Source organism: Schistocerca cancellata, chromosome 2 (assembly GCF_023864275.1).
Source record: "Schistocerca cancellata isolate TAMUIC-IGC-003103 chromosome 2, iqSchCanc2.1, whole genome shotgun sequence".
In the NCBI taxonomy this organism is placed as follows: Eukaryota; Metazoa; Arthropoda; class Insecta; order Orthoptera; family Acrididae; genus Schistocerca; species Schistocerca cancellata.
Window position 1 is genome coordinate 931129337 of NC_064627.1, and position 236020 is coordinate 931365356.

General features: G+C 41.2%; 2 protein-coding genes across 7 annotated transcripts; one reads left to right on the plus strand and one right to left on the minus strand.

Annotated features, from left to right (window-relative positions):
- Nucleotides 1–25477: 25477 nt before the first annotated feature.
- Nucleotides 25478–142859, minus strand: LOC126162890 (regulator of chromosome condensation). 5 transcript variants are annotated; one of them, XM_049919690.1, is made up of 9 exons: nt 142730–142859; nt 133466–133600; nt 98758–98957; nt 92450–92629; nt 62061–62280; nt 60140–60283; nt 39192–39305; nt 31026–31184; nt 25478–26166 (listed from the first exon to the last, which is right to left on the minus strand). In XM_049919690.1, exons 2-9 carry the CDS (start codon nt 133554–133556, stop codon nt 25970–25972), a joined length of 1305 nt encoding a protein of 434 aa, XP_049775647.1. In that variant the 5' UTR covers nt 133557–133600; nt 142730–142859; the 3' UTR covers nt 25478–25969. The 5 variants fall into 5 exon arrangements, with proteins under 5 accessions (XP_049775647.1, XP_049775648.1, XP_049775649.1 ...); XM_049919691.1 differs by having other exon boundaries at nt 142724–142743; XM_049919692.1 differs by having other exon boundaries at nt 142720–142736.
- A 78-nt stretch (nt 142860–142937) lies between these two features.
- Nucleotides 142938–204724, plus strand: LOC126162893 (eukaryotic translation initiation factor 6). 2 transcript variants are annotated; one of them, XM_049919698.1, is made up of 6 exons: nt 142938–143207; nt 189297–189382; nt 189483–189658; nt 197931–198107; nt 202990–203171; nt 204472–204724. In XM_049919698.1, exons 1-6 carry the CDS (start codon nt 143101–143103, stop codon nt 204479–204481), a joined length of 738 nt encoding a protein of 245 aa, XP_049775655.1. In that variant the 5' UTR covers nt 142938–143100; the 3' UTR covers nt 204482–204724. The 2 variants fall into 2 exon arrangements, with proteins under 2 accessions (XP_049775655.1, XP_049775656.1); XM_049919699.1 differs by lacking the exon at nt 142938–143207 and adding an exon at nt 143450–143674.
- The last annotated feature ends 31296 nt before the right edge of the window (nt 204725–236020 follow it).

Sequence of the window (236020 nt, forward strand, 5' to 3'; positions counted from 1 at the left end):
TCCCACCTTAATCACAGAAACGTCTTTGCTGTCAGTTCTAAAACCCAGTTCTGATTTTATGATGGATCACAGTGCCTTTGATTTGTGTCCATTAACCAAGATGTATTTATTGTTAACCATTTCTTTTACTGCTGTCACTACACCTTTTACATGTGCTTTTGTACTGTTTAACATAGTTAATAAAAACAGGGTCTTTGTTATATTTCAGTTCCTTGTGTAGTTAACTTTTTATCCCACTGGCTATATTTATTCCAGCAGTGATCCAACTTAACTTATTTTACACTTTTGTGTGACTTACTCTAAGTGAAAATATTCCCTTGTTTGGAACTATAAATGGTTCAAATGGCTCTGAGCACTATGGGACTTAACATCTGTGGTCATCAGTCCCCTAGAACTTAGAACTTCTTAAACCTAACTAACCTAAGGACATCACACACATCCATGCCCGAGGCAGGGTTTGAACCTGCGACCGTAGCAGTCGCGCGGTTCTGGACTGAGCGCCTAGAACCGCTAGACCACCGTGGCCGGCTTGGAACTATAAACTCACACTTTGGTCCACAGCTGGCATACTTCCATAAATGTTTCAGCCATCTCTTTGTACACCTTACTTTTTACAACAAAAGTTCATGTGTAATTTTTCACAGACAAGTATTTCATGGAACAACTGTGCAAGTTCTTTGATGTGGTTATTGGTCCATTCCCTTCACTATATTTGTAGCTGCTAAAACTTGCTGCAACCTGAAAATCACTCATTCATTAGTAGTGAATTTATACTACCAACTACATTTCTCTTGCTGTCATTTTAAAATTTGCTTTTCTTTGGTGAAACGAAGTGGAGCTTACACAGTGTCATGTTGCTAACTGCAGTAGCCACCGGAAAGATCGTGGGAGGCGCACATCGGCATGGCGCGTCACGGACGGTAGTTGCCGCAAGTAGAGTCCCGTCCACCAGAGGGCACGCGAGAATTCGGACGCGACCTCTGCCGGCATAACAACAACAACTCAGGCAGCACGGGCCATGCCCAGTCAGTTAACATTGGGCATGCCTAGGACACAGACTTGGTCTATGCTATGTGAAGTGCGACCTAAACGTGAACAGTGTTACTACACAATTGGTGATGAGTAGGGTCGTTCTTTCGCGTGTTGCGTCGTTGTTCCGGTTTCGCAGCTTCTCCATGGCATGGAGGATTTAGTGCGGGTTTTGGTTGAGCAGCAGACGGAGCTCATGGCCACCATGAAACAAGTGCTTCCGGCATTGCTCTCCACGCCGTCTGCTCCAGCGCCGTTCCCTCCTCCCTTTCCCCCGTATGACGAGACGGCGGAGGATTGGGACACATATGAACATCGCCTTCGGCAGCATTTCCAGGAGTTTCATGTTGCCGATGCGGAGGTATGTCGTGCTCTCTTCTTGTCTTGGCTTGGATATCTCCCTCGCTGTATCAAGTTTTGCGGCAGCTAGCGCCGTAGCAGGAACCCTTGTCCTTGTCTTTTGATGCATTGTGTTCATTGCTGTCTTCATATTATCGCCGCCGCAAGCATGTTGTGGCGGCTAGGGTCGAGTTCTACCAATGCAAGAAACAGCCCCATCAGTCTTACCGGGCGTGGGCCGCTACCCTGCACGGTCTTAGTCGCAAGTGTCATTTTGTCACGGAGCAGTCGCGAGAGTCGTATGCCCACGTTGTGGTACGCGACGTCATTGTTCGTTCGGCCCCTGACAGGGAGGTCCGGCAACGGGCCCTGCAGTTAGAAGGCCCTTCCCTTGAGGAAGTCCTGTCCATTGCTCAATTGTATGAAGTCTCTCACACCGCAGGTCAACAGCTGGAAGCGTGGTGCAACGTCGCGGCGGTTCAGGGCGGCGCATCCGCGTCCGCGTCCACTGTGTCCGGGGTGGACGACGTGCGAGCGGTACTATCCGGCCGTTACAGCCGCTCCCGCATGGCGCGTAAACAGAATTCCGCCCACCAGCCCCTGTTGCCATCCTGTGCGTCGTGCTATATACATCATGATCGGTCAGAGTGCCCCCAGCGTTGGGCCGTTTGTCACAAATTTAATAAAAAAGGTCACATTGCTGAAGTTTGCCACTCAGCCTCAAAAGAATCGAAGGAAGCAGGTACAGAGGATATGGACGTTGACATTCAGGAAGTTTCATCGGGCCAGGCTCCCGACGCATCGGCACGCAAACTCTTTATTGAGGTGTCGGTTCTGTTGCGCCGGTTACAACTGCAAGTCGATACGGGCGCGGCAGTTTCGTTGTTGAATGCACAAACTTATTCCGACCTTGGATCGCCCCCGTTGGCGCCAGTTTACCGGCGTCTACGCGGTTATGATAAACAGTTCATTCCCCTACTGCGTCAATTCACTACCGACGTGACTTACAAATCAGTCACTTGGCCTATTACTTTTATTGTTGTCAGTGATGCGAGCTCCGCTAACCTTTTTGGCCTGGATGCCTTTCAAGCTTTCGGTTTTTCTATCGCTGACACCATACAGTTGGCCTCCGAAGACGTTCCCTATCAATCATTGGAATCTTTGATCTCAGACTTTCCCGATATCTTTGAGGAGGGCCTGGGGCGTGTTTCAGATTTTGAAGCTCACTTAACGTTGAAGGCGTCGGCTCGCCTGCATTTTCTACGCGTGAGGCAGATCCCCTTGGCTCTCCGCCCTCAGGTAAAGGAAGAGATAGACCGGCTCACAGCCCTAGGGGTTGTTCTTCCCATTTCTTCTAGTGAGTGGGCTTCGCCCCTCGTTATTGTAAGGAAGCCCTCGGGAAAATTACGTCTTTGTGGCGATTTCAAGGCCAACATTAATTCCCAGTTGGTGGTGGACACCTATCCTTTGCCTCGTGCTGATGAATTGTTCTCCGCCGTGGCGGGAGGCCAATATTTTTCGAAAATCGATCTTTCGGAGGCTTATCATCAGATACCACTTGATGAGGACTCCAAACGGCTGGCGGTCGTCAACACCCCGTTTGGCCTTTACCAATACCAGCAGTTGGCCTTCGGAATATCCAGTGCCCCGGCGATATTCCAGCGTTATCTTGAGCACGTCACATGACAATCCCTCATTGTATTAATTACCTGGATGACATAATTGTCACAGGCCGCAGCACGAAGGAACACTTGCACAACCTTCGCACCCTCTTTCTCAAATTCAGGTCTGTGGGCTTGCATTGCAATCTGAATAAGTCAAACTTCTTCCAACCGTCCATTGAGTATGTGGGCTACACCATCTCTCGGCACGGCGTCCAGCTACTAGGAAGTTTGGTCCAAGGTATCGTCGACCTTCCTCGGCCCGCTTCGCTGAAAGAGTTACAAGCTTTTTTAGGCAAGATAGCCTATTACCACCGATTCATTCCCAGGGCTTCCACCGTAGCCCGCCCCCTGTACTGTCTTCTGCGCAAGGGTGTTCCTTTTGATTGGTCGCCTGCATGCGAGCGAACGTTCATCTCGTTGAAGGGCCTCCTCATGTCAGTGCCTTGTTTGGCTACTTTTGACCCCCATAAGCCATTGGTCCTGGCTACCGATGCTTCGTAGTATGGGGTGTGGGCGGTCCTGGCCCATCGCAACGCAGATGGTTCTGAGCAACCACTGGCGTTTGTGTCTAAAACTCTTAGTTCCGCGCAGGCCCATTACTCCCAGGTGGAAAAAGAGGCTTTGGCCATTGTCTACACTGTTACCAAGTTTCACCCTTTCTTGTATGGCACGAAGTTTCAGTTAATCACTGACCATAAGCCGTTAATATCGTTATTTGGCTCTGCCTCTCAGATTCCGGATAGGGCGGCCCACAGACTACAGCGCTGGGCCTTGTTCCTCTCTAAGTACCATTATGACATTCATTTTCGCCCTACCGGACAGCATGCCAACGCCGACGCTCTTTCCCGTCTTCCGGTGGGCCTGGATCCTACGTTCGATCGAGAGGAAATTATGTGTTTTCATTTGGATGTGTCGTCCCGCCAAGCGGTTGATGGCTTCCCAATCACTAGTTCTCGAGTCGCCAGGGAAACAGCAGCTGACCCAGTTCTCCGGCAAGTAGTTCGCCTCATTCAGCAGGGGTGGTCATCCCGCCCTCCAGACCGGGCCTCGGACCCTCTTCGTAATTATTTTATTCTATGAGACCGCCTCTCAGTCTTGGACGGAGTTCTCCTTCTGGCTACCAATGATACAGCTCCTCGCGTGGTTGTTCCTGCAAGTTGACGAAGGGAGGTCCTCACGTTATTACATGCGGGGCACTGGGGTGTTTTCCATACTAAAACCTTGGCTCGCAGACATGTGTACTGGCCCGGTATTGACAGAGAAATTGAGCACTTGGTAGCCGCCTGTTCCCAGTGTGCGAGCCAACAGGCATCTCCCAGGGCAGCATTCTCTTCATGGCCGCCGGCAACCCATGCATGGGAACGTGTTCACATTGATTTTACGGGCCCGTTTCTCAATAGCTTTTGGCTCATTGTCATTGATGCTTATTCCCGATTCCCATATGTGATTCACTGCTCCTCAACCACTTCAGAAGTTGCAATCCAGGCACTAGCAGAAATCTTTTCTGTGGAAGGTCTGCCAATCACCCTGGTCTCGGACAATGGACCGCAGTTTATTTAGCAGACCTCCCAGGATTTTTGTAAGCACTTCGGTATTCGGCATGTTTGCTCTCCCCCCTTCCATCCACAATCGAATGGGGAAGCCGAGCGCATGGTGCGCACATTTAAGACGCAGATGAAAAAGTATGTGCACGAATTTCCTGCAGAAGAGGCATTGACGTTTTTCCTGACGGCATACCGGACCACACCAATGGGAGACAGCAGCCCTGCAGAGCTCCTCCATGGGCGCCAACCTAGGAGTCTGTTGCACCTCCTCCGGCCAGGTCCTCGCCAGTCTTCGCAAAATGGAGTACATGGCTTTCCACCGGGTATGTCGGTCTGGGCACGTGGGTTTGGTCGCAATCCATGTTGGATTCCAGCGGTGGTCCTGCGCCGAAATGGCCGCCGCTCTATACCTTGCAGGCGGGGGACCAGGTGGTACGTCATCACCAAAATCAGCTACGTCCACGTTTGGGCACCCACCCTCCGACCTCTCGGACACCGGCTTCCCCATTGCCGGCACCCGTGTTGGTTTCCCAGGGGACGTTACCGCCTCTCCCCACTGTGACTCTGCCGCACTGCAATGGTTCTCAGCCTTGGCAGCCTCCAGTAGCTCCATCACCGGCATCGCCATCGTTCGAGATGCCCCAGCGAGAGCCGGCCCCCCTCGCAGGCCCGGTTTCTCAGGAGGCTGGTTCAGCTGTGGTCGTCCCTTCCCCATCGTCCCCACCACTGGGTCTTGCCCCTCCCGAGGTGGAACAGGATCCGGAGTTCAACAGCTTGTCGCCCGTTCTGACCCGGGCTCCGGTGGTGGGACGACGGGGGCCTCTTCATGTGGGTCACTTCCAGCCGTATTCAAAGGTTCCGGCTCGAGGGTTGGCAGATCCCCTCGACTCTGGCCTTCCAATGGATGTGGAGGTCATCGCTCCTGCCCGACGCTCCACCTTCCGAAGTAGAGTCCCGTCCACCAGAGGGCACGTGAGAATTCGGACGTGACCTCTGCCGGCGTAACAACAACAACTCAGGCAGCACGGGCCGTGCCCAGTCAGTTAACATCGGGCATGCCTAGGACACAGTCCTGGTCTACACTAAGTGAAGTGCGACCTAAATGTGAACAGTGTTACTACACTAACATTCTAATGCATTTTCTATTGTCACAGAATCTTGGGACAGTGGTTTATTAAATGAGGAACTGAGGACAAATCAGGTCAAAAGCTTGTGAAATAGCACATTTTCACTGTAAAAATAAATGTGTAATTTCTTCACTCATTTTGTTGCAAAGCCACACTAATTCTCATTTCACCAGCTCTCAAAGACTCTTAAAAAATTACATCATTCCATTGTAAAAGTGTACAGTTACTCATATATTGCGGTAGATAAGAAAGTTTGACATGTTTATCATACTGCAAAATACTCTCCTCTTTGCATACTAACACATAAAAGAAGATAAGAGCATGCGCAATTACAAATTAGTGCACATAAAATCAATTTGCTGAAGACTGGTGATAGACAGATACCTCCTCCCAAGTCTAAGGAAAAATTCAATAAATTAGCTAAATTTCATATGCAGTAATGTTGTCTAATATGCACACAGATTCACAGGAATGCCTATTTTTCATTTTTTTTTACCAAATAGTTAATTTAAAATTGTGTGAGGAAGATAGCTAGGTAGCTTCGGGAGGCACTGTTCTGCCAAAGTAGTGCATCAGCCACCAACTCACCGGAAGCTCATCGACTTCCTGAATGAGGCCCATTGCAGAAATCTACACGTGCTGTCCGGCTGGATCGACAGTTCCCAGAACTGCAGGCAATGGTCTCAAGGTTGTGCCACCACTAACACACAGGTGGAGACTGCAGGTGTTCACCAATCTGCCAGAAACATCTGTGGGCCATTGCTAAGGTCCTGTAGTGCATGGCCAGCTTTTGAGATGCCACCATGCTGTAAAGAATGCTGTCATGACCTGATGACATTGCAGACTCCAACTTCGACACTGAGGAAGGGTGGTTAGAACCTTCATTATTTGTAGAACCAAGGCCAATGCCACCCTTTCAGCAGTCACTCAACATTGATGGAAAGCTAGGTCCTGTCCAGTGGTAGCATATATCTCTGCAAAATGTTCAGTCACAGTTTGGACAATATCTCCTTTATTGGTCTGGAGAATACCATTCTTCATTACAGCATTAACTGGTAATCTACCCAAAACTATCCTGGTTTGGAATACAATTGATACTTAATATAATGGTTTCTGGAATTCAAGAGTGCCCATCACAATCTTTCCTTGTGATATTTTGTTATATGATTGTATTTAGCTCTTGCAACCTGAAAGGCTAGATGGTTCTCAACTTGAATTTATGCTGGGCTATGCACCTGTCCCTGACTACAAAGTGACGTTCATTGTTCCAACAAGGGACATGCTGTCATCTTAGATGTCCCAAAGACTTGGAATTTTCTAAGTCTGAACCATGGGTGCCTATCGCACACGAGTATATAGTCGTATTTGTATGCTCATGCTCTGCTGGTGTGTTTGTATAGCGGCCAGACAGTGGTAAGTGGTTGCATGGTTTGTCTCTATGTTCAAATATAGCCTGCTGACTACACAACATTTAGCTTGAATCCATCTGGGCTGGGACTACTCATTCAGGTAGATGTGTCTAGGTAGGACAGAAGTCAGTGGAATATAGTACATTGATCATTTTGACAGGGCAGTGTCCATGAGAGCTGGGGAAGATAGTGAAAGATTAATGGCAGAGAACAACCCTGTTACAGTGTGTGTTCTTGTCCATATTCTGGAGACACAAATGTTCTGCTAACAACAGACTTGCAACAACTCAGTCCTGGAACAAAATGAAAAAAAGCCACATAGTGCATTGTGTGCAGACTTTAATGACTATTACTGCCTAAGTGGAAAAACATTGACATCATTCAACAAATTTATGGGTGCGGTGCTCACTATGGAGGAAAGGTCATTAGGGACAGAGCCCAAGTTTGGACTAGGGCAGGATACAGAAGGAAATCAACCATATCATTTTCAGAGGAAGCATCCCAGCATCTGCCTTAAGTGTCTGAGAGAAACCACAGGAAAGGTAAATCTAGATGGATGGACATCGATTTGAGCTGCCATCCGCCTGAGTAAGAGTCCAGTGTCATACTACTGTACCACCTTGTGCTGTTTTATCAGTATGAGATGAGCCACAAAATGGGGACACTCCTAATACAGAACAGCCAAAAAATAAGTCTGGCATGAAGTAAGTTACTGTTGATAACGAAAATGAGAACTGTTCTTCAGTAAAAAACAAAGCCGCTCTGCCTGAAGGACAGCAAAAGGACACACACCACCAACAGCTGCTGCTGAGAGTAGTAGTAGTAGTAGCTTTATTCATTCGTAGATCTCTTTTTACAAGGATATAAGACATGTCAAAGTATTTACAAATTTGGATTAATTTAAAATAAGCTAATTCGTACACACATATATTTACAGACTTCTAGTTAGAGACAACCATTAGACACACACACACACACACACACTGGTGATCTCTGGGCCATTTTCTGTACCGCAACTTCCCATTTGCTATCCTGAAAAACTGAGTCAGCATCCCTCCATAATGAGTGAGATGTTGAGCTCAGAAAGAGGAAGACGTGTTAGTATTGTGCTTTGCATAGCTTAGGAGTATATATTTCTAGAAAGGAAAAAACATAAAGTGAAGGTGTTATGTGGAACATTGGATATTTTATGATCATTATTATTATTATTATTATTTATTTGTATACCATTTTTTATCAAAACCCTACTCTGTTTTAACTAAGTAATCCTTCAATGTATAAAATGTATTGCATAACAGGTACTTTTTATCTGCTTTTTTAAATAAGTATATTTTGGCAATTTCTTTAATCTCTTTTGGTAATTTATTGTACAGTTTTATTCCTTGGTAGAAAATGCTGTTTTGAGTTTTATGTTTATTTTTTCTTGGTAAATGTAAGTTGAGTTTATCTCTTGTTGCATGGTCATGGACAGAGCTGTTTGTGCAGTAATCACCAATGTTATTTTTGATGTGTACAACTGACTGGTAAATATATTCACATGGAGCAGTTAAAATCCCCAGTGTTCTGAACAGATCTTTACAATGAGCTTGACTAGTATTTTTGGTTATTATTCTTATGGCTCTTTTCTGGAGTTTGAAAATTGTCTTCATATTTTGTGCATTTGTTTCTCAAAAAAGAATTCCATAGCTAAGAATTGAGTGTACATATGAATAACATGTAACTAAAAGACACTGCTTGTTATACACTGATGATAGGATTCTAAGGGCATAACACGCTGATGACATTCTGTTTGCAAGTACCTTTGTGTGTTAACACCACTTCAACTGAGAATCAATATTCATTCCTAGAAATTTTGCATTTGTTACACAGTCTATAGAGGTGCCATCTACATTTATTTTATTTTTATTTATTTACATGTCAAGTTCCGTAGGCCCAAATTGAGGAGCAAATCTCCAAGGTCATGCAACGTGTCAGTACATGAACTTACAACATAAAAGTAATAACAGATAAAAATAAATGTTCATGAACCTGAAAGAAAATCAGTCCATAAGTTTAAGCAAACGCTATCAGCAATACAATGAGAATCAGCTTAATTTTTCAAGGAACTCCTCGACAGAATAGAAGGAGTGACCCATGAGGAAACTATTCAGTTTTGATTTGCAAGGGTGTGGATTACTGCTGAAATTTTTGAATTCGAGTGGCAGCTTATTGAAAATGGATGCAGCAGTATACTGCACACCTTTTTGCACAAGAGTTAAGGAAGTCCGATCCAAATGGAGGTTTGGTTTCTGCTGAGTATTAACCGAGTGAAAGCTGCTTATTGTTGGAAATGAACTAATATTGGTAACAAGAAACAACAATAAGGAATATAGATGTTGAGAGGCCAATGTCAAAATACCCAGACTCGTGAACAGAGGTTGACAAGAGGTTCGTGAACTCACATCACTTATTGCCCGAACCGCCTGTTTCTGAGCCAAAAATATCCTTCGAGAATGGGAAGAGTTATCCCAAAACATAATACCATACGACATAAGTGAATGAAAATAAGCAAAGTAGACTAATTTATGTGTCGAAGTATCACTCACTTTCAATACCTTTCAAATAGTGAAAATGGCAGTATTAAGTCTTTGAACAAGATCCTGAACGTGGGCTTTCCACAACAGCTTACTATCTATCTGAACACCTAGGAATTTGAACTGTTCAGTTTCACTAATCATATGCCCGTTCTGTGAGATTAAAACGTCAGGTTTTGTTGAATTGTGTGTTAGAAACTGTAAAAACTGAGTCTTACTGTGATTTAAAGTTAGTTTATTTTCTACAAGCCATGAACTGAGGTCATGTACTGCACTACTTGAAACCGAGTCAATGTTGCACACAACATCCTTTACTACCAAGCTAGTGTCATCAGCAAACAGAAATATTTTAGAGTTACCCATAATACTAGAGGGCATATAATTTATATAAATAAGGAACAGGAGTGCCCTCAACACTGATCCCTGGGGCACCCCCCACTTGACAGTACCCCACTCAGATCCCACATCACAGCCGTTATAAACATTGTGAATAATGACCTTTTGCTGCATGTTGCTAAAGTAAGAGGTGAACCAATTGTGAGCTACTCCCCTTATTCCGTAATGGTCCAACTTCTGGAGCAATATTGTGACATCAACACAGTCAAATGCCTTTGTTAAATCAAAAAATATGCCAAGCATTTGAAACTTTTTGTTTAGCCGATCCAGTACCTCACAGAGAAAAGAGAATATAGCATTTTCAGTTGTCAAACGATTTCTAAAGCCAAACTGTACATTTGATAGCAAATCGTGTGATATAAAATGATCAATTAACCTTACATACACAGCCTTTTTGATAACTTTTGCAAACACTGATGGCATTGAAATAGGTCTAAAATTATCTGCATTATCCCTTTCTCCCTTTTTATAAAGCGGCTTTACTACTGAGTACTTTAATCGCTCAGGAAACTGACCATTCCTAAAGGAAAAATTACAAATATGGCTAAATACAGGGCTAACATGTGCAGCACAGTACTTTAATATTCTACTAGACACTCCATCATAACCATGAGAGTCCTTAGTCTTCAGTGATTTAACGATTGACTCAATCTCCCTCTTGTCTATATCACAGAGGAGTATTTCAGACATCAATCTCGGAAAGGCATTTGCTAAGAAATTTATATGATATCCTGTAGAAACTAAATTTTTATTTAATTCACCAGCAATGCTCAGAAAATAGTTGTTAAATACTGTACATATATCTGATTTATCAGTAACAGAAATACTATTACTGCGAACTGACTTTATATCGTCAACCTTGTGCTGCTGACCAGACACTTCCTTCATAACTTACCATATGGCTTTAATTTTATCCTGTGAATTAGCTATTCTATTTGCATACCACATACTTTTTGCCTTGCTAATAACATTTTTAAGCACCTTACAATACTGTTTGTAATGGGCTACTGTAGCTTGATTGTGACTTCTTCTAACATTTTGATATAATTCCCGCTTTGTTCTACATGATATCCTTATCCCACTAGTCAGCCAACCGGGCTGTCCATTACTGCTAGTACCCCATTTTAATTTAACATAGTCATTTTTCCTCTTCAAACTGAAATTCATGGCATTAGTTTTCTTTATGTTCAATGTCACTTTATTACTTATTGACCAATCATAAACCTCCTTGAGAGTTTCATTTGCTTTCTCGGCAAGGAGTTCTCTTGTTTTCTTAGTGACTATAATATTGCTGTCATCAGTGAAGAGGATTTTTTCACCATGAGTAACACTACTGGGAAAGTCATTGATGCATATCAGGAACAGTATTGGTCCTAATATGCTACCTCGGAGAACCCCTATATTAATGTATTTTGGTTCTGATAAGTGTTGTATTAAATGTTTGGATCTATTTGAAGTATGTGTTATCTCTACTCTTTGTACCCTATCTGTTAGGTATGATCGAAACCAGTCGTTGGCTACCCCTCTTATTCCTAATTTATTTAATAGAATCTTGTGGTCGACTGTATCAAATGCCTTAGAAAGATCCAAAAATATGCCTGTGACACACTCATCTTTATCAAGAGCATCAATTACAACTTTTGTGAATTTTACTATGACTGACTCTGTATTTTTGCCACTTTGGAAACCAAACTGTGATTCGCTTAAATGATTGTATTTATTCAGCTAATTATTAATCTGTCTTTCATAATTGCTTCTATTATTTTTGAGAATGCTGACAGCAGGGAAATGGGCCGGTAATTTTCTGTCTTCTGCATTACCTTTCTTAAGCAAAGGTACAACTCTTGCCTGTTTTAACTGCTCCGGAAAAGTCCCTGACATGAAGGATTCATTTGTTATATTTGTTAAGGGGCCTTGTATAATCCCTATGCATTGTTTCAGTACACACATTGGTACTTCATCTAAGCCTACTGGACTTTTTATTTTTTAGGTTTTGAATTGTTTTACTGATTTCATCGTCTGTGGTTGGAAGTAACATCATTGTATTTAGTGCAACATTATTTACAGGTGTTCTATTTGTTTGGGGAATTTTTGCTGTAGCTTCCCTGCAATACTTGAAAAATGCTCGTTTACATAGTTTGCTAAGTGCTGTGGATCATTTATTACTTTATCCCCCTCCCTTAGCACTATGTTATTCTGTGTTTGTTTGCCTCTCCCCGTTTCCTTTTTTATAACACCCCAGACTGCTTTCCTTTTATTCTCTGCATTATATATTATTTTGTCATTAAATGACTTTTTTGCAGCAACAGCACCTTCCTATAGATCTTCTTGTATCTACGATAGAAATTTAAGAATTCTGGATCATTGCGAATCTTTTTCATGGAACTGAGGTGTTTAAGTGTTTGGGAGGACTTCTTAATAACTGCTGTTATCCATCTGTTTTTGTGAGATGTTGGTACAGACATGCATACTTTTGGAAATTCCTTTTCAAAGTTCAATTTAAACAATGTGGAGAATTTAGAGAATTTCGTATTCACATTTGGTTTCCTTATACACTTCATCCCAGCTTTGTTTTTCTAGTTATTTTGAAAAATCTTTTATTTTGATTTCTGATAGATGTTGTTTGTAGGCTCGTAGTTTAGGGAATGATTTGATGCCTGACTTCACTGTTGTTATTTGACAGAGATGGTCTGATAGCCCAAGATCTTTTACAGCTACATCACATTTTTCCCTGTCCATTTTTGTGGCCACATGGTCAATTACTGATGAAGTCAATGTGGTAACCCTTGTTGTACTATTGGCCAATAGGGACATGCCAAAACTTTGAACGATGTTTATGAAGGTGCTGCTGGATTCATTTACGACGTTAGTGTTGATGTTAATGTCCCCACACAGAATTATGTTGATCTTTGTACTTGAGACTTTATCTAGAACTTCTGTTAATTTATTGAAAAAAGTGTCCATACTACCACTGGGAGATCTATACACATACAAAATGATCAATTTCTTGGTAATATCAAGCCCTATTAATTCAATAGCTGATACTTCAAAGTGTTTGTCTTCACTTACTGTGCTGTCATGTCTTGATTCGAACTGTGTTCCTATTCTGATATAAATGCATGATCCTCCACCCCTTGAAGTAGTTCTGCAGTAAGAGTTTGCCTTTTCATACGATGATGATACTACATGTTGGATTTCTGTGTCTCTACACCATTGCTCAGCAATACAGACTACTGTGCAGTTCAAAGATTGGAGCTCAACTTTTAATAGTTGTATTTTATTTTTTATTGGTTGCATGTTTTGATGGAGGATTGTTAAGTCTCTGAAATGCCCCATGTTATTCTTTCCAATGGTTTGTTTTTCTTTGTGACATCTGGTATATGTGATGTTTGAGGTGTTAAAATCTGTCTTGTGAGTGATTGTTTCGGTATTTTTTAAAGTGCTGGAGATACCCTTTAAGGAGGGGAACCTGTTGTCTGGATTTATCCTAAAAATACCTACTTTTCCTGCCTATGACAACAGGTATTTGACCATGTGTGGCCCAAGATCCACCCCCTATACTTTCATAAATCAGCTGTACCAATCTTCCCTTCCCAGTCCTGTTTAGGTGTAGGCCATGGCTAGCGAAACCCCAACTGTTGATAGTCCCAACAGGCACCAGAGAAACATGAGCAAAGTTGGCTGTCCACAGAGCCATCCCTAACCCCACACTGATTCACCTCACAGCTCCATCAAGTGGTGGTCGATCATGACGCCAGAACAGCTCAACAAAGTGTATGTTGGTGCCATGAGTCAGGGAAGCTATCTTGTCCAGGTCACCACCTATGTCATATGCCCCATCCCTGTCCAAACTATTTCCCACCCCACCCACCATCACTACATGGTCCTCTTTTGTAAAGTCCTTACACAAAGACCCTAGGTCCTCTATCACGTGACTTAGCCCTGCATTTGGCTTGAAGATACTGGTGGCCTGGTATGCTGCCCCTAAACTTTCCAGTAACTGAGGGCCTACACCTCGCCCATGGCTACTACTTAGCAGCAGCACTTCCTTCTTCCAAACACTTTGTACATTCTTAGGCTTCGTGGCCTCAGTTGAAGTGTGCTGCACATTTCCTGCTCTTCGTTCTACCTCTCTTTATTATGCTACTCATTTTGATCTACAAGATCATGCCATGAATCACACAGAAATAAAACAGATTTAATTCTAACATGAAAACAAGATAATTGACATAATACAATATGGTAACTCACTTGGTTGTACTAGCATGAAACATTGCCTTAGTACATGTGGGTTTAATACATCATCATAGTTTTCATAACGATTATTCTGTCTCAAGTCTAGAACATGTTATCTTTGTAACGTCAGACACAAATAAAATTACATATTGAATATATCTGATGGATTTTATTAAGCACTCGATCTGAATAACAACAGTTCATTCTACGAAAACACCTAGTGTATTTATAAGGTGATAAAGATGCTTCATCCTATTTTTCTCAGCATATCTACTCAACATTTCTACGACACTGATAATTATCTATAAAACATACGATTTTACAAATAATGACATGTGGCATGTACATCTTAGTCTTTGATTTTTCTGGCATTTGATAGGAATAGAGAAATGTTTAGTAAGTATAGCAAGATCAAAAGGTGTCTTATCAGCTTCTGGACGTGTTAACTTAATACTTTACTTTAATAAACAGGTTGGATTTTCAAAATATGCTGTTTACTGATATCCAACACAGATTTTGAACCTGTGATTTCATTCAGATCTAACATAACAAATGTAGGTATTTAGAAGCAAATTTAATCTTACACAAGACAGAATGGTGTTTATCAGAATCATAATGTACTATACACACATATTCTAAGGTAGCTTATTGGGTAATTAGAACAAGTGAGTTAACGCACACTGCGCCAATTGTGCTTGTTTTTAGGGTAGAACTGAATCTGTTCTGTTTGATTCGGGGGCTGATGATGAAACTGTCTGCACAATAAGAGTTCTTCAGAGCTGTGTGCTTTTCAACATGACTTTCATAAAATAAGTGACACTGTGTACAAAAAAAAATTCAATAGCTTTTTAAATGCTATAACTTTTCCGGAATATCAGGGTTACTTAATCCTCAGTTGAGAACTACATCCCTCATTGTCAAAAGCTTCATATAGTAACTTGCACTGTAGTGCATTTTATGAGAGCTATAATTTCTAGAATGCTGCATGTAAGAAGGGCATTAGCTCTATGTCAGTATGTTTTCCACAGTCATTATTGATCAGAAATAAAGGAATAGGGTGGAAATTTCTTAAATATAATAGACCATCTCTGTACAGGGTGCTACAAAAAGGTACGGCCAAACTTTCACGAAACATTCCTCACACACAAATAAAGAAAAGATGTTATGTGGACATGTGTCTGGAAACGGTTAATTTCCACGTTAGAGCTCATTTTAGTTTCGTCAGTATGTACTGTAATTCCTCGATTCACCGCCATGATTTCATACGGGATACTCTACCTGTGCTGCTAGAACATGTGCCTTTACAAGTACGACACAACATGTGGTTCATGCACGATGGAGCTCCTGCACATTTCACTCGAAGTGTTCGTACGCTTCTCAACAACAGATTCGGTGACCGATGGATTGGTAGAGGCGGACCAATTCCATGGCCTCCGCGCTCTCCTGACCTCAACCCTCTTGACTTTCATTTATGGGGGCATTTGAAAGCTCTTGTCTACGCAACCCCGGTACCAAATGTAGAGACTCTTCGTGCTCGTATTGTGGACGGCTGTGATACAATACGCCATTCTCCAGGGCTGCTCAGCGCATCAGGGATTCCATGCGACGGAGGGTGGATGCATGTATCCTCGCTAACGGAGGCCATTTTGAACATTTCCTGTAACAAAGTGTTTGAAGTCACGCTGGTACGTTCTGTTGCTGTGTGTTTCCATTCCATTGTAACATTACGCGTCAAGATAGCTGTAACGGAAATTGAATAGCAGAAAGTTATCATTAAAAACGCACGCCGCGCGATTTAATTGAATGGCGTAAAGTTATCATTAAAAACGCATGCTGCGCGATTTGTGAAGATTTGTTTGGTCATAATAGTAGTAACATGCTTTTGAATACAATTAAAATATAACAGCGATACCTGTTTAGTGTTATTGGAAACAATATGTAGTAAATTTATGAGTAAGGTAGCCGATCCTATAAGAAGAGGTGAAATTGGGCATATTAAGGTGTTTTGCTTTATGTCGACTAAGCCCATGATACGGTGTTTTTTTTCCGTTTACTCTGAGAAAACAAAAAACAAATAAGTAACGAAGTGCTAATTGTGCGTTGTGAAAAATATAGGGGCGAATTTTAAATAGCTACTGTGTATAGTCAGACTAACAAATGGACATTCAGTTACGCGAAATAGCGGACAGCGAAGTGTGGTCATTAAATTGAGTACACCTACAGGGCGGTAAATTCCGGGATAAGTCTATTCGCATCTCACGAGGGACGCGGTATTGAGACCGTTTTTTTTTTTTTATTATATCACGGAGAGCGGGCTTCAATTTATAAAAAGGAGAAAAGCTGTATCATTATCATTGACTGTTGGTGTTAAGCAACCAAAACTGTTCATCAAAGGGTTTCGGTGAATGAGTGGTGAATGCGAAATGAAACTGTGAACGAAGTTATATTAAATAAAGCAGAAGAGACAAGACAGTTTGGTCGTATCTGTTATTATTCCATCAACCATAACATTTCTTCTCGTTGTACAAAGCCTTTATAGACAATCGTTATGACAATTTGCTTTGAAGGGATCTCGTTACGAGTTAAGTTTTGGGGACCTGGTCAACAAGGGATAGTTCGTAGATCTTAACTACTGCAGCTATTCTGGAATCAGGTGCTACCGTGACCGTTGTGTGTTGTCAATGGCTTAAGGTCATCATATCTCATGCTCTAAGATCGACGCACCTTTCCTCTTAGTATAACGGTGTCTCACGGTAACAACGACAACGCTGACGGCGAAGGAAGATACGGTAGACCATGATTAATGTGATTTGAAGAGAAGTAATAAAATGAGCTCCAACATGGAAAGTAAGCGTTTCCAGACACATGTCCACATAACATATTTTCTTTCTTTGTGTGTGAGGAATGTTTCCTGAAAGTTTGGCCGTACCTTTTTGTAACACCCTGTAGATATGATCTTCCTCTGAGGACATATATTCCAAATGAAAAAATAATACAAAGCATTTGAACCCACAAATTCAAAATGAGGTGATACAACTGTTAAAACATTCTATTTTAGAGTGGATCATCAGTGAAATTAAATAGCAGCCATTCTTTTCACTTATTGCAGACACAACCCCTGACGTATCAAGGACCAACTTGGTGTTGCAATGTACTTGACTTAGTTTTAAGCAAAGCAGACAGAAAACGAGTTTGAAATAAAGAAATTGTTTTTAGGATTCCTTGAGGTAAAGGGGCCATGTTGCTGAGTTTTGGAAAAGAAGTAATAATTGATTTTGAGGAGATACAGCTGGATATCTGCAGAGATCAAGGACACAGTGGTGTTACATCAATGAGTGGCAAATACTCGTATTTGCTGTAAATAATTAAAGCAAAAGTGCCAAATGCTGCACCAATCTACAAAATGTAACGATTATTTTTTGTCTTATGTTACGTTCAACTTTTTAATTTGGAAAAGCACAGAAAATGCAGTTAGAAACTATGAAAGACTTCAGCATAAATATTTCACATGAACTTGTCAGCATAAAAAGGTTTGCATCTAAAAATTAAGAAATCGTCGTCAAAGATTTCAAAAATTTTATTTGTTGAAAATACTTTTTTTATAAATGGTCTCCCTGATGTATGGAAAGCCCTCATCAGCTGTACTTGATTCTGCCAGTTATTTTTGCTATGGCAAAAAGATCATTTTCTAAATTGAAATTAATAAAAACGTTCCTTAGAAACTCAACAGAAGAAGACCAGGTGAAGGCTAACATGCCACCTCCAACACCAGGATGGCTGCATCAGTACTTCCATCCACATCAAACCTATGAACCACCAACAATATCTCCACTTTGACAGCTGCCACCCAGTCCACACTAAGAAGTCCCTTCCATACAGCAGAACACCCGCGGTGCTTGCATCTGCAGTGACAAGTGGTCCATCCCAAAAATTTCGATGGTCTTTCAGAGACATTCACAGTTCAAAGTTACGCTCTAAACCTTGTTTAGAAACAGAGCTCCCAAGCCATTCTCATCAGCTACCACCCCCATTCCTTTCCAACATATGCTCAATCCAGCCCAAATGGTGACTTCTCTCAGGACTCATAGGAATGGAGCAATTTAATCACATTATCCATCAATATTTCAACTACCTCTCTACATTCAGTGTTTCAATTTATCTCTCAGCAGGTCCTGGAATAAAAAATATCCTCCCCGCCACACCCACACTGGTATTCCGCTGTCCACCCGGCCTACACAATACCCTCCTCCGTCCCTGCTCCCAGCCCCTTGGCTTAGTGTTTATGTCCCTGCAATAAATCTAGATGCAAGACCTGCCCCATACATTTTTCCACTACCACCTGTTCTACTTGTTATGGGCATTTCCTATCTGTGAAAGCAGCCAAGTGATTCACAAATTAAGCTGAAGGTATGACAAGTAACATGCTGTCTGTCTGCATGAATGGCTACATCTGAACTGTGGCCAAGAGACAGCTGGACCATCCCATTGCTGAACATGCCACTCAACAGGATGTGCTTCACTTTAACAACTGCTTCACAGCCTGTGCCATCTGGATTCCTCCTACCAATGCCCACTTTTATTAATTGTACAATTGGGAACTCTTCTGACAACATATCCTTTTATTCCCATAACCCTTCTGGACTTAACTTTCGTTTGTCCCTGTCCACCTACGTATCCCCTTTTCTGCTCCTATTCCCGTACTACACACGCCTTCTGTCCCATCAAGTGTATATGCATAGTCCTTTCCCATTCTGTACTCCCCCTCACCAAAGCATCACAACTTTATAGTTTGTTCAAAATTACTGTAGGATTGACAACTATGGTGGAAGCACAAGGGGAAAACTTGCATTCTGCCAATTCCACAATAACTCGAGCCACAGCAAGTGCCCAAAGTTGCCAAACATATATTTATTTCACCATAATTAAATATTTAATCTATTTGCAACATGAAATTGCATATTATTGCTTTTTAATCCTCCTATCTATTTTGTCATGTTCTCAATAGACCATATCATTAGAAAAATATCCGAGTCCAACCTATCATAATAGCTGAAGACAGGAAAAATCACATTCTAGGGCAGAAAAAAATGATTAGTTGCACTTTTGAGTTTGCTTATGGACAGGCTTCTGCTTGATTTTCAAAGTGTAGAAATTTCAGTTCTCAAAAATAAAGCAGGTACAATAACAAAACTCCATGTAGCATTGTAGTAGTCTTTATTGTGTGTAGTAAAGGACTTTTGTGTTGTTGAGGTTGAGGGAGGGACAAACAAGGCAAGTGGCCTGATGTTTTCACACAACCAGCACCTTCTACTGATTCAGAACTGGGGGACCATGCAACAAGCAAAGTTTGCCAAATAGTTCCTCTGCAGAGCACATGACTGTTCATGTTGTTTCATGTTGCATCAATATTGCATGACACTTTTACTGTTGATGTAAAGACTGTTCTATGTTGAGAATGCAGAAGAGCGCCCCACTGCAATAGTAACTACCACACATGGATACCCGTCGATGAAACAATGGACGTATGTGGACATTTTGTTGGCAAATATGAAGGAGAACCATCCTCAAAGCCATTCTTGATTTCCAGTCAAGTTAAATTATTAAGTAGTAACACAACCTGTAAAATACAGTCTTAAAATACTTCAGCTTGAGGGAATTCGAGAAAAAACAAATTCTTGATAAACAAAGGAAAGTCTGGGGTGGAAATTTGTAGCAAGTTCCTATGGGAGCAAACTGCTGAGGTCATCAATCCCCAGGCTTACACTCCACTTAATCCCACTTACACTAAGGACAAAACACACACACACACACACACACACACACACACACACACACAAAAGCTCGAGGGATGACTTGAACCTTCTATGGAGGGGAGCTGCGCAAACTGTGGCAAGGCATCTCAGACCGCGTGGCTGTCCGGGATGGTATAACAGTAATATGGAAAGGATATATTGCTACTCACCACATAAAGGAGGCATTGAGTCTCTGGCAGGCAGAGAAAAAAGAAGGTTCTGGGGCCCTACTGCGATTGACATGAGCATCAGTCTTTTGGGGAATAGGGAGAAGGCATAGAGCAGGGAGGAGGAAGAAGAGCAGGGTAGGCTAGGGGGGGGGGAGGGGGAGGACACTAGGGATGTAGTGGGGACAGAGTATGGTTGCTATAGTATGTTGAAAATTACTTTAGGATTGACAGTTCGGAAGGAACACGTAAAGGTGCAAAGCAGAGTTACAATGTCCTGCCACAGAACATGTGCATAATCTTACGTTTCATTCAGCTCACTCAAACTTGCAAACTACTCACATTAACTAGCATCAGTTGTTCTGTAAGACCTGCACTGTGTTTTCATTTGTTTTATTTGCACCAACAAAATTATTAAGACAATATCCAGACAGTTCATGGAAATGCATTTTCTGGAAATATTACCAAATTTTCAGCATGCAAGAAACCTTTTTTTGTTACTAAAGTTAGGTGAACATGTAAGTGAATGAAATCTTAAAAATACAACAATTTTCATCTACTTCAAACCGGAACTCTGCCAGACTTTTCTAACATGAGATAGTTATTGTTAAATATGGCTCGCAATGGACTGCTTGCGCACCTGGCACTAAGTGGTCACCCATGTAGTTTTGTTAAGAAAAATTAACCTAATATTTATTTTAGTGATCCATCTACTAATATCTAATATAAAATATAATATTTATGCATGTTTCTTGTGGTGTGAAAATTTATATTAAATAGGCCAACCAATATTGGGAGAAAGAAGAAAAGTGACAAAAAAAACATTACTTCAGTATTGCAGCAGTTATATTGTAAACAGTAATATTCATTTTATGTTGTATGGACTGAATTCCTGAGATTAACTCCAAACAATGGAAAATACATGATGGAATGTAACAATACGAGAGAAGGAAAGTTGCTACTCCCCGCATAGCGGATATGCTGAGCTGCGATAGGCACAATAAAAAGATTCACACAATCATAGCTTTCGGCCATTAATGCCTTTGTCAGTCTCACACACACACACACACACACACACACACACACGAGAGAGAGAGAGAGAGAGAGAGAGAGAGAGAGAGTAGTTTCAGCTCTCTGAGACTGCAATGTGTGTGCAAGCTGCACTAGCGTGAGTGTGTGTGTGTGTGTGTGCGCGCGCATGCACACGTCTGTTTCTATTGCTGACAAAGGCCTTAATGGCCGAAAGCTATGATTGTGTGAATCTCTTTATTGTGCCTATCGCGGCTCAGCATCTCCGCTGTATGGTAAGTAGAAACTTTCCTTCTCTCGTATTGAGATTAACTTCTTTTGGAGATTTTTACTTATAAGTCTGCCTTATTAAAATGTAAACACTCACACAACTATAATTTTGTTACATAGTTACTTCCCATTGCAAGGTGCGCACTTCAAACAGCAGCTGAAACTGCCCACACTTCATTTCTATTGTGATAATTCAAAAACTCTTCTGACACCACTCTTGTTGTCATGGCATATGCTTGAAGTATCACTGTAATTGTCACTGTTATTTAATGAAATAATATTTACAACCAATGCTCTATGTATGTTTGTCAACCTTCTTGCAATCTTCAGACACTTATGTTCCTAACAGCTTATTTTGTGTGTTTTGCAGATAGGGTTTATTATTATTATTATTTTAATTGGGAGTCATATTAACTCTGGATTGAAATGGCAGTGGTAAGGTGGTAGCTTATAGTTTGTCAGCTTTTAGATTTCCTATATGGAGAACTGTGTTTTATGGAGAGAGATTCATACCACAAGATCCACCTTTCTGAGGCTGTCACTTAGATCGATGTTTTGACACTGAAGCCAATCATGTCCTCCTTCCTCTTTGCTGCGATAGGTGCCTCGTCAACAACTGAATGGTAAGTACCATTAACTAGATTCTAGGACAACTGTTGACGGTTTTCCCAGGTTTTGAATTAGTAATTCTATGAACCATGTTGCAAATGTAATACGGTTTATTTCTTCACAATAATCTCTCGTCTTCATTTATTTAAAAAAATCAGAAAATCCTGTGAGGCGCATGCATGACAAATAATAAGTCTGCCCCCTTAGTGGAAAGTTGTTTCTATTGTTTATTTACATCATCTGGCCTACACTGCTTGACAACATGAGCAGAATTGACTCATGTCTCATCAAGCCACATTACTTCATCATTATTTGTGCCAAAGATATACCTTAAAAAAAAAAAATAAAAACTCGGCATTGTCATGCAGCTTCATTCTCACTCTCCATCAACACATGGCCCCAGAAATGCCCATAGTACAATCCTAGCACATGCAGTAGGTGTGTGTAATTGCCTCCCAAAAAATTTGATTCCTTTAGAGTCATGAATACCATGCTGAGTTTCAGATTTCCTTTTTTGTGTGATAATTATTAACATCATGAATCGCATCCTCGGCAAGTCAATCTGTATTGTTGATCCAGTTATCCATAATACCCCCCCCCCCCCTCAAAGAGTTTCCAGCTTGTGTTTTTCCAGCTTGCTTTTACTTCTCAAACAGTTCCTTGCCAACCTTCACAACAGCCTTTTTGTTTATGTTCAGAGGTGAAACAGTTGTCTGCTATTAACAAAGAGTAGCAGGTCAGCAATAAGATTTACAGTATCAAAGCAGGCACGTAAAGTGCTTAACATGTATCTCGTCTGATCTTGTACGGCCAAGAGGAAGACATGGAAAATTTTCACTCTTAACTATTGACAAACTTCCGACATTTTTTAGTACCACACAACAAATAACAAAAAAACAAATAAAATAACAACTACTGCAACAGTAAAAGTGACTACAAACAAACTCACAGAGTTCAATGATCAAGCAGGGCAGCAAGCTGCCTGAAACTCAAGTGCAGTGCAAGAAATACAACACTGGCAACACAATTCGAGAACATTTATACTTTCCATGTGCACAGAAACAAAGGAAAAAATATGAAACTAAATAAGAATCTGAGCTCTAGTTATTACTGATTAGTCATTCCTGCACTAGTAACCTACAAAGCAGATTTAATGCTGACTACCCTGATATATTTAATGGTTCATCATGCCAATCCTATTTTAGTCTTTGGAAGTATTATACCATGGGAACACTTGATAGTGGACTTTATTTTCTGGAACATTTATTAAATATTCTTAAGCCATCCCCCTCTCCAATTAGGAAAGTCTGTCCTGCTCATGCCAGAATAATAGTACCTATTTTTGGTGTTGCAAGCCTACCAAATTGCAAATATGCTATTTGCCGCGAATAGAAGGGCACACTTTTATTTATGACAGCCTATTCAGACATTTCACAAGGATCACAGCTTCTTGTTATATACAGATTGTTGGAGAATCATGTTGTTAGAGGCACACTTACATTTCTGAAAGTCTCAAGGTACATTTAATGAGAAATGCACCAAGAAGTTCTCAAGTGTCTTTCGGCGCACTTATTACCCAATCCCATATGAAAGTAATCAACTCTTCTGGAGCTATTCAGCAGTCAAGTTTCCATTTCCATGGACCATCAAGGGTATAGACACAATACTGATTAGAGTTCAGCTTCATTCTCATCAGCTGCCTTGAAGGAATTCCAGAAGGCTACAGAGTAAAATGCCAGGCTGCCAGAATGAAAGATTCATTCTGCAGTGGTGTGTGTGTGTGTGCTGCTTTGAAGCTTCCTGGCAGATCAGAATCATATGCTGGACTGGGAAACCCAGAACCTTGCCTCCCATAAGCGGTGCTCTTATCAACTCAGCTATCTACAGACAGTTCGTGACCTATCCTCTCAGCTTGTGTTCGGCCGGTACTACCAGTTTCCTACTTTCAAACAAACTCAAGTTTCTGAGTGAGTCATGTTCTGGCACACAATTTCAAGTTTTAATCTTGGAGAGAAATTTCAAAATGCCAAGCTATTTGTTTATTTCCTAAAGTGCTGTGATCATCCCCCCACCCCCACCCTGAGATGATAATTTAATCTCTGGTATAAAATGTAAACTCTTTGGGCCCTGCATGGTATTACCACAATGTAATTCAATCAACTGTTAGATGTGAAATACCATCACAGCACCAGGTATGATAATAATGCAAGTCATTACAAAGTTATGTTCTTATTTAAATCTATTATGGAATATTGGTTGCTGATAATTTGTTGTGTACTAGAGAACACATGTTTTTTATTCTAGTCTTTGATCACAATATAAAGTCCTTCGACAATGACCGGTTTCAGTCAGTAATGACCATTTTCAGATCAGTTCTACACCATGTTCTAATGTGATAAAGCCATAATGGCATCGTCAAAACATATAAGTACACTCGGCAAAGCATTATCACGTAGCATTTAGCAAAATGACTGTGTGGACGATGTGGCCTATATTTATGTGTTTTGACAATGCCATTATGGCTTTATCACATTAGGACTTTGTGTAGAACAGATCTGAAGATGGTCATTATTGATTGAAACCGATCATCAACGAAGGACTTTATACTGTGATCAAAGACTGGAATAAAAAAACATTGGACAGTACCTGGATCACTGTTTCGGATTCGCGACTATGTTGCAGCTTGTGAAACTAGAGAACACAGCCTAGAAAAGCCAGTGGCCAAATACAAACTGACAAAATAATACAGTTGTTTATGAAATGATGTTATAAAACATAAGCAGAAACATGAAGAACCTAAGAAAATGAGGAAAACAGAATCAAGAAAGAATAAATGCAAGTGGTACAGATAAACTAAAGATAATGGGGTACAAACCAGGAAACTTATGGTCAGTAGATGGCAAAACTGAACTATACACAAAGAAAGAAGGAAAGGAAGAGAAAGAAGTGGTGATAATACATAAAACACTGTGCATTAGCTGAAGTAAAACAGTATGTTACCTGGAGACAGGAAATGATATTAAATCAAACGAGAAAAAGAATAATAAAACAAGAATGTCAGGAAAAATAATAAAAGTACTAAATTAAAATGAAAGGCAATAATCATATTTACTTAGCTGTTTCATTTTAGAAAGTGTTTCTTTCTAACAGTTACACTTTTGATTCAAAGGAACATTACCACTTAAAAGTACAAGTATTTAAAATGAATTTTCCACTATTTGCCAAAATGTTTTCCAAAAGAATACAAATCATTTAGGTTATGTATCGAGGAGAAAAAGGCAAATAAAAGTATCTTACTGTACAGCGATTATATTTTATCAAACATAACCATTACTGTGGTGACCATTGTATGTGGCAAAGTAGAGTACATAAAACAGTTTCAATCAGTATAATTTTACAGATCAAAATGTGTGATCATAAATAAAAGACTGAAGTCATTAACACATATATTCAAGTAATGGACTTTAATATTTACAACATAAAAAATCTGAGTTCTTAAAATGAAAAATCATCTTCACTTTTGAACACAAGCATGTTTTACAAAACTTCCGTATCATCTGCTTTCCTCCTTTTCCTTTAGTATTGTGCCAATGTCAAACCATGTAAACTTTGCATGTAGTCAAAGGAGTTAGAAAACATGTGGGGATGGGGGTGGGGGGGGGGGGTGGGGGGGGGGGAGAAGAACACTGAACTGGACTTTTAGTTATTAATTACAGCCAAAAAACACTTTTCCCTATACACAAATTTGGTACAAAGTTGATACAATTTCAAAACTGCTAACTGCACTATTTTTCCTCTGTCACTTTAGCACTTTTAGCAAGCAACACAGTATGCTGTCCACCAGCTGACACTTTCAACACCACATGTGACAGTAACTGCTTTCCTTTGATTTGTCGTGGCTCATACACATCACTCTCATCATCTCCATCACCACTTTTTCCAAGCTGTCCATTTGTTGCCATTCCCCACCCGTAAACTTCTCCTATAAAGAAAAATTAAGAGACATTGACAACAGATGCACTGTACACGTTAAATTAGTGTGGTTCAGTTTGAGATATTAATTTTAAGCAAGACAATACATTATCTACATAGTGTAAAAAACATTAAAGAAGTAGCACACAACACACATTTTGGTTGAAGTTTACGGAATTCATTCCTTATAGAAGTAAGACCAAGATGAAATTTTGCAAACCAACTGTAAAAAGTCATTTCTGGAGGGGACTGCTTATCAAAAATGGAATGAAGTGATTTGAAACATGTACACATAAGACAAGTATGCACACAAATAGATTTATCAATAAACAATTCCTGAGATTTCAGCTCTTGCTTAAACTTCCAATTGGGTTACCATAAAAGTTCGATATGCAATCAAATCATGTAGTGGAAAATTTTCCAAACTAATAGCCAATCTACACGATGCAGAATCAGTACGGATGATAGCAACAGTATGCCAAGCATAACCAGCTTTTACATTTAACATGAGTAAATGCAAAATCAATGCACCTATTGAGAAACACAGGAGGACCATCTAAGACATGAATAATCTTGGCAGCATTCATGTTACAATCAATTTCCACATCTAAAACAGTCTTGTAAATAGTTGAACACCAACAAGATACATGACAGTGAGGCATCTCAGTGAATGAGTAACAGTGCCAGAGCAATTACTTATATACCAAATCTGGCAGTCACGTCGTTCACACACACGTGAGTAAAAGGGACTCTAGTTAGCTCACGTACATCAGTAGCCAGAGTCAGCCATCCACAACAGCGCTTTGGAATACATTGCGTATACTGAGAAGCGAACCCAGAGGACAGGATACTGAGATGAGGGCCAGAGAGACTAGAAAGGAAAGAAGAAATTGCATCTTGGCTTTTGACAAGATCAATGTGGTTTATTAAACAAAACTGTTACATCTTGAACATCTACAGATTCTCGATGTATCCTTGTCAGATTACTGGCTGACGATGTGGATCCAGCTCTTATTGTAATCTAATTTGAAGTTTCAAGAAGCTTTTTTTTTATTGATAAACCTCTGTCTGTGTGTGTGTGTGTGTGTGTGTGTGTGTGTGTGTGTGTGTGTGTGTGTGTGAGGGGGGGCACGCGCACATTCACGATATGTGCAAATTATCTAAAGACAACAGTGTATCTGTTTTTACTAGATCTCTTGGAATGTCTATGAAATTTGAACTTCTTGGTAATATGACGGTGTATAACAGTATTTAGATGGCTACGGATCTGTAGCGTCAGCCAGTAACAGGACTAGGGTACATCAAGAACCTGTAGAGGTCACATCTTTATCAATTTTGTTTAATAAATTACATTAATTTTAACAATTACTCAATGAAAACAGTCACATGAAATTTCAAATTATTCACAACACTGTTTCTTTAAACATTCACCATCAGCAAGCTACAGTTACTTTCTGAGCTTCCATTGTTTTAACACGAATGGTCATACCTCAAAAGCTTACATAGTGGTTGCTTGTAAGTACTTACAAGGTGACTCCCTTCAGTTGTGGATATGAGACAGCAGCATTCTTTTCTTCCACTTTTACTTATAATTTTGTACTGCAGAATCACACTGGAAGCCGCTCCAATCATTTACAAAAATGTGCATACTTAGTGTATTTGGAGAGCAGTAAGAACTGACTTATCATATATTGAAGTCACTTTACATAAATTTTAAGAGGGTTATAGTTTAGTTCACCACAAGGCCAAGTATTTTCATGTGCAAAAATGTGACAAAAGAGGTGTGAAGTTTTAGGCACAAAGGTGCCAATTCCAAATGTGAAATTGTGGATTTCATACACAAGTTATTAAATCAGAAACCTCCCCAAAAACTTCACCAAGCCATGAAAAGTCTACTGATTATGTCACTAATCACACTGATTAATTCAGAAAACTGTTGAAACAAATCTTCATTCAATATTTCAATGCTGTTTTAAAGGAAACAGTACCTGTCATTACTCAGCAAATATTTGCAAACAGAAAAGGAATGTTGTACACCAAAAGACAAGATGTGCATATCCTGTTTTTAAAATAATGGTAATCAATATTTTTGTTCACTGCCATGTCCTCCACATCAGAGACATTGAATAAACGTTCCTTGAACTTTTAATTTCCAGTGTGGTACACTGTGCTTCCTTCTCAAAACAGATCACATTCAGTTTTATTGTGGCTATCGTCAGCAAGAAGTGTCCATATATAGCAAAGTTCAAATCACAGTTCTTGTTCACCTGATAGTTCCTTAGCCTTTCTTACAGTTGTGGGATCATCTGACAAAACATCCAAGCTTCTGCATAAAGCCAGAAAACTACTACACAAACTACAAAACTTTCTACAATGTTCTCATCTATAATGGTGGGAGAAGGTGATAAAGTAGTTCTGCAATTTGAAAGTGCCTTTTTTTTCCTTGCTGGGCCTTTTTTCAAGAATTTGTTAATGCAAGATACAAACTCATTCATGTTTGAGTATACATCTTTTAATGACTGACTAAATGAATAACCTGCACAGTGCAGATCTTAATTTTTTAAGATACATGTGTTGTGTGTCGAGGCTGGGAAGGCAAAAAGAATATAAGAAGCTAGAACTGTAAGAACTAGCCATACTCAATAATATTTTACTTCAGTCCACAGCACAAAGTATGATTTAATAACATTTTACATCATGATAGTGTTGACTATTCTCAAGCAGGAAATATAACATAAGCACAAGTTTCACTTCTCCATTCAAGTGTCACTGTAACATTGAATATATCTGCTCTGGCATCAATTACTACTCATCTGCTTTGTGATACTTTTCCTTCCTAGTGAGACTAAAGTTACAACTTTCTTGAAGTACTGTCACTCGGACAAAATCTCTGACAGGCAAACATCCACAGGTGAGAAAAATATTAATAGAACAAAAATTCACTTCAATTGCATCTTATTTTATAACGTTATCTGTTTTGAAGCCTAAAGCTCCATATTCAGGTGCCACCAAGAAAACAAATGTGTGTGGCAGTCAGGCCAGTCAGTCGCGAGGGATTACACCCATGCCAAACAAATGCATGGGAGTGTAGGACCAACAACCAGGGCACCCTCCTCAACAGCCAATAAGGAAGTTTTTCTTCCTTGCTGGTTGTTGAGATAGGCACCCTGGTAGTTGATCCTTTGCTGTCAGGTGTTTGGCATGAGTGAGATCCCTCATGACAGGCTGGACTGCCACTCATTTACGTTTTCTTAATAATATGGTGGTACCAGATGATGGAGCTTTAGACTTTCAAACTGAGCACGTAATAAAATAAGAAACTTACTGGCACCTGAACTGGATTTTTACTCTATTAATTCTCTCAGTGGGGACAGACTTTAAAATATACTTCTCTTGATACAACCTCATAACGGGATTGTAGGACTTGGGAAAGAGAACAGCACGTGTGAAATGCAACTTCTGTCACAAAAGCGTATCAACCAATAAACTGCTTCTTATGTACCAGTTCATTATTCTTGGCATGCTTTTCACTTTCCATATGCTGCTGAATACTATTTCATTGGTACTTTTTATCAACTGTGACAATATGTAAAAATTCCACACCTTAACACAAAATTTCGAAATCTATGTACATAAGTAACAGAGAGGTATACCATAACAATGAAAATTCATGGAAGATATGTAAAATAAAGGAAAGGCAATCACTCATTTATAGCTCACCAATGTGTAGCACATAGAAACACGCACCAAAAACAGTATTTTCCTCACTTTTGAGCTCTTTCTCTAGTAGAAGTGTACAGACACACACACACACACACACACACACACACACACACACACACACACACAAATGGACACACCCATGGCCACTGCAACACTGACAGTCAATTATCAATGCAGTTGTCTTGGCAGATAGAGGCAGGCAGGAGAGATGGGACACAAGCTTGGAATTGGCAAAGATGTGGAAGCAAACTGGCTGTAAGCTATTTTGCGGAAACTGTGGAGAACCTTATAAGGACGGCGATTTGAACCTCAGTCCTGAATGTGAGCCTTGGAATTGTGTTTTCCCCAGTGTTAGTTGTATGTTAATACAAAGCAGTATGGATAGGTTTACTGATGAAGACAAAAACAGGGCAAATACAGAAAAAGTATCAGGAAGAGTAGGAAATCAAAGATAGTCTTTTACTAAGCACTGCACCAGCTTCAATTCACAAGGAAGAAAAACTGGTGAAGAGTTGATTGACACACACTCAATGTATTGGCTGCTCAAATGCAGTGAAAGAGCGTCCCAACAACACTAAGCTGAGCTATTCCCACAGTGATGGTAACCACATCACACGATCTTTGCACCTGTAGATAGATGCTTACAAGAAACATTGTGTTTTGTGTTGTTGATTCTGACAATTTTATATTACAGGCTTTTTCACTGTCAATCTGTTGCAACTACAACATATTTTCCTCGCTTCTTAGAATTAGAAACATGAACTCTTGCACTTTATCATTTCCCTAAAATACAAAGTGACAAGTTGCTGTATTGGGTCAAATCATTCACGAGAATGATAAGGCTGACAACTGTTTCACAACACATGGGACCCAACACACCAAAGGAAACAAAATGAGATGTGACTGGCTTCCTTTGGGATTCCCAATGTCAAAAATCAACATTACAAAAATAAAAATTTGAAACTTACTCTCCAGTAATTGCAGTTGAGGGTTAGTAATGGAATGCTAAGCAAACATAGTAAATAAACTTGGCAAACTATTTCGTTATAGTTCTCCTATGTGTCAAAGGTAAATGTTGGAAGTGATACTGTTAAACTAATTTATAAAAATAATAGGCATTTATCTTCCTAAAAAACATGAACCAACCTTTATCATTTACAGCAAATGACACTGCTGCACCACATGCAATATCAGTACATTTCATCCCAATAAGTTTTGGTATAGCAGTAGGTGTAGTGATGTCTTCACAGTCTTTGCCTAATCCAAGGCGCCCATAATCTTTACGACCAATGACATAAACACCACCTAAAACATACAACATTTATGCCTTAATTAATCATGTCAGTATTCGAAACAAATTTCATCATGCCATGAAGTAAACTAAAAAAGTTGTCACCTGTGTACAGGTTGCTCACTGAAGAAAAACTGCAGGCACCTATACACAAGTAAATTCATGGCAAATGTGTGTTACCCGTCTAAGAAAAGAATTGGTCGGTTCTGAGCAGTACAGATGACACCAACACTTAATTACAACTTCACAAATGAAATGGTCGTCTCAAGCAAGTAACAAACATATTAAAAATAGTTGGCTGAAAACAGTTTCCTGTAAGAACTGCCCATGAAAATCGCCAAAGCCCCTAAGGTTTGTATTGGGATAGCCCTTCAGTGAGTCTCACTTATCTTCACAACTGAGCAGTCACTGGTGAATGCTGGAAGTATGAATAAATAATTGAATTAACGGATTCTACTTGAGCACAACACTTTCAAAATGTTAACTGAGTTATGATAACTTCACTGACAAATTTTTGTGTTTGTACTTGTTCAAGACATAAGGGACATTACAGACTTTCCATCTTCAATTATGTTCACCCATACGTGATCCTAAGAATATCAATCTCCTAATGCAATATTACGAAAAGGATTGTTGCAACTCACTATATAGCGGAGATGCTGAGTCACAGATAGGCACAACAGAAAGACTGTCAGAAAGTGAGCTTTAGGCCAACAATGCCTTTCTTAAAAATACACATACACACACACACGCACACAAGCACATGCACACAGACATGCGCGCACGACCAGTCTCTGGCTGCTGGGGCCAGATTGCCTGGTCTTATCAGCCGGGTCGTGCGTGCATATATATGTGTGTGTGTGTGTGTGTGTGTGTGTGTGTGTGTGTGTGTGTGATTTGTCTATTTTCAACAAAAACCTTGTTGGCCTAAATCTAACTTTCTGACGGTCTTTTTGTTGTGCCTATCTGTGACAGCATATCCACAACATAGAGAGTAGCAACTACCCTTTCCATAATACTGTTACATTTCATTTCATTCTGGATTTTCCACTGTTTGATTCACTCTCGTAATTCAGTATGACAACTATCAAAAAGAAAAAAACATATTTGAAGATTAAAAAATTTCCTGTGCAATTTTAGGTAGAATACATTTTGGCTTATTAACATATTTGCCGGTAGGTTTGTAATCGTAAAGTTGATAGTTCGAATCTCATTAGCAGCATATTTATTAACTTCTATATTTGATAACATACGAAAATGTTTCTTGACAAATATTAACCAAGCTTTTCAATAGATTTTTTTTTTTTAATTTTTAACTGCTATATACGCGAATGTTCACAATAAATTCTAAAGTTTAGTGTAAAAAATGAAAAATGACATAGAAAATAAAATACCTTTTCACTTCTAGGTAACACTGAAGTACATAATTTTTATATTTTTAAAGGCATTTTGCATGTCTGCATCAAATTCTAATCTATTTCACAAGACAAGTAATTAAAAATATTAATCATGTGTTGTAATACTGGAGCTGCAAATACGTTGCACAGGAAAACATACTGAGGAAACACACACACACACACACACACACACACACACACACACACACACACACACACAAAATCATATTAGTTATGGATAGCCTGTCAAGAGTGTATGAAGCATTTGATTCAACAGAATAATTAAAGCTGGTGGTGTATTACACCAAGCAACAAAATCTGATGATTTGTAATACATGCAACTACTTACTATTATTACATACATAAATACTGAAAATAAAGCAACACATGCTGTGCCGCTACACATTCAACACAAACTGTGTGTAAAGTTGCTTTATACTGGAATACTGAAAGGAGAAAGAAAGAGCACAAACAGATTATAATACATGCCTCCATAATACACAGTCATGTCAGTTAGCAAATCTTACATAAATGTTCAGTGAACATCAGTGAGATATGCTTCAAGAACAATGAGGAGATTAAAGTTTTGTAGTTTAGTAATTAAATGAAATATTCTGTGGATGTTAACTTCTTCAATCCATTCAGGGCTTGTGACATTTCAAGAAGATCACATTCCTCCCATATTGTGTTGTGCTGAAATGCCATTGCCCATTTCCTAATATAGATACTGGTGCCAGTGGGAATTTAAATTTTGTAATAGATACTCTAAAATAATTTACTTACCACTTGGGCCAGAGAGTTTACACCCTCATCAAAACAAAGACTTATGAGCTGAAGTATGAAATTACTCTTGCCCTATGGCTTCCAAAGTAAGTTGCAGTTTCCACAACAATTATTGACTGACACCACTGGTCCACCCCCAACACCTTCACCACACAGATATGCAAAAAAAGCTCACAAACTCCGCCAGTCTGCAACAATGCCTTCTTTCATACAACAGCTGATTAGCATCACTTTTGCACCTCTGACAGGTCACCCATGATGTGATGGCAGTGAACTGAAGTATACAAACAGCCTGTCAGGTTCCTAGCATTCCTACTTTGCTGATACACATAATGTGACATACACATGCAATTCCAGACATTAAATGTCAAATCTAGGGTGTGGTCATAATATACTGTAATTTAACTCAACTGCATACTAAATTAATTGGAAAAATACAAGAGAGGATTCAGTTAACTAAAAGTATTTGTGTCTGCTTACAAAATAAAATCATTTATGTTTTTATAATCACCAGATAACTAAACCTGTCCTATTCTGAAGAAATAAAAGACACAAAAGTTAGTGGGGATGCTGCTGGTTTGAAAACTGACAAGGCAAAACAGAAAATCTGAGAAGGAGCGGCCCCATGGGTGGGACCAACTTTTTGTAGCCATGAATATGGCAGTGTATGTTAGAAGGATGATGTTGGGTTTGTGGGGCACTCAACTGTGTAGTTATCAGTGCCCATACAAATTCCCAATCTTTGCTCAAGTCCAATCTTGCCACTTTCATGAATGATGATGAAATGATGAGGACAACACAAACACCCAGTTATCTCGAGGCAGGTGAAAATCCCTGACCCTGCCAAGAATTGAACCCGGGATACCGTGCTCTGGAAGCGAGAGCGCTACCACAATACCATGAGCTGTGGACAGTGTATGTTACGGTCTCCAGTATTACAATCTGCAACCATTCACCAAAGTGGGTGCTCAATTGCGAGCAATCGATGAAAATTAATTTAACTTGTTTCTCTAGAGTCTAGACCTTGTAGTGTTCAGCAGAATGGTGACATAGCACAGTAGTTAAGATACATTCCTAATGTGCAGCAGGCTTTGGGTTTGAATCCCACAGGTGCACTGAAACTATTTTTAAATCTTCATAAAGATGACTGACTGTTGTTTTTATTCAACTACTTGGTTTAGATGTAGTTTTTAAAAATATCTAATCCTTTGCTGTGTCATTATTTCATCACACTGACTTTATTTACTCTCATTTTTCCTTCCAAATTATTTTTTTTCCTTTGAAATCTATGTGTATGTTATTTCAATTGTTTTTATGTATGAAGTCCAATTTCATTTCATCTATTTTATCATTTTACACAGGTGTTCATTATATTGAATCCATTATTTCCATTCCTCATTTTGCTTGAATTTTGTGTTATTTATAATCCTTTCTTCTGATTAAATCTTCATCTGCATTACTGTGTCCATAGTGCAATGTTTGCACGGTGGTTACGATCCAAATAATGTACAGTCAATGTTAAATACACTCCTGGAAATGGAAAAAAGAACACATTGACACCGGTGTGTCAGACCCACCATACTTGCTCTGGACACTGCGAGAGGGCTGTACAAGCAATGATCACACGCACGGCACAGCGGACACACCAGGAACCGCGGTGTTGGCCGTCGAATGGCGCTAGCTGCGCAGCATTTATGCACCGCCACCGTCAGTGTCAGCCAGTTTGCCGTGGCATACGGAGCTCCATCGCAGTCTTTAACACTGGTAGCATGCCGCGACAGCGTGGACGTGAACCGTATGTGCAGTTGACGGACTTTGAGCGAGGGCGTATAGTGGGCATGCGGGAGGCCGGGTGGACGTACCGCCAAATTGCTCAACACGTGGGGCGTGAGGTCTCCACAGTACATCGATGTTGTCGCCAGTGGTCGGCGGAAGGTGCACGTGCCCGTCGACCTGGAACCGGACCGCAGCGATGCACGGATGCACGCCAAGACCGTAGGATCCTACGCAGTGCCGTAGGGGACCGCACCGCCACTTCCCAGCAAATTAGGGACACTGTTGCTCCTGGGGTATCGGCGAGGACCATTCGCAACAGTCTCCATGAAGCTGGGCTACGGTCCCGCACACCGTTAGGCCATCTTCCGCTCACGCCCCAACATCGTGCAGCCCGCCTCCAGTGGTGTCGCGACAGGCGTGAATGGAGGGACGAATGGAGACGTGTCGTCTTCAGCGATGAGAGTTGCTTCTGCCTTGGTGCCAATGATGGTCGTATGCGTGTTTGGCGCCGTGCAGGTGAGCGCCACAATCAGGACTGCATACGACCGAGGCACACAGGGCCAACACCCGGCATCATGGTGTGGGGAGCCATCTCCTACACTGGCCGTACACCACTGGTGATCGTCGAGGGGACACTGAATAGTGCACGGTACATCCAAACCGTCATCGAACCCATTGTTCTACTATTCCTAGACCGGCAAGGGAACTTGCTGTTCCAACAGGACAATGCACGCCCGCATGTATCCCGTGCCACCCAACGTGCTCTAGAAGGTGTAAGTCAACTACCCTGGCCAGCAAGATCTCCGGATCTGTCCCCCATTGAGCATGTTTGGGACTGGATGAAGCGTCGTCTCACGCGGTCTGCACGTCCAGCACAAACGCTGGTCCAACTGAGGCGCCAGGTGGAAATGGCATGGCAAGCCGTTCCACAGGACTACATCCAGCATCTCTACGATCGTCTCCATGGGAGAATAGCAGCCTGCATTGCTGCGAAAGGTGGATATACACTGTACTAGTGCCGACATTGTGCATGCTCTGTTGCCTGTGTCTATGTGCCTGTGGTTCTACAGTGTGATCATGTGATGTATCTGACCCCAGGAATGTGTCAATAAAGTTTCCCCTTCCTGGGACAATGAATTCACGGTGTTCTTATTTCAATTTCCAGGAGTGTAGATTATTTTATCTTTAGTTTTTTTAAATCAATAGATCAGCATTTTCAAACATTTAAATATCATGATGATAAATAAAAATAATTAAAATCACATGCACAAAGATTCCAAATAAAAAAGAAGGGCGGGGTGGGGAAAGAAGAAAAGAGCAAAACAGAAGCCAGAACGATGATGAAAGTAACACATCAAAAGATTAGAAATTAAAAGAGTTACATTAAAACCAATTAACTGAATAAAAATAATGATAAAAATAATTTCGATAAACATTCAAAAATAAAATATTTCAAAGCACTTGATGGAAATCAAAGATACAACCTTCTGCACATCAGAAGTGTACCTGCACTGTGCCACACCAGCATTCTGCTTAACACTATTATTTTAAGGCTCTATAAGATCAAATAAAATTATTTTTCATGAATTACTTGCAAATGAGGACCCACTTTGATAACTCGCTGCAGGATGTGATACCTGGGACCCTAACTTACATCATCAGACAGATGGCTTCAAAAAGTCAATACAACTCCTGAGGGTCTCCCCTTGAGCGTAAAAATAATTCTTGCCACCTGCTAACAACAGTAGTAGTAGTAGTAGTAGTAGTAGTTGTTGTTGTTGTAATAGATGTTTTATTTATCTGTGGATCACTTAGACAAGGATGTTTGACATGTCATGTTATTACAGATTAAGAATGTATAGGAATAAGCATAGTATTTACTCGGATCTAAGCCGCACTTTTTTTCCGGTCTTTGTAATCCAAAAAATCGTCTGCGGCTTAGAATTGAGTGCAAAGTAAGTGGAACTTCTAAAAAATGTTGGTAGCTGCTGCCACAACTAACTTCTGCCATCGAATATATGTAGCGCTATACAGGCACAAAGATAAATACTGGCACCAAAACCTCTGCGTCAGTAAATAAATTAAAAGAAAAGGTAGAAGAATGGAAACATTATGCCATGTATTCTTTCGTGTTGGCTGCTATCTCATTTAAATCCTGTGTGCCTAATAAACTATGAAACTAGAGTGAGACAACAGCAAACGCGGAAGAATATACATATAATGTCATGTTTATATTCGTATTATTCTTACGCTGAAGAGTGATACAATCAGAAATGAAGCACGGCAACTGACTAGATTTTTAAATCTAAGATCACTAATTTCTGTGCAGAATGTAATGTACTAAAGAGGCATCTGCAAAGATTTTCAAACGGAGAAAGATTTTCGCTAAACTCCCTTTAAGAACATCATCTATCATACGCAGTCTATTATTTGGTTCTTGTTGATCATTGTCAAAGAAAGCAGCAGTGTAAGTAACAACAAATAGCAGTCTCTTGCCATTGTTTCACTAACTAGACAATTCCTCTCTTTTTTTATTGTAAGCTGCGGTAGCGCGCACAAAAGCAAGCCATGCCGCGAGCGGCGACAGATTATAAACACTCATTATCAGAGTGCGACAAACAATGCATGACACAGTACAATAATGCATTTTCAGCTTAGAGTGGTATAAACACCTATAAAAAAGAAAATGGCACTTATCAGATCAAAGCAAAATAAGCAATCGATTCAAACCAGACGAAGCACGTGCAAAAGGAAGGGTACCCGTATAAATATGGACGGAGCGCCTGACACATAGCAATGGCTACTTGGTAAAGCTTAACTGTTAAGCTTACGACTCGAACGCAACTACTGTAGCTGTATCTTCACCCATTCGACCTAAATTGTGTCTCATGTTACAATGGACCAACTTTGTTTCAATTTGGAGGTGTGATCTAAAACTTTTCTCTCCCCTTGAATTTCGAGTCTCAAATTTCAGGTGCGGCTTAGATTTGGGAATTTTTTTTTCTCCTTGATTTAGAGTCTCATTTTTCAGGTGCAGCTTAGATTTGAGTAAATACGGCAATCCATACATAAAAGCATTTACATACTTCCTAGTTCAACAAGAATGGGACATGCACAAATCATTTTGGCATTTACTATCAAATCAAATAATGTAAATGAACATGAACTTATCTATGTTATATGGAATGTTTTCAGGATTCTGACTGTATTTTGAATTTAACGGAATAATTTATGCTGCTTCAGAACATTTTTTACTAATATTTAAGTAGCACAATGTGTTTTGGGAGCATGGTGCCATCATCAGGTGCATTCCAGTTACATGTACATTATATAATCTGAAGTGTGATTAGATTCACTTGCCATAGATGCCACTGTGGTTGTTTGTCTAAATACCATCATATACAGAAAGATACATACATTTTAGTGAGCATCTTTCTCTATAGGATTCTTCTTTGAAACAACCTCAGTAGCACACACAACAAATGAACCTAATCACACTTCAGATTGATATAATATACATTTAACTGGAATGCAAATGATGATGGCACATGCTGCTAAAACACACGATGCTAATTCAATGTCATAAAAAAGTTACTTAAGCAGTAGAAATTATATGATAAATTTCAGAATATAAATAAGCTGCTCCTACATGTTTCATGAATTAAAATAAACTCTGACTTACGAATAAGGACAACAGTGGCAACAATTATAAAAATTGTATCCACAAAAAAAGTAAAGAAGAAACTGTGATGCCAAAAGAATGAATAATAAAGATAAATACAGTTGAAGCTTGCAAATGCAAGTATACACTGAATCTGCAGAAGACTAACAATGCTCTACATATGACATTTAAATATATGTTGATGGAAAACCACCTGAATATTGGGATTATAAGAACAAAATTATGGTTAAAATGCGGCAAAACATTTGTCACAGAATAACGTGAAAGCATCAGATAATTGAAAAAGAAGGTGTAGCAAACTTCTGTTGTCTGTTATGTCCCACTGAAACTAACACTGCAGTTGTTCTGTAATGAACACTGAAATTGATAAGAAGTTTTCTTACCTTCATTATCACGAGCCAATGTATGGTGTTGCCCTCCACATATCTGTGACCATAATTTTTCCGAAAATGAGGGTGATATCACTGGATGAAAGTGGCACACTTGATTCTCTACACCTGTTGAAGGAAAATTTGAATCAAAAATAAATGTCAACGAACACAGCACATTACATGCCTTGCAAGACAGCTACAAAGGAGCAGCGGCTGTCAGCTGTGGTTTGAGCTTGGATTATATGATTATGAAGGACCATTTCGGTGAGACTGAGGAACTTGATAGAGTTGGGCAAGATGAAGATTCTTGCAATAGGGTGGGTGACAGCCCATGATGCCAATTTTAATGGCAAGTTCAGTACATGGAATATCATGCCAGGCAAGATTTCACAAAATGATGTGGATTCCAGTTTTGCAAGATTTCATACAGTACCAGCTCAAACCAAACTTGACAGCCTCTACTGCTTTTGCAAAATTCTTTTACTCTGTGAGCACAACTCCCTTAATGTTATCACTGCAGCAGCAACACTTGCCCTTTAACAGTTGGAACAGCATTGTCAGCACTATGTGAGACTGCTGCCCCAGCTACTCCTATCTTATGCCCACATGTGATTACCACAAGCCAAGAAAGAACCTACCATTTCAAACAAACACAACCACACCCATCCCCCAATCAACCCATCAACTCCCTGACCACATCTCACAGAATTACTGCACCTTCCATATCCCTGAAATCTTCCCCCCATACTCCATGAAACATCCTGCTCCTGAATACTCATCGCATAATACTGTTGTCACTCTTTCTGCCAAGACTCCAGTCTCTGCAGTAGACTCAGTACTTTCTGAAGCAACCATGCTGAACTCAAATTACCTTTCCTTTACTCATTCTCCATAGTCAAAATATTTCTTCTCCTCACACCCCACTGACAGCCACCAACAGAAACCCCATACAGAATCAGTTCGAACCTCCCTACAATTAAGATCCTCCTCTCCTTCCACAGAGTTATCCCCTGGTTACCTTTCAGGAATTGCTCACATACAACCTGTCCTCTTCTTCCTTTCCTAAATCACTTCATCATTAGTCCAACATCACACATAATGGAATACACAGCTATAAGTAAGCTGACAACCAATCAAAACCCTATCATCCTTCGAACAGACAAAGGGCACCACCAAAATTGTCATTAATCTTAGTACATGGCTGAAGGTATCTGCCAACTTTCTGACACTTCTGCATGCAAACTTCATGGCCATGATCCAATTCTAGAAATCTAACAGGACCTCCTCTGGCCAGTTTGTCCTGAAAGGCAGAGACAGTGGTCATGTGTGTGTAAGCTGCATTTGTGTAGATGGACGTATGTGATGTCTATTTCAGAAGAAAGCCTTCTGGAGGAAAGCTTAGCTGTTTAGTAGTCTTTTTCTTGTGCCTATCTGTGACTCAACATATCTGCTTCGTGGTGAGTAGCAATCTTTCCTTTTCATAATATTGTCTTTATTACATATGAGGGTTTGTTATGGAGCACATTCTGTCATGGTAGTTCTATTTATTTGCTTGAGGTATTCCTTAAGGGCATCACACAGCGATGAGAACAATAATGTCAACATGTATTAAATCTTTCGGTAATAGCATTTTGTTTAACAAATGTAATAACCTGAATATAATGTCAGGCAAAGACATATGCTTATCTCTTAACTGATATTTAGTCAACATGTAATAAAGTTGAATTTTGGCTTTAAGTTGCCTGGAGACGGATTGGCATCTAATCAAGATTTAAGAAGGTTTCATCTAGTTGGGATTCTGACAAACAGTACAGGGCAGATGGTAATACGCACATCAACTGAATTCCCACACGTGGTGACCCTGGAGTGAAATGAACCTGGAAGAAAAGATTAAACTGAGGCTCAAAATCAAGAATACTTCACAAACTCTGGAAATATTTGCCACAAGAAGAGGACTGGTATGAAAATAGACCACTTCAATTACGAAAGGCAATACAAACCACATTCAAAGATGAGTTACATATATTATTGGGCTTTTATAATTAATTTCAAAGTTTGAATATATTAGAGGGAAACATTCCACGTGGGAAAAATATATCTAAAATAAGATGATGTGACTTACCAAACGAAAGCGCTGGCACATCGATAGACACACAAACAAACACAAACATACACACAAAATTCTAGCTTTCACAACCAACAGTTGCTTCGTCAGGAAAGAGGGAAGGAGAGGGAAAGACGAAAGGATTTGGGTTTTAAGGGAGAGGGTAAGGAATTGTTCCAATCCCGGGAGCAGAAAGACTTACCTTAGGGGGGAAAAAAGGACGGGTATACACTCGCACACACACACACACATATCCATCCACACATATACAGACACAAGCAGACATATACAGAGGCAAAGAGTTTGGGCAGCACATCTCTGCCCAAACTCTTTGCACTGTCTAGACTACCTGCAGACCTTACGCAAATCAAGATGTAAAAGAAAGAGGACACTTTGCAATTTATTTTTTAAAGGTTAATGCGTATGAAAAAGAGAGAACTTGCTGTTACAGTTTAGAAAAATAACAAAGACAATATGTACACTTAAAAATTCAAATTGCTAACTTACAACAGGACAATGTAAATACCAGTAACTAGTGGAAACTGCACAAGAGGATCTTATTCCATAGGAAGAATAATGCTGCAAAATGGTTACTATGCATACCACAAGATAGCATAAAATTACTAACTTAGTACATACTGATATGTTATGTACACTTTGATCCTAAGAAACCTATCATGCATATGAATAAGTATTATTATTCTAGAAATATGAGTCAGCAAGTAAAGATAATATTAAAATCTTGCAAGACTTGTCAAAACTTAAAGTGCATACTGCTGGAGCACACTTGATACTGTAGCGAATTTTTTTTTGGGCAGGCTATGGAAGTTTGTACAGAAACCAGATGGCAGTTATAAGAGTCGAGGGGTATGAAAGGGAAGCAGGGGTTGGGAAGGGAGTGAGACAGGGTTGTAGCCTATCCCCAATATTATTCAATCTGTATATTGAGCAAGCAATAAAGGAAACAAAAAAGAAAAGTTCGGAGTAGGTATTAAAATCCATGGAGAAGAAATAAAAACTTTGAGGTTCGCCGGTGACATTGTAATTCTGTCAGAGACAGCAAAGGACTTGGAAGAGCAGTTGAACGAAATGGACAGTGTCTTGAAAGGAGGGTATAAGATGAACATCAACAAAAGCAAAACAAGGATAATGGAATGTAGTCGAATTAAATCGGGTGATGCTGAGGGAATTAGATTAGGAAATGAGACACTTAAAGTAGTAAAGGAGTTTTGCTATTTGGGGAGCAAAATAACTGATGATGGTCGAAGTAGAGAGGATATAAAATGTAAGAAAACGTTTCTGAAGAAGAAAAATTTGTTAACATCGAGTATAGATTTAAATATCAGGAAGTCGTTTCTGAAAGTATTTGTATGGATGGAGTGTAGCCATGTATGGAAGTGAAACATGGACGATAAATAGCTTAGACAAGAAGAGAATAGAAGCTTTCGAAATGTGGTGCTACAGAAGAATGCTGAAGATTAGATGGGTAGACCACATAACTAATGAGGAGGTATTGAATAGAATTGGGGAGAAGAGGAGTTTGTGGCACAACTTGACTAGAAGAAGGGGTCAGTTGCAGGACATGTTCTGAGACATCGAGGGATCACCAATTTAGTATTGGAGGGCAGCGTGGAGGGTAAAAATCATAGAGGGAGACCAAGAGATGAATACACTAAGCAGATTCAGAAGGATGTAGGCTGCAGTAGGTACTGGGAGATGATGAAGCTTGCACTGGATAGAGTAGTATGGAGAGCTGCATCAAACCAGTCTCAGGACTGAAGACCAAAACAACAACATGGAAGTTATTGGCAATGAATGTTTACAGTATATTACCTCGAGGCCGGGTGGAATATGACATTTCTTTGATGTGTTAGAATGCCGGTCCAAGTTGGTTAAACTATATCCACTTAAAAGAGCAACAACCAATAGTATGTTAACTAAAATAACAGATCATTGCTTTAAAAATGTTGGTAAAGCTAACAAGGGAAACCTTTGATCTTGGATACTCTGAGCTGCATGAAACCATGCTTAGATTAAAGTTCGATCATAAAAACAACAGTGGTCTGTGTCATTTCCATGCAAAACTTTGCCCTTGTCTGCTAGCACCACAAGACAGTGGTATGTTGTATCTGCACTAACAAGAGCTCAAGTTGTGTGAAGGGCATAGCTGCAGTACAAATGCATGTGAGTGTTTGCATGCGGGTTACTGTGTAAATTGTATACAGCGATATCATGAAGAGAATTAATAGTATGAATGTGGTAAAAATATTAGGGACAAAGTTGAGAGATGCTGGATATGGCAATGAAATTAGGGTCGCCTACAGAGTTTTCACAGATATATAATATAACACAGTAAATCAAAAATATAATAGGGATGACACAGAAATAAATGACTTTATGCTGGATAGATATACTGATTTTGAAGGACAGGAAGAACCTGAACCGAAGGTGGCTGTTCAGGCAGTACATGACTCATTTCCATAGCAACAGGAATAGTTCAGTCAAGGTGAGTATGGGCTATCTCCAACCAATCAGTCGAGGCCAGTGTATTGGAAGATGTTTATGAGAGCGTACTAGGGAACATTTATGAAGACTATTACAATCATGGCTTCAATTCCTATAGTAAACTAATGAGGCACTATAAGAGCGTCAAAAGTAAATCAGATTACAGATTAATTCTAAATTATGTATCTAACAAAAGGCAAGCAGGATCTCATTTCAAAAGAGGCAGACTGACGCAATTACACATTATACTGATCTACAGTTCACTATTGGCATCTGCAAATGAGAGCACTACAAGTGTCTACAGTAGTTGGCTTGGGCAATTTCAAAGCTTCGATTCCTTTTATCAATAAACTTAAGGTTGAATAAGTCATTTCATACAGACATATTATCACACTTGTCGCACATAAGGACATAGAAGATGGTATTAGTATACGTCAGAAGGAGTAACAGATTGTGGATGAAGTGAACATGTTTATGACAAAGCAGGGTGTGGAGAAAGGAAATGTTTGAAACAGTGACCAGAGCTGCCAGTGTGAAATATCTTCATTATTAGCACTGTCTCACAGAGGAGAGGAAAAGGAAACTACAGCTATACCCAGGTCAGAATAACAAAGTTACTGAGAGTGAAGTACAGTTGAGTGTGGAAGGAGGCAATGTTATCGGTTTGCTAGTGCATGCGCGCTTATTTTGGCTGTAGTAGCAACAGCTGTGTAGATCCTTACTGGACTATCTCCTCACACCGCCTTTTAATGTGCGGTGTTGAGTTCACGTTACAGGTTCATTATATCATTGTGGCTTAACAAATACACTGCCATGTGTAAAATGATTGTTCCTACTATTCTTATACCTCAACAAAAGCAACAGGAACTGCACTGTTTTTACAATAATCAAAATGAATCACATTCATTTGTCGTATTCGATTCGTAACGAGTATTAAAATGGATCTGAACTGTTAATATAAATACAATAACTAACGGCATTAAAATAATATAAACTTCTTGACAACTTAACTATCACTGTAGTATGCATGTAGTTTTACACTCGTGCACATGAGTATTCCTTCATAATGATGTGAGATTTGTTGTGCAGCTGCAGTACATGCCTGTCAGTCAAAAACACGAAATACAAGCACAAAAATAAAGACAAATTAAGGCAAAGGGCAAATGTCACTTATTTTAGAATCACTTTCTCCCTTGACACTTGAATAGCACAAGGATATAATCATATTTTCAATATGACTCTACACTCACTTCACTTTTCCAAGTTTCTTTAACAACCATTTCTGTGTGGCGCACAGCATTTCTCTACTTATATGGAATTATTTGTGCCCCTGCTTCCTGTAACAGCCTTTGAATTTCTACCAAAATGAAGCTTTTGTTATTTGTTGCCACATAATTTTTAATCTGTCAGGGTGTATGCGTGGACAAGGCAAAAAAAATTCCCGGATTTCCCGGTTAAAAATACACTTACTCCCGGGTGAAAAAACACTTTTTCCGTGTTAAGTGACAGTATATATTCCCTCAGAACTGCAAAACTTATCAATTCTTTGAATGGTTATGGTTTCATACACAAGTGTAGAATTTCCCGTCACTTTAGAAAATGAAACTCAGGGAAAAAGACACGTTTTGGAAATATCTTTGTTCTGCAACATGTACGCTCCGAATTTTTGTATTACGAAAGTATACACCGGAATTCCACCGGACACTGCATGTTACTTTCCGAATCATTGAAATCGAGACTGTGATGTGTTTTTGTAAGCCCGTCATAGCTCGTGTCACGTGATCTGGCCAGCAGATATTCAGAGCATAGGACACGTGATGTAGTCAGCCAACAGCAACATCTCTGTTAAGTAGCATGAGCACACAAACAGGGAAAGTTAATAGTTTAAATTAATATACAAAGTGTTGCCACAAGGAAAGAAATGCTTTCACATATAATGTTGGTCTCTAATGTTAATAAGCTGCAAGAGAAGCTAAGCTTTCGCACATAATGTTGATCTTTTTTGCGCGTGTTACATTTTAAGATATAGCACACAAATATGCCAGTAAGATTTTTAATAATGACATAAATGTCTGATCTTCAGGGTTCGAAATTCTTCTAAATGGCTCGTTATCACAGAGTTGATTTTTAAATGAGAGTCAAACACTCTGTGATTTAAGAAATTCATGGTACATTCCCGCACATAGTTCAACTTACATAAAAGGATATTTACTTTGAAAGTAATGCTTCTCAAACCCCCATTCGCAATATTTTCCCACGACCTGTTAGAAATAGGTTCGTTTCAGAAGTTGCCAGAGAGCGCAGATAACAGGCGACACCGCACTGGCGCAGCTACCACGACGTAGGAAGCCTGTATGTATGTACATGTAAGACATTGAGAGATCATACATTATATCATAAAAGTAACAAGACATCAGTGGATACTCCAAGGACATCGGAATTTCGTGAACAATACTAAAATGTACTGTATGATTAAATGATTATGGTGTCCTCTTGGGTAAAATATTCCGGAGGTAAAATAATCCCCCATTCGGATCTCCGGGCGGGGACTACTCAGGAGGACGTCGTTATCAGGAGAAAGAAAACTGGCGTTCTACGGATCGGAGCTTGGAACGTCAGATCCCTTAATCGGGCAGGTAGGTTAGAAAATTTAAAAAGGGAAATGGATAGGTTAAAGTTAGATATAGTGGGAATTAGTGAAGTTCGGTGGCAGGAGGAACAAGACTTTTGGTCAGGTGATTACAGGGTTATAAATACAAAATCAAATAGGGGTAATGCAGGAGTAGGTTTAATAATGAATAAAAAAATAGGAGTGTGGGTTAGCTACTACAAACAGCATAGTGAACGCATTATTGTGGCCAAGATAGACACAAAGCCCATGCCTACTACAGTAGTACAAGTTTATATGCCAACTACCTCTACAGATGATGAAGAAATAGATGAAATCTATGACGAGATAAAAGAAATTATTCAGGTAGTGAAGGGAGACGAAAATTTAATAGTCATGGGTGACTGGAATTCGTCAGTAGGAAAAGGGAGAGAAGGAAACATAGTAGGTGAATATGGATTGGGGGGAAGGAATGAAAGAGGAAGCCGCCTTGTAGAATTTTGCACAGAGCATAACTTAATCATAGCCAACACTTGGTTCAAGAATCATAAAAGAAGGTTGTATACCTGGAAGAATCCTGGAGATACTAAAAGGTATCAGATAGATTATATAATGGTAAGACAGAGATTTAGGAACCAGGTTTTAAATTGTAAGACATTTCCAGGGGCAGATGTGGATTCTGACCACAATCTATTGGTTATGAACTGCAGATTGAAACGGAAGAAACTGCAAAAAGGTGGGAATTTAAGGAGATGGGACCTGGATAAACTGAAAGAACCAGAGGTTGTACAGAGTTTCAGGGAGAGCATAAGGGAACAATTGACAGGAATGGGGGAAAGAAATACAGTAGAAGAAGAATGGGTAGCTCTGAGGGATGAAGTAGTGAAGGCAGCAGAGGATCAAGTAGGCAAAAAGACGAGGGCTAATAGAAATCCTTGGGTAACAGAAGAAATACTGAATTTAATTGATGAAAGGAGAAAATATAAAAATGCAGTAAATGAAGCAGGCAAAAAGGAATACAAACGTCTCAAAAACGAGATCGACAGGAAGTGCAAAATGGCTAAGCAGGGATGGCTAGAGGACAGATGTAAGGATGTAGAGGCTTGTCTCACTAGGGGTAAGATAGATACTGCCTACAGGAAAATTAAAGAGACCTTTGGAGAGAAGAGAACCACTTGTATGAATATCAAGAGCTCAGATGGGAACCCAGTTCTAAGCAAAGAAGGGAAAGCAGGAAGGTGGAAGGAGTATATAGAGGGTTTATACAAGGGCGATGTACTTGAGGACAATATTCTGGAAATGGAAAAGGATGTAGATGAAGACGAAATGGGAGATAAGATACTGCGTGAAGAGTTTGACAGAGCTCTGAAAGACCTGAGTCGAAACAAGGCCCCGGGAGTAGACAACATTCCATTTGAAATACTGATGGCATCGGGAGAGCCAGTCCTGACAAAACTCTACCATCTGGTGAGCACGATGTATGAGACAGGCGAAATACCCTCTGACTTCAAGAAGAATATAATAATTCCAGTCCCAAAGAAAGCAGGTGTTGACAGATGTGAAAATTACCGAACTATCAGTTTAATAAGTCACAGCTGCAAAATACTAACGCGAATTCTTTACAGACGAATGGAAAAACTGGTGGAAGCCGACCTCGGGGAAGATCAGTTTGGATTCCGTAGAAATACTGGAACACGTGAGGCAATACTGACCTTACGACTTATCTTAGAAGAAAGATTAAGAAAAGGCAAACCTACATTTCTAGCATTTGTAGACTTAGAGAAAGCTTTTGACAGTGTTGACTGGAATATTCTCTTTCAAATTCTGAAGGTGGCAGGGGTAAAATACAGGGAGCGAAAGGCTATTTACAGTTTGTACAGAAACCAGATGGCAGTTATAAGAGTTGAGGGGCATGAAAGGGAAGCAGTGGTTGGGAAAGGAGTAAGACAGGGTTGTAGCCTATCCCCAATGTTATTCAATCTGTATATTGAGCAAGCAGTAAAGGAAACAAAAGAAAAATTCGGAGTAGGTATTAAAATTCATGGAGAAGAAGTAAAAATTTTGAGGTTCGCCGATGACATTGTAATTCTGTCAGAGACAGCAAAGGACTTGGAAGAGCAGTTGAACGGAATGGACAGTGTCTTGAAAGGAGGATATAAGATGAACATCAACAAAAGCAAAACAAGGATAATGGAATGTAGTCAAATTAAGTCGGGTGATGCTGAGGGAATTAGATTAGGAAATGAGACACTTAAAGTAGTAAAGGAGTTTTGCTATTTAGGGAGTAAAATAACCGATGATGGTCGAAGTAGAGAGGATATAAAATGTAGACTGGCAATGGCAAGGAAAGCGTATATCAAGAAGAGGAATTTGTTAACATCGAGTATAGATTTAAGTGTCAGGAAGTCATTTCTGAAAGTATTTGTATGGAGTGTAGCCATGTATGGAAGTGAAACATGGACGATAACTAGTTTGGACAAGAAGAGAATAGAAGCTTTCGAAATGTGGTGCTACAGAAGAATGCTGAAGATAAGGTGGGTAGATCACGTAACTAATGAGGAAGTATTGAATAGGATTGGGGAGAAGAGAAGTTTGTGGCACAACTTGACTAGAAGAAGGGATCGGTTGGTAGGACATGTTTTGAGGCATCAAGGGATCACAAATTTAGCATTGGAGGGCAGTGTGGAGGGTAAAAATCGTAGAGGGAGACCAAGAGATGAATACACTAAGCAGATTCAGAAGGATGTAGGTTGCAGTAGATGCTGGGAGATGAAGAAGCTTGCACAGGATAGAGTAGCATGGAGAGCTGCATCAAACCAGTCTCAGGACTGAAGACCACAACAACAACTAAAATGTGCACATTTAAAATGCATACTTTAAGTGCACATTCGAATGTCCAGATTCCCAATGAAGTAGACCTCGATCAGATATTAAGCTTTTCAATGTGGTTTTCGGGATGTAAATTTAATTGGTGCAGAAGTACTGTATCATATCAGGTTTGGTTCTTTGTTATGGTATAATGCCATACGTGCTAGAAGCTGAAAGCGTGCACTTCAAATGCAGCGAGCATTTGAAACTAGGTACTGTGGAATTAAACATTTCATTTCAAATACATTGACTGCCTCTGCGGAAAAGGTTAATAAAAGTCAAATTTCTTTAGCAAACAGACAAAAATAACTTAATTGCTCTGCAAGGCGATTAATGCTTGGCTGTCAGAAAGGTGGAAATAAAATAAAATCTGAAACTAATAACATATTTTAGCCTTCTGTAATTATGTGACAGTATTTTAATTCACTTTATAGCTCCCAGCCACAGATATCCGTCTTGTTTTCATTTGACGTCAGAGTAAACGAAGGGGAAACAGCAAAATCACTAAATGTAAACACAGGTCATGTGGAGACTACCCACTATAACAGACTGCTCTGCGCATCAGCCCCAGATCTACAATATTCGCTAAACAGGTCAATACTAAAAATAAAAAAAATTAAAAAATAAATAAAAAAATCGAATTTTCAAAAATATGATTGTCTTGTAGTGCACATCTTTCTGAAAAGTCTGAAACAAAAAACATGTGTGTTCGAGGAAATGTAAGACATGTTATTTGGTCTGAAGTGTGCCAAAGTGCAGTGCCAAGCCTCTTCATACAGCCTTCTTCTATCGCACATCACTGTATTTCGCTCTGTGGAACTGAAAGGTGTATATTTTGTAATGGACACCATCAAACTATATTCAAGACAGTGGAAATTGAAATGCCCTGTGGTGCCCCGTCTGCTCCAAGTCGGCCAGTTTGACAGCCTGCCCGTCTTTAAAAAAAAAAAAAAGTCTCACAATTAATAGCGGATGGGATTATTTCTAATCGGGAGAACAAGAACTCTTCAGAAAATTTGCACTCTTTATTGCCTGTTACTTAATAACTTGCTGTTTTGTGTGACAAAATTAAATATATGATACATAAAACCAATAAAGAAAGAGACAAGCAAGAAAGTACACATTTCTTCAATCCTAGCATTTAATTTTTCTTTCTCTAATCTTGCTACAGCTTTACATGGCGTGCTTTCCTTTCTGCAAAAGAATCTATTACCTCATCAAAGTTCGTCAAACGTTTTGCTACATGAAAAATCTAAATGTCGTTATCTAATAGAGAAAAAGCTGTTAATACAAATAATACCCAAGACTGGTGTGGTTTCCCGAACTGATTACGACTATTTTGTCACTATCTGCTAGATAAAACAAAATAGGCCTTTCTAATATTGCAGCAATTTTGTAACACACACCAAATAAACGAGACTATTTTGGCACAAATGGTCATTTTTATAACACGACAAAATATAATTCACGGAGTACCAATATCAAATGCCTGTTAGGCCTATTACAAGCAAAAACACTGTATGTTAGGAAATAGTTTCACATTTCATTCATACGCACCAGTTCCTCAAGCATGTGATCGAAAAGTAGTAGTACAAAATTTTTGTATAAATTTTGAATCGTCTTATTCTCCCATAATTTGTGTGATGTCCCCATTTCTTCTCCGCCCTCGTTCTAACAAACAATCACCACCAATTCTATAGCTGTTCCTGCCATTGTCAAAATTTGTTCGCCGATTAACTTCACTAACCCTACCGGAATCACGGATTTAGCTATCCCCCTATTATTTTCCGGTTAGGCGTTATTATGCGTTCGTACAAAACATTTTCCATGTTACTTCCAGAAAAGAACTTAAGTGGCTGCTAGCCGGAGACTGTACAACTGGTCCTTACTGGTGTAGCGATCTGGCCAAAAATTTTGTCAAAATTTCATTTTCTTGGGTACACCGAGAAGATAATACATAATCTTTCTTGCCTGTTATTCCTGTTAGTCATTTATTTCCATTCTGGAAGTCTGAATCTATGGATTTTGCTAGGAATTATAACAACGCTCATCATTCGCAAACCCAATCAACCCCATAATCAGACAGCAATTGGCATTCATCTGTTCGGCTTTACTCCGCTCAGCTCGTGTAGCCCCGTCCCCTTCTGTCTGCGGAAAGTTTATTTCTAGATGCGATGAGTATTCTCCTGACAGAGACATCACGTACACTATGCACGCATTCAAAAATCAACTTATGATTCATTCAGAAATCAACTTAAAATGTGTTTAAAAATGTTCAAAAACCAACAGGGATACGTTTCAAAATCATACGAATAATCGATAGACCATTGTGCGCTGGATGCTAGGCGCTTTACGAAACAAGTTTTTCCCCCCCTGAAGAATATGAATTTGACGCCCCCTTTTCCCGGTAGCATCTAGTTGCTTGCTGCGACTGCTTGCACAGCTAACAACCACACTCCTGTAACCAGAAGCGGGAAAATCTACTACTCAAATGCGACTCAACTGCGCACGCGCATGAGCCTGCTCGTAAATGCTAAAATGAATCTAATGTAAACAGTTGTGACTTCACACTCATCGGAGGCAATTTGTTGTTATGAAGCACTGCTTAGCATTCCTAAAACATTTGACACATTTTGCTGTTGGCAGACGCTTGCATGAGCACTGCGTCGTAGCTGTATAGGGCGCATTTCCTTTGTAATTTACGTTTTATGGTTTAATATTATTCTGCAGTAGTGAGATACAGTAATATAGAGTATCGGTTCTTATGTCAAAATTACAAAAAATTATCAGAAAATTAAAACTATGAAAAATTCCCAGAATTCTAAAAAATTCCTGGGATTTTCCCGGTTTTCTCCTGGATGAAAAAATTCCCGGGTTTTTACCGGATCTCCCGGGTCGTATACACCCTGTCTGTGCCCAAATCACTTCGATGGTGTTAAAGTGGCAGTGGTATGGTGGGATTCTAAGAACTTAGTGGCCATGTTCTTTAGATGCCTCGTTCACAACATACTGTTGGAACTGCGGCTTATTTTTCTTCACGATTTTCATGAACTCCACCTTACATAAATTGTCCTGAATTTTCATGCTGTGGCGTTTCAACCACTCAACAATACTGGTGGTTTTTTTTCCCATTGCAGCTCTATTTTTAATAACTGAATGCTATGGAAAACTATCCTTTACAATGACAGATAGCCTATCGTGTTTATCTCCTCATGGTAGTCATTTGTGATCTTTATTTGTAAATGAGAAGACTTATGTACAAAACCAGATGCAGTTCCAGCACACAAGACAATAATTTGTGCGCCCTTTCCCACTGGAACAGAAGAGCTTCTCTGTATTCTATCATCTGTCCAGTCTTTTCTTATGGAATGACAGGCATTTGTGTGCATTTTGTTGACAGTATCTTCAAGGTGTCTGCAGTTCTTTTGACTACCTTTGTTGGAGGCAGTAGAGTTGTACCACTGTCTCTCCTCCTCAAAATATTCCTGCCCTGAACACACAAACTCATGTGTCTGACTAAGCAAAATGTAAGTAGAATGCTGAACTTTCTGTTTAGCAGTCACACTTTTTTGCGCACTTCCACTACAAGCTTCAGGCATTGATGATGATGTCGGTTTGTTGGGCGTTCACATCGTGGTCATCAGTGCCTGTGCTTCAGACATTCTGTAGGGCAAAACAAATTCACCACAAAGAGAAACAAAGCAAACGACAAAACAGACCACAACTGTTTATTTTACCAACTGTGAGCATCATCAGCAACTGGCTACAGCAGCTGTTACCTGTTCCTAGATGTCAATCACTTTTTTATTCTGATCCGGGTATAATGTGTTTCAGTCTGTCCATAGCTCTACTCACACAGCTACCCAATTTGTGTGGCTTTATCAATGGCAGGCAAGATAGCAAACAAGTTGTACATCTATTTTCAAGAGTCACAAGGCACTTTCGGCCCAAATATTTCGAAGGAATTTTAAACAACCTGCCCATCCACATGGAGGCAACCAAAAGAAGAAAAACGAATAAAGAAAACAGGAAATGTCTTCCAACTTTAGCCCTTTGCTAACAAGTAACACGGGAAAGGACCCTGTTACACTGAAGATATTGTCACCGAACACAACAAAATATTGCCAACCCCTTAATGTTTACTTCTTTTGGCAATAAAAGCTCTGTATCAGAAGGATTACTGATTTTGTAAGACTTCAATCTGCCAAACCACAAATGAAGATATATGACATTTCATCATCAAACTTCACTCTATGATTTACAGTAAATTTACTACACCAACGTATAGATGTATGTTGAAATATCCTTGGCAAAAGGCAGGTCATGACGCTGGCATATCGTTATCATTTGAAAATGTAATTAGTGTGGATTTTTATATTGTACTGCTTGAATGTCAAAAGTGATTTCGAATTTAAAGATGTGGCTTTAGTGAGGTGTGCACATTGTTCTCTTCCACTTTGTTTTAACCACACCATCGAAATCTTGTACCTGCACTATGATTAATATAATTACTTTAAGCAGATGGTTTATGGTATTGTTGATTGAAAATGTAATGATTCACTGACATCACTGAATTACGTATAATGTTCCTCCCATGGTATCGATATCTTGTTGTTTTATTTCTCTCTATTAAAATATCACTTTTGGAAGAACGTAATGTTTTGCATGGAAACTGTGTGTCCCTTCTAAGAACCTATTGCCTGACAACAGAACACAGATCATAGCAAAAAATTCGAAGAATTTCTAGCATGGGAAGAAGTACATTATATTTTTATTTCTAGGTACACTCAGCAAAGTAATTCCTCTGAAAGTATCAAGCAAGTGCTAGGCAGTTTATGCCAAACATTCTGTGTGAAAAGACATTCACAAGGTGGATGAGACTAATAGTAGAACGTGAAAAGACATTGAATGACCTACCACAAACTATCACTAAAGTCTTCCCAGTAGAAGTACTAGGAGGTCGAAAAGAATGCAAACAAATTCTAAGGTGGGTTGAAGGCTAGAAGAGAACGCCCATATTAATCCAGTGTCATATAATAATATTAATGAGTAGCTAATAAGGAAGGCAGAGGAAAGGAAGAAAAGGTGGAAGATACATACTCCAATACAATGCTACAAAGGAGACAGTTTTTGTCAAAAATCATACAAAAAGTATTAAAAGTGAGAAAACCATAAGCAAATTCTATGCATTGTACAAGGGACCATTTCTAGTTGTGACGTGTCTGCTCGTTCTAAGTTTTACATCTTTGGCTACTGGCACAATCTGCCTCTCTAGTCACCGGGTGGCATTATGGTCGCATGTTAGTGGAGTCTTTGGTTGTAGTTCCTTGGAGTAGCTTGCTGACCACTGGGGCAGGCAGTTGATTGCAGTTGGAGTGGGGGAGGTGGGGTGAGAGAGAGAGAGAGAGAGAGAGAGAGAGAGAGAGAGAGAGATAAGAGGCACATGGGACGTACGGTGAATTACGTATAATTTTCCTCCCATGGTGTTGATATCTTGTTGCTTTGTTTCTCTCTATTAAAATATTACTTTTGGAAGAATGAAATGTTTTGCATGGAAATTGTGTGTACCTTCTAAGAACCTATTGTCTGACAACAGAACACAGTTCATGGCCAAAAAGTTCGAAGAATTTCTAAATATGGGAAGAAGTACATTATATTTTTATTTCTAGGTACACTCAGCAAAGCAATTCCTCTGAAAATATCAAGCAAGTGCTAGGCAGCTTATGCCAAACCTTCTGTGTGAACAGGCATTCAAAGTGGATGGAACTAATAGTAGAATTTGGAAAGACATTGAATGACCTACCACACACTACCACAAAAGTCTTCCCAATAGAAGTACTAAGAGGTCGAAAAGAACGCAATACTTGGGCCTAATACCGACACAGCCGCTTATTTTTTAGGGAGGGTAGTTGTCCTTAGTTAAGTAGAAATCATTCCCATTCTACAGATTCTCTGCATCCTTTGGTAAATTGGGTGTACAATCTTAAAACCATAGTTTTTTTTTCTCCTGTTCCTCTCCAGAAATCAAGCTAGGTAAATGTACTAGGAGGGCAGTTTGGGGTGGGGGACTGAAAGGTACCAGTCTTTGGGGTCTGTCTTTCTTAGGTCCCTAAGCTCCTATAGTCTGATTAAAATTACTTTATAGTACATGTCTGTCACTTGCCACTACACTGTTGTCACATCGACTGCTGGCTACTGCTGGGTTATTGGCAACACACTAACACAGCAGATTACTTCACAAATGCTGTTAATGTGTAATGAAGAGCAATGTTGGAAGCGGCCACTGCAAGGTATTATGGAAATGCTTAATGGTCTGTCAACAGTTGATTTTAAGTGACGAATGACTGAACTGTAGTAGACAACTTGTTTTGTAGCCCTGTATTTGAACTCGTGCCCTAACCTAACCACAACCTCATGATGTGCAATGCATGTATCTGAGAAAACGGTCAACAATCCACAGCACAACTGCAATAACGATCGCTTTGTTCATGGCCATTATAGCTAACCTCTACGAGCAAGCTCAAGACAGAAATATTTTAATTCCAGTACTCAAAGCAAAGTGTATTTTCTCATCATCATTGGTTACCTGAAACTATGTTCATGCTGCTACACAAGCTGCCACATTACCAACCATTCAGCAGTATTTCATCACACATGATGATGATGGTGCGTTCAACGAGATTCAAACTTACAACTTTCTATACATCAGGTTTATGTGATAACCACTATGCAACTGTAGCAATCTGGGTTAAGTTCTTACATTTACAATGTCGTGTGGAGCTTATCTAATGTAAGCCATTCTCTGTGACTACAATAACTGTATATCCATGTGTTAATTTCATTAGTATTGTGTGTGTGTGGAGGGGGGGATACTTAATTTTGGTTGAAATATGAAATAAAAGGGCCATACCTAACATTCAGGATCCAAACATATTAAGAAACAAAGCCAGACAAGGAATTGGAAGTGAACTGATTAGTAGTTGTGGCACTATGGCAATGGCGAACAGTTCAGGAGTGACAAACGCACTGACTGGAAGAAACCAGCTCCAACGCATGACGTGTCAACTATCAAGTAATTTTAATTGGATTATGGTTCTTTCTTTTCCTTTATTTCTTCTGACAGGTGCTATCCTTCCTCTATCCACACGCAATAATTCCAGGACATGAACCCTTCCTGTTATCTAGGGACCAGAAAGTGTAGCAACTATTTTTTGCATCATCTATTTTCTACAAAATTCGTAGGCTATCTATTTTTGTCAAAATTCACATCTATTTTTTTGTTCGTAAATGATTAGACAAACAAAGCCTTAGTTCTTCAGAACTGACGATTAAATAGCTGAGTGGAAACTTTTCGACTTGAAGGTTAGATTTTGCAAGAACTTCGACACCATTTTCTTCTGAAATGGCCATTGTTTGTCTGTATTTAAGCTTTCAAAACTGACTGTTCTATTGAAAAGCAGCAGCACTTTCCAGCCGGTGAAGTGAATGTGTTGCCAATTTAAGGGGTGTCTAGACGTTATTTGTCTTTTGCCACCCAATTCGCTGGTCACAAATTCGGCAGACTTTTGATTATACCTTTCATAGGAATTCATAATCATACAACCCATGCTTGATAACGCTACAGACAAAACTGACAAAGCACCTAGCGTAGAAGTATAACCGAATGTACGGTAACTGTATCATAATGTTAGGGAAGGAATTTTGGAGCAGACGAAAAATGTTACAGATTTTGTTTTCCAATCACTATAGTGCAGAGTGCGGGCACTTTAGGCTATAGTAGCTGATGGTTACAAGTGTAAACAAACTATAACTTTGACTGCAAGTGGGGGAGAGGAGCAGTGTGGCAAAACAAGCCCGCCACCCCCCTCCTCCCTCTTTCGAAGGGCAGCAGCCTACAGCAGAACGGACACTGTCACAGGAATCAGTGTCCACATTATACCATATTTTGCTAACAAACAAGTGTAGGCATTTCTTCGTTATAAAATGCTAGGTCCAACAGCATTACATTATGTGGCATTTGTTTTAGATAGACAATTCAACTGCCCGCAACTGCACAGCCTCAGATTATTGAGTGCATTGATACAATTTTGCATTCATACACTTTTTATTTTGCAAACAGGCTCTTATGCACTATCTTTCCAAACTGGGTTTCATCAGATAATGTACAATACCAATATCTGAGAAGTGGTTACATTTTCCAGATTTATATGCAGAAAATAAAGCGATTTCGAACTCTATCATAAAATAGTTCATCCGGATACAATTTGCTATGAAATAGCGTCTATTAATTAATTTCACATTTTGAGGCAAAATTCGCATTTATTTTGCATTATCTGCAAAATGCGAATTTTTTTGGTCCCTACTTATATCGACATCTTGCAAGTGCAGCAAAGAGCGAAGTGCCATGTGCGGCTCCAAGGAATACCAACGACTAATATAACATATAGCAGTAATGTCAACATATACTGAATCTTTTTGTAATAGCATTTTGTTTAACTGGTTGAATGTCATAAGCTCAAATGGATATCAAACAAAGAAGCATGATAATCTCTAGTCTGATGTACAGTCAATGTGTAATAAAATAATGAAAATGATCAATTTTTGACAATAAAATAATTACATTACAATGTGTAATAATGTCTGATTGTAAGTCCAAGTTGTCGAATACTGGTTTAGAAGATGTTGGCGTCTAATCAACATTTAAGAAGATTTCATCTAGTCAGTATTTCCACAAATACTACAGGGAAGATGTGTAGTTTTTTATTGTTAACATATACATTAACCAAACTCTCTCAGACAGAGTAAAAAACTTCCGTTTGGACTGCAAGATTTCAACTGCACCACGTAAGTACCTGTATATAAATTTGAAATAATCACGCTGGCTGTACCATTAAATTCAAAAAGTAATTTGAATCATGTATTGGATTGAAGGTGGATAGTATTAGCAAGCTACACAGTGACAGTGGGGAAGGCATTCACAAGCACCCACAATGACCTGCTGTTGCCATCAAATTTACTGACAATGAGGAAGGGATATGAGTAACACTTCTTATAGAACATGCAGCAATATGTAAGATGGTGTGCAAATTTACAGCAGGAGAGATACAATACAAAACAGGCTGGGACTGAAGTAGTTACTGCAAAGTAGAACGAGTGAAGTGTATACAACAACAGTCCGAATCATAATATGGATAATGCGTTATTAGATGGAAATTTCTCTGATCCCATAAATAATACAAAGAAATACTGCCTACTTGACCAGTGTCAACATGGAAACTGTTAAAGGAAAATGTTACATAGATTAATCAAACAATGTAGTAGATTATTTGCGTGCAACACAAAAACACAGAAAATACTGTCTTGGAGTGCACTGTAAAGACACTGCAGTACACTAAAGGTTACAGTCTCAAACCGCCACAGCAAAGAAACCGCCACAGCAAAGAAACCGCCACAGCAAAGAAACCGCCACAGCAAAGAAACCGCCACAGCAAAGAAACCGCCACAGCAAAGAAACCGCCACAGCAAAGAAACCGCCACAGCAAAGAAACCGCCACAGCAAAGAAACCGCCACAGCAAAGAAACCGCCACAGCAAAGAAACCGCCACAGCAAAGAAACCGCCACAGCAAAGAAACCGCCACAGCAAAGAAACCGCCACAGCAAAGAAACCGCCACAGCAAAGAAACCGCCACAGCAAAGAAACCGCCACAGGAAAGAAACCGCCACAGGAAAGAAACCGCCACAGGAAAGAAACCGCCACAGGAAAGAAACCGCCACAGGAAAGAAACCGCCACAGGAAAGAAACCGCCACAGGAAAGAAACCGCCACAGGAAAGAAACCGCCACAGGAAAGAAACCGCCACAGGAAAGAAACCGCCACAGGAAAGAAACCGCCACAGGAAAGAAACCGCCACAGGAAAGAAACCGCCACAGGAAAGAAACTGCCACAGGAAAGAAACTTTAACTGCAGATGATTTTGTAATACATATCCACTCCGAACACTTCATATCTTTCCCATAAGTAAAACTGTTACAAAATCTGCAGTTAAAGTTTCTTTCCTGTGACAGTAACCTTTAGTGTACTGCAGTGTCTTCACAGCAAAGTCCAAGACACACACCCACATTTACTTTTATGTTAAACACTAACAACAGTGTGAATGGTAGTGATAAAAATAGTCTACTTACTACATGTCAAAACAAGGACAAACAGAGTGAGTGCAACAAACTCAAACATAAGAAAATTGTTGGACCATTAGCTTTACGGAATTTTCAATTTCTTCATTAAGCAAGAGGGAAAAATGGAAAAACCTGTAATTAGTATAGGTGTTGAAAAGAAGGGCTTTTCACGCCTCAAATCAAGGGAGAAGGAAGGTAAAAATGATGCCAATGCAACAAAGAGGAATCACAAATCAGGTCAAGCCAGATCCAGCTTAACCCCAATGCACTGTTAATTGCTTCAATACTTTCTCCTCTATAGATAGACAAATGAAGTGTGTTGTTCCACAAGCTACCACTGTCAATTTTTAATCTGTATGTCTCCCACTGTCTGGCTAGCAGCAGCACTTTTTAATCTTTATTTGACTGAAGTTTAATCTTGATTGCTTTCTTATAAACATTTGAGTATTTCCACACCAAAACCACAATCTCTTCGAATAATCGTAATTTTGATTAATCGCCTGCTCGTGATACTGACCACAGGTTAAAATATGTTTTTCCTTTGCATTCAATAAGAAATAACAAAACAGATTTAACCTTGCATTTAAAACTTTAAAATCTAGGGCTAAATGTTACCATATTATCTCATTAAAAATACTATTGGCTTATCAGCAAAAACACACACATTCCTATGAGTTGAAATGCAACAATAATAGCTACTAACCTAACTGGCTGTAGTTATTTAGTCCAAATACATAAATATGGTTCTGAGCTTTGGCATATGTACACCAAGTTCCAGCCCAGATATCTTCAAAGCCAAGTTTCGACCTGGGATTAATAGGCACTGGTGCAGGTACCAATAAATGCCCTAAAATGAGAGACACAACAATAATCATAACAATGATACAACTCTGTAACATTTCACACAGGAGGAAAATCTAATCCATTCTTAACTTGATACACAACACAAAATAGAACAAAAAATAGGTTTCTCTAATTTTTACCAGTAAGAGTTGGGATTCCTAATTTTGCTAGACCAGTAATAATTGTCACAAAAGTTTGATAACCAGTGATGTTTCACAAGAGAAAACAATGAATCATCTTAGACTGGGATTTCGGGTCAATTATAGAGGGTGATTTCAATTCTCAGCTTTGAGTCATGACATCATGAGTTTACAATACAAAGGAAATGTAACCTGCGTTTGTCTTATAACTGGTGTAAACTATTTTGAATATCTCACATTTTACGAGGGTGAGGTTAGGCAGGAAGCTAAGAGTGCTGCCTACATGGCTGCAAGGGAAATGAACAGCAATCATATTTATCCCCCCCCCCCCCCCCACCCACCCACACACCCCACCTTTAGCTACATAGCTCAATTCAAGTTGTCTATTCCACTTTTAGTTATGTTTCATTAGGTGTGTAGTGCAATTTCTTTTAAATTTTTTTCGTTTTGTTTCACTCTGTTTACTTAACTGTACAGCTTAATTCTATTTGTCAATTCCCCATTTTGATATTTTTAGCTAGTTCTGTCGTCTCTCACGTTTCCTGTATTTTACTATCATTGTGTTTCTGGGGTTATTACAGTACACATTAGTTTCTCCCCAACCAGAACTAGTTTCGCACAGCTGTCTTATTAGTTCATAATTTATTGTTAAGAATTTCCATGATTGTATAATTCATGGTTACACTTCAGTGTCATGTAAGCATTTGAGAGTGTTGATTGCCATTTTGATGTTTTGAGAGTGTTGATCGCCATTTTGATGTCTTGATTGTGTTGAATCTTTGAGACCGTATGATGTTACTGCTCAAAGCCACCAGTGGAATCTTACACTAGAATAAATACAGAATTTCTTGAGAATCGACGCTCTTCTATTTGGTCATCTAGCTGCACTGATATTTACAATTTCAAATTCAGTCTACACTCTGGAAAAAAATGTATCGTTTATCCAAAATGTGACACCCATTTTTAATTTTTGAAAATGTACAGAATGTACAAGAATTATTTTTTGCCTTACAAGAAACACTTTCATTATATAAATTGATACAGAAAAAGGGGCCATGATAGTATGTCTCAAGTTAAATCTTTATTCTCCAAAACATATTATACTCTATAACATCTAATCAATAGTAATATTAGTTATGACAATACTATGAAAAGGATACATTGCTACTCACCATGTAGCAGAGATGCTGAGATGCAGATAGGTTCAACAAAAAGACTAGTGAACATGTAAGCTTTCAGCCAGAAGGCCTTTTTCTGAAATAGACAGCATACACACACAAATTCATGCAAAAACAGAGCGCGCGCACACACGCATATACGTGTGTGTGTGTGTGTGTGTGTGTGTGTGTGTGTGTGTGTGTGTGTGTGTGTGCGCGCGTAGGTTGTCTATTTCAGAAGAAGGCTTTCTGGCCGAAAGCTTACTATGCTTGTCTGTGACACAACATCTCCGCTATATGGTGGTTAGTAGTCTGCCCTTCTCATAACATTGTCATTTTTCCATTCTGGATTTCCCATTGTTTGCATTATCAAACCATTAGGCTGTAGACACTCAACTCATCAAAACAGTCTTCCTCATTAGATCTTTAGATAAAAAACAAACAGTATTTCATATGTATAATAATTGTTCAACATAACGCTTACCTAATCCTTGTCTGCAACTACGATTTGCAGCACGTTCTGATACTCGACCTAACTGTCCTTGTTCACCACATCCACATGTGTAAATATGCCCGTCATTAGCAAGCATGACTAGATGATCAGCTCCAGATGCAATTTTCACAGTCATCAATCCGGGGAGAATTTCAACTGGTTTCTGCTCAGCAACACCTGCTTTCATGAGCCCCATTGAACCACTGGAATCCTAAATTTTGAAAACATTGTTTCCTTTAGCAAATATTACATATCTTACAAAGAAAATAATACAAAAAAATCCCAAAATCACCAATACTCTCAGCACTTGGCCAAGCATACCACACTTCACACTTACTGTCCAACTTTATGACTGCAATAGTCATTCTTGAACTTCAGTATAGTTGCTAGCACATGATAAACAACAGAGAGGACTGGACTATTTTTCTGCTAGTATTCAGAGCTTGAAATAGTTTTTACAATCTATTAAACACTGAAAAATAACTGTTCATGGTGCTGTGGTATGTGCTGACATAACAGCATCTGAATGTGTGACTGGGTCGGTTGGCAAAAAAGTGTGCTTAATATGGAAACAACAACTCGGCTGAACACCCAGGAGTGCACAATTAACCAATTACAATAAGAAAACCATAGATATCACAATTTACAATAAGAAAACCATAGATATCACAATTTACAATGAGAAAACCAAAGATATCACAACAGTTCAACCTCACCAATGAATATTTAGAGACAAACTAATGAAAGGCTATCACCTCATCACTAGTGATGTGCTGGGCAAATGTCCAGTGGGCAGGACCTCTCTCTCTCCCCCTCGCCTTCCTCTCTTACACACACACACACACACACACACACACACACACACGTACACACGTACGTGTATGTTTAACAGCTGTGTAATGATAAGCTAGTATTAAAAAACATTGTCCTTAGGTCACTGCTTAGTAATTTAACACTTTGTGATCCATTTCAAATCTCTGAATATTACTGAAGAATGATTATTGATAACAAAATTATTACTGAATGTATTAAACAGCTGACATATGTTTCCTGGTAATAAATAGTTTCTTAAATATTAAACTGTTTTCAGAGGAGGGAAAAAAAAAGAAAGAAGGAGAAAAGCTAGCTTTATTGTTAGATGGAGTGACATTTTGAGACTGACTACTTCTGTATGACTGCACTGCTGTGAAGATAAAATGAGAGACTTGCTAGCAAAGAATCGATGCCGAAGATGCTGAAATCATTAGATTTTATTTTCTACTCTAATATTTTTGCAGTAGTACAGTATAATTAAAAATACTACCTACAGGCTACCTACTTAATATGAACTGCACTTTATTTCAAGAATTACTTTTAAACTTGAGTTCTGCTGTCTTTTCTTTTTTTTTTTTTAGTATGTACTATTCCAAGAACTGATCTCATTAAAATGTATAGTTACATTTACAGTCCAATAACTCTTCCATGACTCTCAAACAACTTTTTCAGCTTGGTTACCCAACACCTTTTACAATACAAATTATCAGTTCAAAATTATAAGTGCTTCTTATCAATTAATCTTTAAACTGCATAAATGCCCTGGCATTTATGGATTTTGGGCATTTGCCCAGGCATTTATCCTGTGCATTTGCCCCAACTTGTAAACGCCCAGGCATTTAAATCACTATTCATCAGGTGTACTGATTCCATACAATTAGTCATTTTTCAGAGTTCAATGTAGGATTTGTTGCTTAGACTACAACAGACTGAGCACCTCACTACAGAACACATTGCCTATATGTAATAAGAAAAATATGTAAACAGTCTGACTATAGCATGCTCTCATGATTTGGTTTAGTGGCTCATCAATGGGTTGCAAATTATTTCTTGTGTATCTGATGTAACAACTGCCTCCATGGCACTTACTTTGGTTTATTTATGCTTAATGTTTTACTTGTCTGTGTGTACATTATTTATAAATAAATACTGTGAAACTTTAAATTTACAACCTTTTGCTTTCATATATGGAGCTCTGCAGATGACGAAGAAATTGAAGAAATGTATGATAAGATAAAAGAAATTATTCAGGTAGTGAACGGAGACGAAAATTTAATAGTCATGGGTGACTGGAATTCGAGAGTAGGAAAAGGGAGAGAAGGAAACATAGTGGGTGAATATGGATTGGGGGAGAGAAATGAAAGAGGAAGCCGTCTGGTAGCACAGAGCATAACTTAATCATAGCTAACACTTGGTTCAAGAATCATGAAAGAAGGTTGTATACATGGAAGAACCCTGGAGATAATAGAAGGTATCAGATAGATTATATAATGGTAAGACAGAGATTTAGGAACCAGGTTTTAAATTGTAAGACATTTCCAGGGGCAGATGTGGACTCTGATTACAATCTATTGGTTATGAGCTGTAGATTAAAACTGAAAAAACTGCAAAAAGGTGGGAATTTAAGGAGATGGGACCTGGATAAACTGAAAGAACCAGAGGTTGTACAGAGTTTCAGGGAGAGCATAAGGGAACAATTGACAGGAATGGGTGAAAGAAATACAGTAGAAGAAGAATGGGTAGCTTTGAGGGATGCAATAGTGAAGGCAGCAGAGGATCAAATAGGTAAAAAGATGAGGGCTTGTAGAAACCCTTGGTTAACAGAAGAAATATTGAATTTAATTGATGAAAGGAGAAAATATAAAAATGCAGTAAATGAAGCAGGCAAAAAGGAATACAAACGTCTCAAAAATGAGATCGACAGGAAGTGCAAAATGGCTAAGCAGGCATGGCTAGAGGACAAATGTAAGGATGTAGAGGCTTATCTCACTGGGGTAAGATAGATACAGCCTACAGGAAAATTAAAGAGACCTTTGGAGAAAAGAGAACCACTTGTATGAATATCAAGAGCTCAGATGGAAACCCAGTTCTAGGCAAAGAGGGGAAACCAGGAAGGTGGAAGGAGTATATAGAGGGTCTATACAAGGGTGATGTACTTGAGGACAATATTATGGAAATGGAAGAGGATGTAGATGAAGATGAAATGGGAGATACGATACTGCATGAAGAGTTTGACAGAGCACTGAAAGACCTGAGGCAAAACAAGGCCCCGGGAGCAGACAATATTCCATTAGAACTACTGACGGCCTTGGGAGAGCCAGTCCTGACAAAACTCTACCATCTGGTGAGCAAGATGTACAAGACAGGCGAAATACCCTCAGATTTCAAGAAGAATATAATAATTTCCATCCCAAAGAAAGTAGGTGTTGACAGATGTGAAAATTACCGAACTATCAGTTTAATAAGTCACAGCAGCAAAATACTAACGCGAATTATTTACAGACAAGTGGCAAAACTGGTAGAAGCCGACCTCAGGGAAGATCAGTTTGGATTCCGTAAAAATGTTGGAACACGTGAGGCAATACTGACCTTACGATTTATCTTAGAAGAAAGGTTATGGAAAGGCAAACCTACGTTTCTAGCACTTGTAGACTTAGAGAAAGCTTTTGACAAAGTTGATTAGAATATTCTCTTTCAAATTCTAAAGGTGGCAGGGGTAAAATACAGGGAGTGAAAGGCTATTTACAATTTGTACAGAAACCAGATGGCAGTTATAAAGAGTCGAGGGGCATGAAAGGGCAGCATTGTTTGGGAAGGGAGTGAGACAGGGTGTAGCCTCTCCCCGATACTATTCAATTTGTACATTCAGCAACCAGTAAAGGAAACAAAAGAAAAGTTTGGAGTAGGTATTAAAATCCAGGGAGAAGAAATAAAAACTGAGGTTCGCCAATGACATTGTAATTCTGTCAGACACAGCAAAGGACTTGGAAGAGCAGTTGAACGGAATGGACAGTTTCTTGAAAGGAGGATATAAGATGAACATCAACAAAAGCAAAACAAGGATAATGGAATGTAGTCGAATTAAATCGGGTGATGCTGAGGGAATTAGATTAGGAATTGAGACACTTAAAGTAGTAAAGGAGTTTTGCTATTTGGGGAGCAAAATAACTGATGATGGTCGAAGTAGAGAGGATATAAAATGTAGACTGGCAATGGCAAGTAAAGCGTTTCTGAAGAAGAGGAATTTGTTAACATCGAGTATAGATTTAAGTGTCAGTGTCAGTGTCTGAAAGTATTTGTATGGAGTGTAGCCATGTATGGAAGTGAAACATGGACAATACATAGTTTGGACAAGAAGAAAATAGAAGCTTTTGAAATGTGATGCTACAGAAGAATGTTGAAGATTAGGTGGGTGGATCACGTAACTAATGAGGAGGTATTGAATAGGATTGGGGAGAAGAGAAGTTTGTGGCACAACTTGACCAGAAGAAGGGATCGGTTGGTAGGACATGTTCTGAGGCATCAAGGGATCACCAATTTAGTATTGGAGGGCAGCGTGGAGGGTAAAAATCATAGGGGGAGACCAAGAGATGAATACAATAAGCAGATTCAGAAGGATGTAGGTTGCAGTAGGTACTGGGAGATGAAGGAGCTTGCACAGGATAGATTAGCATGGAGAGCTGCATCAAACCAGTCTCAGAACTGAAGACCACAACAACAACAACAACAACAACAACAACAACAACAATATGGAGGTTCACAAATTGTGTTAGCAAAGCAGCAAAATCTGTGCGCAGGAATACCTTAAAAGTGTAGAGGTACATTTCTGTCACATAAGCCCGACATAATGTCCCTATACAACCTGTCACCATCAAAGCATTTAAATTATTTTTGTACGTGTACAAATTATTTTTGATAATTGTAAATGAAATAATATTTATAATTTTTAAACAATGGAAAGTCCAGGTTGGAATAACAACACTTTGAAAAGTCCAGGTAGGAATAGCAACAATGTAGGAGAAGAAGACTGCTAATTACCATTTAGATAATCCTGTAAGTCGCATACAGGCACACGTGAAAGACACTGACACACAGCTTTCAGCCACAGCATTTGTGTAAGTGGCTTTTAATTGTACCTGTCTGCAACTTACCATGTGATCTTTATGGTAAGTAGCAATCTATCTTCTCCTACATTGTTGCTATTTCTACCTGGAGTTTCCATTATTTGATTTTGCCGAATGGCATTTCTTCCATACTACAACCATGTGATGTTTTCCTTGACTACTCTTTTCAGCGTCCATTCTTTATCTGCTTTCCTGTGTTTATTCACTGCCTTCAAAATCAAATCTACTTTCGAGCCACACTGGATCAATGATTGCCCATGCCCAATGCACCCTTCAAGACCACACCTATCATTCATGCAGCGTCTGATGCCCCAAATTCTTTCCTCCAATAGTTACAATTATATTTATTCCTGCTGATCCCAATTCATTCCTCATCCTGACACACTTCAACGTTTTATTTCCCACACCTGCCTGTGCCACAAGAACTTGCGATCCTTGACCTAATCTCCCTTTATCACCACACACACACACACACACACACACACACACACACACACACACACACACACACCTACCTTCTGTCTTCTCCCCCTCCCCCCACATACCTGTTCCTTTTCTCCCACTTCACTGTACATTTCTAACATAGCTGTGTGTATTGTTATATGGTTTCAAGCATTTTTGCACATTTTTACGTATCTGTGTGTGTTTTTGCATTTCTGTGTGGGTATTTAAGTATTTTGTTATGCATCCTTTCTCTCATCCAGTTCCTCTCACAACCATCAACATCTATGTTGTCCATTACTGTGCCTTTCCCATTTCCTTTACTCCATTCCTGCATAATGTAGCCCAGCTCCATCTTTCTACACCAGTTCAGAAGAGTATACCTTTCCCTGGCTAAAACTCGGTCACAAATCCTATTTCTCAAATGCTTCCTAAACCATGGAATACCCCTAGATGACCTAACCATAAAGATTCCTTTCTCTGGAACCCAACTCTCCTTTCCCAATGGCTGTCATCTTTCCAGATTCTGACCCCCCCCCCCCCCCCCAACCTATCACCCACTGGTTGCCTTCCAGGAATTCCTTACCTCCAACTTACCATCATCATCCTTCCCCAGATCCCTTCTGCAGAACACCAACCTTTGAGTAATAAAACAGCCACACGTGACCTCAAAACAAATCCTGACCTAATCACCCAACCTGCATTCAAAGATTCCACCACTGTTGTTACAAATCACAGTGAGTACCTGCCAGAAGACACTGCCAATTATCTGACTGCCAATTAACTCTGCCAGAGTGACCCCATCCCAGAACACGAACACAAACACAAACACCAATCCCTGCTTAAAGCCCTAGGCTCTCACGGAGCTAATTCCCATGAAGGGAGGACCAGTGGTGATGCCAAAGTCACACCATCTGCTGACAGAAAGCAACACAGAGATCATAGGAGGGAATGTACGAACTAGCAGGCTGCGGTACCAGGACTGCAACATTGGCAGCAGCGTCAGTGGCCTTGTTTCCTGTCTGACCAATGTGATCAGGGACCCACATAAAAATCACAGTGGCTCCATCAAGAGTGAGGAAGTGACAAGCTTTGCTGGACCCATTGCACTAAGAGATGAACAGAATACAGCACACAGAGGCTTTGAAGGGTGCTGAGATAGTCTGAGCAGACGATGCAACTGAAAAGCCTGTGTCACCAGATGTACTGCGTGGCCTGATACAGGGCGAACAGCTCTGCTGTAAATACTGAGCAGTGTTCCAGAAGCCGATACCGAAAAACGTCGGCACCAATGACGAAGTCACACATGACACCACAGTCAGTCTGAGAACCATCAGTGTACAAAAAGGTACTATCCCAAAGTTCCGTGTGAAGGTCATTAGCCTGAAGGTGATAGAGTGAGGCTGGGGTAGTGACCTTAGGAAGCAAATGAAGGCCATGGTGAACATGGGCCACCACACGAAGCCAAGGTGGTGAAGGGTTTACACCCACTGGAAAAGTTACTAGTAGCATGAAGTTAAGCTATCAGAACTAGAGCCAATACCAAACTCCAGGAGGTAACAGATATGAGGAAGGCACCATATACCAGCAATCAAAGGAGTCATTGAAGGAGGAGGCCACACATGGTAAACAAACAGCACATAGATCTGCTGAGGAGAAAGTCACCACAGTAGGACAGCGGTAGTTCGGCAGCTTCTGTATTTATGCATACAGACTCAACTGGGATAGTGTGAAAGGTGCCAGTGGCCAAACGGATGCCACGATGCTGGATAGTATTGAGATGGCAAAAGAGGGACAGTTGTGCAGGTACATAAACAGAATACCCTTAGTCTAGTTTCTAACGGACAAGGGACTGATACAAAGGGAGGAGAGTGGTTTGATCTGCACCCCATGAAGTACCGTTGAGGACACTTAGGACACTGAGGGACCACACACAGTGGGCTGTCAGGTAAGACACGTGGGATGACCAAGGAAGTTTCCTACCAAGCATGAGCCCCAGGAATTTTGTAGTGTCAATGAATGGAAGAGCAACATCTGAATGTGGACAGCATCTGGCCCTGGGGTGAAGGATCGGGATGATGTTAGAACACGGTGCAGCTCCCTCATAGTAAAGGCGGCATTATAGCATTCACGATTCTGAGAAGAGAGCCTCCTCCACTCATTTCCAATGAAGGAAGGCAGGGTGGTAGTGGATGGAACTCGAAAATGCCACAAAATGGTGGCCTAAGGTGTTGGAGTCAGCAATATAGTCCACCATGACATTGTCTGCTACCGTCAGGCCGGAAATTGTGGAATGGATCTCAGTCCCAGAGAGCCATCGGAGGTTGGCCTACAAGACAAGAGGGTGTGGAACTGTTAAAAGAACTAGTACAGGAAATCCAGCTAGCTTTTTTGCTATCCCGAAGAACCTGATGACACTGTATGCGCAACTGTTTGTAATGAACACAGTCTGCCATCATCGGATGGCAGTTAGAAACGCGAAGAGCATATCTCCGTGTGCAAATCACGTTGTGGCACGCCTCAGTCCAACAAGGGACCGGGACACAGTGTGGTCAAGAGAGAGTGCTGCAAACGGAAAATTCTGTGGAGGTAAGGGTAATGTTTGTAAGATATTCCACCTGGTCTCACAACTGGGGAAATGTTGTTCATCGAAGGTCACCAGGGAGGAGTAAAGCCTCCAGCTGGCCTTAGTAAGCTGCCATCTGAGTGTGCACATAGCTGGGGTAGGAGTCAGCAGACAGACAGCACAAGTGAAATTGTTGCGGAAGTATGTGCCAGAGAGAACGGACAACTTGAGAAAATGGGGAAGCAGGGCAGTGGAGAAGGATAGGTCCAAATGGGAATAGGTGTGCGTGGAGTCTGAAAGGAACATGGGTGCTCCAGCGTAAGGCAGAAGAGGTTAAGTTGGTTAAGAAGGTCAGCCACAATTGCACCTCTCAGGCAGGTTCTCTAAGAAACCCAAAGGGGATGGTGTGCATTAGTCACCGAGCAGCAGAGAGGATGAGGTACTGCCCAGTAAGGTGGAGGAAGTCTGCCCTGGTGACATCAAATGACAGAGGTGTGTAAACAGTACAAAGGGAAAAGGTCATGTGAGGAAGGAAAAGGCGAACTGCAACAGCTTGAAGGCGGATAGTCGGGGAGATGGGTTGACTATGAATGTCATCGTGTATGAGCAGTATCATCCCCCAGGAGATGGAATGCCGACCTAGGGGGGAAGGTCAAAACGGACTGGGAGGAAATGCGAGAGCTCAATGTTGTCGTGAGCATTTCATGGGAGTATTCCCTCTGTCCTTTCCGGCCTGACGGTTGTGTAGCTGGTGACTTCACCCCATGAGGAGGAAGTTTGGTGGCGTGTTGCACAGCTGGAGGAGGCGGCAGGGACACTACCATGTTGCTGGGTGTTTTCACAACCACAGTGCTAAATTTGAGGTCGCATGTCTGCATGGCCTGTCCTTCATGGAGCCTGGCGTAGCAAGAACAGTACTGTATGTGTCAGATGGTAGAACTGCCAACTAGCCAACAACTTGCGAGTGACTGGGAAAGGCACTTTTTCCTTCATCTGGATCTCCTGGACAACCCGCTCATCCAAATACACAGGACAATCGCAGGAGGTGGCAGCATGGCTGCCATTGCAGTTGATGCAGTGTGGAGGAGGTGGACAATCGCCCTTGTGAGCATTCCTACCACAGGTTACACATTTGGCTGGGTGTCGACAGGACTCTAGAGTGTGGTTGTAATGACGACACTGGTAGCAGCGCATCAGGTTTGAAATGTATGGACGGACTGTGGTAACTTAATAGCCTGCTTTGAACTTTGACGGACGCACCACTCTATCAAAAGTGAGGAAAAAGAGTGTGTGTGGGCACTAAGGATTAACCTACATTTTGTATCACCCAATGGATGGCAATGACACCCTGATCAGAGAGGTAAATTTGGATTTCCAGGACTATGATTACCTATCATCAGGCCCTGAAATGAGGGACACCCTACCCGAGACCCTTCTCAGCCCTTCTGAAGTTTTGTTCCATCGCCTACCTTATCTCCACATCATCATAGTCCATCCCTATGCTGCTCCCAATCCCAACCATTTGTCACAAGGATTATACTCCTGTGGAAGACAAGTTCAAAACCTGCCCAATCCACACAACCGGCACTTCCTATTCCAGTCCTGTCACAGTTTAATCCTACCCCATGAGGGGCTGGGCCACCTGTGAAAGCAGTCACTTAATTTATCAACTCTGCTGCAATCATCGCACAACTTTTTATATTGGTATGACTATGACCAGCTGTCCACCAGAATGAACAGCCACCACCAAACTGTGGCCACGAGCAAAGTAGGCCACCCTGTGGCAAAACATGCAGATGGACATAACACACAATATTTCAATGGCTGCTTCACTACCAGAGCCATCTGGTTCCCCCCCCCCCCCCCCTCCCTCCACCACTAGCTTTTTTGAGTTACACTGATGGGAGTTATCCTTACAACACATTCTCCACTCCCGTAATAATACCGGCCTCAACCTACAGTAACATACTGTCCACACCCCCTTCACCGAACAGTTTTCACCCCCTCTGTCCCATCATCTCCTCCCCAAGTCATCTCCCACCCTCTTTGTTGGCTGCCCTCAGTCAACCCCACTCGCCAATCTTTCCCCACTCTTCTCTTCTCCCTTTTTCCCTACTTCCTTGCCCCACAACCTGCTGGCATTCTAGTACCTGCACACTCCAGCAGACAACGTTCCTCTCCCCCCAACTATATTACTATCCCTTTCTCTTCCCATCCTCCTCCAGACTGCTGCTTACATCCTACATGACAGTTGCAATCTGGCCCGAGCTGCCAGAGTTAGATGTTTTGTGAGTGAGATGTGCTTGCTTGTGTGTATGACTGGTGTGTATTTCTCTGTTTCTCTTTTGCTGATAAAGGCTGTGGCCGAAAGCTTTGTGTTAGTGTGCCTGTCTGCAAAATACTGTGTCATCTTTATGGTAAGTAGCAATCTGACCTTTTCCCACATTGTCAATATTGTGAAAAGGATAGATTGCTGCTCATCATGAAGACAACACTTTGAGCTTAAGACAGACTGTGAAACGACAGTTACACACTGAGATTTTGGCCAAAGTCTCCTTCAGAAAAATGAATGCACACACATGCGTGCCTATGTGCAAATGTGTTTCTGGAAGAACAACAGAACACTGAGAATATTCGTGTTTTTTTCTTTTTTTTTCTTTTTTTTTTTTTTCTGTGACTGAAGTTTGTGGTGCCAGCCCATCCTGTAATATGGCCCGAGGTCCAAGTCTGGATGAAAAGTGATAATTGGATTGAAATGATTCTATAAAATGCTATCACACTTTTTGTGCGTAGTTGTTTCAATACTTTCATGTATCACACTTGACAACAATAATGTTTGTGTGATGTCATATATCCTCTGCTGTAATTGGCTGATGTAAGTGCTGTGTTGTTTTACATATTTGTCAAACTAAATGACCCTATTTGGTGATTTTTCTTATTTATACTTGCAAAAAATGAAAATATGGAATTTAACAAATGCACCGCATTGAAGACCTCTCCAAATCGAGTCTTTTACACACAATTTCTTGGGCAAAAATGTCATATATTGTCAAATAACCATGGTGGATTTAATTGGAACCTAAGGTATCTTTGCTCAATGTCACATACAGGGTATCAGATCTTTATGCTGAGAATAAACAGTTATTTTAAGGTTATAAGAAATCTCAGCCTTGAGAAAAAGTCAAGGTCCAATCCCAACATTAAATAACTGGGAGCCATTAAACTGCTGCCCTAAGGTTAATGACATTTATACAAGGAAATGAAGAAAATGGCAAATTCATAGCACTTTGTTAAAACCATTCATTTCATAAAACTTATGTCCCTATTCCTACAATATATAGCTAAGAAATCAAAGGTCTCAGTTTTGTTTACGTGCCTTATGACTCAGCACCTTAGTTATTTGGTGAGATTATCTTAATTTCCTAAGTTATTCATCTACTGCAACTTTCCATTATTCAGCAGGCAATCAATGTTTGACTGTAGGCACTCTTGAGTCACATTCACTATTTCCTCGGCTGTGTTAATGTTACATACAAACCAAATACATGAATATAAAAACATACACACTATACATAGATTGGTCTTCAAATCAGAAACTATACTACATAAAGATGGCTTGATTCCACTAACAGCTTATAGATATGGTCCTTGCACATGCTTAATACTTTTAGTGCCCTGCATTTATAAGATTTCAGATGTATATTGGCATGTGATTATACCTTAGATATTAGGACATTCTAAAATTTAGAATTAGATCCATATCATTTTCATTTACAAGTAATACAACCAAATACAATAATACACAAAATGCTCATTCAACACACATTGAGACGTGTTTAGTGTTCATATACTTAAGAATCTTACGCGTAAAAGTTGCTTGCTATGCTGAATAAATCATCAGTTTCCATGTAATATTTTGCAAAATATTGTCACCGGAAGTAACATTAAAACAGGTGCAGTGCATAAGCAGCATTTGTCACCGAACATCCTAAATCTCCAACAAACATTTGAAAACTTATTCACAAATGACCTCCAATACACCTAGTATACTATCTCTCTCTTAACCGAGTTGCTAATTCACCAACGGTGTAGACAGTAAAAGTGCTATTTCATAGTTCATCTTCATCACATCTTTATAATTTGAAGAATAAAAGGTCAAGCTGTCATTGATATTAATACTCTTACCCATTCTTTTGTATTGTAACATATCACTATGGTAAACAGATGTGCTAACCCTATGTCTACCTAATGAATAAATGATTTGGTTATAATAGAAGGAAACATTCCACGTAGGAAAAATATACCTAAAAACAAAGATGATGTGACTTACCAAATGAAAGTGCTGGCAGGTCGACAGACACACAAACAAACACAAACATACACACAAAATTCAAGCTTTCGCAACAAACTGTTGCCTCATCAGGAAAGAGGGAAGGAGAGGGAAAGACGAAAGGATGTGGGTTTTAAGGGAGAGGGTAAGGAGTCATTCCAGTCCCGGGAGCGGAAAGACTTACCTTAGGGGGAAAAAGGGACGGGTATACACTCGCACACACACACATATCCATCCACGGGACTGGAATGACTCCTTACCCTCTCCCTTAAAACCCACATCCTTTCGTCTTTCCCTCTCCTTCCCTCTTTCCTGATGAGGCAACAGTTTGTTGCGAAAGCTTGAATTTTGTGTGTATGTTTGTGTTCGTTTGTGCGTCTGTCAACCTGCCAGCACTTTCATTTGGTAAGTCACATCATCTTTGTTTTTAGGTATAATGAATAAATGATAATCACGACAATTTAAACCAATTTTGTTACTCAAGTAACTTTGGTTCATAAATTCTGGAAGTTCTTGTTATTGTTTGCAAATATAAACATGAATGCAGCACATCTTCAAGAAGGGATGACAATGTCAGTTCTACTAAGTGTTGCGGCACTTGTTGGATTGGCAGTTCTTCTGTGCTGCAGCGTTCCATCTTGAAAAAGTGGAGTACACCATCAAGTAAATAGCACCATAACAATGAAGACAACATCACATCAAAACAAGACAGATTCTCGGTATTAGTCAAATATATGTAACAGTAAAAAACCTTTCTTTAACAAATATCTGGGTATTCAAATATATTTTTCTTTAAATGGAGGTTTGCAGAATACACAGAATGCACTCCAAGATCACAATTCAAGCATGTTTAGGTGATATAAGTGATTTTATTAAAGAAAATATGGTAATTATTATACTTTTTTTTTTAAATAATGTCATCTTGTTTAATGATGAATGGGAGGAAGAATTAGACAGCATAGTGTATATGCCATTAATATGGTGAAGAAGATGATGTCCGTAGTATTTGTGAAGAATATGAGAACCAGACTATACCAATGGAAAGTGGGAAGGTATCATCAGAAAAGGAACATGTGGACAGACATTACGATTTAGATGTGATGCTAGAAACTTTATGGGATACTTACAAGTGTTATAGTGACAGCGACAGAGTAGAAAGCGTCATCAAGATTATTTGTGAAGAATTGCATTCCAACTGGGAAGGTAGAACCAATCAACAAGGGACATGACATCAAGCAATCATCTGATGTAGCTCTAAGCAAAATTCAGATAAGTAAGAGAAATTGTGCAGAAAAAAAGGGTATAAACGACTTAAACTTTAGAGAGATCGAGGGTGATTTGATGCATGAAGATGAGGAAAGCAGGAAGGAAAAAGTTTTAGGTTGCCCGTATATACATGTAAAAGTTGCAAATTAAGAGGGAGTTTGCCTCTTAGGCGCAGGTAGTCCTGTCTGTGCCATTTCTGAAAAATTTAGAGACCAGTTAAGACATAGTGCTGACTTTGAAGAAAATCCTGCTGTTGGAATCAAAATTAAGGGAACAACTGGTAGGCACAGCAAAGTTGTAAACAGGCAAGCCTTAATATCTTTCACAATTAATGATGTAAAGTATAACCAAGGATGTTTTGTAGCACCTGACCTCAATGAAAATATTTTTTTCCTAACGAATTCGATACAAGCAGTAAATGCAGATTTTGACTGTAATAACAAAAAGTTAAAGCTCACCAACCCAAAGACAGATGTAATACTTGTGACTGAACTAATTATCCGAGATTGCCTAGAGAACAAAGATTAGAAGAGTGATTTGTGCAAATGAGAAAACTGACATTAATGAGGAAGACAATGAAGGAGGATGCAGTGAAGACAAGTATGCTGAATTAGTCGCCACCAAACTAAAGGGAGCTGGGAGTCTAGACAAAGAACAGGCAGATCAATTAGGTAGTTTGTAGTGGGAATACAAAGATGTGTTTAGTGAGGAACCTGGAAAAGTGAAAAACTATGAATGTAGACTTAAACTAAAACCTCATGAACCATTTTTCATCAAACCCTATGGAGTACCCATATCAAAAAGAAAAGCTGTGGAGAAAGAACTACAAAAGATGAAAGAGTGGGAAGTAATTGAAAGGTGCAATAGTGCATACAATGACCCGTTGGTGGTAGTTTCCAAACATGATGGTGGAGTAAGACTTGTCCTTGATTCAAGACATTTAAACAAATATCTTGAGAGGGAAACTGACCATCCTGAGAACACAGACGGGAAGTTTAAACATATGAAGTACACGTCTAGTTTAGACTTAACAGCTGGTTTCCATCGGGTACCATTGGAGATTCAGTCTAGAAAATATACTGCATTTTTGTATGGAGGAAGATGTTATTGCTATTGTGTTGTACCATTTGGCCTTAATGAATCAGTTGCAGAATTTATCCAAACATTAGATTTTGTTCTAGGAAAAGAACTGTTAAGCAAACTAATCCTTTATGTTGATGACATACTTGTAACATGAAAGAGTTGGGAAGAACATATACGTTTGTCAGGTGAAGTATGTTACAGATTGAGACAGGAAGGGATGTCATTAAACTAGAGAAGTGTAAATTCAGAGTTATACAGCTCAAATTTGTAGGCCACACCAGCTCAGAAGAAGGAATCTTGCCTGATGAAGAAAAACTTGAAGCCATTGCAAAATTTCCTGCATCCAAGACTAAGAAACAACTTAAACCATTCCATGAAATTTGTGGCTACTACCGGAAATTTGTCAGCAATCAAGCTTTAAATTCACCATGTTTGATCAACTTGTTGAAGAAGAACACCATTTGGGTATGGGACAAGGATTGTCAGGAAGCATTCGACAACATCAAGATACACATGTCCAATAGTAAAATGTTATACAGATCTTACAGAGCCACTTTGCATTATGACTGACAGCAGTGACTACGGACTGGGAGCTCATTTGTTCCAAGAAAAGATTATAGATGGTGTGATGGAGCATAGATAAATAGCTTTTGCAGCAGAACTTTGCAAAAACATGAGAAGCCATATACTGTCACTGAAAAAGAACTGTTTGCAGTCTATTGGGCTTTCGCCAAGTTCAAAAATTACTTATCAGGAAATCAAGTAGTAGTATACACAGACCATAAGGCTTTGATCTATATACAAGAGAGTACTTTGCATCACAGCAGGATAAACAGGTGGGCACTATTCCTCCAGCAGTTCAACTATACAGTAAAGCATATAAAAGGAGAAGAAAATCTAATTGCTGATGCTCTATCATTTTTTTTTTTTTTTTTTTTTTTTTTTTTTTGTGGTTTTAGGGCGCAAAACTTCTATGGTCATTAGCGCCCAGCCCGTGACTTAAGACAGTAAAAAACCGAAATTTAAAACCAGCAGCAATGGGAACAAAGTCAGAAAATTGGAGAAACTAAAATTAGAAGACTGCTTAAAAATCCACTACAGAAAGGGGGTGATTGTCCCCGAAAAAGGCTTCAAATGACTGACGTCATTTCACTGTCACTAATAAACTGTAGAACGCGGTCGGCGGAGCGCGTGTCATCTGCTAAAATCGACGATAGATCAGGCGATAGCTGTAGACGGGAGCGTAACGGATTAAAATAGGGGCATTCAATTAAAAGGTGTCTTACCGTCCACAGCTGAGAGCAGTGGGGACAGAGTGGGGGAGGATCGCCGCTTAAAAGATGTCGATGGCTAAAACGACAATGCCCTATCCGGAGTCTAGCTAAAATTACCTCCTCCCGACGACGCGTTCGGGAGGAAGAGGTCCAAGCGCAAGGAAGGGCTTTCACTTCCCGCAATTTATTACAGGGAAGTGCCGACCAATGGGCATGCCATAAATGAGCAACATGGCGACATAAATCGTTCCGAAGATCGGTGAAGGGAAGCGACTGAATAGCTGGCCGAGGAAGAGAGACTGCGGCCTTGGCCGCTATATCGGCCGCCTCATTCCCACAGATACCAGCGTGTCCCGGGAGCCAGAGGAACGCCACCGAGACGCCCCTCAGGTGAAGCAAGCGCAGACAGTCCTGAATCCGGTGGACCAGAGGGTGCACAGGGTAAAGAGCTTGGAGACTGAGGAGAGAGCTGAGAGAATCTGAGCAGATAACGTACTGTATCCGCTGATGGCGGCGGATGTAGTGGACAGCCTGGAGAACAGCGTAAAGCTCCGCAGTATAAACCGAACACTGGTCGGGAAGCCGAAAGCGATTTGGGGTGTCGCCAACAATATAGGCACTCCCTACACCTAACGATGTTTTCGAGCCGTCGGTGTAAATAAATGTGGCGTCCGTCATTTCTGCACATAGAGCAGCAAATGCCCGACGATAAACAAGTGTAGGGGTACCATCTTTGGGAAATTGACAAAGGTCACGGAGCAGGCAGATCCGGGGACGGAGCCAAGGCGGTGCTGTACCCCAAGTTGTCAGGGAGGTTTTAGGAAAGCGGAAGGAAAGAGAATGGAGCAGTTGACGGAAGCGGACTCCCGGGGGTAGTAGGGAGGAGGGGCGGCCTGCATACCCTACATCAAAGGAGGCGTCGAAAAAAAGGTCGTGGGCTGGATTAGCAGGCATGGAAGACAGACGGCTAGCATAACGACTCAGGAGGACTGCTCCCCGATTGGACAGCGGAGGTTCAGCAGTCTCAGCATAAAGGCTTTCCACAGGGCTAGTGTAAAAAGCTCCAGACACTAAACGTAATCCACGGTGGTGGATAGAGTCGAGACGCCGAAGAATAGACGGCCGAGCAGAGGAGTAGACTATGCTTCCATAATCCAATTTCGAGCGCACTAAGGCGCGATAGAGGCGGAGAAGGACCACTCGGTCCGCTCCCCAGGAGGTACCATTCAGGACACGGAGGGTGTTAAGCGATCGCAGACAGCGAGCCGAAAGATAGGAAACGTGGGAGGACCAGCATAGTTTTCTGTCAAACATAAGACCCAAGAATTTAGCGACGTCTGAAAACGGAAGGTTGACAGGACCGAGATGTAAGGAGGGCAGAAGAAACTCCGTACGTCGCCAAAAATTGACACAAACGGTCTTACTGGGTGAAAAACGGAAGCCAGTTTCGATGCTCCACGAGTGGAGGCGATCGAGACATCCTTGAAGACGTCGTTCAAGAAGGCTGGTCCGTTGAGAGCTGTAGTAGATCGCAAAATCGTCCACAAAGAGGGAGCCCGAGACATCAGGAGGGAGACAATCCATAATTGGATTTATGGCGATGGCAAACAGTACAACACTCAGCACGGATCCCTGGGGTACCCCGTTTTCTTGGGAGAAAGTACGGGAGAGAGTAGTGTTCACCCGCACCCGAAAAGTGCGCTCTGCCATAAATTCGCGAAGAAAAAGGGGCAGCCGGCCTCGAAAGCCCCAAGAGAACAGTGTGCGGAGGATGCCTGTCCTCCAACAGGTATCGTATGCTCTCTCCAGATCAAAAAATATTGCTACCGTTTGGCGTTGCCGGAGAAAATTGTTCATGATATAAGTGGAGAGAGCGACAAGATGGTCAACTGCAGAACGATGCTTCCGAAATCCGCATTGGGCTGGTGTTAAAAGACTGCGGGATTCCAGCCACCAAGCTAAACGGTAATTCACCATACGCTCCAAAACCTTACAGACACTACTCGTGAGAGAAATGGGGCGATAGCTAGAGGGGAGATGTTTGTCCTTTCCAGGTTTCGGAACGGGAACGACAATAGCTTCCCGCCACCGTCTGGGAAAGGTGCTGTCGGTCCAAATTCGATTATAAAGGCGAAGGAGGTAACGCAGACTATGGGTGGATAAATGCAGCAACATTTGGACATGGATACCATCCGGTCCTGGGGCGGAGGAGCGAGAAGATGAGAGGGCATGTTGGAGTTCCCGCATGGAGAAAACAGTATTGTAGCTTTCGTGATTTTGGGAGGAGAAAGCAAGAGGTCGCACTTCCGCTGCACGTTTCTTCGGGAGAAACGCTGGCGGGTAATTTGAAGAGCTCGAAATCTCAGCAAAGTGCTGACCCAACGAGTTAGAAATTGCGACGGGGTCCACTAAGGTATCATGCGCGACAGTGAGCCCAGAAACCGGGGAGAAACTAGGCGCGCCTGAGAACCGTCGAAGCCGACTCCAAACTTCCGAGGAGGGAGTGAAGGTGTTAAATGAGCTAATAAAGAATTTCCAGCTGGCCTTCTTGCTATCGCGGATGACGCGACGGCATCGCGCACGGAGCTGCTTATAGCGGATACAGTTGGCCAAAGTAGGATGGTGACGGAAAATGCGAAGAGCACGTCGCCGCTCACGTATTGCGTCACGGCATGCCTCGTTCCACCAAGGAACTGGGGGGCGCCGGGGCAATTCGGAGGTGCGTGGTATTGAACGTTCCGCAGCTGTAAGGATAACGTCGGTAATGTGTGTGACCTCATCGTCGACGCTGGGAAAGCGACGGTCATCGAATGTCGCGAGAGACGAAAAAAGTGTCCAATCGGCTTGGGCAAACTTCCAGCGTCGCGGGCGCATATATGGCAGTTGAGGCTGCAGTCTGAGGACACATGGAAAGTGGTCACTCGAATGTGTATCATCAAGGGCGAACCATTCGAAGCGCCGAGCTAGCGGAACAGTACCGACCGCAAGGTCCAAATGAGATAAGGTTGTCGTGGAGGCAGACAAAAATGTGGGGACCCCAGTGTTGAGGCAAACTAGATCCGCTTGGTGGAAGACGTCTAGCAATACGGAGCCACGTGGACAAGGGTGTGGAGATCCCCAAAGCGGGTGGTGGGCATTGAAGTCCCCAACCAGCAAATAGGGGGGTGGAAGCTGACCAAGAAGATGAAGGAGATCAGCTCGTGCCATTGGTGTGGACGATGGAATGTATACAGTACAAAGAGAGAACGTGTATCCGGAAAGTGAAAGACGGACGGCGACAGCTTGGAAGGAAGTGTTTAAGGGGATTGGGTGATAATGGAGAGTATCACGGAGAAGAATCATGAGTCCTCCATGGGCTGGAGAGCCTTCAACAGAGGGGAGATCATATCGGACAGGCTGAAAATGAGGGAGAACAAAGCGGTCATGGGGACGCAGCTTTGTTTCCTGAAGACAGAAGATGACCGGCGAGTAGGAGCGTAAGAGGACCGACAATTCATCCCGATTGGCTCGAATGCCGCGGATATTCCAGTGGATAATGGACATGGGGTGAACAGAAAATGGAGGAATGTGACTAAAGTTGCTGTCAACTCAAAGACTGCTCGGAGCTAGCAACCGACAGCATGGAATGGCATTCAGCCGAAGGCAGAAGATCCTGATCCATAAGTTGGTCAGGAGCAGTCCCTGCCACCAGCGATCGGCCGGTTGACCGGCCACCAGCAGTGCGCCTCGGCGACACAGAAGATGGCCGAGGGCGATTTCCGCCAGGTGGTGCTGTAGAGGGGGCACGCCTTGGCGGAGAAGGAGAGGAACTGGGTTTCTTTGTAGCCTTCTTAGAAGAATGTTGTTTAGATGGAGGAACCGATGGTTGTGAAGCTGCGGTACGTAAAAACTCTTCACGAGTATGCTCTTTTTCCGAAGACTTGGCGTCAGACTTTTGGGCTCGAGATGTAGCAGAACCCGACGAAGGGTGAGCCATAGAGTGGGCAGGCGAAAGTGGTGAGGTTGAACGAGCGATCTTTGCGCTGGCCGATCTAACGACCGTGGTACTAAAGGTGAGGTCGCAAGTCTGCGTGGCCGCCTCCTTTGTTGGCCGAGGAGAAGCAAGGACAGTGCTGTATTTTCCTGACTGAGGCACGGTGGGCTTGCGACTGGCGAATAATTTTCGAGCAGCAAAGGTCGACACCTTTTCCTTCACCCTTATTTCCTGGATGAGCTTCTCATCCTTAAAAACGGGGCAATCTCGAGAGGAAGCAGCGTGGTCACCCATACAGTTGATGCAGCGAGGGGATGGAGGTGGACAAGCACCCTCATGGGCATCCGTGCCACACGTAACACATTTGGCTGGATTGGAACAGGACTGGCTGGTGTGATTGAACCGCTGACATCGATAGCAACGCGTAGGGTTTGGGACGTAAGGGCGAACGGAAATTATCTCATAGCCTGCTTTGATTTTCGATGGGAGTTGAACTGTGTCAAATGTCAAGAAGACAGTGCGGGTTGGAATGATGTTCGTGTCAACCCGTTTCATTACTCTATGAACTGCCGTTACGCCCTGGTCAGACAGATAGTGCTGAAGTTCTTCGTCAGACAATCCATCGAGGGAGCGTGTATAAACGACTCCACGCGAGGAATTCAAGGTACGGTGCGGTTCCACCCGGACAGGGAAGGTGTGGAGCAGAGAAGTACGCAGCAATTTTTGTGCCTGGAGGGCACTGTGTGTTTCTAACAACAGGGTGCCATTCCGTAATCTGGAACAAGACTTTACAGGACCTGCTATTGCGTCGACTCCTTTCTGAATAATGAAAGGGTTGACCGTGGAGAAGTCGTGACCTTCATCAGACCGAGAAACAACAAGGAACTGTGGCAACGATGGAAGAATCGTCTGTGGCTGAGACTCAGTATGCTTACGTTTGTGACTAGACTTAGTGGAAGGTGAGGAAACCATTGCGGAAGAATCCCCCATGATTACCGGCGTCTCCGATGGCGCGCTCCTCCCTTGTGGGGGCCCTCTCTGAGGGCACTCCCGCCTTAGGTGATTGTTCACACCTCAGGTCACACCTCCCGACAAACGGACGGAGGGACCAATCGGCATTTTCGGAAGGTATCAGCTCGGGTAATCACCCCTCCCTGGGCCTGGCCGTTACCAGGGGGTACGTACGTGTCCTACCTGTCTACCCGGGGCGGGGAATTACGCGTTACCCCGTCACCGGCTACGCACGAAGGGCGTGGGTCGGCCTTCAGACACGCACAGGGAGGAAGAAAGAGAAAGGGAAAGGAAGGAAGAGAGGTCTCAAACGCCGCAGCGGAGAAAAGGGTAAAGAGAAGAGGTAAGGAAAAGAGAAGGACAAAGGAAGGAAGAAGACATAAAAGCAAGGAAGGCGAAGAATGCAGTACATTTACGAGCGTCCGTCTCCGGACGTAGGCACAAACCATACTCCCAGATGGGGAGAAAGGGAAGGAAAGAGCCAGAGGTGAGGGGAGGAGGGGCGAAGATAGGGATGGGGAAGGATGCGGAAAGGGAAGGTATGCAGCCCGGAAAGGAAGGAAGGCCACATTAGCTCGGGGTCCCGTGCTCGCTACGCACGTATCCACAAAAGAGTTGTGGACCCCCTGGGGGGATGCTCTATCAAGATTGCCAATGGGGGGAGAAGGTGAAAATAACAGTGATGAATGTGAAAGGGAATTTCAGATTATGCATCTAAAAGGGGCGAAAGATGAGAATGAATGAAATCAGATATCAGAACTATGATACCAACTGGAAGTTAGTTAATAGTTATCTGGGTAAGAGAGGATATGAGAAAGTAGAGCAGTATTATTAAGTGCACAAGGGTATACTTTTCAGAAGACAGTGCAGACAGTGATACTCGGAGATTGTGTTGGCCAGAGCAGTATATTGAAGTATTGATAAAGTATGTACATGAGAGTTTCAGACATTGACAGGTGCCAGAGGGTAAAAGTTAGTAATCAAACCTGCAAAGGATATATGCAAAAGGACACCTATAACTTGTAGCAGTTGATCTTTATGGATCATTGCCTAAGGCAAAAGGAGGATTTTGTTACACATTTGTCATGGTGGATCTTTTTTCAAATTTCATTAAACTATATCCGTTGAAGAAAACAACAAGTAAGAATATCATTTTGGAAATTAGAAGAGACTATTTTACAAAGGTAGGAAAACCGAAAGCAAACTTTCTGACAATGGAGCACAATTTACTTCTAAACTTTGGAAAACAATTGTTGAGGATGAGAACATTAACCATATTCTGACATCTGCTTATCACCCGTCAAGCAATCTGGCTGAACATTACATGAGAGAAATAGGGAGATTATTTAGAACTTATTGCAACAAAAATCATGTAAATGGGTAGAGTACGTTGACAGGTTTGAAGATATACTGAACAGCTTACAACAATTGTCTACTGGGTCTGTCCATATGAAACAATGTAACACAAGAAACCAGCGAATATGATCAATGAATTCCCAGCATGTAGGGCTATGAGTCCACAGGAAAGAGGAGAAATAGCCAAGAAAGTAATGGAACAACAGGGGAAATTGAGAAAAAACAAAAATGATAAGAAATTGAAACATACAAATTTTAAAATTGATGATGCGGTCCTGGTGAAAACATGGAAAATCCAAGGCTATAAGCAATGAATTAAAGAAATTTTTTTGACATCTATATTGGTCCATTCAAAATTCACTCTATGCCACACCCAAATGCACACAATTTAGTGTATCCAAAATCTGGAAGGTTATTTGGTTTACGTAACATAACTGAACTGAAACCCTATAAGCAAGAGTCAAATGCCAAGAAAAAATAAAATGATGTAAATGCCCTCAGGAGGACACATCTTTGTGTCAAGTGTGTGGTGAGCACTAGGTCTCAGAGCAATGTAGCATTCTATTTTCTTCTTTTCGTTTTCGGATGCTACATCTTTCACTCATCTATAAACCTGTAATGAAGTTATCTCTTACTGAAAATACTCTCCATTCTCTGTAATATAAGTTTTCTGTATGTAATATGACTATTAAGTGACATTATTTGAGGAACAATTTGAAAATTTAAACTGTATACTAAATTTGACTTCCCTACAGTGGTGACTGACAAATTATTGTAGTTATACTCTGTAGAGCATGTATTTGATTTGTGGGTGCTTCTTTGAGAATTACAGACATGGTCACGATTTTATGAATTTGCTAATGAGATATACAAATGGACAAGTTCCACTGTGACAAATGACAATTTGTGAAAAGTTTGTTGTTACAAGATGGTGTGATGAACAGTCTGTGAGTTTGATATGATAAAAAGTTAAATGAGATCTGGGGGGTCAAATGTACTGTATAGTGGAATATACTGAAATATTAATCAAAATGAATGGATACATACATAATTTATCTTTGTTCTTTGACTTTAATCTGTATATAGCTAAATCTTTACAATTTAGAGATGCTTAATTTTGTGTGATTTTGTTTGTAAATATGCTAATAGTATAGGGTATTATGTGAATGAGTTTGACATATTATACCTGATGTGACCTTAATTTAACCTGCACGAGTACCTTGAATAATGAGATCATCTCTGTTCCTACCTAGAGAACTGTATTCAAGAACCTTACCTGACCTGGAAGTGAAAATTAAAAGACTGTGAAACTGATAGTGGACTGTGCTATTGCAGTATAGAGACTGCCAGAAAAAGAGGGGTTGCAGACTGATGATTGTGAGCTGCCAATTCCTTAAGATGTGCAATGTGAACCAATGACTGGATTGACAGCTAAGAAAAGAAAACTTTTTTGATTTTTTTTTCAAAGTTGTGTTTATGTATTTAGCAATTATTCATACAAGTAATACTTGTAAGAGTGGCTGGAGGGGGTGGGTGGAGGTTGTATAAGTATAACAATACAGCCTTCCCCAAAATTCATTGAAATGTCTGATACCACCTTCTTTTTATATGCATCCGGATAGTTATCGGACAATTCAGTGATTTCTAAGGCCTTGTACATATAAGGTACAAATGCTGGATTGAATGTATGATAAAGAAATTGAAGGGATAAATATTTAGCAGAAAATATAAAATACTGTGGAAAAGTTGGCATAGGTGGCTGGCACCTCTAATTACCATAATTACAGTCAAGTAACAAGTTAACACAAAGAACCTCATTATCTTAAGAAACAGCTTGAAAGTTATAAGCAAGTGATGTATTTTCATTTGTTATCTATACTTATGTCCAGTTCTGTAATTGATATTCTTTGTAATTACATTTGCAATTAACGCTCCAATTGTTTACCTCTCACAGTTTTCCAATTGCAGAAACTGAGGGCTTATTTGTATGTTCTATGTATTTAATCGAATAAAGTATGAGCTCTGTACTACCATTACATGTTAGGGACCAAATCCAAACTAATTAATTCGATAACTAAAATAATATGAGAGATATTACTGTAATTAAAGTTCAGAATGATTTTCTTATGGAAAACTAAAGATATTACTAGAAAAGATTGTTATTCAAACATTGTATTTTATACCTTATTCGGCTGTAACATCAGTTTCTTTACATTTTGTAAAGTTTAATTGTAACATTGAAATTATGCAAAATTAATAATGGAATATTTTGTGAGCAATTTTTAATATTCTATATAAGGGGCGAGGCTGTGAGGGAGTCTACTGGAGGGTCTGTTTGAAAGTCGACCTGTGAAGTCAGTTTTGAAGTTACTTTTGGAAGTCAAAGAGATCAGTCTGTCCATGTTTTGTTTACGTGACAAGTGTGCAGTTCGGATGTCAATTAATGTAAATAAATCTTGTTAAACATGAAAATTTCGCATTCATTCATCAATGGACCAGGCAGAAGTAACTTAAGTTAAGCAACATTCAACATGAACCATTACAATATGCAGCAAAACTGTCTCCAAGATGAAACGCAACTCCACAAGACTTGCACATTAAGTTTGTTGTTCTCCTTGTTTTGTTTTTGGAACATACATGGCAGTTCCTTCATTTTCGTTTATTTGTTTGGGAAATAAGCAATAGCTGGTGTTGCTTTATGTGACCGGAAAGTCTGTCAACCGGATCATGATGAGACGTACGCAATGTAGTGGCAACCCCCAAGTTTTGCTCAGAAGCAGGTACATGGTCTTTTATCCACGAATCAGACACTTTCAATAAAGAATCATGAAATCGGAGACTCTTGTGGTCTGTATTGAAATATTGCCATTTACGGAACGCATTAAATAATGCGCAATTAAATAGGTACATGCAAACCCTTTCTGACCATTTTATAGTTTTTCTGTATATAGGGTAATAACTCAAATATTGGTCTGCCTGATCCACTCCTTTCATGTATTTGTTGTAGTCTAATACATTTTCAGTTTTTTTATAGTGTAATTGGTTTTTCTACATCTTCTTTGAGTGTCAGTCAAAGTGGCATTACGTATTGTAGAGATCATTTGTATCGTTTTAGTTTTCGAAGCTCTCCATACCTGTGCGAGTACTTCACCTTTCCACTGATGACAAGCTTCAAACACAATGAGTTTTGCGCGCTTTAATTTTTCCAGAAATCTTATATTTTGCTGTATCATTCCACAAACTCGAATTTTCTCTTCAAGTAACTTCTCTGCAAGTTCTACACTGTCAAAATAATTATCCATGTAGAGATGATGCCACTTTCCATAAGAAGGTGTCAATAGTTCCATCACTGTTTTTGCTAAAGGCTGCCCTGCGCCGCTATATACCTGGAATGAGGTAATGTATCCCGTAATCTAATCACACAGCATCGGAACGTATATGTCATATTTCGTAATTTTCGACGGATTGTATACTTCAAAATTTAACCGTCCACGCCACAGTATCATTCCTTCATCGATTGAGATGTTTTGACTTTAATTAAAAGTTTCTTTACACTTTTTGGAAAAATGTAAAAATGACAACATTTGTCTGAATCGGTTGCGAGACATCGTTTTGTGAAATATCAGCGTGTCTATCAATGTATTCGTTGACCAATAATCATCGTTCCTTGCCTCCCCCCCCCCCTCCCCCCGATAAGGATAGCAAGCCCAAACCATGTTCTAAGTTTGGGTCCTGTAACGTCGTCAGATTTGGCATTTTCTATCCAGTTTCCTTCTATCGCAATTCTGACTGTAGTACTTGTTGGTTTTGTTGCTAATATAATCAAATAGATTGTTCAGAATATAATAGAGGGAAACATTCCATGTGGGAAAAATATATCTAAAAACAAAGATGACGTAACTTACCAAACGAAAGTGCTGGCATATTGATAGACACACAAACAAACACAGACATACACACAAAATTCAAGCTTTCGCAACCAACGGTTGCTTCATCAGGAAAGAGGGAAGGACAGGGAAAGACAAAAGGATGTGGGTTTTAAGGGAGAGGGTAAGGAGTCATTCCAATCCTGGGAGCGGAAAGACTTACCTTAGGGGGAAAAAAGGACAGGTATACACTCGCACACACACACACACACACACACACACACACACACGTATACAGACACAAGCAGACATTTGTAAAGGCAAAGAGAGACCTTTACAAATGTCTGCTTGTGTCTGTATACGCGGTGTGTGTGTGTGTGTGTGTGTGTGTGTGTGTGTGTGTGTGTGTGTGGGGGGGGGGGGGGCATGTATACCTGCCCTTTTCCCCCCCCTAAGGTAAGTCTTTCCGCTCCCCGGGATTGGAATGACTCCTTACCCTCTCCCTTAAAACCCACATCCTTTCGTCTTTCCCTCTTTCCTAATGAAGCAACCGTTGGTTGCGAAAGCTTGAATTTTGTGTGTATGTCTGTGTTTGTTTGTGTGTCTATCATCATGCCAGCACTTTCATTTGGTAAGTTACGTCATCTTTGTTTTTACAAATAGATTGTTCCCAATATACAATTCTATGATATCCTCGACACTCTGTGTATCTTTGGGAAATATGTATGGACCGGGAGATCCTTCAAATTTATTATTGGTCCTCGGTAAATCGAAGTCTGACCACTGAGCACTATTGTCTTCTTCTGATTCATCAAAATCAGTTGGCAACCATAGCGTTCGCTGAATTCTTCTTGGACGTATTTCGCTATCTTCCGACGATTCTGCTTCACTTTCATTTTTTTGATATTCACTGTCTTCTTCCCACTCGGCCAAGTTGTCCGACACGTCAGACAAGACGTCCATGTATTCATCGTAAATAATCATATCGTCTCTTTCGACTGCCATGATGAAAGGGCACGTACTTGTTGATGTGTGTAACTTATTGCTACCTAAACAAAACAACAACAGAATGCAAAAGATACTAAAGTGCTGTCACCGGCCACTGTGCAATACTATGCTCATGACACCACTGTGTTGTCACCAGCCACTGAGTGATACTATGCACACACCACCACTGTGGTGTCGCCGGCCGTTGACCGCTATTTTGCGCACGACACCGCTGTGGTGTCGCCAGACAGCATAGTGTTAAGAATGCTTCCTTATTTTTGAATATGCCACATCTGTAAATACCGCTAAATCTTATTTCTTCACTACACTGGAAGGGTTTATGTTACGATGTCATCAATGATGATCAGCTTTTATTGAACTGTAAGCTATCTATGTTTGCAGGCCGTAATGCCACAACAGTAAAATTGATAACTTCAACACTTCAGTACACAAACGACTACACTTTTCACACTTCATGGACCCAGTGATTGTGATGTCAGATCACATTACCTAAGTCATATGGAAATAGATTTCCATTTCTTTGAACACATCTGCTTTTATCTCTACAGGGGAAGTCAAGTTCCTGACTATGATCTACTTACGTGTAAACCAACTGAATTGATTGATATGTACTGCATCACAACAAAAAAAGAGCTGTGTGAAACGAAAAGAAACCAGAAACTCACTTTACCATGATAGGAATTATGTGATAACTAGATTTCCATTTGCAAAAGTTTCTGTTTATTCCTTAAAAGTGTACTTTTTCTTAAAGTGGGGTTCGTTAAAAATGGGGAAAAACAACATTTTTCTTATGGAGGTTTCACTGGGACCGACAGTTATTTGCTAAAAGCAAATTTCCTTAAAAGTGTATTTATTAATTCTGAGTTTTACTGTACTTAGCTTTCTGTTGTATCTCGAGCTGCCAGTTTTGACATTTAAGTGGATGTTGAGGGGTCACTGTGGCATTCCTTATAGAGAGTTGTTGATACAAAGAATCATTGTATTTGAGAGTAAGAATATGCATCATTTTAATCTGGAAAGTGTCATATTTATTTTTTTAATTGGATATGTTTATGTAAAAGTAGGAAGATTAAGTTTTAACACCCCACCACCAATGAAGTCGTTAAGAGGCGGAGCACAAGTGCTGTTTTGTTAAGGATAGAGAAAGAAATAGGCTGTGCCCTTTCAAAGGAACCATCCTAGCATTTGCCTGGAGCGATTACAAGAAATTGCAGAAAACCTAAACCTGGATGGCCACAGGCGTATTTGAACTGCAGTCCTGAATGTGATTCCACTGTATTAACCACTGCAATATCTCACAATGTGATATGTTGCTGTACTTTTGACATTCAGCAAACACTGCAAGAATTTGGTAACAAAGCCCGATATCTTCAACATCGGTGGTCATGGTGAAATATCAAGCTGGGCACATTAATAGTCTTAAGTTATAGATCATGAGCAAAATAGTCATCCGCAACTAATGAGAACACTGCGCTTTGCAAAACCAAAACTCACATCCACAATGGAACAATTCTTCAATAACAGACAAAATTGTGTGGGTTCCAGCATTTTGTATGATGATTCCATAATTATTTCCATATGTATCAACTATCAAAAACACACACTGAAGTGTTTTAGGTTGGCTTGGTCTGCACAGAGATTTGCAATACTTCACTTCACACACCAAACACTTAAATAAAATGCCACGTGAACATTCCTTTTATGTACAATGAATGTTGCTTAGGCCAGTATTACATTATCAAATATCTTTGTCAAAAATCTTTGTCAAAGATATCTGATGGTGTAATAGGGCATTGCTGTAGGTTTGATCAAAGAAGTCGCTTGTCTTCTGTTCACTGCAATGTGACATGTTACCACATGGAGCGCTAGCATTGCTGCAGCGTTCTGTCGTCTGTAGTGTTTTTATAAACATTGCAGGTAAATACAATTGGTGTGTGCCGACAACTACAAAATTAATAGAGATGTAGGCCTATGAAGCTGATGAGGTGCTTTGCAATGTGAGGCACCCTCAATACAAAAACAGATTAAGAAGATTGGAGACCTGACCTGACTTTATTTGACTTGACCTGACCTGACAACTAACCCAACCCAACCCAACCCAACCCAACCCAACCCAACCCAACCCAACCCAACCCAACCCAACCCAACCCAACCCTACCCTCTCCTGTAGCAAGGAATTGGAATGTTACAGTGAGCCTGTCTTCTGTGGATGTAGCAGTTCTTAAGTGAATATTGTGCTTTGTGATATGAGAATACACTTCATTGAGCACATACAGAAATGTATGCTCATCCATCCTTAAGTAACTGATGTACGACTTGACGTCCTCCACTATAAGCTCACGTAACAGGTTTTGTTGAAGGCTTTTATCGTGTCGTCGTAAAATCCATGGCTTCACCCAGGTATGTTTCCTTTTTTACCCCCGCTTCCCTTCCGCATGTGCACGCAGTGCAATTGTGGTACATGCAACTGCTGCAGTTAATAACAAGTTGTTGTTGTCAGCCATCTTTAAGTTTGACGAAAAATATGATGACAGTGCAATACCCCCTTCTAGCGCTACATCAAAGATCTTTTTCAAATATATTTGACGGAATATTTGATCACATCTTTGATCAAATCTTTGACAATGAAATTTGATAGTGTAATACTGGCATTACTGAATATTTGGTCACCATTAATTATTATTGAGCAGGGTCTAGATAGTCTGTGCCCTGAATCTGTGTGCCTCCTCCCAGGCTGCAGATAAAGCTGCTGAAAATTAACGTCTCATTTCATTCACTCCACCACATAAGAAGAGAGATTCAATTCACCTTCTTATATTATCATCAAAATTACAACTCAGTACATAATAAATGAGGACAGTTACCAACTCTTATACTGCCTCTGTACTATGTACATAAAAGATCTGATATTTAACTTGATAAATAACAATTACAATACATTTATTATCTTTGACATTTCATGGTCTTAGATTTCATGGAGCTCTTTCTTACGCACCGCCCACTCTCTTCTCTGACATATTTATTTAAGGACATGATACCTCTCATTCAAGGAGTGGGATGTATCACTACAACATACAATAATGAGTGCTGAGCCGCCTTTTCTGTTGACTACAAGGAGATACTGAAAACTGTACACTCATCTGAAGCGAAGGTCAAAAGAAAGAAATTACTACAATTTTTCAGGGAGATTTTGTGTTACAATAATAACATATTTGGGATTAAATGGTTTAACCTGAAAGAAATTAGTTAAAAATAACCTTTATACATACTCTAAATGATCCCCAGGCAAAAACTTGCCCCTTCTCTGTCAGAGCAGCTGTGTGAGAATCTCCTGCTGTTATCTGAACAACAGTACCGTCAATCTCCACTTTTCCTGGTTCTGTTTCTGAGTTACCATTGCTTGTGTCCCTGCCTAATGCACCTTCATCATTACAACCAAATGTGATAACCTAAAAAAAAGAGTAAATTACTTTAATCCACAAAGAGTTAAAGGAAACCAAAATTAAAAATAACAAAAAATTCACAGGCGTACAGCTAGCTGTTGGTGATCAAAAGACATGAAATTTCGGTAACTGATCCTATCACCACTACCTTATGATTGTGAAAGGATCTATTGCTGAAATATTGTTTTTTAGATCAACTATAATCAGCAGTATACACTTTGGATTTTCTGTCTGTAACTATACCAAGACTAGAATCACAAAACAAAGTGAAATTTCTTCTGCTTCGTGGATTCTAGGCTGGGAAAAATGAGCGAGTGCAGTAAGTTCTTTCTGGTCCTTTACTTTAGACATAACTACTCATCAACACAATATTAGTTGATAATCAGTTGAGTGGAAATAAAGTAATGTTAGATAATTTGAACTAATATTTGAGCTTTCTGAGAAGTGAGTGGGGCTAAAATATATAACTGTACCATGAGATGGTAATAAAATGAGTCATGTTATTACTAACAGGTCACAAAATTCAAGATCTCCACCACGACAGATCCATCGGTTTTCCAATCTCCTGTTTAAGAAATGCCGAACATCATGATGGAAGTGCGGTGGAGCACCATACTGTTGAAAGATGAAGTCGGCGTTGTCGGTCTCCAGTTGTGGCATGAGCCAATTTTCCAGCATGTCTAGATACACGTGTTCAACTGTTTCTTCGCTCACTGCAGGCCGACCCATTGATTTCCCATTACAGAGGCATCCAGAAGCTTTAAACTGCGCATACCATCGCCGAATGGAGTTAGCAGTTGGTGGATCTTTGTTGAACTTCGTCCTGAAGTGTCGTTGCACTGTTATGACTGACTGATGTGAGTGCATTTCAAGCACGACATACGCTTTCTCGGCTCCTGTCGCCATTTTGTCTCACTGCGCTCTCAAGCGCTCTGGCGGCAGAACCCTGAAGTGCGGCTTCAGCCGAACAAAACTTTATGAGTTTTTCTACGTATCTGTAGTGTGTCGTGACCATATGTCAATGAATGGAGCTACAGTGAATTTATGAAATCGCTTCAGTCATTTGTAAAAGCCCTGTACTTATCCCTCGCCCTGGGAAATAACTCCACAATTTTAAAAGCTTGTACTGACCACTGCACCATTCCCACCCCTCTCTAACAAAGCCCCCTCTCCCCTCCGATCCACCATTAATTAACAATAGAGTTGAAACAAATGGAATTACAGAAACTAAAGTAAGATATTTGAGGCCTGGGCACAGGAGAAAATACAGCAAACACCTTAAATCTCCAGAGCCACTGCACTGAGACAAACAAGAAAGATGTCCAGAACATAGGTTTTATCATTAATATCGAGACATTTTAAAATGTTTGGGGAAGAGAGGGAGGGGCAGAGGATGGGTGTGACAGGAGGGGGCAGGCAGGGAAGGAGTTAAGGTGGAGGGGATGTTGTGTGTGTGTGTGTGTGTGTGTGTGTGTGTGTGTGTGTGTGTGTGAGAGAGAGAGAGAGAGAGAGGGGGGGGGGGGGGAGGTGAGGAAGGAGGGAGGGGTGATAGGGATTAAAATGTCAAGCTCCTCTGGAGTAATGAATAGTGCTGGAAATGTGATAAAATAATCTAAGTAAATATGAGTGGTAAAAGAGAGGCATTGAAGATAATACTGATGACAGAGCAGATGAGGCATCTCCCAGTGCTTTTCTGTGGTAAGAGAAAAACCACAGTATCGAAACCCCTGCCAACCCAATTAAGGACAACGGGTAAAGAATGTCTTCTATGTAAAGCGTCACTACCCAGTTTTTGAGTGAAGTAATAAATCTCATACGAAAGTAATATGACATTGTGTGAAAGCCACCATAGAGCTCTGCATTACCAGCCACGAGCTGGTAGCCATCAGTGTGGCTACATGTGGGTCACAATAACAGACATTGGACAGTAAGGTGAGGACAGCTGAGCACAACAGTAAACAGCATCATGCAGCAGTAACCACATAGCAAGGATCAATGTCACCACACAGGGAAAGTCTCTTGCTATGGGTAACATGACTGGGTCCCGAATTTTAGTGAAACAAATGAATGCCAGAGACATATAAATAAGTTTGAATTTCCAGCATGACTTCTCATCACAGAGACCACCAGCCCAGCCATAAGGCAGCAAGTCATACCTCGCACAAAACCATGTCCACGTGCCACCACAGTGAAATGTGGGGAGCAAGGGACCGCCATGGCTCCACACCACTAAGGGAAGTAGCGTGCCACTGACAATGGATATGGCCACTACAGGCAACTGGTCTACCACGGGTCTGTTGTCAGCATCACAGGGCACCAGCTCAGCATCCAGGGTGGAAGTTACTGCCCAAACATCAGCATAGGCCAGGGACAACAGAGAGAAGTGCGTGCCTCACTGAGCCGTGACACATAATGTATTAGAGTTAAATAAAGTCGTTCTGTAATGTCAACAGTGCTTCCACTTGGCCCCTTGTTCCAGCAGGACCACATTACTCGCTCATAGGTTTTTTGTGATGATTAAAGTGGGAAAGCTATAAATGTAACAGACATCTGCTGGCCCTTAATAATAAAATTAGGTGAGAGAAATAATCAAGACTGCATGTGAGTGGGGCCATATCACAACCACATGCCCTGCGGGTCAGCACGTGTTTAAAGACGGGAACAGCACCCACTATTCAACAGAACCACAACTCTAAAGCAGAGACGAGGGCGTGGTAGAAAAGAGTAAACTGCTTCTAAAAGCAATTAAAACAGAGTAAAAGGAGGATGACAAAGACAGCTGGTAAATGATGTAAGGTCGGGTGTAGTCCCAACCACCTCAACCCTGCACCAAAGGTAGTTTATGGATTGCCGATTCCGGTCTAACCATTTGGTTGATTGTTGATTGTCCCTCCTGGAAACCAAAATGACTCGGGAACAAAAGGCATCAAGATTCGAGAGCCCAACACCCTTTCAAGCAGTTTGTAAAGCACATTGGTGAGGATAACCGGACGGTAGATGTTTCCAGGCAATGGTTTTTGCCTGGTTTAAGAATATGGATGATGGTAGTGTCTCACTCTTGCTAAGAGAACACCTTTTACAACCAAACACATTTAACACTCTCAGAAGAGGGAGCCTCTGAGTAACATTAAAACATTGGATCATCTGAGTATGAATCGAATCACTGCATTGGCCACATCGCGTGACAAGGCAAAACTCTCACGCAGTTCCTTGTCACTGAATCGTTAGTTATATAATTTGCCTGTGATGGAAGGAGGGGGGGGGGGGGGGGGTGACAGGTAGGTAGGTTTCTTCAACTTGTGGATTGTGTGTTCAGAAGCTAGCTATATAAGAAGGGTACACCAACAATGTCAAACAGCAAGAAACGACATCAGTACAAAGCCAACCCTCGGGGAAAGGACATGTGACACTTACTGACCTTAAGTGGCCCACAAGGCCACCATGTTTGGTCCACATCTGGGATGAACCAGCATGCACCCCTTCTTACTGCATTTAATTATATAGCAGTTCAAGTGGCACAGGTGACTGTCTCACATGCTGCTTAGAACCCTGTCAACATTATCTGACAGAGTGGTGAAGATGACAGCAGAGGCAAACAGCTGCCAGCTGGCTATTCGAAAATGCGGAAACTGTCCCATTGGGCAGTGATAAGGAAGAGACAGTGTCTTAGAAAGTTGCCACTGTCACAAAGATCTTAACACAGCAACCACTCGAGTGAAGTCATAAGACTAGGGGAAGATATCACAAGATCAGTACCCAGAAAGGTGCCATGGACGGGACTGAAGTGGGTAAGAGTATCGTCACTGAGGAGAGACAGATCAACATCAGAAAGAAGCTTATCAATCAGAAGGCCCCTATCAGACGAAACGATACTTCCCTAGACAGAGTGACGCACACTGAAATCTCCAAGTAGGAGGAAGGGATTCGAGATTCTTGTCAGGAGCTATCCACTGCAGATGTAGGAAGGGAGGAAGATCAGCAGTCCTGGGACCCACAGCTATTGGTTGGTGTTGAGCCTATGATCTGTGGATTTCTGGGAAAAGGGGTTCAGAGGGGACACAAAGTGCTACACCCAGGTATTTGTATGCGTTCGCCAATTAAAATAGTGACTCATTGATATTATAGTCATAGGATACTATGTTTTTCGCTTTGTGAAGTGCACAATTTTACTCTTATGAACATTTAAAGCAAGTTGCCAACCTTTGCGCCACTTTGAAATCTTATCAAGATCTGGCTGAATATTTATGCAGCTTCTTTCAGAAAGTACTTGATTGTAATAACTGCATCATCTGGAAAAAAGCCTGATTTCACTATTAATATTGTCTGCAAGATCATTAATATACAATATGAACAGCAAGTGAACCAACCACTTCCCTGAGGCACACACAGAGTTATTTCTACATCTGACGATGACTATCCACCCAAGATCACATGCTGTGTTCTCCCTACCAAAATGTCCTCAATCCCATCACAAATTTCACTTGAACCCTGTATGATCATCCTTTTGACAATAAGCGTAGGTGCGGTACTGGGTCAAATGCTTTTCAGAAATCAAGAAATACTGCATCTACCTGGTTGCCCTGATCAAAGCTTTCAGTATGTCATGTGACAAAAGTGGGTTTCACATGATCGATTTTTTTCTAAATCCATGCTGGTTGGCATTGAGATGGTCATTCTTTCAAGATACCTTATTATGTTTGAGCTCTGAATATGTTCTAAGATTCTACAAATCTCTGTCAGGGATATTAGATGGTACTTCTGTGGATCACTTCTGTTACCCTTCTTGTACGCAGGTGTGACCCGCGATTCATTCCAACTACTGGGCTCAGCTTTTCGGTTGAGGTATCTACATCAGATTATAGTCAACAGAGGGGCTAATTCAGCCACAAAATCAGTATAGAATCTGATAGGGATTCCATCGGGCCCTGGACCTTTGTTCAGTTTAATGATTTCAGCTGTTTCTCTACACCACCGACACTAATACCTATTTCATTCACCTTTTCAGTGCTGCGAGGTTTAAATTGGGGCAATTCTCTTGGGTTTTCCTTTGCAAAGGAGCATTTGAAAATGGAGTTAAGCATTTCAGCTTTTGCTTTGCTACCCTCAATTTCATTTGCTAGGGACTGGACACTAACTTTGGTACCACTAACAGCATTTATGTATGAAGCAAATTTCTTTGGGTTTTCTGGAAGATCATCTGACAATATTCTGCTATGGTAGTCACTGAATGCATCACGCATTGCCCTCTTGACAGCCAAATGTGTTTGTTATATTCCTATTACACAGTAGTCTATTTCTTTAAAAGTTTCTTTACAGTGACTGTATGCCATGGAGGTTCCCTCCCATTACGGACTGTTCTGCTGGGTATGTATCTATCCAGTGCTTCATCAACCATTCTTTTAAAATGAGCCTTAGTTCCTCCACATGCTCCTGCCCAGTGCTGAAAGTTTAATGTTCCTCACTGAGATACGAGGACACTACAGATTTTTTATCTAGTTTACTGAACATATGTATCTTTCTGGTTTTTTAGTTGTCCTTTGTACTTTAGTAATCATTGTTGCCACAACCGTGTTACGGTCACTGACACCAGTTTCGATGTGGACATCCTCAAAGAGGTTAGGTCTATTTGTTGCCATTAGATCCAATATATTTCCATCCTGGGTGGGGTTTAATTTTTCCAATTAATTGTTGGATGTCCATTGAAAGTCTTAGGAGGAAATGAAAAGACAGAATAAAAGATGTACAGGCATGTGGAGTCTTAGACGTATAGAGGAAGACTGCAGGAAATAGACTAGACTAGACTCATGACATAATGTAATCTCCTGGGCTTGATAACACAGAAGGAAGATTGCTCTTTAGTGACAAAAACTAAGACTACCCCAAGAGTTTGGCATTCACCACAGGGAAGAAAATGTAAGAGAGTTGACTTCTATGAAACCACTAACACAAGGAAAGAAAAAACGATTTAATAAAGATGCATTTTTAATATAACAACATGAATGGTATTATTTGCTGTACTAAAAATAACTGTCGTAATTCACACACTGGTTTCTTCTTATTTTTGTAAAAACAGTAATCCGCATTTGTCAATCAATAAATGATTATCTTACAGTGCAAGGTCATGTGTGTCTTACCTCTCCAGTCTTCGTGAGACAAACTGTGTGCATACCACCTGCACAAATATCCACTACATTTTCAAGATTTTTTACCATAGCTGGATTAGTTCGTTCAAGGACATCCTCCCCAAGGCCCAGTTGGCCAACATCACCCTGGCCAAATGTGAATACAAGGCCAGTCTCCTTATCATCAAGGGATTCTGGACTTGGAAGGAGTACTGCAACACATGATTTATCTTTTAAGAAAAGTTATTATTTCGTTTGTATGAAGTTGGACAGTTACATCAGCTCCAATGGTTAGGTTTCAAATTAGGACTGTCTACTAAATTGAGTCATTGTATATATCCCATATAGCATGTAGCTTTCATAATTGAATGTCATCACAAAATCTTACAATTCTATATAACAAATGTATTTAAAAATAAATTAATCCATGTCACTGTTCAATATATAAATTGCTACAAATATTACTATAAATTTCTATTTAATACTATTTGGCTCTGAGCACTATGGGACTTAACATCAAAGGTCATCAGTCATTTAATACTGTTTTAACTAGCTTATTTTCTGCCCAGTCTTTAAACAAAGTTGTTACATATCAGTGCAATTTAATTTATTTTTTTAGCATCAAGTATAAACATTAACTACCTAAGATACTAACCATCAGTCTGCAAAACACTTTGATTGAAGAAAGTCATTGTAGTAGGATACTGTACAAATCTGAAATTAATTCTTAATTCAAACTTTTTTTATGTGCAGAAGTTATTGGTGTGCTGTGTTATTTGGGAAGTGATTGGCATTCAAATAATTGCCTAAAATTGCTGCACATAAAAAGTAACAATATTATGATTACATTCTTTCAAACAAAAAATAAAGATTCTGAATTCCTGGAGGAGGCAGAGATGACAGGATAGTGGATTCTTTCCAGGAGGAACAGGAGGAGCAGCACTATGCAGCCATAATCTCCTTGATAGTGGAGAGTTTATTAGAGAGTGCAGCAGTGGCCCACTAGATGTTACATGTCCGAATGAGTAGAGGTTGTATCTACACCCACAAATCTGTGCCTGGGACAGTCAAAGTGAATGTTGGGCAAGTAATGGTTTCTCTACTCAAATGACTGCTCAGTTCATTCTCTGGAATACCCACATGACTTGTGACACAGACAAAGACAGCTAAGCAGGTAGTATGACTGAGCTCAAAGAGAAGATCTTGAGTAGCAAATATCACAGTGTGACAAGAATAACATTGGTCAATAGCCTGGAGACTGTTCATTGACTCAGTACAAATTAAAATGCAGGTAAGGGAGGTCTGTTTAATAAAACATAGGGTTCTATTAACAGACACCAGGTCCGCAGTAAAAACATTGTGTTCCAAGCACCCCTGAAACACAAGTTCAATGTCTGACTAATGCACCTTATCACTGTTACTGCTGTAGGGGTAATTAAATATGGAAGTATGGAGGGTAAAAGTGTGTGGTTGGATGGTTAAATGGGGAGAGGGGAGAGAGTGAGGGACCAGACAGTGAGGTCATTGGGCCCATGATCAAGGACAGCAGAAATCAAGGAAGGAACAACGAACAGCACAGTCCAGTCAAGGGGAAGGGGTAGCGGCCAAACTAAGAGGGGAAAAGGAACATCAGGGCAGCAGAAAGAGGAAAGAACAGGAGGGAGGTGGGTGGAAATGGGGGGAGAGGAGGGGTGCTCCAGAAACTCTACATGCGGTGGGGCACCACCACCACCACCACCACCACCACCACCACCACCACCACCAGCCTGTCCTGACATCCATATCATACGTTATTATGACACAACTCTAGGGGAAGAAGACACAAGAAAAGGGGAAATAAAACTGCACAACAGACCAGATAAAATATACGGAAAAAGGCAAGGAGAACCTGGCCAGTATGGAGGCAAGTTCAAGGCCTTCATAACCAACACCTATGCTAACTGAGGGACTCAAATTCTAAAAGAAAATTCAAGGACTTAAACCTGACAGGACAAATCACTTTGACAAAGAAAACTGAGGACAGATGTAACCTTGTGAGGGTCATCTGCTAACACCCGAGACAAGGAATGTGAGAGGGCACATTTAGTGCGAAGGACCAAAAGACAGGGGCAGTCTATCAAAAGGTGGGTCACTGTGAGGGGACCACCCAATTACAAAGGGGGCAGCTCATTGCAGAATAAAACACCATGGGTCAACCTAGTATAGCCAATATCAAGACAGCAGAGGATGGTAGATTCCCATCAGAAGAGGCAAAGGGAAGAATATCACATGGTGGATGGTGGGAGCCTCCTTGTTTGTACGAAGTTTATTAGACCAGGGCAGGGGGGGGGGGGGTGCTTCCGAAGAGTTGACCCATGATTGAGCAAAAAGGGATTTCATGTAAAGCTGCAAATCTGCCCCTGGAAAGGTCATGGGGAGGGGGGGGGGGGGGGGGGGGGAGATAATGTGGCCGCCTGCCCCCCCCCCTCCCCCCCAAGACAGACAATCAGCAAGTGCATTATTGGGAATACCTAACTGGGCAGGAACCCAATTGAAATCAACAGATCAAACAGCTACACCATGTTCATCCAGGAGGTTGGCAGAGACCAAGCGACAGTTGGAAAAACTCCGAGCGACGATAGCCTGTAAGGCACTCACTGAGTCCATACATAACAAAACTTGGGCGACTGAGGACCATTTAATGAAGCAGAGGCCGGTAGATGGCCATCCATTCTGCAGTAAAAAGTCCACAAGTGGCAGGCAAGAGACGGCGTTCTGTGCCAACACAAGACATATACTACATCAGGCTGTTCCAGCTCCAGGGAGCCGGAGCGCTCACTGCGGCAGCTCGGAGCCCGCGTGGAGGGGGAAAGCGAACTCACTGCCCCCTGGCTGCATGCAACTGACGCAATAATCCATGTTCAATGACAGCTATGATTAGCCGCGGGAGCCCTGTACCTCTATTGGAGGATACCTTTCTATTCATTGAGAGGGATGGTCGTCCGCAGTGTCTTGTATGTCATAAAGTAATTATTTCTGCGAAGAGGTACAATATACAACGACATTATACACGTCTTCACGCAGCGCACTACGATCAGGTAGAAGGCGTTGCACGCAGAGAACTGGTGGCCAGGCTTAAGAACGACATACCAGGAGACGTTAAGTTTAAAAACGGTTTCGTAATACAGAGGGTATCAAAACATGCAACATAGTTCGTGATCTGTAATGCGTTTATAATTTTCAGGTGAATGAGAGCGGAGAAAACACTACTGAGTCTGCAAATCGAGCAAGCTGCAGGGTGGCTCACATCATTGCGACGAGTGGCAAGCCGTTTTCGGTGGGACCACTCGTAAAATCGTGCATGGTAGCCGTTGCAGAATGTTTGTTTCCAAGGGAGGTGCAGGCAATTGAAGGGGTTTGCCTGTCGAAGCAAACAATGTCTCGTCGAATCCTAGACATGGCAGCGAATTTAGAGACACAGCTCAGGAAAAAGGCGGAGAGCTTTGTTGCATTTTCGCTAGTGCTTGACGAAAGCACCGACATATCGGACTGTGCTCAGCTTGCAGTTTTTGTGCGTGGAGCTGCAAGTAACTGAAGAACTCTTGGATGTGGTACCACGCGATTACACCGCAACAGGACGTGACATTTTTGAAGCTGTTTGTGAATCAGTGGACAATATGAATTTGCCGTGGGATAAGCTCCATTCTGTAGCGAGAGACGGTGCACCACAAACGATCGGGTGTCACCAAGGTTATGCTTCTCGTTTGAAAAATAAACTCAGGGACGAATTCGGGAAAGACATTTTGACTCTTCATTGTTTTATTCACCAAGAGGCACTGTGCGCTGAAACAATAGAGCTAGGTGGCGTAATGAAAGATGTCGTGAAGTGTGTGAATTTTGTGCGGCGTCACGGTATGAATCATCGCCAATTCAAAGGATTCCTGAAAGATATGGAAGCGGAGTATGGGGATATACCTTACCACAGTACAGTTCGTTGGCCGAGTCGGGGAAAATTTCTTGATGTTTTCTTTGCCATTCGTGACGAAATAACCCTTTTTCTCAAAATGAAAGTGGAAGAAATGCGTTTTCTGAAAGATATAAAATGGATATCAGAGCTGGCGTTCCTAGCTGACATAACTATGCATCTAAATAATGTAAATCTGTCATTGCAGGGCAAAGGGTAGCTAATAGTTGACATGCACGACCAGATCAAAGCGTTCATGCAAAAGTTACGTTTATTTGAGAGGCATATGAATAATGGACATTTAACGTTCTTCAATCGTCTTGCTTCTTTAAAACTACCTGAAGGTACTACTTTCGGCGATTACCAAGCAAAGTTAAAGCAGCTCATCACATTGTTTGAAACACGATTCCGAGACCTCACTGGTTTGGAAATGGAACTTAAGGTGTTCAGCATTCCTTTTTCAGTTTCCCCCGATGACTTGTCATCATCACTTCATTTGGAGATTATTGATTAGCAAAATTCAACTTTGTTGAAAGACAGGTGCTACAACACGTTGGATTTGTCATGATGGTATCGTTCATTACAGCAAAAAACATTTCCCAAGCTTCACAACAATGCTGCTCAGATCATGGGCATGTTTGGATCTACGTATTGTTGTGAGCAGCTTTTCTCAGCAATGAAAAGAGTAAAAAGTAAGGAACGATCGTTTCTTCAGGATGCAACAATGAAGGCCATCCTCCGCATTACCGCTGTGAACACTTTGACGCCTGATATTTTCGATCTTGTAATGAAAAGAAAAGTCAAGCTACAGAGGCCCAATAAATTTAGTATGCAATCTCTTATAAAACAGTTGTTTCTTATTTATTTCCTGGTGTAGCATGTCACCACGTCTTAGGAGCTAAAAGTATGAGGATGTCGATCTTGTAAGACGCAACTGGCACATCAAAACGCTTGCCTTGCCGCCTGCCTCAGCCTGCCGTGCCACCTGCCGGCGTGCGGGCCCACTTGAATGGTCACAGCGAGCGACACGGCTCCCTGGAGCAGGGAGCGCTCCGCGGCTCACAACGGAGCCGAAGAGCTGGAACAGCCTGTACTACATGATTGGCAGATTTAGAGCTGTCAGTATCAGAAGCAAATGGCACCAAACTGTGTCATAGGCCTTATAGAGATCAAAGAAAACTGAGATGACGGTGGTACTCAGAAAAGACCTGCTGAACTGTGGTTTCAAATTGAAGCAGATGATTAATCAGTGAGCGTTCCTCCTGACAACTGCACTGGTAAGGAGATATATAGTCCCAACACTCAAGGATCCAGCTGAGCCAATGAGCCATCATCCATTCTAGTAACTTGCAGGGGACATTGGTCAGGCTGATTGGCCAGTAACTATCAAGGGATGACAGATCCTTGCCATGCTTCAGGACAGGGATCACAAAACTGTCTCTACACTGAGAGGGAAAAATGCCTTTGCGAATAAACACCTGGAGGACCTACTGTCATTGTGGAAGAGTGAGTGTTGAAGCATTGGCTATGGATGGAATCAATGCCAGGAACTGAATCATAGGAAGAAGAGAGGGTCAGAAGAAGCTCCTGTTCAGTGAAAGGTTCACTGTACGGTCTGTCTGACAAGGGGTAAAACATAAGTGCGAAGCTTCAGCCTGCTGTTTCCGGAGGAGGACAGGAGCTGGATAAGAAGCTGATGCTGACACCATCACAAAATGGTTCACTAGGTATCCTACAAGAACTGGTGGATCTGTACAAGGCCACCTGGGAGGGAAAGGACTGGAATGGAAGACTGCCGCTGACAACCTCGGAGGGTGGTAGCCCACACCCATGACAAAGGGAGAGAAGAAACTAGAGAGGTAACAAAGTGTTCCCAACACACTCGCTTGGCTCTGTTCGATTAAGTAATGGGCTTTGGCATGTAGATGTTTAAAGGTAATAAGACCGGCAGAGGATGGATGCTGCTTGAGATGTCGCAAGGTGTGACAATAATTGTGGATAGCAATGACAATGGCCATGCTCTACCTTGGAATTGGCTGACTGCGAATGGGGCCTGTCAAATGGGGAAACGCAATCCTGACAATGCGGATTATCTTATCGGGCAGATTATGGACGACTTCATCAATACAATCTGACAAAGATGGTGTATGTAAACACAACCTGGGAGGTGCACAGATGCCAATCAACATGATGCTAAGCTTATGTGGGGTAACATGGCCATCGGGAGAGAGGAAGAAACTGGAGAATCAGCAGGAAGTGGTCACTACCACAAAGGTTATTGTGTGGCGACCAGTTTAAGGAAGGAGAGGAGGGGAGAGGAGGGGAGGGGAGGGGAGGGGAGGGGAGAGGAGGGGAGGGGAGGGGAGGGGAGAGGAGGGGAGGGGACGGGGGAGAGGATGGAGGGGGAGTGAAAGATTACAGTTCCATTGAACAAGCCTGGAACAGGTATCCAAATAGGAGGCAACAGAGCTGGAGCCAAGCACACCGCTGAGTTGTAAGGTACCCCTAACTTCCAGACAAGAGTGCATTATACGAGGGCAGTTCAATAAGTAATGCAACACATTTTTTTTCTCGGACAATTTTGGTTGAAAAAACCGGAAATTTGTTGTGGAATATTTTCAAACATTCCCGCTTCGTCTCGTATAGTTTCATTGACTTCCGACAGGTGGGAGCACTGTACGGAGCTGTTAAAATGGCGTCTGTAACGGATGTGCGTTCCAAACAACGGGCAGTGATCGAGTTTCTTTTGGCGGAAAACCAGGGAATCTCAGATATTCATAGGCGCTTGCAGAATGTCTACGGTGATCTGGCAGTGGACAAAAGCACGGTGAGTCGTTGGGCAAAGCGTGTGTCATCATCGCCGCAAGGTCAAGCAAGACTGTCTGATCTCCCGCGTGCGGGCCGGCCGTGCACAGCTGTGACTCCTGCAATGGCGGAGCGTGCGAACACACTCGTTCGAGATGGTCGACGGATCACCATCAAACAACTCAGTGCTCAACTTGACATCTCTGTTGGTAGTGCTGTCACAATTGTTCACCAGTTGGGATATTCAAAGGTTTGTTCCCGCTGGGTCCCTCGTTGTCTAACCGAACACCATAAAGAGCAAAGGAGAACCATCTGTGCGGAATTGCTTGCTCGTCATGTGGCTGAGGGTGACAATTTCTTGTCAAAGATTGTTACAGGCAATGAAACATGGATTCATCACTTCGAAACTGAAACAAAACGGCAATCAATGGAGTGGCGCCACACCCACTCCCCTACCAAGAAAAAGTTTAAAGCCATACCCTCAGCCGGTAAAGTCACGGTTACAGTCTTCTGGGACGCTGAAGGGGTTATTCTGTTCGATGTCCTTCCCCATGGTCAAACGATCAACTCTGAAGTGTATTGTGCTACTCTTCAGAAATTGAAGAAACGACTTCAGCGTGTTCGTAGGCATAAAAATCTGAACGAACTTCTCCTTCTTCATGACAACGCAAGACCTCACACAAGTCTTCGCGCCCGAGAGGAGCTCACAAAACTTCAGTGGACTGTTCTTCCTCATGCACCCTACAGCCCCGATCTCGCACCGTCGGATTTCCATATGTTTGGCCCAATGAAGGACGCAATCCGTGGGAGGCACTACGCGGATGATGAAGAAGTTATTGATGCAGTACGACGTTGGCTCCGACATCGACCAGTGGAATGGTACCGTGCAGGCATACAGGCCCTCATTTCAAGGTGGCGTACGGCCGTAGCATTGAATGGAGATTACGTTGAAAAATAGTGTTGTGTAGCTAAAAGATTGGGGAATAACCTGGTGTATTTCAATGCTGAATAAAACAACCCCTGTTTCAGAAAAAAAAAAAATGTGTTGCATTACTTATTGAACTGCCCTCGTACTTTATTTCCAGTTTTGCTATTTCACATATAGACAGCAAATGTATCAGCACTCCAGTCAGTACAGAGTAAGGAGTGAACAGTACATTCCCACACTGGCTAGCTGAGGTGGTTTCAGAGCCAGTGGGATGTGCCGATACAGTAAGCACTTGTGATGTTAGCAAAGAGGTATGTAGGGAAAGTACATTTATTCTGGCATGGATCAAATAATTCTTATTAATAAATATTTGCTAAGAAAAGTTGCCTTTATTCAATCGGATATTAGGAGAAATCTACGGATCTTCAATACTATCTTCCAGTAATTTACAAAGAAAGGAAATGCTGATATTAATAAATAAATAACTTCGGCATAACCAAAGGTGTACGATCTTATACAAACTTTACCAAATGTACACTCAAGTTACAGGCTGTGCACCATAATCAGCAGTCACCAATAGGATGCCTTTCGATACAGTCATGCGGTAGACCGTGCTCTCTTACTATTAATAGTTAGCTTATAATCAGTGTGAGCAAGTTCATTTTATGGTGTTTCTTGAATGCACCATAATGGTGCCAATGTAAAAATTATTTGCACAAAAAAACCTCCTTTCCACTTCATTATGTAAAACATAGTAGTAATGCACTTCCAGAATCTAAAAGCGCTGCTGCGGCTCTCCAGGGGAACATAAAGCTATGGCACCTATCTATATAACAGGTAGGATGAAATCCTACGTGGCAGCTCAATGTCAGTTCAAGGACGGACTGACTTAATTATCACTATTGCAAAACTGGGAAGCGTGGCCAGTTATACTATATGCCCCTTATACTATTATTACAGACTTACTTGCTAAACAGATATGTTTCTGGAGGTTTAGTGTGAGTGGTGGGTTCTTGCAGGGTCACCATCGGTCACCAACGAGGATGGGGTGACATCCCTAAATAAGAGGTCAGACTTAGGGCTGCAAGGTTGAAGGTGGCACCTCCGTGAGTACCAGGAGGGCTTGACCTCTGTCGTCTTCTTCTTCTTCCTCTTCTCTTTCATAGGTTGAGGAGGGCCGGGCACAGAGGGAGAGCAGGCTTCTGCAAGATTTGGAGATCTGGGCCCAAAAGAGAGCAGGCGACCTTGGGGCACACAGATTGTGTGTCCTCTGGCCAAGTTGTGTAGTAGACCTCTGGGCTGAGAGAAGCCAGAGGGGATTTTTTTTTTTTTTTTTTTTGGGGGGGGGGGGGGGGGTTTGACAACTCTTAAGGAAGCCCCGTCACCACCGAGCGTCAAAGAAGAGGGACATTTCTTCGGCCTGGGAGGTGGAGTGACATCTTGGGGGGAGGGCATGGGAACCACGGTGGAAAGAGTAGGGGGGATAGGATTTGGGGTAAGGAAGAGAGAGAGAGAGAGAGAGAGAGAGAGAGAGAGAGAGAGAGGAGGAAAGGATGCAACAGAAGCAAAAGTAGAAGTTATTGACACAGGGTGAAGTTGGTCATATTTCTGATGAGCCTAAGTGTAAGACAAAGAATCGAGGAACTTATACTCCTGTATCTTCTTTTCTTTCTTATAAGCAGGGCAATCTGGCAAGTGCGGAGTGTGGCAGTTTTCGGCAAAACACAGGGGCTCCCTTCAGGGAGCGGGCGTCCACATTCATAACACAAGAGGGTCTGCTGTACATCGGGAGAACATGTACCTAAAACGTAAACACCGAAAGCACCTCATGAGTGTTGGGATGTACAGCTTCATTTCACACCAATAATACATAACCTTGATCTTCTCTGGGAGGATGACTCCACCCAGAGTTCCACATCAGTCTGAAAGATGAGGTCTTTATGAAAAATGATTCGCTGAACCATATTCAAAGAGTGGTGATGAGTAACGGACACCAGGACATCGCCAAGATCAAAACAGGCACAAAGGGCAGCAGACTGTGCAGCATAACTAGTTTTGCTCAAAAGCGAACCCAAGCACATCTTATTGACACACTCCTCTCCAACGAAGTTGTCCGATATTTTCCACAAAAAATAACAGCTTTGAGTCAGTGAATGTGTATCCATCCATCCTAGTGCAGAGCATGTAGGGGGAAAAAGTGTTTCACTCCAAGCTGGTGAGCCTGGCCCTCCTCCCAGAGTGTAGACAGTGAAAGTACGGCTGCAAGGTCATAAAAAGCAGCATTCAATGATCCATTACCAACCAAAGAGATGGCAGTAGAACAATGGCCAGTTTTCTGGAGCTTGATACATTTCACATGCAAAGCATCCACCCCAATATCACCCACTCCAATCAGGGGCTCTCCCCACATGCATCACCCGGCCACAGCAAGAGCTTTCTGGGAAGGCGGTCATTGCCGGGAGTATGATGCTCCAGAACGACAAGCAACCACTCCTAGAGGGGGATGCAGAAGATCAGGTATCAGAAGTATAATCCATTTGTCGTCAGGAGGGCTCATCCAGATGGGTGTGTAACAGCCCCACCACACTGACTGCCTGTACATGCTGGTGACCTAGCAGGGCACATGGCGGCTTCGGTGGAAGGAACAGTGGAAGGGAGGGAGGGGAGGTATCCACACCACAGATGCTAGGGAGAGAGTTCTTCCCAAATGCCTCACACAATGGAGAGAAAATTTAGAAATGGGGGTCAAACCCCAAATGGAGACCAAGAACTCCAAAAAGGATAGATGAAAAAGAAAAGGCAAGGGGAAAAAACTGCAAGCAATACAGGAAACCAGGTGGATAGACCGTTCGATGTAAGTAAGGACACCAAGAGAGGGGAAGGAGGGTGCAGAGGGGGAGAAGTGAGGAAAAGGAGGGAGGGGCACGGGGAAGGGGATGCAGCCTAAGACAGATGAATGGGCTGCTACAGCTTGGGGCCCCCTGTGTGCCCCACACGCGAACTCACGAAAGAACCGCATGCCCCCTCCCTGGGACAGGGGGAGGGGAGTCTGACACCTGAGAGAGGATGAGGTGTACTGTAAATATTTTCTAAAAATGAGGAGATCCTCCCTGAAGTCCAGCAGCCTAAAGCAATACTCTGCTATCTGTTTAATCTAAAAAAAACGAATCAGTCAATTCTTAACACATTTCTATCCTCAATACCTTGTCACGTAGGCAACAGTTGCACGAAGCACCAAAGTGAAATACCTGTAATGCACATCTACCAATTACAAGCTATTCCATTCGTGTCACTGGCATATTCTACTCCATTAGAGGCACTATAACCTGTGAAAACTGTCATGCCATGCATAGCTTTGCTGGAACCACTGCACTGCTTTTTATGAAGGAATGACCATCAGCCATACATACACCAAAGTCAAATGATGAGATGACTTTCCAAATGGCAGAACACAAGGGCAAGTTGCACAATAAAACATGGCAGAATGTAATGGGATTCTTCATAGTCCACCTGGCTCCCCTTTCATCACCTACACCAGCTCGTCTCACTTCACAGATGGTATCCCTTTATCCCATCATTCTCACCTCCGCCTCTACAAACAAATCACTGTCCTCCACCTACCTCTGTCCCTGCTTCCATCTGTATTTCCTTTGTCCCCTTCCACCAAATCTGCATGTTTCAGCCTCTCACTCTATTTATGTTTATGGTTATTGAAGTTTCATTTATCAAGCACTCATGCTCCTAAGACCTAGCTACAACAACGTGCAACTGGACCTTCCTGCACCTCGGGAATCTATACCTGCACATGTAATTGTATCCTCTTGCCCTACTCTTCCTGCTACAGTGAGAGAAACACCTAAAAAGGTAAAAAGCAAAAAATGTGGGGACCTGGCTTCTCTAACTATTTAAGCAAGTCAAAGAGTTTGGAAAAGGGTGAGAAAGCAGTTGTAACATGATAGGCAAAAGAAAATAGAGAACTGAGGCATCTTGCACAAGAGGGTCTAAAGGTACAAAAGGGTGAGGGGGGAAGAAAGTAACTAGCAGTCGCATAAGGGAGTACCCACGACAGGGGGAGGCTCTGCCCCCCCCCCCCCCCCCCCCACAACTACCTCGAACACTGAAAGCAGAGGAGAATTACAGTTTAATGTAAAATTTGCTCTCCCTCAGGAAATGCATAAATGCAACACTTTGGCAGTAGCTGTCTCATCAGCCACAAGTATTTGAGATAGTGAGATAGGCAAGCTGAGAGCGTGCTGCAGATCAGCCAGCAGGGTGCACTCAAGAAGAACATGTGTTGTTGTCAGTAGACTACAGTGAGGAGGATCCTCTCAATACAGAAGGAACTCATAGATGAGTCGCATGTGGCTGATGTACAGTCAGCACAATACAATGGCATCTTTCCAAGAGGCCTGGAAAGTTGTATGGCACACCTTAGTGGACACTTTAATCACTCTCAGCTTATTTTGGGTTATAGCAGCCTGCCATCCCAATTCCCAGAGCCTCAAAATACTGTGTTGGAGTTGGCACTTAGTATTCCGATGTCAAGTTGATCTTCTGTAGTTGCATCTTTAGCTAGATGGTCAGAGAGTTCATTTCCTGGAATGTCTATGTTGCTCAGTGTCCTGATGAAGGTCACTGTCTTTCCAGAGCTGTAGAGGTCAACCAGTGGGTCCTGAATGTTGGCAACCATAGATTTTTGGGATAGCACAGGGATATGCCTTTTAAGCAACTCATGGAATTGCTAAAGATTAGGAAGTTCACCATGGCCAGGGGTTGGACACACCACAAAGCCTTAGATATGGCAACCAACTCTGCAATGTATACACTACAGGCACTCAGCAGAGGTACTTCTCATGTCTCCTTGCATGTGCAAAAGTGAAACCAACCCAGTCATTGACTTTTGATCAGTCCATATAGATGCATACCGAATTAGAATAATTGTGAAGGATCAGACAAAACAGCTGTTGGAAAGATAAGATCAGCATCCTTCTTGGGGGCACAAAAGAGCTCCATCCATGTCAAAGGGCAGGGTACAGATGTCAAGTCAGATCTTAACTGGTCTATCCAGTTTTTCACAATGCGCAAAGTATCTGACTCTTGCTGTGGAAGAGAGTTGAGTGACATGGGTGAGTAGCCACCTGACAGATTGTGACTGCTTAATTGGCCAGAAGCCACTGTCATCTAACCCACAGTGGTGGGACACCAGTTTCTGCCAAGAGGTTGTCAATAGGACTCACACAGAAGGCGACTGCTGCCAACTGCACGCCAGTGTGGTGAACAGGGTCCAGCAGGCTCAGTGGGAATGGTCTGCCAACCCATTGGCAACACATCCATAGTCCAAGCAGCATAAAACTACCACTTTGTAGAATCTTAGAACTATGTGGTATGGCCCAACGAGGAGTTGCTAAGAAAACAAAGAGCATTTAGCTTCTTCTGCAAGTTGCCTTGAGCTGGATGGCATGGGGCGGCCAAGGTAGCTTGCTGACAAATAAAATACCTAAGAATTGTAAAGTTCCAATGACTTCAAGTAACTGGTCACCATGATAAATTTCTGGGTGCAGGTGCCAGTGCAGAGTTGGCAAAAATGCAAAACTTACGATTTTCTGGGAAAAACTGATAGCCGTGATACAGGACCCGATCATGTACTATCCAAATATCCCCTTGCAGTAGGCACTTAGTGGTGTGTACTGATGCAGAAGCACAGTACAGGCAAAGATCACCCACATAAAGTGACAGACACTGTGGGGCCTAATGCATTTACAATACCATTGATGGTGATAGAGAACTGCGTTATGCTCATAACCAATCTCTGAGGGACTCTAGTTTCCTTTATAAACTGGTTGCTGAGAGTCAAACATATCCAGACCCCAAAAAATCGGAGAGAGAGGAAATTCTGGATAAAAATGGGTAAATTGTCCCAGAAACCCCACTCATGTCGAGTGGAAAGGATGTGATGTTGCCAGGTAGTATCGTATGCCTTCTGTACATCAAAGAACACAGCTATCAGATGTTGGGGATGTGCAAAATCATTGTGTTCTGCAGATTCCATATGAACCAGATGATCTGTGGTGGACCAGAAAGTGCGAAAGCTAATTTGGAATCGTCAATATGTGCCCTCCAGCTTCAAGCTACTATTAAAGACAGTGGCTGAATATTTGTTCCAATAGTTTACACAGCTCATTCATCAGAGATTGGCCAGTAGTTAGTTAAAGTATGTGGGTCCTTTCCCAGTTCCAGGACAGGAATAATATCTCCTTACCACTGAGAGGAAAATTCCCCTTCTCGCAGCAATGGATCAGTGGGTATGCGCGAGTTACAGTTAGGGGTGCTTGTGGGAGTGAGAGGCAAGCTGCATGCTAAAAAAAAAGTGTGAATGTGTTTGCACATCAAAATTTTTGGAAATATTTTTAAGATGCCGAGCAAGGTAGAATGAGGGCACTGGTATCCCACTTGTCAGTCAGTCATTTGAACAGCACATTCCCCTTTTTGTGCTCTGATCAGAGAGCTTTTTTCTGCTGGTTAAAAAATATTTCTTTTCTGCAAAATATGCATCCTTCTTACTAATTTCTGAATATCTCTGATAAAATTTAAAGTTAGAGAAAGGATTGTTTGAAGGGATAATTACTTTTCAAATGTAAGGATTTAGTACTGCACCAAACTGATTTTTCTGAAGACTCAAACATTGTGAGTAGCTCAGCAATCCATTTGTTGAATGGCGTTTGTTGCGAATGAACTGCAAACATGAGCAGTAGCTCCAGTGATGACCAACTGTTATTTACAATCTCTTTGAGGAAAATTAATATGATGTCCTATTAATAGTAAACTCTTAAGGCTATGGTGAATTTCAGAATCTTCTGTAAAAACTGAGGTTTGGTGAAGGCCATTTCTTCTGTTGCTTTTGTGTGTCTTGTCAACAAACTGGGCCTCTGATAATTTTTTTAAACAATCCTCCAGAATGATATTATATTATTATTAGGAACATGTCTTTTATCTGCTTTGGGCTAGATATACAACTGTTTGCTCTAAGTTAATCCAAAGATGATACTACAGTGGAACCTTGCTTAACAAGCACCTCCCATAAAGTGCAATTCACAAACATGCTGTAAAAAAAATTGACTCATTTAACTAGCAATGTTTCGCATAATGAGTGATGACAATATAATCTGACGTCACCAGCTGTTTGCTTGCAGCAGGGGAAACTTTCCATAATATGAGCACCTTTCATTGTTGGCAGTGGTATCTGAACAATGTCTTTAGTATGTACTGCAGACTGGGTTTAATGTTCTTTCTGCTACCATCTTAGCACAGTTTATGATCACACATTTTTCTTAACTTGAATTCACACAGTGTTTTTTTGTGTGGAAATTTTAATAACCTTCGTAGAAATGTCCCCAAAGATAAAACCACATGAAGACAACCATAAGTGAGAGCAAGTAACCTTAGAAATGAAATGTAAAATCACTGAAAATCATGAATGTGGTGTGAGCATTGCTGATTTAGAATGCACATGCAATTGGTCTACATCAACTATTTGCACTATCCTCAAGAACAAAGACAACATTATGGAGACAGATGCTTCAAACAGAGTGACAAAGAGTATCTAAACAACAGTATCATCTTCTGAATGAAGTCAAAAGGTTGCTTCTTATATGGATAAATGAAAATAAATTGCAAGGCGACACTTAACGAGAACATCATTTGCGAGAAGGCAAGAATGATTTTTTGCCAACCTCATTAAGACGACGCCAAGATCCTCATCGGCCGAAGAAGTGTTTAAGGGAAGCCTTGGGTGGTTCAAGAAGTTTAAGAGAAGAACCGGCATCCATAGTGTTGTGAGGCATGGCGAAGCAGCCAGCTCCAACACAGAGGCAGCAGAGATCATCATCAGAAACTTCAAAATGCTCGTAGTGACGAGACGGGTCTATTCTGGAAAAAGATGCTGAAGCGTACGTTTATAACAGCAGAGGAGAAAGCATTGCCCAGTCTCAAGCCAATGAAAGACTGTCTCACACTGCTATTCTGTACCAATACAAGTGGCGACTTGAAAACTAAACCACTGCTTGTTTACCATTCAGAAACTCCATGAGCCTTTAAGAAGTGTAAAGACCAGAAGAGCATGTTAAATGTGATGTGGAGATCCAACAACAAGGCTTGGGTGACGTGTGATCTTCTTTGTGACTGGATCAATGAAGTGTTTGGTCCTTTGATGAAAAAATATAAGCTCAAGATGGATCTGCCACTCCACGCCTCGCTTGTTGTGGACAAAGCTGCTGCCCATTCTCCAGGCCTTCAACACCATCTCTTTGAAGAATTTCAGTTCATCAAGATCCAATTTCTGCCTCCCAACACCACTCAGTTACTCCAGCTTATGGGCCAGCAGATTACTTCTAACTTTAAGAAGCTATGCACCGAAGCCCTCTTCGAGCATTGTTTGAATTGACTGAAGCTACCATCTCACTCTCATATAGTTTTGGAAATATCACTTCAACATTGTTGCCTGTGTCAAGATGATCAAAAAGGCATGGGAAGAGGGCTATCAAGAGAACACTCTCTTCTGCTAGGAAGATGCTCTAGCCAGAGTGCATTGTCAAATGTGATTTTGAGGCATTTGAATCAGTACCTGTGGAGCCTATAGTCAACGAGATTGTGTCTTTTGACAAGAGTATTGGACTAGAAATGGATAACAATTATATTGATCTTGTGGAAGGTGACAGCCAAGAAATGACCACCGAAGAGCTTATGGGGTTGCAGTGTGTTTCACAGCAGACGTTGTGGAGAGGAGTTCTTCATTCTTCATAGGAGGGCGGGGGAGGGGTAATAGCAAAGCAACAATTTTCTGGCACAATAAGAGAAATGCCGAAAGCATGGGAATTGGTTGCATCATACATTGAAAATCATCACCCCAATAAAGCAGCAGCTAGCCGTGCTGCAAATTCATTTGACAATAATGCTGTGTCGCACTTTTGCCAAGTGTTGAAGCATCAACAGAAATAAATGACTATAGATAGCTTCCTAGTAAAAAAGAATTAGTTATGTGTTGTGAACAATAAAGCACATAAAACTGTATGTATAATTTTCTTTGAATAAATGGCATGAGTATTATAAATCTTTTAGTACCTTTTCTGGATGAAACACATTATCGTATTTTACAATAATTTATATGGGATGAATTGTTTTCCTTAACAAGTGTATCACACAATGAGTATGATTCCGAAACAAATTATGCTCGCTATGCAAGATTCCACTGTACATCAATTATACTGTATTTTACACAAAAATATTTATGTGGTAGTATATATTATATAAAACGTGCATTTACTTCAAATGATTCAGACTAGTGCCAATTTCCTTCTACAGTGCCAACTTTTTCAACACTTTTAACATTAAACTGTCCATTTGCATGAATGGACACAGGCAGACAGTGTTTGTTGGTAATGAGGATCACCCTGTGGCTAAACATGCCTTGGTGCACGGCCAGCACACCTTGGCACAGTGTTACATCGTCCGGGTTATCTGGATACTTCCCACTAACACAAACCTGTCAGAACTCCGGAGATGGGAGCTTGCCCTTCAGCATATCCTCTCTTCTCGCTATCCGCCAGGCCTCAATCTCCGCTAATTTCTAATTTCAATTTGCCGCCGCTCATACCTCACCTGTCTTTCAACATCATCTTTGCCTCTGTACTTCCGCCTCGACTGACATCTCTGCCCAAACTCTTTGCCTTTACAAATGTCTGCTTGTGTCTGTGTATATGCGGATGGATATGTGTGTATGTGCGAGTGTATACCTGTCCTTTTTTCCCCCTAAGGTAAGTCTTTCCGCTCCCGGGACTGGAATGACTCCTTGCCCTCTCCCTTAAAACCCACATCCTTTCGTCTTTCCCTCTTTCCTGATGAGGCAACAGTTTGTTGCGAAAGCTTGAATTTTGTGTGTATGTTTGTGTGTCTATCGACCTGCCAGCGCTTTTGATTGGTAAGTCTCATCATCTTTCTTTTTAGATATATTTTTTCCACGTGGAATGTTTCCCTCTATTATATATATATATGCTTATAATAGAATAATAGAAGGAAACATTCCACGTAGGAAAAATATACCTAAAAACAAAGATGATGTGACTTACCAAATGAAAGTGCTGGCAGGTCGACAGACACACAAACAAACACAAACATACACACAAAATTCAAGCTTTCGCAACAAACTGTTGCCTCATCAGGAAAGAGGGAAGGAGAGGGAAAGACGAAAGGATGTAGGTTTTAAGGGAGAGGGTAAGGAGTTATTCCAGTCCCGGGAGCGGAAAGACTTACCTTAGGGGGAAAAAAGGACGGGTATACACTCGCACACACATATCCATCCTGTGTCTGTATATGTGTGGATGGATATGTGTGTGTGTGTGTGTGTGTGTGTGTGTGTGTGTGTGTGTGTGTGTACCCATCCTTTTTTCCCCCTAAGGTAAGTCTTTCCGCTCCCGGGACTGGAATAACTCCTTACCCTCTCCCTTAAAATCCACATCCTTTCGTCTTTCCCTCTCCTTCCCTCTTTTCTGATGAGGCAACAGTTTGTTGCGAAAGCTTGAATTTTGTGTGTATGTTTGTGTTCGTTTGTGTGTCTGTCGACCTGCCAGCACTTTCATTTGGTAAGTCACATCATCTTTGTTTTTAGGTGTATATAACATTTCTGCGAAGAGACATTTCCACCAGTGAAGACAACCACTGCTGGACACTGTTTTCATGTCACCATTGCTGTCCTCCAAAATCAAGCTTCAAGTTCAAGAACAAATGGCAGTCAGAAGGTGAGAAATTGGGGCTGTTACAGTGGGTAATTGAACTGTTCCCAACCGAATTGTTGAATAAGGTTTTGAGTGACACCACCAGAATGGGGATGTGCACTGTCATGAAGCAACAATGCCACGACTGAATAGGCCTTGCCATACCTGATCTTGCAGCATTAAGTCACCACGGACTGGTTTTGAAAGTAATTGTTACAGCTTCAGTTGTTAGTTCGTGGTTGGTGTACAGTTTTCTGTTTATACAAAATAATTCACAAGAGCCAAAATTCTTATAACCTACATTTTCAATGAAAATTACGTACTGGTGCTTGCAGGTGAAGTTTAGTCCTACCACTAGACCACCAGCCACACCACATTCTTTTGTTGTGTATTAAAATGAAGAATTCTGACCTCCCACATCTGAATTATGGCTTAATTTCTAATGACTCAGAATGCATTGTCATCTCATGATGCAGTCACACACTAATAAAACTCACTGAAGTTCAAGTAACATGGTTTAAGCAATTGCTTTTTGCAGTTTTTTTTATCCTCTGAGCCAGGAAAGAAATAGTTTACAACTTTACTAATGAAAATGCAGTTTATGTTCATTAAAATCACTTTCATGCAGTTGTTTCCATTTCAGGTAACTTATTATTTTAATAATATATCTGGTATATAGTACAGTACAGAAATTAGAAACTCCCCATTCAATTCTGCCATGAACTGAGGCACACCTAGCTAGCTCTCCCAACTTACACAATATCCAGGACCATTCCTGTGCCACTCACATTCCCAACTCCTTGCCACATGGATCACATCCTTGTGAAAGACTAGAGGTGGAAGAAATACCCGAGGCACAAGACCCCTCTTATCTGCCCACTTAGCACAACCTACCTACAGGCTTATTCTGCCCTATCAGAAGCAGAGCCACCTGTGAAAGCAACCATTCCACATACCAGCTCTGCTGCAATTAATACTGAGTATTTTATGTGGGCATGACCACCAACCAACTACCCAAGTGAAAGAATGGCCACAGCTAAACTGTGGCTAAGAGCAGAGTTGACTACCCAGTGGCAGAGCACATTGCTGAGTAAAATAGGTCCAATTTCAATGGCTATATCCCCACCCACAGCTTTTCTGAACCATGCAGATTTGAGTTATCCTTGTGACATATCCTTTGTTCACATATAATCCTACTGGTCTCTAATTCTGTTGATGCCCTACAGCTACACCTTCTTCACCAAGTCTCTCCTTCCTCCCGTTGTTCTGTCCCCTTGCAACCTAATCACTGACAAACACCAGTTCTGGTGCACGTCACTCCTGTCCCGTGCACCATTTTTCTCGCATGCCTACATTGTGTACCTGCTGCCGTCTGCCGAGGTGTCGTCCACTCTTCCCCATCCCTCCATTCTGCTCCCCACCCTTTTTCCCACTCTGCCCATTCCACCTGACAACCTGTCTCTCGCCCATATACCTGTCGAAATGCATTCCCAGACTGCATTCATCCGGTGCAATGTAGATGTACAGCAGAGAGAGAGAGAGAGAGAGAGAGAGAGAGAGAGAGAGAGAGAGAGAGAGAGATATGGGGGGGGGGGGCAATTTTTTTTATAGCTGCCGAAAGAAAGATCTCATGTTTGATACTGTTGTTGAAAAGAAGAGGAAAAGAAATCACCTTATTATATACTTCCATGTGAAACCACGATGACTGTGCAGACTCAGAAGGAAATTCAGCTATAGTCAATCGTGCTAGAGCGAAGAACAGGAGGGGGCTTTTTATGACAAGCTAGATGGAGTATACAATGAATATTCAAGAGGAGACAGTAAGATAAATTTTGGCGATGTAAATGCTAAAAACAAGAAAAGATGCATTATCAGTCTTGCACTGGAAAATAGAGTCTACGTGATAACTCAAATGACAATGGGATCAGATTTATACATTTTGCTTCCCCAAGAAATGGGTAAGCATTGTTAGCTGCAACAGGCAGAAGACTTGCTCTGGTGGTGCTGCACATTTTTGATATTTTTCGACACTGCAAGTGCAAAATTCGTGTGCCAATTTGAAAATGTAGATTCACATATTTTACTGTTTGCATCGTTTCTGCATAATCCTTTACTAACTGCATCAATACCCGTTTGTATTATGATACATTGTGAAATTTCGAACATTTGAGTGTGCTGTGATAAATTCTTACTGTCATCATGAATTGTAGGCTTAAACGTGTTTGTGCTCTTTTATGATTTTTGAGAACCGTAGGCCTATCCTGGTTCAAAATAATCACACTCTAATTTCATTATATAATTACATGAGAAACAGGTGATTTCTGAGAATTTCTAGCTGCTTACAAAACTATATTTTCATAAGTTACCACTATGAGTGTTTTGGATATGTAACATATTTCATAGTAAATCAACATTTGAGAGTCATAGCTACCACCAAAGAATAGATCCATCCCTTACATTGTACATCAGTGGAAATAAATGTGCACTTTTGAGAACTTTCGGAAATTACCATTGCCCTGTGCATAATCTAATTTGTCGCAAATCAGCCTTTGTGATTTAGTAACTGTTGCGTATATTATAACCGACATGTTGTGTTACATTTAGCTTTCCCCTAAAGAGTAGTGGCCACATATATTATCAACATCCATCTAAATCAACTTTGTTTCCAAGTTTGCTAACATCTAGAATTAACCTCAAAAAGTTCTAGGAAACCACTAATTTTTACCGTAAGTTTTTCTGTTGGCTTAACAGAAATCTCACTTTGTGTATATGAAAATACTTATACGAAATTAGTAACTTTTAAGCTCAACATATTAAGAGATAATCAGCAAGCTTACTTAAAGTTATTTGTCCACTGTCCTGTAATACATTGCACCACCCAAAATGCTGTTATCTAATATGGGATGAGTTGATTAATGTTCATAAGCAGCTGGAAATTGCCCTGACTAATGTCAAATGATTGGCAGCTGCTGCAATTCGTTTTGTTGGAAGAGTTCCTGAGAATCATGTACCTGCGGCACCAGCACCAGAGGTATCTAAAGTACTATCCTCTCCTGTGGATCCTGTCTCTCTGTAGAAAGTACGGGATACATCATTACTCGTCCAACAGAATGCAAGTGGTGTTTCAATGGTAGGACTAGGCGTCTTGTACAGGATGGAAGGGAACCAGAGAGCACTCAGGGAGTTACACTGAGCCCCCTAACAAACAAGTTTGAGGTGCTGTCTTTCACTGAAATGAGCCCGTCGGACTCACTTCACCTATTTTGGGGAATCTGCTTCATCCGGTATCAAGAGGTGGCAAACTTAGAAGAGGTCTGAAGGTCTATTAATCATTGGCAGTTCAAATGTGTGGCACATAATTGCGTCCCACAGGGATATAGCAGCAAGGGGCAGGAAACGTCACCAGATGTATTCAGCGTATATGCCTGTGGGCCTCAGTCAACATGTTGAAGAGGTTATTTTGGCAGCCTTTGGGAACAGGGTGCAAGCAACTGCCTATCATGATACACGTTGGAACAAATGGTGCCTATCATCTGGGCTCCAAGGTCATACTTGAATCACTCCAGCAACTGGCAGAGAAGATTGAGAAGACCAGCCTTGCACAAGGAGTTTCAACTAAATTCACAATTTCCAGCACTGTCCCCATAACAGATCTTAGCCCCTTGGTTCCTAGTCAAATGGAAAGACTTCAAAGGTTCTGTGACAAACTAGGCAGCAACTTTGACAATTTGCTCCATAGGGTTTGAGAACCATAGGATCCAACTAATTGGGTCAGGTTCGCACTACACATTGAAGGCTGCTACTCAGGTAGCTGAATGTATGTGAGGGATTTTAGATAATGTGACTCTCCAGCCAATCCAAATAATGATAGCTGTAGGAAACCCAGAAGTACCAGTGAGACATTGACAGAAATGCATCTCACAGGTGAGAGTACTAAAATCCTAATGGTTAAATACCCAAGCATTTGCAACATAGTGCCAGAATTTGATTTGAAGTGCTCCTGAAAAGCAGTGAAGCTCACCTAAGACTAGGAACAGAAAGCTTGTTCAAACATGAAATTGATAGCAGAGAGATTTTTGGGGAAAATTTAAGTGTATATCGAAAGGATGGACTAATAGGAAATGGAGGCGGCATGTTTTTGCAGTAGACAACAAACTCAAATCCACTGACAGAAACTGAAGCTGTATGTGACACTGGGCAAGACTCATATCATGGGTGGGCATAAAATGGTTCAAATGGCTCTGAGCACTATGGGACTTAACATCTGAGGTCATCATCAGTCCCCTAGAACTTAGAACTACTTAAACCTAACTAACCTAAGGACATCACACACATCCATGCCCAAAGCAGGATTCGAACCTGCGACCGTAGCGGTCGCGCAGTTCCAGATTGTAGTGCCTAGAACCGCTCGGCCATAAAATGGTAATAGAATTCTATCACCCATGTTTTTCTCCTGATGTAACTGAAAACTTCAGAGAAAACCTAATTTCACTTGTACATAAATTCCCCAGTCATACTGTAATCATTGGTGGAGACTTTAATAACTAAAGTTTTGTTAGTGGTGGGCATGATAAGTCACCAATGCCTTGTCTGATAGCTACCCAGAAAAGATAGTTCGAAGCCCCACTTATGATGGAAATATCTTGGATCTAATGGCAACAAACAGACCTGACCTCTTTGGGGATGCCCACACAAACTGGTACCAGTGATCATGATGCAGTTGCGGCAACAATGATTACCAAAGTGCAAAGGACAACAAAAACAACCAGAAAGATACATATGTCCAGTAAAAATCAGTAGTGTCATCTTATCTCAATGAGGAACATTAAACTTTCAGCACCAGGCAGGAGCATGTGGAGGAACTGCCACTCAAGTTTAACAGAATAGTTGACTGGATAGATACGTATCCAAAACAGTCCACAATGGGAGGTTTACAGTCGCTGTAAAGAAACTTTTAAAGAAACAGACTACTGCATAATGCAAATAAAAACCAACCATGTGGTTAAAAATATGTTGTTGTTGTGTTGTTGTGGTCTTCAGTCCTGAGACTGGTTTGATGCAGCTCTCCATGCTACTCTATCCTGTGCAAGCTTCTTCATCTCCCAGTACCTACTGCAACCTACATCCTTCTGAATCTGCTTATTGTATTCATCTCTTGGTCTCCCCCTATGATTTTTACCCTCCACGCTGCCCTCCAATACTAAATTGGTGATCCCTTGATGCCTCAGAACATGTCCTACCAACCGATCCCTTCTAGTCAAGTCGTGCCACATACTCCTTTTTTCCCCAATCCTATTCAATACCTCCTCATTAGTTGTGTGATCTACCCATCTAATCTTCAGCATTCTTCTGTAGCACCACATTGTGAAAGCTTCTATTCTCTTCTTGTCCAAACTATTTATCGCCCATGTTTCACTTCCATACATGGCTACACTCCATACAAATACTTTCAGAAACGACTTCCTCACACTTAAATCTATACTCGATGTTATCAAATTTCTCTTTTTCAGAAATGCTTTCTTTGCCATTGATTTTGCTCCCCAAATAGTGAAACTCCTTTACTACTTTAAGTGTCTCATTTCCTAATCTAATTCCCTCAGCATCACCCGACTTAATCTGACTACATTCCATTATCCTCGTTTTACTTTTGTTGATGTTCACCTTATATTCTCCCTTCAAGACATCATCCATTCCGTTCAACTGCTCTTCCAAGTCCTTTGCTGTCTCTGACAGAATTACAATGTCATCGGCGAACCTCAAAGTTTTTATTTCTTCTCCATGGATTTTAATACCTACTCCAAATTTTTCTTTTGTTTCCTTTACTGCTTGCTCAATATACAGATTGAATAACATCGGGGATAGGCTACAACCCTGTCTCACTCCCTTCCCAACCACTGCTTCCCTTCATACCCTTCGACTCTTATAACTGCCATCTGGTTTCTGTACAAACTGTAAATAGCCTTTCGCTCCCTGTATTTTACCCCTGCCACCTTCAGAATTTGAAAGAGAGTATTCCAGTCAACATTGTCAAAAGCTTTCTCTAAGTCTACAAATGCTAGAAACGTAGGTTTGCCTTTCCTTAATCTTTCTTCTACAATAAGTCGTAAGGTCAGTATTGCCTCACGTGTTCCAGTATTTCTACCGAATCCAAACTGATCTTCCCCGAGGTCGGCTTCTACTAGTTTTTCCATTCGTCTGTAAAGAATTCGTGTTAGTACTTTGCAGCTGTGGCTTATTAAACTGATTGTTCGGTAATTTTCACATCTGTCAACACCTGCTTTCTTTGGGATTGGAATTATTATATTCTTCTTGAAGTCTGAGGGTATTTCGCCTGTTTCATACATCTTGCTCACCAGATGGTAGAGTTTTGTCAGGACTGGCTCTCCCAAGGCCGTCAGTAGTTCCAATGGAATGTTGTCTACTCCGGGGGCCTTGTTTCGACTCAGGTCTTTCAGTGCTCTGTCAAACTCTTCACGCAGTATCGTATCTCCCATTTCATCTTCATCTACATCCTCTTCCATTTCCATAATATTGTCCTCAAGTGCATCGCCCTTGTATAGACCCTCTATATACTCCTTCCACCTTTCTGCTTTCCCTTCTTTGCTTAGAACTGGGTTTCCATCTGAGCTCTTGATGTTCATACAAGTGGTTCTCTTTTCTCCAAAGGTCTCTTTAATTTTCCTGTAGGCAGTATCCATCTTACCCCCAGTGAGATAAGCCTCTACATCCTTACATTTGTCCTCTAGCGATCCCTGCTTAGCCATTTTGCACTTCCTGTCAATCTCATTTTTGAGACGTTTGTATTCCTTTTTGCCTGCTTCATTTACTGCATTTTTATATTTTCTCCTTTCATCAATTAAATTCAATATTTCTTCTGTTACCCAAGGATTTCTACTAGCCCTCGTCTTTTTACCTACTTGATCCTCTGCTGCCTTCACTACTTCATCCCTCAGAGCTACCCATTCTTCTTCTACTGTATTTCTTTCCCCCATTCCTGTCAATTTTTCCCTTATGCTCTCCCTGAAACTCTCTACAACCTCTGGTTCTTTCAGTTTATCCAGGTCCCATCTCCTTAAATTCCCACCTTTTTGCAGTTTCTTTAGTTTTAATCTACAGGTCATAACCAATAGATTGTGGTCAGAGTCCACATCTGCCCCTGGAAATGTCTTACAATTTAAAACCTAGTTCCTAAATCTCTGTCTTACCTTTACATAATCTATCTGATACCTTCTAGTATCTCCAGGATTCTTCCATGTATACAACCTTCTTTTATGATTCTTGAACCAAGTGTTAGCTATGATTAAGTTATGCTCTGTGCTACCAGACGGCTTCCTCTTTCATTTCTTAGCCCCAATCCATATTCACCTACTATGTTTCCTTCTCTCCCTTTTCCTACACTCTAATTCCAGTCACCCGTGACTATTAAATTTTCGTCTCCCTTCACTATCTGAATAATTTCTTTTATTTCATCATACATTTCTTCAATTTCTTCGCCATCTGCAGAGCTAGTTGGCATATAAACTTGTACTACTGTAGTAGGTGTGGGCTTCGTATCTATCTTGGCCACAATAATGCGTTCACTATGCTGTTTGTAGTAGCTTACCCGCATTCCTATTTTCCTATTCATTATTAAACCTACTCCTGCATTACCCCTATTTGACTTTGTGTTTATAACCCTATAGTCACCTGACCAGAAGTCTTGTTCCTCCTGCCACCGAAATTCACTAATTCCCACTATATCTAACTTTAACCTATACATTTCCCTTTTTAAATTTTCTAACCTACCTGCCCGATTAAGGGATATGACATTCCACGCTCCGATCCGTAGAACACCAGTTTTCTTTCTCCTGATAACGACATCCTCTTGAGTAGTCCCCACCCGGAGATCCGAATGGGGGACTATTTTACCTCCGGAATATTTTACCCAAGAGGACGCCATCATCATTTAATCATACAGTAAAGCTGCATGCCCTCGGGAAAAATTACGGCCGTAGTTTCCCCTTGCTTTCAGCGGTTCGCAGTACCAGCACAGCAAGGCCGTTTTGGTTATTGTTACAAGGCCAGATCAGTCAATCATCCCCACCAACTGCAAGGTCCATGGTTCATGGGGTAAGGGGTTAAAGATAGGGAGATGCTAAATGAAACCACATTTGGCTGTCAAGAGAGCAACACATGAAGGCTTCAGTGACTATCATAGCAGAATATTGTCAAACGATCTTCCAGAAAACCCAAAGAAATTTGTGTCATACACAAACGCAATTAGTGGCACCAAAGTTAGTGTCCAGTCCCTAGCAAACTAAATTGAGGGTAGCAAAGCAAAAGCTGAAATGCTTAACTCCATTTTCAAATGCTCCTTTGCAAAGGGAAACCCAAGAGAATTGCCACAATTTAAACCTCATAGCACTGAAAAGGTGAATGAAAAAAATATTAGTGTCAGTGGTGTAGAGAAACAGCTGAAATCGTTAAAATTTAACGAAGTTCCAGGGCCTGATGGAATCCCTATTACATTCTATACTAAAATTATTAGTCTGATGCAAATCCCTTTAACAAAAAACCATGCCTAGTTCTTGGAAGAAAGCACAGGTCACACTAGTCTGCAAGAAGGTTAGTAAAGTGATCCACAAAACTGCTGTCCATTATACTTGACGTAGATTTGTTGTAGAATCATAGAACATATTCAGAGCTCCAACATAATAAAGTATCTTGAAAGAATGACCGTCTCAGTGCCAACCAGCGTGGTTTTCGAAAACATCAATCATGTGAAACCCACTTGCACTTTTGTCACATGACATACTGAAAGCTTTGATCAAGGCAGCCAGGGAGATGCAATATTTCTTGATTTCTGAAAAGCATTTGACTCAGCACCGCACCTACGCTTATTGTCAAAAGAACAATCATACGGGGTTCGAGTGAAATTCGTGACGAGATTGAGGATTTTTTTGGTAGGGAGGACACAGCATGTGATCTTGAATGGGAGTCATCGTCAGATGTAGAAGTAACTTTGTGTGTGCTCCAGGGAAGTGGTTTAGGACCCCTGCCAGTCATAATGTATATTAATGATCTTGCAGATGATATTAACAGTAAAATCAGGCTTTTTCCAGATGACGCAGTTATTACAATCAAGTACTTTCTGAAAGAAGCTGCATAAATATTCAGTCAGTTCTTGATAAGATTTCAGAGTGGCGCAGAGATTGGCAACTTGCTTTAAATGTTCATAAGAGTAAGATTGTGCACTTCACAAAATGAAAAAAATGTAGTATCCTATGACTATAATGCCAATGACTCTGTTGGAATTGGCCAACTCATACAAATACCTGGGTGTAACACTTTGTAGGGATGTGAAATAAAACGATCACGGTAGAATACTGAGGCACTGCAATCAGTCAACAAAGGAGATTCTTCCAAATCACTCTTGTGAGCCATTCTAGAATAATGCTTAAATGTGTGGGATCCATACCAAATAAGACTAACAGAGGATACTGAATATATACAGAGAAGGCCAGAACAAATCGTCACAAGTTTGTTTGACTTGTGGGAAAGAGTTACAGAGACACTGAAGAAACTGAAAAAATGGTTCAAATGGCTCTGAGCACTACGGGACTCAACATCTTAGGTCATAAGTCCCCTAGAACTTAGAACTACTTAAACCTAACTAACCTAAGGACATCACACACACCCATGCCCGAGGCAGGATTCGAACCTGCGACCGTAGCAGTCCCGCGGTTGAAGAAACTGAACTGAAAGACTTTTGAAGATAGATCGAAGCTATCCTAAGAATGTCTATTAACACAGTTTTAAGAATCTGCTTTAAATAATGACTCCAGGAATAGAGTAACCCCCTAAGTATCACTCACCATGGGATCATGAGGACAAGATTAGAATAATTACAGCACACACAGAGGCATTTAAACAATCATTCCTCCAACACTCCATATGTGAATGGAAGGGAAAGAAATCCCAACAACTGGTACAATGGAACATACCCTCTCCCATGCACTTCATAGTGGTTTGCAGGGTACAGGCACAAATGTAGATGTAGAAATATGGTAGCGGGTAGTGTAACTTTTAACCACAGACATATGAAAAAATGATGTGGAAATCTCCAGTTGGAAATACTTTTCATCAAATTGTTCATCTCCTAATAGATGCACGACGTGTGTCCAACCTAGTAAATGTTAGAAGCTATAGAGGTGTTAATGTTGACTTTGACCATTGCCTTGTAATAGCAATGATCAGAAGTTGAATGTTTGATGCAAGGAAGGTTCACAGATTTCACACAAGAAAATGCCAGACTGAAAAGGTCAAGGAGCTGAAACAGCTCAAAGATTTTGTGACCTATTCAAGAAAGGCCTGGCACATTTTCCTGACAATGAGAGTATTGAGAAAATACGAAGGAACCTGAAAGACATCCTTACAGAAGCCACTACCAAAGGTTTAGGAAGAGTAAATCAGACCATACACAATGGCTGGTTTAGTGAAGTATACATTTAACAGCAATCAAAAATTAAGCCTGAAATAGAGAATGCAACAGGTAAATCATATCTGAAGATCTGTAGACAATTACAGAACAGCAAGAAGAGAAAGAAGGAGGCACACAAAAACAAAGGCGGCAGGGAGTGGAGGGAGGTCGCATGAAATGAAAGAACTGGAGAAATGGAACAGCTGAAAGGATGAATAAGATGAGAGCTTTTTATCAACACTTAAAAGAACAGGCAAATGGATTTCCAGTCTATGACAAATTTATTTAGATATACAGATGCCTAAATTTTGAGCAGAGGTGAAGCAACGTGTTAAGGTGGACTCAACACTTTGACGAATTGCTAAATGACGATTTTGCTAAGAACCAAAGATGCCCTCTGTAAATACAGGGAACTCAGAAACAGAGGAACCAAAACTAACTGCTGAGGAAATGGAGGTAGCCATCAAGAAGCTGAAGAATAATAAGGCTCCAGGAATGGATCTAGTTCAAGAGAACTCAATAAAAATACAGAAAAGGAACTTAGCAAGCAGTTCCAAAAGCTTGTAATTACAACTTGGACAGATGGAGGTATCCGTGATGACTGGAGGACAGGTATCTTATGTCCAGTACACAAATAAGGTGACATCATGGTGTGCTTTAACTATGAGAGAACTTGCCTATTACCTACAGCATATAAAGTATTCTCCAATATCCTCTTTAATAGGCTTGCACACTGTACTGAAAATTCTGTCGGTGACTATCAATGTGGATTTCGTCAAGGAAGATCTACTGATGATCAGATCTTCACAATGGAGCAAATAGTAGAAAAATTTAAGAAATTGGGATTGATACACCACCTCTTCATAGATTTCAGATCAACCTGCATCAGTACTGACAGAAGTGAACTGTATATAGCAATGGAAGAGTTGCAGATATCTATTAAATTGAGAGCCTTACACTAGTACGGAAAACACCTGCACTCAAGTTAAAACACAGACTATGCTATCAAGTGCTGTTACAACAAAAACTGAAGTAATGCAGGGAGATATTGTCTGTCCTATTTAACACAGACTTGGAAAAGATAATAAAAAATGTGGGCATCAATATAATGGGGACTATTCCATACAAATCATTTCAAGTACTGCCACATGCAGATGATACTGATGCTACTGCAAGAAGAAGGTTTGTCTTGAAAGGGCCACTAGAAAGATTAAGCTATATGTTAATGAATGGAAATCTAAGTATATGCCTGTAATTAAAAAAGATTATCTTAATGAGCCTCCATCCACAGAAATTGGTTTACACAAGATTGGTTTCATGTGTAGTTTCACTTGCCTTGAATCAGAAGTAGACTGTAAGAACAATGCCAGGTCTTAAAGTCAGAAAAAAATATTGTCTGCTAACAAGTGCTAATATGGGCCCAAGAAACGTCTGAAATCTAAATGCTGTTCAGTAAAACTAAAGTTATGATGTATAAATTTCACTTAAATGCTTTCAAATGTCTTTACCACAATTTTATTGCTCCAATAAACTTCACACATTTCGACATTATGTCATTCTCAAAGGCAAATTCTTAATATCATTATTAAGAGTAAGTAAAAACTCATCGAAATTAATACATGTTATCTGGTCAATATTTATTTATGATAAGCAGGCATAAACTGCTTATTCGAATCATAAAATTGTGGTCAAAACATTTCAGAGTGTTTAAGTGCATCCAATGCCAACTTTGTCTCACAGTGCTTTTATGGAAATTGTAACTATGAAGTTTTAGTGGGGCCAGTGGTAACAGAAGATTTCAAGATATGGATATAAACAAAATTTGATTAAAAGCAACATGACATACTTGAAAGAAAGAGCCTCAGAGAAATTCTTGGTCTAGTGAAAGAAAATGGTATCTGAAGGAGGAGATTCAACTACAAATTATGCAGGCTACATAATGGAACCAGACATTGTAAGCTACATTAATATTAACAGGCTGGACTGGACAGAACATATACTGAGAGCAAACAACAGAATGATTAAGAAAATATTCAGTGAGTGCCACAAGGAATGAGGAGGGAGGTGGGGGGAAGGTGTCAGAGAGGACATAAGAAAACTTGGCATTCAGAATCTGAGGACCTCAGTACTAAACATAGACAAATAAAATAATCTTCCATGTAAGGCCAAGGCTCGCAAGGGGCTGTTGAGTCAATGATGATGATTAATATGAGAAGGCTAGATTGCTAATCACCACAGAGGAGTCACTGAGTTGTACACAGGTACAATGAATAGGCTGCTAACCATTTGAGTTTTCCAAAATGTAACAACCAGAGAGAGGCCACGTGTGTGCAAGCTGTGGCAGTGTGAATGAGTGTGCTTGTGTGTGTGTGTGTGTGTGTGTGTGTGTGTGTGTGTGTGTGTGTGTGTGTGTGTGTGATTTCCAAAGAAGAATTTCATTGGAAAGCTTAAATGTTTTGCAGTTTTTTGATTGTTTCTGCCTGCAACTAAACCTTCCAACTTAACCTTGACTTTAGGCTACATGGCTGAGGCAGCTATCACTACAAGTTTCATTACCGAAAAATAGTGCTGACTGATGACACTGCTAGAACAGCAGTACTGCCAACTTCACCACATCCTGAAAGTGCATGTCTACCGAAGTAAACACTAGCGTTAATTTATATGAAACCGATCATACTGCTAAAAACAGCAATCAAGGGCTCCAGTGTGATAGTGGTTCCCCTCAGAATCATTGTTATTGTGACAGACTAATCTACAGCTTAGCCTAAGGTCTCTTCACTCCATATAGGACACATTTTTCACTACAACTAAAACTACAATGTAATTTTTGAAAAGAGAACAGATCTCTTATGTAAAAACAGATCTCTGATGTACATTTTAATATGTATGATGATTATACATTGCACATTAACTACAACAAATACAAGGGGAGGGGACACGACATAACCCTTTCAAAAATTACATACACAAATACTAACAATGTAGGAAAAGACAGATTGCTACTTACTGTAAAGAAGACACATCAAGTTGCTGACAGGCACAATTAAAAGACACTTGCATAAAGCTTTCAGCCACAGACTTCATCAGTAAAACAAACAAACAAACACACACACACACACACACACACACACACACACACACACACACACAATCTCCAGCATCTTGTGCCAGAATACAACTATCACATGGGATGAAAGCAGCAATATGGAGGGGTGGGGAAGAGGAAGGGATAGTACAGTACAAGTGGGGGGGAGAGAAGAATGCTGTCTGGTGGAGTGTGCAGGGAGTAGACCACCAACAGGCACAGCGTCAAGAAGTTGTGGGGCAGGGGAGTGGGGAAAAAAAGGAGAGGAGTAGGGAAAGATGGGCAAATGCGTTGGCAGAGGGCTGCAAATAAACAGGGTGGAGATGAGAATGGGGAGGAGATGATAGGACAGAGGGGGGTTGGAAACTGTTGGGTGGAGGGTGTGCAGACAGTATGTTACTGTAGGTTGAGGCCAGTATAATTACAGGAGCGGAGAATGTGTTGTAAGGCTAACTCTCATAATCACAGTTCAAAAAGCTGGTGGTGGAGATCCAGATAGCTTGGGTAGTGAAGGAGCCACTGAAACCAAGTCTGTTATGCTCATCTGCATGTTGTACCACAGGGTGGTCTACTTTGCTCTTGGGTACAGTTTGGCGGAGGCCATTCATCCTATTGGACAGCTGGTTGGTAGTCATACCGATATAAAAAGCTGTGCAATGATTGCAGCAGACCTGGTAAATGACATGGCTGCTTTCACAAGTGGCCCTGCTCCTGATGGAGTAAAATAAACCTGTAACTGGAATGGGAAGTGCTGGTTGTGTGGATTGGGCAGGTCTCTAATGTGGGTCTTCCACAGGTATATGATCTTTGTGTCGAGGGGTTGGGACTGGCATAGGGATGGACTAGGATGATGTGGAGGTTGGGTGGCTGACAGAACGCCATTTTAGGAGGGGTGGGAAGAATCTTGGATAGGATGTTCCTCATCGCAGGGCATGACGATAGGTAATCAAAGCCCTAGCGAAGGATGTGGTTCAGTTGTTCCAGTCTGAGGTGGTACTGGGTGAAGATGGGGACACTCCTTTGTGGTTGGTTCTAGGGGATGGTGGGAGGATTGGGGGTGTGAGGGGAAATGGCACGGGAATCTGTTTGCGGACTAGGTTCAGGGGATAGTGCCTGTCTGTGAAGGTGTTGGTGAGACCCTCAGCATACTGAACAAGGGAATTCTTGTCACTGCAGATACACTGTCCTTGGGTGGCCAGGCTGTATGGGAGGGATTTTTGGTGTGAAAGGGGTGATAGCTGTCAAAATGCAGCTACTGTTGGTGGGTTTAATGTGGGCAGAGGTGCGGATAGAGCCATCAGAGGAGGCTGGTCAACATCTGGGAGGCTGATCAACATCTGGGAAGGTGGCACGCTGGGTTGAGGAGGACCATGTGAAGGAGATGAAAGAGAAGATGTTGCGGTTATGAAGGAATGAAGACATGGTAACTTGGCTGTGAGTCCAGGTCATGATGATATCATCAATGAACCTGAACCAGACTAGGGTTTTGGTGTTATGGGAGGCTAGGAAGGTCTCTTATAGATGGCCTATAAAAAGCTTGGCATAGCAGGATGCCATGCAAGTGCCCATGGCTGTGCCGCATATTTGTTTACACACCTTTCCTTCAAATGAGAAGCAGTTATGTATTAGGATAAAGAGAGTAAAATGTATGAGGAACAAGGTAGTGGGTTTGGAGTCTGACGGATGTTGAGAAAAGAAGTGTTCAGCAGCAGTAAGACCATGGGCATGAGGGATGTTGGTGTATAGGGAGGTGGCATCAACTATGAAAAGTAGTGAACCAGGAGGTAAAAGAGGGGGGATGGTGAAGAGTTGGTGAAGGAAGTGACTGATGTCTTTGCTGTGGGAAGCTAAATTATGGGCAATTTATTGGAGAGGTTGGTCAATGAAGGCCGAAATTCTTTCAGTGGGGGCGCAATAACCAGCTGCAGTGGGGCATCCAGGATTGTCGGGTTTGTGCATTTTGGGGATCATGTAGGTGGGTATTTCCATGGTTTGATACATGAATACTATGTATTATATAAAGATATCTACATCCACATCCGAGGGAATTTTCAGTTCTATACAACTGGCTGGCTCTGGCAATGAGTGACTGGAGTTAAAAGTTTGAGAGGGATCCAAAACTGGATGCATGGACTGATCCAAATGATCTCAGGAAAAACTGCTTTAAAATTTTATCTTCAGTTAACAAAACTTTTCAACCAGACCCTTGTAATATAATTCCATACAGATGTTTTTCTTAATATCTGACACTGTGGATCCTTGACTAACCTTTCTACTCTTGGTATCTTTGTCCCATCTAAAAAGCTACAAATTTGAGAACTTTTCATCAATACTCATGGTATTTTGATTATGTAATAGAAAATAGTTTCTAGACTAACTATAAAGACTTAGATCTCAGGTGGAGTAAATAAGATTAGGTGCTGTGTAGAAATCAGATTTTTAAAATATGCATTTTTTACATGCAAACACAACCATAAAACAACAACTTTACATTTATTTTCCATACAATAAAGGCAACTATGTATATTTCAACATAATCATATCACAGGAAGAAGAACAGATTTTAAAATAAATTTCTCTTTACAACATCACACTTTAACTTCAAAAGAAAAATGTTCATTTTATGCTGCTCCTTAATAGAGAGCTGTTTCAAAGGGGAGGGATTTGGGGGGGGGGGGGGGGGAGGCATGGTAGAAAGGAAAGATAAAAACTGGAAATAAGTTTCGCTACTTACAGCGTGACTTCCTTGAAGTTTTAGTGGGAAGGCCAGCAGTAATAATCCTGGCTGTGCTTTTCCGTTTTGTTGCAGTTTTTCTGACAGGCATGTTGGTCCCCTCCGTTTTAACGTAAGAGTGAAAAATAAAACCACCTGTAAAATTAAGAACAAAAGCAAATCAATTAATTTGTTTCAGTGATTAACAAACTTTTAATATTGTTTTGAATTTCAAGATTCAACTCTACTATAAACAAGCAGAAGTGTAATTTCTCAAACACAATGGATCATTTTTAATATTTGATGACTTCTACACAAGGATCTGCAATACTACAAACATGTCAAACTACACAGAGCTAGACAGTATCGAAAACATGAATGACAATGGACAGTGTCTTGAATAATTGTGCTTTACATGCACTCTGTGCTGCTAATATCTATTTCAAAACTGATCTGCATACAAAATGTATAAAAACTAACTTACTAGGGCACTAGCAACAGTTTATGCTACACTTTCCATCAGATGTGGTTTATGCACACATCATAGTGCAAAACTCTTCGCTCAACAAACTAAGAATGCTGCAAGATTAGAAACAACAGCTAAGTCATCATCATTGAAGGTATCTCTTAGTGATAATTCTCTACAGAAGAGAAACAATGAAGAAACAGTGTAAACAACATCTCAGTCATCTTTGAAGAAATCTCTTAGCAATAATTCTCCATAGAACTGGAAGATGGAAGGAACAGTATTTCGGGATTTCATTCTATTTTGTGTGAATATAGTAAATCCATTCCACACTGGGGACTTTGGGCACAAGTATACAGGCATGAGTTGTGTGACTGGATCATGCATCAGAAGATGGGAAACAATTAAAGACCTGCGAATGAGGCCACCATTTATGGAAGAGGAACTCAACATAACCCACGAAGCACAGAGTGGCATACTAATCCTTCTCCTGGTATCTGAACTAGACAATCCTCTTCTGATTAACTTTGCCTTGTTCTTAAAGCTGTCCTGAAGCTGGGACAATACACATGATGTGATAACCTACATACACAGATAATAGGAGTTGTGTGTGTCACTTTTTCTGTAAGAGATTTTAATGAATGCTTGGAGGGAGTCACAAAATATGAGAAATGCAGAAATGGTAATGGGGTACAAAGAAAAAGCAGACTAGTCAACTGATACTTTTGTAAAGAAGTATCACTGGAATTTTGTAAACAGGTATTTCATAAAACCACAACGAATTATGGTTGGTTGTGAATGCTGTTCATGGCCTGTCACTCACAGATGAGGCAGGAACTGAAACGGAAGGCAGCGAATCAGATGTAGAGAGGCTTAACTTAACCTTCAAATGTCTTTCTACAAAGGAAAACAGAGAACTATTCCCCAATTTAATACCTGTACCACTGGGTCAATCCAAATGAAGTGGTCAAATAAAAAATTAAGTTGGTTGCTTGACCATTTTTAAATATTTTAATTTTTTTATATGTGATTACCCTATATTAGAGAAGCTGAAAACAGTTTTTAAAATTTTTTTTACCTTTCACCTTTAGTGAATGGCAGCCATTTTCCTTTGTAATCGCGCGACCATGTTTCAGTTTAGAGACGTTAGCAAAAATATGAATATCTCTTCACTGGGTTAAGTTGCAACATTGCAATTGACAAGATTGTTTTTAGAAAAGTGTCCTCTACAACACTGTCTATTACACAAAACACCCTAAAATCAAAAATAACCAGTCAAAATGACCTCCAAAATTTGGTATCCAAATTTTCAAAATCCACTTTTTAGGCCCAAAAATAAAAAACAAGGAGTGATTTATAACAGTCTATTTTTTTCCCTGTGGTTAGATATCGTACACTACTGGCCTCATATCAATCAAGAACACTTACAAATGTTTCCTTAATTTTTTATGAATTTTTGAAATTTGAAAATTTTCATTTTTTTGTAAAGTTTGGGTTATTTACCTCAGGTGAGACTGAATATAAGAATGTGATTTTTGCATAGTTTGTACACCTATATGATAACAATGTGCTGTAAAAATTTGAACACTGATATCTTACTGTGAACAAAGATATGAATTTTTGAAAATGAGGAGATAATTCACATTACTCTACAACTAATCTTATGGCTGTGTGTCTGTTTATATGTGATATTGGAGTGATATAATCAATTATTATTGAAGTAAGGTACTGAATTATATACAAAAATTGGAAACATCACTGAAATTAACATTTATATTATTTTGACATACTTAAAATAAATATTTTCAATTAACATTCTTCGAGATGTGACTGTTCCTAAACCTGGTGGTGAATGTTAAGAACACATATTTCTTCAGAAAGCTTCTGTGATATAGAATAAGACCTCCCAGTTGCTGTGGTAAGTTCAAGCACTGAAGTATCCTTAAAACATTTTTCAATGGTATCCAAAATTTGTTAAGTTTTCTGCAATGCCGAGGAATTTGTGGAAATGCCTTGTTCCAGTTTTCAAATCTGGTTTGAAGTGTTGTTTTCATATGCAGAACCACTTCTTTCTTGATCAGAAAATAGGTAATGCCTTCAATATTATCCTAGCAAAAGACATACATCCTGTGCTGTGAGAATTTGGTCTGTGGTTGGTCTTTGTAGGCTGGCTTTACTTACTTCACATTTTGTTGTACCTCCTGCTCCATTGCATGCATTTTTACCATGGCAAAGATGCAAAAGTGCCATTCAGCCTCCAACCCAAAGTCTGCTTTGTGGCTGCACAGATTTGAAAAATTCTTTTTGTTCTTATACTGACCACCACTTCCATCTGAACAATATCTCAGCTTCTCAACCTTGGGAAAACTTTCTTTTATGTAATTTATTATATACTTTTGAAACACACATACAGCCTAAGTGTTGTGCTCCAAGCAGTCACTTAGAATGCAAATTTAAGAACTGCAAACTTCATCTTTCTCATTTTTAAAGTACAGAGTAAATGGATGCACTGTTGCCTGGTCACTGACCCAGTGGTACCCTCGTATTGCATCCTGAATCACAAATGTAAAATTTTCTGCAAAATCAGCTAGCACTAGGCATTCAGTTTCATAAATTTGTGCTTTTTTGTCCTTCAAAAACTTACTTTGGATTTTAGAAACATAGTGGTGACTTTTGAGTTTTTGTAAGTTAACAATTAAAGATTCCAAGTACTCTTCCTGAGATTTAACCACTGTTATCATTTCTGCCCTGTCAGTTGTGACCCACTGTTTGAAGGTAATACTGTCTGGCATTTCCTCCTCGCATTCATGAAACAATTCAATAATGGTTTCCTTACCACAGCATTTACTACACAAACTCATCATGCAGTCATAACTGTTAGCATCACAGAACATTAAATCTAGCAACTCTTTGTAGTTAAGACCACCGAGTTTTGCACCCACAATCATCAGTTTGACATTTTGATGATACAAACAAACACACATGGAGGGTCCCCCTGAGGATCCAGCCAAAATATATCACTTAGGGGCAGAGGCAACAAAATTTTGACCTTCCAATTTTGCATTCAGGATGAGAATTTTTGAAAGTTACCTAAAGTTAATTTAAATTTGGCAGCACTAGTCGTTTCTGCTTTGTTACTTTAACTCCATTTATAACAACTTTTTTTGCTATCTTTGCAACCTGGGCACATTCTACTGTTTTCATCATCTTCAAAAACTACTGGATCTTTTTAACTGCTTCTTCACTTATACCTACTCCTTTCTTCTTTCCTCAAACTGGAAGAACGCCTTGCTCTTTCACTAATTTTCAGGTTAGTTTAACCAAACGATGAGAAACATTGAATTCATGAACTATTTATTCTCCTGACCGCCTTTCCGGAAGCAAACTTAAAATTTTAACTTTTTCCTCTTTAGATGTCACTGAACTTTTAATTTTTAATTTCTCAATTAAGTTCAAATATTCAGTGTCAGATGATGCTGGTGGTAGGTTTCGTTCTTCTTTAGAAATAATGTTGGTATCTGTACTATTAAAGCATGATTCCAAGTCTTTTCTAGTTCTGTCTGAAATTTGTTGTACCTTATTTTTAAAAGTTGCTTTTCTTTTTCTGCTACTTAATTTTATTATTTTTGAAGCAGGAGATAGGTTAACTTAGAACAAGCAAAATCCAATATGCTAAACAGCTTCCTCATTAGCAATATAGATGTCATTTTCAAGGTTACATTATTCTGGTTCTGGATTCACAACAAATAGTTTTGAGTAATCATTTGGGCACAGGGAATTTCCAGGAATCACATTACGTTTCACTTGGGAAGCTGTTTCACTCACACATGACAAGGACAAATGTTCAAGTGTCAAGTGTTATTTCCCTCACACCTTTAGTAATAGGCTTCTTCTGAACTTTAAGTGGATCACTTTCTTCCAAAAATTTGGTTGTACTTCAGAACATATTTCTTCTCATGATATTCACACACTTATGTTACAGAAAAACTTACTTGAAATTTAAACAAAGTTTGCCTAACTACATCAAAGTCATTGACATTTTTCAAGTTTTTTGAAACTTAACTGTAAACTGTTTTGTGACACACTTCACTTCCTATCTGTCCAACAGAGTACTGTTCATCCATGTTATTGCATTCCGGTTAATCTCTCAAAATTAATTACAAATTACACACAGAACAAAGCACATAACACATTCTACACTCTCAATTAAGCATGTACATACACTGTAACAGGGGTTTCAGAACAGACTGACTACAATAATGCCACACCCAGCAATAATGTACTTCTACAATACCACACCCAGCAATAATGTACTTCTTTATTGACAATAAACCTAAACGTAAATGGACATTTTTATTACCAAGGAACAAAAGCGTAAGCTCCTACTGTTTAATATTGCATTATTAAAAATAAATAAACTAAATTAATATTGGGTGATAGTGTTAAATAAATATGTCACAAATTTTATTACAATGAAACAATAAAGCATTTAAATGGGCAACAGCCATAAGATCAGTTGTAGAGTAATGTGAATTATTTTCTCATTTTCAAAAATTAATATCTTTGTTCACAGTCAGATATTAATGTTAGAATTTTTAAGGTACATTGCTACCATATAGGTGTACAAACTGCGCAAAAATCTGACTTACAAATTCATATTTACAAAAAATGAAAATTTTCAAATTTCAAAAATTCATAAAAAATTAAGGAAACATTTGTAAGTGTTCTTGCTCTATATAAGGCTAGCAGCGTATGATATCTAACTATACGAAAAAAATACACTGTCATAAATCACTCCTTGTTTGTTATTTTTGGGCCTAAAACTTGGATTTTTGAAAATTTGGATACCAAACTTTGGAGGTCATTTTGACTGGTTATTTTTGAATGTAGGGTATTTTGTGTGATAGACAATGTTGTAGACGACAATTTTCTAAAAACAATCATGTCAATTGCAATGTTGTAACTTAAACCAGTGCAGAGATTTCAAATTTTCGCTAATGTCTCCAGACTGAAAATTCGTGACGCACTTGCAAACAAAAATGGCTACCATCCAATAAAGGTTCAAGATAAATTATTAAAAAAATGTTTTGAACTTCTCTAATATAAGGCAATCACATGTAAAAATAATTAAACTATTTAAAAATGGTCATGCAACCATCACTGGACCACATTCATTCATTCATTCATTCTTTATATGGACCGACCCCACTGAAAAGGAGAGTGAAATAGCTGTCAGTGTTAGTGGTATTGAGAAACAGCTGAGGTAGTCAAACTTCAAAGAAGCCTCAGAGCCCAATGGAACACCTATCAGATTCTATACTGAATTCACAGCTGAGTTAGCCTACAATTGACCCCTCTCCAAATACCATGCCCTCAAAATGGAAGAAAGCAGAGGTCACACCTGTCTACAAGAAGGGTAGCAGAAATGATCCACAAAACTGACTCCAGTTCTGGCACAAAGTCTGCACTTGTTGTTTGGCTTCCTTATACCATTTTTGTACCACGCACTATGAACCACATGATCACAGCAATATGCTGCACACATCTTATTTTTGACACTTGCAAAGAATGTAACAGTTAAAACCTCCTGAAGAAGGGCAACTGGTTGCTGATTATTCCAATATATACAACTACAGTTGCTGAAGATGGATAAAATACTAAAGCAACACAAGAGTAGTTCAGGTGTATCCCAGGAAAGTGTTTTTGTGATTTCCTGTTCATACATTACCACTAACATTGGCAGCACTGACTGAAATGTCGCCCAAAAGCCAAAACTGTGCATACATTACCACTAACATTGGCAGCTCTGACTGAAATGTCGCCCAAAAGCCAAAACTTTTAACAGTCTTTTCATTGTGCCTGTCTGCAACTCAATGGACCATCTTAACGGTGTGTAGCAAACTTTTTTTTCCTAATACTGTTGATATTCCAATCTTGAGTTTCCACTGCATAATATTGAGTCACAGCTGAAATGGATCAACTCATACAAATCCCAATGTGTAACAATTTGGAAAGATATGGAATGAAACAATAACATAGTCTCAGCCATAGGTAAATCAGGTGGTAGACTGTAGTTCATTGGTAGAATACCAGGGATACACTATCAGTTTGCTAATGAGACTGCATACAAAACATGCATGTGACCTATCCTAAATAAAGTGAGGTCATATGTGGGAGCCAAAGCAAATAAGACTAACAGGGTAAATTGAATGTATACAAAGGAAGACAGCATAAATGGTCACAGGTTTGTTGATCAATGGAAGTTTCATGAGGATACTGAATAAACTGAACTGGCAGACACTTAAAGAAACTATCCCTGAAAACCTACATGGAAAATTTTTAGATCAATTTCAGGTCATGAATCCAAGAATATATTAGAACCAGCTCTGTATCGCTTCCAAAGGGATTACCAAGACAAGATTAGGTTAATTTCAGCATGCACAGAGGCATTTAAGCAATTGTTCTTCCTGTGATCCATACATGAGTAGAATGAGAGAAATCCCTGATAAATGATACAATGGGACATACCCTGTGCCACGTTCTTCAGTGTTTTCTGAGTATAGATGTCAGTATTTCCTGCAAAACTTTTGTCATGATAAACCAAGAAAGGTTGGAGATTTCATCCACATAAATTTACTCTGAGACAGTCACAGTTTTGTCCTGGCCATCCCAAGAACCCTATTGTTCCTTATTTTGTCACGTCATGATAATATGCAAAACACTGTTAAATTTGATGAGGGAATGTAAAAGGACTGAGTAAATCTGAGTCAAGGCATGGTTGCAAGTAAGTGATCACACTCTGCAGAAACTTCTATTCAACACTGATTTTAATGTCCTGTAGGACTGGAATGCTTGAGTTTATTTGATCAGTAGGAAAAATAGAGTTTTCTTTCAAATGATAACCTTACTGTCTATGACTAAATGCACAGACATTCACTTGCAAACTAATGTGTGCAGTTGATGCAGCACTCACATATTCAGATTTTGGCATGTCTGTCAACTCTTCCAGGTAAGCATCAACAAGAAAAGATTGTTACAGTTACATGTGCAGATCAACATACCAATAATATTGATAGCAGAGCTGCCTTCCAGTAGCTCATCACTACAGTTACATAGGTTTCATTATCCTCCAACTTACACAACAACAAAGACAGGCAAGAAATGGCAAGGTTGCAACAATCTTCAAAGCTTCTTGTCACAGCATAGAGATAAAACAGCCAAGAGCAACAACATATTCCATGTGTAACACTGCAATCTATCATAGGAATTTCAAGGAAAAATATGATTAGCACTGAAAAAGTTGAAGATTTGATACAGTACTATTACAACAGTTCTAAAATAGAGATGACTTTGGTAGTGGGACTCTTTTGTAGACTGTGCCCAAATAGGTTACCAAAGGCAGTCAATCTCAGCCACATCACATACCTTTAGGACACCCCACACTTCCATTCTGAAATGCCTAGAAGCAAGGCCTGGTGTACTTCAATATAAATCCATAGAAGGAGAAAAAGAGTAAAGAGCGCACACACACACACACACACACACACACACACACACACACACCTTGAATGGGATGAGAATAATCCCATAACTTAATTAATTGCTTGTATGCAAGCACAGGAAAGTACAGGTACACAACACGATGTAGAAACAATGTAGAACCATCAAAAACTTATTTCGTTTGAAAAATATATGACAAGAAACGCAATGCTACCACTGGACTGTTCTGTCGTAAACACACATGTGGCAATCTGTGGTGATAAACAGTGCTCTTGTGTGTATTGGTAGCTTTGACAAAACAATTCTCTCTCATTTAATCACAACACAGTTAATGTAAACTGCAATGATTACTGATGGGAATACAATATCAATAACCAAAAGTTGTTATTAAATGTGGACATATACTAAATATAGATAATATTAAAAACATCAGTTCTCAATACAAAAGTGTTTCCAGCTTAAAATGAATCTAATGACAAGCAGTTTAACACAAGAACCACAAATGTAATTACAGCTGCCCCCCCCCCCCCCTTTCCATCGGCATCTCCTGCTTCGTAAATGTGGACAAAATGGAAATAGAATTCAGATCGTGTTGTAACTATTATATCAATCCCACAGCCCTGCAGGAAGAAACTGCAAATTTGAACGTCTTAGCTTATCTAATACCGTGAAATTTCGAGCTGCCGGCTGACGCAGTCACGTCTCTCGATTTTGTTCATACATGTATACTATCAAACAGATGTAAGCCACCTTAATAAATTCTACCGTGTCATCTGAAAGACACCGCATGAACTGTTACTTTCGAAACGCTATACTACTTAGAAACTTCCTATATCATTTCCACCTTTATTAAATGAATGCTTCCGAAGGATTTGCAGTCAGCTTAAAATCATTATCCAGAATATGTTCTCTTTATTTCTATGGGGTATTTAAATCAACTGAAGTACTCCGAATGCCAATATCAAACTCAAAACGTTAGTACATACAGTAACGACACAGCTGATATCTCCAATGTTATTTGTTTACTCAGTCCACACAACATGCAAGCTACGGCAGACTGTATCGAAGTAATATACAGTTTAAAGTCCTGAAGCTTATTGTAAGTACTAATACCGAAGAAACAATCTAACTGAGCTAAAAAGTTATGTAAACTGCGGCATGTGCTGGCACTAAAACACCGAACAAAAATGCTCATATGGATGTATCCATAGTGGATTAAAACAGTTTGAATGCAAAACTGCCGCTCAATTTAACAAACATTTTATATAAACTATAAACTCTTAAATATCACAATACACGTACAACATACATACACTAACCTCCAGCCTTCTGTTCTCAATTTCGAATGTAGAGGCAACAAGCAGGTTTGGAAACATACGCTGGTCATAAAATTTCCCACTTTCGTAATACGTATTTCCCTTCATGGAAATGCAAGAAAAAAATGTTACGTGAAGTCTGAATATCGCATAAATTCCATAACCTGAAGTTTCGACTACAGCTGTAACAGAATAAGAGATTACAACACGTTTTCCTATTTTACAAATCATTGTTAAAACTGTTGCTCAACTTGTGACATGGGTATGGAGAGTATAAACCTCTTCGTGTTCCGGTTGCAGATACTAAGTTCCGACGAGGGACAGGTGGTGTTGTTGCAGGGTTTTGGGGGGGTTGACGTTTTTCATTGAGAATTATGGCGGTGCGCGTGCAATTTGAAAATAATAATGAAGTTGGTGTATTTTCCAAGTTAACTAACTCATACTGTTTAGTTGCTATTGGCGGTTCAGAGAATTTTTACAGGTAATTATTACGCAGATAACTTAGATTAAGTGCTGTTGGTCACGTTGAATAGTTCGGTATAAAGTTCTCTGATAAATTTTAATCTAAAGCTAAACTATTTGTAACACCGATGCATGAAAATGTGTGCTTTCTACATTTAAAAGCGGAGCTGTTGCAATTAGTGTTATGTTGTAACATTGCATAATTGTAAAGATATCGGAGCTACCATTCGCTTGTTCGCAACTTCGGTTGGAAAATCATGTGATAACATGTACATTTTACAGTAATGTCTTCATAACGTATAAATAAAATAGGCTCGAGTTTTGTTACACAAAAGGGCAGTCCTTTTGCATTGAACACTATGATCGTCTTGTATTTATCAAGTAACCCATATATTCAGTCATAGACGGCAAGATGCTAACTGAAGAGATAAATAAGGTCATCAGATCAGTTCTTAATATCCTCTCTTTACATATGAAAGAATACAGGTCAGTCTCAGAAGTACAGGCAAAAACAGATCAAAATGAATTTTATTTAAATTCTTAATGTACAATTAACTGAGACGTGGCATAAGTAAATCTGAAGCTGCACGGTCCTGGAAGTAAAATGGATCCATTGCTGTCTTCATTTTTTGCAAATGACATTGTACGTAATATATAAAGCTCTCTTAAAATGTATTGTGTAACTTCTGATGCTCTTTAGGTGGTGATATTGAAGGGAAATTTTTGTAAAAGTTAGAAAAATCAGAATTTTTGAGTGACTAAATCTGGCCCTAAGTACATGAATTGTTACTTGTAAGGAAAAGCAATAAGCAACTGTTGGGACTGGCACTTACAGCAAATGTGTTGTTAGTGATGAAGCAAGTAGGCCTACCTTGTTTCCTGGGCTCGATTCCTGGCTGTGTTGGGTATTTTCTCTGCCCGGGGCTGAGTGTTTGTGTTGTCCTCATCATTTGTGAAAGTGGTTACTTTGGACTGTGTAAAAATTGGGACTTAGTATGGGCACTGATGACTGCACAGTTGAGCAGCGTGGTCATCGTCGGGTCATCATCGTCGTCATCTACTCTGTTTCCGCCTTCAGGAAGCAAGCTGATTTCCTCCCTCACTTCCACCCAAAGGGCTCACAGCTCTTCTGCGAATATGTGCTTGACCAACCTGGGACCCCATCCCTTGCAGCACTACCTCCTTTTATGAGCTGCAAGCCCATGCTACTGTTCTTATTACTCACTGTCTTTCCATTGGATAGTCTTCTTGGTGCTGACCATGCTTGGATTTGGTTTGTGACTTTGCACACTCATGTTTTTGTCTTTTCTTCCTGCACTTAATAGACTTTTCACCCTTCCCTACGTGGACCCATTCTTAGGTTGGACCTACCATTCTTTTTCCAGAGTTTAATAGAAGTGCGGATTGTGCAGGGAAGGTCACTCAACGTGATGTGTATTCCACTTTTGCACATTTCTATCTTTGCAGCCTTTCTATCTGGCAGTGGTAAAAGGTCCAGAACCCAACACTGCAGCCATTCCGTTGCCGTGTTTGGCGGAGGGGGGGTTCGCCAGGTACCTGCTGAGTGATAGCCTCCCCCCCCCCCCCTCCCCCCGACCATGGAAGAATCGCCCAATTGGTGACCGAGCTGGAAACTCTATGCATGCCAAAGAGTATATGGCATTCGTGGCTGGGGCACTCCAGGGCAACAGATTACTGATCTGTTAGCTGTTGTTGAAGCTGGCTGGCACCCTTTGGGAGAGCCTCCATTCACTCTGGGCGGCACCATGGTGGACTGTTTGCATTTGAAGTGTTTTACACTTTCTCCTGCAGGTGGGCACATGGCACCAACAGTCTCTTCTGAAAGACAAGATTCTTACAGTGTGAAGAGAGATTGCCCCAGAACGTTTCCTTCTCTGGCTACACAGTGGGAGGAATGTATGGCTAAGAGACAAGGGGAGAAATACTCCCCCCGTACTTAGTTTGCTCTAGGACTGACAGGGACTACTGTTTGGCCACAACCCCTTATTCTTTGTTAAACACCTTGAAGGCAGTGTTGGAGAAGTAGCAGTGATCTTAGAAATGAAGAGTGGTTCAGTTCTCCTGCCCAGCCATAAGCCCTGCTCAACTTTGACAAGCTGAGTATCATTCATGTACATCTACATCATACTCCACAAGTCACCTACTGGTGTGTGGCGGAGCATACTTTCGGTACCACTATCTGATCCTTCCAACCCTGTTCCACTTGCGAATAGGGCATGGGAAGAACGATTGTTGGTAAGCCTCTGTACTGGCTCTTAATTTCTCGAATTTTCATTTCGTGGTCAATACGTGAGATGTATGTGAGGTGGAAGTAATATGTTGTCTGACTCCTCATGAAAAGTGCTGTCCTGGAATTTCAGTAGTAAATCTCTCCATTATGCACAACGCCTCTCTGGTAATGTCTGCCAGTAGTTTGTTTAGCATCTCTGTTAAGCTCTCTCGCCAGCTAAACGATCCCGTGACAAAAAGTGCCGCTCTTCATTGGTTCTTCTCTGCCTCTTCTATCAGTCCTACCTGGTAGGGATCCCAGATAGATGAACAATACTCAAGAAGTAGGCAAAAAAGTGCCTTATGAGCTACTTCTTTTGTGGTTGAGATACATTTCCTTAAGATTCTTCTGATGAATCTGAGTCTGGTGTCTCCTTTTCCCATTATCTGTTTTATATGGTCATTCCACTTAAGGACGCTCTGGATAGTTATGCATAGATATATATGGCAGACACTGTCTACAGTTTGTCATCAACAGTGTAGCTGTACAGTAGGGGATTCTTTTCCTATGTACGTGCAGTATGTTAAATTTATTTACTTTCAGGGTCTGTACCATTCAACAATTCTCTGCATGTCGTTCTGCAAATTCGTACTATCTTGTGGCATTGGTACTTTGGTATAGACAACTACATCATCTGCAAATAGCCTTAAAGAGCATCTGATGCTTTCTACTACATCATTTATATATATTCTAAACAGAAACGGTCCTATCATGCTTCCCTGTGGTATTCCGGATATTACCTTTACATCTGTCGATTTAGTTCCATTAAGAGTGACTGGTTGTGTTCTATCTGCAAGAAAGTCTTGAATCCAGTCACAGGTCTGGTCCAATACTCCGTAAGTTCATATTTTTTTCATTAAATGGCATTGTGGGGTGGTGTCAAATACCTTACTGAAATCAAGGAATATGGTATCTGGATCTCATGGAGGAGAAGAGCGAGCTGAGTTTTGCAGGATCTCTGTTTGTGGTTTTTTAAAAAAAACAGGATGGGGCCCCTCCACGCCCACACCAACGTGGTGACTAAACCAGAAGTTATACTGTCACCTCCGTATAACATGTTAGTTTTTGAATCAGGAGTCACAGGATGTGAGCTGTGATGTTATCCATGCGTGTGGGTAAGATTACTCATTTACATGGTCCATCAGGAGATAGAAAGTGGATGAAAGCAATCGAAGGGTAACGGTTGTAAGGGCAGAGGAAAAAAAGCGCCAAGGCAAGTGCCAAGGGGAAAAAACCTCTGTGACAGTAGGACGGGTAGTAAGGGCAGTAGCAGCTTGCTAGCTGTGACAGTGCATGCAAGGTGAGGTAATGTTAGTGTGAGGTATCGTGCATTGTTACCTGTGTTGCTGTGTGCTCGTTATAGCTGGGTCAGTCTGGGTGCTTCAGCTGGGCCTGCTGCAGTGGCTTCATCCCTATAACGAAGGAATTCAGTGTGCCAACGCATGTGTCGCCATTATGCCCTCTACTGTGCCGTGTCATCAGTGACTTGGCACAGCTTCATCAGGCTGGTGCTGATGGTGCTGAACAGTGGCAGCCGGCCGCCGTTTGGTGTCCTCTGCTACTGCATGGCGCAGCTCTGCCGCATCTGGGCCTCGAGCACCTCTGCTTGCTCGGTGAGCTGCATCGCATCAGCATCGGAGAAATGCACACCGTTCGCTCACGCTTGTGCAATGATGGCTGCCTTTTTGGCTTCTCAGTCCCTTGCGGGGGCCACCCCCATGGCGGTTGGCGTTGCCGCCGAAACTGCTGGGGTGGCAGTTGTCATCTTTGCACTTTTCACCTGCAGTGCTGCTGGGGCAGGTACACGAACGTCCTTCTGTGAGGTCGCAGGGGTTCAAACCCCTTCTGCTGCATGGAGGCCTCGGGCAAAGACTGCACGCAGTTGCCTCAAGGCCTCTTCCTTCTCTGCAGCTGTAGCAGCTGCGAAGGTAGCCCTCTCTGCCACCATGACGGCTTTGAGGGTTTCAGTGGCCCCCTTCATGGCGGTGCCGAGTTCAAGGCCACAGTTCTTCTTGGGGGCGTGAGCTGCATCTCGACCATGCGCCTCCAGGCGGTCGACCCCACTCCCGGCAGGTGGAGCTGCTTCTGTGCTGTCCCTCAGCTCGGCTGGGCTGGTCTGCATCCTACGTCATTGCCGTCGTTGTCTTCTCTTCTTCCTCTCCGTTGGTGCGGCCTCGCCTCCTTCGGCACACTTGCGGCTTGAGGAAGCCGGGCAGGTGTGCCAGGTGGCAACGTGCGGGCCACCACACTGGACGTAAGTCGGCAGAACATTACTGCCGTGGTCACAGATGCGGCTGTCGTGCTTGCCGGCAATACTTCGTGACAGGGCCCTCGCCCTGGCACCTGAAGCACTGGGGCTGGGGTTCCATGGCGGTCGGGAGAACTTCTGTCGTAACCAGGAAGCCCAGCAACTTCCGCAAGCCGAAGATGTCGCGCTCGCCGTCGGCCGTTTGCACGGTCACGGCATAGGGCAGCGCCCTTTTCTTGTTGGTCAGGTTGTGCAGCCTTGCGGTTGCATTACCAAACCTGGCTTGCAGCAGCCCTTCCTGGACCACTGCCTCGTCACAGCACCAAGGTAACCTCCTTAGGAGTGTCTTGGTCATCTTCTTCCTTCCAGTGGAAGGTGCCTTCTCACGCGCTGGCGGCGTGTCGACAATGTGGTCGGCCACTGCGACCATGATCACCCTGTGGTCAGCCACGTTTGCAGCCCAAAAGCAGATTAGTGAGTCTGTCGAGACAGACTCATAGACCACTTCATTCTTGGTGCAATTCATCATTATGTCGAACAGCACTGTCCACCTGCCTTTGGACTTCACGTACAAATGGGGGACAGGCTGCGGCTCGTCTTCTCGGGGCTTCCTTGCATGGTTGGCAGACTCAGTGAGTTGAACAACCGAAGGATCCTTTGTAGCAGCAGGTTCCCTCTGCGTGTACTTCCTTCTCATGCTGTGGGGTGCAGAGCACGACAATCTGCTGGCGTTGTGAAAACAACACATGACTATTTGCTTCCTGTGGTGCTCAAAACGCAGAACTTCTTCACAGCCAAGTAAGCATAGCGCGCAGTGGTTATAGGCGCGATGTTCATTTTCCAAAAAGTCATAATTTTTTAGCATAAAACGTGTTCCATAGTTCTACAACAAGATTGACGTCAACGATACAGGTCTATAATCGTGTGGAATTGTCTTACAGCCTTTCTTAAAAATGGTAATGACCTGCTCTTTTTCCAGTCTTTAGGTACCTTTCGTTGTTCAAGCGATCTCTGATAAATTACTGCTAGAAGGGGAGTAAGTTCTTTTCCATAATCTTTATAGAATCTTACAGGTATCTCAGCTGATCCTGAAGCCTTTCCACTACTAAGCGATTGTAGCTGCTTTTCAGTTCCTTGATTGGTTATCTCGATACCTGCCATTTCGATGTTTGTATGGTGATTGAAAGGAGGGACAATGCTACAACCTTCTGTGGGGAAACAATTGCAGAAGACTGAATTCAGTATTTAGGCCTTCTCTCTGTTATCTTCCATTTTGGTGCCGGTGGGGTTGCTGAGAGAATGAATAGAAGATTTTTACCCACTTACTGCTTTTATGTAGCCTATGACCAAAATCTCTTAGGGTTTTTACTCAGGTTGGTTGACGTCGTCTTACTTTCAAAATCATCGAACGTTTCTCTCATTGCTCTCCTTATGCTCATTTTCACTTCATTCAGCTTTTGTTTGTCAACTATGTTTTTACTTCTCTTAAATCTGAGATGAAGTGCTCTTTGTTTACATAGCGCTTTTCTACCATGCCTATTAAACCATTGTGGATCTTTCCCATCCCTTACAACCTTACTCAGAACATACTTGTTTAGGGCATATTGAACGATGCCTTTGAAATTTTTCCATTTGTTCTCCACATCTTCGTCCTCATCACCGGATATTTGATGCTGACTGCTGAGATATTCTGAAATTTATCCTGTCACCCTTGCTGAGCAAATATATCTTCCTACCTTTCTTAACATTCCATGTAGGACCCGTCATCATAGATGCTGTCACAGCCTTATGATTACTGATACCTTCCTTTCTCTACATTAACTGATTTGGTAAGTTCAGGTCTGTTTGTTGCCATGAGGTCTAAGACGTTACCTTCTCAAGTTGGTTCTCTATCTGCTGAAGGTAATTTTCGGACAAGACATCCAGAACAGAGCCACACGATTCCCTGTCTCTGGCACCAGTTTTGATGGCAGAACACTCCCAACCTGTACCTGGCTAGTTGAAGTCACCCCCTGTTGGGTCATTCCATGTCAAGTCACCCAGGCCTTGACACCAACCATGTCAGATTTTGATGAAACTTGGTACAATTACTTCTTTTATCATCCTGAAAGCACTTGTAAATTTTTTTTGCTCTATCTCTTATAGTTTTTTTTATAAAGTTTTTAGATTTGGTGTTGTTTCAGCAGTCGGAAATCTTAACTTAAACGTGTCCTCACAACTAAAAAAATTTGTATATTAAAGAATACTCAAGACATCAGTATGAAATTTTGGAATAAGTTTGTGTATTATATCTAAATGTTAAAAAAAATTACCATAGAGATATATTAAAATCTTCCAAATGAAAAAAAAATTATAAGATTTTATTTTATTTTTTTAGCTAATGGATGTTTAGGTTTACAAAAACTGCAATATCTAGAGTCTCAGACCTGATAGAAAGCTCAAATTTGTTTTAAAATACTCTTAATTGTATAAGCTATTAGATAAAAGAAAAATTATGTTGGCTTTTTAACCTGTTTAATAGTTATCTAATTTTTAAAATAATATTAATTATATTTTAAAAATAAAAAGTACCATGTGACTTAGACACCGAAAATAAGTTTTTGTCTTCTTGGAGTAACAATGTACGCTTGGATTTTGTTTTGTTACTCCTGTGTTTTGAAGTAAAAAATTATTACAGTGTTAAATAGTATCGTTATTAAGTTTATTCGAACTTTCAGTAAGTACTGTTACTTAGTTTACAGAGATTCTTTTCCAATATCCTATAAAAGTAACCAGAACAGTAATCAGACCAAAAGTGAAATCAGTATGTCAGATATTCAAACCTGTAGCGTAGGGTTATTTAAAAAATCTGACTGTTTCCAAACAACCTACACACCTTCAAAACAGTTATAACCGGTATCTGAATTGAGTGAGGAAGAAAAAGATTTGATCCACTTACGATCTGGAATTAATCTGTGTGAATTTAAGAATATATGTTCACACCACAGCTACTACTTTTTAAATGTTTTGAAAAGTATCAAACAATGTGTGTAGACCCACTAAAAAAACACAAAAAGCCCATCAAAAAATCGTTGAGAACTGTAGGCTTGGATCTTTCTAAACAATTACTGACAAAAAATATTGGCGTAAAACCTGGACAAAAGCTTTCCTCAACATGCCGTAACTTTTGTGAGGAAAAATTGAGTCGAAGTCAGTGAAAGTGAAACAGATGATGAAGTCATGGTTGAATTAGAATCATTGGAATCCAGAAATCAATCCCTCGTACAAACAAACATTGTAGCTTGATAATTTAGGTTTAACACCGATAAAGCTTCATGGCTTGTTAGAACAAAGTAAAGGGTCTTATTTTAAAAGGAAGGTTAGCAGTATTTAAAAGACTGCAAAAAAAGCGGTTTCAAAAGCATTAAAATATGATGCACCAAGTTCTGAAGATGACGAAGAAGATACAAGTGTGGTTGAGAAAGCAAAGGATTTTGATGTAGTGATTTCTCTTATGAAAGAGAAGATTTCATCTGTTGGGAGGTCTAGAAAAATCCAGATTCTGACCTTGGCTCCAGATTCTTGGAGTCGAAATAAAGTGATGAAAGAATTTAATGCGAGTGAGTACATGGTGCGACAAGCTAGAAAGCTAAAATCTGAAAAGGGTATTTTGGAAACTCCTGGTCCAAAAAAAGGTAAAACTCTTTCTGAAAATACAGTAAGACTTGTAACAGATTTTTATGAAAAGGATGAAAGTTCCAGAGTGCTACCTGGAACAAAATACAAAGTAAGTGTTCAAAAAAAATGTGTACATGCAAAAAAGACTCATTTTGTGTAACTTGAGAGAACTCTATTATTCTTTCAAATGGGAGAATCCCGAGGTAGAAGTAGGATTTTCAAAATTTTGTTTCTTGAGACCTAAATGGTGTATCCTTGCTGGTGCTGCAGGCACACATACTGTATGTGTATGCAGTATCCACCAGAATGTTAAACTATTACTGGATGCTGTGAAAATTGAAGACTCTTATAAAGACCTAATTAAGATGCTTGTGTGCAACACGGAAAACCAAAACTGCATGCTACATCATTGTGACATGCTGTCCTGCAAATACTACACTAACTGAGTACTTAACTGAAAAACTAGAAGATTATGATTTAGAAGAAGAAATTGTAATCAGTCAGTGGGTTAACACAGACAGGGCAGAAATGATCAAACAGTCTATCAGTGTTGAAGACTACATTTCTTTATTGGTTAGGTCATTGGAAAAGCTCACCCCGCACTCGTTTATAGCAAAATCCCAATCAGCAGCCTTTAAAAGATTGAAAGAAGACCCACCACCCAAAACAGCAATTATTGTGATGGATTTCAGTGAAAATTATTCCTTTGTTATACAAAATGAGATCCAAAGTTACCACTGGAATAGAGGTGGTTGCACTCTACACCCAGTTGGAGTTTTTCTAAGAAATGAGGAAAACAATGTTTTTGTTTCCAACCACTGTTTTATTAGTGGTGACCAAATTTACAAGAAGTCATGGGAAGTCAATTTGTGATGGCGTAGGAGAAACTATTAAAAGAATTTTAAGGAAAGCCAGTCTACAGCTCTCAGACGAAGAACAAATAATGGCAGCATTCGATGTGTACAAGTTTTGTGAAAAAATATTGAAAACATTCATTTTCACTTTATTGACAAAAAAGAAGCTGATTTGCTACGGTTAAAACTAGAAAAACGTTTTTCAGCAACCCGAACCATTCCTGGAACAAGAAGTTTTCATAACTTCAAACCACTTCCAACAAACAACCTTGAAATTAGAAGGACTACAGATAGTGTAAAACCCTCCTTAGTCTTTTCTTTCCAGTCTTCTTCTGATTGGGTTCGTGTTGAACCATCCATAAATAGCTATGTGGCTGCAAATTATGATGGTAACTGGTACTTTGGACTGGTAAAAACAATACTCAATGATGAAGAAGATGCAGAAATTCTATTTCTACATCCTTCAGGACCAGCTGCATCATTTTATTGGCATGAAAGAGAAGATTCTTGCATAGTGCCTTTGGAGCACATAGTCTGTGTAGTAGACGTACCTCAATCAAGCGGCACTGGAAGAATGTATTACTTCAAAAAAAAACTGTATCAAAAGAACTGAAAGCTCTTGGATGAAGTGGAAAAACAGTTTGAATCAGCATAAATGTTTATTAAAAAGACAAAATTACTCAACAAATTCAATGTTTCAAGCAATCAGTTGGGTTATACATAAGTGTCGTAAGTACACTATCTTTGTACATATTTGTAATGTAATCTACTATAATTAATAAACATGTTAAAAAGCCATCATTATTTTTGTTTTATAAAGTAGCCTATATGTTTAAGAGTAAATTAAAACAAATTTGAGCATTCTATCAGGTCTGAGACTCTAGATATTGCAATTCTTATAAAACAAAACATCCGTTAAAAAAAGAAAAGAAAAAAAATACATATATATTTTTTCATAGAAAATATTAATATATTTTAATACTATCATTTTTATCTTCAAATATGTATAATAAATAAACTTGCTGCAAAAATTCATGATGTTATCTAAAAGAGTTTTTAAGATAAGCAATTTTAAAGTTTTTAATACAAGTTAAATTTACCATTTCCAAAGGTTCGGAAAACGCAAAACATAAAAACTTTAAAAATTTATAAAAAAAAACTATAAGAGATACAGCAAAAAAAATTTGCAGGTGTTGTCAGAATGGTATTAGAACCATTTGAGCCAAATTTCATGAAAATCTAAGGAGGTGGGTGTAAAATTTATTTTTTATTGGGTGATTTGATATGGAATGACTCTGTTACAATGGCATAATCAGGAAAATTAGTAATGATATTCCGCAAGTTCTGTCTGAAGAGCTCTACAACTACAGATCCTGACCCAGGTAGTCTATAAAAGCATCTGATCACCATTTTTTACCATTCTTTGATACTCACCTTCACCCAGGTTAATTCACATTCAGAATCCGTGATAACCTCGCTAGATTTATTCAAATTTTTTACTGCAATAAACACGCCACCACCATTGGTGACTAACCTGTCCTTACAATAAACATTCCAATCTGAACTTAGGATTTTGTTGTCATTTACATCTGGTTTCAACCAGCTTTCTGTTCCCAATACTATCTGTTCATTATAACCTTCAGTAAACGATACTAATTCTGGGAACTTTCCTTGGATACGCCTGCAGTTTACTAAATCATATTAATCTTTTCTATCTCTGATCTGCGAGGACCAAGATTCTCTGAGGTCACTGTGGCTGATTTAACAGGCAAATTGTCCTGGCTCCCAAGGGAGGTGTTCTCTAACCTAAAAAAGCCCCATGTGCATGCCACACGTACTCCGCTACCCTAGTAGCGTAACTATCACCTCTATAAACCCTCGTAACAGTCTCATTATGGTACAGGGTATTATCTTACACCATGATCTTCTTTTACATCCGATGATGAGTTAGGTGCCAATTGAAGCAGTGGGGAGTGAATTTTGTTTGTAGTGTCCAGTGGAAACCAAAGGACAGTGGGATTGCTGTTGGGGTCTTCGTATTAGCCTTTAAGGCAACTCGTAGCCTGGAAAGGTCAAGATGATGGCGTATCAGTGTCTTGTGCCAGTGCATGTACCACTCTTCCATGCAGTGCTTCAAATACATGAGATTCGGGCATGTCTTCATGATGTAACACTAGCCTCATCTGTAGGGATTGTGGACGTCAGTTGCACACAAATGTTCCTTGTTCCTCCACCCCTCCCTCCATCCTACCTATGTCAGGTGAAGAGAACACCATTCTCCCTGCTCACTAGTTTGCACTGTCTTCCAGAGAGAAAACAAAATCCAAGGATACAAGACCCTTGACCAACTTGTGTATCAAGAGACGAAGAAGAAATATGATCATTTGCATCGTGCACGTTCAGCGATGATGTATGCTGTGACTATGACAATGCCATCTTCTGTAGCAAGAACAAGAACATCCCCCCCCCCTCCCTTTGTGCCTTGTACATTGGGCCCTGGGGACTGCTTGACTACGTGTGCTAGCCTGGTTGTGGTCTCTCCTCCTCCTCCTCCTCCTCCTCCTCCTCCTCCTCCTCCATGCTCAACACCCACTTTGGAAGTATTGACTCTCCACCATTTGAGAACGTCGATTCCCAACCCCCAGTCAGGGGAGGACCACCTTCCTTTGGGATCTCTCACCAGGAAGGGGTCCCTCAGGATGCTCCCCCACCCAGGTTTCTGCTGATCTACAACTGGGTACAAGTCAGTGGCTGCAGGAGCCACGGACACTGCTCACATGACTTCACATTCCACCTCTGTCCCTGAAACTAAGGCAGACAAGTACTCACAGATATCAAAATCATCTGAGGAGGAGGAGGGAGGACAAGAAGTAGCTCTCGGAGGACGAAGAGACCCCCAGTTGCCCCATGCCACGGACCCCTCATGTTCTGCCTATGTATCCGAGCCAGAGTTCCTGGTGGCCCCTATGGAACCAGATCCACCCACACAATCTGATTCAGAACCAGTGTATTTGATGCTATTTCCTTAATCCCTTCATAACTCCACAGAATAGTGGTAGCATGATTCTCTAGTGGAGCTCTTGTGGTTTTTTCCACCGCCTAACTGAGATTTGACTTCTCCTGCACCTTTGCTCTGCTTTCTGCTTTGCCCTCCAGGATATTGGGTTCCCAGCATGCAGATCCGTACCTTCCGTGGCTGTCAGGGCTATTTTAAAAATTGTGCTGACTATGAAAGAGTGTCTGGTGTAATTTGCGCATATGTTTTGAACTCTGTCAACAATGAACATGATCCTCTTGAAACATCTTTGGAGCATATGGCTGTTCGAGTGATGACGCCTCAGGATTTTACTATCTGTAATGTGTATCCCCCCTCTTACAGTGAAGTTTCTCAGAACACAATGTCTGCACTGGTTTCAGAGCTTTCTCTGACCTTCCTAATTCAGGGTGAGTTAAATGCCCATAACCCTTTGTGAGGTGGAACCACCACCACTGGCATGGCAAAGCTTTTGAAAAATTGCTCACAGAGCTAGATCTTTGTCTCTGCAGTGTAGCACTCCTGTGTGGCATATGACTCTCATTCAGCCATTGATCTTTCTGTATCCAGGCCTTGTCCTCTCCCCTCCATCCTGTGTGACTGTGATCACTTCCTGATCGTCACTTAGGCGACCACCCGTATGGGCTCTCAACAGTGCTGACTGGGATATCTTTACCATTGCCATTGCTCTTGAAACCTTGCCACATGAAAATGTTGATGTGACTGTCCAAAGCACAACTATAGCCATTCTACACCAGCTGACTTTGCAGTGCCATATTCCTCGGGATTCCCCTCTTGGAAGGCAGTACCTTGGTGGCCACTAGAGATCACAGATAGGCTCTCCAGTGCCATAATTGATATTCATCTACACTTACATCTATACTCTGAAAGCCACCTTGAGGTGCATGGCAGAGGGCACGTCCCAGTGTACCTGCTATTAGGGTTTCTTCCTGTTCCATTCACATGTGGAGAATGATTGTTTGAATGCCTCTGTACATTCACTAATTATTCTAGTCGTGTCCTCAACATCTCTGTGTGAATGATACATAGAGGGTTGTGGTACTTCTTTATAGATAACTACATCATCTGCAAAAAGCCTGATTTTACTATTGATATTGTCTTCAAGGTCAATAATATAAAACATGAACAGCAAGGGCCTCAACATACTTCTCTGGGGCACACCCAAAGTTACTACTACATCTGACAGTGACTCTCAGAGATAACATGCTGTGTCCTCCCTACCAAAAAGTCCTCAATCCAGTCACAAATTTCACTTGATACCCCATATGATTATACTTTTGATAATAAGCAAAGGTATGGTACTGAGTCAAATACTTTTTGGGAAACAAGAAACACTGCATCTACTATGTTGCCTTGATGCAAAGCTTTCAGTATGTCATCTGAGCAAGGTGTGAGTTGCGTTTCTTATGATCGTTGTTTTCAAAATCCGTGCTGGTTGGCATTGAGGTGGTCATTCGTTCAAGATACCTTATTATATTTGAGTTCAGAATATATTCTGAGAGTCTAGAACAAATCAATGTCAGGGACATTGGACGGAAGTTTTGTGCATAACCTCTGTTACCTTTCTTGCACATGTGACCTGTGCCTTTTTCCAAGAACGGGACATGGTATTTTGTTAAGGGGATTTCCGATAGATTATAGTGAGAAGAGGGTCTAACGGAGCCGCAGATTCAGTATAGAATCTGAGAGGGATTCCATCAGGACCTGGAGCTTTGTTCAATTTTAACGATTTCAACTATTTATCAACACCACTGACACTGATACTTATTTAAGGTTTTCCTTTGCTATCCGCAGTTTCAGTTCATGTCCCATTCACTAGGGGCTGGACACTAACTTTGGTGCCACAAATAGCCTTTACATATGACCCGAATTTTTTTGGAGTTTCTAAAATGTCATTTCACAATATTGTACTTCGGTAGCCATTGAACAGTATAACAACGAAGTTTTTAGAGCTCACACTGGACAGGAAACTTTGTTGGTCTCTGCATGTCTCTTATTTGGCTGCCCGTTGTACACGTTCCCTTAATGTCCTTCGTGTTCTTAGTGGTTCATCTTGGGAAGCGGATCGCACTTTCCTGCTTCGTGTATATCGGTCCATAGTCCGATCAAAGCTGGATTATGGGAGCCTCGTCTGCTCAGCCAACCCTCTTACGCCATCTCAACTCCATCCCTCATCGGGGGTTACGTCTTGCGACCGGAGCATTCTATACTAGTCCCATTGAGAGTCTTTATGCTGAAGCTGCCGAATTACCATTGACCTACCGGCACGACGTACTGCTTTGTCGGTATGCCTACCAACTGTTGTCAATGCCCGACCACCCCTCTTATCAGTCCTTCTTCGACGATTCTCTCGACCGTCAGTATGGGTTGTATGTGTCTGCCCTGCTGCCCCCTGGAGTCCACTTTCGTCGTCTGCTTCGACAATTGGATTTTGCCCTCCCTACCACCTTCAGAGAGGGTGAGAGCCCGACACCACCTTGGCTCCAGGCTCCGGTTCACATTTATCTTGACCTCAGCTCGCTCTCAAAGGAGGGTACTCCGGATGCAGTGTTTTGCTCACGGTTTGTCGACCTTCGTGCGCGACTTGCCAGTAACACCTTTATTTACACTGATGGCCCCAAAACTGACGATGGTGTCAGCTGTGTCTTTGTCGTCGGGGACGTCACCTTTAAATACCGGATCCTCGACCAGTGTTCCAGCTTTACGGCCGAGCTTTTTGCTCTCAATCAGGCTGTTCAGTATGTTCGCTGCCACCGCCATTCTCCGTATGTACTCTGCTCTGATTCACTCAGTGTTCTTCAGAGCCTTGGAGCTCCATATCCAGTCCATCCCTTGGTGCAACGGATCCAGCAATCCCTCCATTCTTTTGCTGATGATGGCTCTCCTGTTACTTTTATGTGGGTTCCAGGCCATGTGGGAGTGCCTGGGAATGAGGCTGCTGATGCTGCAGCCAAGGCTGCAGTCCTCCTGCCTCGACCAGCCTCCCTTTGTGTCCCAACATCTGACATTAGTGGGGTTGTTTGTAAGAGGCTTGTGTCATTGTGGTGGGATACTTGGTTGTCACTTCAAGTAAATAAACTACGGGCCATAAAACCGTTCCCAACAGCTTGGATAACCTCCTCCCTACCATCTCGGCGAGAGGAGATCATTTTGGCCAGGTTGCGGATTGGGCATTGCCAGTTTAGCCGCCGCTACCTGCTATCCAGTGACCCCGCCCCACAGTGCCCTTGTGGTCATGCATTGACAGTGCACCATGTTTTATTGTCATGTCCCCGTTTTAATCAATCTCGTGTTGTCCTGTCTCTGCTATACCTTACAGGAAATTTTAGCTGACAACGCCCGAGCAGTGTTCTTCGTTTTATTACTTTAACGGACTTGTCCAAAGACATTTAACTCTATTACTTGTTTTATCTGCGTCTTTGTAAGAACTTTCTGGTGTTCCACCCCCCTCCCCCTCCCCCCCTGAGTTTTATCAGATTATATGTGCACTTACATTTGTGATGGGTGCTAATGACCTTAGTAGTTGTGTGCCCTCAAAAAAATCTTGTGGGCAAGCATTTTCTCCTTGATAATTACAATCACATTTGGGCAGATGGCACATGTCCCAGACGTTGGTGTGAAGCCACTGTCGTACCCATAATCTAAGCCCAGCCATTTATTGCAGATCTCCATGGACTTGTCTCCTTGAGTGGCATCTTCAGTGTCGTCTCGATCGTCTTTACCCATGGAGTGTTGACAGAGGCTTTCACTTTTTCACTGACAAAATCATTTCTGGCAGCACAAGCGGTTTCTTTCACTGTCTTTATATTTTGGGCCTGTTGCTGTCAGTGTCCTGTGTGTCCTCAGCTGTACTTCCTGCGGGGCAGATCGGACCACCCTCCTCCATTTGTACCAGTCCCTTGTCCATTTGAAACTTTACTATGGGTGTTTCATTTGTGCGTCTGCACATCAGTCCCTCTTATGCCATCTCAGTACAATCCACCATCGTGGCATCCGTTTGGCCACTGGCACCTTTTTAAACTAGCCTGGTTGAATCTGTTTGCAGAAGCTGTTGAACTACAGCTGTCGTACTGCAGTGAGTTTCTCCTCAGAAGATACGCATGCCTTACGTGTGCCATGCCTGGCCACCCATTCTATGCATCCTCCTTAAATGACTCCTTTGGTTGCTAGTACGGGACATGTCCCTCTTCTCTGTTACCTCCTGGAGTTCGCTTTCAGCTGTTGCTCCAGCAGCCTAACTTCTCACTACCTGTCACTTTCCCAATGGATGTGAATCCTCCACCACCTTGGCTTCGTGCAGCGGCCTTAGTTCACCTGGAACTTCACTCACTTCCTAAAGACACTACTCTCCAGACTTGCTCTATCACCATAAGTTTCTCAACCTTCACTCAGAACTTGGCAATAGTTCTTTGTGTGTACACTTACAGCTCTTGGATGACCGTGATGTTAGGTATGCCTTTGTCATTGGCACTGATGATTTTCAGTATCGGCTTCTGGAACACTGCTCGGTATTTACAGCAGAGCTGTTCACCCTATATCAGGCCATACAGTACATCTGGCGACACAGGGTGTTTATTTGTGTCATCTGCTCTGACTCTCTCAGTACCCTTCAGAGTTTCTGTGAGCTGTACACCATCCATCCCTTAGTGCAGTGGGTCCAGGAAAGCTGTCACTTGCTCACTCTCGATGGAGCCACTGCAATGTTTATGTGGGTTCCTGGTCACATCGGGCTGACAGGAAGCGAGGCCGCTGCAGTGCTCGTATCTCGGCCCGCTAGTTCTTATAGTCCCTCTGATGATCTCTTTGTTGCCATCTGTCAGAAGGTGGTGTCACATTGGCATTACCGCTGGTCCTCCCTTCGTGGGAACAAGTTCTGGGTCGTTAAGCCTCTCCCAGTGGCTTGGATGACCACCTCTCGACTGTCTTGCTGTGAGGAGATCACTTTAACTAGGTTGTGTATCAGGCATTGTCTTTTTAGCCATCACCATTTATTATGTGGTGCTGTTTTTTAACGACTTATGTTCTTATTTATGTTTTCTGTCTGAGTTATCTGCCGTTTTAGTGAATGATGCATGGGCTGTCAACCGCATTTTACATTTTATCCACCATATCAATATGACGAAGGACATCCATTGTCTCTGTGGCATATTATATAGACTTTTCTCCAAGTCCCTGTGATTAGCAGTCTTTCCTTCCATCTGTTGGGCTTAACATGTAGTCGTTTTTAACCCCTTTCTCGTCTTTGTGTTCTGTGTTTCTGACATGAGTGTATGACCCTAGTTGTTTTTGCACCCTAAAACAAAAGAAAACAAACTCTGCTCATCTTACTCTGTGTTGCCCCTCTTTTCTGCTTGTTACTTCCTTTTATCAATTGGTTTTATCGATCCCTGGTTGCAGTTGGGTTCATTGGGATTTGTCTTCTGTGTCTTTCCTCCCTCAGGACTATTCTCAGCTTAATGTATATAGGGTGAGGGGACTGGTGACCTCACAATGTGGTTCGTTTAACGCCATTAATCCAATTCAGTCCAGGCCTTCCTCAGTTCCGAGGTTAATTACAGTTTTTCCGCCAACTGTAATTATGTTTATGTTGCCAGAGAGAATAAGTGTGTCACAACCCCAATCAAATCCAAACCTGAAAACAAACATGTCAGCAAAGCAGAACTCTTGGCACTAAAAGCTGTTTATTACAGACAAAACAAAACTGCCTCTTGGATGGACAATGCTGCTATTTATACGAACATCAAAAATCCCAAAATGTGCAAACATTAGAAACATGAGAAATTTCAAGAATTTTCTAGAAAAGGTAGATACTAAATAACAAATATTTGTTGGTGAATGGACTTCAATGGCAATCCACAGCATGTCCGCCACCATTGGCTACCTGCTGTGCACATGGCGTGCAGTGCAGCTCACCATGTTGCTGCCTCTCCTGGAGAACCAGCGACACGCTGTTTCAGAAGTTCTTATTGGAGCCAACTACAGATGTGTAGATCTAGGTCTTGTCAGTAGTCCCTTGTATGGCAGTGCTGGAGGATCCTCGCATTCAGGCTGTGTCGTCACACCCTCTTCACTATGATGAATGTCAAAGGTGGCTCCTCCCATCAAAGAACCGCTATCATTGAGTGGACCATCACTCCTTAAACAAAAATCCCAATCATCAATCTGCACCTCAAGATTGTAATAGGGCTTCATACAGAGGACATGAATGATGGCGCCCTCAGGGGCTCAACATTGATTTGCTGGGTATGGGCTTGGAGATCCCAAAGTTCAACCTGAGCTGGCGACTGGTAAGTGCCACCAGTCCCCTGTCAGTGTAAGCTCTGGGCATGCTTCAGCGACCACCACACGGCATGGCGGAGGAATGTTGTGTGCCTCAGGGAACTGGGGATCTTGGCTTGACCACTCAGATCGCGAGGACGGGATAAACCTCAAAAAAAAAAAAAAAAAAAAAAAAAAAAAAAAAAACTCAATCTCAAGGTGTTATGCGTGTTCATGTGATGCATGGCTGTTGAAGTGGAACAGTCGTTAGCGGGCAATCTCTGGGGAACCTGCTGCACCTCAGGTGTATAAGGCTTACTCGGGCAAGCAGGGCTCTGTCTGAATTGACCCTTTTTTCCCTAGCTGCTTGTGGGACCAATATGGAACCCTCGAAATAGTCTTCTTCTCCTCCCAGTGTGAAGTATGTATCACCTGGGAGTATTCACACCCAATCATCTGAAAGAATGAGAGAGACTAGTCCTGATAATAAGAATACTTTGGACTGCAGTAATAGGGCACATGGAGTCATTAATAACAATGTGTTTCTGTTGATAAAGAGGAAGGAGGGGACATTTGAAAAAATGTTCCCCTTTTATATCCATAAGGGTCTGGAAAGCCTTGCCGGAACATTAAAATCTATAAAACGATTGCATAATGGCTCATTGTTAGTCGAAACTAAGAGGCCAAAGCAGGTAGACCTTCATAAGAAATCGCAGAAACTGGGTGACTATGATATCATTATTGAGATGCACACCTTTCTCAAATCCAGTAAGGGCATTGTCGCATGCTGAGATATCATGGACATGGACATAGCAGAACTGAAGCAAGAATGGCATCCCAGGAAAAAGTAAATGTGGAGCTACGAACACACAGGAATAATGGAGCAACTGAAAAGACTGCCACTTTCATTGTCACATTCAGTTCTCTGACACTGCTTGAACATCTTTCGGCGGGGTTCCTTCGACTTAATGTTCAGACTTACATTCCAAACCCTCTGTGGTGCTATAAATGCCAGTGTTTCGCCCATATAACCATGAGTTGTGGAGGTGAAGCGATCTGCGCTGGGGCTGACTGTCCATCTCAGTTGATCTGCATCAACTGCTCTGGGAACCACCCAATCTGGAGCCAAAGACTGCCCTGTTTTTGCTGAAGAGCGCAAAATACAGGAGATGAAAGTGACCAGGCAGATCCCCTATGTCGAAGCCAAAAAAGAATATAAGGTGATGAAACCCCATCTTTGCCACCTCATATTCTTCCATGATACAGAAACCTATTCCCAAGGCAGATGCTTCGACACAGACATAACTAGTGTGCCTGTATCCACCATAAGCACCTGTACTTGCACATGTACATGTCAAAGGAAAAAGAGTACGGACAAAGTAATCCAGGCAGCTGCACCAGGAAAGCCCAGCAACAGTTCCACAGCGAGCACCCAGAAGGTACAAGAAAAGCAGAGTGCCTCTCAACGTCCCCTTGCCCCCTCATCCTCGAAGGGACAGGGTGCAGGAAGAGGCTCACGACGTTTAGGTCTAAAGCTGCCCCAAGTGCTGTCAGACGCCATTCTTTCCCGTCTGACTGATGAGGAGGATATCAAGGAGTTAGATGCCTTGGATCCAAGCAGCCTCTTCACTCCCCCTCGCTCTTCAAGTGGTTCGCCTTCCCGGTGCAAAGATAGGGGTAAATTAAAACCATATTGATGACATGGCTTCCATACTATAGTGGAACATGAGTGGGTTCAGGACTCATGTGGAGAATGGAAACACCCAGCACAGGCACGTCCCTTGTGCTTTCGTTTACAAGAAACACTTTTTAAAGTTACAGATGTCCCTGTGCTACAGGGATATATGCTATACCACAAGGAGACCTTAGTGCAGGAAAGGGCCAAGGGAGGTGTTGCAGTGTTAGTCACTAATGCACACCACTCCTCTCCTCTCCCCTTGCTACTGACCTGCAAGCAGTTGCAGTTCAAATTCTTGTGTGCCAAACGATTGCTGTTTGCTCACTATATTTACCTCTGCAAGATGCACTAGACGCTGAGGCTCTCACAGATCTTATCGCACAACTCCCCCTGGGAGACTTCAGTGCCCATCATGTCATGTGAGACTCGACCAATACTTATCCTTGGGGTCGGGTTTTGAAGGACCTCATGACGTCTCATAAGCTGTGCATCTTCAGCATTGGTACTCGCACACATTTCTATACTGCTGCTGGGTCATTCTCAGCCATTGACCTCTCTTTCTGTTTACCCATCCTCGCTGACTGTTCATTGGGAGATCATTGATGACCTTCATTCCAGTGACCACTTCCCAATCCGCCTTCACCTACTAAATGGCTCACCACCTGAAGTTCAGCTGCAAAATGGATGGTCAGCTAACTGGACGTGTTTCAGCCAGCTGGCTGTGTTCGAATACTGCGACAGTGTCAGAGGATGGGTTGACCACATCACACGAGTGATTACCATCGTGACGCAGACCGCTCCATCCCACAGTCCTCAGGTCATCTTAGGAGGCGACCAGTACCTTGGTGGACAGATGAGTGCCATTCCGTGATCCAGGAAAGGCGTGCGGCTCTTCGACATTTTAAATGCTGACCGACAGCAGACAACCTTAGGGCCTTTCGAGTCACAAGGGCCAAGGCTCGACTTGTTGTTAGGGAGAGTAAGAAAAGCTCGTGGCAAGCATTCCAGGACTCCATTGATCATTCCACTTCTTCTATAAAAGTATGGGAAGCCCTCTGGAGGATTTCTGTTAAACACAGCCATTTACCGATAGCAGCAGTGCTGAAATAAGGGTGCCTCCAGACAACATCCAGAGACGTTGCTCAGACGCAGGCCAAACATTTTGCACAAACTGCTGCCAAAGCAAGCGAGGATCCGGCATTCTGTTGCTATCGTGTGACTGTAGAGAGGGAAAAGTTGGACTTCGGATCCAACAGTTCTGAGACCTACAACTCCCCTTTCTCCAAGTGGGAGCTCAAATCAGCACTGACCGAGATCCGTGACACTGCACCTGGTCACGACCAAATTCAGTACTGCATGCTTAGACATTTGCTAGCCACATCAAAAGAAATTCTCCTCAAATGTTTTAATCTAATACGGCAGACAGGCCACTTCCCCAACTCGTGGAGGGACGCAATTTTGATCCCTTTTCTCAAACCAGGAAAGGACTGCTTATGTCCCAGTAGTTATCAGAGTATCGCCGTAATGAATTGTGTAGGAAAGACCCTTGAGCAAATTGTTAACCATCACCTGGTCTGGTTGTTAGAGACAAGGCAGCTCCTTGGCCACTCTCTGTGTGGATTCTGAAGATTTCGGTCCACTGTCGACAATCTGACCTTCCTAGAGGTAGCTATTCAGCAGGCCTCCCTCCGTAAGCATCATTGTATCTGCATATTATTCAACATAAGTAAGGCATACAATACTACTTGGAGACACTGTATTCTCGCACAACTGCATCAGTGGGGCTTCCGTGGCCACCTCCCCATCTTCAGTATGGTCTTTCCTGTGTCACCGGTTTTTTGGGATGCGAGTTGGTGACACACTGTCTAATCGATTTGAGCAGGAGAATGGTGTTCCTCAGGGCAGTGTTTTAAGTGTTACCCTCTTTGCTGCGGCGATAAACAATATCACATCTATGGTAAGGAGTCCTGTACTGTGCTCCTTATTTGTAGACAATTTTGCTGTTTTCTGTTCCTCCTCCAATGTTGCAACGGCAAGCTATCATTTGCAACTTACAGTTCGAAGGTTAGAGGAATGGGCTCCAAAGATGGGTTTCCACTTTGCTACAGATAAATTGTATGTATTCATTTTAATTATTCTCGTTGCCTTTTTAAATTGCCTGCCTTAGAATATGGGCATCACCATCCTACATTTTAGAGACACAGGCGGTTTCTGCGCTTCATTTCTTACTCCAGATTGTTGTGGTTACCACAACTGCAAGACTGAAAGCCAGAACCCTGAAGGCACTGAACATTATCAAGTGCCTTAGCCACAGGTCTTGTGGAGTGGACGGGGCACATCTTCAGTTTTATCGAACTTCTGTGCATTCACTGCTGGACTATGGTTGCACAGTGTCTGGGTCAGCAAGGCCCTCTTACTAGGGGATCGTTGACGCTGTCCATCATGCGGGGATTTGGCTGACCATGGGTGCTTATTGGACCAGTCCTATATCTTGCATCTGTGCTGAGGCGGGGAAACTGCCACTTACCATCTGGTGCCAGCTCCTCATGGTACAACAGGCGTGTAAGTTCCTGCAGTTCCAACTTCACCTGCACACCATACTGTTGCTCGTCCACATCTGGAATGCCTTTTTTCCAACTGTCCATGAGCCGTAATGCCATTTGGGATCCGTATGCAGTGTCTGCTGGAATCACTCGGCATGGAGTCAGCACGACCCACAATTCCAGGGTGTTAACTGTCTGCCAACTTGGTTACTGGAGAGACCCAGAGTGATTTTAGATTTGGTGAGGTACAGGAGAGATAGCACTTCTGCTTCTGTCTTTAATGCAGATATTATCTGATATTTTATCTGAGTACCACGACCGTGTAGTTGTTTTTATGGATGGATCCAAGCAGGGGGGCTCTGTTGGTTGCTCTGTCATTTTTCCCGGATCATATCCTCAACGTCAGACTTCTTCCAGAATTTACCGTCTTCGACGCAGAATTATATGCGATCTTGCGAGCACTGGAGCAGATGAGACATTCTCCCAGTGTTAGATTTCTTGTCTGCCCAGATTCTCTGAGTGCCCTTTGCTCTCTCCAACGTTTGTACCCAGCAGATACAATAGCCCAGAATATCCAGAATGCCCTCCAACAGCAGCGATGACTGGGGAAGGAGGTGTTTTTCTGCTGGGTACCTGGGTGCATTTGTATCATTACGTGAGTATGTCCAATATAGTCGGATCTACTTTGCGTCACGTGAGTGGAGGCGAGTCGAAACAAGTAGTGACCATGATGTCATATCAACTTGAGATCTTTTTATACAGGGTTATTACAAATGATTGAAGAGATTTCACAGCTCTACAATAACTTTATTATTTGAGATATTTTCACAATGCTTTGCACACACATACAAAATCTCAAAAAGTTTTTTTAGGCATTCACAAATGTTCGATATGTGCCCCTTTAGTGATTCGGCAGACATCAAGCCGATAATCAAGTTCCTCCCACACTTGGCGCAGCATGTCCCCATCAATGAGTTCGAAAGCATCGTTGATGCGAGCTCGCAGTTCTGGCACGTTTCTTGGTACAGGAGGTTTAAACACTGAATCTTTCACATAACCCCACAGAAAGAAATCGCATGGGGTTAAGTCGGGAGAGCGTGGAGGCCATGACATGAATTGCTGATCATGATCTCCACCACGACCGATCCATTGGTTTTCCAATCTCCTGTTTAAGAAATGCCGAACATCATGATGGAAGTGCGGTGGAGCACCATCCTGTTGAAAGATGAAGTCGGCACTGTTGGTCTCCAGTTGTGGCATGAGCCAATTTTACAGCATGTCTAGATACACGTGTTCAACTGTTTCTTCACTCACTGCAGGCCGACCTGTTGATTTCCCATTACAGAGGCATCCAGAAGCTTTAAACTGCGCATACCGTTGCCGAATGGAGTTAGCAGTTGGTGGATCTTTGTTGAACTTCGTCCTGAAGTGTCGTTGCACTGTTATGACTGACTGATGTGAGTGCATTTCAAGTACGACATACGCTTTCTCGGCTCCTGTTGCCATTTTGTCTCACTGCGCTCTCGAGCGCTCTGGCGGCAGAAACCTGAAGTGCGGCTTCAGCCGAACAAAACTTTGAGTTTTTCTACGTATCTGTAGTGTGTTGTAACCATATGTCAATGAATGGAGCTACAGTGAATTTATGAAATCGCTTCAATCATTTGTAATAGCCCTGTACATGTAATTCATTTCTAAATTTTATTGATTATTTGCAGAGTAAAGAATTCAGTTATGTACAACATTTAATAGGTAATGAGTTTTAATGAGATAGATATAAATATGATTTGATGTAGCAAATAACTTTGTTGCATTATGCATGATATGTTTTCTCTTTGTAAGAACAAAAACTTCCGTGTTGCTTGAGTGCACAATCAAATAGTGGTTGAGTGTGGATCTTCTGTAACTTTCATGAATGAATGGGCATAGAATTGTTAATTTACAACCCGGAGTTGATTTAAAAATTATTCTATGGAACCATGGCCCGACTTTGGTGCAAACAAATTGCGCACGAATTCTCAAATATCGGCGTGGAGTTTAAGATACGTGGCTGGATATCGGGTGTTATCATCGCGTGTAGGATTCAGTAACATTAACCGCAATTCACGGACATTAGCTTGATAAGAACTATCAAAGACTTATATGAGCAGCATAGTAACTGTATTGATGCTTAAAGCAAGCGAGAAGCGATTTACTGTCGGGTTACGACAAAATTTAATCATTGCGTAGTCATCTTGTTGATAAGTTGCTTATCAGCTCATAAATGGACAGTCATAGAATTACTGAAATGATCTTTTAAGTATCAATGATTACTACACACACATATCAGAAACTAATTACTCTAACTATGAGTGACTTCTGGATTGGATGAGTTTTTTTTTTTTTTTTTTTTTTTTTTTTTTTTTTTTTTTTTTTTTTTTTTTTCCAGCTAATTGATATTAATAAACTTCTTTCTAGGTTGAAACTTCATCAATGGTGTCGCACTCATTCAGTTTAGTAGAACGATAGATGGTACTAGCTATGCTTCTATTTATAGTTTAAAAGAAAAGAGAGCACATATTTATTTTTCTTTTGAGAAATGTTCGTACTTCAGTCATCATTCTTCTCAAACCAGAGGCAAGAGTGTTGCTCTCTCACAACACTACGATATCGTGAACCACCACACACATGTGCCCCCTTCTTACTACATTTTTGCATTGAAAACCCAGAGATATAGTCGCGGTACGAAGAAGGCTGAAAGAAGAGGAAAGACCAGCGAAAGAAACTGAGCAAAGAGACAGGGGGAGGTCACACATTGGAATTGCAGGGAATGAAAGGGCAGATTGAGCAGCCAAGGAGTCGTGTTGTGATCCTCTGGTATTTTGGTTCACTATCCCTCTGCATGCTATCACCTCGCTGTTGAGATACAAAGTCATGTGTCGATGGGAAGACTAGTGGCTGGCAGTGACTGATAACTAGCTCCATGTCATCGGGCCCACAACTCGGCCGTGGAGTACTTCCTTCCAGCCATGTCGACGGGGTGAGGTCCTTCTTACTTGTCTTTGCATAGGCTGCAGCCCTATTCTTACTCCGACGAGAGGACCATTCAATGTGTGGTGCTTGTGGCGTACACATCACGGTGTGCAACATTTTATTGGACTTCATTTTATTTGCCAACCAGTGGCTGCTGCAGATTTGTGTTTTCTATGTAGTGTGAGCCAACTGGGGAAGATAACCTTACTTTGCATCTTTGGTGTGTAGCCTTACTGCCTTTTCCTCGATGCCACAGTCCTTTAATGCTATGTAGCCAGCATGGCAGCCAATCCAGTTCCACACCATTTTCCCTCATGAGGGCAACCTCCAATGGCTGTCTGAGACCAAGATCCATTCCCCAGTTTCTGGCCTGACGGTAGCTGCTGATGTCGTAGTGGACCCTACTGCTATCCCCAACCATTGGGCCACTATTTTGGGAGATTTTGAGCTCCACCCACTATCTCCCTGCCTTCCTCCATCGGAAACAATTGGAGGAGGCTCAGGTGATACCCTTCTCTTCCCAGAATTGTGTTACAATGCCGCCATTTCTATGAGAGAACTAGATCATGCTCTCACTTCAGTCTGATCGTCCACCCCAGGGCTGGATGATGATAACATGTTGCATGACCTTATCTTTGCAGGCAAGTGCTTTCTCCTTTGTACATACAACCGCTTCTTTGAAGAGGGCACGTTTCCCAAATGCTGATGTGAAGCCACTGTCATACCCATTCCTAAGCCTGGGAAAGACTAACACCTTCCCTCCAGCTATCACCCCACTTCCCTCACCAGCTGTGTTTGCAAGGTGATGGGATGTATGAATCGTGCCCGGCTGGTATGGTGGCACAATCTTTGCAATTCACTAACCACTGCAAAGTGTGGATTTCAAGTGCGCCATTCTGCAGTTGACCATCTCATCATTTTGTCAACCCATGTCATGAACAGTGTTTGCTGCAGAAACATCAGACTGTGGCTGTGTTTTTCAATTTGGGGAAAGCCTAAGACATTTAGTGAAGGACAGGTATCCTCTGTACACTCTACACGTGGGGCTTCCATGGCCGCATGCCCAGTTTCCTTCAGGAATTCTTAAAAGACTGTGCAGGTTTTGTCCTGTCGGACACCTTTATCCAGGAAGAAGGTGTGGCATAGGGTTCCACCCTGAGTGTCATCCTCTTTGCAATCGCCATTAACCCTATTATGGCCTGTCTCCTGCTGGGCATCAATGGCTCTTTTTTGTTGACGATTTTGCCAACTATTGCAGTTCTCCACGGACTTGTCTCCTTGAGCGGCGTCTTCAGCGATGTCTGGGTCACTCATGGAGTATCGACAATTGGTTTTGCTTTTCCACTCACAAAATCATTTGTATGAACTACTGGCAGCATAATTTGTTTGTTCCACTGTCATTATATCTTGGGCCTGTGGCTCTTCCGTTCATGGAAACCCTGAATATCCTGGGGCTCATGCTTGATAGCAAACTGTTTTGGTCCTCCCATGTGTCTTACTTGGCCGCCCACTGTACATGATCCCTCAATGTCATATGTGTCCTTAGCGGTACGTCCTGGGGAGTGGATCAAACCATGCTCCTCTGTTTGTATCAGTCCCTTGTCCATTCGAAATTAGACTGAGGCTGTTTCGTTTACACATCTGCACATCTGTCCCTCTTAACACCGTCTCAATACTCTCCACCATCGTGGCACCCATTCGGCCACTGGCACCCTTTACACTAGCCTGATTGAGAGTCTGTAAGCCGAAGCAGCCGTACTACAGCTGTCATACGGTCCTGACTTCCTCCTCAACAGATACGCATGCCGTTCGTCTGCCATGCCTGGCCGTCCATCCTACACTTCCTTCTTTGATGACTCCTTTGATCAGCTAAGGTGTGTCCCTCTTTCCTGTTACCTACTGGAGTTCACTTTTCACTGTTGCTCCAGCAGCCTAACTTCACACTACCTGCCACTTTCACAGTGGGTGTGAACTTTTCACCACCTTGGCTTCGTAAAGTGGCCTGTGTTTACTTTGGCCTTCATTCGCTTCCTAAAGACACTACTCCAGCATCACTCTATTGCTATAATTTTTCCGACATTTGCACAGAACTTCATGATAGCACCTTTGTGTAAACTGATGGCTCTCGGACTGACTGCAGTGTCGAGTGTACCTTTGTCATTGACACTGATGATTTTCTGTTTCGGCCTCAGGAACACCGCTCAGTATTTACAGCAAAGCTCTTTGCCCTGTATCAGACCACGCAGTACATCTGGCGTCACGGGCTTTCCAATTATGTCTGTTCAGAGCCTCAGTGTGCTGTACACTGTTCATCCCATACTGCAATGGGTACAGGAAGGCTGTCACTTGTTCATTCTTGATGGAGCCACTGTGATGTTTATGTGGGTTCTTGGTCACGTTGGTCTGATGGGAAATAAGGCCACTGAGGCTGCTGCCAAGGCTGCAGCCCTTGTCAGCCCAGTAGTTCTTCCAATCCCTCCAATGATCTCTGTGTTGCCGTCTGTCAGCAGGTGGTGTCACTTTGGCATCTCCACTGGTTCTACCTTCATGGGAACAAGATCCGGGGAATTTAGCCTCTCCCATCGGCTTGGACGAACTCCTTTCAGCCCTCTCGCCATGAGGAGATTATTTTAGCTAGTTGCATATCATGCAGTCTTTTTCAGCCACCACCATTTGTTAAGTGATGCTCCCCCACCACAATGTGCTCATTGTCCTCAGCCTCTGATGGCTTGCCATTTCCTGACAGAATACCCTTTTTTTAACCACTTACATTCTTATTTTTGTTTGCTGTCTTGAGTTATTGGCCGATTTAGAGAACGATGCGCTTGCTGACAACCGCGTTTTACGTTTTATCCATTGCAGCAATATGGCAAAGGACATTTAATCTTTAGTTCAGGACCTCTGTGTGACTATTGCATATTTTATGGACCTTTCTCCAAGTCCCTGTTTTTAGTTACTTTTCCTTCTGTCACTTGGGCTTAATGTGTAGTCGTTTTTAACTCCTCTTCTTGTCCTTAATGTTCTACGGTTCTGACATGGGTGCGTACGACCTTAGTGGTTTTTGCACCCTAAAACAAAAAAAAAGAAATACAGTGGTGACTAGTTCACATGTTGTGGGGGGTCATTATGTACCCTTTTGGTTGAACCCCCTGGCAGTACAGGGATCAGACATCTGATAACTGAGCTGCTACCTCCCCATATATGCCTAGAAAAGATTGCTTGTAATTCTTGAGCCTCGGAACTCCTGGCAACGGCCACCTTGCCAGATGGCTCTTGCTGCGGCTCGGCAGCACTCACGGGGAGAGCCCCTAAGTATCTGAAATGCATTGAACTCCAAAAACTGGCCATCCTGCTATGGCTGTCTCGTTATTAGGGAATGGGTCTTTTAATGCTGCTTCTTATGACCCTGCGGCCTTTCCTTCCTTGGCTACCCCTAAGCATGCCAACTTCGGGTGAAACACCTTCCCCTCTACCCGGTCTGCACCAGGGCTGAAGGGGTCACTTTCACCACATCAAGGTGTTGTTTTTCATCAAAATTATTGAAGACAAGTTTGGCAAAGTGGATTCTCTGAGTAAGATGCAGTTAGGTTCACTATTGATCGAAACTACCTCTGCCATACTGTTTGTGGCACTTTGTGCCTGTGGCCATCTTGGCGACATCCCGATGTCCATTACTCCTCACCAGTCTTTGAATATGGTCCAGTGAGTCATTTTTCACAGGGACCTCATTCTTCAAACTGATGAATTCTGGGCCAGTGTGGAATGATAAGGCATTTATTTTGTTTGGCATGTAATGACAAAGTTGTTTGTGCACTGTTATACAGTTATTAAATTTAACAGTTTTCAATGGTGTTTCGTGCTGTTTTTGTCAAAATAACAATTTAATAAACTTTTGGAAACAATTGCTCACTGTGTTTTTTTAGAGTTTTGAGCATTGAAGTCGTTTAGTAAATTTCGTGTGGTAGTTTCCAGCTGACATTTCTTATTGTTTCTAATGAAATATTTCAGTAAAATTTTCATTCACTGTTTTAACTTCGTTGAATGTTCTAGTGGCCACTTGAATTTTTGTTGGTATTGGTATTAGTGGTGGTGTAGTAGTATTAATAAAAGTTGTCGCTTTCTTGGTAGAGAGAGAATTTCAAGACTGCTGTTGTTAGTTCTATAAAAATTTTCTACTGGGCTAGCTGAACTTGTGTAACATAGACATTCAGGTGTTCCCCGCCCCCCCCCCCCCCCCCCCCCCCCCCCCTCCCAGTAACTGTAAACTTTTACCATGAGTGAGAAGAGCGGGCTCTGTCATAGGTTTGTGAGTAGTGGGTTACAGTGTGGGTTTGTTCAAAGTATTTTCATTGAGGGAGGGAGGGGGGTGGGGGGAGGATGCAGTGTTGGGAGCTAGTGGGCATTCTAGTGAGATCCTTTCCTGGGAATGCAAAATCTGTAGTAGAAATAAGTTGATAGAGGAACAGGAGCATAAGATCTGTGCCCTTAAAGTGTAGTTACAATATGCAAAGGAGGAATTAGATAGGTTGTGGGGGGGTGAAGAAAACTCACACTGATCTGTACCTGCATCCAGACAGCTCCACCACCCTTCTCAGAGGAATGGAGTACTAAAAACACTAGTACACAAGGCGCGCAGCATCTCAGACGCAGAGAATCTGCCTCAGGAATTGGAACACCTCAAAACCGTGTTCCGAAAAAACGGGTACTCAGAATGGCAGATTAGACGCGCTCTTCGTCCCACCTGCACAGCACAACCTGTGGAGACGGATGAAGTCACGGAAGAAGAGGTAACCACTGCCTTTATTCCATACAATGCCGCACTATCGGGGAAAATTGGCTGTATATTAAAGAAACACCGATTTAAAACCGTTTTTTGCCCGCCCAGTAAAACATGGGCATTACTGGGAAGTGTGAAAGATGACCTCGGTTTGAGGAAGGCCGGCATATACCAAATTCCCTGTGAGTATGGGAAGACTTATATCAGACAAACAGTACGCACCATCGAAAATCATTGCCGAGAACATCAAAGGCACACTCGACTGAAATATCCAAATAAGTCGGCGGTAGCAGAGCACTGTTGGTCCAAGAAACACGAGATGGATTATGAGCATACCAAGATCCTGGCTCAGACGTCTAAATATTGGGACAGCGTTATAAGGGAGGCTGTCGAAATTTGCACCAGGGAAGATCTTATCAACCGAGATTGCGGCTACAATCTCAGCAAGGCTTGGGACCAGGCATTGAATGTAATTAAGAAGACTCTCAGCAAGAAGTACGAACTGGCGACCAGGGTGGATGTAGCAAACACATTGACGCTATGACAGATTCCGACGCCCACGTCTTCGCAACGGCCGGCGCGCGGGTGCGGACGGCAAAGAGAGTGGCCCGCAGGGGAGGGGATTTAAATCTAAATCGGCCGCCCACCCTCAGGAGCTCAGTTCATCAGCGCACCTGACGATGGCGACATGTCTGATTGCCGAAATATTGTGCCCGTTGGACGCTATGAACTGGCAGTATACCCGTGGACTGTTCAAGCAGAAAGGAGGAGGTTCTACTGTTAGGTAGTTCACACAGAGGTGTGGGCCAGCAGTTGCAGGTAGTGTTGGGGGGGGGGGGGGGGGGTGAGTACCAGGTCACCAACATTGTGAAGCCTAGTGCAGGTTTGGCTCAGGTGACTGACAGAATAGGGGAGTTATGTAGGAATTTTACAAAGGAGGATCAGTTAATGATAGTGGGCGGAGCAGAGAATAGTCTTGATAGGTACGGAACATGATGTAGGTGGTGACATGGTAAAGATAGCGATTCATATTGGTGAAACTAGTGTCCATTTCATGCAACTGTTTGTGTCATGATCGGCCTCATCTTAATGCGGCTGTTAGGCGTATTAACATGGGGCTGGAGAAGATGCTGATGACGGAGGGCATGGGCCAGTTGAGTATCAATAGATCAGGTTTTACTAGGCATGGTCTGCACCTCAATAGGTATGGGAAGGGAAGGCTGGCAAAGCTTATAGGTGACAGTGTAGTGGGTGGTGGTGGTGGTGGTAGTGGTGGTGGTGGTGGTGGTGGTGGTGGCGTAAAAAAAAACAGTATTCCATTTACAATTGTGCAAGTAAAAGGATGTTGGTAGATATCTTAGATTCATATGATCTGATGCAGACTTTTTTTTTTTCCTCCCCAACTAGAGTGCAAGGGAGCAGTAGCACAGCCATAGACAATATTTTTATTCAGTCTTCATTACTATATGGGTATTCTGTTAGTAAAAGGGTAAATGGCCTTCAGACCATGATTCACAAATTTTAACACTAAAAGGCTTTTGTACTCAAACGAATGTTACATATAATTACAAACTATGTAGGAAACCTAACCCAATGGCAATAGAGTTTTTTAAACATCATTAAGGAACAAGAGTGGCAGAATGTTTCTAGTGCCGATAACATAGATGACAAATATAATGCTTTCCTTAATATATTTCTCATGGTCTTTGAGATTTGCTTTCCATTAGAACGTTCTAAAAGAGTTACTAGCAGTAAAAGGCAGCCTGGGTGGCTGACTAGTGGGATAAAGGGACACCATGTAGAACAAAGAGGGAATTATATCAAAATGTTAGAAGTAGTTGCAATCAAGCTACAGTAGCCCATTACAAACAGTATTATAAAGTGTTTAAAAACATTATTAGGAAGGCAAAGAGTATGTGGGATGCAAGCAGAATAGCTAATTCGCAGGATAAAATTAAAACCATACGGTTAGTTGTGAAGGAAATGTCTGGTCAGCAGCAGAAAGTCGACAATATCCAGCCAGTTCATTCTAAAAATATTTCTGTTACTGATACATCAGATACATGTACAGTATTTAACAATCATTTTCTGAACATTGCTGGTGAATTAAAAAAAAATTTAGTTTCTATAGGGAATCATGTAACACTCTTGGATAGTGCCTCTCTGACGCTCATGTCTGAAATACTCCTCTGATATTGACAAGGGGGAGATAGAGTCAATAATTAAATCACTGAAGACTAAGGACTCTCGTGGATATAATGGAGTACCTAGCAGAATATGGAGGTACTATGCTGCACGTGTTAGCCCTGCATTTAGCCATATTTGTAATTTTTCCTTTAGGGATGGGCAGTTTCCTGAACGATTAATGTACTCAGTAGTGAAGCCACTTTATAAAAAGGGTGAAACGTATAATGTAGATAATTTTCAACCTATTTCTATGCTATCAGTGTTTGCTAAAGCTATTAAAAAGGCTGTGTAAATAAGGATAATTTATCATTTTATATCACATAATTTTCTATCACATGTGAGGTTCAGCCTTAGAAATCACTTAACAACTGAAAATGCTATATTCTCTTTTCTCTGTGAGGTACTCGATGGGTTAAACAAAAGGTTTCAAACGCTAGACATATTTTTTGATTTAACTGTGTTGATCACAAAATATTGCTCCAGAAGGTGAACCATTACGGAATACAGGGAGTAGCTCACAATTGGTTCACCTCTTACTTTAAGAATAGACAGCAAAAAGTCATTATGCACAGCGTTGAGAATGGCTGTGATATGGGATCTGAGAGGGGTATGCTCAAATGGGGGGGGGGGGGGGGGGGTGCCCCAGGGATCAGTATTGGGGCCACTCCTGTTCCTTATTTATATAAATGATATGCCCTCTAGTGTTACAAGTAATTCTAAAATATTTCTGTTTCCTGATGACACTAGCGTGGTAGTAAGGGATGTTGGTGCAACATAGGCTTGGTTTCAAGTAGTGCAGTTAATGACGTGTTCATGGGTTGCATCAACATCGAGTCATACCAGTGTTGGGTTTGTGTCGGTTCTGGAGCGCCACGACGGACCTCATTTGAGCTCTTCTGTCAGGAGAGTTAATTTGGAGTTGGAACGGCTACTTCGATCTGGTGCAGGGTCACACATTGGTGTGCTTCCTGTTGATTCACTCTGTAGGTGGGACTATACTAGACATGGCCTACACCTCAACAAGAAAGGTAAGGGTAAACTGGCTGGGCTGATAGCAGGAAATTTAAAGGGGGGAGGAACTACTTCTCATGGTGGAAACACTTTTTTTATGTTAAGATCAGTGTCCAGTGGGAAACTCAGCCAGGCAAGTACTAAAGATGTTAAAAAAGTTCAAAGTTAAGGACATAAATGCTTATCCTGTTGAGAATCGTCTTTCAGATCATGGTGCACAGCTAGTTACAGTACGTGACATAGCTCCATGCAGTATATCAAATCAGACTTTCAAAGCAGTGTGTTCAATTAACAATATAAATATTGCAAACTTTAGGGAAAGCCTACAGCAGCTAGACTGGGATGAAGTGTATAAGGAACCCGATGCAAACTTGAAATATAACTTATTTCACGATAAATTTTTAAGTGTATTTGAAAATTGTTTTCCCAAGAAAATAGTTAAACATAATTCCAAGAAAACCTATAAAAAACCTTGGCTAACTAAAGGAATAACAATATCTTGCAACCATAAAAGAGAACTATCTAACAGCAAGAGGGAGTACTGACCCTGAAATTGTTCAATATTATAAAAACTATTGTGCGGTACTAAGAAAAGTTATTGAAAAGTCCAGAAGCATGTGTATCATGTCTGAGATCAGTAACTCTGATAATAAAATTAAAGCAATTTGGAATATTATTGAAAGGGAAACAGGGCAACCAAGAGCACAGGAAGACTTTAGTGCCATAAAATTGAATGACAAGCGTACTAACAAACAATCAGAAATTGAAAATATTTTCGATAATCATTTTCTAAATATTGAGGAGAAAATAGGATCTAGATCTTCACTAGAAGAGGCAAGGCTACTAATAGAGGAGGCCATACCTGTGCAGTTTGAAACAACTGTAATTCCACCAACCTCTCCCTCTGAAATCAGTGAAATAATAAACTCACTGAAAAGTAAAAGCTCTTATGGAATTTTTGATGGCATTTCCAGCAAGGTACTTAAAGCTTGTTCCTCACAGATAAGTAGGATTCTCAGCCACGTATGTAATAGCTCTTTGGAGCAGGGTGTTTTCCCCGATAGACTGAAATATGCCATTGTAAAACCATTGCATAAAAAGGGGGATACGTCGGATGTCAACAACTACCGCCCAATCTCTCTTCTGACAGCTCTATCAAAAATTTTTGAGAAAGTAATGTATTCAAGAGTAGCCCCCCATATTTGTAAAAATAAAGTACTAACAAAATGTCAGTTTGGTTTTCAGAAAGACTTTTCAACAGGAAATGCTATATACGCTTTCACTGATCAAATATTAAATGCTCTGAATAACCGGACATCACCCATTGGTATTTTTTGTGATCTCTCAAAGGCCTTTGATTGTGTACCGTATTTACTCGAATCTAAGCCGCACTTTTTTTCCATTTTCTGTAATCCAAAAAACCGCCTGCGGCTTAGAATCGAGTGCAAAGTAAGCGGAAGTTCTGAAAAATGTTGGTAGGTGCCGCCACAACTAACTTCTGCCTTCGAATATGTGTAGCATGCTTTGCAGGCACAAAGATAAATACTGGCGCCAAAACCTCTGTATCAGTAAAAAAATTAAAAAAAGGTGGAAGACGAGCTTTTTTCTCCACCACGAGTATCGAACCACTGCATTTTTGTACATTATCTGACGAAGTAAATACAAATTCCGTATTGTTCATCTTCGAATGTAGCAGCATTTCTATGTACTACGAAAATCCGACTGGCAAGACTGGGATGTTTGCCAATTATGGCCAACTCTACGTTCTGAATTTTTTCCTACTTGTCAGAAGAGATGGTTGCTAATAGGAACTTTTATGAATTGTGAATCACACGCAGTATTCTCTTCACCATAAGAATAATACGAATATAAACATTTTACCATGCATTCTTTCGTATTTGCTGCTATCTCATTTAAATCCTGTCTGCCTAATAAAATACGAAACTAGAGTGAGACAACAACAAACGCGGAAGAATATACATATCATGTAATGTTTTTATTTGTATTATTCTTATGCCTAATAGTGATACAGTCAGAATTGAAGCACGGCAATTGACTAGATTTTTAAATCTAAGATGACTAATTTCTGTGCAGAATATAATGTACTAAAGAAGTGTCTGCAAAGATTTTCAAATTGAGAAAAATTTTTGCTAAACTCTCGTTCAGAACATCTTCTATCATACGCAGCCTATTATTTGTTTCTTGTTGATCATTACCAAAGGAAGCAGCAGTGTACGTAACAACAAATAGCAGTCTCTTGTAATTGTTTCGATAATGAGACGATTCCTCTCTCTCTCTCTTTTTTTTTTTAATTGTAAGCGCCTAAGCGGCGGTAGCGCGCACAAAAGCAAGCCATGCCGCGAACGGTGACAGGTCGTAAACACTCATTATCAGAATGCGACAAACAATGCATGACAGTACAGTAATGCATTTTCAGCTTAGAGTGACGTAAACACCTATAACAAAGAGAACGGCACTTATCAGATCAAAGAAAAATAAGCAATCAATTCAAACCAGACGAAGCACGTGAAAAAAGAAGGGTACCCGTATAAATACGGACGGAGCGACTGACTCCTAGCAATGGCTACCTGGTGCAGCTTAACTGCTAAGCTTACGACTCGAACCAAACTACTGTAGCTGTATCGTCATTTATTCGACCTAAATTGAGTCTCATATTACAATGGACCAACTTTGTTTCGATTTGGAGGTGTGGCCTAAAACTTTTCTCACCTCCTGAATTCCGAGTCTCAAACTTCAGGTGCGGCTTAGATTCGGGAAAATTTTTTTCCTAGATTTCGAGTCTCATTTTTCAGGTGCGGCTTAGATTCGAGTGCGGCTTAGATTCGAGTAAATACGGTAAATCATGGAATTCTTTTAGATAAGCTAAATCACTATGGTTTGAGGGGGGGCAGTGCACAAATGGTTTAATTCATACTTAACTGGAAGAATGCAGAAAGTTGAAATAAGTGGTTCATGTAATGTTAAAACAACAGCTGATTCCTCAAACTGGGGGGCTGTCAAGTATGGGGTCCCACAGGGTTCGGTCTTAGGTCCTTTACTGTTCTTGATATACATTAATGACTTACCATTCCACATTGATGAAGACGCAAAGTCAGTTCCTTTTGCTGATGATACAAGTATAGTAATAACATCCAAAAACCAAGAACTAAGTGATGTAATTGTAAATGATGTATTTCACAAAATTATTAAGTGGTTCTCAGCAAACGGACTCTCTTTAAATTTTGATAAAACACAGTATATACAGTTCCGTACAGTAAATGGCACAACTCCAGTAATAAATATATACTTTGAACAGAAGTCTGTAGCTAAGGTAGAAATTTCAAAATTTTTAGGTGTGTCCATTGATGAGAGGCTAAACTGGAAGCAACACATTGATGGTCTGCTGAAACGTCTGAGTTCAGCTACGTATGCTATTAGGGTTATTGCAGATTTTGGTGATAAGAATCTCAGTAAATTAGCTTACTATGCCTACTTTCATTCACTGCTTTCGTATGGCATCATATTTTGGGGTAATTCATCATTGAGTAGAAAAGTATTCATTGCTCAAAAACGTGTAATCAGAATAATTGCTGGAGCCCACCCACGGTCATCCTGCGGACATCTATTTAAGGATCTAGGGATCCTCACTATATATATATATATATATATATATATATATATATATATATATATATATAATAGAGGGAAACATTCCACGTGGGAAAAATATATTTAAAAAGAAAGATGATGAGACTTACCACACAAAAGCGCTGGCAGGTCGATAGACACACAAACATACACACAAAAATCTAGCTTTCGCAACCAACGGTTGCCTCGTCAGGAAAGATATATATATATATTTTCACTTATGAAATTTGTTGTTAATAATCCAACCCAGTTCAAAAGTAATAGCAGTGTGCATAGCTATAACACCAGGAGAAAGGATGATCTTCACTATGCAGGGTTAAATCTGACTTTGGCACAGAAAGGGGTAAATTATGCTGCCACAAAAGTCTTTGGTCACCTACCAAACAGCATCAAAAGCCTGACAGATAGCCAACTAACATTTAAATATAAATTAAAAGAATTTCTAGATGACAACTCCTTCTACTCATTGGCTGAATTTTTAGATATAAATTAAGGGGAAAAAACTTAAACATTATATTTTGTGTAATGTAATATCTTGTACAGACATCTTTTATTAACCTGACACGTTCCACATCATTACGAAGTGTCGTATTCATGATCTAAGGAACAAGTATTAATCTAATCTAATCTAAACTAACGCGAAATAACAGTAAGACTTAGTTTTAACAGTTTCTAACCCACAACTCAACAAAACCTGGCGTTTTAATTGCGCAGAATGGGCATATGAGTAGTAAAACAGAGCAATTTAAATTTCTAGGTGTTCAGATAGGTAGTAAACTGTCATGGAAAGCCCACGTTCAGGATATTGTTCAAAGACTTAATGCTGCCATTTTTACTATTTGAACAGTATCTGGAGTAAGTGATCATTTGACATGAAAATTAGTCTACTTTGCTTATTTTCATTCGCTTATGTCATATGGTATTGTATTTTGGGGTAACTCGTCCCATTCTAAAAGGATATTTTTGGGTCAGAACAGGCGGTTCAGGCAATAAGTGGTGAAAGTTCACAAACTCCTTGTCGACCACTGTTTACTAGTCTGGGTATTTTGACATTGGCTGCTCTATTGTTAACAATATCAGCTTATTCCCAAGAATAAGCAGCTTTGACCCGGTTAATACTTGGCAGAAATCCAACCTGTATTTGGATCGGACTTCCTTAACTCTTGTGCAAATAGGTGTGCAGTATACTGCTGCATCAATTTTCAATAAGCTACCACAAGAATTCAAAAATCTTAGCAGTAATCCAGGCACTTTCAAATTGAAATTGAAGAGTTTCATGAAGGGTCACTCCTATTCTGTTGGAACGTTCCATGAAAAATTAAGGTGATTCTTGTGTTATGTTGTTGACTGCATTTACTTAAAATTATGGCTTGACTTTTTGTGGGTTCATAGACATTTTATTTTTATCTGTTACTACTTCTATGTTGTAATTTCATGTAATGACACATTCCATGACCTTGGAGATTTGCTCCTCAGTTTGTTCCTACGGAACTCGACGTGTAAATAAAATAAAAATAAAATGTTGAGAACGTGGTTCATGGTGTGGGTTCCTGTAGTCATGTCCCAGTTCATGAACCACGGGCAACGTGTGAGTGGCCAAGTAAGTGGTCCCGACAGTCGGGATACCAGTTACTTTGGAATAAAGCTGGGCATCTCGGACATATTCTGAGTCGTGGTCACCTTTGTGCTCATACGGCAAAGACTACCAAATCCATTGGTTAGTCCCTCAGCCGTTAGGGGTAAAAACCAATGGGACTCGGGGCAAGTAAGGCTAGCAACCTGCTTCCCTGGTACTTTAAATACACTCCTGGAAATTGAAATAAGAACACCGTGAATTCATTGTCCCAGGAAGGGGAAACTTTATTGACACATTCCTGGGGTCAGATACATCACATGATCACACTGACAGAACCACAGGCACATAGACACAGGCAACAGAGCATGCACAATGTCGGCACTAGTACAGTGTATATCCACCTTTCGCAGCAATGCAGGCTGCTATTCTCCCATGGAGACGATCGTAGAAATGCTGGATGTAGTCCTGTGGAACGGCTTGCCATGCCATTTCCACCTGGCGCCTCAGTTGGACCAGCGTTCGTGCTGGACGTGCAGACCGCGTGAGACGACGCTTCATCCAGTCCCAAACATGCTCAATGGGGGACAGATCCGGAGATCTTGCTGGCCAGGGTAGTTGACTTACACCTTCTAGAGCACATTGGGTGGCACGGGATACATGCGGACGTGCATTGTCCTGTTGGAACAGCAAGTTCCCTTCCCGGTCTAGGAATGGTAGAACGATGGGTTCGATGACGGTTTGGATGTACCGTGCACTATTCAGTGTCCCCTCGACGATCACCAGTGGTGTACGGCCAGTGTAGGAGATCGCTCCCCACACCATGATGCCGGGTGTTGGCCCTGTGTGCCTCGGTCGTATGCAGTCCTGATTGTGGCGCTCACCTGCACGGCGCCAAACACGCATACGACCATCATTGGCACCAAGGCAGAAGCGACTCTCATCGCTGAAGATGACACGTCTCCATTCGTCCCTCCATTCACGCCTGTCGCGACACCACTGGAGGCGGGCTGCACGATGTTGGGGCGTGAGCGGAAGACGGCCTAACGATGTGCGGGACCGTAGCCCAGCTTCATAGAGACGGTTGCGAATGGTCCTCGCCGATACCCCAGGAGCAACAGTGTCCCTGATTTGCTGGGAAGTGGCGGTGCGGTACGGTCTTGGCGTGCAACCGTGCGTCGCTGCGGTCCGGTCCCAGGTCGACGGGCACGTGCACCTTCCGCCGACCACTGGCGACAACATCGATGTACTGTGGAGACCTCACGCCCCACGTGTTGAGCAATTCGGCGGTACGTCCACCCGGCCTCCCGCATGCCCACTATACGCCCTTGCTCAAAGTCCGTCAACTGCACATACGGTTCACGTCCACGCTGTTGCGGCATGCTACCAGTGTTAAAGACTGCGATGGAGCTCCGTATGCCACGGCAAACTGGCTGACACTGACGGCGGCGGTGCACAAATGCTGCGCAGCTAGCGCCATTCGACGGCCAACACCGCGGTTCCTGGTGTGTCCGCTGTGCCGTGCGTGTGATCATTGCTTGTACAGCCCTCTCGCAGTGTCCGGAGCAAGTATGGTGGGTCTGACACACCGGTGTCAATGTGTTCTTTTTTCCATTTCCAGGAGTGTTTGATGCTGGCAACAATCAGAGCAAAATGCCTCGGACTTTTGGAGGTGACGGAGTCCCACCTCTAACTGACAAACCAGGGACTCCTAAGATAAGACTTGGCAAACAAATGGTAATGAGATGGGGAGCTATTAATATCAATGGGGACTACTCTGGGAAGAAGGTAGAGCTGGCAGAGACTGCAAGTAAGATGGGGCTGGACGTTTTAGCTGTTAGTGACATTCGGGTAAGGGGTGAGAAAGAAGAGGAAGTGGGAGAATACAAGGTCTACCTGTCAGGAGTCAAAGCAGGAATAGCACAATGGGGTGTAGGGCTTTACATCAGGAAAGAAATGGAACCCAGTGTAGTTACAATAAGGTATGTAAACGAACGACTGATGTGGATAGATTTGACAGTGTCTAGCAAGAAAATTAGGATTGTGTCAGTATATTCACATTGTGAAGGGACAGATCAAGATAAGATGGATAGTTTTTATGAGGCACTCAGTGATGTAGTTTGCGACCGAACCGCTGAATCTTTCCATCAGTAAATGGGGTATGTTCTCCACTGACTCGGTTGTTTTAACCCCCTCCACTGACGGAATGACCCACTTCCCAATTCCGTATGTATAAAACCAATACGGACTTGTAGCTGTCACGCCTTTGCGCTTACTGCTACGTATTTTAACTGTAAATAGCTCAGTCCCAATGGTAAGAGGCAGTAGTGAATTCACGTAGTTAATATTTGAATCCAGCACAGCTGCCACAAGCTCAGCTCACTTTTACTCCACTCCTACCCTCGCCATTGCACCACATTAACTAGGTGCTACGTGGACCTTGCTAAATTCACTTGCGTATACATTTTTGACCGTTACTCGCCAGTATTTACCTAATGATTAGTACACTCCTAACCGGACTATTTCCCTAAGAGCTGTGATGATTGAACGGGTTCGATCCACGGCCTACAGTGCCCTACAGTTCACACGGTAACACTGCCTACCTGACCCACTTAACTTGGTGGTGAGCTTATGTATCCAATCACCACTGCTAGCAGCAGTGGATAATCCTATCAGCACGACGAGAGCAGCAGACTTACCGTCGAATCCTCCTGAAAATACTTATAACTACGGTCGCCAGCTCTGAAGGAGCAAAAGAATAAATCAATTTTTGGGCTCGTTTCAAAGTGAAATGGCTTGAGTTGAATTTAAACTTAATTCTGAATGATTCTAGATGATTCTACAAAGCAAATACTCTCTCAATTTCTGTGAGTTGGCTTGGTAATTACTACCAAGACAGGTTATGCAACTTCGGTTAACAAAATTCTATCCTTCAACTTATTTAATGATTTTGGATATTACTCTTTGGATCATTGATACAGAATTAGTTAAGTGACTTTACTTGAAAGGTTGCTCAGAAAAATTTAAGTAACTATAAATAGGCGACTCATTCTGGTGTGACCATTGCTCTTTTCAACATTCTTATACGCTAAAGTATTCTACAACCAAAAGAATTGTAAATGAAAGAGGCGATGGTGGCCTCAGTGTGATTTCACTATACTATGTTTGAGGTTACTACACTTTACAATGAACAACATGCGTCGTAATTTTACTCATTATTATATTCTGTCCTCTGCACTTGCATAAAAGAAAACTGGTATTCTCCTTTTACATGTATACAAAGTTCGACTTATCAATTGCAAGCAGTCTTGCCTTGGGTAGACGTGTTGGTGTTGGTGGTGAGATGCATGTGGCTAACGCAGCTCTTCACGCTTCATGCCCTTAATGGCGGCTGGAACTATGAGCTGTAGCACTCGTATAAGCTACTGCACGTCCGCCATAAAATCTGGGCACAGGAACTCTTACAATCAGCCCCAGTGGCATAGAGGCGGCTTCAACAACCATTCGTCGCGTTTTACTCCAAAAACGGCGACGATATTCGCCTCTTCGCTGTTGCACAATCACTTTTGCGTGAGCACAGTTACGCACATCCGATCACGTCAACACTCCCCAGGCCATTCCATTGTTCAGTCCCTGTGTCTCCAGCTACCCCTAGCTACGCTCGTATCACGAAGAGTGGTGGCTTTCCCCTACCACCTTTTTACCGAAATCATTTAGTATTTAAGAATATTTATATTTACTACCCTGGAGTCCATACCAGTCATAATAATTTACTACTAGCGCTTTACAACATTAAATTATACAGTAATAACTTATAATTACCAAGAAAAAGAATACATTTGACTCCGAGAGCTTAGTGCGTTGTCTGACAGGCAGCGCTACTTCCCAGTTTCGCCAATAGATGGCATCAGGGTGCACTCCCTGGCAGTCTCTCACAAGCGCGCCCGTTTCCGACACGCGGGCTCCAAATTACTGTCAGCCCACCATCATTTCAGTTCCGTTACAAGTTGTTAGAGTAAAGGACAAGGACAGTGTTCTGCTCATGGGTGATTTTAACGCCACGATTGGAAATCGAACAGAAGGGTATGAAAAGGTTATGGGTAAATTTGGAGAGGATATGGAGGACAACAGGAACGGGAAACAACTCTTGGATTTCTGTGCCAGTATGGGCTTAGTAATCACAAACTCCTTTTTTAAACATAAGAACTTTCACAAGTATACTTGGGAAGGCAGGGGAACCAGATCTGTCATTGACTATCAGATCAGGAATTCAGGAAGGCTGTGAGGGACACACGTGTATTCAGGGGATTCTTTGATGACACTGATCATTATTTAATCTGCAGTGAAATTGGGATTGTGAGGCCGAAAGTGCAGGAGGCCAGGTCCATATGTAGGAGGATAAGAGTGGAGAAACTTCAGGATAAGGAAATCAGGCACAAGTACATAACAGCAATCTCAGAAAGGTACCAGTTAGTTGAATGTAGTCAATTACAGTCATTGGAAAATGAATGGACAAGGTACAGGGACACAGTACTAGAAGTGGCTAAAGAATGTCTTGGAACAGTAGTGTGTAAAAGTAGGATGAAGCAAACAGCTTGGTGGAATGATACAGTCAAGGCAGCCTGTAAAAGGAAAAAGAAGGCGTATCAAAAATGGCTACATACCAGAACCCAGGTAGACAGAGAAAGTTATGTTGAAGAAAGAAACAAAGCCAAACAGATAATTGCAGCATCCAGGAAGAAATCGTGGGAAGACTTTGGAAACAGATTGGAGACTATGGGTAAAGCTGCTGGGAAACCATTCTGGAGTGTAATTAGCAGTCTTCGAAAGGGAGGTAAGAAGGAAATGACAAGTATTTTGGACAGGTCAGGAAAACTGCTGGTGAATCCTGTGGATGCCTTGGGCAGATGGAGGGAATATTTTGAAGAGTTGCTCAATGTAGGTGAAAATGGGATCAGTGATGTTTCAGATTTCGAGGTAGAATGGGATAGGAATGATGATGGAAATAGGATCACATTTGAGGAAGTGGAAAAAATGGTCAATAGATTGCAGTGCAATAAAGTGGCTGGGGTGGATGAAATTAAGTCGGAACTCATCAAATACAGTGGAATGTCAGGTCTTAAATGGCTACACAGGATAATTGAAATGGCCTGGGAGTCGGGACAGGTTCCATCAGACTGGACAAAAGCAGTAATCACACCAATCTTTAAACATCGAAACAGAAAAGATTGTAACAACTACAGAGGTATCTCTTTAATCAGCATTGTGGGTAAAATCTTCTCAGGTATTGTTGAAAGCAAAGTGCGAGTATTAGTTGAGGACCAATTGGATGAAAATCAGTGTGGGTTTAGGCCTCTTAGAGGTTGTCAGGACCAGATCTTTAGCTTACGGCAAATAATGGAGAAGTGTTACGAGTGGAACAGGGAATTGTATCTATGCTTTATAGATCTAGAAAAGGCATATGACCGGGTTCCTAGGAGGAAGTTATTGTCTGTTCTACAAGATTATGGAATAGGAGGCAAACTTTTGCAAGCAATTAAAGGTCTTTACATGGATAGTCAGGCAGCAGTTAAGAGTTGACGGTAAATTGAGTTCATGGTTCAGAGTAGTTTCAGGGGTAAGACAAGGCTGCAACCTGTCTCCACTGTTGTTCGTATTATTTATGGATCATATGTTGAAAACAATAGCCTGGGTGGGTGAGATTAAGATACGTGAACACAAAATAAGCAGTCTTGCATATGCGGATGACTTAGTTGTGATGGCAGATTCGATTGAAAGTTTGCAATGTAATATTTCAGAGCTAGATCAGAAATGTAAGGACTATGGTGTGAAGATTAGCATCTCCAAAACGAAAGTAATGTCAGTGGGAAAGAAGTATAAACGGATTGAGTGCCAAATAGGAGGAACAAAGTTAGAACAGGTGGACGGTTTCAAGTACTTAGGATGCATATTCTCACAGGATGGCAACATAGTGAAAGAACTGGAAGCGAGGTGTAGCAAAGCTAATGCAGTGAGCGCTCAGCTATGGTCTACTCTCTTCTGCAAGAAGGAAGTCAGTACCAAGACTAAGTTATCTGTGCACCGTTCAATCTTTCGACCAACTTTGTTGTATGGGAGCGAAAGCTGGGTGGATTTAGGTTACCTCAACAAGGTTGAGGTTACGGATATGAAAGTAGCTAGGATGATTGCAGGTACTAGTAGATGGGAACAATGGCAGGAGGGTGTCCACAATGAGGAAATCAAAGAAAAACTGGGAATGAACTCTATAGATGTAGCAGTCAGGGCGAACAGGCTTAGATGGTGGGGTCATGTTACACGCATGGGAGAAGCAAGGTTACCCAAGAGACTCATGGATTCAGCAGTAGAGGGTAGGAGGAGGCGGGGCAGACGGAGGAGAAGGTACCTGGATTCGGTTAAGAATGATTTTGAAGTAATAGGTTTAACATCAGAAGAGGCACCAATGTTAGCACTGAATAGGGGATCTTGGAGGAACTGTATAAGGGGGGGCTATGCTCCAGACTGAACGCTGAAAGGCATAGTCAGTCTTAAATGATGATGATGATGATGATGATGATGATGATGATGATGAGAACGTCCGTAATGACAATTGCATCAATACCATCACCTTTATTCTTGCATTGCATTTGGGGAGATACCCTCCTGGAGAGGGTTAAGGTTATGGTTTACCAGTGGGACAAGAAACCAAACACACACACACACACACACACACACACACACACACACCAATGAGGTGTTTTCAGACTTTGTGTCTCACCCACATATCTTCCTGCTGCACAGTGTACCTTTACTTGCACTGAATGTGGACACCCACGCTATGAGGGGAGCCCCTGTGTTCTGTTGTCTGCCACCCTTGTGAGTTAATTGTGAGAGTGTCACTCTCCACACTTGCGAGACTGTGTGGTTTATAAGAAAGAAAAAAAGGTACAGGTCTAGAAGTCCCTTGGCCATTTATCCTACACTGAATCTCGTCACAACTGTAGTCATAAATATTTTCAGCACAGAAATGAACGTAATCCAACGTGGGAAGTTGCTCAACTGTAAGCAGAAAACCCACGGACAGGTTCTCAATGCATTGAAATGAATTTTGACTGAAATCGGCTTGTATATGTAACCAAACTAAAAATATCTCTCTCTCTCTCTCTCTCTCTCTCTCTCTCTCTCTCTCTCTCTCTCTCTCTCTCTCTCTCTCTGCCCTCTTGCCCTGTGTGTGTGTGTGTGTGTGTGTGTGTGTGTGTGTGTGTGTGTGTGCACGTAAAAATAAATAAATCTTAATAAGAAATTTGCATTTGTGGCTTTCAGTGTGTTTGAAGCTGAGTTGGCTGACACAATTCCTGTGATACATGCTTCCCTCGCTGGATGCCGAATTATTGGTCGCATGTGTGTGGGTGAGTGACAGTAAACTAAATTTTGGACATAGTTAAATGTTTATATATGATTTTTGCAGCAATCATTTGCCCTTTTTCTGATATTTATTATTTTTTACAGGAAATCGGAATGGTTTGCTAGTTCCAAATTCAACAACTGACACTGAACTTCAGCATCTAAGGAATTCTCTACCTGACACAGTTCGTGTACAGCGTGTTGAAGAAAGGTTGTCTGCCTTAGGAAATGTCATTGCTTGTAATGATTACGTAGCTCTTGTCCATCCAGATCTTGACAGGGTAACTGTTCTTTCATTTTAAATTCGATGGATCTGTAGCTGGTTACAATAGACTCCACAATTTTTGTAATTTTTTTTCCCCTCCCCAATTTATAAAATTAGATTCTAGCTGCCTACCTACTCTCAATAAAATATATCTTGTATGTAATAAACTTTGAAATGGCTTACATAGAACATATATGTCTCAGAATGTGTTTCTGTTTCATTGGAAGTACGTATGTAATATTGGCTTTATAAAGTCTTAACAATAGCACATTATTTACCTGTAGAAATTGTTATTTGTTTCAGCTTGTGGGTACTATATCCATTTTTAACTAAATGTTTGTGATAGTGAAATAATATTCATTAGAGATTTATCATAAGTAAACTGTGGATGACTGTACCCATCTCTGCCTTGCCCTCTCCGCCACACTCATACTCGCAGTGGTCTACATTCATGGCATCTTTTGGAGACTGCTTCTGATTCTCAAGCACTACTACTGCTTGCTGCCTCACTTCTCCATGGCTACCCTGTTCATGCCGTGGCCCATAGGACTTTGAATTCTTCCTGTGGTGTAATTTACACCAGGCTGCTCAACGGTCTAACCGAGGCACAAATCCAGTCTTACCTCTCTGAACAGGGTGTCATTGCCGTCCATCGTGTAATGAAAAGGTAGATTCCTCCTTAGTGCCTACCCGCACTATTTTCCTCACCTTTGATAGAGTGGTGCTGCCATCCAATATCAAAGCAGGCTATGAAATTATTACAGTCCGGCTGTACATTTCGAACCTGATGCGCTGCTACCAGTGTCATGGTGTCAATTGTACTAGAATGTCTTGTCGACACCCAGCCAAATGTGTAACCTGTGGTAGGGATGCACATAAGGGCAATTGTCCACCTCCTTCTCCGCACTGTTTCAACTGCAATGGTGGCCATGCCACCTCCTCGGGATTGTCCCATGTATCTTGATGAGCGGCTGTCCAAGATGTCCAGATAAAGGAAAAAGTGCCTTCCCAGTAGCTCGTAAGCTACTGGCTACTCGCAAATCCTGTGTTCTCCCGTCTGGCACCTGTAGTTGTGTTATTGTTACCCCCTCGCTCCATGAAGGACATGGCCACGCAGATGTCTGACCTTTGATTCAGCTGTGAGGTTGTGAAATCACCCAGTGTCAATGTAGCATCGCCATCCCCCCATGCAACAAACTGTCAAACTCTCGCCTCAAGGAGCGAAGCCACAATCTACACAACTGGTGGGCCGGATAAGACAGGTGTAGTACTCCTGTGTTGACTTCCTCCATTCCTCCATCTAAACAACACCCGAGTCTTCCTCTAACCCGAAAAGCTTAGTCCACCAAAGGCAAACGGTCTTCTCCTTTGCCAACTCAAAGATCATCTTCAACAATGTCTTTCCATGATACCTTAGCCCGACTGACCTCCGTATCGCCAGTGCGCACAACCAATCATTTTTCAGCATTGGACTCCATGGACCAACAGCATGAGCAAGCTGATGCTTCTGTGGACACCTTGGAGCAGGATCCTCCTGCTTTTGTGCCCTGTAATAGTGACTTTACACTGGCTGTCACCCAGCAGCCGCCAAGTTGACACCCCGACATCTCTTCCTCATTATGTCTGTCCTCCAATGGAACATTCGTGGCCTTTGTTCTCACAAAGAGGATTTACGGTTGCTTTTAGCATCATAGCATCCCCTTGCACTCTGCCTTCAGGAAACGAAATTGCACTCTCACGACTGCTTTGAGCTTTCACATTACTTACTGATTCGTTTTTGACCATCCCCCTGAGGTCAGCATTCCTTCTCTTGGGGGTGTAATGCTGCTCATAAGGGATGACATTCATAGTCAGCCCATCTCCTTGACTACCCATCTTCAAGCTGTTGCCTTTTCCTTCCCCACCTTACTTTTTCCCTCTGTACCATTTATGTCCCTCTGTCATTCATTGTCACCAGGGCAGACTTCCTTCAGCTTATTGGGCAGCTATCTCCCCCATTTTTGCTACTCGGTGACTTTAATGCACATCATCCCCTTTGGGGTTCTCCCAGGACCTGTTGGAGAGGTGCCCTCTTGGCTGACCGTCTTAACCAACTTAACATCTTCTGCCTTAACACTGGAGCACCCACATCCTTTCCAACTCCTTGTACACCTATCCTTTTGCACTGCCCAGCTTGCCCATCATCTTGAGTGGTCCGTTCTTTCTGACACCTACTCGAGCGACCATTTCCCGTGTGCTATCCATTTGCTGACTCCTACCCTACCCAATCTACGTGCATGCCCAAATGGCAGTTCACAAAGGCTGACTGGCAGCTTTATTCCTCCATGGTGACCTTTGCAAAACAAGATTTCCCCAGTTGTGATGCCCAGGTGGAATATCACACAAATGTTATCCTTACTGCTGCAGGACGTTCCATTCCTCACATTTCCTCTTTAGCACGTCATGCCCCAGTCCCTTGGTGGACTGAGGCATGCCGCTATGCAATTCATACACGGAAATGCGCACTCCGCGTTTTTAACTGTCATCCTACGATAGCAAACTGTGCATTCATTATAAACAGATGCGTGCAAAGTGTCGTTGCATTCTTCGGGATAGCAAAAGAGCTAGCTGGATTTCATTCACTAGTTCTTTTAACAGTTTCACCCCTTCCTCTGTTGTGTGGGACAACCTCCAACAGTTCTCTGGGACCAAGATCCATTCTCCAATTTCCGGCCTGACAGTATCAGACAATGTTATTGTGGATCCTATTGCTATCTTCAACACCTTGGGCAACCATTTTACGGAAGTTTTGAGCTCTCCCCACTATCACCCTGCCTTCCTCCACTGGAAGTGAGCACAGGAGGCTAAGGTGATACCCTTCTCTCCTTCAAATCTTGAGTGTTACAGTGCCGCCTATACTATGAGGGAGCTAGATGATGCTCTCCATTCATCCCGATCCTCTGCCCCAGGGCCAGACGCCATGCACATACAGATGTTACAGCACCTTTCTCTTGCAGACAAGCATTTTCTGCTTAACACTTACAACTGCATCTGGGCAGAGGGCACATTTGCCGGGTGCTGGCGTGATGCCACCGTCATGCCCATACCTAAGCCCGGTAAGGACATAAACCTTCTTTCTAGCTACTGCCCCATCTCTCTTACCAGCTGTATTTGCACGGTGATAGAACGTGTGATTCATGCCTGACTGGTATGGTGGCTCAAGTCTCGCAATTTACCGACAAATGCACAGTGTGGATTTAGAGTGCGGCATTCAGCAGTTGACCATCTCGTTACTTTGTCCACCCATGTCATGAATGGTTTTCTGCGGGAATCCCAAACTGTGGCCATGTTTTTCAACTTGGAGAAGGCCTACGACACCTGCTGGAGAACTGATATCCTCCGTACTCTTTACACATGGGGCTTCTGTGGCCGCCTGCCCTGTTTCCTTCAGGCATTTTTAAAAGATCGAGTTTTCAAGGTGCATGTGGTCTCTGCCTTGCCGGACACCTGTATCCAGGAAAACACTGTGCCTCAGGGTTCCGTCCTGAGTGTTGTCCTCTTTGCTATTGCCATTAACCCTATAATGGCCTGTCTCACAGAGCAGCGTCTTCAGCGATGCCCTGTTCGTCTTTACACCTGGAGCATTGACAATGGCTTTCACTTTTCCACTGACAAAACCTTCTGTATGAATTTCTGGCGATGCAAGTGGTTTCTCCCACCAACTTTACATCTTGGGCCTGTTGCCTTTTCCATTTGTTGCAACTACAGTGAAACCCTGCTTTTACACTTTTCAAGGGACTTCAAAAAATTGTGTAAAATGTGAGAAAATGTAAAATTGGGAAATAATGTTTTAAGCTGTAAAAGTTACGTATAGGATACCCCCTTGCACTTTATGTATGATATATGTACATAACAGGCATCAAAAGATTTGGCAGGGACTTCTTTTACTATCTAATGAAGGTTTATTATCTAATAAAAACTGCTGATGTAACTGGAAATAACTGTCTGGGAAGTATGAACGTTTGACTCAATTTCATGTCATTAACGATGTTTTTGAAAGCCTGCAGCTGTCATTCATTATTTAAATAATAAAATACTGAAAGAGCTACATATTTTTTCATGCTTAGTATCACTCTTTTTCAAGAATTTTTTCTCGTTGTCAAGTGCAAGTATGTAAATAAGTATTTTGTATGGTGTTTGAATATGTATTATTCTGCGTCTCTTGCACTGTAGTCGTCTTTTTGAGGTTGTGAGGTACTGTGCTTCATCAGTTGTGTAGAAAACCCCACACACTCAAACTATCACCCACTTTGTTTGTTTGTGTAATATCACAAAAAATACATACGTAAATACCGCACTTGACAACGAGAATAAATTCTCGAAACACGTTTTGCTCAGCATGAATACAATACAATACATAACCAATGCTGTGTTTACATTAAAAAATATGAGCAACAAAAAGTGAATGACATTGTCGACTAATGCTCCACATGGCCATACACCGAAGCATGCTAAATAGGGTTCAACAAAGGTGTCACAATGATCACAACAAGCACAAAACTGCATTTTCATAGTAGAGACAGTTTGGAAATGGTTGTGATTGGCCACGGTATCTTCATTCTAGTTACTCCAATCAGCCACTACGCCAAGCAGCTGCAGGAGATATGGCACGAATTGCTACAACTTTTACTAGTTTACCGATTCAAATCCGCTGAATAGTGTGCCCTGGTGTCAAGAAACTTAACCACTTAATATTTGTAAACACTACTGGACGACCAACATCATGCCAGCATCATATTTTCTCCACAAACATTTTTTCGTAACGTGTAAATCGTGGGAAAATTATAAATATTTTGACACAAAATCAGGTGCAAATTAACATTTTGGGCGTAGGAAATTTGATGGGACCCATAAAAAAATGTCTTAAATGGCCGGAAAAAGTTAATTCCAGGAATGTAAAAGTGGGGTTATACTGTACAAAATTCCTGGGGCTCATGCTCGATAGGAAACACTCTTGGTCCCTCCCTGTGTCTTGCATGTCAGCCCGCTGTACACGGTTCCTTAAAGTCCTACGTGTCCTCAATGGTACTTCCTGAGGTGCCAATCGAACCACCCACCTCCATTTGTACAAGACCCTTGCCCGTTCGAAACTCGACTACGGGTGCTTTGTTTATGCATCTGCATGCCCATCCCTCTTACGCCGTCTCAACACTATCCACCATTGTGCCATCCGTTTGGCCACAGGCGCCTTTTACACTTGCCCAGTTGAGAGCCTGTATGCTGAAGCTGCTGAACTACCACTGTCCTACCACCATGACTTTCTCCTCAGTAGGTATTTATGCTGTTTGTCTGCCATGTGTGGCCACCCATCCTATGCCTCCTTCTTTGACGATTCCTTTGCTCACCAGTATGGGGCATGTCCCTCTCCTCTGTTACCTCCTGGAGTCCGCTTTCGGCACTTAATACGGTGGCTTAACTTCATGCTACCTGCAACTTTCCCGGTGGGTGTGAACCCTCCACCACCTTGGCTTCGTGAAGCGGCTAATGTTAACCTTGGTCTTCATTCGCTTCCTAAGGACATGACCTTCGAATGGAACTTCGTGATAATGCCTTTGTATACACTGATGGCTCTCGGACTGACTGTGGGTTCAGGTGTGCCTTCGTCATTGTCACCCGTGTCTTTCAATATCAGCTTCCAGCACACTGCTCAGTCATTACAACCGAGCTCTTTGCCTTGTATCAGGCCACAAGAGTACATCCGGCAACACAGATTTTCAATTGTGTCCTTCACTCAGCGCTCTTCAAAGTCTGTGTGCGCTGTACACTGTCTATTCCTTAGTGCAGCGGGTCCAGTAAAACTGTCATTTGCTCACTCTTGGTGGAGCCAGTGTGATGTTTCTGTAGGTTCCTGGTCATGTCGATCTGCTAGGAAACGAGGCTGTTGACACTGCTGCCAAGTCTGCAGTCCTTGTACCTGAGCTTACTAGTACCTATATTCCCTCCAATGATCTCTGTGTCGCTGTCTGCCAGGAGATGGTGTCCCTTTGGCATTGCCAATGGTCCTCCCTTCAAGGGAATAAGCTCCGGCTTATTAAGCCTCTCCCAGTATTTTTACTGCAGAGCTGGTGGCCATCTTGCGCGCTCTTGAGCATATGCGTTTCTGCTCAGGTAGGTCCGTCGTCATCTGCAGTGACTCCCTGAGCAGCCTTCAGGCCATCGACCGCTGCTATCCCTCTTCTCTTCTGGTGTCCTCTATTCAGGAGTCTGTTTCCGCCATTGCCCGCTCTGGTCGTTCGGTGGTCTTGGTTTGGACGCCAGGTCACGTTGGCATCCCGGGGAACGAACGTGTTGACAGGCTGGCCAAAGGGGCGATCGACGCCCCAGCTTTGGAGATCGGCCTCACAGCTCGCGACCTGCAGCTGGTGTTGCGCCGTAAGGTGCTTGGGGTGTGGTCTGTTGAGTGGCATGGCATGACAGCCCAGAATAAACTGCGGGCTGTCAAGGAGACGACCGATGTGTGGCGCTCCTCCCTGCGGTCTTCTCGCAGGGACTCTGTCAGCCTGTGTCGGCACCGCATCGGCCATACATACCTGACGCACGGCCATCTTTTACGTCAGGAGGATCCCCCCCTGTGTCGGTGTGGGTCCTGGCTGACGGTCGCCCACGTTTTATTGGAGTGTCCCCGACTGCGCACCCTTCGGCAGTCTTTTAATCTCCCGGGCACCTTGCCTTTGATTTTATGCGACGATGCCTCCATGGCTGACAGTGTTTTAAATTTTATCCGTGCTAGTCCTTTTTATGGTTCCATTTAGAGTGGTCCTGCACCTTTCCCTTTGTGTGTCTCTTGTCCTCGAGTCTCTCATATTTGGTTGCAGCTTTTAGTGTGTAGTCGGTTGGCTGACTCTTTCCCTTTTTTGTTGTCGTGGTCAGTCAACCAGTCTCCGGCCATCTTCTTTTCTTCTGTTTCTTTCTGTCTGGTGTTCATCTGTCCTCTTCGTGTCTGTCGTATTCGTTACCGTATTTGTGTTCTTTTAGGGCCTGGGGGGGAGTATCCTTCCCCTAGGGGTTTTATCTGCTCCGCGCCTTAATGTCTCGCCTGTTTTTGGAATGGGGGACTGATGACCTTAGCTGTTTAGTCCCCCTTAAACATCCTAACAACCACCACCACCAGTGGCTTGGATGACCTCTCGGCCCTCCCGCCGGGAGGTGGTCATTTTAACTAGGCTGCGTATTGGGCAGTGCCTTTTTAGCCATCGTCATTTGCTAAGTGGCTTTACCCCACGACTTTGTACACATTGTGCCCATGTTTTAACTGTCCACCACTTCCTGATGGAATGTCCAGCTTTTAACTGTTTACGTTCCCGCTTGGGTTTGCCATCTGACTTATCGGCCATTTTAGCAAATGTCACGCGGGCTGTCGACCGCGTGTCACTTTTTATGGCGAAGGCCACTTAATTTTTAGTTTTTTACCTCCGTTTCTGTATGGTGTCTTTTTTAGCCCTTTTTCCATGTGCCTGTTCTTAACTGTTTTCTATTATGTTCTCTAGTTTTGACTTGGGTGTGTATGACCCCAGTTGTTTTTTGTGCTCTGAAGCAAAACAAAACCAAACACACGTACTGGGGCCATCTGGATGATCAGTGATTTTTGTGTTTTACCCAGTGGTGATTCACCACCTTTATGTCTGCTGAAATTGCTGTTGTATGCCGGGAGATACGCTCTGCCATTTCAGCCAACCACATATATGCTTGCATATCCACATCCATACCATCTTCTTGCTGCCATGCTACCCGTGTGACAAAAACTCACTAGTTTCCTAGGTATTCTTCATTCTTTTTAAGCAGTTCATCCGTAGACACCCTGTATTCCAGTGGCTAATTTTTGGCACAGTTTGGCATAGCTTTATTTTGGTCTTTCAGGCGTCAATAGCATTTCCATGAAATCTAACATTAAATTATTAAATCTGCTCCATGAAATGAGGCTCTCAGTAAGCACCATTTCCACAGTGTCAACCATGCATTTGCACAGTTTTCTTGTTTAACATATTTTTGAACTGCATCTTGTTCCGTGGACTGAACTGACTACCAAAGACTTCTGGAGAAATGGATTTCAGATTCCTATATCATCTGTTCCCTTAAATCCTTTCAAATAGCTGTCTTCTCCATAAATGGGCCAACAGTGTAAGTGCTCAGTCGCATATAACATTAATGGACATTTAACGTAACATTTATTCTTGTTGAAGGGAGTTTGGAAGACATAGTAGAGGTCTACTGTAATTCTTTATTAATTTATTGCACTGATTTGTTTTCAGGAAACAGAAGAAATTTTAGCAGATGTTTTGAAAGTAGAGGTTTTCAGGCAAACAGTTGCCTCTAATGTGTTGGTTGGATCATACTGTATCCTTTCTAATCAAGGTGGTTTAGTTCATCCACATACATCAGTGCAAGATCAGGATGAATTATCTTCATTGCTGCAGGTTCCGTTAGTGGTGAGTGTAATTCTGTTCTTTACATCCATTTTGTTTCTGTGGACCCTACATTGTATATCATTCAGAAGAAAATACATAAAAATGTAGTCAACTGTATCCCCAGAAATATCTGTGCTGTATGTTTCAGTAATTAAGCATATTGAGAAGCTATTGTTAAAATATATTGCAAGTCCTTTTGCAAATGTATGGCGAAGGTTAATTTGTAATGACAATCCCCTATTCCTCTTATAAACTGATCTGCCAGAATGTTATAACCACCTACCTAACAGCCAGGATGTCCACCTTTGGCATGGATAACAGTGGTAACACTTCATGGCATGGAAGCAATGGTGCCTTGGTAGGTCGCTGGATGGAATTGGCTCCACATATGCGCTCTACTGTATGATTAAATGATGATGGCGTCCTCTTGGGTAAAATATTCCGGAGGTAAAATAGTCCCCCATTCGGATCTCCGGGCGGGGACTACTCAGGAGGACGTCGTTATCAGGAGAAAGAAAACTGGCGTTCTACGGATCGGAGCGTGGAATGTCAGATCCCTTAATCGGGCAGGTAGGTTAGAAAATTTAAAAAGGGAGATGGATAGGTTAAAGTTAGATATAGTGGGAATTAGTGAAGCTCTACTGTATGATTAAATGATGATGGCGTCCTCTTGGGTAAAATATTCCGGAGGTAAAATAGTCCCCCATTCGGATCTCCGGGCGGGGACTACTCAGGAGGACGTCGTTATCAGGAGAAAGAAAACTGGCGTTCTACGGATCGGAGCGTGGAATGTCAGATCCCTTAATCGGGCAGGTAGGTTAGAAAATTTAAAAAGGGAGATGGATAGGTTAAAGTTAGATATAGTGGGAATTAGTGAAGTTCGGTGGCAGGAGGAACAAGACTTTTGGTCAGGTGATTACAGGGTTATAAATACAAAATCAAATAGGGGTAATGCAGGAGTAGGTTTAATAATGAATAAAAAAATAGGAGTGCGGGTAAGCTACTACAAACAGCATAGTGAACGCATTATTGTTGCCAAGATAGACACAAAGCCCATGCCTACTACAGTAGTACAAGTTTATATGCCAACTAGCTCTGCAGATGATGAAGAAATAGATGAAATGTATGACGAGATAAAAGAAATTATTCAGGTAGTGAAGGGAGACGAAAATTTAATAGTCATGGGTGACTGGAATTCGTCAGTAGGAAAAGGGAGAGAAGGAAACATAGTAGGTGAATATGGATTGGGGGGAAGGAATGAAAGAGGAAGCCGCCTTGTAGAATTTTGCACAGAGCATAACTTAATCATAGCTAACACTTGGTTCAAGAATCATGAAAGGAGGCTGTATACATGGAAGAAGCCTGGAGATACTGACAGGTTTCAGATAGATTATATAATGGTAAGACAGAGATTTAGGAACCAGGTTTTAAATTGTAAGACATTTCCTGGGGCAGATGTAGATTCTGACCACAATCTATTGGTTATGAACTGCAGATTGAAACTGAAGAAACTGCAAAAAGGTGGGAATTTAAGGAATGGGACCTGGATAAACTGAAAGAACCAGAGGTTGTAGAGAGTTTCAGGGAGAGCATTAGGGAACAATTGACAGGAATGGGGGAAAGAAATACAGTAGAAGAAGAATGGGTAACTCTGAGGGATGAAGTAGTGAAGGCAGCAGAGGATCAAGTAGGTAAAAAGACGCGGGCTAATAGAAATCCTTGGGTAACAGAAGAAATATTGAATTTAATTGATGAAAGGAGAAAATATAAAAATGCAGTAAATGAAGCAGGCGAAAAGGAATACAAACGTCTCAAAAATGAAATCGACAGGAAGTGCAAAATGGCTAAGCAGGGATGGCTAGAGGACAAATGTAAGGATGTAGAGGCTTGTCTCACTAGGGGTAAGATAGATACTGCCTACAGGAAAATTAAAGAGACCTTTGGAGAGAAGAGAACCACTTGTATGAATATCAAGAGCTCAGATGGCAACCCAGTTCTAAGCAAAGAAGGGAAAGCAGAAAGGTGGAAGGAGTATATAGAGGGTTTATACAAGGGCGATGTACTTGAGGACAATATTATGGAAATGGAAGAGGATGTAGATGAAGATGAAATGGGAGATAAGATACTGCGTGAAGAGTTTGACAGAGCACTGAAATACCTGAGTCAAAACAAGGCCCCGGGAGTAGACAACATCCCATTAGAACTACTGATGGCCTCGGGAGAGCCCGTCATGACAAAACTCTACCATCTGGTGAGCACGATGTATGAGACAGGCGAAATACCCTCAGACTTCAAGAAGAATATAATAATTCCAATCCCAAAGAAAGCAGGTGTTGACAGATGTGAAAAGTACCGAACAATCAGTTTAATAAGTCACAGCTGCAAAATACTAACGCGAATTCTTTACAGACGAATGGAAAAACTGGTAGAAGCCGACCTCGGGGAAGATCAGTTTGGATTCCGTAGAAATGTTGGAACACGTGAGGCAATACTGACCTTACGACTTATCTTGGAAGAAAGATTAAGAAAAGGCAAACCTACGTTTCTAGCATTTGTAGACTTAGAGAAAGCTTTTGACAATGTTGACTGGAATACTCTCTTTCAAATTCTGAAGGTGGCAGGGGTAAAATACAGGGAGCGAAAGGCTATTTACAATTTGTACAGAAACCAGATGGCAGTTATAAGAGTCGAGGGGCATGAAAGGGAAGCAGTGGTTGGGAAAGGAGTGAGACAGGGTTGTAGCCTCTCCCCGATGTTATTCAATCTGTATATTGAGCAAGCAGTAAAGGAAACAAAAGAAAAATTCGGAGTAGGTATTAAAATTCATGGAGAAGAAGTAAAAACTTTGAGGTTCGCCGATGACATTGTAATTCTGTCAGAGACAGCAAAGGACTTGGAAGAGCAGTTGAACGGAATGGACAGTGTCTTGAAAGGAGGATATAAGATGAACATCAACAAAAGCAAAACGAGGATAATGGAATGTAGTCAAATTAAGTCAGGTGATGCTGAGGGAATTAGATTAGGAAATGAGACACTTAAAGTAGTAAAGGAGTTTTGCTATTTAGGGAGTAAAATAACCGATGATGGTCGAAGTAGAGAGGATATAAAATGTAGACTGGCAATGGCAAGGAAAGCGTTTCTCAAGAAGAGAAATTTGTTAACATCGAATATAGATTTAGGTGTCAGGAAGTCGTTTCTGAAAGTATTTGTATGGAGTGTAGCCATGTATGGAAGTGAGACATGGACGATAACTAGTTTGGACAAGAAGAGAATAGAAGCTTTCGAAATGTGGTGCTACAGAAGAATGCTGAAGATAAGGTGGGTAGATCACGTAACCAATGAGGAGGTATTGAATAGGATTGGGGAGAAGAGAAGTTTGTGGCACAACTTGACTAGAAGAAGGGATCGGTTGGTAGGACATGTTCTGAGGCATCGAGGGATCACAATTTTAGCATTGGAGGGCAGCGTGGAGGGTAAAAATCGTAGAGGGAGACCAAGAGATCAATACACTAAGCAGATTCAGAAGGATGTAGGTTGCAGTAGGTACTGGGAGATGAAGAAGCTTGCACAGGATAGAGTAGCATGGAGAGCTGCATCAAACCAGTCTCAGGACTGAAGACCACAACAACAACAACATGCACAGACAGAAGGCACCTAATTCCCATAAATTCCAGGGATTGGGCAGCGAGCTCTGACATGTTCAGTCACATCCCAGATGCATTCGATCAACATTCAGAGTTCAGATCTGTCAAGTTGGGGTGCCAGCACGTCTATTGGAACTTGCCACTATGTGCACTGTGTTCCTCGAACCACTCCATTGCACTACTGGCCTTGTGACACAGTACATTATCTTGTTGAAAAATGCCACTGCCTCCAGGAAACAAGATTGTCGTGAAGGGATATATGTGGTCTGCAACCAGTGTATGATATTTTTTGGCCGTCATGGTATCTTGCATGAGCTTCACAGGACCGATGGATGCACACACAAAAGTTCTCCAGAGCATAATGGAGCTGCCACCAGCTTGTCTCTATCTCACAGTACAGGTGTCAAGCTCTTCCCCTGGAAGATGACAGATTTGCACCTTCCCAACGGCATGACAAAGGATGTATCGGGATTCATGAGGCCATACAACACTCTGCCACTGCGGCAACATCCAGTGCCAGTGGTCATGTGCCCATTTCATTTGCAGTTGCCAATGTCGTGGTATTAGCATTGGCTCATGCATGGGGCATCGACTGCAGAGGCTCATTGTTAGGAGCGTTTGGTGCACTGTGTGTTGTTCAGACACACTTGCGCTCTGCCCAACATTAAAGTAAAGTTCTGCCACAGTTTGTTGCCTGTGATATTTTACCAATCTGCCCAGCCTAAGACGTCAGACATAAGGGATGGCTGCCCAACCCCATGACGTCTGTACAAGTTTCACCTTGATTTTGTCATGTGTTGAAAACACTCACCACAGCACTCCTTAAACATCTGACAAGTTGTGCAGTTTTTGAAATGCTCATGCTGAGCCTCTTGGCCACACAAGTTGCCCTCTGTCAGACTCGGATAGATCGTGGGCCATTCCCCTTGTGCACATGGACAGCACTCACTGATACTACATGCACCGTGCATGTGTATGACTAGCAGTCATTTCTCGCCATTTTACGCTGCTATCGCCTGGTCAGCTTTATATCGATAGGAGGTCGGTGGTCATAATGTTCTGGGTGATGAGTGTATAATTCATACATCTATGAAATTTGCAAAGTGGGATGAAGCAGAATATCACAGTGAAGCGAAAGTAGCAGAGATATTTTAATTTATTTATTTGATAGGTTTGGTTGTACACTGTTGACTAATCATTGTTTATAAGTAAGAGCCAGTTGCCTATCATTCAAATACACTGAGTATAATTTGTTACAGGCCGGAACAGTCAACAGAGGATCGGAAGTTATAGCTGCAGGAATGGTTGTTAATGATTGGTGTGCTTTTTGTGGAATGGACACCACTTCCACAGAGTTATCAGTAATTGAAAGCATCTTTAAATTAAATGATGCACAGCCATCATCAATAGCAACATCAATGCGAGCATCCTTAATTGAAAGGTATTTTCTATGAGTTGATTAGCTGTTTGTTATTTGATAATTAATTACTACAACTTGCAGGCTGCCACTGATGTGAAGTAAAACAGTGGCTTTTTGAATCACTTGTTTGGTGTGTAGATTAGTGTAAATATATCATTTATCTTATTTCTGAATGTTGTGTTCATCAGTTATTTGGTTCCAGCAAGTATTTTAGTTGTTGTATTTAATACAATTTTGACATTAATTTTATTGTAGCTTGCATTTTTCCTGTTACTTTACATGAAGTCGTCACAGTTCTGTTGATCCATTGGGTTTTTCATCAGTGAGCAATGGCTTTCCTTTTATATGTGGATTAGCACCTTTCAACACTTCCAAGTAACATTTTATGAAAGGTGCTAATTTACCAGAATACTGGCCAGCATAGAAATGGAACATCATGCTAACCTTGCTCAACATAAAAAAATAGAGCAGTATGAGGAAGAATTTGTTATCGTCCAACCTTGTTGTTCACTTCTGCCATACAATTATGTTACAACATAGGCATAAATAAGTGTATAAAAAGGTTGCAGCATGCTTCTTTTCAATAGTGTTATAATAAATAGTTCAGTTTGTGAATAATGGGCACCATGGGAGAGCCACACAAGAAAGGCAGTGATAACAAGGGTTGGGGTGAGGTGAATATGTAGGAGAAAAGAGTTTATTATTGTATCTGTGATATCAATAATAAACACTGTTATTTGAACATCTTTGAACTCCCACTAGACATGATGTTACTGCCTTATGACATGACCGTGCCTTACTCCATCAAAATGTCATCCAGTAATCACAGAAACATTGTGTCTGAAAACTGTAACTTGGTGGGCAGTAGAGAGGTCAAAGCAAAGATCTACACATTAAAAAAAGAACTAGTGTGGACAAGATGTGTTCATATGCACCATTGTCTGCTTCTGCACATTGTTTGGAATTACACTATAAAGGAGCTGCATTTACTGAGATAATCAAACTGTTTTAATTAGATATCAGCCAACAGTAATCATCCAGGCAGATTTGATCAATATCTGGCTGACATTTGATAATCCTGATGCGCTCAATTAATATCATGCATTTCATTAAAGTTCTTCAAATGGGCAATTATCTATTGTGCTGCTGACATATAGCACTGATACTGTTGCATGCCAGTATTCTGCTACAAAATTTTTGTATCCTTCCTACTTTTCACTCTTTCCTGCCCTGAGCCCTGCTCAAAATGAAGTAAATATTTCATTCAATGAAAGTAATTTTCTTTGCAATTCATATTTAATATGCTATATTTGTCTTTCAGTATGTCGTGACATGTGACATTGCCATCAGTAAAGAGAAATCTTCATGGAAAAAAATTGCAGTATCGCTTCAGAAATATGCTGCATGGTGTCATCTGGTAAACAACTCTTCAGAAGTGTAATATTGAGGACAGTTTGTGTAATTATTGAGCTCAATTATTGTTGAAGTATTTTTTTTACATAATACATGAAATAATGCACACTTTTATTATTTTGTTTACTTCAGAAATTAATAAAAGTATCCCTTATGTTTTATCCTCAACCTTTTTAATGCCAAATATGATGTAATTGTGATAGAAAATTACTGTGAAAATTGACCAGCTTATGTTCTGATGCAGTGAAAGAAATCTTGGTGTTAATAAAAGTTCCCAGTTCACATTTTTATTCATTGTGAACAGCGCAGCTCCAAGTATGTGGCTTCATTAACTGGAGGTTGGTGGAATTAAGTTTTATGCCAAAGAAACCAATTTGTAAGCCCATATATTACAGGAGGTTAGGGACATAACATGATCAGATTAATTAATTATCCCTGCTAATACACATTTGTTTGTTTCTTTCTTTAAATGCTTCTATTAACAGTCATTTTAGGTTTGCTTACTGAAGTACATGAATTTTACAGTTCAATCAACTGAATCGTCCTTTTGATTGCAGTAAGACACACGGCCACCCTTGCGTTCAGTACACACCTATTCCTTGTTGAAATTTGCAAAATATTTAAAGAACTTTATGTATACAAACAAATCTATGAAGAAATACTATTTATTGTTTACAAACATAGGAAAGTTCATGTTGTAATATCAACAATAATATGGAAAGGATAGATTGATACTCACCATAAAGATGACACACTGAGTTGCAGACAGGCACAACGAAAAGACTGTTACACAGACCTTTTGACCAAAGCCTTCCTCAGAAAGGAAAACACGTGCACACACATTCACACAAGCAAGCACATCTCATACACAAATGACTGCTTTTAACTGTAGATAGCAGTCATGTGTGCGAGGTGTGCTTGCTTGTGTGAATGCATGTGTATTTTCATTTCTGAAGAAGGCTCTGACCAAAAGCCCAGTGCCTAACAGTCTCTTAATTATTCCTATCTGCAACTCAGCATGGTGAGTAGCAATCTATCCTTTTCCTAATACTACTCGTATTTGTATCTGACAGCCTGTAAACTTGCTGTAAAGAAATTTAGCAGTAAAGAAGTTTTCCTGGTACGTTGTGGAAGCTTATTTTTCAACCATTGTTGCGAGGTAAAAAATGGTAACCGAGAGAGAGATTTTACCATTTGTGTATTCTCATTGACACTTGAAAATCAATAAGTGAAGGTGGTGTAAGAAATGTTATTTAAAGTAGTAATATATTTGGTGAATTGGGCATCATTTACGTACTTCAAAATGTTTAATGTTAAGAAAAACTTGGAGTATTTCAGCAAATTAATTCCATTGACAGTTTTCAAAATACAACAGATATTAGTTGTGTAATTACTGATCTGCAGTTTTTAAATGTACTAACATCATATGTCCAATATATACTGAAGACCGCTTTTATTTGGAAATTCTGCTTTCTTTTTTTATGAAAGCCTGCATATATTTATCCAAAAAAGGGGAGGGAGAAAGCAATATTCCTAAATTGACAGAGATGAGTGTGAAGTGGTCATGCCCAAAGAAGTAAGACACACACAATCCCTTGATAGATAACAGTACTTTTTTTGTAAGTAGATTACTTTGATAACTAAAAAGTAGGCATTAGTTTAATTATTGTGTGCAATAAGTACTTAGTTTACCAGTAATCAATTTGTGTATGACAGATTTTTAAACTTCATAAACCAAAATTGTATTATTCAACCAATTACACATTTAGCAAAATAATCACATTACAAAATAAGTGTAGAAAATATTTTCAAAATATATTACCAGGTGTACTAGTATGAAATGAGCGTTAAGAGACAAATGTGTCGATAGGGAACATTTGTTGTGAACAAGCCTTAATTTTTTTATTTGTTTGGTTGGTATGACATCTGTCAAAGATTTTTAGTGTACATCAAGTAATGGAACAAACAACATCATATGTTTTCATCGTGTTAACAATGTCGAATTTTATACCAGAAAGTGATGATTTGCGGAAAACATGGATTTATTTTGTTTTCATTTGAAAACAAAGTGCTGCAGAGTCACATCAAATGCTTGTCGAGGCATGTGGTGATCATGCTCTATCGGAAGCAACATGCAAAAGATGGTTTCAACGGTTCAGAAATAATGATTTTGATGTAAGAAATGAAGAACTTGGAATACCACCAAAAAAATTTGAAGACGCCGAATTGCAAGCAATATGGGATGAAGATAATACTTTAAGTCAGAAGCAAGTGGCAGCAACGCTAAATGTTGCTCAACAAACAATTTGTGACCGTTTGAAAGCTATAGGAAAGATCCAAAAGTGTGGAAAATGGGTGCCACATGAATTGAATGAAAGACAGATGGAAAACCGAAAAACTATGTCAAATTTTGCTTCAAAGACATGAAAGAAAATCAATTTTGCATCGAATTGTTACTGGCGATGAAAAATGGATTTATTTTAAGAATCCTAAACGGGAAAAATCATGGGTTAATCCGGGATAAACATCAACATCAACAAAACCAGATTGATTCGGCAAGAAGACAATGCTCTGTGTTTGGTGGGATCAGGAAGGTGTGGTGTATCATGAGCTTCTAAAACCCGGTGAAACTATGAATACTAATCGCTACAGACAACAAATGCACAATTTGAACTATGCATTGATCGAAAAAAGACCAGAATGGGCCAGGAGACATGGCAAAGTAATTTTTTTACACGACAGTGCACCTGCACACAAAGCAAAACTGGATCAGGATACAATCAAAACACTTGGCTGGGAGCTGCTACCCCACCCGCCATATTCAGCAGACTTGGCCCCTTCCGACTATCATTTGTTTTCATGAATGGGACACACATTGGCTGAGGAACACTTCAATTCCTATGAAGAAGTCGAAAATTGGGTGTCTGATTGGTTTGCTTCAAAAGACGAACATTTCTATTGGCGTGGTGTCCACAAATTGCCAGAAAGGTGGTCAAAATGTATAGACAGCAATGATCAGTACTTTGAATAAAATGTTTTTAATTTTCAATTCAAAATTAGTGTTCCATTTTCACAAAAAAAATGCTCATTTCATACCCATACAACTGGTATGTTCATATATCATTAATGTTTGGTTGACAGTGAAGATTCAAAACACAAACCGAGGAAATACTGTTTAATACAGACAGAAAGAACCAGCTAAAGTGGCGTTGACTAATACTCCTTGGCAGTTAATGAACAAAAAAACAACTTTAAGAAATTATTATTAAATTTTGATGCTATCTGTAGCAGATGTGTAACAATAAATAATAGGAAAAAGGTGTTGTTGAGTTGTCGACAAGATTCAGAGTGTTAGTAAGCTTTCAGACGAATCCTTTGTACCGTATGTACACAAATCTAATGCGCACCCCAATTTTCAAAATTAAATTCATAAAAAAAAAGGAATTTTGGCACAACACTAGTAGGGTATTTTTGTACTGCTGAAAATTATTTCAAAATGCTAACTTTAAACAGTAGTGAATGTATATATGAACTATAAAAAAAATAATAATAATTTATTTTTACGTTACTCATTATGGTAATAAGTGACATTTTCATTATTAAAAAGAATGCCTAACTTGATTTCATACATGACGTACGAAGAAATATACTGTAAATTACAGGCATTACTAGTCATTATTCACTGATGTCATCATTACTGGAATCCTTGGAAGAGTCTACGTAAGAAATAAATTAATTTCCTCCTTCCCTGCCATCCTTGGTGTTGTTCCTGAGCACATCATCTTCACTGCCATCCAGAGCATTTGAAATACAGCATTTCTTGAATGATTTTACAATCATTGGTGCTTAGATGTGTTTCCAGGCAGCCAAAACCCAGTGCACAATAATGTAGGGTGCAGCATGTTTAATTTTTCCTGTCTGATTCAGTTCATGATTTGGTTCACAAAAGCATTTTTCATACAGTTTCTGAACGTAACCTCTGAAAGTTTTATTTATACTAACATCCAAGGGTTTTAATACAGAAGTCATTCCTCTAGGAATATAATGAGGTCACTGGGCAGGCTGTGGACCTTCTTTTCTACATTGTCAGTGAGATGACCACGAAATGCCTCAAAACAAATCATTGATGGTTGTTTGAAAAGCCCACCAGGACCAGAGTTCTCACATGTTTTGGAGCCAGTCATCCAGCCCTTCTCTCGATTCCAAACACAGACGTCATCAGAGAATATCTTTTCATTTTTTTGGAATCTTGGGGGTTGTTTTTTTGCTTGAAGATTAAAGAAGGGGAAGGTTGTTACCATCTGCTGTGATTGCCAGCATTGCTGTTATGTGCTGTTTTTCACACCTGACGTTTTTGTGGTAACTTCTTTTGTACCCTTCTCGTCAATCATGTAATTACGTGTCATATCAAACCAAATTGGAGTCTCATCAGCATTGCCTATGTGGCCCATCGAAAAATTCTTCTCTTTCCAAAGTGTGATATCGTACCACTGAAATTCTTGAAGTTTCTTCTCAAAATCCTGTGGAAACTTTTGGCATATTGTTGTATGGCATTGCAAAGATAAGCCTGCTCGTTTCATAAAGCAATCAACCCATTCCCGGCTAGCCTTAAACTCTTGTTTCGGTATATTAAGAACTGTGGCCACCTCTTTTGCTTTTTTTATTATGATGTCACTGGTCACTGGTTGTCCATTCTTCCTCCTTTCCTGGACGAATTCCAAAACATTTACTTCAACATCAGGATGTCTTCATTTGCAAGGTCCGGCGAATGTCTTTCTAGTAGTGGTAGTTGCAGATGATGTCAATTTCTGTATCTTCCATAAGTGAACGTTACTCTCAGTTACATTAAACTTTCTTCCTTCCCTTCTGTTACTATATTTTTCAGCATGAAGAATTACTTTATGCTTGAAAGTAGCTTCATACAATATTCTCTGCTTGCCTACCTAATGCAAACACAATGTGAAGGCCAGCAATAAAGAAGTGAGGTTGAGAAGTACAACAATGTGTTGTTGTGTAAGGGACAGTACCTAAATTTCAGTGAGCAAATAAAAAACAAACAAAAAAAACACATTTTATTAACCGATGACCAAAGAAAATTTCCTCTCATGGTAGTAATGGATTTCGTTCTGACGCCTGTGAACAGAATTCAGAACTGGAAATATATACCAACTCTTTTAAACTCAATAACCTCTTACCCGATTTATGTCTTTCTTTCTTTAATTCACAGATACTGTACCTATATTTTCTTGCCAGAGTTCAATAAATGTTTTGCTATTTCAGATCACATAGGGTAAGAAATACCAGTGAACAATTCAAGTTTGTACTCGGATCTAATGTGTCATTAAATCGTATGCACACCCCAGTTTTGCATACTTCGTATGGTAAAAAAAAAGTTCGTGAATTTTCAAGGGTTCAGAAGCCTCTTGAACTTGAAGGTGAACCTCGTCCGACTCGGCCAGCAGTGACAGTGACCCAAGAAAACATTGATACTGTGATGAAAATGTTTGAAGATGTTCCTCAGTTCACACTTCATGACATTGAAGGGACCCTAAATATTGGATTGACTGTAGTGTAGACCATCATTCAGGTAGGCCCCATTCCCTGACAGAAACCCAAATCACACAATAATAGATTAATGTTGCTTTATGCTCACAAAATTTGACAAAGGATGGTCCAAAGTCACAATATCATCACAGGTGATGAAACTCTTGTAACATATAACCGTGAAACAGAGGCAGTCTTTAGTACAGCTGGTGAGGGACCATCTGCAGAAGTTCGGAGAAATAGCTCAGAAAAGACAATAGTGGTTACTTTCTCCACTAAGAGCGTTCATCTTGTGTGTGACCTAGGACACATGTCGCACAGTCAGTGCTGAGGGGTATGTGACTGAATGTCTGCCGAAAGTCATTGCCACATGGAGGTCACAGAAGTCAAAGAGTCATCACCTTCTTCTGCATCATGACAATGAATCACCATACATTGCTTCCAGAACAGTGGAATTCTTGGAGAGCGCGAGTGTTACCACATCCACTCTATTTATCTGACCTGGCTCTGTGTAACTACTCCCCATTCTCAAAGATGAAGGAAACATTTATGGGCAGTGGTTCTCGTCTAATGGAAATGCTGTCGCAGCATACAACAGTGCTGTGTGCTGGATGTCAATGGGACAGGACTTGCCAGATGGGTGTTAAGGTAAATTTTAAATGAAAACAGGAAATTTGTCAAAAAAAAAGCCTATATTTCAGTATGCAGGGTACATAGTGCTCCCCTAGGGAAGGGCAGTCAGACAGCAGCTTGAAAGAACCATCATGAGAGCACTATGGAGGACTGAGGAGAGGATACTTGTTACCATGTTGGAGGTGGTGAGCAGAGATAGAGCTGTTATTTCCACTGTCTGCCTGCAACCAACTGCAACTCACATGTCGTCATCCCATGCTGCTTCTTGGTGACTATTGTAGGTGAGTTTTGCAGGCTTACTTCACCAGCTTTGCCGACCCCAGCACTCTAGGAACAGCCTTACATTTAAACAAAATTGCAATAAATTTTTCCGGCGTTGTCCAGAGGAGTGGCCACCTGAACATCAGACAGATGATCAGACAGCCATCTATGTGTTTTAGAGTTTCATAGAGTAAAGCTGCACTTATCAAAGAATTTTATATAAATTGTATGCAAATCATGGAACTTAAAAAGATTTTATTCACCTTAATTTTATGTAAACATGACTTTGAGGGAATGTTGGGCTGTATTTGACTATATTATTTCGCTTTGATGGATACTGGTAATTGATATTATTGTGCCCACTGACATCTTATTCTTCTATATAATGTAGCTTTCAGGTCTGATTACAGTAATAAGTATTTAATGTAAGTGTGTGTATTGACCCACATAAAATAAATCATCTTTTGTGAGATATTCATTTTCCTTGGTAGCTTTCATTATGTCCAGTACTAGTGGATTAGTTTTCTTGAGAATGGCAGGTGACTCATATCGTGGAGTAAGTTTCTGAATTCTGTTGAAATCAAAATATTTCTGATTGGAAGCTTCTGTTAGTATTTTAAAGCTATGAGTGTAACTGTGGCTTCTGCCGAAAAACTTATAAATTTCACAGGGAAGCGAAACCAGTTCTTTGTACTCTTTTGCCCTGACATTTCCTTTCATTAGGAAGCAGAAGGCATCACCTACTGAAATTATTCTGTTGTACTGTTAGTCTGAATCACGACACATTGGTGTTCTTCAGAGGGTAGCTAAAATTACCTTTAAATCTATGAAGCTTGTATTTAATTCCATTTTTTGGCCGATATTTATTCTGTCTGTCATATCATCTTGATACAGTCTGTCGAGTTTCTTTATCAGTGGGTGCTCAATTGCAGAAAGTCTTTGTAGCAGGAAGACACCCGTCATCAATTTCCATCGTAAGGCATTGGGTTTTCTGCGCTTCTGCTAACAATACATTTGTTTGCATGGAATGCTTAGCTCTTAGGCAAGTCCTGATGCAGCCGTACTGGAGTTTCTGTAGTCTCTCTAAAACAACATGCTTCCATAGTTGCTTTTAGATCATAGTAAATCCCGGTATATTAATAGCAGAATATTATGATCTGCATCTCTTCATTCTCTTGTAACCTTGTGCAGCATGTTGAGATAAGCCTGAATCATCTCTTCGGTTCTTGCTTAGCTCCTTACAATCCACTTTGCGGCAGTAGCAGTGTCCCTTTCTAATCTGCCTACCCTTCTACAGCAGAAACGACAAGTTGAAGACTTGAAGAATGTCCACCAATGTTTACCATCACCCTCACCACCCAGGGCCGAATCATATAATGAACCTTTAACTGACTGGTATCTGCTTCAGGCTCTTGCCTCGTCTCATGATATGGTCCCAGGTCCTGATTCAATCCATAATGAAATGATCCAACACCTAAATGTTACTCAGAGACTACATCTACCCAGGTTCTTTAACCATATTTGGATCAAATGTGTCTTCCCTTCACAATGGCAAGATAGTATCATTGTCCCAATCCTTAAGTGAGCAAAAACCTGACATTTCCCTTCAGCTACCAACTGATTAGCCTTAACAGACTGCTCAAAAGCACAGTTGCCCACAAATTATGCTGGGATCTTGAGTCTCGGGGCATCCTTCCCCCACTACCACTGTTGTTTTCAGGAGGGATGATCCACAACAAACCATCTTGTCTAGTTGGAAACAGCAATCTGACAGGAATTTTCTGAATGCCAACATCACATTGCAGTCTTCTTTGACCTACACAAGGCATACAGCACCTCTTGGCACCATCACATTTCTCATTTCCATGACTGAGGCTTTCTTGGATTCCTATCAGTTTTTATCCCACCAGTTTATCTGGGTTTGGGTTGGTCCTTCACTCAGCTCTCCAAGAGATTGATGTCCCCCAGTGCTCTGTCCTGAGTGTCGCACACTTCCTTATCGCCATCAGTGGGCTAGTCACCTCTGTCAGGCCACTGATCACTCCTGCACTATAAGTCGACATTTTTTGCATTTGGTACAGCTCTCACTCAGCAGACTCGGCTGAACACCAGCTCCAAGGTGCCATCCAATGGGCCTCTGCGTGGATTCTTTCCAATGGTTTCCAATTTTCTCCTGTAAAAATGTGAGTCATGCATTTCTATCATAGTACAGTATGTTCTGACCAAGAATTGTACGTGTGTACAAAGTGCTTGGAAATTGTTGCACAATTCCGTTTTTTGGGCCATATTTTGGAAAAAGCTGGTTTGGTGCCCCACATTCATCTTAAGACTAGTTGCATGCAGAAGCTTAACACACTCTGCTTACTTGCCTACACTTTCAGGGGTGCAGATTGTGCTACTTTTCTCCATATTCAGAGGGCTGTGGTTGTCAGGTTTATGGCTTGGCAGCACCTTCAGCTAAGAAATTGTTAGACCCAGTCCGTCACTTTGAAGTTTCTGGCCTCTGGCACCGTCCAGACTACCCCACAGATGAGTCTCCTTGCCAAAGTGGGAGTCTTTCCTCTTCAGTTCCTATGATACCAGCTCTTGGTGTCCTGTGCAATCGCCATTCTTCACTTCCTTGAACATCCAACACATTCCATACTTTTTGTACACGAGGGGATGTCAATCTCCTGATATCTGCCCTTAGGTGGGATTACAAACTGGAAATTACCATCATACAAAGCAAGATCCCTGTGGTTCATGGTGTCAGAGCAGTACCCTTTTTAGGTTGTAATCAGTGTTCAGGCACCCTATTTTGAAAGAAATCAAAATAACAGAAGAGCCCTTCAAAATGCTTAAGAATGCACAGAAAAGTAATGTTAGCTTATTTCATCAAAATAATAGAAGATTCAATTATAAGATAAAACAACTTCTTGTGTGTTTGGAAAATTTAGACACCCTGTGCCTATCTGAGCACCATATAACCATAAAGTCAGATAAAGACAGAACATACATTCAAAAAATATTGAGACAAGTAGATTTTGTAATGATCAGCACTTAGAAGTGTGTACTTGTTAATTAATACTGAGAAATAGTTTACTTCTCAGTGTAACTGTACGTAGATCCCACCTAGGAAACTTTGAAATATTTATGAGGAATTTGGATTCCTTACTATACTATCTGCCAGATAGTAGCAAGCAATTAAGTCTGTGGTGACTTCAGAGCAGATTTTCTAAAAGATTCTGATAGGAAAAATGATATGGAGAACCTTATTTTGATTCTACAATTTGATCTAAGTAATTAACTGTCTAACACCGATGTACAGAGACTGTAGGACCCTAACTGGTAATGTTACATTTACTGCAGCTTAAAGCAAGAAAATAACTGTTTACTCAGTAACAGATGCTCTCTCTGATCATGGTGCACATTTAGTTGGGATAAGTACCAGAGTCTTAATGTACTGATGCCCCCTCACTGGAAATGAGTTAGAATAATTAATGACTATAGGACAAATGTTTTTCAGAATAGTTTATAAGAGATGGTCTGGGATAATATTTATAATGAACCAAATTCTGTCATAAAATTAAATCTATGATAAATTCGTGCAATTATTTGAAAAATAGCTTCCCACATAAGCTAATCAGAAAGGACATTAAACAACCACGTAAAAAACCATGGATCGGTGGAGGGATTAAAGTTTCGTGTGAAATGAAATGGGGAAATGTAGCTTTTGGCAAGAACAAGTACAGATCCTGTGTTAGTTGCATGCTAAAAAATTACTCAAAATTATTAAGAAAAGTTGTTAAAAAATCAAGGAACATCCACATAATGTCAGAAATTAATAATTCTGACAACAGACTTAAGGCTGTATGGAATGTGTTAAAAAGACACAGAACAGGATAACACTGAATTGAGAAGATGTATAAATAATGAGTCGTAGGTAGCAAATAAATTTAATAATCATTTCAGGAAAACAGTTAAAGAGAAAAATAACAACAGTATGTTTCAATAGAAGCACTTGTAAAATTCAAACATATGGATGTATCATGAACTTATCCATCTGAAATCAGGAAAATTATGTACACTCTCTCAAAAATAAAAGCTTATCTAGATTTGATGACGATTTCAGTAGTGTACTAAAGATTTGTTACCACATAATAAGCTCTATTTGTACAGGAGTCCCACAGGGCTCAATTTTTAGGGCCTTATGTTTTTCTGCCCCACCCCCCACCCCATGAACCATGAACCATGGACCTTGCTGTTGGTGGGGAGGCTTGCATGCCTCAGCAATACAGATGGCCGTACCGTAGGTGCAACCACAACGGAGGGGTATCAGTTGAGAGGCCAGAAAAACGTGTGGTTCCTGAAGAGGGGCAGCAGCCTTATCAGTAGTTGCAGAGATAAGTCTGGATGATTGACTGATCTGGCCTTGTAACACTAACCAAAACAGCCTAGCTGTGGTGGTACTGCGAATGGCTGAAAGCAAGGGGAAACTACAGCTGTAATTTTTCCCGAGGGCATGCAGCTTTACTGTATGATTAAATGATGATGGCGTTCTCTTGGGTAAAATATTCCGGAGGTAAAATAGTCCCCCATTCGGATCTCCGGGTGGGGACTACTCAAGAGGATGTCGTTATCAGGAGAAAGAAAACTGGTGTTCTACGGATCGGAGCGTGGAATGTCAGATCCCTTAATCAGGCAGGTAGGTTAGAAAATTTAAAAAGGGAAATGGATATGTTAAAGTTAGATACAGTGGGAATTAGTGAAGTTCGGTGGCAGGAGGAACAAGACTTCTGGTCAGGTGACTACAGGGTTATAAACACAAAATCAAATAGCGGTAATGCAGGAGTAGTTTTAATAATGAATAAGAAATTAGGAATGCAGGTAAGCTACTACAAACAGCATAGTGAACGCATTATTGTGGCCAAGATAGATACGAAGCTCACGCCTACCACAGTAGTAAAAGTTTATATGCCAACTAGATCTGCAGATGACGAAGAAATTGAAGAAATGTATGGTTAAATAAAAGAAATGAATCAGATAGTGAAGGGAGATGAAAATTTAATAGTCACGGGTGAATGGAATTCGAGAGTAGGAAAAGGGAGAGAAGGGAACATAGTGGGTGTATATGAATTGGGGGAGAGAAATGATAGAGGAAGCCGTCTGGTAGCACAGAGCATAACTTAATCATAGCTAACACTTGGTTCAAGAATCATAAAAGAAAGTTGTATACATGGAAGAATCCTGGAGATACTAGAAGGTATCAGCTAGATTATATAATGGTAAGACAGAGATTTAGGAACCAGGTATTAAATTGTAAGACATTTCCAGGGGCAGATGTGGACTCTGACCACAATCTATTGGTTATGAACTGAGGATTAAAACTGGCAAAAAAGTGGCTATTTAAGGAGATGGGACCCGGATAAACTGATTAAACCAGAGGTTGTACAGAGTTTCAGGGAGAGCATAAGGGAACAGTTGTCACAAATGGGGGAAAGAAATACAGTAGAAAAAGAATGGGTAGCTCTGAGGGATGAAGTAGGTAAAAAGACGAGGGCTAGTAGAAATCCTTGCGTAACAGAAGAAATATTGAATTTAATTGATGAAAGGGGAAAATATAAAAATGCAGTAAATGAAGCAGGCAAAAAGGAATACAAACGTCTCAAAAATGAGATCGACAGGAAGTGCAAAATGGCTAAGCAGGGATGGCTAGAGGACAAATGTAAGGATGTAGAGGCTTATCTCACTAGGGGTAAGATAGATACTGCCTACAGAAAAATTAGACACATTTGGAGTAAAAAGAACCACTTGTATGAATATCAAAAGCTTAGAAGGAAACCCAGTTCTAACCAAAGAAGGGAAAGCAGAAAGGTGGAAGGAGTATATAGAGGATCTGTACAAGGGTAATGTACTTGAGGACAATATTATGGATATGGAAGGTGATGTAGATGAAGATGAAATGGGAGATATGATATTGCGTGAAGAGTTTGACAGAGCACTGAAAAACCTAAGTCAAAACAAGGTCCCGGGAGTAGACAGCATTCCATTAAAACTACTGACAGCCTTGGGAGACCCAGTCCCGACAATACTCTACCATCTGGTGAGCAAGATGTATGAGACAGGCAAAATACCCTCAGACTTCAAGAAGAATATAATAATTCCAATCCCAAAGAAAGCAGATGTTGACAGATGTGAAAATTAACAAACAATCAGTTTAATAAGTCATGAATTCTTTACAGACGAATGGAAACACTGGTAGAAGCCAACCTCGGAGAAGATCAGTTTGGATTCCGTAGAAATATTGGAACATGTGTGGCAATACTGACCCTACGACTTATCTTAGAAAATAGATTAAGGAAAGGCAAACCTACGTTTCTAGCATTTGTAGACTTAGAGAAAGCTTTTGACAGTGTTGACTGGAATATTCTCTTTCAAATTCTGAAGGTGGCAGGGGTAAAATACAGGGACCAAAAAGGCTATTTACAATTTGTACAGAAACCAGATGGCAGTTATAAAGAGTCGAGGGGCATGAAAGGAAAGCAGCGGTTGGGAAGGGAGTGAGACAGGGTTGTAGCCTCTCCCCGATGTTATTCAATCTGTATATTGAGCAAGCAGTGAAGGAAACAAAAGAAAAATTCAGAGTAGGTATTAAAATCCATGGAGAAGAAATAAAGACGTTGAGGTTCGCCGATGACATTGTAATTCTGTCAGAGACAGCAAAGGACTTGGAAGAGCAGTTGAACGGAATGGACAGTATCCTGAAAGGAGGATATAAGATGAACATCGAAAAAAGCAAAATGAGGATAATGGAATGTGGTCGAATCAAATCAGGTGATGCTGAGGGAATTACTCATAGATTAGAAAATGAGACACTTGATGTAGTAAATGATTTTTACTATTTGGGGAGCAAAATAACATGATCGTTGAAGTAGAAAGGATATAAAATGTAGACTGGCAAAGGCAAGTTAAGTGTTTCTGAAGAAGAGAAATTTGTTAACGTCGAGTATAGATTTAAGTGTCAGGAAGTCGTTTCTGAAAGTATTTGTATGGAAGTGAAACGTGGACAATAAATAGTTTGGACAAGAAGAGAATAGAAGCTTTCGAAATGTGGTGCTACAGAAGAATGCTGAAGATTAGATGGGTAGATTACATACTAATGAGGAGGTATCGAATAGAATTGGGGAGAAGAGGAGAAAGGATCTCAAACAAGAAAGTATGAGAGAAGAAATTGAAAGAAAGAGATTAAGATGGTATGGGCATGTTAAGAGGATGCATGGGCAGAGACTCCCCAAAATTATGGAAGAACTAAACATGGATGGGAAACGACCTAGAGGGCGCCCAAGAACACGGTGGAAAATGGGAGTGAGAATATCTGTTGAAAGGAGAGGTGTGACCTGGCAGCAAGTGGAGGAAGAAAAGTGGTGGGAGGACCGAGCCAAATGGAGAGGACTCGTCAGCACCCAGACCCGGCAGTAGCTGGAGCGGGATTCGGATATACATAGATAGAAGAGGAGTTTGTGGCACAACTTGACAAGAAGAAGGGACCGGTTGGTAGGACATGTTCTGAGGCACTAAGGGATCACAAATTTAGCATTGGAGGGCAGCGTGGAGGGTAAAAATCGTAGAGGGAGACCAAGAGATGAATACACTAAGCAGATTCAGAAGGATGTAGGTTGCAGTAAGTACTGTGAGATGAAGAAGCTTGCACAGGATAGGGTAGCATGGAGAGCTGCATCAAACCAGTCTCAGGACTGAAGACCACAACAACAACATCTTTTTCTGCCGTACATAAATGATTTATCTTTAAGCATTGATGTTTTCTCCATTTTATTCGCAGATGACACCTCAGTTTTAATTGTAAACGTCAATTTAGAACAAATTCATGATACTGTGGAAAATATAATGGGAAACCCAGAATTATGGTTTCAGCAAAATAGATCAAAACTCAGCGTCATAAAAGCACAATTAGTGCAGTTCATTGCTAAAACATCGTCAGCATCTCCCATAAAAATAGTGCACGGCAATCAGGAAATAATTGAAGCAAGTTATGTAAAATTTATAGGTCTAAATCTTGACAAAAATTTAAATTGGAAGGCACATGTAGACTTCTAAGCAAACAAACTAAACAGCCTAACTTATGTAATAAATGTCTTGTCTGGTTCCACCCTTATGGGCACCAGGAAGATATTCTACCACAGCTACTTTGAGACTATAATTCGATGCGAAATAATTTTCTGGGGAAACTCTACAAACAGCCCGAAATTACTTACACTTCCAAAGAGAATTATAAGAAACGTGTTTAGTCCAAAAAAGAACATCATGTCACCCATTACTTAAAAAATTAAAAATAATACCCATTCCTTCTCTGTACATCTAAAAAAATTTAATTACATACACAAAAATAAAAACTCATTTACAATTTTCATTTCAACCATGATTACAGTACTTGTCACAGACACAGTTTCAAACTTCCCTCTCATAATTTAAAACTTTACGCTCGAACACCATTGTACATAGGATTAAAACTTGTAAAATCTGGTGAGTGAATGTAAAAATGGCATTCTCAGTATAACAACCCTTTGAAACCAAAACTGTGAGTTGCTAATGATACTATTGTAACTAAGGTGAGATACTATTCTAGAATACATCACCTTCTCAAAAACTTTGGAAAGTGATATCAGCAGCGAAACAGGTCAGTAGTTATTGACATCTGTCTTATAACCTTTCTTAAAGAGGTGTTTAACAATGACACATTTCGTCTCTCTGGAAAATGGTTGGTTGGTTGATTGGTTTAAAGGTGAGAGAAGGGACCAAACTATCAGGTTATCTGACCCTTATTCCTAATAAAACAATGCCACAAGTGTGAGAATAAAATGGACGAAACATGTAACACAAAGCGGAAAGAAAGGAAAAGCCACAAGAATGAAGGAAAGGCAACGAACACTAAAAGGAACAGAAGAGGACAAGAAAACAACAGAGATGCTAGAAACAGAAGAGAGTAAAACATGAAAGCAGATTACGAAGTATGAAACCCACTCTCAAGGATAAAACGTAAAACTAAAGCTGCTGTGGAGCATTGTCACCCAACACCAAAGGCAGGGTGCTGGGAAAGTTGAAAGTCTGCCACAGAGCGACTAAAAGGGGGCAGTCCAACAAGAGGTGGACGACTGTCATTTAGGAGCCACAGCAACACTGAGGTGGCTCCTCGTGACGGAGTAGGTAACCATGCGTTAGCCACGTATGGCCAATTAGGAGCCAGCAGAGGACAACTCTACCCCCATGAACCATGGACCTTGCCGTTGGTGGGGAGGCTTGCGTGCCTCAGTGATACAAATGGCCATACCGTAGGTGCAACCACAACGGAGGGGTATCTGTTGAGAGGCCAGACAAACGTGTGATTCCTGAAAAGGGGCAGCAGCCTTTTCAGTAGTTGCAGGGGCAACAGTCTGGATGATTGGCTGATCTGGCCATGTAACACTAACCAAAACAGCCTTGCTGTGCTGGTACTGCATGGTTAAATGATGATGGCGTCCTCTTGGGTAAAATATTCCGGAGGTAAAATAGTCCCACATTCAGATCTCCGGGCGGGGACTACTCAAGAGGACGTCGTTATCAGGAGAAAGAAAACTGGCGTTCTACGGATTGGAGCGTGGAATGTCAGATCCCTTAATCGGACAGGTAGGTTAGAAAATTTAAAAAGGGAAATGGATAGGTTGAAGTTAGATACAGTGGGAATTAGTGAAGTTCGGTGGCAGGAGGAACAAGACTTTTGATCAGATGAATACAGGGTTATAAACACAAAATCAAATAGGGGTAATGCAGGAGTAGGTTTAATAATGAATAAAAAAATAGGAGTGCGGGTAAACTACTACAAACAGTATAGTGAACGCATTATTGTTGCCAAGATAAGACACGAGGCCCATGCCCACTACAGTAGTACAAGTTTATATGCCAACTAGCTCTGCAGATGATGAAGAAATTGATGAAATGTATGATGAGATAAAAGAAATTATTCAGGTAGTGAAGGGAGATGAAAATTTAATAGTCATGGGTGACTGGAATTCGAGAGTAGGAAAAGGGAGAGAAGGAAACACAGTGGGTGAATATGGATTGGGGGAGAGAAATGAAAGAGGAAGCCGTCTGGTAGCACAGAGCATAACTTAATCATAGCTAACACTTGGTTCAAGAATCATAAAAGAAGGTTGTATACATGGAAGAATCCTGGAGATACTAGAAGGTATCAGCTAGATTATATAATGGTAAGACAGAGATTTAGGAACCATGTTTTAAATTGTAAGACATTTCCAGGGGCAGATGGGAACTCTGACCACAATCTATCGGTTATGAACTTTATATCAAAACTGAAGAAACTGCAAAAATAGGTGGCTATTTAAGGAGATGGGAGAGCATAAGGAAACAATTGACAGGAATGGGGGAAAGAAATACAGTAGAAGAAGAATGGGTAGCTCTGAGGGATGAAGTAGTGAAGGCAGCAGAGGATCAAGTAGGTAAACAGACAAGGGCTAGTAGAAATCCTTGAGTAACAGAAGAAATATTGAATTTAATTGATGAAAGGAGAAAATATAAAAACACAGTAAATGAAGCAGGCAAAAAGGAATGCACACATCTCAAAAATGAGATCGACAGGAAGTGCAAAATGGCTAAGCAGGGATGGCTAGAGGACAAATGTAATGATGTAGAGGCTTATCTCACTAGGGGTAAGATAGATACTGCCTACAGGAAAATTAAAGAGACCTTTGGAGAAAAGAGAGCCACTTGTACGAATATCAAGAGCTCAGATGGAAACCCAGTTCTAAGCAAAGAAGGGAAGGCAGAAAGGTGGAAGGAGTATATAGAGGATCTATACAAGTGCGATGTACTTGAGGACAATATTATGGAAATGGAAGAGGATGTAGATGAAGATGAAATGGGAAATACGATACTGCGTGAAGAGTTTGACAGAGCACTGAAAGACCTGTGTCAAAACAAGGCCCCGGGAGTAGACAACATTCCATTAGAACTACTGACGGCCTTGGGAGAGCCAGTCCTGACAAAACTCTACCATCTGGTGAGCAAGATGTATGAGACAGGCGAAATACCCTCAGACTTCAAGAAGAATATAGTAATTCCAATCCCAAAGAAAGTAGGTGTTGACAGATGTGAAAATCACCGAACTATCAGTTTAATAAGTCACAGCTGCAAAATACTAACACGAATTCTTTACAGACGAATGGAAAAACTGGTAGAAGCCGACCTCGGCGAAGATCAGTTTGGATTCCGCAGAAATGTTGGAACACGTGAGGCAATACTGACCCTACGACTTATCTTAGAAAATAAATTAAGGAAAGGCAAACCTACGTGTCTAGCATTTGTAGACTTAGAGAAAGCTTTTGACAATGTTGACTGGAATACTCTCTTTCCAATTCTAAAGGTGGCAGGGGTAAAATACAGGGAGCGAAAGGCTATTTACAATTTGTACAGAAACCAGATGGCAGTTAGGAGAGTCAAGGGGCATGAAAGGGAAGCAATGGTTGGGAAGGGAGTGAGAGAGGGTTGTAGCCTGCCCCAATGTTATTCAATCTATATTGAGCAAGCAGTAAAGGAAACAAAAGAAAAATTCGGAGTAGGTATTAAAGTCCATGGAGAAGAAATAAAAACGTTGAGGTTCGCCGATGACATTGTAATTCTGTCAGAGACAGCAAAGGACTTGGAAGAGCAGTTGAACGGAATGGACAGTGTCTTGAAAGGACGATATAAGATGAACATCAACAAAAGCAAAATGAGGATTATGGAATGTACCGTATTTACTCGAATCTAAGCCGCACTCGAATCTAAGCCGCACCTGAAATTTGAGACTCGAAATTCAAGGGGAGAGAAAAGTTTTAGGCCGCACCTCCAAATCGAAACAAAGTTGGTTCATTGTAATATGAGACACAATTTAGGTCGAATGAAAGACGATACAGCTACAGCAGTTTGGTTCGAGTCGTAAGCTTAGCAGTTAAGCTTTACCAGGTAGCCATTGCTATGCGTCAGGCACTCCGTCCGTATTTATACGGGTACCCTTCCTTTTTCACGTGCTTCGTCTGGTTTGAATCGATTGCTTTGATCTGATAAGTGCCGTTTTCTTTGTTATAGGTGATTACGTCACTCTAAGCTGAAAATGCATTACTGTACTGTGTCATGCATTGTTTGTCGCATTCTGATAGTGCGTGTGTACAGCCTGTCGCCGCTCGCGGCATGACTTGCTTTTGTGCGCGCTACCTCCGCTTTTAAAAAAAAAGAGAGGAATCGTCTCATTAGCGAAACAATGGCAAGAGACTGCTATTTGTTGTTACTTACACTGCTGCTTTCTTTGATAATGATCAACAAGAACCAAATAATAGACTGCGTATGATAGAACATGTTCTGAACGAGAGTTAGGCGCAAATTTTTCTCCATTTGAAAATCTTTGCGGCCGCTTCTTTAGTACATCAAATTCTGCACAGAAATTAGTCATCTTACATTTAAAATCTAGTCAGTTGCCGTGCTTCATTTCTGACTATATCACTATTAGGCATAAGAAAAATACGAATATAAACATGACACGATACGTATATTCTTCCGCGTTTGCTGTTGTTTCACTCTAGTTTCGTAGTTTATTAGGCAGACAGGATTTAAATGAGAGCAGCAAACACGAAAGAATACATGGCAAAATGTTTACTTTCGTATTATTCTGATGGTGAAGAGAATACTGCATGTGATTCACATTTCATCAGGTTCCTATTAGCAACCATCTCTTCTCACGGGTAGGAAAAAACTCGGAACGTAGAGTTGGCCATATTGACAAACATCCCTAACAGTCTTGCCAGTCGGATTTTCGTAGTACATTGAAATTCTGCTACATTCTAAGACGAACAATACGGAATTTGTATTTACTTCGTTGGGCAATGTATGAAAATGCAGTGGTCGAAACTCGGGGCGGAGAAAAAAAAAAGGTTTTGGCGCCAGAATTTATCTTTGTGCCCACAAAGCATGCTTGTGTAGCGCTACATATATTCAACGGCAGAAGTTAGTTGTGCCGGCACCTACCAACATTTTTCAGAACTTCCGCTTGCTTTGCACTCGATTCTAAGCCGCAGGCGGTTTTTTGGATTACAAAAACCGGAAAAAAAGTGCGGCTTAGATTCGAGTAAATACGGTAGTCAAATTAAGTCGGGTGATGCTGATGATAATAATAATAATAAAGATTTTATGTCTTTAGGCCATTACAGCAATTGACAACATCAAATGAAGTTACAATTTATAATACAGTGTGATAAGGTATTGACTACTGAAATATTTTAGCTTATATTACAATAAATGTACAGTGGGTCATCTGTTGGATTACTGCATTTTACAGTTGAAGAATTCATTGATATCATAGAACGGGTGGGCAATAAACCATTCATGCAGTCTTTCTTTGAATGTATGTTCAGGAAGATCCTGTATGGCATGTGGCAGCTTATTAAATAGTTTGTGCTCTGTGACTTCATAGCTATTTATTGATTTTGATAGTCTATGGTAAGGCGTGTATATGTGTTTGATGCTTCTTGTGTTGTAACAATGTACACTTTCTCTACGTTTCACATCTTGTAGGTTCTTCTTCGTAAGTGAAACATGGACGATAAATAGTTTAGACAAGAAGAGAATAGAAGCTTTCGAATGTGGTGCTACAGAAGAATGCTGAAGATTAGATGGGTAGATCACATAACTAATGAGGAGGTATTGAATAGAATTGGGGAGAAGAGGAGTTTGTGGCACAACTTGACAAGAAGAAGGGACCGGTTGGAAGGACATGTTCTGAGGTATCAAGGGATCACAAATTTAGCATTGGAGGGCAGCGTGGAGGGTAAAAATCGTAGAGGGAGACCAAGAGATGAATACACTAAGCAGATTCAGAAGGATGTAGGTTGCAGTAAGTACTGTGAGATGAAGAAGCTTGCACAGGATAGAGTAGCATGGAGAGCTGCATCAAACCAGTCTCAGGACTGAAGACAACAACAACAACAACAACAACAACAGAATACAACTGATTCCCTGTGAGAGGCCTGCATGGAAGACTTCCACACATCCATAGTCTCCTTAATGACAGGCAGTTTGTTTTGCGTGCTGTTATGCCATTCCGTCTCCCAAAGGCGGAAAACCCTGTGGTGTAAGACAGAACGCAGGTCAGCTTCGGCGATGCCTATCTCCAGAAGCAGTTTCCGCATCACCTGTTTGGCAAGCCTGTCATTCCAACGTGTCCTGGGGTCCACACAAACACCACAGAATGGCGGTACTGTTCCAGGACATAGATGGACTCCTGAAAGGATGCTATCAGAGGGTGGTGATGGTAGCACTGGTCGATAGTTTGTAGGCTGCTCAAAGAGTCAGTACACAGGAGAAATGACTCGCCAGGGCATGAGCGGATGTACTCAAGAGCACAAGATATGGCCACCAGCTCTGCAGTGAAAACACTGCAGCGAACTGGCAAGGAGTGCTGCTCAGTATGTCCTCCATGAACATATACGAAGCGTACATGACCATCAGCCATTGAGCAGTCGGTGTAAACTGTTTCAGAGCCCCGGAACATATCAAGAATCGAGAGGAAGTGACAGCGGAGAGCGATGGGGTTAACGGAGTCCTTAGGGCCATGCAAAAGGTCCATATGAAGCTGCGGCCGAGGCATAAAGCATGGAGGCGTACGTGAATGGACCGCAAGTAGAGGTGGTAAAGGGAAGGACTCCAGTTCAGAGAGAAGGGACCGCACGCGAACCGCAATCGTTAGCCCCAATCTGTGCTGCCGATGTGCTGCCATGAGCGGGAAAAGGAGATGGTAATTCGAATGCTCAGGGGAACTATGAATGTGTGTTGCATAACTGGCGAGCAGTTGCGCATGTCTGATCTGCAGTGGAGGGACACCAGCCTTCACCAGGACGCTGGTCACCGGACTCGTCCTAAAAGTTCCTGTTGCAAATCGAACCCCACAGTGGTGTACAGGGTCGAGTAAAAGCAATGCTGAAGGTGCTGCCAAACCATAAACCACAGTCCCATAGTCAATTCGGGGCTGGACAAGGGATCTGTAGAGATGCAGCAGAATAGAGCAATCTGCACCCCAATTGGTGTTGCTCAGGCAATGGAGTGCATTGAGGTGCTGTCAGCACTTCTGCTTAAGCTGACGAAGAGGAGGGAGCCAAGTCAATCAAGTGTCAAAAACCAGTCCTAGGAATTGATACGTCTCCACTACAGTGAGTGGATCATCATCAAGGTAAAGGGATGAATGGTACGATGCCGACAGAAGTGCATGACACACGACTTTGCAGCTGAAAACTGGAAGCCGTGGGCTAGAGCCCATGACTACTCCTTCTGGAAAATGCCTTGAGTTGGTGATGCATTACATATTTCAGAGAAGACTGGACTTATTACACAAGAACAAATTTTTAGCGCTCTATTGGAAACCCTGTCAAAAACAGATGAGCTGTATTTTATGAGAGTATGTATAATTTTCTTAATTTCAGAAGGAGAATTAAATTACTAAACTCGCACACAAATACAATATAATAGGGCACCAACAAAATGAAGTATGTGACTTACCCTTAATCAGTGCTTAAATTATAGTAAATGAGACCTAATCTGGTCATAAACAGTACGTTATTTAATATCAAAGTGCAATTAAAGTGTTTTTGACTCTAAACCTAGTGTGGACATCATCACTTGAAATAGCCAACTTTTACCAGTTACTTTTCAGTCAGGTTCAATGAAGGCGCAGCTACCGGAGGGATAGTAGTGCAGTAATCCAGGTAAGCTGTCAGCAATGAGGGCTTAAAATCATAGAGTGGCATGTAAGACACCAGTATCTTCAAAACCCAGACCGATATAGTGAAGTTTGTGTCATACGGGAGAAGATCTGAAACCTTCAGAGCGAAGAAGTAACTTACAATGTCAGGTCTGACAATTTGCGAAGATCTCAACTGCGAAAGACTGAAAATTTTGAACAACATGATCTTGAGATTTTGGCTACAAAATGTGTGGACAACTGAGAAAAGGATAATGGTAAAGACCGAGAATGGGAAAAGATCAGCCTGCAATGCAGATGAACTCCAAAGCCTGTGCTTTAGAAGTTAAAAACATGTCAACTCTTGTTGTCTCTAGTTTGTGTGTTTATTTTTCTATCTTTATTTCTGTAAAGTAACAGTTTGTCTTGCAACACCTTCCTTAAAACTGCTTCCTGTTATTATCATCTGTTTGTTTAGGTTTATTTTTAGTATTAGTTATAAGTTTTCTGTTCAGTTTTCATACTTCCAATACTAACAGAGTTCATTATTTCACAATTACTTCACTACGCTCACAAGGCTTTGATTCAGGTGATTCATTTACTGTCAAATTATCATTTTAGCCTCAGATATATGGCCTCCCTGTTGCTCTTACTGTTTCCTTTTACATCCTTATTCAATTTCTGTTTCAGTATAATTCATTGTTCTTACTGTTTCCTGCCCTGCAGCTCACTGATGCAAATGAGCAGTCCTTACCAGCCAATCTGACTGAGTTCCACTATACATTTCAGGATCTCAGTTTTCATGTCATACTCCTCCATCTAAGTCATGGCTGAAGCTGAGTATCTGTTCTAGATTTGTAAGCCTTGACAGTTACATTTTTCTGAGCCATGACAGGTGTTACAGAAGAGAGGGCAGTGTCAAAGCATATATGTTCACAAATTTGTTCCCCAAAGGCAGGCTCCAGTTTAAAAACAAAGAGAAACAGCCCAAATATATTTTCATTGAAATTAAACCTCTCAACAGAAAGTATCACATCTGCATAATATAGAATCCAACTAAAATCTGACAGCTCTCTAGCTTTGAATCTACACTCTTAAATCTTGAATCTACATATGAAAACACAATTGCAGCTGGAGATACGAACATAATTTTTTCTTTAACAATAGTCCTTCTGTAGCAATATTCATTTGCATACTTACCTGTTCAAACCTTAACACTGGTTCCACTTGGGCCTATTCACCATACAACTGAGTCTCATTTGTTTATTGATATTTTTGCAACCAAATCTCCAAATACAGTAATTTGCAAAGATCAGATGTCTGCATCTGCATTGTCCACTCATGATGTAATATTTGTGACCTCCTCACTGCAATGCCCAAAGAACAAACCACAAGTGGCAACTTTTAGTGATTTTAAGTGCATGAATGTGTCTGAACTTACAGCTGGTGCCTTGATGGAAAATGGCAATAACTTTGATCTAAATAATGAAGTATCTAATTTCACCAAGAGCTTTAATAATTTATATGATAAACACACTCCTCTAGAAGCAGTAATAATAATGATAAAACCTGCATCATGGCTTACAGAACATCTTGAACATCTTATGAGTGTTGTAGACACAACACTCAGGCACCCAACCTCTGGTAACCATCTCACTTACAAGCATCTACACAATCGAATTAGACAGCCTGTGAGAAAAACTCAGGTATGACCACTTGCCAGATGAGAACTTTAACAGACCTGCCATCCTGTGAAAAAATCTATGAGGTCTACAAACAGGCAAACCTAAATCTGCAGCTGAACAACTAGTTCATATTGAGTATCTAAATTGCTATTCTGCATGTCGAAATCTTTACTTGACAAATGCATAAGAGAGCAAACCATTCACTCTCTTAAAGCACCAGTGGTTGGTATACACGAAAAAAAAATTTTCATGCAATAAGTGAGCCTTAAAATTGTCAGGAAGTCCATTGTTCCCATTCATTCAGCAGCCACAAAATATGAAAATATAACAGTGCAAATGATCAATTTTCTCATCAGTCTTCTACTGCCAATAATAATGGACATTTTCAACCATTCTAACCTCCAGCATTATTTAACATCAAATGACCTCTTAGGTGAATATCAGTCGAATTTTTGGCAAAATCGCAGCACGTCACTGAACTGAAACAAGCTATGGGCAAACAGCAGGTGACTATTACATGCTTTTCGGATTTCAGCAAAGCTTCCAATTCTGATGACTTCGACATTCTACTTGCTAAACTCACAAGTCAACATCTTCCTTAATGTGCTTTACAGTGGTTCCATTCATACAGTGTGTAAACTTTTAGATGGTAGACCTCTCCCAAGTCCTGAATCGGTAGAAGTCGGTAAACGTCGGGAGGCTTCGGTAGGCACGCAGTTTCGACTGCTGCCAACATTATGTGACTGTGTTGTACAAGGTAGCCATTGTCGTCTGCTTTGTTATTGTTTTGCGCTGTACTGTTCTGCGTGTTTTTATTGTGCAGTTGTGCTAAACATCAAAATGAGTGAAGAGGCAGTTGCTGGCCCATCTCGGGAGTCGCCAACAACCCCACCGGTAGGCCTACGGTTAGAAGGAAACCAGTATTACGTAGCGATGCTCGCAAAATTATCGGATGAATGGTTTGTGAGCGCATAGTAGACAAACATACATACATTCATTTTTATATATATCGTTTTTTTTGTACATGACGATTTCAGTTTTGTTTACGAAGCATGACGCGCAATTTGTAGTGCCAGCACTGCAACTGGTAGGCGTTCCTTGTCCCCCCCCCCTCCCCCCCCCCCCCAATGGCTCCACTCCCCTCGCCACTCCCCTGCCTTGCTTCCTCCTCTCCCCGCACTCCCCTCACGACTCTGCCGTCTTACAGTTAACACACTGTACCTTCCATCCTGCCAACAATGAGTAATGATTTAAACTAAAAGGTTGCAGCAAAGGGACATATTACCAAGAGTCCTACAAGGATACATTGGAACCGTTACTTTTCTCATGTATGTTAATGATGCTTCAACTATCCTCTCTCACTGCAGGTACCATGTATACACTGACAACCTTTAATTATATCTGAGTGCAAGTCCAACAAACTTGTGCACAGCCATCCAACATGTAAATACTGATTGAACTGTTTTATCTGAGTGCGTGCAGAGCATAGGTTTGAAACATAACCTATCTAAAATGCAAGTAATCTTAGTCACTCATAAAAGACTCATTACTGTGCAGTTCAGAGAATCGCTTCCACATTCAATCCTAAACAGCACAGAAATCATTTCCTCTTCTACAAAGATCTTGGGGGTTAATTCTGTATCATCACTTAAGAGAGCACTGAAACACACCTGCAATCTGTAAGGAGGCATCATTGTCACTTCATTCACTGCAAAAATATAAAGAAGTATTTCTTTTCAAGCTTAAAAAAAAGCTCATAGTCACTAATACTCCCCATATTTGATTGAAGTGATGCTATTCTCCAATGACTTTCGTACAAAAACTCATGCAGGCTAGAACTGGCAATGAATGCTTGTGTGCGATACATTTGAGACATGTTATTTCAACTGTATCATGGTTGTGTGCTCTGAAGCACAGAGACTACCATACTCTACGTCTGTTCTATCATGTTCTCCATCTCATTGCACTTCCTTTCATTTATCTACAACTCTAGCACTACTCTGAACAGCACAGCAGAAGTACTTGTTCTCACTAAAGTAAAATCCTCTCCGTGCCATCATATAACACTACCGTGTTCTGGCGGTCATCTGTATAAGTATGCAACTTTCCAATACTCCTCAAAATCCAGGGAAATTAAATTCCTTCCAAACTTCTATCACAAAAGCCATCTCTCCCATATACTAGCATGCAGATCACTCTTTGTCAATCCCCTCAACAATTTTTTAGTCTTCTCTTTGTCCCTTCTGCTTCTATAATACCAAACATATATTCAAATGTGCTACATGAATCTTCATCATTCTTCATGCAATTTATTATTATTATTATTAATTATTATTATTATTATTATTATTATTATACAAATTTGGCCGTTAAAGACCGTGAAAACAGTTATTTATTGTGTTCTGGGAAGTCTTCTTTCTCTCAGTCCACGCTTCTTTCATTCTTGCGCTGAAGGCGGCTTTTCTCTCTTCAGACCATTTAGTTCGACAAGTCTTCTTAAATTTCACACCGAAACCCGTGAATGAATTCAGTTTTTTTCTACAAAGGTTTCTGTTAAATATTGTTTCCTGGTCTATGTCCATTTCTTTTAGATCTCTTTCTGTGTTGATAAACCATAAATTTTTATTCTTTAGATTTGCGATGTACGAAAATATTTGTTTTGTAAGCCTATTCGGGTTCATCCTCACGATGTGAGCATAAAAGGAGCATCTTCTTTTTCTAATTTCGTCTGTAATTTTGCTGCACTCCGTATACACTTCTTTGTTGCTTTTTAGTTTGTATACAGGCTTGCCTTGGTCATCTGTTATTTTCCTGTGTCCAAGAATTGTCCTCACAATTCTTCTTTCACGATTTTCTATCTGTTCTGCGTATGTAAAATATGCCAGTGTTTCTGATGCATATAGTATCTGCGGTCTAATGACAGTCTGGTAGTTATTATTATTATTATTACTATTCCTGTGAATACTTTTGTATTTTAGATAGGTTATGTTTCAAACCTATGCTCTGCACCCACTCAGATAAAACAGTTCAATCAGTATGTGTTGTTCCTGGCCAGACATAAGAGAGGGCCTAATGGCCCTAATCTCATCAGGATAAATAAGCCATAAATAAATAAATAAATAAATAAATAAATAAATATCAGTGCTACTTGATCCTTGATTCAAGAACATACACACTGTCAAGATATGTATCATGTTCGAAGGCCATCAGATCCCTCAAGGATTTACTTGCAGCTGTTGATACATCTGTCAGTGAATATGGACAATACATTGACACCACATACAGGATAACAGAGAAACAAAATTTGATTTATGGAGTGAACATTATAAAACAGCAAAACTATAAAAAGCTGCACTCAATTACCTGAGCTGTATACCAAAAATGCCAGCTTATCAAAATCAATATATGCTCTTTGTCAACATGCAAAAATGTTATTGTTGCAGTCTGTAGTAGATGTCATGTTAATTATTGCTGTATTTATTGGCTATTAAAAGTCATATTTTTATATCAGTATGTGCACTATTCTATAAATTATTTAAAATCAAAACACTTAGGTTTGGAGGTCTAATATTATCAACTGTCGTTGTTCAGACATTGATAATGAAACTGAAATCAGTACTGATGATTTGCCAACATCACAATCTCTACCTCTGTGCACTTAGATTACAGACTGTGCTTCAGGTCGACTCGCTTCCAAGTGATGCTAAAATGCTTTTTAGTGAGTTTATCGTGTAGGTGACAATAGTGGACTTTGTATTACTGGGATTTACCTTGAAATGATTTTCTACCAAATATACACTGAAGTGTTCCACAGTGTCTATTAATCACAATTCATCCTCTCAGAGAGGTTCTATTTTGGGCAGTTAATCCTGCATTGTCAGCATAGATGAACCAACATATTCCTAGATCTGAGGTGTCACCTGCATAGATATTGTAAAACATGGGCAACAGAACCCTTCCTATTCTTTTAGTTTCTGTAGCGACTCCTCTTTCCCTGTAATGCAAAATAGAACCTTCTGGGTCACCTTCACAAGGTTGGCGACAGAGAAATCCTTGGCCAGGCTATAGATTTTCCTCAGTGGTGTCTGATGTTCCACAATGAGCAGGCTGATAACAGCCCCAGTGACTTTTGTCCCCCCCCCCCCCTCGAACCCACCTTTGATGTGACTGCTCAAGTTTATTATTTGGCTACCAACCCTGAAACTTGCTTCCATCAATATTAGCTGAATCATACTGTAAACATCCTCTGTGCAGTTTTACACAGGTGACCTAGAAGACTGCAGGAGGAAAATATGCTAAAGAAAAGACAGACTTAAAACCATCTATCCACCACTGATATCTGACATTTAAGTGCTCAAAATATAACATTGCACCTGCACCATTCACAAAACCAGGGGTAGGTGTAGCAGAGGTAGTGTGTGTGTGTGTGTGTGTGTGTGTGTGTGTGTGTGTGTGTGTGTGTGTGTGCGCGCGCGCGCGCGCGCGCGCTCTTGATTTTTACAGCAATGAAAGAAAGCTGATGTTTACAAAATGAACACTGGTGCTCTTAGTAGCAAGCAATATAGTTTACTCACACTAGTTAGACTCTACAGAAGTGTTAGTCAGCAGCCTGGTACATACAGTGTGTTCAGGTAAATGATACTGAAATTCCTTTCTTAGACACCCTAGGTAGTGAGATGCACTTTCAGCTTTTTTTCCATTTTATTCTGGAAATGTCTTCTCTATACATACAAAAATTGCCTTCTTTTTAAATTTTAGGTAGTTGGTCTGATATAGGAAGTAATACAACTTGCATGGATTCCCTTTGGGCTCACCACCTCTCCTCCATAAACCTTGTGGTACCCCTTAATCAGTCTCTCCTCGCCCTTTCCTCTAACCCCTGTTCACTTTTGCCACAATCACTTCTTTCCTTATTCTTTAAACAGTGGAAACAGCAGAGACTGTTCTGCCTGGCAGAGTGTGTAGGGCCTAGATGGGAATTGGACAAGGTTGCCAGATGCAGTGTAAGGTGGTTGTGGAGGACGAATTGGGGGGTGGGGGTGTGATGGAAATCAGAAAAGGAGAGAGGCAGAGAAGGGGCAAAAGACCAGTGGATACATTGGAAAAGAGCAGTGCACAATGAGGATGAGGGGATGTAAATTGGGAGGAGGTGTAGGACAGAGGGAATGGAAACTGTTGTGTGGAAGATGTGGAGACAGTAGATTACTGCAGGTTGAGGCCAGGATAATTTTGGGAGTGGAGATTCTGTTGTTAAGATAACACCCATCTGCTCAGTTCAGAAAAGATGGTGGTGGAGGGGAGGATCCAGATAGTCCAGTTTATGAAGTAGCCATTGAAATCAAGGATGTTATGTTCAGTCACATGTTGTTCCACAGCACAGGCATCCATACTCAAGGGCAAGAGGGGGCCATGGCTGCCACCTAGCTCTCGGGGAAAGGAAAAAATATGGAGTTATCAGATGTTTTTAGTTCAAGAAAAGACTGGGTAGGATTGACCAATAACAGGACTAGAACAGGATGTGCTAGGTAGGTGGAATGGGTAAGTCTTGCACCTGGGCCTTCATTGGGATATGATCCCAAGGATACATTGGGAGTAGCATAGGGATGGACTAGGGTGCTCTGGAGACGGGCAACGGAATACAATTTTAGAAGTGTTTGGGGGGGACTTGGGTAAATTGTCCCTCACTTCAGGGCATGACGATAGATAATCCTGGTGAAGGATATGGTTCAGTTGTTCCAGTTTGGGGTGGCATTGGTAATGAAAAAGGGAGCACCTTTGTATCAGGTTCTTTGGGCTGGTGGGAGGATTGGGGGAAGGGGGGGGGGGGGGGGAATATGGCATGGGAAGTCTGTTTGTGGACTAGGTCTCGGGGATAGTGCTTGTCTGTGGGCAAGGGAGTTGTTCTCACTGCAGATATACCAGGCCCCAGGTGACCAGGCTGTACGGGAGTAATTTTTTGGTGTGGAAGGGATGACAGCTGTCAAAATGCAGGTACTGTTGGCAGTTGGTGGGTTTAATATGGACAGAGATGTGGATGCAGCCATCGGAGAGGAAGTGGTTAATGTCCAGAAAGGTTGCACGCTGGATTGGTTGGTTGTAGGATTAACAGGGAGAGGAGACCAAACAGCAAGGTCATTGGTCCCATCGGATTAAGGTAGGATGGGGACGGATATCAGCTGTGGCCTTTCGAGGGGACCATCCCAGCATTTGCCTGAAGCAATTTAAGGAAATCACAGAAAACCTAAATCAGGTTGGTCGGACACGAGTTTGAACTGTCGTCCTCCCAAATGCGAGTCCAGCATGCTATGCACACTGGGTTGAGGAGGGCGAGGTGAAGTGGATGGGAGAGAAGGTGTTGAGGTTGTGAAGGAATGAGGGTAGGGTGTCTTTGCCCTGAGTCCAGATCATAAAAATATCATTCATGAGCGTGAAACAGACCATGGGTTTGAGGTTTTGAGAAGCTAGGAAGGTTTGCTCTAGATGGCCCATTAACAGTTCGGCATACAAGGGTGTAATTTGGGTGTCCATGGCTGTGTCAGGGATTTGTTTGTATACCTTCCCTTCAAAGAAGTAGTTGTGATTTATGCTGACATTAGTAAGGTGTAAAGAATGAGGTAGTGGTTTTGGAGTCTTCAGGATGTTAGGAGAGCCAGTGTTCCATAGCGACAAGACAATGGGCATGAGGGATGTTGGTGTTTAGGGAAGTGGCATCAAAAGTGACGAGCAAGTGTCCAGGAAGTGAAGGAAGTAGTTGGTATGTTCAATATGGGGGGCTAAATTTTGGGCAGTAGATTGGAGGAGTTAGCCAATGAAGGCTGAAATGCTTTCAGTGAGGGCACAATAACCAGCTGCATTGGGGTGTCCACAATTGTTGAGTTTGTAGATTTTTGGGAGCATGTAGAAGGTGGGTGTATGTGGTGCCATAAGGGTGAGGAAGGAAATGTATTCAGGGCACAGGTTCTACGAGGGGGTTAAGGCTTTAAGCAGGGACTAGAGGTTATGTTGGTCTACTAGGGTAGGATCATTGGCACAATTTATAGGTGAAGTAGTCAGACAATTGGCAGAGGCCTTCTGCCAGATGGTCGTGGAACCTGTGTCTGCAGGTAGGATGCTTATTTCAGGATTGTTTTGAGGCTGTGTATGACTGTCCTTTCTCCTGCTGAAAGGATGGTGTGCTTAGGAAGGGGTGTGCGGAAGGATGATAAGGCCACGCTGGAGGTAAGGAATTCCTGGAAGGTGATTGGGGGTGGTTAGGTGGGATGGGGAGAGGATCATGGTTGGATGATGGTATGAGCTGAGAGAGGCAATGTTCCATGTTGGGATTAGGTCGGTTTTGGTTGGAGAGACTGGTGGTAAAATAAGTGTTTCCATTGCAAGGATCAGGAGAAACAGAGTAGGTATTTGACAAGTCCAACAAGGCTAAGAGCCACCTGAGATTGTGGTCATGTGTGAGTGAGGTGGGCTTGCATGTGTGAAGGTGTGCACGTTTTCTTTTCTAAAGAAAGCACTGGCTGAGAGCTAAAAGTATAGCAGTAACTTCATTGTGCATGTCTGTCACTAAACATCTCACCTTTACCTAT

Bases quoted from the DNA above. Each gene is read 5' to 3' on its own strand.
- LOC126162890 (XM_049919690.1), bottom strand. From the start codon at position 133,556: ATGCCTGTCAGAAAAACTGCAACAAAACGGAAAAGCACAGCCAGGATT. The intron at 98,958-133,465 runs GTAAGTAGCGAA...CATGTGTTGCAG, and splicing joins AACTTCAAGGAAGTCACGCT to TACTCCTTCCAAGTCCAGAA. The intron at 92,630-98,757 runs GTAAGACACACA...TCTTTTTTTTAG, and splicing joins GTCTCACGAAGACTGGAGAG to GTTATCACATTTGGTTGTAA.
- LOC126162893 (XM_049919698.1), top strand. From the start codon at position 143,101: ATGGCGGTGCGCGTGCAATTTGAAAATAATAATGAAGTTGGTGTATTT. The intron at 143,208-189,296 runs GTAATTATTACG...TGTGGCTTTCAG, and splicing joins GGTTCAGAGAATTTTTACAG to TGTGTTTGAAGCTGAGTTGG. The intron at 198,108-202,989 runs GTGAGTGTAATT...AATTTGTTACAG, and splicing joins TGCTGCAGGTTCCGTTAGTG to GCCGGAACAGTCAACAGAGG.